The sequence below is a fragment of the Syngnathoides biaculeatus genome, chromosome 5, assembly GCF_019802595.1.
Source record: "Syngnathoides biaculeatus isolate LvHL_M chromosome 5, ASM1980259v1, whole genome shotgun sequence".
NCBI lineage: Eukaryota > Metazoa > Chordata > Actinopteri > Syngnathiformes > Syngnathidae > Syngnathoides > Syngnathoides biaculeatus.
The window spans coordinates 25,288,436-25,574,116 of NC_084644.1; the positions used below are offsets into that span (position 1 = coordinate 25,288,436).

Below are 285,681 nucleotides of genomic sequence, written 5' to 3' on the forward strand. Positions count from 1 at the left end.
CTCCTGTAAAGGCACGGTGCCCACACCAAAAGTATGGTATACTCATCAATCTTAAAGGAACTGCTGGGCAGCTGATTGGCCTTGGTAGGAGTGTTCATTCAATTCATTATCTGAGCTGCTTATCCTCACAAGGGTCGCAGGAGCGCTGCAGCCTATCCCAGCTGTCATCGAGCAGGAGCCGGGGTACACCCTGAACTGGTTGCCAGCCAATCATAAGGCACATAAAAATGGACAACAGTTGCACTCACGAACACACCTACGGGCAACTTAGAGTCTCCAACTAATGCAGGTTTTTGGGATGTGGGAGGAAACTGGAGTTCCTGGAGAAAATCTCCACAGGCATCGGGAGAACATGCAAACTCCACACAAACGGGGCCAGGATTTGAACCCTGGACCTTAGAACTATGAGACAGATGGTCTAAACAGTTGCTAACCTCTAACCGTGCTGGCTTTTCAAAAATATTTTGTTATAAGATACTGTACTTGAGAGTATATCCATTCAGCCATCCATTTTCCGAGCCTCTTATCCCCACTAGTGTTGCAGGTGTAATGCACCTATCCTAGGAGACTTTGGGACGAGAAGCAAGGTAAACCTTGAACTGGTCGCCACCCAATTGTAGGGCACATATAAACTAAGGTGGATTTACTCGTGTAGCATTTTGGATGAATTGTACTTATGAAAATAGATTTAATTAACCACACTTTTTATTTTTACTTGAATATCTATGTGAAGAATTGATACTTTTACTCGATTACAATGATACATGTGGTGTTCACGACTTTCATATATCAATCAATGGAAGCCCGATCTATTTTTAGACTTCATCATTGACTTCCGAATAGGGCGCATTGTGGCCAATCCAACGTAATCACGAGTGTCATTTGACTCCAGTTCACCCATCAAACTGAAGTCACAGGACTGCAGTCAAACCCTTCGTGCCCTAAATGTTAATTTCTTTGTTTTTAAATGCTTTTAATCATGCAATGCACATTGAGTTACCTTGTGTATGAAATGCTCTGTATAAATAAATTGGCTTTGCTTTGCTTATTGACCAAATTTGAGTTAATTAGAAACATGGAAGTATATCTGTGCCATCATTCAGTGTTAGAAATTTGAATTCAAACTCCGATGACACTGATATACTTCCATATTAGAAGCACAGAGGGAGACGTTCAAATGAATTTGAATGAGCTTTTCCATTTATGTTCCATGTTTTATTTATTTTTTCATGTCAACAGAATCAACACCGATGATGTGTGCGCTAGTCAGGAGCAATATAAAGACCTGCTGTTCTGATTAAGTTCCTGTTATGGAGCCTTTCATTATTGATTTTAATTCTTCTCACTTTTCATTTTTCTTAAACTGCATATCACTTCTCAGCAGGTCTCCCCCTTTGCTTGTGCTGCTTAGTCTCTCTCCCTCAACCGTTCACTGTCAATTCTTAACTAAATGAAGTAGTAAGTTTTCTGCATTCTATATTCTACAATCCTAAATCGCTCACTTATGTGGACTAATGCTGGCAAAACTGGCTGTACTTTATTGTGATTATATTTTTATCACAAACTCATGAAAACAGGCTGGTTACATTAGACCGGTCAAATGTCAATGTAATGGGATATTTCAATTTTCTCTTGCAGTACAGGTACTCACTTCTTACAACCCCAAAAACACACAGTATCTTAGGTTAATTAAAGTGTCTAAATTGCCCACTGACATGAACTATTGCTGACAAATATTGGCTGAACTTTATTGTGGTTATATTTTGCCAATACCAATATGTTTACCCCCTTCTTCTTTTTCTTTCGGCTTGTCCCGTGAGGGGTCGCCACAGCGTGTTATCTTTTTCCATATCTCGTGCATCTCTCTAACACCCACTGTCCTCATGTCCTCCCTCACAACATCCATCAACCTTTTCTTTGGTCTTCCTCTCACTCTTTTGCCTGGCAGCTCCATCCTCATTGCCCTTCCACCTATATACTCAGTCTGTCGCCTCTGAACATGTCCAAATCATCGAAGTCTGCTCTCTCTCACCTTGTCTCCAAATTATCCAACTTTGGCTGTCCTTCTGATGTGCTCATTTCTAATCCTATGCAACCTGTTCACACCAAGCGAGAACCTCAGCATCCTCATTTCTGCTACCTCAAGTTGTGCTTCCTGTTGTTTCTTCAGAGCCACCGTCTCTAATCCGTACATTGTGGCCGGCCTCACCACTGTTTTTTAAACTTTGCCCTTCATCCTAGCAGAGACTCTTCTGTCACATCTTCATTGCTCTCCTTTCCAGTGCATTTTTCCATCTTTCTAATTGTTCCTCCACCTGCTCACTGCTTTCACTGCATTTCACAATATCATCTGCGAACATCATAGTCCAAGGGGATTCCAGTCTAAACTCGTCTGTCAGCCTATCCATTACTACCGCAAACAGGAAGGGGCTCAGCGCGGAACCCTGATGCAGTCCCACCTCCACCTTAAATTCTGCTGACACACCAACGGCACATCTCACTGCTTTTCTGCTGCCCTCACACATGTCCTGTACTATTCTAACATATTTCTCTGCCACACCAGACTTGTGCATACAGCACCACAGTTCCTCTATTGGTACTCTGTCATAGGCTTTCTCTAGTTATGCAAAGACACAAAGTAACTCCTTCTGACCTTCTCTGTACTTTTCCACTAGCATCCTCAAGGCAAATAATGCATCTGTGGTACGCTTTCTAGGCATAAAACAATACTGTTGCTTGCAGATTCTTGCTTCTGTCCTGAGTCTAGCCTACTACTACTACTTTTCCCATAACTTCATTGTGTGGCTCATCAACTTTTTCCTCGATAATTCCCAGAGTTCTAAACATCACCTTTGTTCTTAAAAATGGGAACTACTACACTTTTCCTCCATTTTTCAGGCATGTTTTTCCCCACTAGCATTCTATTGAACAGGTTTGTCAAAAACTCTACAGCCACCTCACCAAATTGCTTTCATGCCTCCACTGGTATCTCATCAGGTCCAACTGCCTTTCCATTTTTCATTCTATTCAGTGCCTTTCTAACTTCTCTCTTACTAATCAAAGCCACATCCCGATCATTCACACTTGCCTCTTCTACTCTACCTTCTCTCCCATTTTATTCATTCATCAACTTCTCAAAATATTCTTTCCATCTATTTAGCACACTTCTGGCACCAGTCAACACATTTCCATCTCTATCCTTAATCACCCTTACCTGCTGCACATCCTTCCCATCTCTATCCCTCTGTCTGGCCAACCTGTAGAGTTCAAGTATCTTGGGGTCTTGTTCACGAGTGAGGGAAGAATGGAGCGGGAGATCGACAGACGGATCGGTGGACCGTCTGCAGTGATGTGGACTCTGTAACGGTCCGTTGTGGTGAAGAGGGAGCTACTGTAAGTCGAAAGGCGAAACTCTCAATTTACCAGTCGATCTACGTTCCTACCCTCACCTATGGGCATGAGCTGTGGTCGTGACCGAAAGAACAAGATCCCCGATACAAGCGACCCTCTGCAGGGTGTCCGGGCTCTCCCTTAGAGATAGGGTGAGAAGCTCGGTCATCTGGGAGTGGCTCAGTGTCGAGCCGCTACTCCTTGAGAGTAGTCAGATGAGGTGGCTGGGGCATCTGATTCGGATGCCTCCTGGACGCCTCCCTGGACGCCTACCTGGTGAGGTGTTCCGGGCATGTCCCACCAGAAAGAGACCCCGTGGACGACCCAGGACACGCTGGAGAGACTATGTCTCTCGGCTGGCTTGGGAATGCCTCGGGATCCCTCCGGAAGAGCTGGAAGAAGGGGCTGGGGAAAGGGAAGTCTGGGTATCCCTACTGAAGCAACTTCCCCCGTGACCCGACCCAGAAAAGCGGTAAATAATGGATGGATTGATGGATACAAATATATGTAAATTGTGCAGGCAATATAACAGTGTTGCTTTTATTTTAAAAAATGTTACATTTTTTACTTCCGTGGGGACGCACATGTGACCCCGTGAGCCATGAGTATAGGTAAACAGCCAAAAGTGATGCCAGCTTGGTTACCCTCAAGATGAATGAGGAAAGATAAATGTCCTGTTTCAGCAAGACAAGGACTGCCTAGTACGTCTTTGCAGAAGTCAAAGGCTACATGACCAAACGTGAAGATAAATTCAGAAATCTATCTGATAAAGCATGTACAAGGGAGTCTGATTCGTTGCTAACTAAACTGTGAAGCCAACAAGCTTTTTTTTTTTTTTTTTAACAAAATGTTGCACTCAGAGATGCAGCTGTTTTCTCACAGGAATCTTCTTTTCTTTATTGCCAAAAACAATCATTTCAGTTTTGTTGTGGTTTAATAACTGCAGTCGTCACTTGTCATTTCTCACAAAGTTACCCAAAAAAGTAGAGCGTTTTCTCACTGAGAGTTGATTTAAGCAGTGTATATTGGACTGTGTTGTCCTGATATACATGGAGAAAATGGGAGGATTTTAAAACGTGGCACTCTCCCGGCACACTGTAACGAGGCGGGTTGAGGATTTTATCATCATGGGGTTTTTTTTTTGGAGCTGTGCTTTGTCTGCTCCCTCACCTTTGGCTCGTTTGCCATAGGTGACCCTGCCAGGGGCATCAAGCCCCAGACAACTTTGATCCGAGGATCATTGAGACACACAAATTCCTCCACCACGATAATATGACAGTTCAAGGATGGGCAAAAATAGTCAGTACCTCTAATATTAAAACCTTAAAATAATAAAACATTAATGATGAGTGACAATGGCATTAATATGTGAACATTCTCAATAACGTGCTGAAACATTGTCTCAACTTTGTCAACAAGTGATTATGCCAACGGTGGCGCAGCTGTAAAGCTTTGGCCTCACAGTTCTGAGGACCCGGGTTCAATCCCAGCCCCGCCTGTGTGGAGTTTGCATGTTCTCCAAATGCCTGTGTGGGTTTTCTCCGGGCACTCCGGTTTCCTCCCACATACAAAATTAATTGGACACTCTAAATTGCCCCTAGGTGTGATTGTGAGTGCCACTGTTATCTGTCTCCATGTGTGCTGCAATTGGCTGGCAACCAGTTCAGGGTATCACCTGCCCGTTGACAGCTGGTATAGGCCCCAGCACCCCCGCAACCCTTGTGAGGATAAGCGACTAAGAAAATGGCTGGATGGATGAATGATGATGCCAAGGTCTGTTTCTCTGAACAAAGGTATTGGGGCATAGCTGGAGTATATTGCTTTGAATGTATTATATCCCTTTAGATTCAGATAATTATCAGTGTTCTTTGTTTAGACTGGGCCTCCTTTTTCAATAAATATTGTAAAATTTTATTTTTAGGCATACTATTCTAATCTTAACAGATTTAAAAAGTAAAAGGATTCATTCTTTCATATTACTTGAAAAGAGCACTCAGGAAATAAACAGAATTGTTAAGATTTGCTTAAATCTTGCCTGATATCCTCAAACATGATGTTGATTTGAACTCGAAGTTCCTGTGCGCATTAAAGTTTTCTCTAGATTCTTGGTTGGTTTCTGAATTCTATGATTTTGGGGGATTTTAAGTCATCACTGTGCCATTCTCGTGGTTGGGGTATGAATTAGGTAAAATGTTACTGTATTTTATCTGTTTATCTGAATTTGTTGTATATTAGTTGGGATATGACTGAGATAAAGCCTTTTCTGGAGGTACTTGTTTGTCTATTGGATGGAGCTTTTGTGGTGGATGGATGGTGCAAAGAAAGCGTATTTGAGCCAAAGCTGGACTGAGTAGATGGATTGATTACAGATAACTTAGAACACAAAGAATTTGGACTGAGCTGGAACATATGAGTCTGGTGTTGGCTCCCAGAAAAGCCAACTCCACTCTCATATTTTGGCGAAAGAACTAAGGCTGGGCAGGGATAAGGGTCATTTGATAATTTTTTAGCTCTTTCCATACTCAGTCAAGGCTTGCTATATCTCCAACACTTGCTTTCTGTCACACACACTCAGACATGCTATGACTCTTTTCATGCTAAGTCAGTTACGCATCCAGCTCTACGGGGACTTTGGCTGGATTATATAACCGATTATACAGCGAGGAAGACAGTTCAGTCACAGGAATCCCAGAAAACAACTTTGGTTGGCTGAATGGATAAATAAATAAATAAATAAATTGTGTGGTTGTAAGAGACAAAGAAGGGAATATGAAAACTCAGATGGTGGAACTGGAAACCTTTATGAGAATAAATTACTTTTTTGTTCAATAAAAGTATTCTCAATTGAACACATTTTGGCCCCACCTAATGAACAAATCATGTCCAATGTTAACTTATGGTTGATGAAAGCATAGCAAATCCACATCAATTCGATGTGTTGACTGAACCATTTTCATCACAAATCTATTCTGGATAATGTAGAAGAATAAATGTCCTTGCAGAGGTTTTGTAGTGGAGGCTGAAAGCCAAAAGAAACATTAGCATCAATGAATATTTAATCACCTATCAAGATTGCGAGTGGCTGCCAGCAACAAATGAGAATCATCTGCACCTTAGGCTTCAGGGGTTTACTAGGAGTGCACCTGTTTATATGCTTTATATATCTTTCATTATCATTTATTCGGAGGTGCAATAGCCCTCTCTGAAATTTGGTTAGGTTTATATAGACTATTTCAGTTATCACTATCAACATGCATGCAGAATTTCCAAATCCTATCCCAGTTACAAACACTTAAGTTCATTTTCTAGAACACTTGTAATAACAGTTTTGGAATAATGAAGTCCTATAAAACAGCACAAAATTTATCATGCATCTGAATATTTCTAGACATTTTCTGCATATTGCTACAAGTCAATGTTGTACCTGAACAATTTCAATGAATGACAGTTCATGAAGTGGTTCATCACTCATCCTGTTTTTGTTTTAATTTCTTCATTTAAAAAAAGACCATTCAAGCAACTTGTTTTTCCTTATGTTTTTGAAATTATAACCACTCAACTAGCTACTTGCTAGTTACTTGGGCTACTTGTGTGAACTGAAAAGATGACAACAATGGGAAAATGAAATTCCAGAATTTTAATTTTAATTTCCAGCATCATGGATTCATTCATATTCTGTACTGCTTATCCTCACTAGGGCCACATTCCTTCTGGAGCCTATCCAGCTATATCCAGGCGATCACCTGGAACTGGTTGCCAGCTTTCACAGGGCACATATAAACAAGCAACCATTTGCAGTCACATTCACAGTATTAGCAATTTCAAGTTTTCAATGAACCTACCATGCCTGTTTTTGGTTGTGGGAGATAATCGGAGTACCCGAAGGAAGGCAACTCAGGCACAGGGAGACCATGCAAACTCCCCTCCATGAGGCTGGATTTAAACCCAGGTCCTCAGAACAGTAAGGCAAACAGGCTAACCAGTTGACCACTGTGCTGCTATCAGTGACCTATAAAGAAAAAAAGAAAAGAACTGAACTTAGAATTTTGAACTAGTTTGTGCTCCTAGTAAATAGAAGTGAGCTATTACAGACAGGACTTACAGAGGTGCAGGGAAGTGCTGACTCATCATTAAGCCCTCATATTCCTTTCAAACTTTTGCCATGTTGCAGTGACCTTGAACGGTGCGGCATGGAGCCAGTAAATGGCTGAGGAAAACAAGAGCAGCGTGTGAGATACCCTCCTCCCTGTTTTACAGCCGTCCTTCTTCCCAACTCCTAGTGATCTCCAAAATCTAGGAACACTCCATGTACACGTGTACATAAAGCACACACACTACAGCTGTCGACCCAGCTAAGTGTCTGACATAACAAGTCTCTGAGATCACACATACTTACCTCCCTCTGCTGCTAATTTCATCTCCAACCGTCACCACTTAACACACCTCTTGTAACATTCTGCTTTCTCTCTCATCAATAGTGTAGCTGGCTTTGATGCTGCTCTTTGTGACACCCCTAGAACTAAGGGTGTGGTGCATCCAGTATTTACATGATGTTTTCCTATATTGTTCATTGGTCTTTCTTTCTTTAACTCAAAAAATGTGAAACCCATTGTCAGTCTCTTTAGCAACATATAATTAGAAAAACAGTGGTGGCACATGTGGGGTGGTGGGTTGCATTGGTTGTCTGCGACCCTTACCGGGTGGTCAGTTGCAGGGGATAGCAGACCACCCTAGGTCACTCGGTGTGGGACATGTCATGTCCACTGAGTTGCTCTCAGCTGGAGCCGTGAGCCCGATTCTGCTCTTCAATTAAATTGGGTGGGGTCCTCATCCTCCACGGTGCAGGCACACCAATTACAGGATGCTTCTGTCAGTCTTTGTGCATGTAAAATGCTGTCAATTCCTTTGCATGTATCCGCAGGCATGGACACCCGGGACTCTTTCACTTGATCTGGGTCACTCACTTATTGCGTAGACATACAAATACCTCATGTATATGCAAATTGCTTGTGTCCCCCCTCACCTCTACTTGCATCCTATAGACTTTTATAATTCACTTACAATCCCACCACACTTCAGTTGTACAGCCAGGTTCACGACCCTTGTCCTACATGCATCTTCTCCTGTGCTTGTCCAGTCCTATTGTGTCCTTTCCTTCCCTCACAGGGTGTAGCAGTATAGCCGCATGCAACACTCATGTTTAATGTTTCATTGTTGTGAATATATAGCGATTTACTTTTCTCGTCCCGTCTACACTTAGTGCTTTGTCTCTCTTCCCTCGAGAAACTTTATTCTGCTCAAGTGATCAACTTTGATTCTTAAATTACTTGAACTTAAATTATAATACCAAACTAGAATCCACAGCAGAATCTTAAAATTCCACAGACACAGTAAAACTGTTTCAACATAAAAGGGATACAGATCCTCCATTCTGCTTGACCTAGCAACCGAACAGGACAATAAATAAATACATTTTAAAAAATGTAAATACCCTCCACAATTCCAATTATATAATGAGGTTCCCAAGATGGCTTAAAAGCTCCTTGGTTGAAGGGCACTGGTGGTGGATGAGATTTTTCCAGAGTTCCTGGATGTTGTGGGGCTCTCTTGGTTGACGCGCCGTTGCGATACCTCATGACCACCAGCGATGGTGCCTCTGAATTGGCAGACCATTTCAGTTGAATTTTCACAAAGAGTGGTACATCTACTTACGCAATTAATTAGTTCCAGAAGTCGTTTTGTAACGTGAACTTTTCACAAGTAGAAGCACTTTTTTATTTGTAAATAGCCTAATCCGTTCCCCCTTGACCCTCAATAAATAAGCATTCAAATTACATCATGCCATCCATCCATCCATCCATTTTCTGAGCCATGCATCCTCACAACGCTCACGGGAGTGCTGGAGCATACCCCAGCTATCTACGGGCAGGAAGCAGGGTACACCGTGAACTGGTTGCCAGCCAATCGCAGGGCACATAGAGACAAACAACCATTCACACTCACGATCACACCCAAACTCAATTTAGAGTCTCCAATGAATGCATCTCTAAGAGATGTGGGAGGAAACCGGAGTCTCCAGAGGAAACTCACACAAGCACAGGGACATGCAAACCCAACACAGGCAGTGTCAGGATTTGAACTCCAGTCCTCAAACCTGTGAAGCAGACGCTCAAACCAGTTGTCCCACCATGCTGTCTAGGTAGGTATTATTATTACAAATAGAAGTTGTATAAATGTGATCCAATTCTTCAGCAGAATAACTTTCCTTCTCGCCTCCTCATAAGTGTCTTGGTCACCACTTTCAATTTTCACAATTGGGTCGAGCCTGCACTGGCAGTTAGACATGGACTGCTCAGGGGGATGTTTAGTTACTTCCTCAGGTGCATATACGGTGCCAGAACTTCCTTCTATTTTAACTATTTTTTCCAATTTTCAGGCTGCTCTTTGGCCAACACCCACAGCGAGACTCGCACGCAAATATACGTTAGAAAATGCCATTCTTCGTCTTTTGAAGTGAACATTTCAAATATGCACTGGGATGAAGTTTCAGTAACAGATGGAGAATGGGAGTCATGTTAGATGTGTAAGGGATGGGGTGATTACACTAAATATTTCAATTTGTTTTATTTTCCTGTTTTTCTGCTTTTATGAAATTCAAAGCATTTTGGCTTGCCTTGAGTAGACGAATGTGTCATTTGAAAACATTTGCTCTGCTTTGTTAAGTATGAGACAGACAGATTTATTCTATAAAATGTCTGCTGCCTCCTCCACCATGTGTTACAGATTAGACCATTACAAGACGGACTGTTTATTTTGAACATCTTTACAAATTTCTCATCAATCTTCCTGCCATCTTTATTTTCCTGCCATGTGCCTGTTAGATTTATGAATGCATCATTGCTTTGAGTCACCATGGAAAAGGAGGGACACAGATGTGATAAAACACTGCAGAATCCAAGAACTACATTAGTGTTCTTCGTGTGTCCCAAAAACAACAACAATGGAAGGATGTGTGGAATTGTTATGGAGGGCTGGAGCCATTGAGATGTAGTAATGTAAATGTATTATGATGAGAAATGTACAGCTGGTGATGCTCATTTTAGGATGAAATGGTAAATGAATCTTTGGCCTCCTTACCTGTATTTGGACTTTAGCAAGATTACCATTATGACAGTATTGTTACTGTCCAGTAAAAACAATGTATCTAAAAAATGTTTAAACTGGAGCACAAAGAAAAAAAAATATGTTTTGGGTTTATTTTTGTCCAAAAATAAAAAAATTAACATGCATGTTATGTGGGAATGTTTCATCCATTCACCTGTGTCTACAGTCACAGTCACACTTAAGATTGAGTCAATTGCAGTTTACTTTATGTAAGAGGAAGGGCACATCCTGAACTGGTCGCCAGTCATTCGCAGGGCACCTTTTGATGTACTGAGTGTATCGTCACTGCGATGAAGTGTGGGTGGCGGGGGCATTGCAGTGACTGCTGTAGAGAAAGCAAGAGATAGATGCTAAATAAGAAGACAGGTTGCTAAAACTTGCCTTTATATGCACATGCACAGTAACATGTCAGAAGAGGCCAGGATTGGTCAAACCGAATGGCAATCAATATACCTATGTGATCGATGTATTGGCCACACATTAATAAAGTGACGAGATGGATGGCATCTTTTTCTTTTTTTTTTGCACACATTCGCGATCAACCATAATTTCCTTCGAGATTGAATGATAGATCGCGATCGATTCATTGGGTACCTCTGGCCTACACAGTATGTCCATGTAGTGTATATAGCCTTGATGTCCATCTATCCAGTTATACATCCAGCCAATGTTGTAATGTGAGCGTTCATCTAAAGAATACCATACCGGATCGGTCGTGGCCCAGGTTAACAACGCCCGCCCCCGGCACTGCTAACCTGCAGCGTGTCGGTGGAAATTCAGCTACTGTGGGTCGAAGACAAAGAAGAGGAGGAAACCGGATCCATCGTCAAAAGAAAAACAGAATGCACAGAGCCTACAACTGAGTGTAGGGACTTTCAATGTTGGGACTATGACATGATGATGAGGAGAAAGGTTGATATTCTGTGCATCCAAGAGAGCAGGTGGAAAGGTAGTAAGGCTAGAAGTTTAGGAGCAGGGTTTAAATTATTCTACCATGGAGTAGATGGGAAGAGAAATGGAGTCGGGGTTATTTTAAAGGAAGAGGTGGCTAAGAATGTCTTGGAGGTGAAAAGAGTATCAGATCAAGTGATGAGACTAAAATTTGAAATTGAGGGTGTTATGTATAATGTGGTTAGCGGCTATGCCCCACAGGTAGGATGTGACCTAGAGTTGAAAGAGAAATTCTAGAAGGAACTACATGAAGTAGTTTTGAGCATCCCAGAGAGCGAGAGAGTTGTGATTGGTGCAGATTGTAATGGACTTATTGGTAAAGGAAACAGGGGTGATGAAGAAGTGATTGGTAAGTACGGGATCCAGGAAAGGAACTTTGAGGGACAGATGGGGGTGGACTTTGCAAAAAGGATGGCGATGGCTGTAGTGAACACTTATTTCCAAAAGGGGGACGGACATATAGTGACCTACAAGAGCGGAGGCAGAAGCACACAGGTGGATTGTATTTTGTGCAGACGATGTAATCTGAAGGAGATTGCTGACTGTAAAGTAGTGGTAGGGGAGAGTGTAGCTCAACAGCATAGGATGGTGGTGTGTAGGATGACTCTGGTGGTGGGTAGGAAGATTAAGAAGACAAAGGTAGAGCAGAGAACCATGTGGTGGAAGCTGAGAAAGGAAGAATGTGGTGTGGCCTTTCGGAAAGAGGTGAGACAGCAGAAGCTCCTGGACGACTGTACTACAACAGCCAAGATAATAAGAGAGACAGGCAGGAGCGTACTCTGTGTGTGTTTTGGTAGGAAAGGGGAGAAGGAGACTTGATGGTGGAACCCCAAAATACAGGGAGTCATACAAGGAAAGAGATTAGCGAAACAGAAGTGGGACACTGAGAGGACTGAGGAGTGGTGAAAGGAGTACATCGAGATGTGACGTAGGGCAAAAGTAGAGGCGGCAAAGGCTAAACAAGAGGCATATGAAGACATGTACACCAGGTTGGACATGGAGGAAGGAGAAAAGGATCTGTACAGGTTAGCCAGACAGAGGGATAGAGATGGGAAGTATGTGCAGCAGGTAAGGGTGATTAAGGATAGAGATGGAAATGTGTTGACTGGTGCCAGTAGTGTCCTAAATAGATGGAAAGAATACTTTGAGAAGTTGATGAATGAAGAAAATGAGAGAGAAGGAAGAGTTGAAGAGGCAAGTGTGAAGGACCAGGAAGTGGCAATGATTAGTAAGGGGGAAGTCAGAAAGGCACTCACAAAGGATGAAAAATGGAAAGGCAGTTGGTCCTGATGACATACCGGTGGAGGTATGGAAGCAATTTGGAGAGATGGCAGTGGAGTTTTTGACCAACTTACTCAACAGAATACTAGCGGGCGAAAGGATGCCTGAAGAATGGAGGAAAACTGTTCTAGTTACCATTTTTAAGAACAAAGACGATGTTCAGAGCTGTGGGAATTATAGAGGAATAAAGTTGATGAGCCACACAATGAAGTTATGGGAAAGAGTAGTGGAGGTTAGACTCAGGGGCAGAAGTAAGTATCTGCGAGCAACAGTATGGTTTCATGCCGAGAAAGAGTACCACAGATGCATTATTTGCCTTGAGGATGCTAGTGGAAAAGTACAGAGAAGGTCAGAAGGAGCTACATTGTGTCTTTGTGGATCTAGAGAAAGCCTATGACAGAGTACCAAGAGAGGAACTGTGGTACTGCATGCGTAAGTCTGGTGTGGCAGAGAAGTATGTTAAAATAGTATAGGACATGTATGATGGCAGCAGAACAATGGTGAGGTGTGCCTTAGGTGTGACAGAAGAATTTAAGGTGGAGGTGGGACTGCATCAGGGAACAGCTCTGAGCCCCTTCCTGTTTGCAGTGGTAATGGAAAGGCTGACAGATGAGGTTAGACTGGAATCCCCTGGACCATGATGTTCGCAGATGATATTGCGATATGCAGTGAAACCAGGGAGCATGCAGAGAAACAATTAGAAAGATGGAGACATGCACTGGAAATGAGAGGAATGAAGATTAGCCGAAGTAAAACAGAATATATGTGCGCGAATGAGAAAGGTGGAGGGCGAAGGGTGAGGCTAAAGGGAGAAGAGATAGCGAAGGTGGAGGACTTCAAATATTTAGGTTCAACAACCGAGAGCAACAGTAAGTGTAGTAAGGAGGTGAAGAAACGGGTCCAAGCAGGTTGGAACTGCTGGTAGAAGGTATCTGGTGTGTTATGTGACAGAAGAGTCTCTGCTAGGATGATGGGCAAAGTCTACAAAACAGTGGTGAGGCCGTCCATGATGTACGGTGGCACTGAAGAAACAACAGGAAGCAGAACTGGAGGTAGCAGAAATGAAGATGTTGAGGTTCTCGCTTGGAGTGAGCTGGTTGGATATGAGTAGAAATTAGCTCATTAGAGGGACAGCCAAAGTTGGATGTTTTGGAGACAAGATTCGCGAGAGCAGACTTCGATGGTTTGGACATGTTCAGAGGCGAGAGAGTGAGTATATTGGTGAAAGGGTGCTGAGGATGGGGGTGCCATGCAAAAGAGCAAGAGGAAGACCAAAGAGAAGGTTTATGGATGTGGTGAGGGAAGACATGAGAGCAGTTGGGTTTAGAGAGGAAGATGCAGAAGATAGGCTAAGATGGAAAAAGATGACACACTGTGGCGACCTCTAACGGGACAAGCCAAAAGGAAAAGAAGAGGAAGAGTTTATGTAAGCCAGAACAAAAGGGTTCATACAAAGCCGTGAAAAGGTATTGGCCTCCTTCTCAAATTCTTATGTCTTTTCATAGTTTCATGACTTTTATTAATATCACCAAACAAATGTAATCCATCCATCCATTCTCTACTGCTTTTCCGGGTCGGGTCGCGTGGGAAGTAGCTTCACCAGGGATACCTAGACTTCCCTTTGCCTAGCCACTTCTTCCAGCTATTCCAGAGGGATCCCGAGGTGTTACCAAGCCAGCTGAGAGACATAGTCTGTCCAGCATGTCCTGGGTCGTCCTCGGCGTCTCTTTCCAGTGGGACACAGACCGAATCAAAGTCCAATCCGTCTGTCGATCTCCCGCTTCATTCTTTCCTCACTCGTGAACAAGATACCAAGATACTTGAACTCCTCCACTTGGGGGAAGAGCTCATCCCTGACCTGGAAAGGGCACACCACCCTTTTCTGACTGAGGACAATAGTCTCGGATTTGGAGGTGCTGATTCTCATCCCAGCCGCTTCACACTTGGCTGCTAATTGCTCCAGTGACAGCTGAAGATCACGGCTTGATGAAGCCAACAGAACCCATCATCCGCAAAGAGAAGAGATGCGATGCTGATGCCACCAAACCGGACATCCTCTACACCTCGGCTGTGCCTAGAAATTCTGTCCATAAAAGTTATGAACAAAATCGGTGACAAAGGGCAGCCTTGGCGGAGTCGAACTCTCACCTGAAACGAGTCCGACTTATTGCCAGCAATGCGGACCAAACTCTGACAGAGGTCATACAAGGACCGCACAGCTTGTATCAGGGTATTCGGTACCCCATAATTCCGAAGAACTCCCCACTGCACTGTGCAGTGCTTCCCCCTCCTGAGACGCCGGACGGTGGACCAGAATTTTCTCGGAGCCGTCGTGAAGTCGTTCTCCATGGCCTCACCCAACTCCTCCCACGCACGGGTTTTTGCCTCAGCAACCACCGAAGCTGCATTCCGCGTGGCCAGCCGATACCTATCAACTGCCTCAGGAGTCCCACAGACCATAAATGCCCGATAGGACTCCTTCTTCAGCTTGCCAGCATCCTTCATTGTTGGTGTCCACCAACGTGTTCGTGTGTTGCCGCCATGACAGCCACCGACCACCTGACGGCCACAGCTCTGATCGGCCGCCTCAGCAATGGAGGCGCGGAACATCGTCCACTCAGATTCAATGTCCCCCTCCTCCTCTGGGATGCGAGCAAAGTTCTTTTGGAGGTGGGAGTTGAAATTCCTTCTGTTAGGGGAAACTGCCGTTCCCAGCAGACCCTTACAATACGTTTGGGTCTGCCACATCGGACCGGCATCTTCCCCCACCATTGGAGCCAACTCACCACCAGGTAGTGATCAGTTGACAGCTCCGCCCCTCTCTTCACCCAAGTGTCCAAGACATGCGATCGCAAGTCCGATGACACGACCACAAAGTCGATCATCGAACTGTGACCTAGGGTGTCCTGGTGCCAAGTAGACATGTGAACACCCTTATGCCTGAACATTGTGTTTGTTATGGACAATCAGTGATGAGCACAGAAGTCCATTAACAGAACACCACTCGAGTTCTGATCGGGAGGGCCGTTCTTCCCAATCACGCCCTTCCAGGTCTCACTGTCATTGCCCACGTGGGGATTGAAGGCCTCCAGCAGAATGATGGAGTCGCCAGAGGGGGCGCTCTCCAGCACTCCCTCTAAGGACTCCAAAAAGGGTGGGTACTTTGGACTGCTGTTTGGTGCATAAGCACAAACAACAGTCAGGACCTGTCCCCTTACCTGCAGGCGGAGGGAGGCTACCCTCTCATCCATTGGGGTAAACCCCAACGTACAGGCCCCAAGTCGGGGGGCAATAAGTATATCCACACCAGCTCAGCGGCTCTCACCGTGGGCATCTAAAGAGCGGAACAGAGTCCAACCGCTCTTAAGAGGAGTGGTGCCAGAGCCCAAGTGGTGCGTAGAGGCGAGTCCGACTATATTTAGTCGGAACTTCTCGACCTCACGCACCAACTCGGGCTCCTTCCCTGCCAAAGAGGTGAAATTCCATGTCCCTAGATCCCCTGTAGCCGGGGATCAGATCGCCAAGGTCCCCGCCTTTGGCCACCGCCCAGCTCACATTGCACCCGACCCCTATGGCCCCTCTCAGAGGTGTTGAGCCCATGGGAAGGAGGACCCATATTACCCTTTCGGGCTGTGCCCAGCTGAGCCCCATGGGTGCAGGCCCAGCCACCAGGTGCTCGCCTTCGAGCCCCACCTCCAGGCCTGGCTCCAGAGGGGGCCCCCGGTGACCTGCATCCAGGCAAGGGAAACCAACATCCAATTTTTGTTGTCATCATAGGGGTTTTGGAGTCGTACTTTGTCTGGTCCCTCACCTAGGACCTGTTTGCCATGGGTGACCCAACCAGGGGTATGAAGGCCCAGACAACTTAGCTCCTCGGATCATCGAGACACACAAACCCCTCCACCACGATAAGGTGACGGCTCGACGAGTGGCAAACAAATGTAAATAATAGTCAAATAAAGTATAACCCAAGTGAACGTAAAGTGCTGTGTTTAAAATAAGGTGATTTAATTTTTTAAGGAAGAAAAACTATTTAAAGTTACCTAGCCCTGTGTGAAAAAGTAGTGACCCCCTAAATCTAATAACTGGATGGGTCACCTTCAGCAGCAACAACTGAAATCAATTGGTTTCTATAACTGGGAATGAGTGTCTCACATCTCTTTGGAGATATTGTGGCCCACTCTTCCTTGTAGAATTGTTCGAATTCAGCTTAAATGTAGGTTTTTCAATTAGCAATGGCCTAGATAGCAGTTGACTTGTTGGTGTGTACATTATCGCATTGTTATCCTGCTGGTCATAAGTGTGCTTCCGCTTCAGGTCACAATTTGACATTTTCTTTTGGGATTTTCTCTTGAAGATCATAATTCATGGTTCCATCATTCTCAGTTAGTTGTCTAGGTCCCGTAGAGGCAAAGCACCCCAAGGCCATCACACTACAACCAAGTTAACTGTTAGTATGCTGTGCTAAATTTACCCAGATTTAACAACACACTTACCTTCAAAAAAGTTAAACTCTTGTCAGTCCATTTCATATTCTCCCAAACGTCTTGGGAATTATTCAGATATTTGTTTGTATATTTATAAAATTTTTTGGGCAACATAAGCCAAACCTGAAAGAATATATTTTTGATCAGCATTCGTTTTTGCCTTGGAACTCTGCCATGGATGCCATTTTTCCCCAGACTCTTCCCATTGTGTCATGAACACTGAGTTTAACTAAGGCAAGGAATACTTGCTGTACTTTAGAAGTTGTCCTGGGTTACTTTGTGGCCTCCTGAATGAGTCATTCTTGTTCTCATGGGGTAATTGTCGTAGGCCAGCCTCTCATGGGAAGGTTCACCACTGTTCCATGTTTTCACCATGTGAGGATAATGCCTCTCCCTATGGTTCGCTGGAATCCTAAACTTTTAGAAATTGCTTTTGTAACTCTTTCCAGACTGATAGATGACCTTTTATTTCTCAGCTCATCCGGAATTCCTTTAGGTCATGTCATTTTGTCTCAGATCTTTTATGTGTAGTTCAACTCGATTTTGCCAGGACAGATTCTGTGATTTCTTGACTGAATGGGTCTGGAGGTAATCAGGGTTGGATACGATTAGCGGAAATAAACCAAAAGTCGTGATTAGCCACAATTAATTTGTGATTTTGAGATCTAATTTATAAACCTGTCCTGTTGAGCAGCATGGGCATTTGCAATGGTTGCCCTGTATGCCTTTGTCCTGTAACAATTTTACTATACAACAGGGGAGTTTGAAATACTCCCTCTGGTTGTTTTGCTTTTTTTTTTTTTTAATTTATTAGAATATTTTTTTAAAGTGCATTAAGACAAAAAAGGATATTAGGGGGCCAATAGAGGGACAGAGGGGACAGGAGTGAAAACCACTGCAGAACAATAGTGAGAGAGTTGAGATATTTGAACATAAGTAAGATTACAACAGTTATTTGAAGATTGGGCGTTGGGGTATGGGGACACAAAATGAGCAAGGCAGTGTTACTATCAAGGGATGCGGTAGGATTCTTTTTTAGTGTCAAAACACTGGTAAGAGCCAGTGATGTCATATGTTTATGTAGCCTGTGTTGTTAGTAGTGATTACACCACAAGTATCGAACCTATTCGCGAATGAACACCATATGACATGCATCTTAGTCAACTAATGTACAGAGTTACTGAGTTGGCATATTGAGGAAGGGTGAACCCGCCCCCCTTCACCCCTCAAAAGGGGGGCCGAGACAGGAAGTCTGTCGAACAGGGGACCAAATAAGAGGGACACCACCGACCACCCAGGACCCAGAGGAGTCACGAGCCTGACCAACGCATCACACCTCTTTCTAATCCTTCCATCAAGTAGATGGTATCCAGCATTGCAAACTAAAACTAGAAGACATTCCAACAGCTTCTTCCCTCTTGCCATTAAGTTCATAAACGGTTCACTTACAATTGCACTGAAACATGGTGGCAATTTTGTATTGTGATTATTGTCACATCTCGGCCACATTAGTACTTGCGAGGATAACTGGCTCAGAAAATTGATGGATGAATTGATTAACCTTTTATTACTCAGTTACTTTCCGCATTGTGTTTTTATGTTTAAACCACAAACATACTTACTATGAGCCTCAAAAAGCTTTGAAAAATTGTGCAGATCTACTTTGATGCTGCCATGAACACGCTGTATGTTGTACTATGAGCCTCAAAAAGCTTTGAAAAATGTTGGAGATTTACTTTGACGCTGCCATGAACACATTGTATGCTGTCGGCTTGCAAATCATAAAAATACAGTGTGTAGTTTCATTTCATTGTGGTTTTGATTAAGTGAGGCAGTACGAGGGCTCAGCTGGTAAAGCCTCACAGATCTGAGGACCTGGGTTCAATCCAGGCCCCGCCTCTGTGGAGTTTGCATGTTCTCCCCATGCCTGCGTTGGTTTTCTCTGGGCACTCCGGTTTCCTCCCCCATCCCAAAAACATGCAACATTAATTGGACAATCTAAATTGCCCTATGGTGTGATTGTGAGTGCGGCTGTTTGTCTCAATGTGCCCTGCGATTGGCTGGCAACCAGTTCAGGGTGTACACTGCCTCCTCCTCGTTGACAGCTGGGATAGACTCCAGCACTCCCCGCGGCCCTAGTGAGGATAAGCAGCAAAGAAAACGGATGGATGGATTATTTCAGTGATGTATAGATACCATTTTTTTCAATGCACATATCACAAAAGACTCATCCAGTTCTCTCAGCACTTACTGGGCCTAACATTCAACAGTTGGCCATTAGCTAATTAGTTTCTGAATGATGGAAGTCTCTCGTACATCGACATTTTAAATCCCCACATTCTATATTTGTTAAATTTAATGTAATCTTCTCCATGATGTGAGAGAGGTGGAGTCGAGAGGTTACTCCATCTAACAATGCTACATATGATATGTTGCCTATCTCAAAACCATAAACATTAACAAACTTTAACAAATTTACAAATTTAATTAAATACCTAAATGACAGGTGTTCTTAATTCTTTTTATAAAATTTTGTGCTAAGTTAACACTTTCAAACCTCTATTCATCAGTATACCCTGCCTCTTGTCTAGAGTCAGCCTGGATATGTTCCCGCTGGCCCGTTAGCCCCTACTGAGGATAAGTGGTACTGAATATGAATAAATAAATTAGCATACCAGTTATGTTGGATGTTACAAGACACACAAGGAATTTGTCTCCGTAGCCACTCTATTATGACAATAAACAGCCAACAACTTTGTGCAATTAGTGCCGTGTGATAAAACAGTGGATGCGCAAATAATATTAAAGTGTCCCAACAGAGATGTGCAAAAATGGCAAAATGTTACAATGCAATTTTAAATCAACTGTTTAAGTTTATGGTCAGAGGGAAGAAGCTGTTAGAATGTCTGCTGGTATTAGTTTGCATTTTTCAAAAGCCCCTTCATTGGGCCATCACCTAATCATGGCCGAGGGGGTTGTGTGTTTTCATGATCCTTGGAACTAAGGCCTGTGGGGCTTCATACCACTGGAAGGAACACCCATAGGGATCAAGACTGAAGTGACGGACCACACGTAGCACTGCTCAAAAGCACAAAAACACAGGAAAACATTTCCCTTGCCTGGATACGGGTCACCGTGGACTCTCTCGAGACAGATTTGGAGGTGGCGCTCAAATGGCTTGCACCCATGGGGCCTGGCCAGGTACTGCCCAAAAGGATATTGTGGGTCCCCCTATCCATGAGCTCACCCCTTATGCGTGGGGCCAGAGAAGTTGGGTCCAGTGTGAGCTGGGTGGTAGCTGAATGGAGGGACCTTGGCAATCTGATCCCTGGCCACAGAAGCTGGCTTTTGGGATGTAGAACAGGCTAAATTGCTGTGTGAGGTTCAGAAACTCTGACTAGATATAGCTAGGTTTGCCTCCACACACAGCTCGGGCTCTGGTACCAGTCCTCTTGAGAGGACTTGGACTCTGTTCCACTTTGGAGATGCCCATAGTGAGAGGCATCAGGCAGGTATGAGTTTCGTAATTGCCCCCTGGCTCTTTGCCTGCCCATTGGGATTCACCCTGGCAGATGAGTGGATAGCCTGCCTCCAACTTTGGGTGAGGAGACACTTTGTGATTATTGTTTGTGCCAATCCACCAAACAGTAATTCAGAGTACCCAGCCTTTTTGGATTACTTGGAGGAGGTGCTGGAGAGTGAGACCGTTGTGGACTCCATTGCTCTGCTGGGAGAGTTCAATGCTCACACGCACTTATGGCTGCATGTCGTGGACACTCGGTTGAATAGAGGGGCGAAGCTGTCAACTAATCCCCACCTGGTGGTGTGTTGACAGTTCGACCAGGCAGGTACTGATTCTGTTTATCAATTTTTGGACAGAATTTCTAGGCGCAGCCAAGGTGTAGAGGGTGCCTGGTTTTCTGGCCTCAGTTTGCGTCAATGCTTTTTTCACAGGATGTGGTTCTCTTGGCCTCGTCAACCTGTTATCTCCATCTCTCACTGGAGCGTTTGATAACTGAGTATAAAGCAATTTCAAATCTGATACCATGGTCCTTAGTCAGAAAAGGGTAGTTCAAGTTCAGTTCAGGTTCACGTTAAATATTATGGTAATTAGAAAAGCCCTTTTTTATCCTGATGTACAACAATTACCATATCATTTTAAACTTTTAATACTCAAATACCCTTTCACACAGGGCTATCCATGGAAAGAAACATATAATTCTAAAGCAATTACGTCCCTTCCCCTTTTATCTTTTTAATGGGTATGCCAAAAATGTTGACATTAGTTAGCATTTAACTTATTAGCTTAAATAACTTATATAATTAAAGAAAAATGATTCACATTGGCTATTGCTGTCTCGAAATAAATGGCCAAAAGAAAAACTCTACCCTCTTTAATTTAAAAAAAGAGTTACACTATTTTCATTTGACTGAATTAAATATTTATCATTGTCTTAGATACACATTCACCACATGTACCGCAAACTGTTTTGTTTTTCAAGTCAGTGCCTTCTATTCGCAAAATTTTCTGCAAACAGTTTACGAAGCATAAATGCTTTGTGACAAAGATAGATTAAAACAAAAAACTGGGCAATAAGACTATACGATCAAATATTTTTATAATGGCTCGCTGATGTAATCAATAATTGGTGCCACAGTATTGTATATGTCAGTATTAGTTGTACATGCATATTAAAATGCATATTAAATGTACAATTAGGTAATCCAGTGGGGAAAGAAACATATAACTTAATAACTTCTTATAACACTGCCCCCCACCCTCACCAACCCCAGATTCACAAGGAAACAATAAATTTAGCTCTCATCAGGGACAGTGTAGGAGTGAAAATATTGTTTTAGCCAATTTTTATTTTAAAGTTAACCGGGGCAATGCATGACATATTTTGTGTCAATAAGGGAGATTCTGACCCCTAGTCGTAATATTGCTCCTCGCATTTAAAGCTACCCGAGTATGAAGCTGTACACATCGCTGTGAGGGATGAAGGCCATTGACTTAAGCTTGTAGAGTTTAATGGACCAGGAAGGCTATAGTGGAAGTAATGGCTGATTGAGAGGTTAGCCAGACCTGTCAGGTACCATGGGGACAAGGGAGGAAGGTTAGACTGTATCCAGACATCATGCTGATAGCTTTGACACGACGTTGCAGAATAATACATTGGTTGCCCCCCCACTTCTGTATTTATTTTTAAAACAGCACATTACGTGCAACCAAGATAACTCTACTGAAAAAAAAAAAAACAAAACACCATATCTTTGCTGATTGTCTTTACTGAGTGTCCTACATAGCTTTATCTATCTTTTAATGACTGTGTATATTTTCTGTCACCACTTCAAACCATCACAACTTAAAACAGTTTTTATTAATTGTTTAACCTGTGTCTTCATTGGCTGTCAAACGCATATATCAGGTTCCAACATTATTTTTTCTTCTATAGGTTTGAAGACTCTAAAACCACAGTCAATACGGGGTCAAACAACCTTTTACGTTGAATGTAATGTTTGGAGCTGATGAGTGACAAACACAACCTATTTATTTTTTTAAACTCAGTTGTTTGCATTTGAGGCAAACTGTTTTTCACTCAACTTGGCTGACCGCATGCAGTACGACTGCAGTATGGCTCTCTAATTCTTGGTCTTCAGAAATTCTGAGAGGAGAAAATGGGAATGTTGCGATAGAACATGAAGGGGAGTTACAGTCTGATAACAAAACAGCCTTAAACTTGAGTTGATTTAGTGCTGCTGTTAGGACAAGACATAAATCCATGGTATATAATTGAGGTTAGATTAGAATTAGTTTGATGACTGCTGATTTATTTTTTTGACTGACAAGGAAAACAATCTCCAAGGGATCATCTAAAAGTTCATGGATGTTGGTGAATAGGAATGTTTTGACATGATAGTATGTGAACCTATTCAAAAACACAAAAATGTTTCCAAATTGATCTTCATGTGTCAACATACAAAACCTCAATTCAACTCATTTCTGTTAAAGAGTTCATTTCAGTTCTTAAATCTTATGCTCGAGGAATGCCATGTTGAGGGTTATTCATCCAAGTAGATTCATCCAAGTAGTGGAAATAACATTAAGAAGAATGCACTTAGAAGCTTGCATTTGCGATGTAGCCAGAATTTAATGGAGAGTAGATTTTGTAGATTTGTGTTTCAGTTATAATCATGAGAAGAAAAAAAAGAACACAATTTCTACCATGACAATGCTCAACATAATCAGCTGTAATGATACTGGCATTTGATGTGACCCGATGAGATGAAATCTTTCATGCGTTGTAATTTGTATTTATTTATTTATTTCGTGGTAAGCAGCAGCATGCTCACTGAGGTTTGTGAGAGTAAATGTGCTTACTTATTGATTGAATCTCTCGTCAGTCACCAAGATGTGTGCTCTCCATCCCCACGCTTTCGCTCCCTTCTTGTAACTTGTCTCTGTCAAGCCAGGCTCAGTGGAGTGGTTAAATTGTCCATAGAGTGTAAACCGTCGTTTATAAAAAACAACAGATGTGGCGGTCGTTTGCTGGAATTAATTACTCTTCAGAGCCACAGCAGGTTTGGGTACTCGTCACTCTGTCCTGGTCCACCACCTCCAAGGCCATGGACCTGCAGAGACAAGCGGAGTCAGCTGTGGAAAATGACAACTCATATCTTTTTCTCAAGAGAATTTAGTAACATTTGGTATGCTTGTGGCATGAAGTCCATGCGCAGTAGTGATTATTCGTGGTAATGATTGTGCGATAATGGTCTGGCAGGTCAGCCGTCCTGTATGTCCATGAGCAACAGTGCTCAGAGGTTTAAACATTTGAGCTCAAGTAAGGGAATGGAATTTTAAACCTGCAAGACTGAATGCACCTTTCATGGCAACGCAAAATGTGATACTTGTACAGTATGTTAGGACAGTAAATTAGTGGGGGCAATGTTGCCAAAGCAATGGGGCATCCATGTATTTTGAAGATGAATCAGAACTTGATAATTTTTCAACTGAATTTCAGTTTACATTTTTGTCATGGGCAAAACATTTACTCTTTAGGGGCGTACCGATATCGTGGAGGGGCAGGTCCTCAAAATTAAAAGCGGGGAATATGGAACAAAGTGAAAACATCAGCAAAGCATTGCAGGCTAGTCATGAAATAGAATAATAAAAAATGTTCACTTTATAGACATCTGTAATTGAAGTTTCTAGCAAAGGTGCGCAGGATTTGCTTACTTGTTAATATGAATGATACTTGTTAATATTAATATGATGTGAATACGATAACCAATCTGAAAATTGGTATTCTGACCCCAAATTACACTTATTTTGTGGTCATATATTAGCATTTTGTGTGCATCTAAAGTATATTGGGCCCCAACAAAAAAAAACATTTCCATGTACTGCTTGAAGCGCTGTACGTGGGTGGATTTATTGTTTAGAACTGTTTTTGTTTTAAATGAAACAGATTTGATGAATTAAGTTTAGAATGTGGTCTACCTCACATTCGTCATCCACAGCATAGCATCGCTTCCTTCCGCCCAATATGTGAGGCATCTGCCTCACACACACGCAGGCATATATATATATATATATATCCATCCATTATCCATTATTAAAATCGGGGCCCAAGTGTGCTGCTACCTTGAGGGATGTATATTTACAATACTCCAAAATATTTCAGATCTTCAATGATTTCTTGCTAACATATTACTACTCGTTCCTCCCTTTTGTGTTTATCACTGTAGTTGTGGTGCAGTTACATTTTTCGCCATTTACAGGCTAAGCCTTCTGTGTGAAAATACAGTACCTCGGGATGTGGGTGAGTGATGACACTCTGGCCAAACTTTTCTTGTAAAAAACTACTGCTGGAGTTTTTAAGAAAAGGACGACCGCCACCGTGATCTTGTCTGTTTTCACAGCTGTAGCTGCACAAAGATGTGCGTCTTATTAGTGGTGTTTCCTTTATCTCGCTGTTTGTATATTTGTGGTGTGCACGACCATGGCGAGCCCATCATCGAGTCACAGCATGGCCTTTCCCACTTGCTTTGAAAGTAGCCTTGATGACCAGAGTCTTCGGAACATGCAGAGGCAAAGAAAACCCTAGATTTTGCAGCAACTGTTTGTTATCTCTGCTTTTTGTCAACTGCTGTGAATGTAAAGTTGTCTGACAAAGAGTACATGAAAGACAAAGCTGTTTACTGTGCTGTAAGTATCTAGGCTTGACGAAAACTATTAATATTCAGAGATGCAACTGCAGACCATAGAAGAGACATGACAATTTTATATATATATATATTATGTACTTTGTCCTAAATTTAGTATTAAACTTTACATCAAAAAGAAAAATCTCATTTTAAAACATTACACAAAATATTGTTGTTTGAATGTCATTATCTCTGTCTTATGCTGTCATGAGTTAATGTAAAAAAAAAATGAAAATTGGTAAAAGAAAATGGTCTATTTAATAGGGGCTAGTATCAACTGAATCATCGGTTGGGCCCTTGTAAATACATAGTGAAAATTAAGCTTACTTCTGAAAGTTGGTTATACAAAAATAGTGTACTGTAGAGTTTTCCAGACAATATTATGCAGTGTGCAGCATCAGCTGCATCGAAAAGCCTGATTTTAAACTACTGATGATTTTCTTACACAAGATAAACAATCTGACACACCAGCATTAAGGGGCTTAAATTACTGCACAATGAAAGTTTGGGTAGCTCATTTTCACATGCACGCACTGGCAAAATCACAAACACACGCACAGAAAATATTTAAATTAACCAAGGGTTGAACAATTAGTTGAAGCTCAACTTGTTGTTGAAAAATGCTCAAAAAAAACAGGTATGATATTATTGTATAGCAAGAGAGATATTTGCTGTTGGATTATTATGAAAACCTACGAAAGAATAATTTTGTACTGTACAGTAATATGCATACATGCCATGATTTTAAGTGATGTTCCATTGTAAAACCATATGGAATGGCATTCATTCATTCATTTTAATATGATTTTGGACTACCTTTTCCAGCTGTAAAAGCTTCAACTGTTGTGGGAAGGCTGTCCAGAAGATTTAAGAATGAGTTCATGGGAATTTTAGCTCATTCTCTGAGGAGCATATTTATGAGGTCACATACTGATATTGGATGGAAACACCTGGCTCACTGTCCACTCAAAATAAATCCAGAGATGTTATATCATGTTTTGGGAAGGACTATGTGCAGGTGCACAGGTCCTCTCAAGTGGACTGGTACCAGAGCCCAAGCATTGTGTGGAGGTGAGTCTGACTATATCTAGTCGGAACTTCTCGATCTCACAACCCCGCTCGGGCTCCTTTCGTGCCAGAAAGGTAATGTAACATGTCACTAGAGCCAGCTTCGGTAGCCTGGAATTGGATCGCCAAGGTTCCTGCCTTTGGTCACCACACAGCTCTCACTGCACCCGACCTCTCTGGCCCCTCCCACAGGTGGTCAGCCCATGGGAAGGTGGACCCACATTACTTGTTTAGGGTGTCCCCTTTCAGGCCCCATGGGTGCAGGCCCCTCCACCATGTTAAGGGGACAGCTTCCAGGATGGGGTTTTGGGACTCATGCAATGTAATTGTGGAGGTGTATGTACAGTGAAGAAAATAAGTATTTGAACACCCTGCTATGTTGCAGGTTCTCCCACTAAGAAATCATGGAGGGGTCTGAAATTTTCATCGTTCATGCATGTCAACTTTGAGAGAGATAATCTAAAAAGAAAAATCCAGAAATCACAATGTATGATTTTTTTAAACGATTTATTAGTGTGATACAGCTGCAAATAAGTATTTGAACACCTGTTTATCAGCTAGAATTCTGACCCTCAAAGATCTGTTAGTCTGCCTTTAAAAGTCCACCTCCACTCCATGTATTATCCTGAATCAGATGCACCTGTATGAGGTCTTTAGCTGCATAAAGACGCATATCCACCCCATACAATCAGTAAGACTCAAACTTGTAACATGGCCAAGACCAAAGTGCTGTCCAAAGACACCAGAGACAGAATTGTACAACTCCACACGGCTGGAAAGGGCTACGGAGAAATTGCCAAGCAGCTTGGTGAAAAAAGAACAACTGTTGAAGCAATCATTAGAAAATTGAAGAAGCTAAACATGACAGTCAATCTCAATCGGAGTGGAGCCCCATGCAAGATATCACCTTGTGGGATCTCAATGATCCTTAGAAAGGTGAGGAATCAGCCCAAGACTACACAACAGGACTTGGTCAATGACCTGAAAAGAGCTGGGACCATCGTTTCCAAGGTGACTGTTGGCAATACACTAAGACGTCATGGTTTGAAATCATGCATGGCACGGAAGGTTCCCCTGCTTAAACCACCACGTGTCAAGGCCCGTCTTAAGTTTGCTAATAACCATTTGAATGATACAGATGAGTCATGGGAGAAAGTTTTGTAGTCAGATGAGACCAAAATGGAACTTTTTGGTCATAATTCCACGAACCGTATTTGGAGGAAGACGAATGATGAGTTCCATCCCAAGAACACCATCCCTACTGTGAAGCATGGGGGTGGTAGCATCATGCATTGGGGCTGTTTTTCTGCACATGGAACAGAATGAGTGCACTGTATTAAGGAGAGGATGACCGTGGCCATATATTGTGAGATTTTGGAAAACAACCTCTTTCTCTCAGTCAGAGCATTGAAGATGGGTCGTGGCTGGGTCTTTCAAAATGACAATGACCCGAAACACAGAGCCAGGAAAACCAAGGAGTGGCTCCGTAAGAAGCATATCAAGGTTATGGCGTGGCCTAGCCAGTCTCCAGACCTAAACCCAATAGAAAATCTTTGGAAGGAGCTGAAATTCCGTGTTTCTCAGTGACAGCCTAGAAACCTGTTTGATTTAGAGAAGATCTGTGTGGACAAGTGGGCCAAAATCCCTCCTGCAGTGTGTGCAAACCTGGTGAACAACAACAGGAAATATTTGACCTCTGTAATTGCAAACAAAGGCTACTGCACCAAATATTAACGTTGGTTTTCTCAGGTGTTCAAATACTTAATGCTGCAGTATCACACAAATAAATTGTTAAAAAAAATCATACATTGTGATTTCTGGATTTTTCATTTTCGATTATCTCTCTCACAGTGGACATGCACCTACGATGAAAATTTCAGACCCCTCCATGATTTCTAAGTGGGAGAACTTATACTTAGTACTAATACTTATTTTCTTCACTGTATATGTATATGCATTTTACAGGAATTAGTATCGGTATTCCCTTTCCGTGTGATGTTCATTTAGCATTTACTTTCAACCCCACCACTTGAGTATTATTGTTACAATAAACTGAAACAATTCTGTGAAGGAGAGTGGACAGGGACAACATGGGGTGCTGTTATTCTGTCCAGCCTTTTCCAGCCATTATTATGTCTTCTCTATGTCAGCTACTTCTTCAATTTGTCTGTTGGATGTACATAAAAGTTGTTGGCCTAAAAGTCGTAGATATACACGGACTGTTAAAATTCCTACACCGTTTAACTGATGTGGCTGTTCATACCCTCAATTTAAAGCTGAAAGTCCGCAGTCAAATCACATCTGGTTCATTTCAATTCAAATTCGATTGTGGTGGTGTTCCGTTATGCAGGTGCTGAGTTTTTTTCATATGGGCGAAGGCGACAAAGTACTTCAAGACAACTTCTAAAAAAAACTACAGGTCTCCCTTGCCTCAGTTAAAGTCAAATTTCACGACACAACCTTGAGGAAGAAACAGGTAAAAAATGGCTTCAATGGCAGAGTTCCTCGATGAAAACCGCTGTTGAACAAAAATAATATAAAAGGCTTTTCTTCATTTACAAAAACACATTTGAAAGATTCCCAAGACTTTTGGGAATATACTGACAAGATGAAGCTTTTTGAGAAGTGTGTGTCTCATTACATCTGATATACATGCAGCACACTATTCAAGAAAAAGAACACCATACCAACATTCAAACATGGTAATGCAGCCCTATGGGGGCACAAATTAATGCAATCTGGAGGCCGGTGCCAAGCCCGGTTAAATGTAGAGGGTTGCGTTAGGAATGGCATCTGGTGAAAAAACTGTGCCAAACAAATATGAGCGTTAATCTAAAGAATCCCATACCGGATCGGTCGTGGCCCGTGTTAACAACGCCCGCCCCCGGCACTGCTAACCTGCAGGGTGTCGGTGGAAATTCAGCTACTGTGGGTCGAAGACAAAGAAGAGGAGGAAACCGATTCGTTGTCAGAAGAAAAAGAGGAATGCACAGAGCCTACAACTGAGTGTAGGGACTTTGAATGTTGGGACTATGACAGGAAAAGCTCAGGAATTGGTTGACATAATGATTAGGAGAAAGGATGACATATTGTGAATCCAAAAGAGTAGGTGGAAAAGTATTAAGGCGAGAAGTTTAGCAGGAGGGTTTACATGATTCTACCGTGGAGTAGATGGGAAGAGAAATGGAATAGGGGTTATTTTAAAGGAAGAGCTGGCTAAGAATGTCTTGGAGGTGAAAAGAGTATCAAATCAAGTGATGAGACTAAAATTTCAAATTGAGGTTATGTATAATGTGGTTAGTGGCTATGCCCCACAGGGAGGATGTGACCTAGAGTTGAAAAAGAAATTCTGGAAGGAACTAGATGAAGTAGGTCTGAGCATCCCAGACAGAGAGAGAGTTGTGATTGGTGCAGATTGTAATGGACATATTGATGAAAGAAACAGGGACGATGAAGAAGTGATGGGTAAGTACGGCATCCAAGAAAGGAACTTTGAGGGACAGATGGTGTTGGACTTTGCAAAAAGGATGGAGATGGCTGTAGTGAACACTTATTTCCAAAAGGGGGACGGACATATAGTGACCTACAAGAGCGGAGGCAGAAGCACACAGGTGGATTATATTTTGTGCAGACGATGTAATCTGAAGGAGGTTACTGACTGTAAAGTAGTGATAGGGGAGAGTGTAGCTTGACAGCATAGGATGGTAGTGTGTAGGATTACTCTGGTGGTGGGTAGGAAGATTAAGAAGACAAAGGTAGAGCAGAGAACCATGTGGTGGAAGCTGAGAAAGGAAGAATGTTGTGCGGCCTTTCGGAAAGAGGTGAGAGAGGCTCTCGATAGAAAGCAGAAGCTCCTGAAAGACTGGACTACTACAGCCAAGGTGATCGGAGAGACAGGCAGGAGAGTACTTGGTGTGTCTTCTGGTTGGAAAGGGGAGAAGGAAACTTGTTGGTGGAACCCCAAAATACAGGGAGTCATACAAGGAAAGAGATTAGCGAAGAGGAAGTGGGACACTGAGAGGATTGAGGAGAGGTGAAAGGAGTACATTGAGATGCGACGTCGGGCAAAGGTAGAGGTGGCAAGGCTAAACAAGAGGCATATGATGACATGTACACCAGGTTGGACATGAAGGAAGGAGAAAAGGATCTCTACAGGTTGGCCAGACTGAGGGATAGAGATGGAAAGGATGTGCAGCAGGTAAGGGTGATTAAGGATAGAGACGGAAATGTGTTGACTGGTGCCAGCAGTGTGATAAATAGATGGAAAGAATACTTTGAAAAGTTGATGAATGAAAAAAAGTAAAGAGAAGGAAGAGTAGAAGAGGGAAGTGTGAAGGACCAGGAAGTGGCAATGATTAGTAAGGAGGAAGTTTGAAAGGCACTACAAAGGATGAAAAATGGAAAATCAATTGGTCCTGATGACATACCGGTAGAGGTATGGAAACAATTTGGAGAGCTGGGTGTGGTGAAAAGATGACTGAAGAATGGAGGAAAAGTGTACCAGTTCCCATTTTTAAGAACAAAAGGGATGTTCAGAGCTGTGGGAATTATCGAGGAATAAAGTTGATGAGCCACACAATGGATGAAAAATGGAAAGGCAGTTGGTCCTGATGACATACCGGTAGAGGTATGGAAGCAATTTGGAGAGATGGCAGTGGAGTTTTTGACCAACTTATTCAACAGAATACTAGCGGGCGAAAAGATGCCTGAAGAATGGAGGAAAAGTGTTCTAGTTCCCATTTTTAAGAACAAAGGGGATGTTCAGAGCTGTGGGAACTATAGAGGAATAAAGTTGATGAGCCACACAATGAAGTTATGGGAAAGAGTAGTGGAGGCTAGACTCAGAACAGAAGTAAGTATCTGCAAGCAACAGTATTGTTTCATGCCTAGAAAGAGTACCACAGATGCATTATTTGCCTTGAGGATACTCGTGGGAAAATACAGAGAAGGTCAGAAGAAGCTACATTGTCTCTTTGTGGATCTAGAGAAGGCCCATGACTGATTACCAAAAGAGGAGCTGTGGTACTGTTTGCGTAAGTCTGGGGTGGCAGAGAAATATGTTAGAATAGTTCAGGACATGTATGATGGCAGCAGAACAATGGTGAGGTGTGCCTTTGGTGTGACAGAAGAATTTAAGTTGGAGGTGGGACTGCATCAGGGATCAGCTCTGATCCCCTTTCTGTTTGCAGTGGTAATGGATAGGCTGACCGACGAGGTTAGACTGGAATCCCCTTGGACCATGATGTTTGCAGATGATTATGTGATATGCAATGAAAGCAGGGAGCAGGCGGAGGAACAATTAGAAAGATGGAGACATGCACTGGAAAGGAGAGGAATGAAGATTAGCCAAAGTAAAACAGAATATATGTGCGTGAATGAGAGGGGTGGAGGGGGAAGAGTGAGGCTACAGGGAGAAGAGATACCACGGGTGGACAACTTTAAATATTTAGGGTCAACAATCCAGAGCAATGGTGAGGAAATGAAGAAATGGGCCCAAGCAGATTGGAACCGCTGGTGGAAGGTGTTTGGTGTGTTACATGACAGAAGAATCTCTGCGAGGATGACGGGCAAAGTTTATAAAACAGTGGTGAGGCCGGCCATGATGTACGGATTAGAGACGGTGGCGGAGAAGAAACAACAGGAAGAAGAACTGGAGGTAGCAGAAATGAAGATGTGAAAGAGTCATCGCCCGCAAAAGAAAATGCTGTTCAAATTGAAGTTCTTGCAGCTGAAGATGGCCCAACCAATTAGGTTGTGGGAGAAATATTTTTCCAAACAGGGGCAAGTAACTTTGAATGGGATTTCTTCTTTAATAAATTAATTCACAATTTAAAAACTGAATTTTAAGTTCACTTGGCTTACATTTATTGAATGGTCGTAAACATCAAAACGGGAAAACTATGCAAAAAAATAAGAATTTAAGAACCCGAGTCCAATATCATTTAATCATTTATACATAATGTATACTCTATCTATCTATCTATCTATCTATCTATATCTATCTATCTATCTATCTATCTATCTATATCTATCTATCTATCTATCTATCTATCTATCTATCTATCTATCTATCTATCTATCTATCTATCTATCTATCTATCTATTATCTATCTATCTATCTATCATCTATCTATCTAGCCCGATGATAGCTGGGATAGGCTCCAACACTCCCGTGACCCTTGTGAGGATAAGTCGCTCAGAAAATGGTAATGGAAAGTTCCAACCTCACCCTGTAATGACATCATTGTCAGGGGCGTGGCCAAGTCACTGCTCTGGGCAGTGCCACCTCTTGCACTCGTCACAGCTGTGGCGCATTCGGCATGTTAATTAACCACATATTTATGTTTGAGTTTTGGTCACTGGCATTTGCCAGTTCATTGAGTTTAGATTGTCACCGTGTGCGGACACCTCTTCTGCAATAAAACCCACTGGACGTTATGCCTTTGCTTCGGAGTGATGCATTTGGGTCCACCCCCGCACCATTGGCACGTGTCCCCCAGTTATTTTAATGTTATTACAGGGGAGACTTTTGCAGAGAACATATATTTGTCCCTGAAAGATAAAACCCAACTTAACCTTAAGGCATCAATACGGACTAGTCAAGTGTCTATCTTAAATTACCAATAATTTGATATTAATCATGTGGAATTAACCACTTCTGTTGCATGTATGGGACCATTTAATACACCAGCACACGTTACAAAATGATTCTGTGCTTCACAGCAAGTGACGAAAATGTTTGAGTTTGCCAAGGACCATCGAATTATTGCATGCCTTTCCTCAAAGCACTGCATATTTAAGTATGGCACAAATCACAGTTTAATCTGCCCATAAGCCAAATAGAAGTTTATCCTTTCTGTTAGTTCTTTTCCCACTTTCAACTCCAGTGAAGCTTGCGTTTCTTTCCTTCTTTTACACACTATGCTGCAGTGTGAGATCAGACCTTCATGCATGGCTCACTCTGCTTATGTAAGAGCACTACTTAAACCTGGTTACGTCACAGAAGTGGCAGCACTGTGTCAGTGGGTCACTGTGCCACACTGCCACACAACTGCACTGTACTGGGCCTTTCGCTGGGTGGGACTCAAAGGAGAACCTCTGAGTAAGCTGAATATGTCGAGATGGGTCATTTCAGCGTGCACGGGTACATTTTTATGTGTATTCGTGTGATACTGTCGCTTTTTTTGCTGTGCAACAGACATTGCCCAATTGCAAATATTGACATGTGATCTTAACTACTGCTTACAACTAAACCCAGATTGTATCATAAATACACGTAATTCCTCCATCAAAACAGTGCCGGTACAGGGGATTTGCTATTTTCTAAATTCTGAAGCGTGTGTTTCATCTTTTGACCTTTACCCTCCGCTTCACACTCCCTCCTCAGCAGCTCCCTTCTGCCAGAAGAACAGCCCATGTCTGTTTTTTTTTTCTTCTTCATTTCCACAGCTGTTTTGTGCAGTTCACAGACACGCACTTTTCAGGACAGTGAGGGAAGGACCGACCACTCCCACTGTACTCTAGTTCCAGGGAAAAAAAAACAGGGAGAGAGAGGAGGAGGAGAAGAAGGAATAGGAGGAGGAGGAGGGAGGAGCGTAGCCGCACTGGAGCTGAGTTTTCTATGTCTGAGAACACAGAATGGAGCAGACGGCAGCAGCCACACAAACACACTCCTCTCAGTTACATGCACAGTCACACACACACACATCACTCACACCGCTGGCACCACACTCACACACAAGCGCACACCCACACACAGAGTGACGGCTGCCAGGCGCAGTGGGCAGCAAGCCGTCAGGGACAGAGCTTGCAAAAAAAGAGAGACATCGCAGAGGGGAAGAGAAGAAAAGAGAGTTGGAGACCTTGTGGATCAGAGGGGATTTTCCTCAGTGTGAGTGCATGTCTGCATTGGACTGCTTCCTCTTGAGTGAAAGGAGTTTTGAACCTTTTTTCTTTTGCTCATCCTCCACGCTGGACTCCTGCGCTATCTACCTAGCTATTCCCGGCGCTTAACAAAAGAGGGAGGGAGTGAGTGTGAGGAGGAAAAAAAAAACAGTCACAGCTTCAGCTCCAGACCACCCTCCTCCCCTCCATTCTTCTCTCCAGCTACACATCCAAGTGCGAGTTCATCACTGACTTCGGAGGATAGAACACAGGACGTTGTGTGTTCCCTCGGATACAGCCAAGCCCCTGGTGGGATCGGGGGTCTCGTGTGAGGTCTGAGAGCGGGAGAGTACAAACCCACAGGAAAAAGCGGAAGAGACAAGAAGCGACAGCAAAGATACGCTGGGAGGGGAAACTGAAGGCAAACTACTGAGGGGCATCTGCAGGGCAACAGAGAGAAGACAAAATTCGGTGTGCTTTTTAGAGCAGAGACTGCGAGGAACCGACAACCAGATCTCATCCTCTCCTCCCTCCTTTTGCTCCCCCCTTACGTTCTCACTGTCCTGTTGTCCATTCCTCCCTATTGTTTCCTGTATTGCCACTTCGTATCCTGATATCCTCTTCCCTCACCTAATGTTGCCCTGTATTTCAACCCTATTTTTGTTGTCCCTCCGGATTCTCTCAGTCTGTTCACTGATACCTACATTAAGACTTTTTTTCTGATCTCCTTGGCAAGTAGACAAACTGAAATCCAAAGTCTCACACAGGAGAGTGCTTTCTTCCCGCATCCTTGACTCATTGAAACGGATCACCTAAAAGAATCCAGGCTAGAACCTCAGCGTAATTGTATCCATCCTGTGAGCTTCTATCTCCAGCCTCCAGGACCTCCAATTGAATTCCAGCTACATGGGCAAGCGTTTGGAGCAGCAGCAAATGTACCCCCAGTACACGTACTACTACCCCCACTACTTTCAGACCAAGGTAGGGTGGTCATCGTTGATACACATGCTTGTGTGTTGCAAAAGCACACTTGTTCTTGCCAATCACATCCAGAAATACTCACGTTAACATATTAAAAAGGTATATTTTTGCAAAGCTATTGTAGTGTCCCAAAGCTGATACCTTATGATACTTGATAGGGTTGTTGTATGCATTTAAGTAAGTGAGAACAAGACTGAGATTGATTCAGTTTCCAATTGCGGTTTAAACTGTGTGAAAAAAGCATCATAGCGAGGACTGAAAAAGCTTCACAAGATAGATTGCTGGACAGCACTTGTTCCTCTAACCCCCACCAGTGTCTTAAGTGGAGAGAGATTGCTGTCACACAGCTGGCTTTTTCCTGTTCCTTCCACTCTCCCCATCATCACTTGACCTCATCCTCCACTCTCCAACCCCACCAGCTCCAAGTTCAAGTTCAGGGCATGAGGCCTACGCTTCCCCCGGCCCCCGTTGTCCGTTTATCAAACCACAACCACCATCATATTTTTATCGTCTCCCAATCCTCCAACACTTCTACTCAGTTCCTCCTCGCCAGTGCTCTTGTGTTAAAATCTCACACTTGCTCTATTACCTTGGACTTTTTAAAAATCGTTTTGGCAGTTCTCATCATCACACTTTTTGTGCATACAAACATACTGACATTGACTGCTATAGCACCAGTGTTAAAAAATAAACTGTCTACCCAGGCCTGATCAATTGTTTTTGATCCTTCACCCAGCTCAGTATTCCCATTGTTGTGTGCGATTCATTTTTTTTTTAAAACCTGCTCTTGTGTGATAGTAACTGAGGATCTATTGTTGCATGTTAGTTGCAATATTTAGCACAGTGTGTAGGTCAGTAGGCAAGACAGGTACAAAGTGGTAGTAGAGAAGATGAAAGTGTGGGAATGGGTTGCTACAAGTATTGAGAAAGTATGTGGGAAGATCAGATACAACTGTGCATTTGTCGACATGTGGCGAATATCGACTGTGTGATCCACTCAGTAATCTTGTTGAATTGAGTAGTTTTTATTTTTCATCTTGAGATTTTTTACAGTGACCTTCACAAAGCGCAAATGTATGTTGTGTTTTTGTTCAAGCACTCAAGAGAGCCCAGACATCCACCAAGACTTAAACATTTCTGTCACGTATGTAGAATACTACCGGCAACTGGAATTCTTTAGAAGTCTGTTCCAACATATCCCAACAAATATACTGAAATATTGTACTCTTTACAGATCAGATGCTATATCAACACATCAAAATTACAACATGGTCAGAGATTTTACATAGGTTCAGGCAGATTTTACTCTTTAAATAGGTTAATTAAAATGTTAGCATTATTAAAAACATTTTTTGATGTAATCAAAGTGAGGACTCACTAAAGATTAAAGAGAATATTGTTCAAAGAACATTGATCATAAAGCAAATCCAGATGCCATTTCAAAAATCTTTCAAATTAAGTTGCACACAAACAAACTCATGGCAGCGTAATACAGCATACTGAAGCATAATAAATATTAAATAAACTGCAATGAAGTCAATATCTGGGGTAAATTCTACGTATCAATTTTGTAAAATAAACATCAATTTTAAAGAATGCACTCACATTTAACATAATAGTTTAATTCCCAGCCCATACCTTCACTATGCCTTTATTAAATTTTGCAGTTGTTTTATTGTGTTCTTTTAGAGCAAGAGAGACCGACAGACAGACCATGAAACAAAGGGAAAAGAACATAAAAGGACACAAGACATGATTACCACATTTAAGATATTTTGGCTGCCTGTTAATGTGAACACAGTGCGGTCGGTCGCTTTACAACTGCGTGAGAATCAGAATAAGGATCAATTTTATTTTTACACATCTGCTGAAGTATCAGTGTTTTTACATTATTTTGGTGAAAAATTGAACAATGCGCCATATTCCCATTTAAAGTATGCAGTATTTACGAGCTGCAAAATTTGGGCTGCTGGTGTCAGTATCACATTATTTGGTTGCAATGAATTCCTCTTAAAACTATCCTCAATATGCACAAAAAAAATATAGAACCTTGTCAAAATTTGGGAAATTGTGAATTTTTGTATTTCCATTTATTGATGTAGACATCTCTGCCAGTGGAGTGATTTGTCACGTTGTGTGTGTACAGGTTCTAATTGCCCAAAAGGGCAAAAAAAAAGCGATTTAAACTGTCTGCATATTATCAGATATATGTAACAGGCAGGTAAGAATCGTTCTAAATTCTAAACTGAGTGACGCGTTATCATGCACATCTCATCATACACACGAGAATGTTAGATTAAGTAAAACATTTGATGTCTGTCATGTCGCTGTTGTGCTGGTGGCCCTCCACTGTGTCTTCTATCATTTATCTCTATCAGTTCAAGGTCATCTCATTTCTCTCAAGTATCTGCAACAGGCATCTGGCCTAGACTGTCACATCATCCCCTGCACCACCGGTTCTCGCTCACCCTGCTGTCAAGGACAAATCAAATTGTGTCCAACGATTGCCAATTATTGCCTCTCAATTGACGACATGTGTAGGTGTGAGGTTATCTTCACATTCATGTATTAATGAAATGCTTTACATGCTGGAGTACATGCAGAGCTGCATCCACAGCAGTCAAAAAGTGTTCAGTTGGTTATTCCCATTTTATTTGTGTAAAACAGACATGAACAAACATATCCGATGTATGCCGACAAGTACGTCTGCGTGCTTCCGTGTGTCTGTGTGTGTGTGTGTGTGTGTGTGTGTGTGTGATCTCACCTGCCTGACCTCGCTGTCAGTGCAGCTTGCTGTCATTTAAGCTTTGTGGGTCCCAGAAAAAGGCAGCCCATGTAAGTCTGTGCAATGTTCAAAGGGTTCTGTTCTGTTTGTAATGTACATTTACTTTTTTACATATTTTGTTCAGAAAATAGACTGTCATATGTTGCCAAGGGATATTTATATTAAAATATGCTCAGGTTTGGCCTGGATTTTGACATTCATAGTGAAGTGTTGTCAGTCATTTTCGGAAGTTTACATGAGCACGAATCTTGGAATCTTTCTCTTTTTCTTTCTTTCTCTTTTTTCCTCTTTCTTTTAAAGATTACAGCACATATTTATAAGCAACCGTAGACAATGCTCTATTCTACATTGGTTTCCGTGTATGAATAGATGTGTGTATCTATATAAATACAACACACACTGTACACGAAGAGAGCTAAAACAATTCTACCTCTGATTATATTCACTAATTTGTTATTTGCCATTGTTTGAGATTAGGGTTGGGCATTGTTTGGATTTGAGTGCTTCTAATTCCGATTCCACATTTCGATTCCAGTTCTAAATGATTCTCGATTCAGATTCTTTTAGGGCAGTGGGTCAAAAAACTTTGCATTGATTAAATAAACTTGTCCAAATGATGAACATCCATTTTCTTAGCAGGTCGCAGTACAGACTAAAAAGTACATTTGAGTTCAGGGTTCTTTATAACCACTGTCAATATCATGAACTAAAAGGCAGTGTGCCGAACTAACCCAAATGACACATCCATCCATCACTTTCTTAGCTGCTTATCCTCACGAGGGTTGCGGGAGGGCTGGTGCATATCTTAGGTGTCATTGGGCAGGAGGCAGGGTAGACGCTGAATTGGTTTCCAGCCAATCACACCAATGAATGCAGGTTTTGGGGAGGTGGGAGGAAACCATCGAAAACCCACGCAGGAATGGGGAGAAGAAGCAAACGGCACACAAGGGGGACCTGGATTTGAACCCCAGTCCTCAGAACTGTAAGGCCAATGCTCTCAGCAGTTGCCTCATCGTGCTGCTGAAACTGGGGGCTGAAATTTTTTAACTGAACAAGTCCTGGAGAAGCGCAGCTTTAGTCCCGGTTCCTATCAGTTCTTGATTCTCGATGCCCAATCCTATTTGGGGTGGGCTTCAACATTTGTGTATCTTCTTTCTTCTTCTTATCCTTTCGGCTTGTCCCATTAGGGGTCGCCACAGCATGTCATCTTTTTCCATCTTAACCTATCCCGTGCATCTTCCTCTCTAACCCCAACTGCCCTCATGTCTTCCCTCACCACATCCATCAACCTTCTCTTTGGTTTTCCTCTCGCTCTTTTGCCTGGCAGATGAATCTCAGCACCCTTCCACCAATATACTCACTCTCTCGCCTCTGAACATGTCCAAACCATCTAAGTCTGCTCTCTCGAACCTTGTCTCCAAAACATCCGACTTTGGCTGTCCCTCTAATGAGTTCATTTCTAATCCTATCCAACCTGCTCACTCCGAGCGAGAACCTCAACATCTTCATTTTTGCCACCTCCAGTTCTGCTTCCTGTAGTTTCTTCAGTGCCACCATCTCTAATCCGTACATCATGGCCGGCCTCACCACTGTTTTATAAACTTTGCCCTTCATCCTAGCAGAGACTCTTCTGTCACATAACACAGCAGACACCTTGCGCCAGCTGTTCCAACCTGCTTGGACCTGTTTCTTCCCTTCCTTACCACACTCACCATTGCTCTGGTTTGTTGACCCTAAATATTTGAAGTTTTCCACCCGTGGTATCTCTTCTCCCTGTAGCCTCACTCTTCCCCCTCCACCCCACTCATTCACGCAGATATATTCTGTTTTACTTTGGCTAATCTTCATTCCTCTCCTTTCCAGTGCATGTCTCCATCTTTCTAATTGTTCCTCCGCCTGCTCCTTGCTTTCATTGCATATCACAATATCATCTGCAAACATCATGGTCTGAGGGGATTCCAGTCTAACCTCGTCTGTCAGCCTATCCATTCCCACTGCAAACAGGAAGGGGCTTAGAGCTGATCCCCGATGCAGTCCCACCTCTACCTTAAATTCTAGGTGTACGAAACTTGGAAAAAAGGTACATATCTACTAGAGTGCCCTCTAAACATACACTCAATAAGACGCAACAATACATTACACTCCATAAACAATACTTATACTCCCTCTGACTTGTATATACACTCCACCTGCTGCACACTGATTTGATTGGAGATGTAAATGGCATCTTATTAATCTTTATTCCAGAGACTGGAGCCTCTCCTCTTGTGGAAATCAATCATGTATATGCGAGTGTTTCCATGCGCAAGCTTCTCACTCACAAAAGCAATCTTTAAACCCGCAGCCCCTTCACATATAGCTGTTATGAAATGGCTGAAGTAACAGTGCTTAGCTAGAGGATGGGATTTGTGAACGTGACGATATTTGCTCTTTCACTGCCTCCACAAAGGGCTATAGGTGCAGTTCTTGTGCATTACCAGGGGGCGGGTAGGGGCTATGGTATCTTATATAAGACTAGTGTCCCTTAATCATGTGTATAAGAGGGTTGGAGTGCAATGAAAGTGGGTGGGGGTGGGGGCATTGTTTTCAAGACGAGCTGCAGTGCTCTTGAAATGACTTCTTAAAATGAAGCAAATTAAGCTGTTAAGACGTGAAGAAATCAATGCAGGATGCAGGAAATATACTTTGAGAAAACCCACACTAAATTCAAAAAGAAAAAAAAACATTTGTATTAATCTTGAAAAAAAACCCTACAACATCATCTTATAGGACACAAGTGCGCTGAAAACAACCTAATCAGGTTTTAGGACGTGTGAAAATGACGCCAAAATGCTTTTCTTTTTCTCTCTTTTTTTAAGATTTTTAAGGAAAAACAAGTTCCTCATCAGTTTTTGCTAATTACCCTCATTCTCCTCCTTCAAAATAAGTTAGCATTCCTTGTGAAAATACAGTTGAGTATACAGCTGAGTATACAGCTATTCAAGATCGTTTAAAGGTTCCATATTTCGACTTTGTAGAACCCATAGGGTCACTTTCCAACATTGACTTAACATAAAAGTGTCAATTTCATAAAAAAAAAAGAAAAAAAACCCACATTGGTTTTGTCATACCTGTGTCCATAAAAGGCCCCTCTTAACAGGTACTTCTGTTTGACCGAGTTTGGTATATCCGCTTTGTTCATATTTGGCTGAGACCACCACCTTTGATCTAGTTGTGAGAGCGCACATGTTTGTTATATCGACAGGACTAGCTCGGGTGCAGAAAAGGAATGTGGAAATCTTTGCTAGTGGCATAGATAAGATCGAGAATTTTGAATGAACTGATTTCACGCCTCTCGGTAGAAAAACATCTGAGCCTCAGGAATGTGTAGATGATTTTAATTCTTACTTCACATGGTTACTGAGGCACCATCAGGCCAAGATAACTCCCAAATACTAGAAAAAGTTGGTTTGGTATGTGATTGTGCCTCTCGTGTTTTCTCTTTCATAGTCGCCGATGGTCGTTTATAGTCGTCTTAAGGTGGCGTCATCTTTGAAAGTAATTCAGTAATTAAATCCAGTATAAGAGAGGGCTAAAAGATAAAAAGTCACGCTATCAACCAACCGATCGTTAGTTTGCTGTAGATCAGTGTGCTAATGTGTTCAGTGGCACTTGCTGAGCTTTAATTAGGGTGATGAGAAACAGCATTCAGCCCGCATCAAAGTAATGACACATGCAGACACGCCCGGACATCTTAATGGAATATCACATGCTTTTTAAAATGAGCTTTTCACATTCAATTACTTTCCTTTGCACTAGATAAATAGAGATAAAATGGTCAGTGCTCACTTCATAAAGACCATAAAGACAGAAATTAATGTAGACACTTTCGAGGAGTAGTGTTTTTGAACTTAGAATTACTGTATTATAGGCTCCATTTCTGTTTGCCCACTTTGTACTTCTTAATTTCAAAGCAGGCTGGCTCTGCTGTTAGAAGGCAGGAGAAGAGTAGAAGTAGCGATTGTGGTTTGACATAAGTGAGGAAGCGAAAATGGATGCAAGGGTGGCTGGATGGATGGTTTGAAATATATAATAAACTGACTAATAGTGCCATCAGTTTGATATCCATTCATCAAATTTCTGAGCCGCTTATCCGTACGAGGGTTCCGGGAGTGCTGAAGACTATCCTATCCATCAACGGGCAAGAGGTGGGGTACACCCTGAACTGATTGCCAGCCAATCGCAGGGCACATGGAGACATGTGTGGGAGGAAACCGGAGTGCCCAGAGAAAACCCATGCAGGCCCTACTGAGAACATGCAAACTCCACACAGAGGGGACTGGGATTTGAACCCCAATCCTCAGAACTGTGAGCCCAACACTTTAACCAGTTGCATCACCGTGCTGCCCCAGTTTAATATATACTTATGAAACAACAGAATTTGTTCAAATAAACTTTAATTGATTAGTAATTAACAATACTGGGCTACCACCCAAAAAAAAATTGTGAAGGTTGTCAGTGTTTTTTCAGCAGAATTACAAAAATGACATTTCTCTCTCTTGGTCTCAGCAGGTTTTTATTCCAAATTGGGAACAGATTTTTAATCAGGAGTTGCAAACTTTGTTTACTGTAACTTCAATAGTAGACGCTGATAAGACAATGTTGTTGTAAATTAAATGTTATATCATCATTGTTCAAAATTCAGCAAAATGAACTGCTGTTTATTTGAAACTTAAAAGTGAAAATACCTGCACATGTAACAGATAAAGTACATATGACCATAGTTCAAAACATTGTCCTGATGGAGCAAAACCATTGTTGTATTTGGATTCAACACATCAAATTTGTACTAAATAAAGAATCTTCGATAGTTAAGAGGATTTTGAATAGTTAGATAATTAATCATTTGTTGAATAGTGTAATCTTAATTTGTTAAAAGTTGAAATCAAGGTGGAGTTATCCGGTTTTTATTTTGTGCCTTTTTGTTCATGGTCTGTCAAAGCACTTTATGACAATGCATTTTTTAAAGGTGGTATATAAATAACTAAAATAAATAACATACATTTAAAAAATAAAAATAGTTAATATTATGACTGCATACATTTTTTTTACGCTATTTCACAATTCACACCTTTAAAACGCTCAATGAAAGTCATTTATGTTTTGTGAAATCCCACCAGTGTATTCCAAATATCAGTATTGATGAGCACACAGAAGTCTCTCGCTTTTTATGCCACTTTCTCCGAAAAAAAGTTTAAATATGTTCTCAGCTAGCTATATTCCCTCCTAAAGCAACGTCTCCTTTGAAGTTTGTCTCCCTTTTCCAAACCAACAAACAAACAATTGACGAGCAACACACAATATCTTGAGCTTTCAAATTAAAAAAAAAAAAAAAAAATTCTGTTCACATAATGTGTAGGTTTCCTCCAAGGTTTCTGTTCCTCTTGTCAATTACAAAGCACTTTGCCTTAGTAGAAATGGTATCCATAAATTATGCAGAGCACATCATGCATACACGCATGCACGCATGTACATGCACATGCACACACACACACATACACGAGCCCACATGCGGAAACTGACGTATTGTACAAAGTAAACGCAGGGTTTATGGCACAGTTCGCATGCTGCTTATGGCCTCCATCACTTGTGATTTAAGACATGGTGACAATTTTGGGACAAGCTTAAGACACAGCTCTATTGATGCTTCCTAAGTTCTGTTCTTGGTAAAATCATATGCCAACATAGAGAACAGAGAAAGTCCTTCTGGTGCCTTTAAAAAAAAAAAAAAAATCCTACCCTTGCACTCATCCTACCTCTCTCCCACTGTGTTCTGGGTTCTCTTGACTCTCCCTCACTCCGACCATCTGTTCCGTTTGCCGGGCTCACGTAGTTTTTACTGCATAAAAGGGACTATCTGAACCAGTCTTATATGCCCTTTTATTATCATCAGTTGACTGTTCTATTTTTGTCCCTGTACAGTAGTGACCGTTGACTGGTGCCTGTCTTTGTTGAAAAAGGATTCAGTGGGTCAGGACATGCACAGAGGGACGAAATTCGCCAGCCCTTGCCAAGTAAAGGAAAGCTCGGGAAAGGGAAAATTAAAACAGATGGTTAAAACAGAAAGAAAAGAGAAAGTATGGATATGCAGTGAATGAGAAAAAATATAGAGTGATGCAGTGAAGAAACTATAAGTTGCCAGTTGGGGGAAGCAATAATGGTGCTGCTGCATTTTTAATAGTTGGCCACTTTGCAGCGACCTTTGTCTAATGGATTGTGTGCCTCTTAAAAGCTCCTGTCAAAGCTCCTCCACCTCAGTTGCACCATGGAAAATGTCGAGCACTCCAGCACTTCCTCATAGATTGTCCAGTGTTCTACTGCAATGCTGCCTCAAAGTGGTGAGATCCATCGAACCCATCCACTATCTGAGCTGCTTATCCTCACAAGGGTTACAGTAGTGCTGGACGCTATACTAGTTGTCTTTGGGCAGGAGGCGGGGTACACCTCAAACTGGTTGCCAGCCAATCGCAGGGCACATAAAAGCAGTCATTTCCACTCACATTCACACATACGGGGAATTTAGAGCCTTCAACTAAACTACCATGCATGTTTTAGAGATGTGGGAGAAAAACAGAACCCCCGGACAGAACCTGCACAGGCACAGGAGGGATCATGCAAATTCCACAGAGGTGAGGCCAGGATTTGAAGCCTCGTCTCCAGAACTTTGAGGCACATGCTCTAACCAGTCTCCTACCATCCTTCCCCTTGCATTCTCACTTTCATCAATTCCCTTTGTTATTTTTTTTACCGGTTTTTACAGGCTTTGCAGATCTTTTTGGCATTGGAAACAAACTGTGTTTACAAACGTTATAATGACACCTTTCAGGAAAAGAACACGTTACCAAAAGTCAAGCATGGTGGAGGATCCATAATGTTGTGTGGCAGCTTTTTACATCTTGTACTGGAGGGTTTGACTGTATACAGGCATCAGGAAATCAGACAGTATTAAGACATTTTAGAATAAAACGTTTTACCCACTGTAAGAAAACTGGGTTTTTAGGTGAAGCTCATGGATCCTCCAGTAAAATACAGACCCAAAGCACACATTCAAAAGCACTGAGGAATGGTTGGAAAGGAACACAATGACTGTTTTAAAATGGCTTGTAATGACCCTAATCTCAATCCACTTGAACATTTTTGGAGGGGAGCTGAAATCCCCCTTTTGGGAAAAGAACCCTTCAAATATTCAAGAGCTCAAACAAATTGCAAAGGAAGAGTTGGAGAAAATACAACCTAAGAGCAAAGAGCATAGATGGATGCATAAAATGTTTGGAGGCTGACATCACTGCCAAAGTGTGGGCAAACAAATATTATGGAGCTGTGCCAAAATTGCTGCACATGCTTTTTAAATTTTTTTTGTTTTAATTTATTTGGAATTATTTAGTTTTGAAGAGTTATACGAATCATAAAGGAGTTCCAAAAATGGTCAGCAAGACTGTAATATGCCATCACAATGACTGTAGTTGTTGAAATTTGTTTTCCTTTTTCTATTCAACTTAATATACACTATATATACATGTGTTATTCATGTAGATATGGAAATAGGACAGAGAGAACAACTGTGCCGAAACACATATTCAAACAAACAGCACTCGAAAAAGATCCTCCAATGTTATTGGCTTTAGGGAGAAGTTAAAACTCCGTAACACTGTTCTGTGTTTCTGCCTTTCAATGTGTTAATATCAATTACACACAATGTCCCTGAGCCAGAGGTGACTGGCCAGGCCAAACAACTCATCAAAACATCTTATTTCCCCTTAATGAAATTAAAAAAAAAAACCACACGCCCATGCATGCATGCATGCACTAGTGCACACACGCACACACACAAATATAACCCCTTCCAGTCCCAAACCTGGGATTATCCTATGAAAACGCTCCTTTTGTTGGGCCCCAGTCAAATTAGGTTTTGGAGCTGTTGTGCTTTATCAGAGTTGTTGATGTCACTGTGTGCATGTGAGTTGGTCCTTGTGGGCTAACATGCATGTTATGTCACTCCAGACATTGGCTGTTGTTGATTAACGGGAGCACTTGTAACTAAGATGTTACATCCCTAGCACATTTGTGAGATTGCCCATCTCCTCATAAAAAAAACAAAACAAACAAACAAAAAACATTTGCATGAGGGCGGCACAGTGGAGCAACTGGTTAGACCGTTGGCCTCACAGTTCTGAGGACCGGGGTTCAGATCCTGGCCCCCCTGCTGTGAAATTTGCATATTGTCCCCGTGCCTGCGTGGGTTCTCTTCGGCCACACCGATATCTTCCTATATCCCCAAAAACATGCATTAATTGGAGACTCTAAATTGTCCCTAGGTGTGATTGTGAGTGCGACTGTTGTCTGTCTCTACCATTGGCTGACAACCAGTTCAGGGTGTACCCCGCCTGTTAGACTGTTACACCTCTGACAGTTTGTCAGAAACTAGTAAATTCACACGACAACTCCAATCCTTCCACACTGCATTGGTACGTTAAACAGCGAGTTGAGGAAAAGGATTGAAAGTTTCAGCTTCAATACCCACTGGGAAAAAGGCTATTGTTACGTTTACTTTGACTTGCCTAGGCGTATGGAAAGTAGGTACTATACCCATGCCTTTTTACATGAATGCATGCTGTGAGTAGTTGTGCAACAAATCATTATAGAGAACCTGATCATTTTGCTAGAATTATTTATATAATACTTATTTTGTAAAGTAGGAAAAGGTTTCCTGTAAAATATATGGTCTACTCAACTGAGTGGCTGGATTGTCACTCTCAGCAACCTGGGTACATTCACACCACTGTTCACACCACTGTTTCTCCTCAGGGACTACAAGCCTGAGAGGTTGTGTGAGTGCATCCGTGTGCAAACATTTTTTGATGTTAGTTTTCATCTACATGTGAGTATGTTAATGTTGCACTTGCATGAGTTGTGGGTTTATGCTTGTGCCAGAGACTCTGAACTATCACGCAAGTGTGCCAGAGACATAAACAAACTAACAATGAGGGGGAAGTGTGTATGTGTGGACAACATGCATGCAAACTACCTTTGTGGCTCCCAGTGAAGTGTTACTTTAAGTGGAAGTCGGCCATGGGATAAAAAACCTGACTAGATTAAGCTGGCACACACTGCTAAGGCGTGCTGCTTGGACTTTCTGTGCACTCTGTGCTCAGGGTGTGCGTGTGTGTGTTTGCATGTGTCAGAGTACTGGCGACATTGCCTTAAGTCGTGAAAGCAAGTTTTGGTCCAGCAATACGATAAAAGCAGCAGAAGAGTGGGGCCATCACAGCCAACGCAGCTGTGTAGAGAGAGTCGTTGTGCTGTCGTTGGGTAATAAACAGTTTAATTTCCCAAATTGGAGGGGGGCATTTGCCAGATGGTGATTTGGTATGCATGTCTCAGACATGACTTCTAAATACAACATAACTCAACAACAATCTTGTTTTTTCACCAAAATTTCCATTCAAAACAGAATACAACTCATTAAATAATTAAAGAAAAGATTGCTACCAGGTCATTGTATTGTTTCAGGAAATGACAACACGTGCTAATGTTACTTTACTCCAAAGCTATATAGTATAGGAAAATCTGAAATGTTTTACCCTAAGTGACCAGACTGCTCTGCCATTGGTTAAATTCATGTTAAATCATTTTTACATGCCATGTAGTTGCTCAGCGTCTCCATTTCTGCCATGTTTATAGGATTGGCCTTTAGTAACCTTGGTCAGTTTTGGGTCTTTTGTAATTGCCGTTTTGGAAAAATGGTTTATTGTGTGGCTGATGGCTGTTCCAGCCGTCCCGGACAAGGTATGGAGGTGCATTATTTCCCGAAACACTCAGAAAGGATAAGCCTGCAAGAGGTATGAGTGAATTGAGAGGGCTGGACACTTTATGACAAGTATTTCTCTGTGAGTAAAGATTTTCTTATTTATGGTAGTTTATTTGCTTGTAAAAATTCTAATTATAGAGCCAGTCATCTAGTGACCAATGGGTCAGTGTTTGGTATCTCGACCAAGCCTTTCCACTGCATCACTCACCCTGGGCAAGACAAAACCGTAAATCATATTCAGTGTGTGAGTATTGATTGTGAATTGGAGATCCATTTAAACACCCAAGAGGCCAAGAAAATGTCTCGTAAATCTGACATATCACAGAGAAGAGCATGCCAAATTTGAATGGACTGAAATAAATAAATAAATAAATAAATAAATAATAAATAAATAAATAAATAAATCGTCATGGCGGTAACATAAGGCTCTAAAATCATGAAAAATAAGTCTCCCCATTAAGATACAGGACTGTGTGGCCTTCACTAAAGGTACTAGAGGCAGCTCTACACCTCTCAATCGACAGTACCTTGTTAAATCATTTGGCCCCCTTGAACTTTTCAACCTTTCACCACATTTCAGACTTCAAAGATAAAGATATAAAATTATTTTTTTGTCAAAAATAAACAACAAGTGGGACACAATCCTGAATGTGGTACAAGATTCATTGGATATTTTATACTTTTTTAACAAATAAAAACCTGAAAAGTGGGGCGTGCAATATGATTCGGCCCTTTTTTTTTCAGTGGAGCAAACTCACTCCAGAAGTCCAATGAGGATCTCTGAATGAGCCAATGTTGATTGCTGATGATAAATAGAATCTACCTTTGTGTAATCAAGTCTCTGTATAAATGCACCTGGTCTGTGATAGTCTCAGGGTTCTGTTTAAAGTGCAGAGAGCATCATGAAGACCAAGGAACAAACCAGGCAGGTCAGAGATACTGTTGTGGAGAAGTTTAAAGCCGGATTTGGATAGAAAAAAAAATTCCAAGCTTTAAACATCTCAAGTAGCACTGTGAAAGCAATCATATTGAAATGGAAGGAAGGAGTATCAGACCACTGCAAATCTACCAAGACCCGGCCGTCCCTCTAAACTTTCACCTCGAACAAGGATAAGACTGATCAGAGATGCAGCCAAGAGGCCCATGATCACTCTGAATGAACTGCAGAGATCTACAGCTGAGGTGGGAGAGTCTGGCCAGAGGACAACAATCAGTTGTACACTGCACAAATCTGGCCTTTATGGAAGAGTGGCCAGAAGAAAGCCATTTCTCAAAGATATTGTCACGTCCCATCGGAACGGGAGTAGGACCCAAATGCAGGACTAGGATGATGCAAGGTAGTTCGGGGGGAAACGTTTATTATGCTAAGGTCGGGGATTGAACAGGCAGTCAGGTGCAGCAGCGGTAGTTGGGACGTCGGGCGAAGAGAGCAGGTGAGCGGGCAGGCAGGTGTCAGTACATGGGAGAACGATCAAAGCAGGCAGAAGTATCAAAGGAGTCAGGCTTACAAGGTTGGTCGGAGAACAGGCGAAGGTCGGTACACACGGGTTGTTGATCAGGGATACCGGAGCACTCGAACGGGACATGAAGCTCAACGAACTGGCGCCGACCAGTCGTTATCGGGGTCATATAAATACACAGGCCTATCAGCCCGCATGAGGCGCAGGTGTGCGCCTCCCAATCAGCACAACCGCGCGGGCACCCGCACAGCCCGGACTGGAGCGGCAGGATCATGACAGATATCCATAAAACGTCTCGTTTAAAGTTTGCCACAAGCCACCTGGGAGACACCAAATATGTGGAAGAATTTACTCTGGTCAGACGAAACTAAAATCGAACATTTTGGCCTCAATGCAAAACGATATGTTTGGCATAAAAGCAACAGCTCATCACCCTGAACACACCATCCCCAATGTCAAACATGGTGGTGGAAGCCTCATGGTTTGGGCTTGCTTTTCTTCAGCAGGCACAGGGAAGATGGTTAAAATTGATGGGAAGATGAATGGAGCCAAATACAGGACCATTCTGGAAGAAAACCTGTTGGAGTCTGCAAAAGACCTGAGGCTGGGACGGAGATTTATCTTCCAACAGGACAATGACCCAAAACATAAAGCCCAATCTACAACTGGATGTTTCACAAATAAACGTATCCAGGTGTTAGAATGGTCAAGTCAAAGGCCAGACCTGAATCCAATCGAGAATCTGTCGGCAGAGCTTAAGACTGCTGTTCACAAACGCTCTCCATCCAACCTCACTGAGATCGAGCTGTTTTGCAAGAAAGAATGGGCAAAAATTTCAGTCTGTCCATGTGCAAAACTGAGAGACATACCCAAAGCGACTTTCAGCTGTAATTGCAGCAAAAGGTGGCGCCACAAATTATTAATGCAAGGGGGCCGGATAATATTGCACACCCCACTTTTCAGGTTTTTATTTGTTAAAAAAAATTAAAATATCCAATAAATTTCGTTCCACTCCACAATTGTCCCACATACTGTTGATTCTTGACAAAAAAAAAAAAAAATTTATATGTTTGAAGCCTGAAATGTGGCGAAAGGTTGAAAAGTTCAAGAGGGCCAAATACTATCACAAGACACTGTAATACGCTCCCTTGCACTATATGCTCACGAGTCTGTAGTACGTTACTAGCTGAATAACTTGCCCCGCTGTGGTTGTGGTTAATGAACAGTAAACATTGTGTAGGGTCGCCACCAATTTCATGTATATCGTTGTTGGGTAGAGGGTGAGTAGGACCTTTAGTCAGTCTAATCTGGCCACACCCTGGCTCTGCCCCTGTGGTCCACAAGCCCACTAGCAGCCAATACGCAATAGCCAAGCCAGTAATGGCACGTCGTTTAGCCATCCAACTCGCCATCAGCTAACTTTGAGCATCATGTGGGTCACAACAGCAGAGACACTTGTCTAAATAACACAAAGGACTTCAGAGAAAAAGCATTTTTTGGATTGTTGGCATCGCTTGATGGTTAACTGCACTGCCTAGTAGTAGAAATGATCCAAGTTTTTATTCATTTAACTTGAAATTGCAGCAAATAGCCATAGATGGGGCTTGTTAGTTATGTAATGGAAAAATTCTAACTTGTGCTCTTGCGTGGAGATGTCAGTGTGACTGTGACCAGCAAGCTCAGATGGTGAAAACGAGTTTTAAGATCTCTCTCAACAATTCACTGCTAAAATGTTCTCAGTCTTTGGATGTTTTTAGCACTTACCTTCAAATATGTTTAGTATATCTAGAAACAGCATGAAAATGACTTTGGTTTGAAGTACTATAATTCTAAAAGTTGGAGAAATGCTTGATATAACTGAAATAGACACTGAAGCTACAAAAGTGGTAAAACTACTTCTATGACTCTTCAAATTATGTTTCCTTTGGCTGGTCAAATTGTGAAACTCCTTGATACAACTAGTTATATTTCTATTGGGGTCCATCAGAGAAAACAAAAAAACATTTATTGAAATTTTTTTCATTCTCTCACCCAAGACCCTGCTTCCTCATGGGAAAGGGTGTCCGTGGAATTGAGGAGGTCTTCAAAGTATTCTGCCCAACTTTTTACAATGTCTTGAGTCGAGGTCAGGAGGGCCCTATCTCCACTATACACAATATTGATGGTGCACTGCTTCCGCCTACCGAGACGCAAGATGAGAACAGCATTTCCTTGAAGCTATCAGGAAGTCTTTCTGCATGGCCTCACAGAGTTCCTTCCATGCTCTATTTTTACATTCACTGACCCCTAATAGTAGACTCTGCTTGGGAAACCAGTACCTATCAGCTCCCTCAAGAGTTTCACAGGGCAAAAATTCCCAATAGGACTCCTTCAGCATGACGGCATCCCTCACTGGTGGTGTCCACCAACGGATTTGTGGTTTGCCACTACGAAAGGCACCGAAAACACCTACCATAGGCTGCCTCGACAGTGGAGACAGAGAATATGGTTTATTCGGACTCAATGTACCTCACCTCCTCTGGAATGTGGATGACGTTTTGTCGAAAGTGGCGGATGAAACTCTTTCTCACGGGAGATTCAGCCAGATGTTCCCACCAGGCACTCAATATGTTTGTGTCTGCCAGGTTGGACCGGCATCTCACCCCAGCATTGGATCCAACACACTACCAGGTGGTGATAAGTTGACAGCTTGGCTCATTTCTTTACCCAAATGTTCAAGACCTTGGGCTGCAAGTCTGTTGACGCAACCACAAAAGTGATCATCAAACTGCGGCCCTCGGTGTCCTGGTGCCAAATGCATATATGAACACCCTTATTATTCAACGTGGTGTTCGTTGCGGACACCATTCGCTATGATTAGGTAAGTCCAATAACAACACCACTTGGGAGCTGATTGCGAATGGGGCCATGGGGAAGGGAGCGTTCCTCCCAATCATGGCCTACCATGTCTCCCTGTCATTGCCCACATGAGCATTCTTCCAGATGATGCCCATCCAAGTCTCAGAGTTATTGAGAGCATTGAAATCCCCCAGCAGAACGATGGAGTCCCCCGTGTGAGTGCTCTCCAGCTCTCCCTCTCAGGCTCCAGGAAGTGTGGGTATTCTGAACTGCTGTTTGGTGCATAGGAGCAAGCAATAGTCAGGGCCTGTCCACCCACCCAAAGTGGAGGGAGTCTACCCTGTTCTCCACTGGGCTGAACCCCAAGTGCATGCGCCAAGCCAGGGAGCAACAATTATACTCACATGGGCATCTATGTGGGCATCTACAGAGTGAACGAGAGTTCAGTTTCTCCCGAGAGGACTGGTACCACCACCTAAAGTTTGTGTGGAGGCAAACCTAACTATATCTATTTTAAAATTCTGGGCTCTTTCCCTGCCACAGAGGTGACATTCCACATCCCTGGAGCAATCTTATGTAGCCCCCGTTGATGTATTTTCACTTTCTACCACTTACTCTTGGGCCAACTGGGGCAGTTATCAACCAAATCCAGCATAAGAGCTGTGATTAGGATATTGAAGTCGAACAGTATGGTCTTGCACATTTAGATTTTTCCTTTAAACAGGTCGGGACATACTTAACATTATTTGGCAAGAGGCAAGTTGTCTGCATTGTACTGAGAGACATTGTATGTAGTGTTGTAAAGGTATATATTTTTGGTGCACCACATTAATTGGCACTCATTAAACTGTTACGATAAACTTAAGTTTGTCGTCATTGAGTGTAAACACCTGTTCTCTTCATCATATGCACAAACGTGAATCTGATACATACTGCACATACTGTAGAGTATGGGGTGCATTACAGTTTGTTGGGAAGTAGATCTACACAGAATGTGAGGTCAAAAGCAGGGGCAGTAGAAATAAAAGACGAGCATAGTGAGAGGGGCCAATGACACAGATAACGTAGTGAGGGGGGACAAGGGGGTCATGTGAAAATATAAAGCACTTATAAGATAAGCTTAAAAGCAAAGAGTTGTTTGGATTTTATTGACTCCTTGGTTTAGTAGCCTTTTCTCAGCTATAACTGTAAATCTCCTCAACCCTTCCCTTACCACTCAAGTCCTTACAAAATTATATAATTTTGTTTCTCCACCCTCAGTCGTATATAATAAGCAGAATCAACCTTTACTGATTATTCTTCTCCTGTCCACGAAAGGCTCTATTATCATGACTAGCACAAGTCAAGTGCTGTGCTTGGTGTAATTGTGTAAGGAGGCAGGTTTAACCGATGACTTGGTGTTTGTAATTTAGTAAATAAACACAGCTAATGTATTTAAAAAACAGGGCTGTCTGCAACTCGTGGCCTTGAACACAGCTGACTTTATTCCACGGCAATCAAAACAGCTTCTTTCATTCATTCCCTTTAAGTGAGGCGCAATGACGGTCTCGCATGAAAGGGCAATCCATGCGTGACTGGAGCATTTTCATTGGGACTGTGTGAAAAAAGACAATGTAATTTAATACAGTATAAATTGGTGATAACTGCTGGCCAATTTAATATACCCGCGGACCCCATGTATCCGTACCCACTCATGCACGATCATTTGTGCATGTTGCATGCTGGAATGTGAGACATTTTAAAACAAATGAAAATGAACTAATAGTAATAATACAAATGATGATGATGATGATGATAAGAATAATTCATTCAAGGAATAGCATTCTACAATGATTCAGAGAGTCGGATGTCCACTGTTCAAATATTTATGAATGAAATACATGTGATGCACCCCGCATGTCTGCAGAGTACATGTAACTGTCTGCCTGTAACACAAAGTCACCAAAATCACGTTAGACAAGCAGTTTCGAAACTGTGGTGAATTTAAACCTGGTCTCGCTCTGCGATGAGGCAGGCTATATCCGGTTATGATAACTTCTCCCCAGCACATTTAAAATTGGATGTCTATGCTGACCTGGATGTCACTACAGGTGACTTAATTTGCTGTCCAAATGAAGTGGGTCCTTTCATACCATATAAAAGCAGCACAACTAGTTTTGCATGGTGACGTCATGGATGTGGAAGACGACTCAGTGATCTATCGGTGACTGGAGCATTAAACTTATCTGTAGACCATAAATACATACAGAATGAGCTGTTGAAAAACTGCTGGGGACTCAAATGTTTCCGTGGACCTCATTGATGTATAACCCCTAAACTAATTGCTAATTTCCACCCACTGGTGGAAAATCAAGGTGGCCACTGTTTGTTCTCCTGCATAGGTTGCAAACTACGCAGGTGCGCAGTCTTCAAAAATAGTTATAAGAATAAACCGGGATTAATTTTGTACAGACTAAGGTACTACTAATAGTAGTTACAACATTCGCAGTAATTTCCAATACGTATCATACACATTGTTACTCAAGTCCACAACCTCATTAATACACGCATGTGAGGAACAGAACATATAATAAATTCCTTTTCAAAATCACAAACAAATATTGAATTTAAAGCAAGTTTCTTGCCCAGAAAAATATGTAAAAAAATATGTAAGGAAAACTATTTAGTCTGAACTCCCTATATGCCAGATCATCGCAACTCGTGCCCCGTTCCTGCACTCTCGTACTCTTGATTGTCACCCCTGGTTTACCGACCTCCGCCTGTCCTCCGACCTACCCCGTAGCCCTGACGTCTTTGATACTCCTGCCTTCTCTGATTGATCTTCCGTGTACTGATCCCCGCCTGCCCGCGGACCTGCTCTCTACGCCCGACGTCCTGATTACCGCTGCCCCACTTGACTGTCTGCCTGATCCCCGACTTTGGACCGAATAAACACTGTTCCTGAGCTACCTTTGCATCTCCGGAGTCCTGCATTTGGGTCCTCCCTCCGTACCAATGGGTCGTGACAGTGTCTCCAGAATATTCATCTACATGATAGGTATATAAGATTTATCAACCAAGACAAACCTAAATCTAGATTACCATGACCTGCTGTATCAAGAGAGACAACAAAAAAGAAATTATACTTTGCCAATCTCATTACACTCCTGGCTCGTGTTCAAATTAACTGGACCATAGTCCACTACTGGTAGAGTTATTGTTTGTTTGTATAATGTTCCCAAGAAAGAGACACAGAGTTCTGGACACACCCCTGTGGGGACAAGAGGAAGCTCCTAATTAGGATATCAAAGGAAGTTAAAATGGTCTGTTAAGATTGGTGTTAGGTAACAACAAAAATGGAAGTAGGCTTCTGTCCTTTGTGTATTTTATTAGTCATTCTGTTGTAAATATAAAAATGATGAAACACTGTGTAGTAAAGCTGCTATTTTATTGGTAGGTTATTATTCTGCCTTGTCTTAAACTTCAGACAACTGTCAGATCCAAAAGAAGCAGGTTCAGTTGTCTGTGGATTTACCACATACGGCTAGATATGTATTGATTATGTTTGGATATATTTTAGACATGGGTCAAGGCTCAGTAGCCAAATGACCACCCCACCCTCCCCCTCTGATGTACAGTACCAAAAATCACCATTGACAAATATACTTGAATGGGGTAAACGTACAAACATCTAATATTGTGCCTGATGGTCACAAGTTCAAGTAAAACCCTGTTTATCTTCCATTACACAATTCAACCCTATTGTGAGCCTACCATATTAATTATTTTTGTCATTATTTCAAAGTGAATAAAACCGTGGCAGTGCCGAGTAGACTCATGACACTGCTGCTGGAATCCCTTTCTAAGGCAGTTAATTAAACTAAAAACAAACACACTTTGAGCCTAACATGGTCACAGTTCCAATTGACCCATTTAAAAAAAAAAAACATGGTTACTCAAATCAAATGCGCTATTTTAGCAGATGCATATCCTGCTGTGGATTTGATCCGAAATCTGTACTCTACAGCAGTTCAAAATTTTTGTTTATCTAATTACCTGACAAAACCCTAAAAAACTTTAAATAAAATACCTTGTCCGGGATGGTGGAGCGACTGGTTACAACTCTGAGGATTGGGGTTCAAATCCCAGCCACACCTGTGTGGAGTTTACTTGTTCCTGTGTCTGGATGGGTTTTCTCCAGGCACTCCGGTTTCCTCCCACATCCCCAAAACATGCATTAATTTGAGACTCAATTGCCTTTAGGTGTGATTTTAAGTACGATTTGTTTGTCTCTATGTGCCCTGCGATCGGCTGGCAACCAGTTCAGGGTGTACCCCGCCACCAGCTGAAGATACCTGGGAGAGGCTCCGATGGTCTTGCGACCCTTGTGGGGATAAGTGACTCAGAAAATGGATCGATGGACATCGTCTTCACCCAAGACGCATATAATTGATGGACATACTCCATCCTCTTTTGAGCCAGTAGTGAATACATATTTTGCCGGGTTGAAACATACCAGCCCACTATGAATTCATCCATCCATTTTCTCAGCGGTTTATCCTCACGAGTATCCCAAGAGTGCTGGAGCCAATCCCAGATGTCATTGGGCAGGAGGTAGGGTACACCCTGAACTTGTTGCCAGCCAATCGCAGGGCACATGGAGACAAACAAATTGTACTTAAAATCAAAACTCACAGTCACACCTAGCAGAAATTTAGGGTCTCCAATAAATGGATGTTTTTGGAAAGTCTGAGAAAAAGGGAGGGCCCGGAGAAAACCCACGCAGGGACATCGAGAACATGCAAACTCCACCCAGGCCGGGCCAGGATTTTAACCCAGGTCGTCAGAAGTGAGAGGCCGACGCTCTACAGCTGTGCCACTGTGCCGCCCCCACTATGAATTTTTAACCCTAATTTCCATCATGTCTGTCATCTTGCTCAGCCGCTTGCTTCACTTAATGTTATTGAGGGAAAATCCACTCAAGTAGCTCTAAAACAACAGAACAGAAAACATCACCAAAAGCCTCCTTATTGAATCTGAAATCTGATTGGAAAAACGAAAAAGAATCAACATTTTTTAATGTGTATATTTGTTATCGCCTAGCAATCATGGGAACATTAGATTATGAAAAAAAGGAGATACTATCTTAGAATGGAATGGTGTTAATGGATTTGTCTCTATTTTTCCCTGTCATCATATCTATGATAATGGTGTTCCGATCCAATCTTAGAGTCAGTCAGATGTCCCCAAGATCTACTTCTCAAACATCCACCCTCTCGCGATCAACTTGGGGGGGGGGGGGGGCGACATGTTTTTTCATTTTATTATTTTTTTTTTTACAATGACCAATGATGAAATAGAATGACCAAAGATCTACCCACTACACTACCCACTACAAAAATACAAAATATTTATTTTAAAGTATATTGAGGATTCTTTGTGTAAATGTATGTTTGTGTGCCTTGCATAATCGCATGAGCCAATATTACACAACATAATTCACTTTAAACATTTTTTTTTGTAACTGAGTTCACATTGATGATCACTAAACACCATACAAATGAAAATGCACACCTGGGCTGTGTCACTCATGTCACTGGATTCGTCCAACTGCAGTGAGAAACACACTCTGATGTCCTTCCACGTATCAGCCGTGGCTTCACAACTTTACTCCTTTACAGCTGCAGAGATTTTATTGAAGATAATATTTCTGCCTTATTTTTAAAAAATCGGAACGAGTCAGCTATGCCTCATCTCTCCGTCTTGGAAGGACTTCTTATTAACGATGAAGTGACGAACACGGAACAAATGGGGGCTTTCGCTGTTGAACTCTGATGTGTGAAAAGTGACTACTGTGTGGCCAGTTGGGATTTTAGTTTGTTCACTTTTCTCATTCTCAGTTTGTTTTTGGGCCGAATGTCGGTCTCGTATTTTCCATAAACAGTTTGAAAATGCCATGGCACATTTCTCTACATTGGCAGATGAGGCAAACGCACTTCGAAAATGACATTGTTAAAAAATGGTCCGCCTCCCATTCCGTATGAAAATGATACATTTTTGTCTTCTTTACTGCAGCATTTATACTCATTTTTGTTAAGATTTCTTCAGCGAGAGCTTAACCTAGGGGGAACTCACTTCTTCTTCTTCTTTTCCTTTCGGCTTGTCCCGTTAGGGGTCGCCACAGCGTGTCATCTTTTGCCATCTTAGCCTATCTCCTGCATCTTCCTCTCTAACCCCAACTGCTCTCATGTCTTCCCTCACCACATCCATAAACCTTCTCTTTGGTCTTCCTCTCGCTCTTTTGCCTGGGAGCGCCATCCTCAGCATCCTTCTACCCATATACTCACTCTCTCGCCTCTGAACATGTCCAAACCATCGAAGTCTGCTCTCTCGATCCTTGTCTCCAAAACATCCAGCTTTGGCCGTCCCTCGAATGAGCTCATTTCTAATCCTATCCAACCTGGTCACTCCGAGCGAGAACCTCAACATCTTCATTTCTGCCACCTCCAGTTCAGCTTCCTGTTGTTTCTTCAGTGCCACCGTCTCTAATCCGTACATCATGGCCGGCCTCACCACTGTTTTGTAAACTTTGCCCTTCATCCTAGCAGACACTCTTCTGTCACATAACACACCAGACACCTTTCGCCAGCTGTTCCAACCTGCTTGGACCCGTTTCTTCACTTCCTGACCACACTCTCCATTGCTCTGTATTGTTGACCCCAAGTATTTGAAGTCGTCCACCCTCGCTATCTCTTCTCCCTGTAGCCTCACTGTTCCCCCTCTACTTTTCTCATTCATGCACATATATTCTGTTTTACTTCGACTAATCTTCATTCCTCTCCTTTCCAGTGCATGTCTCCATCTTTCCAATTGTTCCTCTGCATGCTCCCTGCTTTCACTGCATATGACAATATCATCTGCGAACATCATGGTCCAAGGGGATTCCAGTCTAACCTCATCTGTCAGCCTATCCATTACCACTGCAAACAGGAAGGGGCTCAGAGCTGATCCCTGATGCAGTCCCACCTCCACCTTAAATTCCTCTGTCACACCTAAGGCACACCTCACCATTGTTCTGCTACCATCATACATGTCCTGTACTATTTTAACATACTTCTCTGCCACACCAGACTTACGCATGCAGTACCACAGTTCCTCTCTTGGTACTCTGTCATAGGCTTTCTCTAGATCCACAAAGACACAATGTAGCTCCTTCTGACCTTCTCTGTACTTTTCCACGAGCATCCTCAAGGCAAATAATGCATCTGTGGTACTCTTTCTAGGCATGAAACCATACTGTTGCTCGCAGATACTTACTTCTGTCCTGAGTCTAGCCTCCACTACTCTTTCCCATAACTTCATTGTGTGGCTCATCAATTTTATTCCTCTATAGTTCCCACAGCTCTGAACATCCCCTTTGTTCTTAAAAATGGGAACTAGAACACTTTTCCTCCATTCTTCAGGCATCTTTTCGCCCGCTAGTATTCTGTTGAATAAGTTGGTCAAAAACTCCACAGCCATCTCTCCAAATTGCTTCCATACCTCTACCGGTATGTCATCAGGACCAACTGCCTTTCCATTTTTCATCCTTTGTAGTGCCTTTCTGACTTCCCCCTTAGTAATCATTTCCACTTCCTGGTCCTTCACTCTTGCCTCTTCAACTCTTCCTTCTCTCTCATTTTCTTCATTCATCAACTTCTCAAAGTATTCTTTCCATCTATTTAGTACACTACCGGCACCAGTCAACACATTTCCATCTCTATCCTTAATCACCCTTACCTGCTGCACATCCTTCCCATCTCTATCCCTCTGTCTGGCCAACCTGTAGAGATCCTTTTCTCCTTCTTTCGTGTCCAACCTGGTGTACATGTCTTCATATGCCTCTTGTTTAGCCTTTGCCACCTCTACCTTTGCCCTACGTCGCATCTCGATGTACTCCTTTCGCCTCTCCTTAGTCCTCTCAGTATCCCACTTCTTCTTCGCTAATCTCTTTCCTTGTATGACTCCCTGTATTTTGGGGTTCCACCACCAAGTCTCCTTCTCCCCTTTCCTACCAGATGACACACCAAGTACTCTCCTGCCTGTCTCTCTGATCACCTTGGCTGTCGTCGTCCAGTCTTCCGGGAGCTTCGGTTGTCCATCGAGAGCCTGTCTCACCTCTTTCCGGAAGGCCGCACAACATTCTTCCTTTCTCAGCTTCCACCACATGGTTCTCTGCTCTACCTTTGTCTTCTTAATCTTCCTACCCACCACCAGAATCATCCTACATACTACCATCCTATGCTGTCGAGCTACACTCTCCCCTACCACTACTTTACAGTCAGTAACCTCCTTCAGATTACATCGTCTGCACAAAATATAATCTACCTGCGTGGTTCTACCTCCGCTCTTGTAGGTCACTATATGTTCCTCCCTCTTCTGGAAATAAGTGTTCACTACAGCCATCTCCATCCTTTTTGCAAAGTCCACCACCATCTGCCCTTCAAAGTTCCTTTCATGGATGCCGTACTTACCCATCACTTCTTCATCGCCCCTGTTTCCTTTACCAATATGTCCATTACAATCTGCACCAATCACAACTCTCTCGCTGTCTGGGATGCTCAGAACTACTTCATCTAGTTCCTTCCAGAATTTCTCTTTCAACTCTAGGTCACATCCTACCTGTGGTGCATAGCCGCTAACCACATTATACATAACACCCTCAATTTCAAATTTTAGTCTCATCACTCGATCTGATACTCTTTTCACCTCCAAGACATTCTTAGCCAGCTCTTCCTTTAAAATAACCCCTACTCCATTTCTCTTCCCATCTACTCCGTGGTAGAATAATTTAAACCCTGCTCCCAAACTTCTAGCCTTACTACCTTTCCACCTGCTCTCTTGGATGCACAGAATATCAACCTTTCTCCTAATCATCATGTCAACCAACTCCTGTGCTTTTCCTGTCATAGTCCCAACATTCAAAGTCCCTACACTCAGTTGTAGGCTCTGTGCATTCCTCTTTTTCTTCTGACGCTGGATCCGGTTTCCTCCTCTTCTTTGTCTTCGACCCACAGTAGCTGAATTTCCACCGACGCCCTGCAGGTTAGCAGTGCCGGGGGCGGGCGTTGTTAACCCGGGCCACGACCGATCCGGTATGGGATTCTTTAGATGAACGCTCATATTTGTTTGGCACAGTTTTTACGCCGGATGCCCTTCCTGACGCAACCCTCTGCATTTATCCGGGCTTGGGACCGGCCTACAGATTGCACTGGTTTGTGCCCCCATAGGGCTGCATTCTAGGGGGAACTCACTGACACTGTGTTTTCCTGTACTGTCGTTGTTTACACATGCGCAGTGAGCTAAAGTTAAAAAAAAAATACATCTGATGTCCTTTGTTTTTTTTTGTCTCGGCACGCCGTCACGATCGACGCATTGAGCACCCCTATGTTAGGCCAACTCCCATGCACCCTCAAGGACCCTTACGAAACATGAAATTCTTTCATTCAAATCATTTAGATTCTAATTTGTGCAAATAGTATCAGCATAACTACTCAATATGTGCAAGGGTATTTGCCAACATTGCAGCTACAAATTGGTCTTTATATATAATGCTAGTTTCTACCTATGAAATACATCTGATTGATTATATTCTCAAACAGTAGAAATTATATTGCCGTCCAGGAAAGCAGTTTCACAGTTGCTCAGATTGGTCCAAATACAGATTTTAGAAAAGACAAGGATATCAGATGAAAAATGTTTCCTATAAATTAAGGTTGAGAAATAACATGCTATCTGAAATCAATGGAAAAATGACAGTAATCGTTTTTTTTGTCAATCATGGCAAATCTGCTTTCACATAACCCTATATCTTTTAATCTCTCAATTAATGTCAATGAGCTGCCAACATCTTACATGCTCAGCTATTAATTTTACATCATTGACCTACAGAATTTTTCAATGGGTTTTGTTTAGTCTTTCCAAACACTTTTTACCTATCTCTATTCAATGGCTGCCTCTGTCACTCTTTCCCTCCCTCCCTTTTTATTTTGTAGGAAGGGTAATTCCTCATGTACTTAATGTGCTGTGACATTTCATGCTACAATAGGATTTGGGAAACGTAGTGTAGTCTCATGGTGCTGGGGTCTGCCTGATAACCTCACTGTCTGACTGATTCTGGACCAGAGCAAACACCTATTGAATTTTGTCCTTGTTTCAGATTGAGAATCAAATTCTTAATCTTGAAATGTAAATCTCAATAATCCTACGGGGTGGCTATTGATAACCAACAAAATGACGTCCTGTCTAGCAACAAGTATCATTTCAAGAAAAGAAGGATTATAAAATCTGAGACACTGATATATTTTGTCACCAACTATCATGCTAGATCAATGATTTTAAGCAGTCATAGTGGTTGAGGTGCAAATCAATAAAATTATGACGCTTAATGTGTGGTGCCAATTGATATCATTCAGCCCACGATTGCTCTACGCAGGTGTGTGACATTAAATTTTAGAGACTGGAGAGGAAAATAAATGTTCTTTGCTCCAAGAATATTGGTTTGTATTTCAAATAAGAACTTAAATGAAAAATTTTATTTAGTCACATGTATTGTTTAAATGACAATTAGCAATGAATCGCAAGGTTGCAATGTGAAATCGCTGTGGCAGATGGACGATGACGCAATTAAATGCCAGTGTATTGTGAAGCGACAACTTGTCAGATTATCATTTGACTAACCATGAAAGGAAATATATGAATTTAATAGGCTGTATCAGTTTCCTCGAAGGAATTGTGGTGTATGAAAGAGATAAGATGCAGATAACAGCTGAGCAGCTGGAGGCAATCGTGCTTATCTCACAATGGGGCTGATGTGTGAGGGTGGAAAGTGGCAGTGGTAAATGTGCTCATAAGCCTTATACGCAAAGAGGACTGTCATCATCTGAACGGGGCTGAAAGAAAGAAATGGTGGAGCAAATAACAGTCAAACACCTTGCTGTAATTTGTAGATTTTCCAGGACTGAAAGTAAACACCTTGTGTTCCGAGGACTCGGCTAGTCAGCCACTGGAAGCCCTTATAAATCTTTTGTAAAAATAAAAACAGATCCCCCAAAAAATCATGCGTGTTTGAAAAACTTGACTTGTTGAGCTGGCCCCTGCTGGGAGAAGCCCTCCAGCCAGCAACCGTTGCGCTTGTTCCCATCATTGATGTACTTTGAAATGTTGTGTTGCTGTAGCTGTTTTATGACAAACTTTAAGAATGAGCCTCTTGAGATGTATCCATTATCGGGCTTCATCTCTTTGGATCCTGCAAGGGCGAGTGCAGCCCGGGAAGACAGACAGTCAATGGAACTGTAGGCAATTTGATTCACTATTCTTAGTAATTCATAATACTGTACTTTTATTGTTATTCAGATTTTTAGAAATTCAATACGAGTCATGATACTGTTTGCAGTGATTCAATTTTATGTGGTATTTTACCTTTTTTGTGTGTGATAAAAGGTCATAAATGGATTTAACCACAAGTGTGCCTTTATTCTAAACGGACACCTTTAAACCAAGCCTAAAAACTTCCATTTAGTGAATCTCTCCCACTAAAAAAGGATTTTTTTCAGAAAAATTTAAAGATTTCATCAAGTATTAATCGTTAATTGACTAAATGATAATTCATTGAATTAGTTGAATGAGTTTCCTTAAAGATACACTAAAAGCTCTTGATGCAGCACATCTACCATAATGATAAGTATTGATGGAGCTACCGACCATACTAATGGCCGTCGTTGTTTTGATTTTACTTAAAAATATCTTTGCAGCTTAGCTGCGATGGTCCGCTTAAGGACAGTTGACGGTTGTTTTGGCCGACTGTGTCCCAGCCGAGGGATGTTCCCATTGCACTCCCACACTGTAGCCAATTTGGCTGGTGCATGGCTGCTAAGAGGATCCCAGAGGTGTGCAAGTGTTTCTGGATTAAGCCACAGCCCCAATAAGCGCATCGGAATGTGTTTTTAAAGAAAATATTTGCAACAAGCAGAAGTGACCTCTCTGGTGGCCTTTTTACCCTCTGCTTTAGATTTCATGCCCTCCCGTCCCCCTGATAAGCCTTTCTCCACTTTTGTACCCTCTTTTGCAGACTCCTCTTTATCCCCACTTCTGTTTATATTTTCTGCTTCTCCACTTGTTTTACTATTCATCCCTTCGTGCCTCTGTCCTTGGAAAACCTCTCTAGGGAATTTGTTTTAAAATTTTGAGTATTCTCGTTTCCTGATTCCATAATAGATATTAAAATAAGTATGTTTGTGTATTTTGAGCATCAAGAAATGTAAATCAAAGTATACTGTCAACTCACTCGGTTAAATTGAAACTTTTAGTCAAGTTTGTGTGAGAAAAATTTTAGTTCTTTTCTCTGTTAATGCACTCTCATTTCTCCACCGTGCAGCTGTTAGCTGACATACTTCTTTGCATTTTTTTTCTTTTTTGGGAATACTTTGGTATATTTGTGCCTTTGGGATAAAGTCAGGCTTGAATGCTGTTCTGAGCAGTTGTAATTCCTCTTTTCCCAGGGTATGCAATAGAAAAAGTGTGTTAGTTGCTCATGGATACTTTTAACCTTGTTTCCAGGTAATTTGATTAGGCTCTTAAATCAAAGCAAGCGTACACCATGTTTGGGTTAGGATTGCAGAATGTATTCACAGCCGCTGTCATTTCAGAGAGACTCTGGATGACAAACCATGTCTCTTCTGATTCAATAAATGCTCCAATGCTGGATTGTGAATTGTGTGTATGACCCGCAGTTTGTCATCGGTAAATTGTGGAGGAGTGAGGTTAACACTAAATTTATTTGAAATCTAGGGATAGTTCATGCTTACATTTTTACCTGGAAAATGCAGAATTCAATCATTTTCACTATTGTAAATCAATAAAACTGCAAATCATACAAGCAGTCTTGTCAGAGGAATGTCCTGAATGTGTAACAAATAAGGCTTGGAATGCCTCCCCATTTCTCTCCAGCCCCTTTCTCCCAAATAAAATATCTTCTGGCTTTTAACCTAGTTCTTCTTGTCTTGTCTTGTTCTATGTTACAATGCCCTGTTATGGATTTCCCCTTCCTACCCTTGGATCATCATCTGATTATAGTCAGGAGGCTTGGATTACACTCAATATGTGCTGATTCCTTTTCCCCTCCTCCTATTCCCCCTTGCGCTCCTCTCTTTTCTCCTAAATATTTCCTCTCAGAATTGATGAAGTAATTTAATTAGGGCAGGAAGAGACAAGAACAAACAGGGGCCAAGGGAAGTAGGAGCAGTAATGAATGCTCGATGACCCGTGGAGAATGCAACGTAAAGATAAATATATTTAGACCTAATTGAATTTAATCTGGACCCTTTAATTGGTTTAAATGTAGAATTTATGCATTGGCCACACAGATTTACTTATATTGCTGTATACCTGTATTGTCTATACACTGACACCTGTCTTGAATTATACTGAATGTTACACATTTGTATCTTCACTGCTATGAAAATGATGGTGAAAATGGTGCAGATGACAACACCTATCAGTAGGTTAGAGGTACTGTATACTTTTTATTTTTTTACCGTGAAACCATAGGCATCCCAGTTCAACGCCCACAGCTAAATTCACAGATTAAACATCTTTAATAATCTGACGTTTACTTCCGCTGTTGGTTACCTTCCAAATTTTGTAATTTATAATACCAAAGCATCAGATTATGGAGTCTATAATATCAAAACATCAAATGATGGAGTCCGTAAGTCTATGCGCTCATGGTTGGTGAAATATTATATAAATAAATCAAATATTATATTCTTGTTTGATATTTGGTCAATCATTCATCAAATCGGTACAGGGTGGTGCCAAATCCTCCTTCTGATTTAAAAAAAAAAACAAAAAACATTGACTATCACGGAGTTTCCTGCTTTAAGATTTGTTTTTATCAAATAACAAATGCATGTGTTTGCCATGGATGAAGGGGGGTTGTTAAGGCTTCTGGATCCAAATGCAGTACGAGAGAGTGCAGACAAATGGACAGTGGAATGTGGCGTATAAGGATGGTTGCCAATATATTAGATGATCTAAAGTGACACCCACATAAAGTACAACATTGTCCTGTAAAGGAATGACCAGAAACCAGGGAACCGAATGATCATAAATCATGACACAACAAGGCACAGGTAGAGGTAAGAAGATGATTGATAAAGTATGTGGGGCAGCGCACACACAGAAGTACATCATTTGTTTCACGGTTAGTGTGTTGGTATTAAGTGGGGCTTTATAATGTCACTCCGCGAAAGATAGCTTTCCTTCAATCCAGATAGTTTATTTGGTAGTCTCATTTGTTGGCAATTCAAAAATTTTCCCCAAAATTTCTCCCCACAGCCTCTCAATTTGCCTACGCGATGCTGGCACCACTTTGTGCCTTTCAGACAAACGATTTCATGATGCAACATCAGCCATCGAAATCTGTCTCACGTCTGATGAAGCACACTGCTAATTTTAAATTATATATATATATACATCCATCTGTTTTCTGAGCCGCTTATCCTCGCAAGGGTCGCAGCAGTTCTTCGGGCAGTAGGCGCGATGCACGCTGAACTGATTGCCAGCGAGTCGCAGGACACACGGAAACAAGCAACGATTTACACTCACATCCACACCATGGGCAATTTAGAGTCTTCAGTCAACCTACCATGCATGTTTTTGGGATGTGGGAGGGAACCGGAGTGCCTGGAGAAAACCCACGCAGGCACGGAGATAACATAGAAACTCTTTATAGGCGGGGCCAGGATTTGAATCCTGGTCCTCAGAACTGTGTGGCCAACGCTCTAACCAGTTGTCCCACCATGCCGCATAATATAGAAATACATAATAAAATATATTAATAGAATAATTTACTGTATTCATATTGTATATATTCCTCTAACACTGCACAAATTGAACTGCATGGCCCATTAGTAGATCACCTTCCATATTTGTGCAATTAAGTTTGCACCCATTTTTGGACTTACAAACATTCCGTAAATTAGGTGGACACAAATATGTTGTTTCAGTGATGATGAGAGTTAGATGTGCCTCATTTTCTTTGCTTACACAAATATTGTATCACTTTAGAATTTGTAGGTACAGTGATGAGAAAAAACCTTCAAATACATTCAACAATGGATACAAAACCCGTCTTTTGAATGTCTCATTATTGCCGCGTTAAATCAAAGCCACCACAGAAAAACTGTGAACACATGCACGATTCCTATCTTTTCTGGTTGTTGCCATGGTGAAACATTATTCTTTACGCACACTTATTCTATAGTCTCCATTATTTGACACTACGCTATATAAGCATTCTGTCTCAAACAGATGCCCCCTTATATTCAGATGATAATTAGACTGTGTGAAATGCATGGCAGAGTATTGTCCTGCATCACTCAAGAAAATACGTTAAAAAGTCATTCCCGGTATTAAAAAGGAAAAAAAAGTGTTGCATTGGATTTTACAGCACTGTGTTTTCGAGGATGTAGTTGTCTGTTGGACCCCTGTTCATATGCTAATAAGGCAGAGCTTGATTGTTTCCTCATATTTTAATCTCCTGCACTGTGTTGGGGGGGGGGGGCAGCGCATAGTAGGAATGCAGGCATGATGAAGAGATGAGAGGACAGGGAAAAAAGATAATGTACCAGGAAAGGCACATGATAGCAGTTACAGGGATGTTGGGGAGTAAAGACGAAGAGAAGTGTAACTACAATAGAAAGCGTGATTGATCAGAACAATGAAAAATTGAAGTAAATCCAAGACAGGATTAGATTATGTGTGGAAATGGGGACGAAAAGATAAAGACTCGTCGAAGCGCTGCTCGATGATGAGCTGGAGGTGTCAGGAGTATACAGTAAATGGCAATAGGGATATGTAATTCATAAGCATGAACAAAAATTAAAAAGGACAGACAACACTGCAGTACCAATGATTGCGTCAATTTCAACTTTGAGGAATATTGAAACTTCTAAATGCCATACATTCCTGTGAGGTCTGATGCTGCTAATCGTGCACACTTGAGAGGTTGATATGTTGACCAGGGGGCAAGGACTGATGGAGCAAGAAAGGAATTCTAGAATAAAGTTCCATATAATTTGCAGAAACAGAGACATTTGCTCATCAATGTTTATGTTTTTTTTCTCCAACATCAGAGATCATCATAATTATAAAGCATAAGGGAGCTTGTGTTGACAAAATAGAAAGTTTGAGGGATTCTTTTTTTTTTTTTTACCTCTCTCAAGTGAATCTTCTTCTTCGTCTTTTCCTTTCGGCTTGTCCCGTTAGGGGTCGCCACAGCGTGTCATCTTTTGCCATCTTAGCCTATCTCCTGCATCTTCCTCTCGAACCCCAACTGCCCTCATGTCTTCCCTCACCACATCCATAAACCTACATAATGGCCGGCCTCACCACTGTTTTGTAAACTTTGCCCTTCATCCTAGCAGAGACTCTTCTGTCACATAACACACCAGACACCTTTCGCCAGCTGTTCCAACCTGCTTGGACCCGTTTCTTCACTTCCTTACCACACTCACCATTGCTCTGGATTGTTGACCTTAAATATTTGAAGTCCTCCACCTTCGCTATCTCTTCTCCCTGTAGCCTCACTCTTCCCCCTCTACTTTTCTCATTCACGCACATACATTCTGTTTTACTTCGGCTAATCTTCATTCCTTCCTTTCCAGTGCATGTCTCCATCTTTCTAATTGTTCCTCTGCATGCTCCCTGCCTTCACTGCATATCACAATATCATCTGCGAACATCATGGTCCAAGGGGATTGCAGTCTAACCTCACCTTTCAGCCTATCCATTACCACTGCAAACAGGAAGGGACTCAGAGCTGATCCCTGATGCAGTCCCACCTACACCTTAAATTCTTCTGTCACACCTAAGGCACACCTCACCATTGTTCTGCTGCCATCATACATGTTCTGTACTATTTTAACATACTTTTTTGCCACACCAGACTTACGCATGCAGTACCATAGTTCCTCTTTTGGTACTCTGTCATAGGCTTTCTTGAGATCCACAAAGACACAATGTAGCTCCTTCTGACTTTCTCTGTACTTTTCCACGAGCATACTCAAGGCAAATAATGCATCTGTGGTACTCTTTCTAGGCATGAAACCATACTGTTGCTCGCAGATACTTACTTCTGTCCTGAGTCTAGCCTCCACTACTCTTTTCCATAACTTCATTGTGTGGCTCATCAACTTTATTCCTCTATAGTTCCCACAGCTCTTAAAAATGGGAACTAGAACACTTTTCCTCCATTCTTCGGGCATCTTTTCGCCTGCTAGTATTCTGTTGAATAAGTTGGTCAAAAACTCCACTGCCATCTCTCCAAATTGCTTCCATACCTCTACCGGTATGTCATCAGGACCAATTGCCTTTCCATTTTTTCATCCTTTGTAGTGCCTTTCTGACTTCCCCCTGAGTAATCATTGCCACTTCCTGGTCCTTCATACTTGCCTCTTCAACTCTTCCTTCTCTCTCATTTTCTTCATTCATCAACTTCTCAAAGTATTCTTTCCATCTATTTAGCACACTTCTGGCACCAGTCAACACATTTCCATCTCTATCCTTAATCACCCTTAACTGCTCCACATCCTTCCCATCTCTATCCCTCTGTCTGGCCAACCTGTAGAGATCCTTTTCTCCTTCTTTCGTGTCCAACCTGGTGTACATGTCTTCATATGCCTCTTGTTTAGCCATTGCCACCTCTACCTTTGCCCTACGTCGCATCTTGATGGAGTCCTTTCACCTCTCCTCAATCCTCTCAATATCCCACTTCTTCTTCGCTAATCTCTTTCCTTGTATGACTCCCTGTATTTTGGGGTTCCACCACCAAGTCTCCTTCCCCCCTTACCTAACAAAAGACACACCAAGTACTCTTCTGCCTGTCTCTCTGATTACCTTGGCTGTCGTTGTCCAGTCTTCCGGGAGCTTCTGCTGTCCATCTAGAGCCTGTCTTACCTCTTTCCGAAAGGCCGCACAACATTCTTCCTTTCTCAGCTTCCACCACATGGTTCTCTGCTCTACCTTTGTCTTCTTAATCTTCCTACCCACCACTAGAGTTATCCTACACACCACCATCCTATGCTGTCGAGCTACACTCTCCCCTACCACTACTTTACAGTCAGTAACCTCCTTCAGATTACATCGTCTGAAAATATAATATGAATAAATATAAATCCAAATAAATATAAATATAATCCACCTGCGTGCTTCTACCTCTGCTCTTGTAGGTCACTGTATGTTCCTCCCTCTTCTGGAAATAAGTGTTCACTACAGCCATCTCCATCCTTTTTGCAAAGTCCACCACCATCTGTCCCTCAAAGTTCCTTTCCTGGATGCCGTACTTACCCATCACTTCTTCATCACCCCTGTTTCCTTTACCAATATGTCCATTACAATATGCACCAATCACAACTCCCTCGCTGTCTGGGATGCTCAGAACTACTTCATCTAGTTCCTTCCAGAATTTATCTTTCAACTCTAGGTCACATCCTCCCTGTGGGGCATAGCCGCTAACCACATTATACATAACACCCTCAATTTCAAATTTTAGTCCCATCACTCGATCTGATACTCTTTTCACCTCCAAGACATTCTTAGCCAGCTCTTCCTTTAGAATAACCCCTACTCCATTTCTCTTCCCATCTACTCCGTGGTAGAATAATTTAAACCCTGCTCCTAAAGTTCTTGCCTTACTACCTTTCCACCTGCTCTCTTGGATGCACAGAATATCAACCTTTCTCCCAGTCATCATGTCAACCAACTCCTGAGCTTTTCCTGTCATAGTCCCAACATTCAAAGTCCCTACACTCGAGTTGTAGGCTCTGTTCATTCCTCTTTTTCTTCTGACGATGGATTCGGTTTCCTCCTCTTCTTTGTCTTCAACCCACAGTAGCTGAATTCCCACCGACTTCCTGCAGGTTAGCAGCGCCGGGGGCGGGCGTTGTTAACCCGGGCCACGACCGACCCGGTATGGGATTCTTTAGATGAAGGCTCATATTTGTTTGGCACAGTTTTTACGCCGGATGCCCTTCCTGACGCAACCCTCTGCATTTATCCGGGCTTGGGACTGGCCTACAGATTGCACTGGTTTGTGCCCCCATAGGGCTGCATTACCTCTCTCAAGTGAATCATTGACATTAAATGGAGACGCTATGCCTGCATGGATTAAACATTTGTTTTGCTATTACCTGCTAGTTCGAAGTGGGCTTTTTTTTTTTTATTAGCAGTCCTAAATCTTGTCAGCCAGTCATTACTCGTTTCTCTGACTTATTGCTCAGGTTTGAAATATCTTTAATTCATGTTGGTCCACGTCATAGAAGAGAGCCCTAAAAATAACTGAGCCACTGCGGCAGTGGTGTGGATTCGTTTCATTAGATGGCCCACTGGTGTAATTTTTTTCGCCAGGATGGCTCTTTTCACTGATTGGTTTCTCAAATGCCAGTTGTAAACCCATTAGTATCCTCGACCTTGTCTCTAGATCAGCTTTCAATCGGTTATTGACACCTGAACATGTTTAACTGCTGCGCCTTCAATGTTGCCCATTTATGCTTTTTTTTTTTTTTTTAACAAAAAAAATGTCTGATGACCCACGTCACCCAGATATGCCCCGATGAGTTAATTGTGTATATAGAGTGAAGAAAATAAGTATGTGAACACCCTGCTATATTGCAAGTTCTCCCACATAGAAATCATGGAGGGCTCTGAAATATTCATCGCAGGTGTATGTCCACTGTGAGAGAGATAATATAAAAAGAAAAATCCAGAATTCACAACGTATTATTTTTTAACAATTTGTGTGATACAGCTGCAAATAAGTATTTGAACACCTGTCTATCAGCTAGAATTCTGACCCGCGAAGACCTCTTAGTCTGTCTTTAAAAGTCCACCTCCACTCCATGTATTATCCTGAATCAGATTCACCTGTGTGAGGTCATTAGCTGCATAAAGACACCTGTCCACCCCATACAATCAGTAAGACTCGAACTTGTAACATCATCAAGACCAAAGAGCTGTCCAAAGACACCAGAGAGAAAATTGTACAACTTCACACAGCTGGAAAAGGCTATGGAGAAATTGCCAAGCAGCTTGCTGAAAAAAGGTCCTCTGTTGGAGCAATCATTAGAAAATGGAAGAAGTTAAACATGACAGTCAATCTCAATCGGAGTTGAGCCCCATGCAAGATATCACCTTGTTGGGTCTTAATGATCCTCAGAAAGGTGAGAAATCAGCCCAGGACTACACGACAGAGCTTGGTCAATGTCCTGAAAAGAGCTGCGACCACTGTTTCCAAGGTGACTGTTGGTAATACACGAAGACATCATGGTTTGAAATGATGCATGGCATGGAAGGTTACCCTGTTTAAACTAGCACATGTCAAGGCTCGTCTTAAGTTTACCAATGACCATTTGGATGATACAGAGGAGTCATGGGAGAAAAGTTTGTTGTCAGATGAGACCAAAATTGCATTGGGGGGTGTTTTTCTGCATATGGGACAGGACGACTGCATTGTATTGAGGAGAGGATGACTGCGACCATGTATTGTGAGATTTTGGGCAACAACCTCTTTCCCTCAGTCAGAGTATTGAAGATGGGTCGTGGCTGGGTCTTTCAACATGACAATGACCCGAAGCACACAGCTAGGAAAACCAAGGAGTGGCTCGGTAAGAAGCATATCAAGGTTCTGGCGTGGCCTAGCCAGTGTCCAGACCTAAACCCAATAGAAAATCTTTGGAGGGAGCTGAAACTCAGTTTCTCAGTGGCAGCCCGGAAACTTGTCTGATCTAGAGAAGATCTGTGTGGAGGAGTGGGCCAAAATCCCTCCTGCAGTGTGTGCAAACCTGGTGAACAACTACAGGAAACATTTGACCTCTGTCATTGCAAACAAAGGCTACTGCACCAAATATTAACATCGGTTTTCTCAGGTGTTGAAATACTTATTTGCAGCTGTATCACAAATAAATTGTAAAAAAAAAAACATACATTGTGATTTCTGGATTTTTCTTTTTAGATTATCTCTCTCACAGTGGACATGCACCAACAATGAAAATTTCAGACCCCCATGAATTCCAAGTGGGAGAATATAAGAAGAGAATATAGCAGGTGTTCAAATACTTATTTTCTTCACTGTATCAGGCCCCATGCTCCTTAAAACCTTTCACTGCTGTGTTTACACACAAATGGTGTGAGGGAAGATCTCTTTTGGGCCTCAAAATAGCCTGCATTCTTTCCCCAGGAAGCATCAGAGGAGGCCAGAACAGACGTCTTGCAAATGTCGCCTCTCTCTATCCTGATAGGTCGCATCCTCTTCCCCTTGATCCTTTTTCATTTAGCTTCCTCCATTCACCAACTCTTTTCCCCTTACCTTTCACCTAAAGTTCACCTCTCTCTGGGACATTGTCATTTCCTTTCCTCTACCCCCTCATCTCAATGAACTTCCATGCTGTCCCTTTCGTGAAACTTTCAGCCTTCCTCTGCTACAGGATTCCTGCTGCAGGCTGTTTGAGCCAAGCAAAAAATGCAGTGTGAAACATGCTCATTCCGACATTTTCAAAGTGCATGAAAAGTGCATGTTATGCCTTAAGATGCCTTGATTAAGTGTATCAAGGTTCATAGACTCCATAGACTCATTGTTGGCTCCTGTAATAAAACCACATCAAATTGGTGGACGTCAACCTTTTTTTTTTTCTTGTGCCAGAGACTGGTTATGAGAAAAGCAATATTTTGGAAGAAAGGTCCTGAAAAAAAAAATGATGATAAAAATAAAACTTGCCATTACACTGAATGTATTGACGTAGTAATTAGTCTGTCTTACCCTCTCTCCATCTATTGGTCCCACCTTGCATCAAAAGGAAACACTGATAAAGTCTCTTATGCCTCGTCTAGTGTATAATGAGGAGGCACGGTGGTCAGCTGGTAAAGCGTTGGCCTCACAGTTCTAAGGTCCCGGGTTCAATCCCGGACCCACCTGTGTGGAGTTTGCGTGTTCTCCCCATCCCTGCGTGGGTTTTCTCCAGGCACTCCGGTTTCCTCCCACATCCAGTGTAGCAGTCCGATAAGGCAGAGGCACAAAAACGTTAGGCTAAAGGCAAGATCCAAACAACGTGAAACAAGGTCCGATGACCATGGAACAAACATGACATAACATGGATAAACTTAAAGGGCACAGACTCGCTGTGACAAGGATAGCTCAACACTAGACGTACGCACAATAGTGGAGAATCCAGCATGCAGTAAATGCAACACAACAAACTGGCAAATGCCAGTGACAAATTCCAAACCTAAATCCCCGGTCTAATTACCTTCAAATGAACAGCAGCTGTGCATCAGCTGTCAGAGGTGGTACCGCCCAGAGCGGTGTCCCGGCCACGCCCTTCACGGCAGTTGCCAGGCCATGCCCATGACACTATCTTCGGGTGATAGGCTTCGAACTGGTCGCCAGTCAATCCCAGTGCACATAGAAACAAACAACCATTCGCGCTCATATGCAGGCATGGGGAGAAATGCAAACTCCACACAAGCAAGACCAGGATGGAATACATGATTAAAGTACTCATCCATGATAGTGTCGAAAGCGCTGTATGGCATGGTATTAAATGCTTCACAGACAGGTACACTGTATATATTCCATTGTCTTTGGAAACGCTCGGCAAAGATCAACGCAAACCCGGAAGTGTGTGCCTGTGTCTGTTTTTGTGAGATTACAGTTAAATACATGAGATTTAGAAATCGCCAGTTACCGGAGCACACCACACACAAAAAGACCAAAACGATTAAATGTCTGTTTTTTTTGTGGGATCTTTCACAGTTACAAAAGTCTTTTTACATTTTGAAAAATCCCTACATATGTACCAGGCTCAAGTTAGCCCAGTCCCCACATCACCCATTGGCTATACATTGAATTTGCAGTACAAAACTGTCTGGATAGGTAACTGCGTATACTCTTCGTCTTCAACACAAGTACACATATGCGAAATATTGAGATCTTGTACAACTAGTGTAAAAAGTTATGCTGTTATTATGTTGACAAATGGCATTCCCCACTAACCATTAAGGGCCTTTGCTGAATAAACATATACTGCATCTGTTCATTATGTAGTCAAACTGTTTGTTTATGACACTGAGCAGAAATCTTCTGCTGTTGAGCTGCTGTTCAGTTTCACCTAGGCATGAAATCTCCAAAAACCTGGTGACACATTGTTTGCTTTTTGTGACAGTTTTTTGTCACTGCCTTTGAGCCTTTTCTCCCACTCTGAGAGCTGCAGTAAGTGTCAATAAAACCAGATGAGAAGCAGCCTTCAGTCTGTACGCACCAACTGCAGAATGATCCTTCAAGAGAAAAGGCAGTGATGAAGAGAGGAGGTCAAGAGCGAGGGAGGAGGAAATACAGAGGCTATGCAAAAAATGAAGGGACAGAGGTGAAAAGAGCAAAGGAATTATGAGCAACAAAATGGTAGTTGAATGTGACATTGAGTGAAGACGGGAGAAGAGTGTATAAAGAGAGTGAATCAACATTTCAAAGGATTTCACTATCACAGTTTCTGACACATTCACAGCTCACTATCGGCCAGACTCTGACAGCTGAACAAATTGGCTGAAAGCGGTTCCTCGGCCACGGCTTTGATATGGTGTTGGGAGTAAAAGAGAGAAACGTGGTGGTATTTGCATACATCCGCTTGGTGTTCTTTTCTCCCTCTCTTGAATATTGGGATTCATGAGATAGATGATCCAGAATTTTGGTTCCCCTCATCATTTTATTCTGCTGAATGTTTGTGTACCCATGTTTTGTGTTGTACTATTTAATTCAACATTGGTATAAATAAGTAAATAAATAAATAAAATTCACCAGAGAGGAAACAAAATTAAAAACCCATTCAATTGATTCAGTGAAAGTGAACTCTAAGTGCAAGAATGCCCTGAAATAACTGACTTCATTGCTAAAAGACTGAAACTGAAGGGGCCGTCAGGGAGCAGGAGGCCACTTGAGGAAATGATAGGTTATCTTGTGGCTGTACTGCTGTGTAGTCATCAATAATGATGTCATTTATGAAGACGGGACTTTGTTGCAGCAGCTTCAGGCTACATGCAGCTTGCTTGTCGGGATTGATTTGGCATTCATAGTTCATCCATCTATCCATCCATTTTCTGAGCCATTTAACCTCACAAGGGTCGAGGGAGAGCTGGAGCCTATCCCAGAACCCCTGTCCTCAGAACTTTGAGGGCAATGCTCTGACCAGTTACTCCACCATGCCGCCCCACTTTGTCGTTATTGCTGCTATCCAGCGTTACTCATAACATTTCCTATATTTGTGAATTGTTACTTCTCTGTAACACAAAATGCATTTTGACATTAAAGCAACCGGAGGTTTCTGTTTAATTTCTTTTGTCCAGCTGTGTCAAAGATTACATTGAGCAGTCTACAGGCTCTGTTCTCACCTTCCTAAGTAGTTTATGTGTACCATCTACTACTACCTGCTGCCTTATCAGTCACTGTTGATGGAGCATTGGTCAATATGTCAGTCATTATTCAGGGATTCAAGAAATTTAATTGTCATATCAACATACATTTACATATGATATGCCGCAGAATCTGACACCCAATGTCCCAGATCTATCCAGTAAGCCTCAAGACTTGTGAATATAGATAGAATGAGAAAATAAGAACAAGTAAAATAAGATAAAGAAGATAAATTAATTTGCCGTTGTGAACGTAAATAGTAAAACTACTGATTCCAACCAGGACTGTTGTTTGTGATTCTTCCTCGATACACGTTGTTTCTTTTCATCCGGCCTCCATTTTCTGAACTGCTTATCCTCATTAAGCCTGTCCCTGCTCTCTTAGGGCGATAGGTGTGGTACACCCCGAACTAGTCGCCAGGTAATTGGAGGACACTTAGAAATAAATAACCGTTTACTCTCACTTTCGTACCTATGGGTAATTTAGAGTACAGTGTTCAATTAACTACCACACGTGTTCGGAATGTGGGAGGAAACCAAAGTACCTGAGAAAACCCAGGCAGGAATGGGGAGAACATGCAAGCTTCACACAGGTGAGGCCGGGATTTGAACCCCGGTCGTCAGAACTATGGGGCGGATGTGCATACCAGTCATACATCATGGTGCCCATTTTCTTTTCTACCAACATTAATTAAATACTACATTTCTGCTCACCAGCCATGACGAGAAACTGAGGTGGACACACACATGGGGGCTATTGAGGGACATAATTCAGAATTAGCTCTCACACTTACTATTCCAATGCAGGGTTTGCGCTGCCCATTCACCACGTCACCAATGGCTAACTGAAACAAACAGGATGTGGCAAAGCTAATATTGCCCACATTCGCCATTCCAGTGATTCAAAATTGCCTGTGTCAAAACTCAAAAACCCTTCCTGATTAAAGCCAAAATGAACACCCTCATTCCACAGTGTTAACAATCCATCCATCCATTTTCTTAGCCGCTGATCTTCACGAGGGTTGCGGGGAGTGATGGAGCCTTTCCTAGCTGTCTACGGGCAGGAGGCGGGGTACATCGTGAACTGGTTGCCAGCCAATCGCAGGGCACAGAGTGACAAACAGCCACACTCACAATCACACCGAGTGGCAAATTAGAATGTACAATTAATGTTGCATGTTTTTGGGATGTGGGAGGAAACCGGAGTGCCTGGAGAAAACCCACCCAGGCACGGGGAGAACATGCCAACATCACAAAGACGGGTCCAGGATTGAACCCGGGACCTCAGAACTGTGAGGCCAACACTTTCCAGCTGATCCACCGTGCCGTGTTAACGATGTCAATGGTTTTATTTTTTTCCTTTGCTTTGTAAAATGCTTCACTCTGCATTTCGGCTGCTGGAGGCTAAGCACTCGGGCTCATGAGCTTCCCAGATGCGGGGAGCAGCGCATCCAGGAAGACAAGACCTGTTGCTGCTTGCCGCTGAACTGAAGACTGGATTTTACCATGCCGTACATTTGCAGTGTGTGTGAATGTGCATGTGTGTTTGTGTCTGTGTGTCACAAGACAACAACACAAGACTCCACTGCATGACAAAGCTGTTTATGGAGTGTAAAATGTAAACACAAGTGGTGCGTCTGATTCCCCCTGAAGCCTGCGAAGGATTTGTATGAAGTCATATATCCGCCTTGAGCCATTTGATTCGTGAACTGGCATCAAAGGACACTCGTGGTAACATTTAGTTGCTGCAAACAGCGCACAACATAGAACTGGAAGTCAAAGATCGCCCACAGAATAGTTGACGAATTAAAGTCATAAGTGGCATATAAATCATTGTAATGGAGTAAAAGTCTTCTTAACCTAAATGCATTCAAACTACTCTGACAGGTACAAATTATCCAAAATGTTACTTGAGTAAATGGAAGCATAAATGTAGCTCCTTATTACAGACATCTGAGAAGAACATTAACATTAAATATAATTTATCATTTGAACCACTTTTAATGCACCTATCAGTGATGAAGGCCATGATTCGTGTCACTCTCCACTTTATCTCTATACCTGTCTGACAATGACAGCAGTGCTACTGCTACTAACATGTGCATTATTATCCAGTAATATGCATGAAGTTAAATCAACGTCAATATTTTATTCTGATGGAAGCTTTTTCTTTTTACAGTTAAACAGAAAATAAAATTTGTTCTACATATCAATTTATCAAAGCATTTGGGCATGGCCTACATGAAAGAGTTATGTACGGTATTTGTTGACCCTATTGAATGTTGTGTTGGTCATACTATCAAAAAACCCACATCTGTTGTGTTTAATGAATATTGCTGAACATAATAAACATCTTGCTGAAAAATCTCATGCTACATTGCAATATTTGTTAAAAAAAAAAAAAAACTTAAAAAAACCCCTTGGGTTTAAGAGTATTTTCCCAAAATGTTCAGCCCTACCTCTAATTGATGACTAGCTAGTGTTAATTGGGGCCCCTTGCATTAAAAGATATGCGATTGGCTGGCAACTAGTTCAGGGTGTACCCCGCCTCGTGCCCGTTGACAGCTGGGATAGACTCCGGCACTGCCCGCGACCTTTGTGAAGAAAAGCGCCAAAGAAAATGGATCGATGGATGGATAGTTACGTGTGGCTAAAGGACTAACCACACAGGTTCATGTAATATTGTGACTAACTATGCGTTTATGTTGCTAGGAGATTTTTATATTGTTAAACCACATTGGCCGAGAGGTTCCGTGACCTAGTGCCAACCCTGAAATGCTATCATACACAATACTGAAATGTTTTTGCTCATAAAAACATGTTAAATGCTGTCATAAACACCAGTGAAATACTACCATATGCACAATTGAAGATCTCGCTCTTATAAACACTTCTCAAACAAAAGTGTATAGTATGCATGCGCTCAAGCATGTCAAATACTCTCACACATCAAACGCAGTGACATATTTGTCATTCACGCACGCATGTCAAACACCCTCACGTGCAAGTCAGCCACGTGTATGTGTGTAAGCACGTTAAGAGCGTTTGAGTGTTTATGAGAACAATACATTTGGTTAGTTATGAAACTAGTTTATGAGCGGACAAAAATCTGTATCGTTTATGAGAGCCTTTCATTGGTGTGCATGAAAGTATTTGAATAAATGTGAGAGCGAATCTTGAATTATGTCCCTAACAGCCCCTCATACCCCCTTGTGTTGCAATGGCGCTAATTTTTCGCAGAGTCTGAGTATGATTTCCTCGTTTCACATTGTGTATTGTTTGCTTGCATTCATTTTCTGAAACTGCAAGCATTGCACACCGTAGAACAGACATTATAGACAATATAAACGACTTCACACACATTCACATATTATCAGCCTGCCTGATTTGCTCGCTTTTCAATGAGGTACGTAGTGGAACTGGCTGGTGTTCATCTCAACAGCTGCAGGTTCCATCCAGTTCCCATTAGTGAAACTGGTGTTAAAACCAGACATCTTTCAGAGCCAGTGTGGCTGCTTGACTCCAAACACCAAGACAGCAGAGAGAATGTTGTGATTGCTGTTGCCGTGTGAGCCATCAAGCTTGTTTACTTCCTCCTACTTGTCTGCCAGAGACAGCTGGCAGGAAGAGGTGGGCGTGCACTCTGAACCCATAAGCTCCAAACATTCATTAATCCTTGCACTGCCAGGAATGGCCAACCTATAAAGTCTTGTGGTCAGTATTAGGATATGTCATTGAAGCCGTAGAAAACAAACAAGACAGCATGACCCCATTTGTGCATTGACAATGAATTGAATGAAAAGATAAACTAAATCAATATGAACCACTACCCAGAATTGAGTGCAATGTACAGTTGAATAATTTTCCACATCCTTTTAGGACTAATGTTAATATTTTCTTTGCTCTCAGGACTCGCCTAAAGCTTGGAATAAAGCTGACTTTTACCTTGTTAAAAAATGTTATTCCTTTTACTTTTTACAAAATCGAAATACGTAGTTACTCAAACAATCACTGCATGGACAGCGAATAAATTTGGCTGACTAAGATATTAGTACAAAGCATTCAATCTCCAAAACTGGTTACGTTGTTCCTCTTTCTTGTCAACCACATGGCTTTCATAGGTGGACAAGGTGACTGAAGACTTACTGTACATCTTCCAGGTTCCCACTTGTTTATCAGGTTAATTTTTGAGACTACGGAGCTGGTGAGGGAATAATCTGTGTGCCGTTGTTTTCTCGCTCAACCTTAACCTAATATTAACACACGCTCTCTCACATTTGGCCACCCCGATGGAAATTAATGAGGTTACATGCTTCTCTAGGTTCCTGGTTCAAATCAGTCCTGGCCTGTATTGTTTTTGGATGTGCTCCGGGTATTCCGGTTTCCTTCCACATCCCCAAATCATGCATTATGGGTTCATTGAATGTGAGTTAAAATGGTCGTTTATTGATATGCCAAGCAGTTGGCTGGCGACCAGTTCAGGGTTTAACCTGGCTCTCGCCAAGAGTCAGCTGGGATAGGTTCCAGCACTCCCGTGACCCTAGTGAAGATAAACTGTATAGAAAATGGATGGTAGAAGGAATAGATGGATGTTTACAGGGGAAGGTTTTTCCATCTTTTCTTTTGACGGTCACTAAAATTGCCATGCTTGTAGATATCCACCAATAATTTATGACTGATACACATTCTCAAGTGTGGATTTTGTATTTTATGTTTTTTATATTATAATGTGACCAGAGTGAATTTTTGTCGTTATTTTTATAACAGTCTTATGCTCCTCCACCTCCACCTTTGGCACCACCCAGCCCCAACACCACAGGAGGAGGAGGTGGAGGTCAGGGAGGAGGGATGGTGGAGCAGCTAAGCAAGACCAACCTGTACATCAGAGGCCTACCACCGGCTACCACTGACCAAGATCTCATCAAACTCTGCCAGCCGTGAGTTCTAATCTAATTTGACATCAATAATAGCTCATCCCTGAGTTCAACTCAGCTAGTTGGAATTAGTTTTGTATGACTTCAATGCCAGTTTGTAGTGAGTATCAACAGTTTGTGATTGACCTCTGTGTTCCACCTCAACTTCCTGAGAGGAAAAACACGACCCAGCTCGACCGAACCCATCTGTTCTCCTCTGCGCTAGTTCCTCCACACAGAAAGGCAAACATGACAGTAGCAGACAAAAGTTTCTGAGTTATGGGCTGTAAAGTTAGGCTGCATGGAAATGTAACTGTCTTGTTTAAAATTACAGGTTGGATAAACCTGTATTATGACATCACCAATGAACGCAATATATTAGAATGATGCTGCTAAGATAGTGACATGATATTCAAGCAATGCATATTTTAAATTGTTAAAGTGCCATAACATCCTTTGATTTTCTCCCATTTATCATGTTCATGGTCACAAAAATCAAACCAAAACATCTTCATTTTGAGGGAGACGTGGTAGCCTTGCGAGCCACCGTGCCCCCCTGCCATGTTTATCCCTTTTTATGTGAATGTAAACAATAATTGCTGCATTTAATGACACTGTGCATGAGTCATTGTATCTCGACAGATATTATGACTTGGAGAGTTTTAAGCCTGCTGTGCTTTTCCATTGCTATACAAAGTGCAATGTAAATATTTTCTCTATTAATCCCGATTTAATGTTATGAAGAGTCAAGTGTTGCTGGGAGGAGTCCTACCATACAGACTGGAGTCCATATATCCCTTCCTTGCTTTTTCTCGGTAACAAAACAGAGATGCACATTTTTTTTTGTTGTTGAAGGAATAGCATTTTTATGTTCCTCAAAGATAATATTTTACAACCAGTTCTTACTTGGAGCAGGTGCCTACCATCCCAGAATCACTCTGAATTTGCCCTATGTGTCAAGAATGTTCTCCCCAGTTCTACGGTGGCTCCCCCCCCTACATGTTAACTTCCTGTGTGAGTAGACATTGGTCTATATCTGCCCTGAGATTGATTGCCAACCAAACAGCTTCCTGCCCAAAGTTAAATGGGATAAACTCAAGCTCATTCATCTCTGACTTTGAACAGGGTAAACGGTACAAAGTGAAAATGAAAAGCATATCAAAACAGGACAGTGTTATTCATTTTAATTATTCAAGTGGTGTAGATGATAAATAACTCCTAAATACCAAACTTATAAATAGTGTATCCATCATCGATCCATTTTCTGAGACGCTTATCCTCACGAGGGTCACGGGAGTGCTGGAATGGGTACGAGCTAGGGTACACCCTGAACTGGTGGCCAGCCAATCGCAGGGCACATGGCGACAACATGCAAAATTCACACAGGCAGAGACGGGATTTGAACCCCGGTCCTGAGGCCTGTGAGCCCAATGTTCTAGAGCTCCCTCACCGTACCTCTATAAATAGAATATGACACTTTTAATAATTGCTTTGTAATTGTAACTATTACTGTAAATATACTCTACTTATATCTATAACGCTATTGTGTGATGTCATTTGTGAGGTTTCAGTTTTTTTTATAAACTTCAGCAAAAACTTTAAACTGCCTCCTTGGAAATGTTACTATATTATGAGATTAAAATAAAATTTCATAAAGAGTACTGCACACAAACACACACACAGCATATTTTGCCCTTCTGGAGTGAAAGACTGCAATATTTCAGCTTAGCCCTGGAGGCATTTTGGAGAAACAGGGTGAGAAATGGGAGCCAGTAAAAGTTTCATTAGAGCCCCAGTCACTGTGCCAAGTGACCAGTAACATTTTGGAAAGGTCACTCTGGGAGGCGCCCCTATGTGTGCTTTTCGGTTGGCCCCTTCGGCCTTGGCTTTCCAAGTTTTTTCGGCTTTTGAAGATATACACTGAGTGGCTATTTCCTGTCACTCATGGCCATGACGTGCACCACTGAACGTATCCGTGTGGACTCCACAAACACAGTCAACAAATATAGATGCAGACTAAAAAAAGCTCTAAACACAGACAGTGTTAGACTGACAGACTTTCCATTCATACCCAGCTTTGATAAATAAAATGACAGCCTCTTGTTGCCACACAAAAACAGACACCCATTCTACCTTTTCTTTTTTTTTTACCCATTGAGCTGCCTGTGAACACAACAATACCACTGTCTGCCTTTACATTATGCCATCATTCCAGTTCCCTCTTCCATGACACTATCTCCGCCCCTCCCAATTGTACCCCCCTCTCTCTTTTCAGTCTTTCAGCCAGTTCTAAGAGTGTCACTGAAAAGTGCTGTTGTCAGCTGACATTTCCAATCACCCCCTCAGTCACCCAAACTGTGGACACACTTTTAATGTCTGGGGACAGAGAAGAATGTGAGTGGAATATAAAGCCCAGACCAAGAGCAATAGTATCAGTCTATCTTCATGAATTTGTTATAAAGAATTATAAGGCACACTGTTCACATTATGTCACTGATGGTGTAGTGGTACACACGCCTGGCTTTGATGTTGGCAATGTGGGATTGATTCCCGCTCAGTGATGGTGTCGATATGTTCCCTGCAACTGACTGGCAACCCGTTCTGGGTATAGTCCGCCTTTCATCCGAAGCGAGCTTGGACGGGCCCCAGCTCTGCCGTGACCCCTGTGAGGATAAGTGTCTTGGATAGGAGATGGATGGATAGTCATATTATAAGCGTACAGAATGATAAATACTGTACTGTATATTTATTTATTTAATGCAGGTGCAATTGTATGTGAAAATGGAATATAAAAACCTGATTTAATATTCATGGCTAAAATTAATTGTGTACTCCTTTAAATCATTCCATTATAAAGGAAAATAAGGTTAACAAAATCAATCATTAGGTAACTATTTCTTGTGACCATAATGCTTGTATTCATATTCATCGTACACATTTTATCCAAATAGCTTGTTTTGTTTCCTTCATGTGTATTTGTCATGTGGTTGATCAATCAGAATTAAATAATCATAAGCACAGTGCACAAAACACAATGTTTCACTTAGCCTTCTTCTCTATCTACTTTATTTTATATTCAACTTTTTTAATGCAATGTGTTTGCTTTTAGTCAAATATCTTTTTACCACTTGTTCGGTATTGATAAAAAAACTGCCTTATTGCGTAATTCGCTCCTTGTCTCAGCATAACTGGCAGCAATCAGCAACTTTTGTTAGTTTATTTTTACAGCCCTGCCCTGTAAACACTTTTAGTTGGTTTTGGAACTGAATGAGACCAATATTTTGGGAAGGATTTTCCAAAACCGTGAAATTGGTCTCGCTAATCTCTTCTACCACCACCATGGATTTGTGTTTGCTCAATAATTGTGATCATTTTAAAACACACACTGCCATTGATGGCTTTAGAAGTGAAATATCCATGTTAACTGGGAAGGTTGCCAAGGAATTCATGTAATGAACACACATTTACATGCAATGCACCATAACGAACACATCAAGTACACGTGATTAGTCAGAAAGAGTATACAAATTTCCATTGCCAGGAGACCAATCGGGCAGGCTGATTTCTATCTCAAAATCAAGTATGTTGTGATTGCCAGGGAGACGACCCATATCGGAATGCTGATTGGATGAACCAAAACTTTAGCCCATCAGTCACATTATTTTAAAATACATTTTTTGCCCCATGTTTAAACCATTAATTTGAGAGTTAGAGTCTCTTGACTGTGTACCGTAAGAGTTTGTACTTTGGTGGTTCTTGGCTTCCTGATAACTATATAAACTCAAATATATTCCTATTGTCAGTGTTTTTCCAAATGTTGACAATGTGATGAGATTTCCAAAAAACCTGATCGCATTGGAGATCTTGGAAGACCTTCACACAGAACCATCACCACACCTCAGTCTTGACGGGCACATGAACTTTTGGTGGGTGAGGGGGCTCAATTAATATCTCCCCACAAGCAGTATAGATTTTTGATTTTCGCACATCCTTCTCTTGTTGTGAAGCATTGATAGACGTAATCATCATCTTAAACGACAGAATGTAGGACCAGCTGTGGCGGCATTGTGGCGCGGCTGGTTACTGCATGAGCCTCAGAGTTCTAAGGACCGGGGTTTAAATCCAGGAGTTTGCATGTTCTCCCGGTGCCTATGCGGGTTTACTTCGGGCACTCCTCATCTATGTATGCTTCAAGTCATTTTCAAAAGCAGATGAAAAAGAGTTAGCGACATATTCCGGGCAATGTAGAGCAAAGAGAGTTAGACATGCTGCTTGTGTTTACTCTCGACAATAAGGCTAAAAGTAAAAAAAAAAAAAAGAACAGATGTTGCTTTCATGAATGTCAGGGTATGTGAATAATAGAAGAAAAATGGTGAAACTGGACGAGAGTTTCTCTTTTTTGAGCAAAAAAGGTCTGGTCTGAAGCCAAAGTAGAAAGTACAGGATGAGATGTTGTATAATGTTAAAATTCCACCTTGGCACAGCCTGATCTAGGATGAAAGCACAGGCAATACAGTGCACAAAAAGCTAATTCTGTATTTTAAAGGGGAAATCCAGTGCTTTGCATGAACAGTGTATCCAAAAGGTAGGTAACAAATGTAATATGTACCCTATTTTGGCAATGTGATATTAAATCCTCTCTCTATTTAATAGTGTTTTGAGAAGATATATTTTAGATATTTATCGACAATTACAAATTTTCAGGGGCCATATTCGCGAGTCACATGACTTATGTGCGCAGATGTGACTTGTGCTGCAGCAGAGGCTCGTTTACATGGGACACCATTCATGCCCAGCACTGATTTCTCTGATTTATCCTCATCTGATGAAGAAATAGCAGCATCGGTTGATTGGGAAGACAGAGGAATACTTCCATACAGATTTGAACCTGTGGCTGTAAATGTTGAATATTCAAATGGTTCTTCTGGCGGAATAATGCTGAGTGTGACTACTCGGAGGCATACGCGGGGGACATAAGTTCCTAAACAAAGGGCCCCGGAGCTCTGGGCCGGCAGCTGCGGATGGTTCTTCGGACAGGAATGACGTGGAGTCTGACGAGCGAGCTCCGGCAGCGGGCAGCGAGTCGAGCTTCCAGGCGGCGGAGGCCATTAGACCCGGACGCCGAAGCTAGGCTAAAGGCCTGTGCCGCCGCCGAAGGCAGGCTGAGAGCTCCGGCGATGGGCCACGGGCCGCGGGCCGAGCTTCGACGTCCGGGGAAGCCATTAGCTGAGCTTCAGTGGCGATGGAGGGCTTTAGCCTAGCTTCGGTGTCCAGGGCTAATGGCCTCTGCTACGTGGAAACTTAGGTCGCGGCCCACCGCCGGAGATCGTCTGTCTCTATGTGCCCTGTGATTGGCTGGCAACCAGTTCAGGGTGTACCCTGCCTCCTGTCCGATTATTGTTGGGATAAGCTCCAGATTTTCCTGCAACCGTTGTGAGAATAAGCGGCAAAGAAGATGGATGGATGGACTATCGTGGCAGTTCCTCAACGGCCATGAAACTTTCAGTGTGTCACTGAACACAACAGTGTGTAATTTTTCCCAGAACATTACAGAAATGTGACAGAAAGAGTGAAACATATGTGCTGCTGTAGCTGCACATTAATACTGGGCGACAACTTGACATTAGTCATTATTCAGTAAAGATGAATACCCTACAAATTCAGCAAACACACTCCCACACTTGCAATCTTTTTACTCCATATTTATTTGCCACAAAAGAAAGTAATGAATAACACGAACCCTCTTGGTCCTTGTCATTCTTTGTAGGGATCTGAGAACATTTTTATGAATATTGCATGTGTCACAGTTGTCGGGTCAAGTGTTGCTCAGTGCTATTTCTAGTAGGTCCCATCATACAGTACTACACAGTTTGGACTTGGACAAAGAATAGACCATTCAGCATTACATTCTGTCCTTTTTTTCTTCAGCCACCCACGACCGCCATGCTGCATGTACCATGTTAATACAGTACTCTTTTTCTCACCCCGTTCTACAATGAGCAGATAATTTGAACTTTAATACAAGGGATGTTAGTATTGACTGAAATACAGAACAGACAGAATTAAATAGGGTGCTGTAGGACTATTGTCTGTTATTGTGCTTCTCAAACCTTGTTTTGCATCCCTCCTCTCGTTTCTATTCCTTCCAACTCTTAACACCTTTCCACAGAGGAGAAGGTGCATTTGTCTGAGAATAACATAAACACCTTCAACATATGCTGTGTGCCTTTTCCACTTTCTAACTTGAGACAATTGTGAATATATTGTTTCAAGGATCGTAATGCGTCAAGTCAGGTATCCTCTCTCTTTATTGCGCCTCAATTTGTCTGATGCACCCACACACACACACACACACACACCTGCCTTAAAAGAAAATCCAAAAAATCTGCCAACACACTGGTGCGGGAGTTCTTTGCATGCATTTATAATAAACCCACAAATACATACACACAGCCACAACATGGCGAGAAAATACACCCACACATATTCTAACATGTCTTGCCTCTCTTACTAACACGTGCACTGTAGGAGTTTACACATACACGTATTGTTTGAATTATATTGAGGAAGAAGTAAACAATCAGTTGGGCAATGCCAGATGGCATGTTTAAACTGCGTGATTACTGCTTTGGTGATTTTCATCTGTGATGACGCGTGTGTGTGCGTGTTTCTGCAAAATTCTGTTGGCCATTTGTCCTCCCTTTTATTTTGGATGCCTGCATTCATTGGTTTTCTCTCCAAACCTCTAAAATATTGTTTTCATTCAAAAGTGGCCTTACAAACATCACTTCAGCCTGCCACAGTCGGTGGATTTGTAAATGCTCTCAACTATCCTGGATCACAGTCAGAATTTGTGTGTGAAGCATTACTCAAATGTTTGAGGTTTTACTTGGAAAAAAATAAAATTTCATAATTTCCATATCATAAGCTATGTAGATACTGTAGTCCATGTGATGGCAGTCTTTTAATTTTTTTTTTCCTTCTGTTTTCGTTGTATGTCAAAGTCTCCATTTCCAATAGAGTTTGATGTGAGTCAGGCGAGCGAGTCTGTGTTCACTGAGGGAGACGAATTTGCTGGTGACAGCTAAATGATCTCCTATTTATTAAACACCCCATACTATCTCCCTCACGCTTCCTCCTTGCCGTCAGTGTTTCATTTCATCTTTTGACTGACTTGATGCCAATACATATCTGGGTATTTGTGTTTGGAACACTTCTGTGGCAATCCAAACCAACTGTATAGAGTGTTGCAATGTGACTACAGTGTTTGCATCAAGCAGTCCATATTGGTAAATCAAATATTTTACGATAAATTAATGAGACATAGTTCATTATTGCACAGATCCATACTGTATGGTGGAATAGCGGCTTTACTATCCCCTCCTATGTCACATTTTCATAGCTTGTCTGCCAGTCCACAGCTTTAGTCTCAGGGAGACTAAAACTCAGAGATGATAAGAAATATTATTAGCTTCTTTCAGCGCACACCAAATTGGAAAGTGAGAGTGGGAGGTGGGTTAACTAATGGAGGAGAGAAAGAAAAAGGTAGAGCTGTCAGGAGATAAAAAGTCAGGTCTGCTTAATGTGTGTCCGTCACTTGATAATAGGACTGTCCTTACGTGACAATACAATCTATGCCCTCCATTGACGGGACCCCTTGTATGCATTCACAAAAAGAAATAGTATTGAGTTGATGAGCTTATGATTCTCATGTATTATATACTGCTAGTCCCTTTAAAGTAACACAAATACTAAATAAAATGAGAGCAGGCCAACATTTTGAATGTTCCACAGCTGCAAGTATCCATGCTATGAACTTCAACTTTTGAAAAAAAGTGGATCTCAAACAATCAAAACTGTCATTATTGCCTGAGTTTGCTGCTATACTGTTTTCTCCCTTGAAAAATGTTCAACAGAGTGATCGTAATTAATATTATTTTTATAGCAACCAAACAAATTACTATTATCCTGTTACTTTAAATTGCCATTGATGGTGTTGAAAAAATCTCTGTGATTCTAAATTCCCCAAAACTGAACTTCTATGGTTGGTATTTTTAATTGAATGTGTATGAGTGTTAATGTTGTTCTCTCATTGTGCTTATTTTCATTTGCCATTTTTACCTAACCTTGCACTGTATGTTCTGATGATTCCATATATGATGCCCTTTTCTTACATAGTCCATGAATCCGTCTTAGTGGTTCGGTGGCCCAATTTTGAGGGTTTTCTCGTTCTATTTATTTATTTTTTGTTTCATTTTATTTGTTTGTTATGTGTTCTGGACAACAGATGGAAATTAGCTATCTGCTAAATTTGGTGCAGGCATCTTCTGTTCTGCAACAACAAAGGAATAAAGACAATAACAGACATGTTTGGGTAGAAAACACTCAATTTAATAATAAAAGTAGCATATGAGGAGAAAGTGGAAATAAAAGTGCACGTAACAGGTGGGAAGAAGCAGTGGAAGTACAAACCATAGGAAGCACTGATAAAAAAACAAGGGCAGTGTGAAACAAGCACCAATTATCCTGTTATAAATCAAATAGGTGGACGGAGCACCAGCAGATGAATGATGCTATGGGAAAAAGAAATACAAAAGGCATTCTAACCCGCATCAAATTAGATGTGACCCCAAACTGGTTGCCAACCAATCCCGATCAGAGGACAGCAAAATTTTAACCTTACTGGAGGCCTGCCAGCTGCTGCTGTTGATTGAAACTTATATTTCATTGGTTCAGATTGGTTAAAAAAAAAGAATGAAAGAACGAGACATTTTTATTGCATGTGTTTGACATTACCAGTAATCTTGAGTCATTAGGCCCTTTGAAGATTAGATTTATTTGGCAACACACAGAGAGGCTCAAATATGATTGGACCGCCCAAAAATATCACTTAAATACCTGGAGACTGTCCAGCCAAGACACATGCTATGAAATCAATACAGAAGATACATTACATTAATTTAAAATTTCATATACAAGTTGTAAATCGAGGTCAACGCTTTTGATAAGGATTATGCCAGCAGAGAAGGTCCCCACTGCACACCACTGTATTCATGTATTTGTATATTGTCCATAAATTAAAATGAAAGTCATCCATTTTTTGAGCTGCCAATATGTGAATTAATGGCTAACAAAAACATTGTGTTTTTCATTTTTTTTCCCACAGATATGGTAAAATTGTTTCTACAAAGGCCATTCTGGACAAGAACACCAATCAGTGTAAAGGTGCGTAAGTATGTGGTGGGTGTCTTGTTACCCACAAACACAGACGTACTTTATATTGTATTCTGATTTTAAAATGGTAAATATCATTCGGGTGCTATACAGTATCTGCTTGATCGGATTCAATCTGCTCTTGTCAGGACAGAGAGGTGTTGCGTAACGTAGAAGGAATGAAAGGACCAAAAAAGCAGACACATGATAGATTTGTGTATACTCAATTTAATAACAAAGGTTGCGCGTAGCCTGCAAGGACAAAAATGCAACAGCAGCCGTAATCGTACAAACTAAAGTAGACGCAGACAAAACGGTCCGTGTAAAATATAACGTAATTTATCCAATAGCAGATTGAACCGGTAGATGGAGCTCAGTGGAATGAGAATGGAGTCAAACCCGCAATATTACCACACTTGAGGCTGTGACGTAATACAATTGGTCGGAACGACGAGGACCACGAAAGAGAGCAAGGCGACGCTATACAATAATTTGGCATCCTCCCTCTGCTTCTGTTCCCTTTAAATGACCACCTGATCATCATAGCCATCAGGTATGCAACAGGGGGACCCCGCCCAGTGTGCCAGGTACTGAAACCACAAAAACAATATCAGAGAACAGTGGCATAGCAAGAGGTTATTGAAAAGGGAGTCAAAACTTTAATGAAAAAATGTACTTCCGTACACATAATGTACATGTAAAACAGCATACACTCCACAACACCACAGGTGGGGAATTTTAAGTCACATGACTTGAGTTGAGCTGGTTGTGAGCAGCCCAACCTGGCAACCCTTGCCTCCAGTGAGGCAGTGTTTTTGATTCGACAACAAGAAAAAACAACGGCAACATGTAAGGTATGGAACTCAAAAATAGTGGACATAACAACAAGGAGATCAAGCTTCATCTGTCACTATGACACCTACAAAAACAGGTAAGATAGTTTAGCTTCCTGTCATGATCCTGCCGCTTCAGCACAAGCTGTGCGGGTGCCCGTGCGGCTGCCCTAATTGGGAGGCACACAGCTGTGCCTCATGCGGGCTGATCATCCCCCGTATATATAGGACCCGGTGACGACTGGTCCGCTGCCAGTTCGTTGAGCTTTATGTCCCGTTCCAGCACTCTCGTATTCCTGACTGAACCTGTGTGTACGGACCTCCGTCCGTTCTACGACCAACCCCGTAAGCCTGACTCCTTGTTCTTCTGAACTGCGTTGATTGTTTCCCCGTGTACCGACTTCTGCCTGCCCACTCATCTGCTCTCTTCGCCCGACACCCCAACAACCGCTGCTGCACCGGACTGCCTGCTCGATCCCCGACCTCGGCATACAATAAACGAGTCTCTTCTTGAACTACCTTGCGTCTTCCGAGTTCCTGCATTTGGGTCCTACCTCTCGTTCCGATGGGACGTGACAGAACGAACTGGCCAATACAGGACCCAGCAGGAAAGACCCGGCATCGCCGGGACCGACGCAAGGTAGACCGTCTGCCGGAGGACCAAGCCTGTCCGATCCGGGTAGGCTCTCTGATGTCCTCCGCTTCCGTGTCTTACGCTCCGCCAGCGAGGTATGAATACGTCTCGAACACGACCCGTCCGGCTCCTCATATTCTTCTGGACTCTGACTTTTCGGAATATGAGGAGGACCGTGATTTGTATGCCGGGCTGCCTGAGTACGACTCCGACGACTTTGATTTTGAGTCTCTTTGCCCGGCTTTTGATCCCAGTCAGTTTGCCCCGCCTTCCCGCGTTTCCAGCACCCGAGCGACTTCGCCCGGTAGATCCAAGTGCACCTATCGGTACGAGGGAACCCGCTTGGCCATCTACCCGGACCTCTGCGTGGTGGCCAGAGGAGACGCCCCGGCCGGGCGCTTCCTGGTGTCTCTCGCTGCGCGGCAACGAAGACACCGTCCTCCCACTCCTCGCCGGCAACGGTGAGACCGGCAAACCCGCAGCTGGTGGCGAAGCTTCCAGCCCAGAGGGAGGAGGAGCCGTCAAACCACGAGGCGTTCTGTCGCGAAATGCGGGCGCAGATAGAGAGGCAGAGCACCAAATTGGCGGCTCTCACGGCCCAGGTCCGGCAAGGATTCGCGAACCAGCCGAGCTACGCTGACGTCGCAACGGCGACGGACTCACTGCTGACTCAGGTTCACGTTGCCGTGGAAACCGACCCGCCCCCTTGCCAAGTGCACGCCACAGTGGGAACAGACTTGCCACCTCAAGTGCACGTCGCAGTGTTGGCGGTTCCGAGCAGAGCTCACGCGACAGTTGGAACTGACCCGCTCCCGAGACACGCCCACGAGTCAGTTTCGACTGACTCTCCGCCTACTCAGGTTCACGTTGCCTTGGAAACGGATTCGCCACCGCGCCAGGCCCACGTTGCTGTTTCAACGGATGCAGTGCAAGCTCACGTGGCAGTGGGGACCGAACCGATGCCGCCTCACGTTGCTGTCCAGGAGGTGGCGACGTCTCCACAGCCGCTTCTCGTCCGTGCTCTGGAGTGGCAGTGGCGACCGGCCCGCGGACGTTCCCCGTTCCTACTCTGTCGACGACCGGCTCTCGGCCGCTCCCTGTTCCTGCTCTGTCGGCGACGTTCCTGTCCAGGAGGTGGCGACAGTTCCCCAGCCGCCTCACGCTCCCGTCCAGGAGGAGGTGGAGTTGGTGATGCTGCTGCCGCCTTCTCACGTTCCTGTCCAGGAGGCGGCGACGGGGTCGCTGCCTTCTCTCGTTCCTGTCCAGGAGGCGGCGATGGGGTCGCTATCTTCTCTCGTTCCTGTCCAGGAGGGGGCGGCGATGGGGTCGCTGCCTTCTCACGTTCCTGTCCAGGAGGGGGCGGTGACGGGGTCGCTGCCTTCTCAAGTTGCTGTCCAGGAGGGGGCGGTACTGGCGCCGCCTTCTCAAGTTGCTGTCCGGGAGGGGGCGGTACTGGCGCCGCCTTCTCAAGTTGCTGTCCAGGAGGGGGCGGTACTGGCGCCGCCTTCTCAAGTTGCTGTCCAGGAGGGGGCGGTACTGGCGCCGCCTTCTCAAGTTGCTGTCCAGGAAGGGGCGGTACTGGCGCCGCCGCCTTCTCACGTTCCTGTCCAGGAGGGGGCGGTACTGGCGCCGCCGCCTTCTCACGTCCCTGTCCAGGAGGAGCTGGGGAGTTCTGTGGAGCCACCCAGGAGCTGGAGAGACTTCGGGGTGGTGGTCATGGCGCTGGTCCTGCTCTCCATCATCTTCTTCGCTCCTGAGTGCGCCCAGCCGCTTCAGGACCTGGTCTCATTGGCGACCAATCCCCGGTCGTCTTGCAACGACGGCGTGGGAGCTTCTCGTCCGGAGCAGTGGCCTGCCTCATTCTGGTTCCTGCTTCGCCGTTTGGTTCCTCACAGAGGTCGTCCGCCCGAGTCGCCCCGTGGGGACCCTGGTGCTTGGCGTCCGGGTCGTCCTCCTGACCTGTCCGCCCGGACGCCTCGTGTTTGTCTGAGGTTCGGGGGGGGGGGGTGGGGGGCGTGCCCTCCTCCGGACCCCCTTCCGCCCACCCCTGCCTGTGTTATTGTCTGTTTTTTTTTTTTTTGTTTAGGCACGTCTGGGAGCCGTGCCTTTGAGGGGGGGGGGGTACTGTCATGATCCTGCCGCTTCAGCATGAGCTGTGCGGGTGCCTGCGTGGCTGCGCTGATTAGGAGGCGCACACCTGCTCCTCATGCGGGCTGATCATCCCCTGTATAGATAGGACCCGGTGACGACTGGTCCTCCGCCAGTTCGTTGAGCTTTATGTCCCGTTCCAGCACTCTTGTACTCCTGACTGAACCTGTGTGTACCGACCTCCGTCCGTTCTCCGACCAACCCCTTCCTGCATTTGGGTCCTACTCTCGATGGGACGTGACACTTCCCAATTGAGCTAATACAGGCGTGAGCCTTTTTGAGAATGACACAAGTTTTTCACATCAGGATTTTGGGATCGGCGGCATTGTGGACGACTGGTTACACTCTAACCATTAGAGTATTTGACTTGCTGTTCTGAGGGCCAGGGCTCAAATCCTGGCCCAGACTGTGTGGGGTTTGTATGATATCCCCAAGCCTGCATGGGTTTTCTCAGGCCACTCTTTTTTCCTTCCACATCCCAAAAGACATGAAGACTCTAAATTGCTTGTAGGTGTGCAAATGGTGGTTTGTATGTGCCCAGCGATTGCCTGGCGACCAGTTCAGGGTGTCTGAAGATGTGATAAGTTCCAGCACTCCTTATGAGGATATGTGGCTCAGAAGATGGATGGATGGATGGATCATCTATCATTCCTCCTTCCAAAACCTCTCTAGTTTGTCCAGGTCGGATGTTGAACATTGTTGGACAACATTTTCATGTCTCTCAGTTGGGTTTAAGTTCAGCCTCTAGCTGGACCATTCAAGAACTGTCATGGAGTTGTTCTGAAGCCACTCTTTCATTATTTTACCTTTGTGGTTGGGGTCACTCTCTTGTTGGAAGGTAAACCTTCAGCCCACTCTGAGGTCCCAAGCTCCTCAGAAGGTTTTTCGTCCAGGTTATTCCTGTATTTGGCCGATGTCTTTCCTTCAATTGAAACCATTCATCCTATCGTATAATCAAAGAATAAGAAAAATATATATTTTTGCTTGGTTAAAGTGCAATTAGAAATACACAAAAGAAAATGATATGTTTCCTTAATAATGAAAGACCAATTGGTTTCCATCCATCCATCTATTGTCTTTGCCGCTTATCCTCACGAGGGTCACAGGGAGTCCTGGAGCCTATCCCAGCTGTCAGTGGGCAGGTGGCGGGGTACACCCTGAACTGGTTGCCAGCCAACCACAGGGCACATGAAGACAGACAACGGCCGCACTCACAATCACTGCTAGGGGCAATTTAGAGTGTCCAATAATGGTGCATGTTTTGGGGATGTGGGAGGAAACCGGATTGCCCGGAGAAAACCCTTGCAGGCATGGGGAGAACGTGCAAACTCCACACAGGTGGGGCCGGGATCGAACCTGGCTCCTCAGAACTGTGAGTCCAACGTTTTACCAGCTGATCCACCGTCCTGCCAATTGGTTTCCTCTTTTTGATAACTATTTTTCTTAAAGTTACTTGAACTTGAACTTAAATTCACATGGTGGATATAGCAGGAAAAAGCATTTTCTTGTCTACAAAGTTTTCTGGTGAGGCAATTTCAAACAAACATAAAGAGGCATTTCTTGGATCAAAAACATATGGCAAAAAAAAGAGCACAAGTTTGTCCTCCTTTTATCAAGTCACAATTTTATCCAACAGTGATATCTTAGCGCACTAGAGAACACTGTATAAAATATTGCATCGAACAGAGGTGAAGAAGAAAAGGAATCAAACGCCTCATGCTGACTCATCAGGAAATAAATCCATCCATCTATCCATTTTCTGAGCTGCTTATCCTCACAAGGGTCATGGGAGTGGTGAAGCCAATTCCAGCTGTCATTGGACAGGAGGAAGGGTACACCATGTACTGGTTGCCAACCAATCACAGGGCACATGGAGAAGACAACAACCACACTTGCACCTTGGGACAATTTTGAGTCTCCAATTCATGCATGTTTTTCGGATGTGGGAGGAAACCGGAGTGCCCGGAGAAAACCCACGCAGGCATGGGGAGAATATGCAAACACCACACAGGCCGGACCGGAATTTTAGCCCCGGTCCTCTCAACTCAACTGTGAGGCCAACGCTCTAAAACTGCCACAGTGCTGCCTCAGGAAATAACGTAAATGAAAAAAGAAAAGTCTGATTCTTGAGAACACTACAGTGAGTAAACTAGATTGAAATGAACATGACGCACACACAGGGCTTGTAACTATATGCATGATCACTCAAAAGATAGCTCCTAATGCATGCAAAACAAGAATATGTGATATCAAGCTGAGCAATTCCCACAATGCAATGTTGATATTTTTGGAATCTTTTATGGTCAATTCCTTTCCAAGGTCTTACACATGACCGGGTCAATGAGAATTTGTAGTAGTAGTTTCAGCATGATACATTTTACCCAATAAATAATCAGTAATCTCTGCAGCAATATGATGTCACTTTTCATTGTCCTGTAGTATAAAAACAAGGCAATCCACAAATTTTGTTTTTTCAGTGATTTCGTCAAAGTAGCAAAGATTTTCAAATTGATGGGTTCACGTCCAAGTCGATGCTGTTCAAGTCCAAAGTGGTCTTGTAACAATAGTCAAGTGTAAAGTAATCACATTTATTACTCAAGACTGACTCAAGTCATGTGATGAGAGTCCACACCTCTGCAAAGCATATATTTGCTATAATTGCTGTCATCTACTTTCAAGACACACACCACAGGGCCCTTGTCCTTATGGACAGTGCTCAATAGAATATTGATGTGTTTTGTTTTTTTTTAAATCAGCAACATAGAGTCCTTGTAATCAGTTGCAATAGTGATTAGGGAAACAGTTATGGGGGTGCTTATAGCAGAGATCCTATTGTTAACTACAAATGAAATATTTTTACAGCACCTCCTGTTCCTTATCTAATTCCGATTCGCTCAGTTCAGTCATCCTAATTTGACAATTCCAAACAAATCACGTCAGTACTTGTAATGGTTCACTATATTCAAGTGGGTCATTTACTTTTTCTTTTTTTTTCCAATTACAAATTTATTTTACACTGGCACTACGAAAGTAGCTCACGATTAATATTTTAAGAATGTTTTAAGTGTAAAATTAAAAATCTGGCACCCAAGACCACATTTTGAAATGACATTCTCATGTAGTCAGGATGAGTCACCAAATTCTGTCTCAAGTCAAAACTATTGCGATACCTTTGACTCCTTTATTTTATTTGAAGAGCTTAATCATTTTCAGCAAATGTTTGGCATTTCCAATTATGATGGGTAATAAATGTGTATTTTTCGGGATTGACAATAACCATTTTAGACAGAGCAATATATTTGCCAGTAATACTTATATGTAAATTTGCAGTCACAGTGATATAAACTCATTTATCCAGCCATAAATGCATGCAGTTTGCTGTAATATACAATCAAGCAGCTGCAGCAATCACTGTACTTATTAGCATTTATTTTTTAGCTTGCAACGTTAACTTCGTGTAGTTTCATTATGAGTTCACCATTAGAGGTGCTTATAAGGCCAGATAAGTGATGATTTGATAATAAAGGCATTCAGTTGGGACAAGATAAGTGCTTACTGTGACTAAGAGAATATAAATTGGTGCTGAGGCTTCTCATGGGAAGGGAGAGATGGACGGGAGGCACCACAAGGAAGACGTTGGGAGTGGGTAAAAATAGCCTGAAACTGACAGAAAAGGAGGGTACCCTTTCAAAGTGCTTATTTAGCAGACAGACTCTTCATTTGGGTTAGATTTGACTAAGACAGATGGAGACGGATCAGATTAGTCTCTTGTTTTGCCATAGTTGAAGGCTGTCAATGTATTAAAAGTTAAATATACTCATGCGGTGGCACGGTGGCACAGCTGTAAAACGTTGGCCTCACAGTTCTGAGGACCGGGATTCAATTCCGGCCCCGCATTTGTGAAGTTTCCATGTTCTCCTCGTGCCTGTGTGGGTTTTATCTGGGGACTCCAGTTTCGTGCCACATCCCAAAAAACATGCATTAACTGTAGACTCTGAATTGCCCCTTTGGTGATTGGTTTTAGGTGGTGATTGACAGTGCGACTATTGTTTGTCTCCATATGCCCTGTGACTGGCTGGAAACCAGTTCAGGGTGTCCGATGACAGCTGGATTGGCTCCAGTGCTCCTGTGACCCTTGTGAGGATAAGCAACTCAGAACATGGATGGATGGATGAATATACTCATGCTTTACCACACAATCTTCTGAATTTGTATCGTTAAAGTAACACAGAACACACTCTAATAAGTGTAAGATTACACTCTCTTCACTTACTTGCCTGTACAATTGCAAATGTAAAAAAAGACAAAACAGAAAGAAAAACAGTATGCAGAGAAGGTCTTGCTAAATTTGTTTTGTCTGTTATCCAACCATCAGATTTCTTTCGATTATGTGAGGTCTGGTCAGGGGAAGCACAGTCTTCCCTCACCCCAACTAATTCATCCAGCACTCATCCAGGTGAGGGTAGGAATGTAGATAGAATGGTAAATTGTGAGCATCACCTTTCATCTTAACTCCTTCTTCACCACAGCAGACTGATCCAAAGTCAGGATCACTGCGGATGCTACAACCGATCTGCCTTGCGACCTCCTGTTCTATTTGTCCTTCACCTATGATCAAGATCCTGAGACACTTGAACTCCTCCATGTGCAATGATCTTATCCCCAATTTGGAGAAAACACACAATTTTTCCAAATGTGGACCGTGATGTCAGATTTGGAGGTTTAGGAATTTTCACACTTGGCTGCAAACTGCTTCAGTGAAAGTTGGATATCATGGATTGATGAAACCAACAGAACCATATCATCTGGATAAAGCAGAGAAGAAATGATCAGGCCACCAAATTGGTCCCCCTCTTTGTCTTGGCTGACTAGAAATTCTGTCCATCAATGTTATGAATAAAATCAGTGGCAAAGGGTGGCCTTGGCAGAGTTCAACCCTCATCAGAAACAAATCTGGTTTACTGCCGGGAGTGCGGATCAAACTCTTATAGTGGTCACATAATGATTGAACAGACCCCTATTAGTGAGTTTAGTACCCCTTACCCCCAAAGCACCCCCCAGAGGGCTCACCGAGGCACACGCCGAATACCTCCTGTGGGTTCACAAAATGTAGATGTAAATTGGTTGGGCAAACTCCCTAACAAGCTTGAGGACCCTGCCAAGGGTGAAGAGCCAGTTTTCTGTTTAACAACCACAACGAAAATCTCTGAATAGACCTTACCAGGGAGGCTGAGTCATATGATCCACGTGTTGTTGGAACACACCCTCCTCATTCTGCCTTTCAAGGGGGACAATCTCCGATGTCCATACAATGTTCCAGAGGTTTGTCAGACAGGACAGCCTCACAACATCCAGAGTTTTTAGGAATGATATCAAATCCAACCTCCACTATAATGCTGACCACATGGTGAGGTATAATACTTAAAAAAAAGGAAATGCTGAAGAACATTAAAAGTATAAAGCCTCTGACCTCTGATAGAACTGATATCAGTTGGACATTGCGTCTTTTTTATGATTCACTATTAACATTTTATTTTACATTTGATTAACACATTTTTAAATGTTACTTATATAGCAGCCCAAGGTGACCTATAAATTCTAAATTCTGATGGTGACAGCTGACCCTGAAAACTATTTCTGCTTTGCATGTCACAACAAATTCAGTTAATCAACACCTTCAAACAGACCGTATTCTCTAGAACCTCTCCTACTGTATATAAATGGAAACTAACATATAAAAAAATTGTAATTTGATTCAATATGATGGACTAAAAGCCACAATTTCTGTTTTCAGCGTTTGAATAATAAAATCATTTATTCTTCTTATGGTTCCTTATACACACTGACAGTTTTCTAATTAGCATTGCTGGAACACGGGAAGAAAGTAAAGGAAGGAGTGGAGATTAAATCTGTTTAGATTGTCAAGACAATCTGCCTTCTTGTCTCCTGCCTGTCCTTTCCATGACTCCTACTGCACATGTCATTCTTTCTTGTGCACTCTTCTGCCTTTGCCCTATCTCCTGCCAGTTTACTGCTCGCCCTCCAATACAAAGATTCCTCTTTTGCTTTTTCTTCGTCATTATTCCTCTCTACTTAGCTGTCTCTTCAAATGGCCCAAGGGCAGTGACTGTAGGATTTGAGGAGATTAAGTGGGATTTTGGGATTGGGATTGTGCTGTTTATCTTCATTTACATCATTGTGTCAGTGTCTGCATGTAAACACAATGGAATAAAATATTATATATATATATATATATATATATATATTTTTTTTTTTATTTTTTTTTTTTCACAGTTGGATATTTGTCAGGTCTGGCTGAGCAAGCTGAATTTTAATTTCTATATCATCACAAGGGCACAGTTGGGGAGCTAGGGGCACAAATCAGAAGGATTTAAAAATTCTGATATTTTCATTTTCAATTCATCTAGCCTTGCGTTTTCTCAACTGCTTATCCTCACTAACTTTGTGGGCATGCTGGAACGTATCCCAGCTATCTTCTGGAGAGTTGTCTTGTGTGTGTGTGTGTGCATGGCTATCCACTGGTGGTAGAAGGAGTTTCTAATTAGTGACAGTAAAATATTTCTGTGAGTGTGTGTTGGTGGGGGTGGGGGTGGGGCTGTGTGAAAACAGCCTTTGAACAATAAAAAAAAAGATTATGCGTATCACCAAAAAAGTCTGTTGTATTTGGAGAAGACTGAGTGAGAGTTGATAGCAGATGTTCTTGAGTATGTGACACGACACTGTCTGTGTGTAAGTCAAGGATAAATGCAAGCTTGTTTGAATTTCCCATTTGTATTGAGACTTTTGTGGTAAAGATGATTTAATTTTGCCAACATGCTGTCAACTCAAAACGCAGTGGTTCAACGATACCTTTTCTTCCAATTATTCTCCTGTCTGGCTCACCTCAAGTGTTCAAACTTTTCCTTTTATTAATCGATCTCATGAACATGATCAAACTGATCTTTCACTAGGAAATGGAAATTGTCACACTTTTTCACTAAATGACACAAACTTATTAATGATATGACATTTCATCTTTCATACCTTGACTGAATTGGTTTTTTTGACTCTCCTTCCAACTTTAACAATTAAAACAGCCAAATGGTGTCTCAGATAATTCCAACACTCAATACAACCTGCACAGCTGCAATGGTTATACTGTACAGAATGTAAGGAAAATATTGCAGTGCTACTGATTCTGCTTCAGCTTTTCTGCTATGCAAGCCAAAACAATCTGCACCTGCTGCAGCAGGGATCCAGCACATAGAGAAATGTTTTCCAAGCAGGGTACACTTCAGATGATCTTGCAAATGTAATTGGACTGGCTTCCATTCCATTCATACAGCATGCACAAATGTATAAATGGACATAAAAAGAGGTTTTCACCAAAGTGCAGTTTTCAAAGCATCTCAGATCCAAAGGAACAAACATTTATCCATCCATCCATCCATCCATCCATCCATCCATCCATCATCCATCCATCCATCCATCCATCCATCCATCCATCCATCCATCCATCCAATTTTCTTAGCCGCTTATCCTCACAAGGGTCGCAGGGAGTGTTGGAGCCTATCCCAGCTGTCAACAGGCAGGAGGCAGGGTACAACTTGAAGTGGTTGCCAGGAAATCGCAGGGCACATAGAGACAAACAGCCGCACTAACAATCACACCTAGGGGCAATTTAGAGTGTCCAATTAATGTTGCATATTTTTGGGATGTGGGAAGAAACCGGAGTGCCTTGAGAAAACCCACACAGGCATGGGGAGAACATGCAAACTCCACACAGGCGGGTCCGGGATTGAATCTGGGTCCTCAGAACTGTGAGGCCAAAGCTTTCCAGCTGTACCAGCCTGCCGCCCCAGTTATTCATTTATTTTTAGTTTATATTGTTAACGATAACTCAACTCATTGGAGTATAATTTTCCCAAATACAAACATTCCCATACTTTGTAAATACAAACCCAGCTAATAATGGCAACCTTGCCAGTCTAGCTAATCTCCGTAATAGACAACTGCAAGAAAATGAGGGAAGAGTTCAATTGTGAAAATAGCAAAGCAATAAAGAAAGACAAAAATTGAGGAATCAATAATTCATGTGGTGTCCCAGTCACGACTTCTGGGACACAAGATTGTTGATGTACGGTGTTATTGTAAAAAAAAAGATGTCCCTACTTTGCATGTACCAGATTGCTTGACAGTGCTAGAATTGAAATATTTTAGCATTTTTATGAATACAAATTTTCAATTGTTGATAACATATAGCACAAGGACACATGCTATACTTGTGTTCATCTTCTTATTTTAAGCAAAGCCGGGGCTTTCGGTTGTAGCAGTGACAAATACATATTGTTGAGCTATAGCATGTTTTATGTCCGCACCAGCAGGAAAGGGCCAGCGGCCACTACCTGTGTGGTCACTAAACAACGAACAGCTAACATAGACAATGTTGGGCCTTGCCCCATCAACCCGGTGCTGTGTTGCACCCAACCTTGCTGTGAGCACCAAGGACTCAAGTGCCTTGTTTACCTCAGAATTCATCGTATTGGTTTGGTAGAGAACACATCCTTCATTAACTCCAGCCAACCGGTCAGCTATATACATCCATGCCATAAAACTACCTCCACCATGACAGATGCATTGTGAGGTATGCTTCAGATACAAAAGGAGTTTCTTTCCATACCCATCATTTCTGATTCAAGTTGACTTTGGTATTTGTCCAAATATTCTGACTACAGAATATGTTTGCCGTTTTAGGTCACATATCCTGCTCTTGAATGTTATCACTTTGGAGGATGTAAGAGAAATGGGGGGGAACATTATTAGAAGTCCTGAATCAGTCTGTTATAACACAATTTCAGTTAAAGCGGTGTGCTGAAACACATTTATTGAAGAAACCAACTGATTTTATTAATACGTGAGCTGACCCGATTTTGACACATTTACTAGATAAATTATGTTACCGCGCGGCAAAGCCCTAACAATGTTTTTGTTACAACATGGAAAACCATTTCATACTTCTGCATGTCATTACGCTGATCATCAACTGTACTTCTTACCCGTCTGTTCTTTGTATGTTGATGTGCAGGCTATGGCTTTGTGGACTTTGACAGCCCTGCAGCTGCCCAGAAAGCTGTGGTGTCGCTCAAAGCCAACGGAGTCCAGGCACAGATGGCAAAGGTAAGGTTTTTTTTTTGCGGACCTTCACGTTTCAGTCCATTCTTACCTAAATCTGTGATTGGCCTGCAAGAAGAAAAGAGCTGGGCCTGTGTTGATGATGAATTGTGGAATTGTTCATCACTGTTATAGTCCTTCCAGTAATGGAATTGTGATGTTGGTCATTGATTGACTCAAGAATGATAGGTGCATCTTTAAATGGTCAATGGTGTGATTATTGATTGATAAATTGAGCCCCTTATGGAGTAATAGATGAGGAACCATGGCCAGGAGGGGATTATTGATTGGAGAATATGAACACATGACCTACTTAGTGGATCTGGGTTCCATCATTTTTGTTTACTACTTTGCCTTGAATATGACTCTTTTTCCCACACGATAGTACATCTACCATATTTGCTTAACAATAAAGCCTCGCGTGATACACGAAGAACACATTAATGCAGAATTTCCATTATAATTATGTATCTCATCACAATCTGCGGTGGGTAGGAACCTGTGACAGAAGGGTCACTGGTTTACGAACCCGACGACGACTACTGTCCGTATCTAGAAGTGTCTTCGGGCAAGACAGTGAATTCTGATTTGCTCCCAGTGGGAATGGCATCAGTCACCCACCGCTGTATGATTGTGTGTCAATGAGAAGCTTTGTAAAGCATGTTGGGCATTGTGACGGTGTAGAAAAGTGCTATGTAAGTGTAGTGTATTTATCAATAGTTGTGTGTTTTTAAACACATTTGGGCTCTGTTGCTCCAATTCGCCATGATTATCACAGTGATGTTTGAATCAATTTCACCAATCAAAGGACACGAAGTCCCATCCATGGAGAAAGTCTTCGAATGATCAACCAAAGTGAATCTTGACAGCCAGGTCCGACTCTTGCTAGCGAAGACAAAGAAGAGGAGGAAACCGGACCCAGCGTCAGAAGAAAAAGAGGAATGCACAGAGCCTACAACTGAGTGTAGGGACTTTGAATTATGGGACTATGACACGAAAAGCTCAGGAGTTGGTTGACATGATGATTAGGAGAAAGGTTGATATTCTGTGCATCCAAGAGAGCAGGTGGAAAGGTAGTAAGGCTAGAAGTTTGGGAGCAGGGTTTAAATTATTCTACCACGGAGTAGATGGGAAGAGAAATGGAGTAGGGGTTATTTTAAAGGAAGAGCTGGCTAAGAATGTCTTGGAGGTGAAAAGAGTATCAGATCGAGTGATGAGACTAAAATTTGAAATTGAGGGTGTTATGTATAATGTGGTTAGCGGCTATGCACCACAGGTAGGATGTGACCTAGAGTTAAAAGAGAAATTCTGGAAGGAACTAGATGAAGTAGTTCTGAGCATCCCAGACAGCGAGAGAGTTGTGATTGGTGCAGATTGTAATGGACATATTGGTAAAGGAAACAGGGGCGATGAAGAAGTGATGGGTAAGTACGGCATCCAGGAAAGGAACTTTGAAGGGCAGATGGTGGTGGACTTTGCAAAAAGGATGGAGATGGCTGTAGTAAACACTTATTTCCAGAAGAGGGAGGAACATATAGTGACCTACAAGAGCGGAGGTAGAACCACGCAGGTAGATTATATTTTGTGCAGACGATGTAATCTGAAGGAGGTTACTGACTGTAAAGTAGTGGTAGGGGAGAGTGTAGCTCGACAGCATAGGATGGTAGTATGTAGGATGATTCTGGTGGTGGGTAGGAAGATTAAGAAGACAAAGGTAGAGCAGAGAACCATGTGGTGGAAGCTGAGAAAGGAAGAATGTTGTGCGGCCTTCCGGAAAGAGGTGAGACAGGCTCTCGATGGACAACCGAAGCTCCCGGAAGACTGGACGACGACAGCCAAGGTGATCAGAGAGACAGGCAGGAGAGTACTTGGTGTGTCATCTGGTAGGGAAGGGGAGAAGGAGACTTGGTGGTGGAACCCCATAATACAGGGAGTCATACAAGGAAAGAGATTAGCGAAGAAGAAGTAGGATACTGAGAGGACTGAGCAGAGGCGAAAGGAGTACATCGAGATGCGACGTAGGGCAAAGGTAGAGGTGGCAAAGGCTAAACAAGAGGCATATGAAGACATGTACACCAGGTTGGACACGAAAGAAGGAGAAAAGGATCTCTACAGGTTGGCCAGACAGAGGGATAGAGATGGGAAGGATATGCAGAAGGTTAGGGTGATTAAGGATAGAGATGGAAATGTGTTGACTGGTGCCGGTAGTTTGCTAAATAGATGGAAAGAATACTTTGAGAAGTTGATGAATGAAGAAAATGAGAGAGAAGGAAGAGTTGAAGAGGCAAGAGTGAAAGACCAGGAAGTGGAAATGATTACCAAGGGGGAAGTCAGAAAGGCACTACAAAGAATGAAAAATGGAAAGGCAGTTGGTCCTGATGACATACCGGTAGAGGTATGGAAGCAATTTGGAGAGATGGCAGTGGAGTTTTTGACCAACTTATTCAACAGAATACTAGCGGGCGAAAAGATGCCTGAAGAATGGAGGAAAAGTGTTCTAGTTCCCATTTTTAAGAACAAAGGGGATGTTCAGAGCTGTGGGAACTATAGAGGAATAAAGTTGATGAGCCACACAATGAAGTTATGGGAAAGAGTAGTGGAGGCTAGACTCAGGACAGAAGTAAGTATCTGTGAGCAACAGTATGGTTTCATGTCTAGAAAGAGTACCACAGATGCATTATTTGCCTTGAGGATGCTCGTGGAAAAGTATAGAGAAAGTCAGAAGGAGCTACATTGTGTCTTTGTGGATCTAGAGAAAGCCTATGACAGAGTACCAAGAGAGGAACTGTGGTACTGCATGCGTAAGTCTGGTGTGGCAGAGAAGTATGTTAAAATAGTACAGGACATGTATGATGGCAGCAGAACAATGGTGAGGTGTGCCTTAGGTGTGACAGAGGAATTTAAGGTGGAGGTGGGACTGCATCAGGAATCAGCTCTGAGCCCCTTCCTGTTTGCAGTGGTAATGGATAGGCTGACAGATGAGGTTAGACTGGAATCCCCTTGGACCATGATGTTCGCAGATGATATTGTGATATGCAGTGAAAGCAGGGAGCATGCAGAGGAACAATTAGAAAGATGGAGACATGCACTGGAAAGGAGAGGAATGAAGATTAGCCGAAGTAAAACAGAATATATGTGCGTGAATGAGAAAAGTAGAGGGGGAAGAGTGAGGCTACAGGGAGAAGAGATAGCGAGGGTGGACGACTTCAAATACTTGGGGTCAACAATACAGAGCAATGGAGAGTGTGGTCAGGAAGTGAAGAAACGGGTCCAAGCAGGTTGGAACAGCTGGCGAAAGGTGTCTGGTGTGTTATGTGACAGAAGAGTCTCTCCTCGGATGAAGGGCAAAGTTTACAAAACAGTGGTGAGGTCGGCCATGATGTACGGATTAGAGACGGTGGCACTGAAGAAACAACAGGAAGCTGAACTGGAGGTGGCAGAAATGAAGATGTTGAGGTTCTCGCTCGGAGTGACCAGGTTGGATAGGATTAGAAATGAGCTCATTAGAGGGACAGCCAAAGCTGGATGTTTTGGAGACAAGATTCGAGAGAGCAGACTTCGATGGTTTGGACATGTTCAGAGGCGAGAGAGTGAGTATATTGGTAGAAGGATGCTGAGGATGGAGCTCCCAGGCAAAAGAGCGAGAGGAAGACCAAAGAGAAGGTTTATGGATGTGGTGAGGGAAGACATGAAGGCAGTTGGGGTTAGAGAGGAAGATGCAGGAGATAGGCTAAGATGGCAAAAGATGACACGCTGTGGCGACCCCTAACGGGACAAGCCGAAAGGAAAAGAAGAAGAAGAAGAAGAAGAAGTTACTAGCGACTTAGCACTTGAGTAGCTTTTTCACAGAGCCACTTTTTTACTATTACTCAACTAATTATTAAAAGGACTATTTTTTGCTTTGACTTGAGTCCTATCATGGAAAAATAACAGTTCTCTGACTTGAGTACTGTATTTGGTTACTCTACCCACCTCTAATCATAATACAGTATGAGCATGTTATTCAAAAGTGTCTCTGTCTCTGTCAAAGATTGCAAACAGGTTACTTTGCTGTGAGCAAGCCTGTCTGGCTGTCAGTTGTGTGAAAAACCAAAGTGACTAGGCGGTCTTTCATTCACATTCATTAAAGCTATATCTCAGCATTCTTCATTTAGATTTGTGTGAGGTGTGCAATTAAAATGGAGCAGTCTTCAGGCATTAGAAGCAAGCAGCAGAATGAAACAGCAGCAAGCCTCTGAGCCAAGTTGCTCTTCTATTACACCTCTTTTCATTAGACTTCTATCTTCACTGTTGTTCCGAATGGCTTTGGGGGGGTCATTTGGAAGAGCAGCTCTGATGTGTTTAGCTGTTATTAAGGAGAAAAGAGTCATCTGTTCCTTTGAGACTGAGTTTCCGGGAGGATGGAAGGAAAGGCAAAGTGAAATTAAATTACACAAACTTTGTACTGTTTCGTCAACCAATTATGAACAGAGTTTCCGACATCCTGCCCAAGTTTTCTGAAGCGAAATGCGGTGAAAGTTAAAAAAAAAAAAAAAAAAAAAAAAAAAAGCAACACAGACAGACAAACTCAGTTATACCATAGTTCTGACTTTGTTTTTGGTCAGTGTTTCATGAAAATGGCGGTTATAACAATCGATTCCAAAGAAAAGCTTGACAAATGCGTCAAAGTTCATTTCACGCTTACTCACTAATCTTTGACAAGTGCTTTCGTGTTTTGGAGTCTAACTGGGATTTACACTCTTGTTTTAAGTGGTTCTCTGCGTGGTTAAGAGGTTCTCTGTTCCAAAGTGATGTGAAGTGCCAGTGAAGTGAGACAAAAAGTTGATTTGAAGTAGAAAAAAACAACTCTGAAACAAATTTATTATTTTTGAAGGAGATTTTTTTTCAGCTTCCGTCTGCTGTGCCAGGTAAAGAAGTGAAGATATACTGAACAGTTTCTTGTGTGTACTGGCACTTGATTAATGAAAATTAAGAAATATTTACTCCAGCAGGTGTCTTTTAAAGACTACTATCAATTCCTGAGCTATTTTTTTTTTAATGTCGTCTTTGACCCCTTATTCCCACTCAATCTGAATTCTTAATTTTACCAAAACAGATAGGACAATTTTAGCTTTTTTGGAACTGTATGGTGAACGGCCTTCTGTGTTCCAGCAAGGTCTATGATTGCGCGCTCGTATGGGTTTGGTTTTGGGTTACTTCATTGTCATGGACCGAACCACAATCAAACACCTCTGGTATCTTACGCAAACCCTCTTCTAACTTGTGTCCACTGATCTTCACGTGACTGTGGAAAAAAAATCCCACAGATTTTTTTTTTGCCATATTCTCCATTTAGCTCGTAAACTACTTTTAATGCATCTGGAATCATGCACATTTTATCTATGTGTTTTCTCCCATCCTGATTTTATACACACCAACCACACGTAAAGTAAGCTGGGGTAGGAGGTGGATATATTGTTATTGGCCAGCATAGAAATAAAGACAAATGTTTATCTGGACAACATAACATTATGCCATTACAATAAAAATAATTACTTCATTAAGCCCATCCCATCTAAACAAAAAAAAACTCCCAAGACTTGTCTCATGCCAACCTGGAAAATGTTTGAAACAGAGTCCCTCCTCGCAGTTGCAGGTGAACATCGTAAACAAGTCACAAAAAAGTCTGCAACCACCAATATTTTCTGCCAGCAAATATTACAATTAAATTTTCATATAATAATAATACTGAAACTCACAGTGCCTCTTAAATCTCTCTGGAGACCCCTGCTCAAAATTATTAGAATGATAAACACCAGTTAGTGGGTGTTTGGTCTGACTAGAGAGCTAAGCCTCCATCATTAAATACAGTGTCTCGTGAAAGTGGTCGTCCCACTTGAAGTTTTCAACCTTTTGCCACATTTCAGGCTTCAAACATCCCTCCATCCATCCATTTTCTTTGCTGCTTATCCTCATGAGGGTCGCGGGGGAGTGCTGGAGCCTATCCCAGCGGTCAACGGCCAGGAGGCGGGGTACACCCTGAACTGGATGCCAGCCATTCACAGGGCACATTGAGACAAACAGCCGCACTCACAATCACAGCTGTAGGCAATTTAGAGTGTCCGCCCCTTCAAACATAAAGACAGAAATTTTCTTTTTTTTTGTCAAGAATCAACAACAAGTGGGACACAATCATGAAGTGAAATGAAATGTATTGGATATTTTGCACTTTTTTAATGAATAAAAAAACTGAAAGGTGGGGCGTGCAATATTATTCGGCCCCTTTACTTTCAGAGCAGCAAACTCACTCCAGAAGTTCAGTGAGGATCTTTGAATGATCCAATGTTGACTGATGATGAGAAATCGAATCCACCTGTGTGTAATCAAGTCCCCGTATTTATGCAACTGCTCTGGAAGCTGTGCTCTCCATCTGTCATCAACTGCTTCCACAGCAGAGGTCGGGAACCTATGGCTCGCGAGCCATACCTGACACTTTTGGTGGTTCCATAATGGCCCGCGGAGGCCGCATAACGACATACTGTACAAGTGATTCCTGTCATGCGGGCAACGCAAATGACGCAGAGAAGGTTTGTCCGAGTGGGGTTGCCGTAGGTTGGGGCGGCAGGCAATGCAAGTGGAGCAGAGACAGTTTGTCCTAGTGGGGTTGCCGTAGTCCATTGGCTTCGGATCAAATGCCGATCGTGTCAGAACAACTACGTATTTATGGAAACACTTTTGACAAAGGTCGCTCAAAGAAAAAAATGAGTACCGAAATTTTCAACAAGAATGGACAGCCTTTGTGGAGGGGGTTATGCTGTGTGTCTACATTCACAGATGGGGTGTATGCCAAAGCATTTATCCTAGAGCTGTGAGGCCAACACTTTCCAGCTGATCCATCGTGCCGCTATAATACATAAGTTATATCATATTATATTATTCCAATATAATATATTTTATTTAAATTTGAAGCATTCTTACAAAAATATTATCAACCACTGTTAAGGACTTGAGGTGTAGCTGGACCTCTTTTTACTTACAACCCATACAATGACTCCTTAGCTAAAACATCTGTTTGCATTTTATTAACAACTGCCATTAATTTAGCCCATTAACTAACACATTCTTATATACGAACTTTTCAATGAACGCTATGGTACTACACCATCAAAATGTTGTCCACTGGAAGAAATAAGAAATCAAAATTACGTGCACTCCTTGTTTTCTCCACCCCCCTCCTCTCCCAGACACACACTCTTAAATAAGCAAAAAAAGTAAATCATCACTATATTACATTATCAAGTAGCCACCGTTACCTGTTTTTTTTTATTTTCTGAGAAGGTGAGCTTCAGTGTCCAATTTTATCCCACTGAAGTTGCAATCATTTACTTTGGTCGTAACATGCTGGAACGATTAATTCATTCATATTTTGTTCAAATAAATGACAGGAAGCCATAGCCTTGTCAATGTAAAAAGACCCTGCAGTTTAGTCTCTTCCCCAGAAAGGACACCTTACCATAAATATATTTGACACAGCATCCCTTCTACTACCATGCATTGTGTGCCAGCCAAGTCTCTGGAGACCACTTTCCATGACAGCATCCCCAACACTGCAAAAACAGCACATTAGCCGAGACGCAGCTGCAGCTTCATCCCTCCATCACCATAACAGTACACATACAATAGAGAATGGAGTTCGCCGATTATTTGGCAGCTCTCACAACCCAAAGCACAGTCACTGAATTTAAAGTAGGATAGCAGTACAATGAAACAAAATAAATTGAAAGGTGTGCTTCAGACCCTGTCACCTGAATACATGCAACATACCACCCGCTCGGGGAATTGACTCAAAAGACAAGCTCTGCATTATTCAATGTGACAGGATTTACGTCAAGCATGATAAAGATTCAAAAATTGCGCATCTGAAGCAATAAATGAAGCCACCCCGTTTTGTCGTCTCTTGGTGGTGTAGCCTTCCCAAGCGGTTTTGCATCGTTTGATACCATTGAGTAACGCAATTTTTATTGAGTTAGGTCTTGACAGCAGTTCTTAACTCATTTTTGTGTGCAGAATCCAAAACCCATCTCCCATCGGGTCAAGTTTTTGAATAAATGGAGGACAAATTAGAACAGAGGAAACAGTGTCTATACCTACCTATGTAAATAAAACAAGATTTGAAAACTGAAATCAAAGCATAAAACAAAGTAGAATTCACAACAGTATGCCCATGGTTTTAAGGTTCAGAGGAAACACGAGCACAAAACCTTTTAATTCCTAGTCTTAATTAGTCTAGTCTAATCTATTTGCAGATTGATTACAATACTGATGTGTTCTGAGCTGCACAATTCTTGCCCAAATTTCCTTCAAAATATGCTATTATTGCAAAGTATTCATTTTCATTCTTTTTCAGGAATGTTAAGTTAATGATTTCTCATAGTATTTAGGATAAGCGATGTAGAAAATGATTGGATGGATTTATTAACAATAATTTGAGGAATCAGATAAATACTTAAGGTGCCTGGAATGTCCATAGTGCAAATTTTTGCTAAAATTATACAGGTTTTTATGCAGATTCCAATCTAAATTCCGTTATGAAGGAAACTTATTTTTCGATTATCGGCAAAAAATGATCACACGTTGCTGGATGCACCGAAAAAAGACGAAAACGAAGTGGAAACAGCCGAGTAGGAACGTGACGTCATAGCCGGTGTCAACAATGGCGAGCATTGAGCGTGCCGATGAATTTTCTGATATTTCGAGAGATGAACACTATTCTGAAGCGTCCCATGAAGACAGTGAAGAATATGAGCTTTATAAAGGAATAAATAGGAGCAGAACTGGAAATAGCAGAAATAAAAATGCTGAGGTTCTCGCTTGTTGTGAACAGGTTGGATAGGATTAGAAATGAGCTCATTAGAGGGACAGCCAAAGTTGGATGCTTTGGAGACACGGTGAGAGAGAGCAGACTTCAATGGTTTGGACGTGTTCAGAGGCGAGAGAGTGAGTATATTGGTGGAAGGGTGCTAAGGATGGAGCTGTCAGGCAAAAGAGCGAGAGAAAGACCAAAGAAAAGTTTGATGGATGTTGTGAAGGAGGAGATGAGAACAGTGCGTGTTAGAGAGGAGGATGCACGAGTGTCAGGTTCACCAATCAGACATTCATTAAACAGGACAAAAAAGGAAGCAAAGACACTAGTTCAAGTCTCGCAAGGAGAGAGGAGAGGAACTGTCTCGTACAATTCACCACTGCACTCTCTGATTATCTTCTCCTCAGCACCTCTATTTATTCAGTTTTAAGACGCCCCTTATTTACATGGATGTTACAAAAAGGAGACGACAAGCAAAACAGTTTGAAAGAAGGTGTACATGTTTGTTCATGTGCGTGTGCATGTGTGGAAGAATGGTGAATACATGTGTGGTCATCATTTCTTTCACAGGCAGCAGTTCTAACAGTTCTGATGATTAGATGTTTTTGTTCTTGCTATCTCCTGCTAGCAGGCTGCCACGTTATCTAGAGCAGAGCAAAGCATTTCTTTATTGGAAGCAGATGTATGATAATTATGATCACAATTATTCCTACATTTCCCCCGTGTTTATCCTACATTTGCTACCACATTTTCTAGAGCAGAGCAAATCATTCTTCATTGCAGGCAGAGCAAAGCATTCTTCATTGCAGGCAGAGCAGTAACTGAATTGGAGCAAAGCAAAGCATTTCTTCATTGCAGTCAGAAGCAGTTACTTAATACTATTTACAATTATTTCTACATTATCCTCCTGTTTATCATACATTTGCTCAAATCCTTAAATCATCTAATAGATCACCCTTTTGGCTTAACACTCAGAGGACAATATAGCACTAATTACTTGTAATCTTCTGGATCAGAGAACAGGTCTGGAAGAGAAGTCATAACGTCATCATCGTGGTCAACAATATCACTGTCATTACTCTGTTGTGCCAATAGTGGATATACTTCTGCCAATTTTGAATTTGTTGGGGCAATAGCAGTGGTTATAAGTTGGTTAAGTGATGCCTTTATGCAGGGAATACAACAACATCCACACAATGCAAGAATAGCTGCAAACAGCTATAGAAACTAGGCTAAGACGGAAAAAGATGGCACGCTGTGGCGACCCCTAATAGGACAAGCCAAAAGAAAAAAAAGAAGTATGCACTCTCACCTTACGACACATGACTTGATCCTCCTGAATGTGTAGATGGCAGTTGTTTCTCTATTAATTTTGTCCTTGTTTCTGTTTTTGGTTTTTCAGGTTTTCATAACTTGAACTACAGTCCAAAAAATTTAAAGTGCTTTTTTTTTTTCCTCCATGGGGTTTAATTAAACTTGTGCTGATGACTGACTCCACACAGTGGGCCGGTCTGTCAACAACTCCCCAACCACATTTTCCTCCCATCCCGCCCTTTAACTAGTGAACTCGAAGAAAACTCATTGAAGCACGGGGAAAACAAACGAAGGAAGGCTGAAGCCCAGATAAAATTTATTGTTGCATGTGAGGCCCTACACTACTGCAAACTACAGGATATTTGAGTGCCAATACATTGGGTTTGGAGTAAATGGGAGGTACGGCAGGGTGTTTGCAAGTGTCCAAATAAACCTTACCTTAAAGCCCAAGTGACATGGTTAAAAACATTTTAAATAGATATTCTAATGAAAAACCCATAAAATATTTAAAATAAATTTGAGTCGAGAGCATGTGACAAAGTTGCGGAAGTCTCACTCGACATCCAAGTGGTAGCCATATTGCCTGCAACATCAACAGCAGACGTCACACTGGGACAGTCGCCACTGAAAACACGTAGTGGCACCTGCTATAGGAGAGGAACAACAGAGATTTTCAGATTTCTCCGACTCCCCTGCTGACACGGAAGCTCTTTTCGAAGAAGAGAACATCTCACAATTGAGTGAAGTGACCTGGGCAATATTACCCTATCGTTTCAAGCCATATTTAGACGAAATGCGGATGACTTCTAACTAACAACAGACTCCCCGACAGTATTTATGACAGTATGTAGCGTATTCAGCAGCGAGCGACGACAATGCCGTAAAGCGGCCCGAATCGGTGCCACGATGAGCCACCCCGCCCGAAGCCGTGATCTTATGCGGCGCCGAGGTGCACATCGACGCATTTAGAACTCCTGACTTACGTACGTGGATCTTTTGTTACATTCTGAGTGAAGGATTACGTCGTTCCCCCAACTATTATTTTTTTAGTAGCTCTATACACACCTACCTGTCAATTATATATCCAGCAACACAACGAGACGGCATTTTGGCTAAGACGAAGGAACAAAGAGCTACCTTCCTGCAGGTAAAACAGATATAAACACATGAGCCCGTCTGAGTGGGTGTCTGCTAATAACATCACTTCCTACTTCTTCTCCAAAACAAATCCGTCAAAAGGATTTTCATGGCAGGAGTTACAAAAAGCCATATACATCAAAATTATATTGTGTGGTGAAAAAAAGGATAGGTCCATTCCGGCTGCCTTTTTTTAATTATAATTAAAAACAAAAAAAATTAAAATCATGCTTTTGGTGTCAGTGGACCTTTAAAGAACTGGAAAGAGCCTGCCTTATTCTGTTCTTACTTTGACTTACTATTGAACACTCTTATTAACCTTGCATACTCTAAGTTACATGATATAATGCTTTCTTTAAGTGCAGGTATTCTGTAATGTGTATTTTCTAACACCTTTGGCCTGACATCTTACTCATTACACAGTATACAATTTGAATGCAGCAATGACACTTGATCTTGGGCATTGAAGAATTACTGCACTAAGATATCAGCGCACCATAATGCAGAATCTGTGTTATCCTCAGTAAGAACTGTGCCTCAATGTTGATGTCTCAATCATCTTGATGGTGCTATCTGAAAGAGGAACACTTATATTGCCACTTCTCTCCAAAATGTTTACGACAGGCAGTAGTGACAAGCACAATCAATTTTTTTTTTACCAATAATAATGGTCCTTTTAGCTTGAGCAATGTGGTCAACCACTAAGAATGATGCCTTCAGCACAGACACATACTGTATGTTGCTGAGGTGGCCCGCAATAAAAATCATGAATTCAAAGGCTTTTATTTTTAAGTGGGGTGCTTTTTCCAAGTATGGTGATGCAGCTTTAAGGGTTTTATTTTAATTAATCAGGCATACATACAGTCCATACTACATGGACCTGGTGTGTGTTGTCACTCAAGTATGACTCTTGAGGTTGTGTTTTTCAAACAAGATGCCCGGAAGATCAATAGGAAACAAACAACAACAAAAAAAGGGTTTATTCGTACGGACACCTGTAAGTTTATTCTTCCTTTCTTTTGGGTCATCCAGAGGAATGAGGACCTCTACAAAATATAACACTGACAGTGCCAATCAAAATTAAGCATTACATTGTATGCTGTCATCACTGTTTATTATTTTTCTCATCATCTTTTTAGTTAGTCAACTCCTCAGCAGGGTCAGGCAGAAACTAAATACTCAACAACACTTAAAGATATGCTTTGCAATTTGTGGCAAGGTATGACCCACTGAATATTTCTGCAGAGGGAATCTTTGCCACCATTACATAGCACTTCTACTGGGGCCATGTGCAAGTGGCCTGTGAGATTCAAGAGCTGAACTGACAAAATAACCACTGAGTGTCGCGTTCTACTGAATCAGTAAGGGGCACGGTGGAATACGCGGTTAGCACATCTGCCTCCAAGTTAGAAGTTTTGGGTTCAAGTCTAGGGTGTGCAATTCCTGTCTGTACTTTGAAGGTTAACCTCGTGCATGCAGGGGTACCCTGGCTTTCTCACACATTCCAAAAACATACTCATTCTGACCCTCATGACAATAATTGGTAAAGAAAATAGATGGATGACTGAATCAGACGTACACAGTGGTCTTGGCAGAGAAAACAGGCAATCTACAGTATAGTGGAGTTTGTATAGCATCAAGTTTACGATGCAGAGGTATGCAACAAAATGTCTAGTATGTATGTATATGTGGTCAGCCGTTAACTGCAACACATTCACCTACGCGTATGAGAATTGTGTCTATGTCTGAGCGTGTACTGCAATAATAGTTGCAGAGAACCAATGTCATTATGCTAATTCGAGGTGATACCACGGGCACTGTCACTTCACGCCTCTCTCCCTTTCTTTCCTTCCTCCCTCTCCCTCTTTTCCCACATCCACTTTGTCCTTGGTAGCTTCTGCCACCTCTTCTTTGTCACGCTTTTTTTTTTTACCTTCCTTCTGAAAGTGTGTGCGATTGTGTGTTCTCCACCAGGTGCTGCAGTACCTGCTCTAAAGTCTTTATCATGTTGAGTGAAGGAGAGAGTGTGTGTCTGTGTGTGTGTGTGTGTGTGTGTGTGAGAGAGAGAGAGAGAGAGAGAGAGAGAGAGAGAGGAGAGAGAGAGAGAGAGAGAGAGAGAGAGAATGAACGAACATCTATCACATGGACTGTGGAGGTTGAATGACTACGGATTTTAGTAATTAAAGTTCACGTGTTGATAGTTGAGTCAAGGTTGACTAATCTAAAATGTCATTGAGCTGGTCTGATCTTGTGTCCCCAAGTGTGTTGGAAGACAGAATAACAAAATAAAAATTTCAAAAAGAAAAAAAAAATGTCATTTTCAATGTTTCTATTTCACTTGTCCTTCTAATGTATTCAGCAAATACTTGCATAGTTTGCCAATGAATACACTAACAGTCATATTTTGTTCAACTATTTCCACATGCTTGTAAAATACGGCAGATGCCACATACTCCAAGTGTTACGACACTGTCAGTGTCAGTTTCAATTTGGGCTGCTGCCGTCGTTCCTTGCAGTCAGTCCTATGCAACAGTATGAATCTTTTGAGAATAGTAGTCATTAGATGAACTGCAATGTTCACCCATAACCATCTTGTTTTTTTTAAAGTGCGTTCTGAACCACGGTGATGCTTAATTGTTTGACACAGGGTTATAGTCCGGATACGGCAGAAGATGAGCGTGTCAAATGTCCTCTCTAAAGTGGCTGATTGGAAGACGAGATGCCAAAAACGTGATTCACTATTAGTCGACTTTGAGCGTTAAACATCAGTGATGTGTAGCAAGTCCACTAGTCTGATCGACCTCTGTAGTCTTTATAAAACACACACGCACACATGAAGTTAACTTTGATAACCATCCACTGAATGTTTGGCACGATGGAGCCTTGTGGTTTAGTATCTCCGTTTTGCTGGCGTCTCTGATTAAATGTAAAAAAGATGCCGCCTTGATCCACACATTCATCAAAGCTTGTAAGTCAATGTGTTTTTGTTAAGTACACGATTAATCCCTTTTAGTAAGACACAGAAGTGACCAAGGACAATTTGGGTCCAGAGCTCTAAAGTAAAAGAAGGGCTGTATACTCTTGTGTCTGTGTGCTTGTATGTGCTCCTCTGTGTGAAGCAGATGAAGACATTGAGTCAAAGGAAGAGAGATAGCAGAGGAGTGGGAGGGAGCCAAATGAGTGAAACCCAATTGAATTAAATGTAATTTGGCCTGAATGTGCGCAGCCATCAGCTGCTCTCCAATCTTATTAACCCAGCATTACCAGCCCATGGGTTGTGCTTGTGTATATGCCCCCACATGTGTGTAGTGAGAAGGATGGAGCAGTTAAGTGGCTAAGTGAGAAAAGAAAGACAAGAAATGAAAGGGGTGAGGGTTGCTAGGGGAGGGAGGAGAGAAGGACTGACATAGAGACTACAATGAAGATGAAAAATGTTTGCGTGAATAAAGTGCCTCATGGCCAAAGGTAATGACAAAATATCAGCAGCCATACACTGTTCACTTACTCAAGTGTAATTGTCATCATTTACCATCCATTTTCCAAGCCGCGTATACTCACAAGTTGTGGGAGTGCCGAAGCCTGTCCCAGCTAACTTTTGGTGAAAATCGACCTACACCCTGAACTGATCGCCAGTCAGTCATAGGGCAAATATCGCCACCATCACAAAGCAGGATTTGAACCGGGCTGACCGCACTAAAGTCATCTGTGTTTATCACTACACCATCAGTAACGTGTTATCATTCTGATTTTAATTTATTTTTAATCACTTGTTTTGTTTGCTCTTAGTCTTGAAACAGCATCTCCTGACTCCTTGCCCTCTGGAATGTCTAAGAAGTAGCCTTGAGGCAAAGGGGTCAATTTTCGTGACCTGTATAAATCCGTAGCTGTGGGCAGCGTAACTGCCTATTCAATGAGTTGGTCGCCTCTTGAGTTTGTCTTTTAATGCTGCTCAGCATAATCTAAGAAATTGAGTCACTCATTGCAGTTCTAGGTGCGCATCATAAACATACATAGTCAAATAATAATAATCTGCTCGAGTCACTATAATCCGCGAATAAATATCACAAATAAATGTTGCAATAGTTGACTCACGGAAGCTCTTTGATTTAGTAAAAAAATGTTTTGTTCAGTCTCTCTGTGCAGCTACACACAGTCCTTAGGTACCCTGATTACTGAAATGAATTAGCGTCACGTTACAGGCAGGCATAACGGTGATTGTTCTGGCTGGTGCTTAATTTAATCTAACCTCTTGACGTTTCTTCGAGGAGAAGCGTTTAAATTCACCAGAGAATGTACAAGCCAGATTTAACAGGGGAGCCCCACATTTTAGTTTTGATCCACCCAGATGGCCTGAATATGCATAAATGATTTAAGCACATGGGAGAATCTGTGTAGCCACAAGAGCACACAACCAAGCACCTTATCCTTCTCACGCACGTGGGAGAATTAGGCCCATAGTCGAGGTTACAGTTGGGAATCCGGTCTTTATGAAAGGGACGTGTTTTTCAAACTGCTGAGCCTCACTTAGAAATTACTTTCACCTGAGGAGTTAAAAAAAAGAGAAATACTGCAAAAACAGAGAAAGAATGGAGTAGGCAGCTGAGCATGGGGGCGCTGCATTGGTTTGATGAAGCTGGGCTCGCATCATAAAGGGGCCCCATTGCATTTTCTCCCTCTGTGGAGTTAGTGTTTGAGTGGGCTGCTTGAAGCGAGGGAGGGAAGGTTTGATTGAGGGAGGTGGTGGGCAGCTGGAGCGAGTCAGGGTGGACGGATGGAGGGAATGTGGAGTGGGCATCCAGCTTGAGCTCTAAGAAGCAGGAATGCAAAATGAACAAGGAAAGGGAGGAAACAGCAGAGAGAAATTAATGGTGCTAAAATGAAGAGGCTTTGAGGAAGAAACAAGAGCTATTGCTATTTCTCAAACAAACACCATGCATGGAATGCATACAAAGTGTATTTCTTATTTGTAAAACTGACTAAATTAGCAACAGGATTTAGTGTTGAATTCTGATTGGGGTCTCAGTTCTCACATCTCTCATTGTTATTGGTGGCCAGGCGTGTTTGTTGTTTGTCATTGGGTAGACAGCAGAGTCGGCTGGATTCACAAACCGATGGCATAATTCAGCCATCGATCAAACTTTGCGGACAGCCTATGCCAAAGATAGAGGGAGAGGGAGAGAGAGAGAGAGAGAGAGAGAGAGAGAGAGAGCTTTCAGAGTTGGATATCACAAATCAAATGCTGTAACCTTTTAGTATTCCTGAGTCTGCACATGCTTGTTGAAAACCAATGAGGCTTTTCCCCCGAAGCACCTATCAGTCCCTTTGCTTTTTTGTTAGACTGTTTTCTCCTTTAGTCATTCATGATATACATTTCCCACCTTATTAAGATCATGTTGTAGCTGAGTTTCATCACAGTTTTGCATTAATCTATTTTCTTAAATGAGAACATTTCTTTATCTTAGTTTTCTTACCATTTTTCCTTTCCACCATTTCAGAAGAAGGATTTAGCAGTTAATTTCACAGCACATATACCGGTATATCTTTGTCAATTTGTGTATTTACATTGTCATTGTAATTGTTGGCCCATAGAACAAAGCACAGTGGAACCTTGGAGTTTGAATATAATTCCTTCTTGTCAAGTGTTTAAAGTCAAATTTGTTCAACAACTGAAACATATTTTTCCATAGGAAATAATTTAAATGAGTTGAATCTGCTCCCTACCTCCAAACAGTCAATTCCCATTTATTTAAAAATATGTACAACCTGTATTTAAACAATAAAAAATACATGCATTGAAAGCAAGCTAAATACATCGTTTATCTTTTTGGTCACGGTGTGATGGCTCAAGAGAGAAGGAGAAAGTGTTACGCCGGAGTCACCCTCCATGATTTGACGGCATAATTCTCCAGTAGCTTCTCCATTTCTTCTATTATCTGTTGCCTTAGCTTAATCATGCTAGTCACTCCTTTGGCAACACTACTAGCTGCTGTTATTATATTTTAATTCTTTAGGATGGCCAACTTACAATACTTGTTAGCAAGATCCGTAATACGCGCACCTTTTCACGTTGAGCGATTGTCTCCTTCATTAAATCCACTGTGGTTCGCACAACCTTCCTTTGCTGCTTGTAGCTCCCCTGCGTGACATTGGATTTATGCTATGATACTGTGCACACAAGCTAAACAGCCATTATGAATGTAATATTCACAAAAAATACATACAAGGTCAGTGTTGTATATGGTAGCGGTTTCACTCTTGTTGTTGTAAGCATCCGAAGTCAAAGGCTGTGTAATTTTTTCATGCTTTCTGCATGATGCACATTTTCAAAAAGACAGACACTGAAAAGTTCAAAACCTTTCTTATAGCTTAATGACTATGCAAGAGAAGTGTATGTAGTACCAGGTACATTGAGGAGATAATTGTGTGTGTGCTGTCACAAGATGCCCTTGGTGGGAGGATATAATGCTAATTAAACTTGTTTTTTTTTCAAGTTTCTCAGAAATAAGTTGTTTAATCTTTTAGTGTGTGTATCAGTGTGTAGGAAATGAAACAGCTGTACAAGAAGCAGAGATACAGTACTTAGATGTTTAAGTATAACTTTGTATACGTGTGTGTGTGCCTGTGTGTGTATATGTTTGCTGACTCAGGCAGGTTTCCTTTTTGCAAAGTAAATAACCTTGAACCGCCAAGCTGTCAAATGGCCCTGCTGTGTCCCAACAGCTAAAGAAAGTGACAAGGTCCCCTTCTCTCTTCTTTAAGCACTCAGGAAACACACAACAAAAGAAAATCATCACAAAGCCTGCAAGAAGGAAAAAAAAATGCTGAAAAAAACTTCCAGAGCTAAGCTGGCCCAGTTTACAGGTTTCAATTGTCACATCCCATTGGAATGAGAGCAGGACCCAAATGCAGGACTTGGAAGATGCAAGGTAGTTCAAGGAGACACGTTTATTATATGCAGAGGTAGGGGATCGAGCAGGCAGTCCGGTGCAGCAGCGGTACTTGGGACGTCGGGCGAAGAGAGCAGGTGAGCGGGCAGGCAGGAGTCGGTACACAGGGGAACAATCAACGCAGGCAGAAGTATCAAAGGAGTCAGGCTTACAAGGTTGGTTGGAGAACATGCGAAGGTCGGTACGCACAGGTTCGATCAGGGATACCGGGGCACACGAACGGGACATGAAGATCACCGAACTGGCGCCGGCCAGTTGTCATCGCGGTCATATAAATCCACAGCATAATCAGGCTGCATGAGGCGCAGGTGTGCACCTTCCAATCAGCGCACCTGCGCGGACACCCGCACAGCTCGTGCTGGAGCGGCAGGATCATGACATGAAGATTTTATATGCTACTTAATTTAACATAAAAATTATGTTGTTCAAAATTCCACATTTACCGCAGACTACTCCTCCAAAAGCAGACATGACATTTTTTCTTTGTAAAGTTATGATAAACCTTTTCGATATTATTTTGTCCAAATCAAGACCTTGTTAATCAAACAGGCTTTTCAATGTTGTTAATGGTCACTTTTTGCCTGTTCTGCACAAAATTATTCGGATCCTTCCTTGAAGAAAGAGAAATGGACAACGGTCCCTAAAATAACTATACAAAAGTAATGATACAGAAAAAAAATAACAAAAAAATAAAGGGTGATTTTGGAATCAAAAATACATATTTGTCAAAACAGTTATAACTTGACAGAAGTACAGTACATCCATTCATCCATTTTCTTTGCCACTTATCCTCACAAGGGTCACGGGGAGTGCTGCAGCCTATCCCAGCTGTCAAGGGGCAGGAGGCGGGGTACACCCTGAACTGGTTGCCAGCCAATCGCAGGGCACATTGAGACAAACAGCCGCACTCACAATCACACCATAGGGCAATTTAGAGTGTCCAATTAATGTTGCATGTTTTTGGGATGTGCGAGGAAACCCGAGTGCCCAGAGAAAACCCACGCAGGCATGGGGAGAACATGCAAACTCCACACAGGTGGGGCTGGGATTGAACCCGGGTCCTCAGAATTGTGAGGCCAACGCTTTACCAGCTGATCCACCGTGCCGCCTAGTACAATACATGATTTAAAAAAAAAAAAAAAAAATCATCTGTCTCTGGCCTCATCCTGTGCCTCTAATTTGATCTACAAGAAACCACCATGGCTGAGAAATAACAACCAATCAGAGATAGTTAGCACACTTGCTGGCATGCGCTTGGCAACTAATATTTTGGCCCATTCCTTGTAAGCAAACTGCTTCAGAATTCCCAGGTTTGACACGTTTCTTTTGGTGTATGGAGCTAAATATGAAAATATAACATCTCAATGCATTGCAGTATAACTACAAACACAAAAACAATGTCAGGACTGTAACGTTGTCAGTTAAAACTGAGCATTATCATCTTTGCAAAGCCAAGCCACGTGACTTGATTTAGCGCTTGCACTAGATCTCATTCAATCATGCAGCTGTACCTAATGTGGCCGGTGTGTGTATGCCAGTAGCTTTGTAACCAGCTCAAAGACGCCCATGCATTAAACAAACACATTTGTTTCGATTGATTGACAGTAGTACAGTACATCCATTCATCCATGCAACCTAAAGTTGTTTTCCTTTTGATTTGTCCTTGTATTGCTCTTTTCACATGCTTCTATGTCTCCCTGAAAGCCCTCCCCCCTGAGGTTAATCCTTCCGGTCTCGAGTAGAGATAACCATGGCAACAGGCCTCAGCTTTAAAGCCTTCCTTCTGTAGGTCAAATGCATTGATCAGGATGAACCAGGATGACTCAGGACGAAGCTGTATCAGTTGTAAGTGCAAAACACAAAACGCCCGGTATGGTTACAAACCAGTTTGAGTTCTTTTCAAAGGTACAATGACTTATTCCATCATATGCTCCAGCTCACCTGTGGCCCCTACTGAGAATAAGTGGTCTGCAAAATGGATAGATGGATAATACCAATACCAATAATACCACACAAACCATTATATTTTCACATTTTTATTGGATATAATGTAAACATTCACATGACAAGGAAATAAAACTAAATGAACCCTTGGTTTTAATAATTGGGTGGCCCTCCTTTGGCAGCAATAACCTCAAACAAACATTTCCTGTAGTTGCAGATCAGACGTGCACAGAGATCAGGATGATTTATGGACCATTTCACGTTTAAAAAAAACTGTTCCAGTTAAGGAGGATTCATGTGATGGTTTGGTTGGTTTGAACAGCTCTCTTGAGATAGGGACTGTGGCTGGGGCAACCTAGAACATGAATTTTATTGTTCTGAAGCCATTCTTTTGATTTGCATGTCTTTTGGATCGTTTTGTCACAAAAAAGATCATTTTCTGGGCTTCAGCAGTTGTACAGATAACCTCAAGTTTTTCTGCATATTATTTTGATAAAGGGGTGGCAAGGTGGCTCAGCTGGTAAAGCGTTGGCCTTACAGTTCTGAGGTGCCGGGTCAATCCCGGACCAGCCTGTGTGGAGTTTGCATGTTCTCCCCGTGCCTCCGTGGGTTTTCCTCCGGGCACTCCGGTTTCCTCCCACATTCCAAAAACATGCAACATTGATTGGACACTAAACCCTAGGTGTAATTGTGAGTGCGGCTGTTTGTCTCAATGTGCCCTGCGATTGGCTGGCAACCAGTTCAGGGTGTACCCCGCCTCCTGCTCGTTGACAGCTGGGATAGGCTCCAGAACTCCCCGTGACCCTTGTGAGGATAAGTGGCAAAGAAAATGGATGGATGGATTATTTTGATAAACTTGTAAATTCCTTTTTTTAGTGACGATAGCAAGCTGTCCAGGCCCTGAGTTAATTAAGTACACCCATAGTATTCATAAAGTATTCGCCCTCCTTGAACTTTTTAACCTTTTGCCACATTTCAGGCTTCAAACATAAAGATATGAAATTTTCATTTTTTGTCAATAATCAACAAGTGCGACACAATCATGAAGTGGAATGAAATTTACTGAATATGTTATACTATTTTAGAAAAAAAAAAAAACTGAAAAGTGGGGCGTGCAATATGATTAAGCCCTTTTTTTTCAGTGGAGCAAACTCACTCCAGAAGTTCAATGAGGATCTCTGAATGATCCAATGTTGACTGCTGATGATAAATAGAATCCACCTTTGTGTAATCAAGTTTTGGTATAAATGCAGATGCTCTGTGATGGTCTGAGGGTTCTGTTTAAAGTGCAGAGAGCATCATGAAGACCAAGGAACACACCAGGCAGGTCCGAGATACTGTTGTGGAGAAGTTTAAAGCCAGATTTGGAGACAGAAAGATTTCCTAAGCTTTAAACATCTCAAGAAGAATTGTGCAAGCAATCATATTGAAATGGAAGGATTATCAGATCACTGCAAATCTACCAAGACCCAAACGTCCCTCCAATCTTTCACCTCAAACAAGGAGAAGACTGATCAGAGATGCAGCCAAGAGCCCCATGATCACTCATGATGAACTGCAGAGATCTACAGCTGAGGTGGGAGGATCTGGCCATAAGACAACAATCAGTTGTACACTGCAGAAATCTGGCCTTTATGGAAGAGTAGCAAGAAGAAAGCCATTTCTCAAAGATATGCATAAAGAGTTAAAAATATCCAATAAATTTTGTTCCACTTCACGATTGTGTTGTCCCACTTGTCGTTAATTTTTGACAAAAAAAAATGATTTTAAAGCCTGAAATTTGGCAAAAAGTTAAAAAGTTCAAGGGGGCCGAATACTTTCACATGGCACTTTATATATATAATTGTTTTATTTTTTTTGCTCATGCAGCAGATACCATATTTTTCGACCTATAAGTCACAGTTTTGTTCATAGTTTGGCCGGGGGGTCCTTATATGTGAAATTATTAACACATTATTACATACATCCATCCATTTGAGTCGCTTATCAGTTAGTTTCACACTGGCAACCGTAAGACAGCGGTCTGGGCCCGTGTATAAAATGCCATTGAAGAGAAAATCCTATTCTGCAGATTATTTTAAATACCATTGTTATGATGTTGCTAACCAATGATGACAAAAGTACTTCTTACCATGAATGCGACGTCGTTTGATTAAGATTCATGCAGGTGTTGAGACTTCCATCCATTTATCGTGAACGGAATTCAATTTGATTTGCCATCATGATGGTGCCATGGTAAATGTTTTTTGCCGACAAAGGCATGTCTGTTATTTGGTTGATTATCTTGTTTTTCTGTGAAGTTGGGAAAATGTTTATTGGCAGCATCGAGGACGCTTTGGCATACTCCCCATCTGTGAAGGACACAGTTCAGAACCCTCCCTCTCCACAAAGGTTGTCCATTCTTGTTGAAAACTTCAGTAGGCCTCATATTTTTTTCTTTGAGCGACCTTTGTCAAAGCGTTTTCAAAATTACATAATTGTTCTGACACGGTCGACGTTCGACTCGGAGCTTGTGGACTACGGCAACCTCACTAGGACAAACTGTCTCTGCATCATTGCGTGAGCAGAGCTTCTGGGTGAATCCGCCATGCAACTTTCTGGGAAGTCATTGGATGACTCGACAAAGTATGGGCTTCCGTGACAATCAAAACCATCCTGTCAGGATTCAGAAAGGTTGGAATAGGCTAGTTGTAACTGCAACCGACGATTAGTCTGACGTAATCGACGTAGAAGAGGAAGCGGTGGGTTTTCTACCTCTGGAGTAAGCGGACTTGTTTATAAGTGACACAGAGGATTTAATTGGATTTTAGTTACCGGGTATTTGGAGTGACACGGATGGTTTTGGTAAACCTCTTAGTATGTTATTTATGCTATGGTTATCGGAATAACTCTTAATATGTTATGTTAACATACCAGACAGGTTCTGAGTTGTGTTATGTAACGTACGCATATCGTTCAGCCTGTTGTTGCCCCTTTTATGTTTTTATTTTAAATTGGTCGTCATTTAAATTTTAAATGACGTTTGTTCTTGGTGTTGGATTTTACCAAGTAAATTACCCCAAAAATACGACTTATACCCCAGTGCGACTTGTGTTTTTTTTTCTTTTTTATGGATTTTATGGCTGGTGCGACTAGTCCAGACCAATGTATAGTCCGGAAAAAAAACAGTAGCTTCTACTGGGGCTTTTATGTACAACCGTTCACCTTTTTATTGTTTCATAACTGAAATCACATGTGAAACTTGAATAGGTTTGGGGGACTTTCCAGTCTTGACAGTGGATTTCAATCTTGTAATTCCTTTGTTTGGCTTCCACATCGTTCTTAGTGTGCTGATTTATTGTGACATTTACTGTATACAAAAAACTTGACCTTTACATACCTGACCTTGACTATTCAATTACAGGCCCATAGATGTAGATTGAACAGCAGAGTTGATGAAATTGGTGATTTATTGAGGCGTAAACTCAATTTCATTATGGAGGTCGGCAGGCAGGCCAATCTCTAGTACAGAGTAAATGGGCTTGAATATAATGATGCAATTCTGAGTTGGAACCAAACACCATTGAGGTGTTATTAATATTTCTTAACTTCATACTAAATGCCTGGTGCAGCGGTTCTCACCTCCTGACCCACATTCTTAAGTTAAGAACAATAAAGAAAAGAAAAAGGTTTGTTCAAAAATAGACTTTGAAAACATGTACAGCATAACATACTTTTAAACATGACTACATTATGCTTTCCTGTTCAAAATGCTTTACAGAGCATCCTGTTAAGGAAATTAAAGGTCAAGTATTATCCCTATAAACATTATAAAATAGATATTGCAAAATACATATAACATTATTCACTTCAATTTCTATACGAAAAAAATAAATGTGAGCGGAGAGCGCGTCTTACAAGTTGCAGAAGTGTCATTCTACGACATCCAAGTGGTCACCATATTGGCTGCTTCCTCTGTCCGTGACGTCACCCGGACATTGGCCAATGACTACTATGGGAGACGAACACGCCCCTTCTGACACGGAAGCTCTTTTTAAAAAGGAGAACACCACACAACTGAATGAAGTTACCGGGGCAATATTACACTATTATTTTGAGCCATATTCAGATGATATACAATCACCGCCAAAACCGCCTCCCCGTCCGATCCACTTCCGCAGCGGAGATGAGCCATCGCGGCTCATCGCAGCTAGCTGGTGTGGCTCATTTTCGGCGCTGAGTTGGCTTATGACGGACCCAAGCTGTGCTGCTTTAGGGGGTTATTCATAGCCACTGCAGTACGCGATGAACAACACCGTCGAGCCGCGGCGCTTTACTGCGTTGTTGCCGCACGCGGCTGAGTGAGGGAGGTAAAACTAATGGAAACAAATGAGTCCACTTGGGGGCGCTTCTGTCCTTCATGTCACTTCCTGCTTCTTCTCGAAAACAAATTCCTCGAGAGGATTTTCATGGCGGGAGTTACAAAAAGCTCTATACGTCAAAATCATGTTTTGTGGTGAAAAGACGCATAAGCCCATATTGGCTGCCGTATTTTCATTAATAACATACTAAAAAGCATCCATTTCATGAGAGTGGCCCTTTAAGATTAACACAACAACTGAGACAACAAGAAATGAATAAATATATATAACTATTCTCTGTACTGCTTAAACTGATTGCACATCATGTGGGTGTTTTGGAGTGTATCCCTGCTCATTTTGAGTAAAAACAAGTAAAGACGAGTTCAATTTAATATCACAATTGATAAAGTTGCGCTCTTATAGAGTCCATATTATATCACCATTGACGCAAAACAGAATCTGGATTTCAAGATTGGCGGAAATGCATCAAATCCATGACTTCCCTTTAGTCTTAAGACGTTCTTCTGTAAATAGTTAAATTAATGTTTTCAGTACTGTAATACCATCAACACCAATACACTCTTCTTTTACCTTTTGGTATTCATCTACATATATTTTTTTATTTTTATTGTTGAACCATAATGCAATTAGCCTGTCAAAGAGCAAGCCTCGTGGCATTTTCTCGTAAAAGGAAGCAGGAAACAAAGAAATTGATTTGTCTGTAAATCATTTCTTAATTTTCGTTTCCCTTATCCAAGGAAGTGCTTCCTTAGTCTTAATCCTGCAAGCAGACAGGCCTTCTGCTGTATTGCGTTTTTTTCCATTATAATGTTCTGAAATAAGCAGACAATTAAGGAGTCATTCGGTGAAAGAAAAAGAGAGACCGGGGAAATCGAGGAGGTGGAATATGACCAATTTTAGCGGCAGAGTTTTTAATCTGCTAGAGTAGGCAGCGCTGGGTTATTGTGTATGTTGAAGACCAGCCACCCGAGACAGCAAGGTTTGAGACCTGCATGACACTTCTGCCATCTCTCCCCCACACTTCCACTTACTCCCAGCGGAGTCGTATCCAATCAAGCAGAGTTAAAGGGGGAAAAGTGGCTCATAATATTTTGAGAGACTAAAACTAGTTGTGGTCTGTTTTTCAAAACCTGGTCAGTAAAAACTGCACGTAAATTGTAGGTGTCAGAAAAAAACAAGTGGAATTGTTGTGGAATTCTTCCATGTCACATCCAAAAGTTTGGCGGGAGAATAGCTTGCGGTGCTCTTCTTTGCTGCGCTCCTCATTTAAAAAAAAAAAGAAAAACATTTTCAAGTGCCACTATTGTTTACAACACAGTGTTAAACTTAAGGCCCGAGGACCAGATCCAGCCCGCCACATGATTTTATGTGTCCTGTGAAGGCAAATCATCTGTGTCAAAATCTGCGTTTCTTGTGATAACCTGTCCCCAAATTTCAAATCCTCATAGATAATAAATGATGATATTGAGATATTATAAGCATTTTTGTGTTACCAAACATGAGCAATAATTGAAATGACCACTACCCTTCCCTCGATTTCTGATTCCAAAACTAGTTAATAAATTTCATGTGTAAATATGATGGAAATCGTGACTCCAATGTGGCCTGTGACAAAACCGAGTTTGACACCCCTGGTTTAAAAGCACGTTTTCTGACACCAAAATTGCCAACACTTCTAAGACAATAAGTGGCTTTTCAGTGTTCATTTAATGAGGGTCTATATTTCGGCCCCCTCATCGTTCCTACGTAACATACATTTGAACTTAATCTACAAATGGAAAGAACTCCAAGGTTTCAGATGATACCACACATGATGTATTTTTCCTTGTTTTGTGCACACCATCAACTAATTTGTGATGTTGATTTCTCATTGTTGACGGGCTTTTCTCATGGAGATTCTCTCCATCCATCCATCCATCCATTCATCCAATTTCTTAGCTGCTTATCCTCACGTGAATTGAGTGCTGGAGCCTATTCCCAGCTGTCAACTGGGAGGAGGGGGGGTACACCGTGAACTGGTTGCCAGCCAATCGCAGGGCACATCGAGTCAAACAGCCGCACTCACAATCACACCTAGGAGCAATTTAGAGTGTCCAATTAATGTTGCATGTTTTTGGGATTTGGGAGGAAACAGGAGTTTCCGGAGGAAACCCATGCAGACCCGGGAAAAACATGCAAACTACACACAGTAAGGGCTGGGATTTAACCCGGGTCCTCAGAACTGTGAAGGCAACGATTTCCAGCTGATCTATCTAACCCAAACCCTAACCCTAACCCATGGAGATTCTCTGTACCCTCTAAATATATTATAAGAAAGGGATTTTAAAATAAATCAAGGAATTGGGGTAAGAAAATCACATCAATTTCAACTTAGAAATTATCTTTACTTTTCCAATAAAATTGATCTTGTGCACATTTTCAATGCTTTATGGGCACTATCTAAAAACACGGCTGTGACTTCTGATTGGTTTTGTGCTGGAGGACCACATATGCCTTTGGCATTGCATGGCAGCTTTGAAAATGGTTCTCTGAAGTGTTCCTGTGTCCACGTGACAAACTCCTTTCCATAATGATACAAAGCAGTGCCGCCAGAACAATCGAAGCTCCGTGCCATTTAATGCTGATTTTCTGTTGTGCCACTTACATACCAAATTTTCTCCAGATCCTCTGAAATCTTGCAATGACATTCTGGACCGTATGATGAAATCCCTAAATTCCTTGGAATTGTATGTTGATAAATGTTTTTCTTAAACTGTTGGACTATTTGCTCTTGCAGTTCTTCAAAAAATGGGAAAGTAAGTCGCTTGGGAGGAACTGGGGCTTTCAGGAATGCTCCTAGTAGTACCCAACCATACAATCACCGGGTTCCAAATGACTTCTTCCCCAGTCGAATGTTCCATCTGAACATTCCTCCGCTTTCTCAATCTTTTGTTGCCCTTGTCCAAGCTTCTTTGGTATGTGTTGTAGGAATGAAGTTGAAAAATAGATAACATTTGGGAAAAAAATAAAACAATCATCAGTTTGAAAATAAAAATCTGCTCTTTTTAGTTAGTCTGTTGTAAAGGATTTCGAAATAAATCCTTGCAAAGTGTATTCTGTTTATATTGACATTTTGCACAATGTCCCAACTTTTTTTTTAATCAAACTCTATAACATTTACTGCCAAGCTTAATTTCCTTCCCTAAACTTTTGAATCCAATTTTCCAACTTTTTGTTTCAGTCATTTTTGTAGAATTTGTGATTCTCTAAAAAGAAACTGAACAAGAATGTAGCTATCCAAATGTTTTTGTGCTCTGTGTTTCATAAACTAAAACGAAATGTAAATTGATTTCAAAAGTTGTCATCGTGATCCAGATCACATTTAATTCAGGGATATTATGTCATAGGTGCCTCTATAAGGACCACACAATGTATGCTAAAGTTGGTTCATCACACGTTCAAAAATTATAGCATCAAGAACCAAATCAGATTTTTTTTTTTTTTTTGGCAATGACTAGCACTCTAAGTACACAATATTCTCGACAGTCAAATATCCCAAATGTGTCAGCATGTTTTGTTCACTTCATGCAGGGCTAATAACTAAAATTAAGATGAGTGGGAAATTTAGATTTAATTGGGATCAAGACCTCCCCCTAAGCTCTAAAATACTTCCTGCCATCTTGCTGCCAAACAGTTATTTCTTTACTTGCAGGGGTGATGATGTCCTTTGGTGCAATGTTGATTGTTTTCTTTAATTTCTTTTTGGTTTATTCATAGTCAGTGTCTAGGAAGGTTCATTGCTACAATGAATATACAATCAAAAATGCATTTACTATATGGTTATACTTTTTATTTCATCCATGTGATTTTATATATACGATAACTGCAATATTATCAGCATTTTCAGTGTTTCATTATTAGCATTTCCAGACATTTACAAAAAAAAAAGTAAATTAACTTATGTATAAAATCAGGCTATTCAAAACAATTCTGTATTGACAAAGCTATCTTCATCTTTTTCTTTTGGCTTGTCGTATTAGGGGTCGCCACAGCGTGTCATCTTTTTCCATCTAAGCCTATCGTGCATCCACCTCTCTCACACCCACTGTCCTTGTGTCCACTCTCACAAGATCCATCAACCTTTTCTTTGGTCTTCCTCTCGCTCTTTTGCCTCGCAGCTCCATCCCCAGCACCCTTCTACCAATATATTCACTTTCTCGCCTCTGAATATGTCCAAACCAAGTCTGCTCTCTCTAACCTTGTCTCCAAAACATCCAACTTTGGCTTTTCCTCGAATGAGCTCATTTCTAATCCTATCCAACCTGCTCAGCTCAAGCGAAAACCTCAGCATCTTCATTTCTGCTACCTCCAGTTCTGCTTCCTGTTGTTTCTTTAGTGCCACCGTCTCAAATCCTTACATCATGACAAAACTAACTAACTAACAAAATAAGTACATAAATAAGTGACTTAATATATCTGGAGCTGACCCCGGTGTTAGCTCTGGATTTAATAACTTGAAATAATAATTTTGATAATGATATATTTTATATATATTTATCTTTTCAACATGACTGTCCCAGTGCACATGCATGGCCATCATTTGAAAAAGCTCTGGGTTTAGCATTGAAGAACATGACATGCACCCCCGTAGACGTAATTTCAACTCCATCAAATACATTTAGTATATACTTCAATCTATGTCTTGCAGTTGAGTGGAAGCACTCAGCAACAAAGGTAAAGCCACAGATAAAGCTAAAACTCCAGATTTTTTTCGATTTTCGGTTCACATGCAATCCTTATCTCCATATTGTTTGTGTCAGATGGAATCCTCAAATCTCCAACTCCATCAAGTTAAGGAATAAAGTTTTTGTAGAGCCATGAACATTGCCTCATATAAGAGAGTAAGCCTCCTTAATATTAAAGATAATATGTGTAAAAATAAACACATGTAGGGACTTAGGGAGAGTAGAAATTTGTGAAAAAAATGAAATTTACAAATTTGGACACAGGAGGCAGCAAATCATGCTTATTCAGTCTTCTATGTGCATGGCTGCAAGATACCAGGGTAACAGTCCCTGTAGTTAATATACTGTGTCATATATAGACATTGTAATAATAATTTCGAGAGTGGAATTCCCCAGAAGGTTCCCAAAAAGGTTTCATATCCTATTGATCTGTGCAGTTATAATCCAATATTTACCCCTTGAAAAAGAAAATAGATTGCAAAATATTCCATGGCAAAAGCTGTATCTATCTGTAGCTGTCGTCATCAAGATTTGGAAAGTGTACCTTAGAAATTGTAGCATTTATAATTACAATTCTCAAATTTGGAAGTCTACGATTGGTTGATGACTACTTCAGGGCGTAAGTCAGATGACATAGGCTCCAACACGCCCTTGATCGTAGTGAGGATAAGCTTTTCAGAAAATGGATGGATGAAACTTTAGTACCATCTTTAATCTTTGTTTTCTCTTTCAATTACTAAAAACTACTGGCAAAGGAACTGAAACAAAGGCACAGATGGCTCCTTTTGATCATTTTCATTTTCAATAATCCACAGATGTGAACCACACAGCCACTTAGGCTGGCCAGCACAGTAGGCGAGCAGTCAGCATGTCATCTTTACAGTTCTGAGGTTCCCTGTTCAAATGCTGGCTCTGGTCTTACTGTGTGGGATTTTGTTCTTCACTTGCTTGCATGTTGTTAATCACCCTCTTCCCACACTCCAAAACACACACATCTTACATTTTTTTGCAAAGTCCAAACAGTCCATAGCCATTAATGTGAGTGCCAATGTTAATTTTATGTTGTGAAATTGATATGTGTCCCCAGCCTCTTGCCACGCATGACCCGCATGAGGACAAGTGGTATCTGAAACCCTGATGGATGGATAGATGGAGGGAGGGTGGGAGGGAGGGAGGGAGGGAGAGAGAGATATGTCACTCCATTTAAAAAGCCTTTCATTTGAATAGTGATAAATTACAAAAAAAGATGTTTGGTAAGATTTTTTTGATTATGATTTCATTTTCAATACATCTTAACAATTCAATTTACTAATAGGGTGTTTGAGGGTGAAAAAAAACATCCGGGGACATTAAATACATTTTTTAAAAAATCTATTGAATAAATTGTTGAAATAAATAAATTTAAAAATTTGCTCACGATTACAAACATGTTTCAATCAAAAGAAAAAAGATAATTTGCAAGTTGTATCGGCTTGTTTAGTGTAAAACTAAACAACAAAAATAATTACATGCATTTTATATTTAAATACAAGACACATTGTTTCGAGATCGTTGTCTCAATTCTCACAGTCAGTGGAAAACCCGATTGACTTGCTAGATAAAGCATTAGATCATGGCGAGACTTCCACTGAAAAACAAATATTTACATACAAACACCGTAGTAAAACACACAGGTAATAAAGCAATAGTCTCAGGTATATATTCTTCTAAATCTGTGAAAAATTAGTTTATTAAAGTTCTGTCATTACTTTCTTCAATTCCTTTTTTGGGGGGGTACAGAAACGTGTAGTGCTACACATGCATTGCACCACCATACTGTCCCTAATAGACTAAAGGAAACCTCCGGTTGCAATATTTTGCAGGGTGGATTTTTGTTTCACTCCAAGAAAATTAGGAGGCACTGTTTCCCTGAATGCATTCCTGTAGTTCAAATCGCTCTTTTTGACTGTATACAATGCATTAACGTGTTATTTTGAACAGAGAGGGTTTAATAGCTAAAGTGGTGTTGTTATGAGTTGTTAAATTACTGCTCCTTTTTGTAGCAATTTGCCACAGTTACTCAGAATGATTAAAGTAGTGTTTCTTATTAATACCACCTGCAGGCTGTAATAATCTGTGATTGTTATCTGATTCGATTGTTTCCCGTGCTGTGTACAGCGTGCAAAGATGTCATAATTCAAAATAGTACCAATAAGAGAATCACATAAAAACCTTTAGCAAATTATTCCACATAATTGTTAACATTGGAGCTGGTTCTTACTGATTCGTAATTTCCAATACCTAACTAAGTGAGCCTTGAGAATGCATGTGGCTGTGCACATTCCGACTGTTTATTTGCACCAAATGGGCTCAAATCCACGTCAGCATGTCGCCCAGATCATCTGTCTGCATTGCAACTAATTAGACCGGCCAACAGCTGAGTCCCATTAGGAGTGATTGCAACATTGAGTACAGAAGAAGAGACTGTTCACAACGTCAGAGAACATTTGGCACGCTGATCAGGTTTTAGCCATTCAACGTCTCCTTGGTGCTTAAATGTGTGCGCATGGAAGTACCCTCCAGCAGCATGAATTTTGTGTTGTTGTGTGTCTCTGCTATGTTTTCATGTCTGCTTTATGAAAGATTGTTATAACTGCATGTCCTTTTACATCCAGTTATTACAATCCTTGTATGTATATTTGTATGTACTATGGATATATATGGTGTAGTGAACATACACTACAAGTATCAACTCCCAACACAATTGCCAATAAGGGAGTATTTATTTAGCATACTTACAGTATTAAATCCCTCATTTAATAATTGCATCCAAGTAATAGCAGGTAACAAAACCACTTAAGTGAAGGAAACTACACTGCTTTTGAAACATTTGTTCAGAATCAAGCCAGCACTCAAAAGTTCTACACCGTCTTGTTATTTCACCAAGTAAAATATAATATAAAAAAAAAAAAATCTGTGTAAAAATGTATTGCATGTCCAATCACAATTTTTATTTATTTATTTTTTTGGAGGGGGGGGTCTGTCTAGTACACAGGTATCAAACTAAAGGTTTCCGGGACAAAACCGGCCGTCGATATCATTTATGTGCTCCATGAAAGCCTAGCACAGGTTTTCCTTTATTTCTGTTTAAAACTACTTATCTATCCATCCATCCCTTTTCTTTGCCACTTATCCTCACCAGGGTCACAGGGAGTTCTGGAGCCTATACAGGAGGCAGAGGCAGGGTACACCCTGAACTGGTTGCCAGCCAATCGCAGGGCACATCGAGACAAAGAGATGCACTCACAATCACACTTGGGGGCAATTTAGAGCGTCCAATTAATGTTGCATGTTTTTGGGATGTGGGAGGAAACCGGAGTGCTCGGAGAAAACCCACGCAGACATGGGGAGATCATGCAAACTCCACAGAGGCAGTGCCGGGATCGAACCCGGGTCCTCAAAGCTGTGAGGCCAATGCTTTACCAGCTGATCCACCATGCCACCCTATTCTTATCCTTGTCTATTATAAAAATAATAATCAAATGCTGGGGAAATAACATTACATACTAGATAATAAGAACAGAACTCCCTCACACTCTAGCCGCACACCTAACCCATAAAGAAACACAGAGTAGCTTATCTTGGGGCTTTCAGACATAATGACTAATTTGACTTTTGTTGTACTCTTAATCCCGGTTGATTACACATTTACAAATATGTGGTTTCACAGTTACAACCATAACTACAAGGTGAAGTGGCCCGCGATGAGAATAGGTTTGACAGCACCGCTTTTTGGACACCCATTTCATATTAGGGTTAGGGTTAGTATCTGTACTGTATATCAGTATCTGATATAAAATTAGCTCATCGTGTGATAGATTCCCTAAGCCAACTGCTGTCATCATTTGTTGCACAGTCTCTAGGTTCTCTGTGGCCGTACTACTCTGATGGCTTCACTATCACATAACATGGTGATAGATTATAACTCTGGGCAGCTGGCAGAAAAGTAGGGAAGCCGCCTGCATGCTGGTGTGCAGCCGCATCTGCTCTCCACTCTGAGGCTATGATGAATTACCAGCGTTTTAATAGGGACAGAAGTGACAAAGTAAGTGGTCGGCAAAGAAATATGAAGTGAAAACAACACGAAAAAGAGGACAGCTGAAGATACCTCCCAGAGGGAAATTTACCGAATCTGATAATATGTTACTGTTTAGTTGCAATTACCTCAAAAGACTGATCGTAATGCTTAAAGTGAATCATGCAGTGAAAAGACGCCGGCAGTCAGCTAGTGAATGCCAGAAAGAGACACAGTGCTCTGCCTGTCACAAAATTTAATTAAACTCTTACACACACAGCTTCTCATTCAGTCAGCTGTGTTGTCATTACTTTGGCGAGTCACGGTTTCTTTAACAAACACAAGTGGAAAACAACATTCCTACTTGCGTATATTTTGATAAGTGCACTTGAAAAACCGTTTCCCCAATTTAATGAGGCTCTCAGAATTAGTTGAATGTTTTAAAGGTTAGCAGCGACCTTTGTGGACAATTAACCATTTCGAGAGCCAAGTGAAGAAATGAGAGCTTGTATCAAATTAACTTGTCACTTTGGAATAATGCATTGGGATGCAAAAACAAAAGTCGTAAGGTAATAGAAACAGAAATAGTGAAACCTCATGGAACGCAATCCTTTCCATGACATTGTTAAACATTTGTTTCATGACAATTAATGTTGCTTAAAAAGTTCCAGAGGCAAAATGGTGCCGTAATAAAACCTTTGTTAAACAGAGAATAGTTGAGTTACTCATCTGGCATTTCCGCCTCACAATTAGGAGCTTGTGAGTATGAATATGGGCTCTGGCCTTCCTGTGTGGAGTTTGCATGTTCTCCCTCTGTTTGCGTGGGTTTTCTCAGGGTACATTCCCAAAATCTCCATGTAATGTTAATTTAAGACAAGCCTTAATTATTTTCATTTCTATATGCTCCCAACGATTACCTGGTGACCAGTCCATGGTGTACACCCACCAATTCAGTTAGGATTTGTTCCAACACACCCATGACCTTAATGAGGACAAGGGGTACAGATAATGGATGGATGTTGGATGAGACAATGTTGAAACACTACGTGAACTCATTCATAGGTTTGATGATGCAATGAATCATCTTGACAAGAATGAACAGTAAATTCTGAGTAACTAACAAAGTGAATGACATAGCAAGCTTGCTGTGGCTTCCTTAATTACATTAACATGAGCTGTTCTGGCACAAGGCGAGGATCTTGAAGATCAAACAAAGTTCACATTTCACTAATGTTGAGATCTTCTGTCAACAATCATCGACTTAAAAAAATTCCCATTCCCTTGTCGTGCGTCCAGTTCTGGGTTGACGGCCTTTTTCTTTTACCCTTCTGTGGTGTAGAAGACATGCGAGGCAGAGACACATTGACATGTACCATTATGATTTGCTAAGTTTTTGTCCCACTTGAGCTGTACTGTATTTTCATGTATATTTTTGTGGAAGTCTGAGCAAATTTCAGCATCTCACCCGGAACGCTGTGAAAAGTGAATGGTCCTTCATTAATACAAGCTTGATGTAGTGTCTCCCAAATCATTCGCCAACGAGCCTTTTCTTCAATTACCTTTCAAGTTGAAATAGACAGAGAGCTTGACATCTGGAGTACAATGCCATAATATGAACTGAGCAGAGACTCAGTGATGAGGTAATCAGTACCCAGTGTTGATTTCCCGAAGCCTCCAGCCATCATGAAGATGAAGAAAAGTGTACATCTCCTTGACTAATGAAACCCTGGGGACATCAGGGTTTAGGGTTCATAAAGTATTTATGCTATGTTCATTAAGTATTGATTAAGCCGTTAGACAATCGTTATGAAAGTTTAGATGTCGGCTGGAGAAAGAGGAGGATGAAGAAATATGGAGAAAGAACAATGTGTCAGTGAAGGGTACGCGGAAATGATACAAAGATGCGGATGGTGTAAAAATAAGGGGAAAACAGGAAACGTGCAAGGTGAAATGGAGGCAGGAAAAACGGGAGGGAGACAGCAGGGAGTTTGCTCTTTTAATTATTAATCATGTATTCGGAAAGCATTTTGGACAGCAAGGCCATAACATTACAGGAGATTTGGGTTGAATCTGACAAAAAGGTGGAGCAGAAAGACAAAGTATTTTGGTTGCTGGCCGAGATTTGGATTTATTTTCAAAATAGAAGTTGTAAATAAATGCACCGTGTGCACCACCCATCGATTGTGGATCCCTGACATGCCTTCCACCACCCCCCACGGAATGCCACCTTGCCCATATCGCCCATATCAGAAATAGTCCCGCTATATGTTCATACACTGGCTGATCGTGGATTCAGAAACACTGCAGGTCAGAATGTAGGTAAAGAATTTCCTTTTCACCAAATACAGAGAGAGCATCCACCAATAATTTCAAGATAAGTGGGGTTCTGTTATGTTAATAAAAAATACACAAATGATAAAATTTTGCATGCTGTATATCATACAGTAAACATATCTCTACATGTACATATGTACATATATATGATACATGTACATATATCATACAGATTTGCACAAGACCACTCCGTAGTAAGGAGTAAAAAAATCACAAGAGTTCTCACATAAATGCATAAGGTAGTATGCGCACATACACACAAAAAAAAAAAAATCCTGCAGCACTAGTATTGTCTATTCAATCACAAATAGGAAGCCTAACAAAGGTCTGAAGAAGCAAAGTATAAATATGTTAAAATTATACTTAGGTACAGTAATGAGATATTTTCTCTGCTATATTCCAAGACTGGAAAATTGGGACTGTGAAGTGAGAATGAAGAAGTTTACGAATAAGGTGGTATGCAGGGGGGCAAAGTCGAGGGAAAAAAATATTTTGCAACAGCATTAAGAGATGTGTGAGCAATCATTTTAAAAGTAATGAAAAGTCTGAGTTCAGACTTTATCTGTATGGCAATGTTGAGCTACTTATTTAAAAGCCTGTCTCTGTCTCCACTAAGTGCTTCACATCTATTCTCTCTTTGTTTGTGTTTTGCCTAATGGGTGGCTTTGACGCTTCATTTCTAAATTAAGAGGTTACTCTACTGTAGTGATGCCGTAATAACACAATTTTAATGTCGAGAAAATATCCATCAATTCATTCATTCATGCCCGAGCTACCACCTCTGGTTGTTCTCAATGCGGAGGAGCAGTCGCTCTATTCTGGGCCCCTCCTGGATGACCGAGATTCTCACGCTGTCTCTAAGGGAGCGCCTGGAAACTTTGCGGAGGAAACTCATTTCAGCCACTTGTATCAAGGATCTTGTTCTTTTTATCATGACCCACATCTCGTGGCCATAGGTGAGGGTCGGAACGTAGAACATCTGGTAAAGAGAGAACTTTACCTAAATTCTGTTGCGAAGCCTTGGCAGAGTCCAACCCTCACCGGGAACGAGTGTGACTTACTGCCAGCGATGTGGATCAAACTCTGACACTGGTCATATAGGGAGCGAAAACCACATATCAGGCAGTTTGTTACCCCATGCCCCTGAAGCACCCTGAACAGGATTCCCCAAGGGACAGTCAAACGCCTTCCCAAGTCTACAAAACACATGTAGACTAGACGAAATCCCATGCACCCTCGAGGACCCTGCTGAGGGTGAAGAATTGTCCACTGTTTCATAGCCAAGACACACAAAAAAACCACTGCTCCTCCTTTATCTGAGATCAAACTTCTCCTCTTCTCCAGCACCCCTGAATAGACCTTACCAGGGAAGCTGAGGAGTGGGATCCCCCTGGAGTTGGAACACACAAAGGGGACCACCACCTTAGTCTGCCAATCCAGATGTCCTTGCGATTTTGCTGAGGTGTGTCAACCAGGACAGTCCCACAACATCCAGAGCCTTTAGGAATTTGGGCAGAATCTCATCCACCTCCATGGAATTTTTAAGTACCTCAGTGATCTCAACCCCAAAGATAGAAGCTTCCTCGTGGGAAGGCGAGTCGGTGAAATTGAGGGGGTCTTCAACGTATTCTTCCCACTGATTCATAACAACCCAAGTTCGTCTAAACTGCCCGGGTCACTGCCAGGGATTGGAGAAACATATCAAGTATGACTTGGGACTTCAGAGACACCAGCAGTTTCAAATACTTGCTTTCAGCACATCAGTGCCTTTTTAATAGCCGGTTTCTTAGGAGTATGCATTTTCTTGACTGCAACTGGAATGCCCTGAACTTTAAATGGATCATTATTTGCTCTATGAAGCACACACATTTTGATTTCACAGTACCATCTTTTAAAAAATGTCTCATCAGCAGAAATGCCAATTTTGTCTCCATTATTGGTTGCTTATCCATCCATCCATCTATCCATCCATCCATTTTCTGAGCCACTTATCCTCACAAGGGTCACGGGAGTGCTGGAGCCTATCCCAGCCCTCAATGGGCAGGAGTAAACCCTGAACGGGTTGCGAGCCAAGAGCAGGGAACATCGAGACAGACAACAGACACAATCACACTGGTGGGCTATTTAAAGTCTCCAATTTGTGCATATTTCTTTAATGTGGGAGGAAACCAGAGTACCTGGAGAAATCTTACACAGGCACGGGGAGAACATGCAAGCTCCACACAGGCGAGCCCGGGTTTCAAACCCCAGTCCTCAGAACTGTGAGGCCAACGCTCTAAACGATCGCGACACCATGCTGCCCCCTCTTGCTTAATAATGTCGAATTTCCTTAAATGAGCCGCATCTGGTGAAATCCATCTGAGATTAATATTAGAGATTTAAATCAAGAAAGGAGAAACAACAACGGGAAAAATAATTCCCCAGTTGACCAAAAACACAGATGTTTATTTAGCTTAATCTATGTTCCAAATAATTTGGACCACAGTGAATGTTCATATGGCATTGCATAGCACTTTTCCTATTCAGATGGTTTTACTGTAAATTACACTCATACCAGGGCATCGACATTCCTACCACAATGGACAGGGTTCAACTTTCTTCCATGAATAACTACGATGAGACCAAGTAGAAGTTGGGCCTCCACTGAGGCCGAACTGTTAACCCATCCATTCATTTTATGTTGCACTTATCTTCATTAAGGTTCTTGGTGAGTTGGAGCTGAACTCAGCTGAATTTGGACAAGAGCCAGAATACGTGAGACTCATCGGCAGCTATTGGTGGCTCATGTATAGCCAAAAATTCATTCTCACATTTCCACCTATGGATATGCATTTTTTTTTTTTTTGGGTAATGTGGATGCAAACCTACCCAGAGAAAACCCATGTAAGCATGGGACAACATGCAAACTCCACAGGGCCAGAGCTGAGAATTAAACTCCAAACTTAAGAGATGTGAGGCAGATACAAATATTCATATGTTCTTACAGTAGATAACATCAAAGTTACACATACACAGCTCAATTTGGCTTTTCAAAATATATTGTAAATGTAATATACTACGTAAGGGCATATTTCACCTCTTACTGTAACATGAACATGCTTTGTATGACAGTCATGAATACAGTAATTAAGGGCACTGCGGCAGCAATGCAGCCATGAGGTTTAATGAGGTTGAAAATGCAGGATAACTGGCTGGCTTGTGGATTTAGGAGCTGAGTCGTTGCCAGCTCATGACAGATGTTGCAGGGAAAGAGAGAGAGTGCGTAGAATGAAGGTGAAAAAACATGGGGAAGAGAAAGGTGAGTCAAATGACACGCTACAGAGATAGATAGTGAGAGAGAGAAAGAGGGAGTGAGAGAGTGAGAGAGAGAGAGAGAGAGAGAGAGAAAGAGAGAGAGAGAGAGAAAGAGAGAGAGAGACAGAGTTGTTACACAAAGTTGACTATAACTTTTAGCAAAGTCAAGCAGTTCAATCACACACGGGTGCTCCAGAGCACTTAAGTTCTTATCCTGCATGCAGTCAGTGGAATAGGACAGGCATGCATTATAAGCAACATCTGGAGCGGGTGGGGTTGGGGAGGTTATTTTGTCCTTCTAGGCAACTACAAGCTGCATATGTTTTCTCAGGGAAAAAAAACAAAAAAAAACATTCAGAAGATGAAAGGTTGTTTAGTACAGAGGCTTGTTTTAATTTTGGAGAAGTTTCAGAAAGCCTAACATCTTTAAACTCATCAGCAATGCTCTCAAAGGTGACTCCATAGCTGTTAGTGAAGTGTCTTTCTCATGTGATGCCTTTTATGCATTTCTTCTGATGTACTCTACTTGGTTTTCCACTGGCACAAAGTGAACGGCACAGATTCCCTCTGCGGTTCACATAACTGCCACTTGATATATAGTGCTGGACAAAGAGATGAAATATTTCACAATTACAGTGATGGTGCCTAATTAATTAGGTGGTTTGAAACATCAGACAAATGTAGTTTATCACAAACTTGATTGTCAAATGATAAAGCCTGTCATGCTGTTGTCTGGACAGTGTATTTGAGTATTGATGTTTTTATTTGTGGGACTTACAGAAAAAACATTGGACATTTGTCGCTTTAAAATTGTGAGATTTTCTTATGAAACTTCAACAACATATGTACATTTTGGCAATACATTGGGCCACTGGCACTGCCCCTGTACAAGATGAAAATGGAAGCAAATATACTAAATTTTCATTCAAAGGTCCATTTTTTTTAGCCCTTGTCCTCATTTGGGTCGCAGATGAGCCAAGCCTTTCCCAGCTGACTTTGGACAAGAAGGTACACACTGGAATTTTTGCCATCTAATCACAGGGCAATTTTACCAAATTTTACCCACTTAAATATGCACTGCATACAGTACATTAACAAGTGTAATCTGAGGAAAAATTCTGATGAAATGTTAACGTTGATAATTTGTTGTTAATGTTAATGTTAACACAGAACAATCTACAGGGGCTCTCTGCAGACGTATTTTCTCTACATGCATTTTGAACTCGGTAGATTTTACTTTATTTGTATCTTCTTGTCCATCTCACATTTTTTCAACCCGTCCTGTTATTAAGCTTCATTGCCACGCAGAATGGTTGCTCTGCAAAGCAAAGCCCAAGAGACCAAGAAACATTTTTTTTTTCCGAGAGCCATCATCACCCTGAACTCTCCTCTTTCCTCTAGCTGCGCTATTAATGCAAAGGCATTTCTATATCTTGAGCAATACTTTTTATACATTGCGTGTGACACATTTATTTTTTATTGATTTGTATTTACTTTTATTATTATTTTTATATTGCTTTTATGTATGCAGTGACGCAGGAGAAGCTCATTGTACACTCGTATTATGACAATAAATAGCATTCATTTGTTCATTGTACAGTTTTGGTGTACAACACAGGAGTTTTAACTACTCCCTCTGGTCTATTATTTTATTATTATTATTATTATTGTTTATTGGTGCCGTGTGATTGGCTGGCAACCAGTTCAGGGTGTAGCCCGCCTCCTGCGCGTTGACAGCTGGGATAGGCTACAGCACTCCCCACGACCCTTGTGAGGATAAGTGGTTAAAAAAAATGGATGGATGGATTGAAATTGTTTATTGAAAATGCAGCTAGGCAGAAAAAGTTTTTAGCTGATTGTCAGAGGGACAGAACAGACAAGGGTAATAGGGGAGCGAACCACAGCAGAATAGTAGACAGTCTAGAGATTTGACCACATATAACATCACAACAGTCAAATTGTGTTCTTATTTATGGATTGGACAGGACGGGACGAACTAACTAACTAACTAACTAACTAACTAACTAACTAACTAACAGACCAAAAGGAGAGAGGAAAGAAAAGTCCAGATCAGGACAAGATCATACAGTTAGTGCTATTAATGAGTGTTGCGGTGGAACACTTTTTATAGTCTAAATATTTGTATGACTATGTGAGTTGATATCTTAATATACCTTGCGTTATTATTAGTGGTCCATCACAAGCAATTAAAGCCTACAGTGTGTATATGAAACTCATTAGCAAATTAACACCATAAGCATATCACATCCATGTTACTTCACGGGTGTACGGAGTTGCTGCGCTGGAATATTGAGGAATGGTGGGCTTTGCCCCCTCCACCTATGCAAGGTAAGCCAGCGAGCCCATACTGCAGTCGACCCAGCCAGGATGATGCCACTCACTTCCCAGGACGCAGGGCGGTCCCTCAGCACAACCAAAGTATCCTGACCAGTCCCAAGGGTACTGGACCGCCAACCCCACCCAACACATTCCCATCACTGCCACCACCCTTACTACGCCTGGATAGCTTGGGAGCTCCAACCAGGGCCTAACGCAGGAGCCAGCTGCCATTAAAAAAAGGTCACAGCCTGCCAGAAGTGAGCCCATGTTAAGCATTTGACGTGAGCAATGACGGGTGAGGGGCCCCAGAAAAAGGGAGAAGAAGGTGGGGACCCATTGGGAGAAGAGGGCAACCCACATAATCCATAGCCAACAACTGAATGCATTCATCTTTTATTTCTTCTTACACATAAATGCATCTATGATGGACTAGTTTGGGTGCAAGATTCCTAAATAGAACAAAACTAATGTAAGTGCACCAGGCTAGTTAACAAAGAAGAATGTTAGAAGAAAATTCTGTCATTCCCAAGGAGAACTTAAATACAACTTGGTATTGTTGCGGTTTTTAAGCATGAGCCCAATGTGGAGCTTTTTTTTTAGTGTAATGTTTATTCTTTTAATTTGGGTTGGATGAAATTTGAAAGTGACTTAAATCAAAAAGACTCAAGTAGTCAATATTTTCTGAAGAGTTAAGGGAAAGAGGAAAATTAGTCTACTTTCCACAAGGGCATTCTTATATTCTATCTTCAATTATCGTTCCTGATGAAGAACGGAACATGTTAAAGGGCCAATGTCATGAAATGCATGATTTTTAGGTTGTTATTATTGAAAAAACGGTAGCTGACATGGACCCATGTTTTTTTCACCACAAAACATGATTTTTACGTATACAGCTTTTTGTAACTCCCACCATGAAAATCCTCTCGAGGGATTTGTTTTCGAGAAGAAGCAGGAAGTGACGTACATTGCAGGACCGCCCTCAAGTGGACCCGTTTGTTTCTATTAGTTTTACCTCCTGGAAGGTAGCTCGTTGTTCCTTTGTGTTAGCCAAAACATGACATTGCTTGAACACTCGAGAGGATGTTACCCTTCAGAAGGTTGCAAGAGACCCGGTTTGTTGTGAAAAACGGATTGCATGGATGCAGAGGACAAGAGCTTCGTGGGTTCCAAATGACAGGTAGGTGTGTATACAGCTACTAAAAAAAATAATAGTTTGGGGCGGACCATGTAATCGGTCTCTCATAACGTAACAAAAGAGCCGCGTACATATGACGGGCGTGCTAAATGTGTTGATGTGCACGTCAGACGGCGTCGGACTCACCGGCGAAGGCTGCTGCATTGCCTCGCCAGGAAGGAAGAACGCTGAAGACAATGCCGCACTCAGCTCCATGCGACAACCCCGAAAAGCGCCCAGGCTTCACGGTGCTGTTCATAGCGGACAGCGGCGGCTATGAACAACGCCCTAAACCAGCCCGGCTCGGCTCCATGATAAGGCACATCTGCGCTGAAAATGAGCCACACAGGCTAAGGCGCCGCGTCCGCCGGTCAAAGCTTTGGTGAAGGCTGCGCGTCGGGCTCGCAGATGGCGGCGGCTCTGAAGAACGCTTCCACAATGCCGGATTCAGTCGCATGCGACAACAACGCCGTAAAGCACCCAGGCTCGACGGTGTTGTTTATTGCGTACTGTGGCGGCTATAAACTACGCACAAAAGGAGCCCAGCTCGGCTCCAATATAAGCCACTTTGGTGCCGAAAATGAGCCACACCGGCCGGCTGTGATGTGAAGTGGATCGGAAGGGGAGGTAGTTTGGCCGTGATTGCATATCATCTGAATATGGCTCGAAACAATATGGTAATATTGCCCCGGTCTCTTGTTTTCATTGGCGAATGTCCGGGGTGACGTCATGGACAGGGATGCAGCCAATATGGCGACCACTTGGATGTTGTCGAATGACACTTCTGCAACTTTGCGCATGGGTGACGCGCTCTCCGTTCATATTCATTTTTTCGTATAGAGATGGAAGTGAATAATGTGATTGTGTATTTTTCATTACAATATCTATTTTAGAACGTTTATAGGGATGACACTTGACCTTTAAATGTGATTGTGAACATAAGAAGCCCCCTCTTTTCTGCATTACTGCGAAATTAAGTGTTATTCACACTTTTCTTCTCCTTATTTTTCATTACAGCAACAAGAACAGGACCCCACCAACCTGTACATCTCCAACTTACCTGCGTCCATGGATGAGCAGGAGCTGGAGAATATGCTGAAACCCTTCGGTCATGTCATTTCAACCCGGATACTGAGGGATGCCAATGGACTAAGCAGAGGGGTCGGCTTTGCCAGGTACAAATTATACCTGCAATATCATCCTTTATTTTAAATTTCAAATCGAGATATAAAAAATGAATTGATCAACTATTAATGAAATAGATATTTGTGATAAGACGATATCCATTCAAACGCAGATATTTTAAGTTCTTTTATGCAATTGTTGTTATCGTTGTTGTCCAGAAACAGAATGTGGTTGTATGTAGCTTTTATAAAAACTTTAGTCTTCAACAGTTGCATGTAGAATGGGAGTGTCCACAAAGTGTCTACATCGTAGGTCTTTCCTAAATAATAGAAAATTTCATCTACACATAAATATACTGTCAATCTTATTTCTTCTTAATAGAGGAACCCAATGTGTCAGAATTTGGTTTCTTTTATTTTCTTCTGGCTTCTGCCTCTGGCTAAAAAACATTTGACAGACAACAAGTGTGGGCTTGCGGACACATTTTTACAAAATGCAATTGGTGACATTTTACTGCAGACTGAGGGAAATGTTTTTCAATATATTTTACAGTTTATGTGTAGCCTAACCATAACAGAACAAACATGCAACCATACACAAACTAAAATTATGTCAAAGTGCAAACCCCCCTCTAATTAAAAAGAAGGAACTTTTTTTGCTGAAATTCTACCTGCCACAACATGGTTGCACGCAAGTGGTGGCATGTAGTCTCACTTTCCCTGCGTAGCGTGCCAGCGATCAACATCCAGTCAGGTCTGTCTTCAGGGTCACTGGTTATGGGAAGGAAACCCAGGACCCACACACAGAAGAAAACCTTCAGTGATGACACACACACACACAACCTTTCTTGTCACCATTTTTCTCTGTGACACACACACGCACACTGGCTTTGCTTGCCAAGCAGGCAATTAGTCATTGAGCTGTGATTGGGGGAGCAGAGCTGAATAGGGGCAGACAAAGAGGACATGACACACAACAGCTCAAACTGAATGGAGCTTTTAAATGGGGACAAAGCAGGGGGAAACCCCATAGAAAAAGCCCACACAAGCTCACAAGCGCACACGCACGCACAGAGAACACACTGACCCAAGTCGTTTTCCTCATAAATACGTAAACAATCAGAGATCATATTATGGAAGATATTTGATGTTTTTCATATCCTTATATTTCTTTCTTGTGAAATGGAGTCTGTACCAAGAGAAAAAAAATACATTTCTCCCGAGGTGTGATCAGATCACTTTACTTTTGCTATCTCCTAGGATGGAGTCAACAGAGAAGTGTGATGTGGTGATTCAAAACTTCAATGGAAAATTCTTGAAAACTCCTCCAGGCATGACAGGTAGGTTCATGTATCCCCCATGACTGTAGCTTTGTGCTGTCGAAGCTAGTTTGGGGCCCAGCTTTTTGTGCCTAGGCAGAAAAATTTCACAAGACACCACCAGACAAAAACTACAAAAATAAAATGACGATGATTTATTTCTCAGTGTGAAATCTGAAATGTAGTTGAATATGAAGCTGATATACGCACAGCAAAGCATGCCTTATTCCTATGTTGGAATGGCAACGGGAAGATACGGGGGGTTTCTTACTACGTCTACTCCATCTCAGAGACATCCCTTGCAGTTAACAATATTGTGCATTTGTAATTTCCTTTTAAAATTATATTTGTGTGGACTTTCGAAAATATTAATTAAAAAGGACAACACAATCAGAGTGTATCATACTGCAGTTTTACTGCATGCTGAAATGATCATACAGTACAACCAGGGATGTTGTAATTTCATAAGAGTGATGATTGTTCGAACCAGTCACTGAAGTGGTCTATTTTTTTGTATGTGGTCCCAAATACCTGGCAGCACTTTGCATGCAACATATATGCATTCTTAATATTCTTTATAGTACTGTTTCATTATCTTAGCTTTGTCCAACACTGGATTGAGTATAGAGAGGAAACACAATAAGTTTAGTGGGTTTAAAGTGTGATCGTGGTTTGGATCAAACAAAACTGAAGGTGTGAGGAAAAGCAACACAATAAATGATGGTACTTATATAATGTGGCCCGACTGGTTAGAGCATTTGCCTCACAGTTCTGATCACCGGGATTCAAATCTTCCTCCAGCCACCCATGTCTTGTCCACGTGTTTCTCATTGTCTTGTCAATCTTTGAGTTTCTTTCAGTTCTTGTCGGACCATTGTTCATGTCGGTGCCCTTGTCTGTGCCATTGATAATGTCAATGTCTTTGCCCGTGTCACTCGTTTTCGATGTCAGTTTATCCGTCTCTCTACGCCACGTCTTGTCTTTTTCTCAGTTTTGGTTTTCTTTCGATGTTTCTTTGTGTTGTGGGATTTTTCCTTTTTGGACATTAAATATTTTTTGGAGACTCCTGGACTCTGACTTGCCTCTCAGCTTCCCTGCACTTGGGTCCTCCACATCTTTGCCTTCCTCGCCTTCACAAACCCTAACTGTGACAGTGGAACCAAAGTTTTCCTGTCTCCAGTGTCCTTTTTACAAGATTTATGATGAATAGAATCCTGTGTCATTTATTCCATAGCATGCGCTTGAAATATTTTGACACTTTGGAATGTAACATTTCTGTGGTGAACAGCACAGTACGGTGGAAACACTGCAGTGTGTGTCTTACACAAATTGTGATCTGATGAAGTTGAGAAAATCGTGCCTCAAATGAAGGATCAAACATTAAAGGCCACAGTATGTAAGCTTAAATCTCATCCTCCGGATAAGGCAGACTGCACTCCCTAAGACTTCCCCGCAGGGAAATCACTTTGTTAGCGTACAATTGCTGAAAATTCAGTTAGTAGAGAGAAAGCCATTGTGCAGTCATGCCTGATTGAGGGGATCATGACGAACACTGAAAAATGTCAAGTCAGGATCCCTCAAGTAACACAGTGTCACACACAAGCAAGTTGCCAGCTCAGAGGGGATGTAAATAATAACAGTGATGTATGTGGAAACCAGTTTGGAAGTTTTCTTTGCTGTAATTGTACTAAGGAGGCACCTTGTGTTCCTAGCCTTACTGTTACTTTGTTGGGAATATGTTCATGCCTACCATAACCGTCTGGAAGTATAAAATGGAATTGATGGAGCTCTGAGCATCTACCCGTAGTTTTTGTAAAAAAAAATTAGTCAATTCTAACTCACCACCATTTTCATATCAAAACTACAAATGAGTACACAGATCACAAAGAATGGGGGAAAAAAATACTTCATCGGAAGTCTACATATTATAAGGTTACATTTTTAATTTTACAAGAATGTAGTTTGAATTATATAATAAAAAACATATAATTTAAGATTAAAGTTGGTTAGTAATTGTTCAACAATTTAGTTACTGATTTAGTTAGCCTATATTTTGGGACAGAAAAAAGTTTCATGTAATTTCATAAAGTTTGCATCTGTTGCATCTTCATTTATCAATCACAAGTAGTTTGCACAGTTATGTCATTATATTAGCTTATTAATATATGACAGGTTTCTATAGAGACAAAGGGAAGCTTTAGGTTTATGACAATTTAGTCATTTAACCCATTTCTTTAATATTGCATGTTGTAATTTGGTTTTGGAGGAAGTATCATGCCCAATACTCTTTTGTAATTTAAAGATGACCTTAAATATAGGAAGGATAAAAATGTTAATATGAAGAGCATGGCACATTCATATCCTTTACATATCCAAAGAAATGATACAAACCTTTTTAACGCCATTTTAATGCTTGCTCTGTCGAACAGATTGTATCTCAAATATGCCAATGAGGGCACATTACCCCATAATAAATTAGGCTCAAAAACTGTTTTTTTTTTCACAATATGTTTTCCACATGTTTTTTTTGTGTTTTCATTTTTGATCAGTGGCCTTTTATGTTTCATCTTATTGGATGGCGAGTAAGTGTCACCAGCTGCTCAGTTTCCTGTGGCCAACTCCTGCTGTTCATGCTGGTGTGTGGACGCGCATGGATTTATTTGGAAATGTGATTAAAGGGAGCACATTCAAGTGGAAACATGACCAATGGTGTCATCTTCCATTCATGCAGCTTTCTGTCTGTAGCCTCTGTGAAACCGAATTGACTAAAAAGGCATTTGTTATGCACAACAAAATTAGATGTGCTTGAGCTGATTGAAACTGCCACCCCAAAAAAAAAAAAAAAAAAACACCCAGAAAATTTCCCAATGCCTTTTTACAAGAATAAAGGCCTGATAAACAGCCACAAAACATTATCATATAGGCAGAAAAAGAAACTGTGGATGTTTTAGTTCAGCTCTAGATACTTTGTAAATTCTCTAATATTTTGAAACTCAGGACCATGGAAGACATCATAGATTATCGACAATGCAGGGACTCAGCTTTCCAGCCTTTTTTGACTTCTGCATTTTACTTTAATAGTAAACTCTTATAACAGTGTTTGTGTAGTTTTATGACTTCCAAACCAACATATCTGTACTTTGGACTTTGCTCTTTATGAGAATACTTTGTTGATTTAAATAGTGGCCATCTGCTAATGTTATATCAAGGGGGTTTGTGGAGTCCGTAAAGTCTTTTTTTTTTCATTGTTTTTGTGGGGTTACGGGGGTACAGAGTTTCTTAGCACATGGACATTGTGGTCATGTATGCACGACATACAAACACATACTGTACTTTCACATTCTCTTATCCGTATGACTCATATGTGCATATGTGCATTTCTGTGACAGTTGCAGTTACATGCCGATAAAAATGGTGATATATTTTGGTGTTGGTCTACTTGGACATTTTATGAATTTAAAAAAATCCCATCTCTTAATTGAGGCCCCTTAGCGTCCTTCTGTGTACGACCTTGTGCTTGTTTGTTTGATTTTGTGTAGATCACTTATTGGTAATTGCCTGTGCATTTCCCTGTGTGTTCCTTTATTACCACAGCTTTTACGAGGTTGATGCATTGACAAGAAATATTTCAATATTTAGCTGCAATATTATTTCAACATGATGACATGACTTCTGTCACAACTCATGAACATGTCCGTCCATCTCTGGGTGTTTCTTATTTAACCTACAGTAACATGTGCAGTATACTTTGGTTGTGTTTCCAGTTGGAGTTTTGCAGTTTGGTTTATGGCAATGTCAAGCGTGAGCAAAAGTATTGGATCCTTAGATGGACGATGCTATGATCTGTTCACATCACTAATCTATCACATGCATCTGTTGTAATTCTTTTCCAAGCCAAAGTCTCTTTCAGTTGATGTTTGCTTCAGGGGATTATTCTTCTCTGGTCTATTGAGATAAAGTCAAGGAGGCTTTCTTGACCTGTTTAAAATTTTACTTTCTGCACCTCAAGAAGCTGTTTTGGCAACGTGCACTGGTTCAGTTTCACTGCATTTAAAAAAAATCTTCAGAAACAGGTTTCTGTCATCTTTCAAGTTCATTTAGCTGCTGCCATTGTGTGTTCTACAACTAAAGATATTGGATAGATCTGCCCTCTTTGTTTGATTTAAATTATCAAAATTGGTCTAAATGTCTTCCAAATATTGTATTTGATATAATCTTTTATTCCATTCCGTTTTTTTTTTTTTTTTTTATTCCAGACGTATGGTATATCTTTACTTGGTTGGACAGAAGTCCAATTGCTGTTGTCAATAAATATTTCCAATTGATATTTTTCTGGGTTAAGAAGCAAATAACTTGCTTTCTGTGTAATGATCAAAAGGTAAATATTTCCGGGCTCTTTTTTTTCTTTTGTGTGTGGTGCTCTTAGATAGTTATGGTGGTTAATCATCATCCAATTCACCCCAGCTAGGAAAGGCTTTAGAGTACTATTATACATTCATTCATTCATTTTCCATGCTGGAGCCTTTCCCAGCTAACTCTGGGCAAGAAGTGGGGTACACCGTGAACTGGTCGCCAGCCAATCGCAGGGCACATATAAACAAAGAACCATTCACACTCATATTTGAGCATACGGGCAATTTAACTGACCACTTATGCTTTTAAGATGTGCGCCCAAACCGGAGTACCTGGAGAAAACCCATGCAGGCACTAGAGAAGATGGAAACTCCTCGCAGGAGAGTTCAGATTTGAACCCGAGTCCTCAGAGCTGTGAGGCAGATGTGCTAAACAGTCGCTCACTGTATAGAATTTGCATATTCTAACCTGTGCTTGCATGGTCTTTACCAGGTACTTTTACTGGGTCTCATCCACATTCCCAAAACATGCATGTTAGATTTCCTGAAGACCCTACAGTATAAATCCTGTGTTTAGCTAGCATTTAGTTCAGGTTACCTGAAAACCAGGTGGGAGGGGCTCCAGTACACTTGAGAGTCTTATGATAATGATAAGTATAAAAAATGGACAGATGAGATATGAATGTTTTACAATGGCAAGAAGCAGTTAATAGCCTAATAGTACCATTTGGACATTATTTTTTGACATTTCACTAAATGCTCATTCATTGAGGTTACTGTGTAGCCAATTCAAATATTTACACATAACATACCCAGACACTATAGAAAAACAAATTAAAAAGCAAGGGCAACAATAACCATATAAAAATATGAAATGTAGGAGAGCCAATTAAAACAGGAAAGCTTGACTAAATGCGATCCATTAAGGAGCCAGTTCTGCCTGCAGTAATTTTCTCTGGGAATCAGTATTGTCTACACTGTGCAGTAGGTTAGTCAGCCAACTTAGGTTGAATAATAGAACTGCCCCATGCAATGTGGCTTTTCTATCACTTGAAACGCTTGCACAAGAAACACGCATTAATGTATCAGATTCATTTGACACTATTTGTGATTATCTGGTCATTGAACTGGATATTGTAGCAGTGTGCCCACACTCAAAAATTCATCAAAGTCATCACACTCCTCGATAACTTATACTTAAAAGAATGTTCTTTTTTTTTTTTAGAGAGATTTTGCGAAGAGCAACAGATTGTCAGAATGACAGCAAGCTTAATAATATGTTGGACATCCTTTTAGCAGATTTTTCCTCAGGTGATATTGGATGATAACTGGGCAAGAAAATGGATGAATGGATAATATTAACAGCATTACCAATTTATTGTTGTTCATTGACCTTTGTATCTTTTTCTGATGTGAACAAGAGACATTTACAGTATTAAAGGGAGGACAGAGATTTGAGATACTCTACACTAAACTCTGTAGGTATGTTGATGCCGATTTGTCACCGTCTTTGATGAAGCCAATGACAGTGGTCTGCAAACTTTGGGAATTTGTTCGGTGGGTGCGCTGAAGTGGAGTTCTTTGTGTCAAGAGAAAAAAGCACCGGAGGGAGGACACATTCTTGGGGCACCCCAGTGCTGCTGGTGCATCTGTCCCCCAGCCTCACCTGCTGTGTACTGCCCATCCGTAAGCTGTAAATTCACTGCCAGATGGCGAGCAAGACGCTCAGGTGGAGAAGCTTGGAAGTGAGGGTTGCACGTATGATGGTTTTGAAGTCCACAAACAGTATCCTCGTGCTGGTCCCCAAGTTGTCAAGGCGTTCTAGGATGAAGTGCAGTCCCATGTTGACATTGTCCTCCACAGACTAGTTTGGTCAGTATGCAAACTGTAGGGGCCCCAGCAGGGGACCTGTGATGTTCTTGAGGTGGTCCAGCACGAGGTGTTCAAATGCCTTCATGATCACAGATGTCAGGCCAATCGGGCTGCAGTAGTGTTACGTCCGCGAGAGATTTGTTCAGGAGAATTAATGTTTAGAGTGAACAAACTGAACTGAATCAGTTCATGAAATGATTTGTTCTTTTTGCTTGACGAGTCAATCGCCTGGGAGCGGAAACAGAACTCTTTAAACATTCTGTTACTCACTTCTAAATATTCAGCAAATGATCTGCCAGCGTCATGGAGGTAGACAAGGGACTTAAATGAACTGAGTCATTTGATGACTGAACTGGTGTACTGAGGAACTGAAGAGTGATTCGTAAATTTGTGATCAACAAAGGCGTAATGTCTTAGTACGATGAGTGATGCGTTTGCCAGAGGAACGATGTACTACTAGTGAGCGTACTCGTGTTTTTCACAGCAAGTCCTGACATTCTCGTGGGAATAGCTTTCACACTAGCAGTCATTTATTCAAACTAACGGATAATTTTGAGTCAGTCAAGCACTTTAAAACCAGCACACATTTAAAATAAATGTAAATGAATAATAAATGCATCTATACAGTGACTACTTGAACACCATGCTATATTCTCCAACTTAGAAATCATGGAGGGCTCTGAAATTTTCATCATAGGTGCATGTCCACTGTTTGAGATAATCTGTGTGATACAGCTGCAAAAAAGTATTAGAACACCTGTCTATCAGCTAGCATTCTAACCCTCAAAGACATGTTAGTCCCCCTTTAAAAGTCCACCTTCACTCAATGTATTATCCTGAATCAGATGCACTTTTGTGTGAGGTCGTTAGCTGCATAAAGACACCTGTCCACCCCATACAATCAGTAGGACTCAAACTTGTAACATGGCCAAAACCAAAGAGCTGTCCAAAGACAAAATTCTGCAACTCCACATGGCTGGAAAGGGCTACAGATAAATTGCCAAGCAGTTTGTTTGGTGAATAAAGGTCCACTGTTGGAGCAATCATTAGAAAATGGAAGAAACTAAACATGACGGTCCATCTCAATCAGAGTGGAGCCCCATGCAAGATATCACCTCGTGGGGTCTCAGCAATCCTTAGAAAGGTGAGGAATCAGCCCAGGACTACACAACAGGACTTGCTCAATGACCTGAAAAGTGCTAGGACCACGGTTTCCATGGTGACTGTTGGTAATACACTAAGATGTCATGGTTTGAAATCTTGCATGGCACGGAAGGTTCCCCTGCTTAAACCAGCACATGTCAAGGCCCGTCTTAAATTTGCCAATGACCCATTGGATGATGGAGCGGAGTCATGGGAGAAAGTTCTGTGGTTAGATGAGACCAAAATGGAACTTTTTGGTCATAATTCCACTAACTGTGTTTGGAGGAAGACGAATGATGAGTTCCATTCCAAGAGCACCATCCCTACTGTGAAGCATGGAGGTTGTAGCATCATGTGTTGGGGATGTTTTTCTGCACATGGGACAGGATGACAGCACTGTATTAAGGAAAGGATGACCGTGGCCATGTATTGTTGAGATTTTGGGGAAGAACCACTTTCCCTCAGTCAGAGCATTGAAGATGGGTCGTGACGGCGGTTTTCACCATGACAATGACGCGAAGCACAAAGGAAAACCAAGGAGTGGCTCCATAAGAACCATATCAAGGTTCTGGCGTGGCCTAGCCAGTCTCCAGACATAAACCCAATAGAAAATCTTTGGAGGGAGCTAAAACTCCATGTTTCTCAGATACAGCCCAGAAACCTGTCTGATCTAGAGAAGATCTGTGTGGAGGAGTGGGCCAAAATCCCCCCTGCAGTGTATGCAAACCTGGTGAACAACTACAGGAAATGGACATTTCAAAAATTCTCAACACAACAGAAATGAAATAAATTAGCGTCAAAGTCAGTCTCAAGATTTTGTTTGAAATGTCACGTTCCGGTACTCTCCGGAATGTCACGGCAAGACAACATTAAGCCTGAAAGTGAAAAAGCTAGACGATAATGAGGAAGTCTGTTGCATACGGCTCTTCTGCGTCAAATACTGATGGAATCACCTTACATGAATGGCCGAAACATGAACGGACAGGCAGGTTATGGACCAGGTTTGTGAAGACAAAGCGGGTGCATTGGACATTCAAAGTAGCCAGTAATATGGTCCAAGCATTTCAGGGAGGACTGCTTGTAGGAAACCCGGTACAGCGTTCACTTGACTTCTGTAGCAAGTAAGTACATACATGTTCAATTGATTAATATTGACAAGTATCTACCTAGTTTTAAATGTAAGTACAATACCGATACCGTGATGTTTAGGAGGTGATGAAATTTGGACACTGTATAGAGTTAGTGTACTGTTGACGCTGAGGTCTTCCTGAAATTATACTTTGGCGGTGTGTGGTTTCCAGTGTTAGGTGCATTATTTAGAATATGGGCTAAATCTTTAAATGCAGAACAATACTGAAGGTTTAGATTTTTGTTTTACGCCGACTCTTTCGCTAGTACAACAGCAACAGCAAACAACTCACTGTTGTGTGCAAGCAGCCTCCGACGTTTAAACGTGTTTGAATTTGATTATTTCGTCAACAAGGTGTAGGTAGATGTCTTGAGGCACCTACCAATCTGTGTTTTGGGTGCAAAGTTTCACGTCAAGTTTTTCAGGTCTCGCCGAATTTCGTCCTTGTGTTGCATTCGATGCTCAGACCGTCACACCGGTTCGAACATATATGGTTGAATTACACCTGCATGGGATGTTTTTCAAACATGGGAAAAATAAGAAAATTCCTCATCTTCCGTTCCTAACTCTTCCACAGAGCATTCTGTAGATCATGGTTGTTTGTCACTATGCCGAGTAGGGGCATACACCTCTTCTAAGTGTTATGGGTTGGGTCCCTTAACTATGTTCTAGTTTATTTACCCGCGGCTATGTGTAGCCGCTCACTGTGTTCCATGTTCTCGAAGTTCAATAAACACTCATTGCTTCGGAAACCTGTGTGATCTCTTATGCACGCACAAGAAGCCAGTAGCATTTACACATTCCATAAAAACTTCATCACTGTTGTCTATCTATTCTAGATCACGCTCGCGTGTATGATTGTCTATATAGGAAGCCATTTCTGTACTGGGGTTGTCTTTGAGGGACGTCACACAGAAGCATTTTCAAAAGAGCCTTGGTTTGAAACAGACATGGGAGGCATTCAGATTACAAAGAAAATGTGCACTTTGGCGCTAATGTATTTCATTTCTGTTGTGTTGACAATTTTTAATTTTTTTTAACGAAATTTTAGCTACATTTGCATGATAGATAAATAAAATACATTTCCTCTGGATTAGACCTTTTAAGAAATCCTTTTTTTAGTTCATAATAATATTACATTAAACATATAGCATTTCTCAACATTGAGACACATTCCACTAATCAGATGATAATAACAGACAGGTGAGTGAGCAGGAAGGAAGCTCTGGTGGCTGATGCTACTTTCAGCGATGCTGTGCACCGCAATGCTGGAAAGTCACAGCAACTGACTAGATGGACGTAAGCAGATGCAGAAGATTTGTTGGTAGCTGAGCGCGCTGCACACAGTTTTTTTTTTTTAATCGTTCATACTTTAAAATACAGTATGTGTATATATAAATGTGTAGAATAACTTGAAACAAGCAATAATGGGGGGATTTTTTTTCATTTTTACAAAAAGTAACATAAAAACATTAACTCGCAACTCGAGTTCGCGATATCTTTGAATCAATCCCCAGCTAACTGTTGTTCGTTTATGAAAATTAAAAGCAACTTTTCAACTTCCTCCAAGATCTGTGGCCTGTGCTTGCTCAATACCGTTACTCCTTTAGCAACATCACTTGCTTTAAGGGCATGCTTGTGTTTCAGAATGGTGCTTATTGTCAATTTCGCCATGCCGTCCCCTTTGATAGCTCAGAAACACGCACACCAGATTTGTATTTGGCTATCAATTCTTTCTTAAAGTTGACAGTTTTACCCACAACTTTCCTTTTTTCAGCACTAGCAGCCTTACTACTCCCACTTGCCTTCATAGGAGCCATCATTGGGGGTTAATAGTTCTCACTAGGAAGAAAAAACAGTCACTACCGGGACAAATCCGCCTAGGCTGCGTTATAGAGAATAACACAGCACATTGTGGGTGGGTCCGCTGGTTGCGCCGCGCCCGTTATGTTATTTCCGTTTTTTTTCTCGGTGTTCGAGTACCGGATTTTTGTTCAAAAACAGAAGCAAAAAAAATATCAAAATTTTCATTTGAAAACCAATTTGTTCCAGAACAGGTACCTTCAAGAACCGAGTATTCACTGTACATGCCAACAACAATGTATACGCTGCTTTGGTGAATATGTTGAGTCAACGTGAACTTTAGGGCTGGATCATGAATGGAATCAGGAAGCACTTAAATTAATGAAAAATAAATGAACGATTTGATGTACAAATCTTTTCAACCAATCTTTTTAAAGAAGAGATTCGAGTGATTCAGTACTTTCAAAAGAACTGCCGTGCCCATCACTAGCCTAGTGTTTCAGACCTGAGATTGCAGACTTCTTGGGAACTGGGATGACGGTGGAGGATTTGAAACAGGATGGTGCTTCACCCACTTCTAGAGATTTAGTGAAGATCACTGTGAAGATTGAAGCAAGCTGGTCAGTGCAGACTTTGAAGCATGATTGAGACAAGGTCTGGGTCTGCCACTTTGTTGATCTTTTTTTCTTTGAAAATACATGTCAAATCCTATTCCTAGATGGTCAATGCAAGAGGGAGAATAAGAGCTGTGATAGCGGTTGGTGGTGCGGTTGAATGAGTGGGAGGTGTGAATCTCCTTTTCAAGTCTGCAGGAGAAGGTGTTCAAGTTATCAGCTTGTCCTTTATTGCTCGCTGCTTGTAGTGTGGGTCACTTGAAGTTGGTGAGCAATTGGAATCCTTGCCATACTGACTTAGAGTCGTGAGAGGTTTTTCCATTTTTTCACCATAACTTCTCTGTCAAATGTTAATTTCTTTCTTCAGATGTTTTTTTAGCACAATAATACAGAGTTCCATAACCACTTTGATAGGCATCCAATGTATTTAACCACTGTCTTTTTCCACTCCTGCCAAGTGACAATTTGCCGTCACACACTGATCGCTCTCTCCATGGATACTGGACCATCATTGCGCCTCACTTCAAGGGAATGAATAAACTAAGGTGCTTTGGTTGGTGGCAAATAAAGTGAGGTGTGTTTATGCCCACCTGTGTAGACAGCCTCTTTTGTTAACACACACTGAGCACATCTGTGAGATTATAACACCACCAACACCCCCCCACACACACACACACATACACACAGTTACACCATCTCCCAATTCCACATTAGAGCTTGTCACGAAAATAGAGCACAAAGACGAGACAGCTGAACCTGGAAGTCTCACCTCCAGTAAGCCATCAATGTCTCTTGTGGGTGGACGAGTGGTTCATTAGAAGGAAACTGTGCTGCAAAATAATTTTTATTTTAAAAATAAAATGCCATTTTACCTTGCTGTACTTGTGCTCCTTTCCAGCTGACTGCGCTATCTTGGGTTTGTTCCCACTTGACTAATTGTATTTATATGAAAAGTTATTTTTTTTTCCATTTCTCAGGTCTGATAATTCGGAGCATGTTGAGCGATGCACAATGGCAGCCCTTTACCTAGGGTGAAGCTAAAAATGTTTAGTGTGTTAAGCATGCTAGCTTGGTTTGTGCCACATTTGGCATGCTTTAATGATTAGCCTGTGGCTTTGTTTCCATGTCGACGCTGGTCCTTGATAAGATCATTTGAGGGGCTTGACATACAGTGATAGTGTTGTTTCAGATGTTGGTGCGCAAGTATAGAGAGTCTGTATGAGAAAGCTGAAAAATGTTGGTTGCCATCACCATTATACAAAACAGTGATGGGTTCAACACACAGAGCACCCAGATTTTTAACATTTTTGTTTTTCCTGGTTCTAAGATTGTCTCTGTGTTTGTCCCTGTCTGTTTCTGTCTACATATTTGCCACCTCGCTGCAGCCCCTGCAGAGCCGTTGCTGTGCAAATTTGCTGATGGTGGCCAGAAGAAGAGGCAAACCCAGGCGAAATATCCACAGAATGGACGACTGTGGACACGGGAAGGAGAGGTGAGTCTTCTCACGATGTAATTTTTATTCAATGATGGAAGAAAAGCACAAAAAGTTACATTTTGTTACATTAGTTATTTAAAAGATATTCACTCAAAGAGTAACAATTATCACAACTATCTGTTTCTTATGCCGTTTCTTACGTCTTTAATACCCATCCAGTTTCTGAGCTACTTATCCTCAAAAGGGTCATGGGAGCAAATATGATTTTAATATTTTTTAAATGTTCAACTTCATCCATGTATCCATATAAAGCTTTCGTATCTTCTCACCATTGCTCAAATAGACCTACCTACAGATGGTGGTGGAATTCTTTTGTCAATCTCAATGCAATGCAATAAAATGTATCAATATATTTACATATGTGGGACACGAAGTTATTTCCATGATCTTATACCTTTAAAATTAAAATTATCCTCCCTTCAGTTTGAAAAGGGAGTTTAAACAAGTCATAACTTTTAATTTGGTGATTTAATGTACTCTTATGCACTCTAGTTAAAAGTGGGTGCCTTGTGTGATTGATTGATTGATTGATTGATTCATTGATTGATTGATTGATTGAAAAAACAAACGAAAGAACGAACCTTTAACCAGGCAAGGCAACTGAGAAATCATTCTCGTTTGCAATGCTGACGTGCCAGCAGACAAAAATGTGATCAAGAAGCTGAAACACATTTCATATTTTTATTGAGAAATCTTGGGTTCTTTTGATAGTTTTGAATCAGGACAGTGCATTAGACTTTTTTTGTAGATTAAAACAGTGATGGTCGTATTAATTACGCTTTGATTTTACCGGCCTGCCCACTTGATATAAAATTAGAATGTGTTTGCCCCTCAACTATAATGAGTTTGAACCCCCCCCCCTCCCTGATCCTAACAGAATAAGGTTCAGAATAATCTGCAGGAAAACAGGGTTTTTAAACTTTTATATAACTCTGAAACCACACTTTTATTTTAGTGCAGTTTAAAACTGAGCTTGACTGGTCCTTTATTGGATCATCAATGTCTTTCATTTCAATGAAAAGTGTGAAGTTGAATTAGAGATACTGCAGATAATATAAAAGCTGTCATCTATAACAGTATTAAAAATGAACTGATAATACATGATTATTTATGAAACTACTGCTCAGCATTATTGGTCTGCACCCTTATACACACTGACATTTGGGAATGAAATGACATTGCAATTTAACATTGAATACAGTCGAAGTTTGATGCATCGTTGCACAATGTAGAAAATGTAATGTAAACCAAAGACTCCATTTACAGAACAAAGGGAAGTGGCACTTGTCACTGCCCACACAGAATACAGAAAAAAGGAGAAGAATGAAACGATATGACGTGTATAGATGACATTTGGGACTACATTTTTTATATTTATTTGTAGGTACAACATGAAACCTCTCAATAATTTATTCTGGCAAACTTGAATTGTATGGATAAGGTGGTATAAAAAAGGTGTGGGTTGGATACGAAAAAAATCTGAATTGTACTGTTGATCTTGACATGTTTCCTTGAGTCAAAAAAAAAATAATTTACCTGAAGTGTGAACAGATCCTAAGAGACACCTTTTTTTGTCCCAGCTTGGTAAGTTTTGGGGCGAAAAAGCACTACACTGTCGCAGAAGAATGTATTCCGTGGACTCAGCAGAGGTTTTTGGAGAACATGATTCCAGCAGAGTTCACACATACTGTACAGCAGGGATGCTCAATGCGTTGACCGGTTGCTCGCGAGGCAGTTTGGGTCGATCGCGACGGCCTGCTGAAAAAAAAAAAGACAGCTATATTTTTCTGACCTTTAGCTTTAGAATTATCAAACATGAGTATGGATGCTGGAGTAAAGAAGAAGACAAAAAGATATCACTTTCATACAGAATGGGAGGCGGACTTATTTTTCACGATGTCCTTTTCGAAGTGAGTTTGCCTCATCTGCCAGTGTAATATTGTAATACCTAAGAAGGGAAATGTGGAGCAGCATTTTCGAACTGTTTATGGAAAATACGACGCCGACATTCCGCCAAATTCAACTCTTGTGTGACTGGACATGTCTAACATTTGCTTCGTTTAAATGCGTTAAGTGTGTGTTTGATAGTAACAGTAATTTGCCAGCAGAGGGCGCTGTGTTGCAGCCGCCAGCCATTTGCAGAAGAAGCTGCAGTACATTGAAACGTATCGCGTGTGAGAACTGTTAGCGGATGCCATTTATGTGCTGTGAACTAAACGTGTATTCTGTGCTGTTTACAGAAAAAAAAATAACTTGAATATGCTGCAGAAAGAATTGGGTGTCCAGTCCAGTCCTTGAAGTGTAACATTTATACATAAAGAATCCCAACATATACTTATAAATATATTTTGCGTTTTTTGTAGTGGGTAGATCTTTGTGGCTTGGTCATTGTATTTCATCATTGGTCATTCTAAAAAAATAAAGACATCCACCAATATCTCCCATTAAACCCCCACCCCTCCACCCCCCGCCACCCCGCACCGCCCCAGTCGATCGCAAGACGCTGGCTGCTTGAAAAATAGATCTTGGGGTAAAAAAAGCCTGGGCACCCATGCTGTACAGTATCATCCTTGCTTGATCTATTTCTGTTCTTTCTCTGGCAAAGAAGCTATATTTTTATCCGCATCTATGATCATCTGGCCCAGTGTAGCAAGTTTATGCAAAACTAACTCAAAATTTTTTTGCCTTTTTTTTTTCCATTTTTCAAAGACAAAATGTACTTCCCAAGTTCTCCTAAAAATGTTATCTCAGGTGAGTTTATGAAACACCAATGGTGTACTTGCAGAAGTCATCAAATGTATTATTTTTTTGAGAGTTGTATCTCCCTTCAAATATATTTGTTCTCAGGTTGAAATACATATTGATGTATAATGATTTCTGTTCTGTTCTCTTTTTTTGTTGAAAAACTGTTAGGCCATTCTATCAATAGTTTATAGATCCAAACCAGGCAGGAGACATGTCTCAACAAAAAGAGTATCAAAACAGTTCTGCACCATTATCGAATTGCTGACTTTCTCTGACAAATTATGAAACATGATGACCAGTTTTTACCTTTCGTGTCCCACATTTTGTTTCCACAGAGTAGCATGACGCTGACATATGACCCCGCCACGATACAAAATGGGTAAGATGGAATAGTTTCTTCCCAAAATTACAAATATGCCCCATCTTTTCTTTGTCTGTGAACCTGCAAATAATCTCTTGTGAAACTTAGATGCTTTTTGTAGTGCAAACCCAATTCTAAAGAAGTTGGGACGTTTTATAGAACCTAGACGAAAACGGACTATAATGTTTTGTAAATTATGTTCTACTTATATTTATTTGAATACACCCCAAAGTCAAGACATTTAATGCTAAAATTGATAAACTTTATTGATTTTAGCAAATAATCATTAACTTGAATTTTTATGGCTATGACATGTTCCAAAACAGCTGGGACAGGTGGCAAAAAAGACTTAGAAAGTTAAGGACAACTCATCAAACATCTGTTTGGAGCATGCAACTGGTGAACAGGGTAATTGGGAAAAAATGGGTGCCATGATAGGAAAAGGAGCATCCCTGAATTTTCAGTTATTCACAAGCAAAGGTGTGGTGAGGTTCACTTCTTTGTGAACAAGTGCATGAGAAAATAGTCGATATTTTGAGGACAATTTAGGGATTTCATCATCTAAGGTCCATAATGTCATCAAAAGGAACTCACTGCAAGTAAGCAGTCAGGCCGAAAACCAACATTCACTGCACGTTACCTTCGATCCCTCAAGCGGCTGTGCATCAGAAACCAACATCATCACAAAAAAAACTGCAAGCAAACGACATGTTTCTTTCAAACACAGGAATTCAAGTTCTCGAAAGAAGTCACGGCTGATTCTCCGAAAATGGGACGTCATATACTGTACTATGGCGCTCTAATGGTGCTGGTTTGCACGTGGATCCGCTTACTTCACTTGGTGTACAGCATATATAGTGTATAGGGTACATAATTTTTGCTTCTCATGCTCCTATTGTCTGAATCCCCATTATTGGTCCATTCTTGAAACCGTTTCCGAAATAACAAGAAAAGAAAAAGGTAGTTTATCTATTCAGGCTTGCTGAACTGAGGCCAATTGAGCTACGTCAAGCTCCCGTGTTATATCCAGGCATCTCATTTTGACAACCGTTTTGACAAATTCAGTTTAGTTTTGTTTTCTTTTCTAAACAAATGAAGACTTTATTGTTGATTTATATGCCCTTGGGGGCAGAGGGCAAATACATTTTGACATAATATTGGGCATCTCTTTTGCATTGTGGATGTCACACATATAAAACCGCATAGATGAGCATTGTTGCAGCGCCACTGTAAGATTTTCATCAGCCAAGACCCATTGCAGTGCTTCCATAGAGATGAGAATTGGCCTGTTTCAAGGGGAAATTGGAGTTTGGACCTGTCTGCTGTGAATGCTGCCAGTGATGTGATCCCAGGAGATGCTTTCCTCCAGCTACCACTCCTTCTCCTCCTCCTTGTTGTCTCAGCTTTCCTTTTACTTTGTTTTGTTACTTTCACCCTGGTGGGCTTTTAACCCCGTTGTCTCCTAAAGACCACAGCAATTACTTTTCACTATACTTCTACTGACTGCATAACCTAAATGTGCCTTCAATTGCTCTTAACTCGTGATTTTATTTCTACATTTATATCAATTGTTAATTTCTCTTCTGTTCTAATTTCTCCTATCCCAGTGTGTGAGCGAGGACATGTGCACTCACACTTATTTGCGTACTTATGTTTAAACCCTCTCTGACCTGTCCTCCGAGGTCAGCGGAGCTCCTTCCGGCCCAGCGCCACAAAACTGGTAAATGCTAATGCGGCTAATTGAAAGGCGGAAGGTAGGGAGAAGAGGATCTGAATAAAAAGGAGAGGTTCAAAATGAGGGTGTAGCAGATATAATGTCAGCCCAAGGAGGAGAAAAAGGTAGGAATCAATCACGGGTCATTGTGAGAATGGTGAGACTTAAGACTCTGAAAGCAATTTAATGTAAGCAGCTTCTGCACATTTCTTCTGCCTTGATTACCTTTTTGTCTCTCTCTAGTTTCACCAGGTCCTCTCTTTTCATCTATCTTCCCCTGCCCACACAGCCGTATCCCAGCGTGTTCTCCCACACTTCTCTCCTGCACAGTGTTTCCTAGGTCGCCACTAAATCATTCACAAATTTTTCAGACTCCTAACAGTGTGGCTAGGTCAAACAAGGGATTCATAGATGGAGTTGAAAAGAAACCCTATACCAATTTTATACTCGCAATTACAGTGTTCTGTGTGTGCCTTACACAGCTGTACTCGAGTGCTTATTGACAAAGTGTTGTTGTGGGCTAATAGCCTCCATCAATAACCTTGGATCTGTCCTCTATCTACTATTTTCCCATTCAGTACACATCACTTATGAAAAATACAATAAACAGGCACAAGACCAATGAAAAACCTGCCAGCAGTTGCTCATACACAGAGTGGTTGTCGGTGTGTGGCCAGGCCATTGCCCTATGTGCGGCTGCCTCTGGTGGCAACTCCTCAACTGCGCCTCATTGGCTCTAATTATGCCATCTTTTTAAGCCTTTTGTGTTGTGTTACTAGTTGCCAGTTCGTTTTATGAGACTGCATTAGTTTAAATGAGTATACGAGCTTTTTCTTGGGTCTTCTTCACCTCGTTGTCATGGCCGGCATTCCTGTGCCACCACAGCATTGTCTAGTTAAGTCTTGTTTTTACCTAGTAGTTATCTGACCTCCTTTTCATGTTTTTGGACCTTGCCTTTTGCCACATGTTTTTATGCCTTTGGCTTTGTTGGACTCCGTTCCTATGTATGACCTCTGCCCGGAATAAAACCACCCTCGTAATCATGTCACTGCTTCGGAGTCTTACATTTGGGTCCTACCCCTTGTCCGATGTTCGTAACAGAGGTATACTACACTAAGGTTCACAGTATGTGTACTCAAGAGCGTTTTCTTTTCACTCACTTGTTGATTCCACATTCAGCTTTTTTTATTCACCAGTATTCACATCTCTTTGAGTGCACAGATTGCAAAGGTCTCCAAATAAGTAGGCTTTTACTCACAGGGTGCTATGTGAACAGATTTCTTCAAAACCAACTTGAATTTTTCACAGCTGTTTTATGAACAGCTCATATTAGTTTTTCATTTTCAAAATGAAACTCAACTCCAAAAGGATACAATATTACATTAATGTGTCATGTTGTATAACACTCGATGACACTTAATATACAAATCCCATTTCCAATGAGGGTGTGATATTGTGGAAAATGTAAATAAAAATGGAATATAATGGTGTCCAAGTCCTTTACAATCTGTCTTCAATTGAATACACTACAAAGACAATATATTTAGTGTTCTAACTGATGAATGGTTTTGTTTTTTGGCAGCTATTCTCTCATTTTGTATTTGATGCTTGCAACCCATTTAAAAAATGTGAAAAAGGGGCAACAAAGGACTGGGGGGGGGGAGCACGTTTGCAACATAAAAGGTGAAGCGGTTAATTGGAAACAGGTGGGTGTTATGTTTGCGAATAAAAGGCTCAGTTGTTCACAAGCAACAATGGGGGAGGTTCATCACTTTGTGAATAACTGCGTGAGAAAGTCAAGTCAAATTTATTTGTAAAGTAATCCATCACATAAATTTATCAAAGGGCTTCATAGGGCCACAGTTGGTAATGACTAACATCATCCCCCAATCTAAACCTTGCATCGAGCAAGGAAGAACTCAAAACTGCATTTGGGGAAAAAAAGAAACCTTAAAAAGGGACCGCAGAGGCGGGGATCCACTTCGAGGATGACCAGGCTGCAATGGATATCGAGTGTGCAACATTTATCACATAGTCTGAAGCTGTATATTGTTCATTACCATGGCAAGACGCTGTACAATGTTCAATAAGATGGCATAAGAGTCAGTTTAAGGAGAAAAGCTGCTACAGGGCAGATGCCTTTGGTGTTTTTCCCTCAGGACCTGGCCTGGTTGGCTGGAGCAGAATCTTCCATGCCCACAATTCTGAGTCTACCTCAGGTCTTGTCCCATTTGGTCAGTGCAAAACTCAAACAGCAACGAGGAGGAGACAAGTGAGGGATGAGATAGAACAAGCAGCAGTAAAATTGACCTATATGTACTTAAGATGAATTCCAAAGAGTAGTAATAATTCTTAAATTGGGATTTAAACATGAATGGTGATGACGTTTTCATGGGCATTGCTTTTCTTCGGCTGGACCAGCATTGCTAAAAAAAACATCGTTCTTCTTTTGGGCCATAATGTGTGAAAAGGTGGGCGAAAAGAGCAAATAAACTCCTAGCGCACAAACACAGTTCAGCAATATGCATTAGCTAAGCAGAAACACTATGGTACTGGGGACATTATGGTCGACAAGACAGGGGTGTGATAAAGTCGAAAGGACTTAAGTCGAGACCGTCCTAAACCGAGAACTCCCTGTACTTACAAAGTTTGGGGGCGATACCTCATTCGGTGGTAAAAACTCATTTGGTTTTTTTACTAAATCTCTTAAAGACAAATCATATTAAGATTATGGTCTCTGATAAGATAATTGTCTTGCAAAGCTTTGGAGGAATGTGATGTAATATTCATTTGACCAATTTTTATTAAAATGGGATGATCGGTGCCTCGAATATTCATACTGTAGTAGTATTTTATTGTGTCGGGAAGAACCTGTATTATAATTTGAGTGGCTGTAGGCACAGCAAAAGATTAATACTGTGGGAATGTGGTACTGATTTTCTCGACTTCTCATTGGTAAATGGGGGAGAGTATTTAAAGTCATCACGCAGTACAACCTTAATAGAAAGCATAACAGTCTGCAATGCATTAGGAAATAGTGTATCAACATGTATAGTACATCCCTCTTGTCTACATATAGAACTATGTTTTTAGTCCACCATTTGTCCCTCAAAATTCCTTTACTGGATGCCGGACGTACCCATAACTTCATCATCACCTGTTTCCTTCACCATCTCGATTACAATCTCCACCAATCGCATCACTCTCTGTGTCTGGGATGCTCAGAACTACCTTATCTAGTTGCTTCCAGAATTTCTCTTTAGGTGATATCCTACCTGTGGGGCATAGCCGCAAATCAAATTATATACAATACCCTCAATCTCAAGTTTCAGCCTCATCGCTTGGTCTGATACTCTTTTCACCTCCAAGACATTCTTAGCTAACGTTTCCTTGAACACCTTCCCTCCCCATTTCTCTTCCCATCCACAACATGGTAATATATTTCAAATCCTCCCCCTAAATCTCTAGCCTTACTGCCTTTCCAGCTGCTCTCTTGGTTGCAGAATTTATAAACCTTTCCCCGAATCATCGTGTCAACCAACTCCTGAACTTTTCCTGTCATAGTCCCAACCTTCAAAATCCCCACACTCATGTGTTGGCTCTGTGGTTTCCTCTTCAATTTCTGACCAAGAATCCGCTTTCCTCCGCTTCTTTATCTTCTTCCACAGTGAAGAAACTATTCTGCTCTAGTTGGCCTGCACATCCCTCTACCATGAATAGCCTCTCAAGGACAAAGGTGGAAGTGGTGAACAAGTTCATATTCGTGTTTATTTGGTCTGAGTTTTGGAGGCAAAGACTGCATGATAGGCGAAGAGCCTCTAAAAAATTATAATCGTCTCGAAAAGTCATAGCAAAGGTAAAGGTAAAATATAAAAATATAAGTACACGAAAGAAAGTGGTTAAGAGGTTGTCTGGAGGATTTGCAAAGTGTCGTGTGACCGTGAAACTATGTCTGCAGCTAGTTGCGGTAATAATTTTACATGTGTACCAATGTGTGAACAATTCCAAATACAATTCCCTTCCAGGAAATAGTCTCGCAGTTTAGAACAATGTTTCTCATCATACAATTACATTGAATTTAGGAATTTCATCATCCACGGTTCGTAATAATATCAGAAGAAGAGAAATTTATGCAGTTAAGTGGCAAGGGTAAAAACCAACATAGAATGCCATTGACCTTTGATTACCTTATGCCTGAACCAAATTTGGTTTTTCAAAATTGTACTATGTCTGAGTACTGCCATAAAATCTTGCCGTATCTCGGTCAGATGGTGGCAACCCTATCCAACATGTATTATGAAACTACCGTTTTCCGTCTTTTATGATCACTGATCATATCAGCTGCCAACCAGTTCAGGGTGCCTCTCACCCAAAGATAGCTGGGATAGGCTCCACAAAACCTATGACCCCAGTGAGGATAAGCGGTAAAGAAAATGGACGGCTGGATTACTGACACACTAACATTCATATGAAGGGCCACTGGAGTTAATAGACTCTGCGCTAACAGTGTAAAAAAATTTCTAAAAGTAAAATGGCATAAAATAATCTTCTGAACTTCGATAACTGACTGACCTTAATCTAAATGTTGAGATCTAAATAAAATAAAAAGTTAAGTAAACATTTTGAAGAATGATTTGTGCTGAAGGTAAGAAATAAAATATTTTAAAAAACACTCTTACAGTGTTCTTGTTAGCGTCTTCATTCACTATGATAACTGCACTTAGAGCTCTATAATTGTTTTGGGAAAGGTACAGTGTTAATACTTACAGCCAATACATTTATCATTCTTAATCATACATGTATTGATTTCTTTTGTCTTGAGGACCAATGTTTAAGGAGCTTAATTGAAGATTAAGTGAACACACCTAAAATACACAGGCAGTGGCTGGCAAATGAACCAAAACGGAGCCTTGTCAACAGAGCTCGTGTTGTCCTAATAATTCATGAGGTTTCTATTTCTGCTGTCAAGCAAATGAACAACATTGTCTTTGATAGTACAGAGTTGTAGTTGTTGTTAGGAAAGCACAAAAATGGGTGGTGGTAGATTTTGCAAGTGGGGGTTGAGGGGTGGCGTGTGAGGAGCTATTACAGTGTGTTCTTATCCCTGCCAGTTGGGGGGCGGGGGGACTACATCCAGCAGGCCTGAACCACCACAGTTGAAAAATACCTGAAGGTTTGCATCTCACAACACAATGTTTCAAACGGCTTGTGCTTTCAGCACGCAAACATATACCTGTATAATGTGAAACACACAGAAGGTTCAGGATTCGGAAAGCTATTACAGTTGTGAAATCATGTGTGCTGGTGTTGCAATGGGGTAGAACCAACCTATTCAAGCATTTTTATCCTCAGTTTACCTTGTTGCTGAATCTTGAAGTCATCTCAGTTTAGATAAAGATGCTACATGTAAACAATTACTTTCAGATGATGATACCCCGTCAGAAAAAGTAGATCTAAAATGTAATTTGAGTGCAGTTGAAGATACATTTCAATTCTATGTTTAGGGAGTAAATACTCTTTTTCAGACATGTGCATAATGGTACACTTGTACGATTTTAAAATGCATTGAGGACTCCAAACACGAAAAAAAAACAGAAAATGGATGACGGACATAATATTCAAATGCTGTTGATGTGTTTTGGTAGTAAGGGGTAAAGTACAAAACACTATTCCCATCTAAGTGTGGATTTTTTTTTTAAACACTCATCGAGCAAGCAGACCTTTCCACCTACAAGTAATATTAGTGTCATCAACCGTTTTTAAATCTGCAACCACAATATGTACACAAGCCAAGTTCTTAAAGGTTGACTTGCACTAACAATTTATATTATTATTATTATTATCTAGAAAATAAAATTTCGAATTTTAACTTATACCTGTAAACAAGACTGGATCCAATGACTTCCTTTACGCTTACATGTTAATTTAAAACTACAGTTTAACACCACACATTCAACAGGTGCTGTCCCTGTTGTTACCTCAAAGATGGCAAACTGTTTAAAAACACAAAAAATAAAAGGTAGCTGGCATGTAAAATGTCCAGTCTCCCTCAAACTATTCCAAGTAGGCCAGTTATTCTTTTACTTTAGAGTCAATGAATTATAATTAGTCAGACGCTGAACTGAACTTAAATCCCTCAAATGGAAATTGCACTTTAAAGGAGACATATTTTGGTAAACCAACTTTTTCTAGTATGTGGGATGTCTCTATGTTAACTCAGTAAATGTGAACTATGAATTAAAATCATCTACGGAAACTTAACGTGTTTTTTGCAATGAAATTGACACTTTTAAACTCAGTCCATGTTAAAGAGTCACTTTGCGATGGTCTTAATAGCCATCATGCAAGACCTTTAAGGGCAAATAATATTTTTATTTTCCTATGTATATTTTTGTTCCACACTACCCAGATAAACCGACAACACACATTAAAGCCCAAGGGTCATCCCGATAAACATTCTAAAATAGATATTATACTTCAATGTCTATACAAAAAAATAAATGTGAGCTGAGAGCACATCATCCACGCACAAAGTTGCATTAGGGTCATTCTACGATATCCAAGTGGTTGCCATATTGGCTTCATCCTCCGTCCGTGACGTCACCCTGACATTCGCCAATGAAAACACGCGTTGCACCCCAACTATGGGAGACAAACGCGCCCCTTCTGACACGGAAGCTTTCGAAAAGGAGAACACCACACAACCGAGTGAAGTTACCGGCGCAATATTACACTATTGCTTCGAGCCATATCCAGATGATATGCGATCAAGGAAAAACCGCATTCCTGTCCGATCCACTTCCGCGGCAGAGATGAGCCATCGCGGGTCATCGCATCCGGCCGGTGTGGCTTATGACGGAGCCGTGGTGGCATATAATGGAGCCGAGCCGTGCTGCTTTCAGGGGGTTCTTCATAGCCGCCGCAGTACTCAATGAACACCGTCGAGCCGGGGCGCATTATTGCGCGCACGCGGCTGAGTCAGGCATTCTTGGCTGGGTTCTTCAGATTCACCACCATCCGCGCAGCAGCCAGTCGCCGCCTGACGCGCACATCGACATATTTCGTACGCGGCTCTTTTGTTACGTTATGAGAGACCGATTATGTGGGTTTTTTTTTAGTAGCTGTATACAAACCTACCTGTTATTTGGAACCCACGAAGCTCTCGTCCTCTGCACCTGTGCAATACATTTTTCACAACGAACCGGGTCTCTTGCAAACTTATGAAGCGTAAATCCATTCTCTTGAGTGTTCAAGCAATGACCAGCAATGCAACGAGCCGGAATTTTGGCTAACACGAAGGAACGACGAGCTACCTTCCCGGAGGTAAAACTAATGGAAACAAACGAGTCCACTTGGGAGCGCCGCTGTCATTTACATCACACCCTGCTTCTTCTCGAAAACAAATCCCTCGAGAGGATTTTCATGGTGGGAGTTACAAAAAGCTGTATACGTGAAAATCATGTTTGTGGTGAAAAAAAGCATGGGTCCATGTCAGCTACCATTTTTTCATTAATAACAACCTAAAAATCATCCATTTCATGACAGTAGCCCTTTAAGGGATGCAAGTAGGGGGCGGTTGCAGTGAATGGACAAGCAAACAGTGCTGCGTCCCTGAGCTGAGTCTGAGGTTTTGCAGAGACTTGCTCAAGGGCACTAGACATTAGGATGTTGGGATACAGAATAGCATCTCGCCAAGGACTTGCTCTGCACCAGAACTCTTTAACTTTTATAATGAGCTTCTGCCGCCCCTTAAGAGTATTAGTGACTACAACCTTGAAACTACGACAGTCTCCGTAGCTGTGAGCAGCACTTTTATAAATTGCGAAGCGAAAATGATCGGGCAATGTTACGTTTGAAATATAGTGTAATAAAATGTATTTTTATGTTATTTTGACACTGTTTATTTAGTCTTCTAGTGAAAAAAATATAAAAGCACTAGCGATCCATGCCCATTTTTATTCTTTTAACAAAAGAAAACCAAAATACATGGAACATTTTTCCTCCCTCCCAATCAAGCAACAGATGATTTTGGCAAGTGCTCTTGCAAAGAATCACATCTATGTTTCATATGAGGGGGTCGGACTCTTTCTCATCTGCTTTGCTCTATTATTCACTCAGCAGACACTTGGGCATCGATTGAATGCAGAAACATGGCCTGGCAGATGAAACATGTCCTTTCAAGCTACACAATGACAAATAAAGCACTTGAAGCTCCAACACTACACCAATACGTTTCTAACAGGCAGTTGGCCGTGGGTTTGATTAGCTGATGAGTGGGGATTTGGCGGTGAAAGAAAGGAAAATCCTACAGGCAAACAAAGCTATAGGGGGAGAAGTATACAAGGTTGAATTCATACAGTATGTTACAGGCGTAGTCTTTTCTGTGTGAAGTGGAATATGTGTGGGTGGAAACATAAAGGGCAGTACTAGAAAATGTCTCCCACTTACACATTAGGGTAATGTATTCTTATGCATGGCACCAAAGGTGATAAATGATGTGTGCAGCGTTTCGATTTTAAGCTTCTTTTTAATTCTCTTTGGTGTGGCACACACCAAACCTGACAAATTAGTGTTTCCCTGACAACTCTAATAAGGGATTACTGATCCCTTTCATCAGCTGTGTTCATCTTTTGTTAACAGAAAAAAAGCACAATTCATTTGCTTGTGTCTTTGTGTTTCACAGCGAGCTATATCTTTGGTTTATGAAACATCCTCAATGTAATAATGCTGTACTGATAGTGTTATTTTTTTCTTTTGCCTCTGCAGGTTCTACTCATCACCGTACAGCATCTCCACCAATCGGATGATTGCGCAGACGTCTATCACACCCTTCATCGCTGCCTCTCCTGTTTCCACGTATCAGGTTGGTGTAGCCTCTTTGACTTTTAATGAATAGTAAATGTTGAAAAACATTTACTGAAACGGTCAAGATTATCTTGAGTGAAGTAAGCATCTTCTAATAAAGATTACATCTTATGTTGGAATGCTATGTCTTCTTTTATGACACCATTTTACAGTGTTTTCTGAAATTTGTCACTTTGAGAAATGGCTTTGTCTCCCACCCCACCCACTGTCAAGACCCTTTCAAGGGCTTTGGCCATGTCAAGGGCGTTACTTGCGCAACCTGACTGGACACTGTTGTTTTGCCTTTACGGAACCATGGCTTTGTAGTTCCAGTGGTTCACATCGCTATCTTTCAAGTCCCTAGTATAGGTTCAATTCCCAGCCAAAGCCTCTACACCTCGACGCTGTGGATGTCCGGTGTCATCCCAAGAACCAATTAATAGGGCAGTTGAACTAGGAGGGTCATCCTGTGTAAGAAGTGAGCCATAAAAAAGATGTAACTTACAAACTTGACTTTTTTTTTTAAGGATTATGGTTAGGGTTTGGGGTGGTTTAGGATTAGGTTTAGGCACATAGGCCAGAAGTAATATTAGAGTTAGGCAAGGCACACATTTTATGTAAAAAAAAAAAAAATCCTCAGAAAAACACCAAACAAAAATGCCACCAAGAAAATGATAATGATTATCAGGGGATGGCATTGAGAACCGATTGAAACTTGAGACTAATGTTTCAGTCTCCTGGAATCTTTCAAATTTTAAAATTGCGGTCCCCAGTTTTGATACCTGTAGTCCTGCGGCCACGATGAATGAAGTGATGAAACCTAACCAAGAAAGTGTTTTTGGCAAATGGCAGCAATGGACAAAAGCACGTCTTAACTTTGTTAAAAGTAATGACCAGTTGCCTCAGTGCACCACTTGGAGTAAGATAAATGGTTAGTTGCAGTTGTGACTGATGGTTTTAATAATTATTTTAGTCTTCAAACTAATGTAATAGCTGATGACAGATGAAAAAAAAGGTCACCTAGCAACATTGCATCACAAGGAAAATTCTGATAAAACTTGTCTCACAGTGTCACGAACACTAACTTTGTGCCTCACCAGTGAGTAGGTAAAGGAATCCTTTTATACTATTTGGTTCCATTCATTCCTTGTTTTCTCCCGTTCTAGGCTGTCTTTCGTCTTCAAAATGCACCGGTGTCATGTAAAGTTACTTTTCGTACCAAAATGCTGAGTTCTGGTGTGTATCTTCAAAGTCCCCAACTGTAATTTGTTTGGCGTCGTTCAGTTCAGTTGGTGTGTGCCTAACTTTACTTGCTTTCACCTACATAGCCAGTTAAACAAATACACACTACATTGTTTGTTTCTAAAAAATATTAAAATATTTGGGGGTGTGTAAGGCAGCGTTTACTGCTTAGAGTGTCAGCCTCACAGTTTAGAGGACCATGGATCAAATCCCGGCCCCACCTCTGTGGAGTTTCCATGTTCTCCCGTGCCTGTGTGGGTTTTCACTGCACTCTCGTTTTCTCCCACATCCCAAAAACATGTATTAATTGGAGACTCTAAATTGCCCGAGGTGTGATTGTGAGTGGTAATGATTGCTTGTCTCTATGCGATTGGCTGGCAACCAGTCCCGCCAGTACCCGAAGATTGTTGGGAGTGGCTCCAGTCCTCCCGCAACCCTTGTGAAGATATTTAGGGGGGACATGTTATATTAAGATGGCACGGTGGCTCAGCTGGTAAAGCATTAGCCTCACAGTTCTAAGGTCCCGGGTCAAATCCCGAACCCGCCTGTGTAGAGTTTGCATGTCCTCCCCGTGCCTGCGTGGGTTTCTTCCAGGCACTCCGGTTTCATCCCACATTCCAAAAACATGCAACATTAATTGGACACTCTAAAATTGCTCCTAGGTGTGATTGTGAGTGCGGCTGTTTGTCTTGATGTGCCCTGCGATTGGCTGGCAACCAGTTCAGGATGTACCCTGCCTGCTGCCTGTTAACAGCCGGGATAGGCTCTAGCACTCCCCGCGACCCTCGTGAGGATAAGCGGCAAAGAAAATGGATGGATGGATGTTAAACTACAATTTCTCAAGGCACACTTGAAATTCATATGCTGTGTTCCCAGTGATTGGAAATCAGTGATTTATACTATACATGCGCGTATGTGGGTGCGTGTGTGTGTTTGAGTGCATGGGTGTGGGTGTGTCCACCTGTAAATGATTAAAGATATTTTTCCCTTACTTAATTATACTTCATCTACTGTAACACCTGAACTATTTGGCATACTTGTAATTGTTTGAATTACCTTTTTTTTTTAATTAGAAATGACAGAATGCAGAAACAGCAGGACTATGGAGTATTATAGAGGAAGTTAATGAATTAATAAAATAGAAGATGCCCTTTATTGATCTCCATATAGCAAATTCATTCAAGCTAATTGTAATGTCAATATTTCAACTTTTACAGCATCATTTCTGACATCTACTCTGTTACTTTCTAGTAAATTCTAGTTTCACTATTTATTTTATAAACTCTCACAGCAGAAGAATTTGGGGCAGCTGCTCATTCTAATTAGATTAAATAATTTGATTGCCTTATTTAGTTGAATGAGAGGCGGAAAGTGTTATAATTGCCTCTCAGTCTTTTCAAGTGCATTCCTTCCAGACTACAACATAAAATGTTAGTATAGACCCCCAAACAAAGCTGAGCATTTTTATTCTTATAAAGGCAGAAACTTTCACTTGACTTAAGAATTTTTTTTTTTCCATGACCATGCTCATGTCTCACATCACGTGTTTCGTAAATCAAATTTCCTTATTTCAATAAACAGAAATGGTGTTAATGTGTTCAACTACCTCAAAAAAAGATTTGGATGTATTTTGAATAAAGAAAATTTGTTCTTTATTGTATTTTACTGTAGAATATAAATATAAAAATATAATAAACGAGACTATAAAGGAATGAATGTCACACCCTGGAGTGCTGTGGTGTGTTGTGCCTTTAAATGGTGCGGCTGAGTGAGCGCCTTCTCACTCTTTGTAGCTCACTCTTCACTCTTTTAAGTGCAAATAACCAATGAGCAGCCAGCGTGCAGGACGGTGGGTGGTTGGGGGCAGGGAACTGATTTACAATTCGCCACCATTGTCATGTACTTCAGCGAATGACCAAAAGGCAGCCAGTTTCATGCAGCGCCATGCAGGAAGAGGAGGGACTTAACTGACTGAGTGATTCAGTCCCGAACTAGTCTACTGAGGAACTGAAGAGTGATTTCATTTGTGATCCACCGAGGTCCAATGTTCTAGTACGATGAGGGATTCATGTGCCAGAGGAACTAGGCACTACGCAGTGAACATACTCAATGATTTTAACAGCAAGTTCTGACGTCTTGATAGCTTTCACCAAGTTTCTTCAAGCTAACAGCTAATTTTGAGGCAGTCAAGCACATGAAAACAAGCACACATATTTCAAATACATGTAAATGAATAATTCTATCATATACAGTATATACTGTATGTAAATATATACATACATAAAATGGTGCCTCAGCTAGAAAGCGTTGGCCTCTCAGTTCTGAGGACCTGGATTCATCAATCCCGGCCCTCCCTGTGTGGAGTTTGCATGTTCTCCGTGCCTGCGTGGGCTTTCTCCGAGCACTCCGATTTCCTCCCACATCCCAAAAACATGCAACATGAATTGGACATTGCCCCTAGGTGTGATTCTGATCCCGTAATGGGTTCCTTCTGTCGATGTCTGATATAAAATGAGGTTTGCTCCTGTGTCCTGTGTTTCTTCTGCGCCACACTGGTGACCACAACGTCAGTCCCAGCGTTTCCGAGACTGAATCGAACATGGCAACCGCCATCCTCAAATTGCTAGAGTCCGCGGAGGCTCGATTCGCCCTCCATGGGATCTCGGATGATACTGTGCCTTATTACCACTTTGTCTCAGCCCTCGGGAGCTCAACGGCGGGCAGAGCAGTGAGTTTTATCAAATCTCCCCCTACCCGAGATAAATATGCAGGGCTCAAGCCTCACCTCCTCAAGATTTTCGAGCTCTCACGGCCAGATTGTGCCCAACGTCTTTTGACTATTAATGGACTGGGGGACAGCAAACCTTCCGAACACATGGAAATGTTGGTAAACCTGCTGGGCGCGGAGGAGCCCAAATGAATTTTCATGGAACTGTTTCTCAGACACATGCCACCACATGTCCAGACAGCGCTCGCTAACAGTTCGATCACTGACCGATCGACCGTTTCTTCCTGGGCACCCAGCGCTTCTCCCCCTGAGGTGCGGGGGGTGCCATCCAGCAGGAGCCCCATCGCCACCGATGGCCACGCTGGCACAGGCTTGTAGTACTTCCACGCCCATTTTGGCACGAAAGTGAAGAGGTGCTGCGCCTCTTGCAGCTACAACACGGTGGGGAAACGCCAAAGCCCGTGCTCCGTAGCGCCCGTGAGCGGGGGTGGGAAGAACCGGCTGCTCTTCGTCATGGACACCCTTTCCGGGCACAAATTCCTGTGCGACACTGTCGGGAGTCAGGGGCCACCTCTACTGTCTGCTAATGGCTCCCCTGTCCGCACGTATGGCATAAAGACTGTGGACTTGTGTTTCCGGGGTCGGCGCTTTACATGGGACTTTGTCACTGCCGATGCCTCGTTCTCTCTCCTCGGCACTGATTTTTTTTTGTGGCCACGGGGTGCAGGTGGACGTGAAGAAAGGGCCGTGTGGTGGATGCACTGACTTTCTCCTCGGTTTCCTGTGTCCGCAACAAGGCGACTTATAGCGGTCTCTCCATTTCACTCTCAGATGGCACCAAGTATCAGCTCCTCCTTGGTGAGTTTCCCGGCTCAACACGGCCCACTTTCTCCTCTACCGCAACTAAACATGGGGTATACCAGACCAAGGGCCCCCTGATTCACGCTAGAGCCCAACAGCTCGACCCCGAGAAGCTAGCTGTCGCTAAGTCAGAGTTTGCCAACATGGAGTGCCTGGGCATCGTCCGCCACTCAGATAGCCCGTGGGCCTCGCCGCGACACTTCGTCCCTAGACCACAGGGCGGGTGGCAACCATGTGGTGACTACCGCTACCTTAACGACACCACTGCACCTGACCGCTACCCTGTCCCCCACATTCAGGAATTCTCGGCCCACCTGGCGGGCAAGATCCTATTCTCCAAGGTCGACCTGGTGCACCAGGGCCCTGTGCACTCCTCAGACATTCCCAAGACGGCTGTAGTCACGCCGCTTGGCCTGTTGGAGTTTCTGAGGGTGCCGTTTGGACTCAGAAATGTGGCCCAGTCTTTCCAACGTTTAATGGATTCGGTGCTCAGAGACTTGCCCTTTGTGTTCGTCTATTTGGACAACATCCTCTCGCCAGCTCCTCTGAGGAAGAACATCTGAAGCACCTTCGGGACCTCTTTGCGAGACTTGAGCGGTATGGCCTGATCATCAACACTGCGAGGTTTGTTTTCGGGGTGCCCTCCATCAAGTTCCTCAAGCACCTCATCGACAAAAACGGTGTTGCCCCCCTTCTGTCAAAGGTGGAGGCCGTCTCCGCTTTTCCCCGACCTCTCTCGGATCAAGGGCCCCGAGAGTTTATGGGTATGGTGACTTTCTATCACCGGTTCATCGACTCGGCCGGGGGCTGTCAGCGTGCTAAGGTGCATCGCCACAGAAAAGCCCCCGTGGAATGCTTTTCTGACCCCGAGAGGAGGTTCGACCACGTCAACGTCGACTTGGTGGGTCATGCTCAGCCTCAGGTGCATCCCCAAGGAAGGATTTTTACCCTTGTCCTTTGGGGTTGGCCCTCCCCCCATGCCGGGGGCGGCCCCCTTTGCCCCGACTCCCTGGCCCCTTGACTCAAAGAACTGTGCGGCCCCGCCCCCCCTCAGCCCCTGCAGTGCACACCCGCCGGGGTTGGGCCATCGTCCCTCCACGGCACAGGGATTATGACTATGGGTGAATTCTGGGGGGGGTAGTGTGGTGTTCTACATAATTCACCCATGGGACCTCGAGTTAGGTTACGAGGTTCCGCATGGACGTTGTTGTTGGTTACACTTCCAGTGTTAGTGTGTTTGGGAGTTCCCGCCGTAATGGGTTCTCTCTGTCGATGTCTGCATTAAAACGAGGTTTGGTCCTGTGTTAAACACTCCGCCTCCGACTCGTTTACTTCACCTTCGGTCTTTCTTGCTCAATTTCCATGTGTCACATCCTCTGTTCTCTACTCACAGAAATTCCACAAATTCATTTGTAAGTTTCTTCTTTCACAGATTGATTTAGGTCTGAGTCACTGTTGGTGAGATATTCTTCAAAACAAACACCAGTGATCGTTCCCATTAAGACATAATAAATGTGTACACATCAAACTAGCTGTTGATGATGATGGAGACACTATACACTATATTGGAGACACTATATTTGACTGTAAATGATGATTGATGGTAAATGCTTAATGACGTTATGTAAAGGCTCATATTTTTTCACTGTTTATAGTATAAAGGGGAAAATAAAAACCCCTACGATTTATGGGCCAAATTCTCATATGTGCATAAAAGGGAAAAGGCACAGAGCTGTGTACTTTTTGGGAGGGCTGCTTGGATTATCCCATGTTGTCGTTTATCTTTTGGATGCATTTCATGAATGGATTTCAAATTGCCTTTTCAAGTCCCAAATAGATTGTATGTTCCACGATTTGCTGGCAGTCTGCAAGGTCAATGAATCACGCCTTTTTGGTTTTTCCGCATTAATTCAGATCTTACGGCAATGTTTTAAGTGCAAATCGATGAAAAGTGCATAGGTTCTTAGAAAGGAAGTAATATTCATCCATTCCCCGTACCACTTATCCTCACTAGGGTTGCAGGTGAACTGAAGCCTGTATTCTGGCAAGAGGCGAGGTACACCCTGAATTGGTTGCCAGCCACTTGCAGGGCACACATTAACAACCACACACATTCACACCTAGGGGCAATTTAAAGTCTTCAATCAACCTACCATGCACGTTTGTGGGATGTGCGAGGAAACAGTATGACCCAGAGAAAACTCACACAGGCATGGAGAGCACATGCAAAATCCACACAGCCAGAGTCAGGATTTGAACCCCGGCCCACAGAACTGTGAGGCAGATGTGCTAACCAGTCGACCACCGTGCCACCCACTTTAAAAATAGAGTGCATATGATATAATAATATGGTCCTCTCTCACTTAGGTTTCCTCTTGACCATGTAGTTTGTTACTTCATCACTCTTAAAGACAACCAAACCTAACCTTGGTAGGCATTTTTACCAAACACTGCACATCCCTTTGTCCTTTTGTCTTACATGAAATCAAGATTTTCTTCAGGGAGTTATTACTCCTAATGTTAAAGTTGGCCAGCAGACACCACTTTCATGTGTAAGACATGAAAGTGGTGATTTGAGTCTAGGGCGGGCTTTGATGATGAAACCTGGTGTGTGAAACCGTAATGATTAGCCAATATTGCTCTCGGTGGTCTCCCTACCCTCTTATAATTACAACGTAGCATAGTGGACCTTCTGTTACAGCTGTATTATTCTTCAAGACGCACCACCACAGGGACTCGAGCTCTGCGATGTGCCCGTGGAGGCACGGGTTAATGATTCATTTTCTCTCTTCTTTATCGTCTTTGGTCATTTTCTCTCCAATGCTGTCCCTCCAACTGTCCCTTTTCTTGCTCTCCCCTTCCGCCCTTCTCTACCTCCACGCAATGATCATCTGTTGTCTCCTCCCATCTGTATCCGAATGCCCATCTCCCACTTTAATTACTTTTTCATCATCCGTCCCTTAGTCACCCACTGTTTGTGATTGTTTTGTTTTGTTTTTTTGCCTATATTACTCATTCATCTTGAATCTTCTCTTCTCCGTAGGTTCAGAGTACATCTTGGATGCCACATCAGCCATATGTTATGCAACCAACAGTAAGTTTCATTTTCCACATCATTTTTAGGATAGCATTCATTCCATCTATTTGTTGTTTCCTATGACTATGTCGAAATATTGACGCTTTGCCTTCCAAGACACCACTTTCACGTTTGTTGAATTGCATTTCAGTATGCAAACGACTGTGGTGAAAATTAAAGCCTACAAAAAAAAAAGATGGATTCCACACTTTTCAAAATAAAATAAAGATGTCAAGGGTATTGCTGCGTTCTCTGCAGAATGAGGACGCATCTGACCTCCTTGGACCAGCTCCAAGGGCTCAAAGCTAAGCCTGTGATGTGAAAGAAAGGTCCACCCCCTACTGGTCCAAAATGAAAATACAGGCCTTTACATTAAACTACAACCACAAGCGAAGGTACAAATAATAGCCAGGCCGGATGCTAAATAAATTAGACCATTTTCTAATCAAATGTTTATGCAATGGCTACCCTAAATCTACAGTGTTGATTCAAAATAGATAAGTGTCAAGAGGTCATTGAAACTGAAAGAATGAACACTATGACTGGACATCTTTATCAGAACATATGTATGTGTGATACATTCATTTTTTTAAACACTCATACTGAGATGTATGTCACTACATATGTAAATTAAAAATGTGAGAAGTGATCAATTGAGCATTAAAATGTTTCAGTACAGTCACTGATAGTGTAGCGGTTCTTTTGCCCCTTTAGTGCGGGCAGTGTGCGTTCAGTTCCCCACTCAGTGAGGGTGTAAATGTGAGTACAAATGCTTGTCCGCAGTGACCAGTTGAGGGTGTAGCCCACCTTTCGGACGAAAGCTGCTGGGATAAGCTCCAGCGCCCTGCGACCCTTAACAGGATAAGTAGTGTTGTGAATGGATGAATTGATATTTCTGTACTTAAAACTTCTGTATTCTGGTGTAGCATTGTGAAAAATGAAAAAAGGATGTTTTTAACTAACAATGCTGCTGCTTATGGGAAGCTGTTACAAACGTTTCATTGGGCACTGATCAAATTATACTTTATTTGTGGAGCCCTGTGCGTATGAATTTTGTATTGTACACCGTCAGAAGTTTTCCAAGACGCAAGATGATATCATTTCAAAATGAAAATTAACAGAGCTGGGGTGTTTTTGAAATTTAATACAGCTGTCTATTATCATATGAACAATGTATAACAACACTGGATCTATGCATTTTATCCATTTCTGAGGAGCAGTCAGCCACGGATTAGTGAACAGGAGCCAAATCTAGATCTTGTGTTGTCTTGTCCTAAATTATGTGGCTTACCTTGTGTCTTCTTACTTCCATTTTGGTCTTCCTCATTGTCTGCTAATTTAAAGTGGAAATCAACACAAAATATGCCAAGTGTGAAGCCTGATAAATACCACTTTGTGTACATATTCAAACAAATGTCCGCAGATGTTTGTTTGTTCGTGGGGGAGGCCACTTGATAGAAGTTCCCGTGAGGAAAGGAGAGTGGTTTAAACAAAATAATGTTTTTTTTTTTTTTTTTTTTTTTTGGGGGGGGGCTACCGTATGGCAGAGAGAGGGCCATGTGCAGCAAGAGGAAAGAAAAGAAGGGATTATAAAGCATAAATCACAAACAAAGAGAGCAACTGCTGCAAAAGCAAGTCTGGGCTGGCTCCCCAGCCCTGTCTCAAAATCCCTGTTAGACAACAAAGGCCAAGATGAGTCCCTGTATTTCCTGGATATAGACACACTTGGCAAATTAAAGCTGCATCTGACTCATAGGGTCTGCATCTTCATTTTGGTCCTCTGGTAACAACGTCTTCTTCACTGCCTGACAGCAGCTAGTGACTCATTGCTGTTTTCTCATTGACGGATTTGTTATTGTTGGTACCCCTGAGCACACCTCTAGTGTATACTTTGGGGTTGGAGATTTTCACTTCATGCAATAACAAAGATGAAATTCCTCAGAAAATGTGTCTTGTGCAGGAATTGCTAGTCCATATAGTATTTGACCATTTGCAGAGTAATAATAATATTCCATACATTTTAAGCAGCAGAGTCAATTTCGAAGTGTTTATAAACCTTTCCCAATACTACTTGTACTCATCGTCTTGAACTCTTAATGAATTAGGGGAGCTTTCTGTTCATAATTACTCATACATCCCCTTCCGGAAATGAGACCATTACATGCGTACATAACAAGGTAAACAAGAGGGAGGCGTAATGTGGAGGGCTTTAAATGAGACATCCAAAGGAATGCGATCTTCAAGTAAATAAAGAAATAACAATTCATGACATACAATACCTCAGTAGTGGCGAATAAAGTGAGTGCAGAAGAAGTGTGCTTGTATGCAAGCAAGTACACGTTTTCATTTGGTCTTATGAACTTGGGGAAATGTTCACCTTTCCAAGTTTGAAGAAATGATACAAAGCAGCAGTTAAAGGTTTTTGACAGATTCCCCCCCCCCCAACTTCAACCTCAGTTCTCTGCTGAAAAGATGACTACAAAAGCAGTGAGTGGGTAATTTGGAGGCGGAGGAAGTTCAAAGATGAGAATGCATCTACTGTCCTCAGGGAAATTGTCAGATTTACACTAATAAGTATTGCGTTCCTTTTAAAAAAAAAAAAAAGCAAGACAGACAGAAGCGCAGATTCCCACCAATCTCACACAAACGTTGTTTTTCATGTGCACAGTACACTTGGCAGAATAGAAGGCTTAACACTTGTAGGAATAAATCAGTGCAGACAATTGCCCGTTGGAGCTTTTTTACGCTATATGCTCCATTCTTTGTTCACGATAGTCTGTTGTGTGCTCACATGAGGTCAAAGAGACATTGCAAGCTAGGATGACAAACCATAAAATCTGTTATTGTGATGGATAAAAAGGTTGGGCATAAGCATAATTCTTGCTGCCAAACCTAAGATGCTCTTTGCCAAAAATATTGTGCTCTTGATTGTCCTCAGAACTCTTGACGCTTGAATGTGTATGCAGATGAGATTCTTCTTCATGCGTGATGTTGAGGACAGTTGATGGAGCAGTTCTGATACGCAGGCTGCTGTGTTCTTCCGGCAGATGTCAATGTGAGGACAGCTGTCAGTCGAGCACTCCTCACTGCTCAAAACAATCCCGACAGATTTTGTACACTTTCAACAGCAAAAAGCTCCAAGTCACTGAAACCTTCATGACTTTTTTGCGTGTGCCTGATGTTCAATGTTTCCTTGCAGGCTGAAACAACTAAATTGAACACCTACTGTGCTACAACTATGTACTGTATTTAAACAGTGTGGTCTCATGTAAGCAAATCACATTGCAAATTACAATGCCAGGATTAGTATAAGCAAATGTCAGTCAATCTACCTGCACGGTTGACGTATTGGCCGCACCTGAATCAAACAACGAGAGCTGTCGTGTCTTTTTTTTTTTTTTTTTTTTTGCTGGGGGGGTTCGGGAGGCATGCGGTCGAGATCAACCATAAATGCCTCAGAGATCGACTGGTTGATCGCGATCAACGTATTGGGCACCCCTACTATATACATATATATATATAAAAAAATCTCATCATACCTTCAGTCAGAAATGGTGAAACTATTCAAATCTTAACCTTGGTTATTATGAGACATGCATTTTTCAATTAGTTCCCAGATGTGTTAATGTACTGGTACAGTAGATGTGTGTGTGTGTGTGTCTGTGTGTGTGTGTGTGTGTGTGTGTGTGTGTGTGTGTGTGTGTGGTGTGTGTGTGTGTGTGTGTCAGAGAATTGCAGTCATAAACAAAATAGCCTAAGGATCAAGAAGGCTATCAGTTTTCATTCTCTTTGAGCTGAACTGAACTCTAAAGCCATTTTTGAGGTAGTTGCCTTGGTTCTTGCAAGTGACAGTGGGGTGTGACAGAGGTGAATACTGTACTTACTGAGAGTCTGAAAGAGTGAAGGAGAACTGCGCCTGTAAGTGTCAGAGGCGTGGCAGTTCCTCATTGCCTCTTATTATGCTGTGTATTTAATCAACATGCGTGGTGTGTAACTAGTGGCCAGTTCGTTGTATAAGACTGTGTGAGTCTTGCGTGAGGGATGAGCTTCTCCTGGGTATTTGCCTCATTGCCACGTACCAGCATTACTGTACCACAATAGCCATGTTTCGGTGAGTCTTGTATTTGCCTTGTAGTTAGTTGATGTTTGTTATGTTTTTTGACCTTACCTTTTGCCACATGTTTTTGTGCCTTTGCCTCTGTTGGACTGCTTACCCGTGTATTATTTCTGCCTGGAATAAAACTGCCGTTGAAATCATATTACTGCCTCGGAGTCCTGTATTTACCTCTTACCCCATGTCATATGTTCGTGAGAGTAAGGCCCCATAAAGACTGTTAAATCATCATTTATGCTTTTCCAGGAAATTTAGAATTGCTCGCTGACATATGTGTTTTCAGAAAAGGCGACTCACATTTACCTTTTTCTGCAGTTTCAGATTTGATGCATGCTCAGGTACTCCAGAGATTCACTCGACAAGAATTTTAAAAGCCGTGTTTCCTGAATGCTACGTACATTTTGAGCTTGACCATGAAAGAAACTGTCCCCGCCCTAAAAGCCATCTTTTATGCAAGCAGTTTGGGGAAGGCACTTCTCTTTTTCAGCATGACTTTGCCCCATTGTATAAATTGAGGTCCATACTTGAATGCTTAAGGGAGATCGGTGTTCTCCGACTTCACAAATGAGCTTCTGGATTAATGTACAAACATTAGCACAGGCCTATCCCAAGTTGGATAGTACATATATTGATCACTTCTTACATTTTTAGTTTACAGATTAAGTGCCATATATCTCAGTACTTTAGTCCATTACCTCAGTAGGTTCCACTCGATTTTCCTTTTTTTTTTTTTTTAATTGGTAAGTTTGACCAACTTTCAGTTTTTGCACGCATGATAGCACTTGTTGGCCGTGGGAAGAGGGTTTTTCCAAGATTTAAATAACAATGTTCCTTTAGTTTCCAACTGAATGCTGGATGTGTGTAATTCTGATTGGGCTGTGTTCTTCTCCTGTGCCTCAGGGTGCTGTGATTGCGCCGTCTGCGGCCATAGAGCCCAGCTTGTCTCTTCACCCCTCTGGCGTCATGGCTCCTCTCACCCAGCAGATGAACCAACTGTCCTTGGGCACAGCAGGGACTGTGAGTCTCCTTAGGTTTACCTCAAAAGTCTGACCCTGCATGTGTGTCACCCTTCTGGTTTGTGGACATTTGAATGTATATGTTTGATGTTCTGGTGAAATGTTCAAACATTCTCCTTTAAAAGCACACTGCGCTTTGTTTGTGTACATAAGACGGACTTTATTTGTCGGACCAACACATATCTACGCATGATACGGTACAGAATTTGATACCCAAAATCTCAGACTTGCAAATATGCAAATAGAAAAGAAATCAGTTTTAAAAAGATGATTACAAAAATACTCATTTACAGTTGTGAATGTTTGCAAAGGCTTGGATGCAGCAAAAATAAATGTTCAATCATAATCATTACACAAACAATAAAACTGTCTCATTAAGAAATTGGGTAAGACCTTGTATAAAATCGAGAGACATGATTGTCAAATTTGCCGCACTACTTGAAAACTGGTCCATCTGAGGAGTCCGTCATCCTGTAGAGGGGCTGACAGTGTCTACAACAGAATCTCACCTGATGGGTCGGGACCCAAAAGTGGGTTGTGAGAGGATCACGGATCCGTGATTTGTGTTTAGATTTTTCCAGTACAAAACAGAGGAGTACTAAATTCCCACACATAATACTGTATATTAGATAAGTGACAGGAAATATAACTGTTGGACTTAGCTTTTTTGACCCTGTTCCTGTGTGGGTTTTCTCCAGGCACTCCGCTTTCCTCACACATCCAAAAATATGCATGCTCGGTTAATTTGAAGATGCTAAATTGCCCGTAGGCGGGATTGTGAGCATGATGGTTGTCGGTTCATATGGTATGTGCCCTGCGATTGGCAGGTGACAAGTTCAGGGTGGCCCTGTGATTCGATGACATTTTTTTTTACCATCTGTCATCTGTGAACATGAAGGATATCCTGTATTTTGTGATCTAGTTCTGTTTAATGATATAATCTACTAACGTGTCTTTGAATCCCCTCTTCTGGCTGCAGTACATCCCCGCTGCAGCAGCTGCTCCTATGCAAGGAACCTACATTCCCCAGTACACTGCAGTGCCTGCTTCTGCCATCACAGTGGAAGTAAGGACACACACTGAGCTCAATTTCTTGGAGGGGTTTCACAATGTGGAATTTGGGCCAATGAGAGCAGATGCCAACACTTCTGCATTAAAGACAACTAGTGTTGTTTGAGTGCATGCTCAGTTTTTGTTGATTATTAAAATCAGTTGTGTAAATATTCACCCTATTCTTGTTCGTGTTCCTGGTATCAGGGCGTGGTGACAGACTCATCTCCACAGACAGCTGCTCCCTCCTTGCAAGACAACAGCGGGCAGCTGCCTTTATCGGTCGAGAACACAGGGGAACATGGCACTGCCTACTCATACCAGCAGACTAAGTACGTGTAGGGCTGTCTTTCCATTTTGCTTGCTTTGAATGGCTCACATTGCTAGATTGCAGTAATGTTATACATCTTACTCATGAGCTGGACTGCATTAATTTACATGCAAAGCAAAGTCAGTATCATTGCTCCTGACAGCCAAAGTCTGTGAGTTTTACTTGGCCGTATATCATTAACCCAGTGATTCTCAAAGTGTGGTACTTGTACCCTTGGTGGTACCTGAGCTCTGTTTAGGCGGATGGAAAAGAATCGACACCCAAATATAGTTGTGCTGTTTTTAATTTTTTAGTAAAACATATTTGGATTTATTCTTTACGAATCGTTTACTTTTATATATTTATTAAGTTAGAGCATTAGGTTAATTCATATTTCACATCTTTGCTCAGGCCTCCCCCTAGAGACTCTATTACATCCGAATACTAGAAAAAGTTGTTTTGGCAAAATCGGGGATATTTAAGTGAAGAGTTTTTTCCTACATTTAAGTGCAGTGTTAATATTCAAACTGCGCGTGATGTCATGGTGTCGTGCATTATGTTGTAGTGGGTTATAATAATATCAAAAGTACTATGACGTTCATGATGGTGGTACTTAAAGACCTACAGACCCTATCCAAATAGAACATCATGAGAAACTTTATTTCAGTAGTTTCATTGAAAAAGTTAAACTTACATAGATTATAAAAGCAGGACCCACAAGTGAAACAAGTTTAATATTTAGTTGTTTATTTTTACATAACTCGCTCTTATAAAATCATACAGACTTATATATAAATAAACTCATAAAACCCTTGAAATCATGAGTTGGAAATTTTTTTTGATTCTTTTGGAAAGTGTCCGTAACACAGATTGATCAACCTTAAGAGTAATCAGGACAAATGTCAAGGATATTTTTTTTCATTCAGATTTAAAGTCGTAATGCTAATTCATGTATGTTTGGGTACTGTTGTCGCATTTATGATGAGCTACCTGATTGCTCTCGTAGCTTGATGGCCCTCATGCAATCTCCGCAACTACAGCATCCTTGATTGGACAGCGTTCGGGGGTCCTTTAATCATCATTAAAACCAACTCCCCCCACATTTGACTTAAGGCTTACTTTTCATCTTCACATTTTAATGAGCATTAAAATTGTACAGTTGCCAGGGTTATCACTGTCAAGGTTGTCCCAGTTGTTTACAAATGAAGATACACGCTACTTACTATTGCATAAATTTCACTTTGAGCGTTGTGAACAGGATCGGAAACGTTCAAAGTTTACCACACATTGCTATCCACCTTTATATACTATCAAGACAAATAACAAGCACATTTCTCTGTAGAGAATTAGATTCTGAACTTGATGTGCAATCTTGAGAGGCAGATACAAATGTAGACTTTCAGGACAAAGGTCAAAAGGCATCTGTTTTTCCTTATTCCTTGTTCTTCTTCTTCTTTTCCTTTCGGCTTGTCCCGTTAGGGGTCGCCACAGCGTGTCATCTTTTGCCATCTTAGCCTATCTCCTGCATCTTCCTCTCTAACCCCAACTGCCCTCATGTCTTCCCTCACCACATCCATAAACCTTCTCTTTGGTCTTCCTCTCGCTCTTTTGCCTGGGAGCGCCATCCTCAGCATCCTTCTACCCATATACTCACTCTCTCGCCTCTGAACATGTCCAAACCATCGAAGTCTGCTCTCTCGAATCTTGTCTCCAAAACATCCAGCTTTGGCCGTCCCTCGAATGAGCTCATTTCTAATCCTATCCAACCTGGTCACTCCGAGCGAGAACCTCAACATCTTCATTTCTGCCACCTCCAGTTCAGCTTCCTGTTGTTTCTTCAGTGCCACCGTCTCTAATCCGTACATCATGGCCGGCCTCACCACTGTTTTGTAAACTTTGCCCTTCATCCTAGCAGACACTCTTCTGTCACATAACACACCAGACACCTTTCGCCAGCTGTTCCAACCTGCTTGGACCCGTTTCTTCACTTCCTGACCACACTCTCCATTGCTCTGTATTGTTGACCCCAAGTATTTGAAGTCGTCGACCCTCGCTATCTCTTCTCCCTGTAGCCTCACTCTTCCCCCTCCACTTTTCTCATTCACGCACATATATTCTGTTTTACTTCGGCTAATCTTCATTCCTCTCCTTTCCAGTGCATGTCTCCATCTTTCCAATTGTTCCTCTGCATGCTCCCTGCTTTCACTGCATATGACAATATCATCTGCGAACATCATGGTCCAAGGGGATTCCAGTCTAACCTCGTCTGTCAGCCTATCCATTACCACTGCAAACAGGAAGGGGCTCAGAGCTGATCCCTGATGCAGTCCCACCTCCACCTTAAATTCCTCTGTCACACCTAAGGCGCACCTCACCATTGTTCTGCTGCCATCATACATGTCCTGTACTATTTTAACATACTTCTCTGCCACACCAGACTTACGCATGCAGTACCACAGTTCCTCTCTTGGTACTCTGTCATAGGCTTTCTCTAGATCCACAAAGACGCAATGTAGCTCCTTCTGACCTTCTCTGTACTTTTCCACGAGCATCCTCAAGGCAAATAATGCATCTGTGGTACTCTTTCTAGGCATGAAACCATACTGTTGCTCGCAGATACTTACTTCTGTCCTGAGTCTAGCCTCCACTACTCTTTCCCATAACTTCATTGTGTGGCTCATCAACTTTATTCCTCTATAGTTCCCACAGCTCTGAACATCCCCTTTGTTCTTAAAAATGGGAACTAGAACACTTTTCCTCCATTCTTCAGGCATCTTTTCGCCCGCTAGTATTCTGTTGAATAAGTTGGTCAAAAACTCCACAGCCATCTCTCCAAATTGCTTCCATACCTCTACCGGTATGTCATCAGGACCAACTGCCTTTCCAGTTTTCATCCTTTGTAGTGCCTTTCTGACTTCCCCCTTAGTAATCATTTCCACTTCCTGGTCCTTCACTCTTGCCTCTTCAACTCTTCCTTCTCTCTCATTTTCTTCATTCATCAACTTCTCAAAGTATTCTTTCCATCTATTTAGTACACTACCGGCACCAGTCAACACATTTCCATCTCTATCCTTAATCACCCTGACCTGCTGCACATCCTTCCCATCTCTATCCCTCTGTCTGGCCAACCTGTAGAGATCCTTTTCTCCTTCTTTCGTGTCCAACCTGGTGTACATGTCTTCATATGCCTCTTGTTTAGCCTTTGTCACCTTTACCTTTGCCCTACGTCGCATCTCGATGTACTCCTTTCGCCTCTCCTCTGTCCTCTCAGTATCCCACTTCTTCTTCGCTAATCTCTTTCCTTGTATGACTCCCTGTATTTTGGGGTTCCACCACCAAGTCTCCTTCTCCCCTTTCCTACCAGATGACACACCAAGTACTCTCCTGCCTGTCTCTCTGATCACCTTGGCTGTCGTCGTCCAGTCTTCCGGGAGCTTCGGTTGTCCATCGAGAGCCTGTCTCACCTCTTTCCGGAAGGCTGCACAACATTCTTCCTTTTTCAGCTTCCACCACATGGTTCTCTGCTCTACCTTTGTCTTCTTAATCTTCCTACCCACCACCAGAATCATCCTACAAACTACCATCCTATGCTGTCGAGCTACACTCTCCCCTACCACTACTTTACAGTCAGTCACCTCCTTCAGATTACATCGTCTGCACAAAATATAATCTACCTGCGTGGTTCTACCTCCGCTCTTGTAGGTCACTATATGTTCCTCCCTCTTCTGGAAATAAGTGTTCACTACAGCCATCTCCATCCTTTTTGCAAAGTCCACCACCATCTGCCCTTCAAAGTTCCTTTCCTGGATCCCGTAGTTACCCATCACTTCTTCATCGCCCCTGTTTCCTTTACCAATATGTCCATTACAATCTGCACCAATCACAACTCTCTCGCTGTCTGGGATGCTCAGAACTACTTCATCTAGTTCCTTCCAGAATTTCTCTTTCAACTCTAGGTCACATCCTACCTGTGGTGCATAGCCGCTAACCACATTATACACAACACCCTCAATTTCAAATTTTAGTCTCATCACTCGATCTGATACTCTTTTCACCTCCAAGACATTCTTAGCCAGCTCTTCCTTTAAAATAACCCCTACTCCATTTCTCTTCCCATCTACTCCGTGGTAGAATAATTTAAACCCTGCTCCCAAACTTCTAGCCTTACTACCTTTCCACCTGCTCTCTTGGATGCACAGAATATCAACCTTTCTCCTAATCATCATGTCAACCAACTCCTGTGCTTTTCCTGTCATAGTCCCAACATTCAAAGTCCCTACACTCAGTTGTAGGCTCTGTGCATTCCTCTTTTTCTTCTGACGCTGGATCCGGTTTCCTCCTCTTCTTTGTCTTCGACCCACAGTAGCTGAATTTCCACCGACGCCCTGCAGGTTAGCAGTGCCGGGGGCGGGCGTTGTTAACCCGGGCCACGACCGATCCGGTATGGGATTCTTTAGATGAACGCTCATATTTGTTTGGCACAGTTTTTACGCCGGATGCCCTTCCTGACGCAACCCTCTGCATTTATCCGGGCTTGGGACCGGCCTACAGATTGCACTGGTTTGTGCCCCCATAGGGCTGCATTTTCCTTATTCCTTGTTCACACTCTGGGTATTCTTTTTTTTCCCCCACATTCCCAAAACAGGCATACATTTTGTACACTAATCCTGTTATAGGTCTTGAGAGGATGGAGCCGAATACCCAGTTGACTACAATACTCGTATATCCTGAAAGGGTTGCGGAGTCACAGGGTAAATACAGAGAACGGCAACATTTTACATGCTCATAGAAGTTGCATCACTGGGAGCAAATTGAACTCAAGGTGCCTGCAGTTACAGGTAGTGAGACACAAGAACTGTGAGTGTATATATAAAAAAAAAAAGTGCCTTGAAAGTGACAGACTTTAAATTGCCCATAGGTTTGAGTGTGAGAATTGTATCACACAACACAAGTTGCCTTTAATCCTTATTATAAAGACTTTTCCAGAAGAGTACAGATGGCAAGATTTTCAATTCTTTTAAGTTCCCATAGGTGTAATAAACAAGCGGTATACCAAATTTGTGCCCCACCACTGAGAGGCAGCACGATTTTTCCGATATAATTGTGTGTCATTATAGATTGCTTGTCAGCATTTGAGTGCATATCCGGGTTGCTGCAGCCACGTGATGGTCTATCTTAACACATGCTATGACGTGGTCTACCTGTGAACCTGCCAGCCTGCAAAGGCGCATTAGCCAATGTTGTCTGAACGTACAAGTGGTTGTTTTATTATGACTACTTGAAAATGTGATCATGGTTTAAGTGCACTTATCTAAATGGAGGGATTGAGCAGGCAGCAAGATGAAACATTGATGTAAATAAAACATTCATTGCAGGTCTGAAAGAGCCCTTTTATTGTAAATAATATTGTATGGGATTTTTTAAAAAGGAGCAAAATAAGAAGGTTTGACCTCCAGATGGTTTGTGGAGCATGTTGCAATTTCATGATGTCTTCCTAACTTTTGGACTACACTGATTCCCACTCATTCCTTTCCTAAAGAAATAGTAAACTTAAAGTTCACTCTCCAATTTGTTGAATTGTTTGTCTCTCCCCAGATAAAAAGATTGCAAATTGCAGCGTTGCCTTGTGAAGGACCGCACTGACAGAGAAAGAACCAAGCAGGGACACACTGAAGTCACATGGACAACAGGACACAAGTGAATTCTTCCACTGTGCTGAGACACTAAACAAAGCTGTTGTTTTTTTTTTTAAATATAACTGGTTGAACCAAGCGAATGACATGAGATCATTTCTGCACTTAAGGACAATGGGATCAATAGCAGTCTGCATCTTTGAGTTGATCATTTCTCCCAGTGAGACTGGGACTAGCCTCTGAATGAATGAAAAAAAAAAATGAGCAAAGACAAAGACTGAAATGCCAACCAACATGATGTACAGAAGAAAAAAAAAACATTTGAATGTCCAGGTAGATTTTCAGACTTTTATATTAAAAATAAGAAATCAAAGACAAACTAGACAAGATTGTCTTCCTTTGCTATTCAGTTACAGGGGATATAAAGTCTACACACCCCTGCTCAGATGCCAGGGTCCGATCTTAAAAACATGAGACCAAGATTAATAATTTTGAAACTCTTTTCACCATGAATGTGTGTTAATTTTGTCATGGCGAGACAGTTGTACACTTCCTCTTTCCAAAAGATTATTTTATTAATTGAGTTGTATAGCTTATAGGTCACATTAATGTGGGAAAAAGGTATTAAAATGGGTCATCTTGGTCGTCTTTTATTTATATTACCCCAAAAAATGTTTTTTTAAACAGCGGTGTAAACGTCTTATATTCATTGTACATCATTTTCATCCTTTTTATTGTTTGAATATTTTCTAGGAGATCAATGTTTTCACAAGTCTTTCTTGCCTTAATTTTCCTCAAAGTGTGGGAAGCATTTCCATTGGGTTAAAGTATTAACAAAAACTGTTGAATTGGTCATTAATGAGGTTTGTGGGAAATCACACAGATTACCAATTTAATTTTGTTTTATATTAATTTCAAGATAATGTGGTGCAGTTCATCTGAAATTCTTTGATATTTTGTTTTTCTTTAACAAAAAAAAAATGCTGTTACAGAGTTTTGTCTGCTTTCTATGTCACACTGCAAACAGAAAAGCTAAAAGGTAGAAAGTTGCTGGCTTTGTCACAAAGGAGGACTGATTTGAAGATGAGAAAAAAGCAATAGTTTTAGTAAAAGTTCTGTTTTTCAGTGTTCAACAGCGGCACCCTGCAAGTGGCATATTTTATACCAAAGATGAAGAAAATGGCTAGTGAATTCCTTATTCTTCTTTTACCACTGAAATTGAAAGGTATGATGCTAGATGTACGTATGCAGTGAGGAATCCTTTTGTCAAACACTTTGTCGTAGGGCTGAGTTGCTCTGTATCAAACTGCTTCTCCAAACAACTGGTGGATAATAATGGGAGATTTTAATCCAGTGGAAATATATGGCTGCTTTTCCAAGTGGTTTAAACAACTATACTGTACGCAAATACAAGGTGCTTGAAAGTTGTGTACAGCGACATGTAAAAACGTTCAATTCAAAACAAAACACATGAAATATCTAACTTTGGGACACTGTTTTGCAGTCCAATCCTCTTTTGCCAACCACAAGGCATCTTCAATTTGACCAGAAGTAAGATCTGTCTCAAAGCAAACGGCATTTCTGCATGGAATCGTTTGAGGTGGTGTGGAATATCTCTAGTTAAAAAAATAATAATAATTAAAATTTTTTTGAAAATCAATGTGGGAGCTGCTAAATATTGTTTTTATTGTACGTGACCCAGGTTGTCTCATGTTGCGTGAATGTGGAAAGAGCTCCATGTTCAAAATCTCCACCCAAAAAAAAAAAAAAAAAAAAAAAACATTCAGCCAGGACATCATTTGTACATGATTGACGACTTGGAAAAAAATCCTATAAGAAAAAAAAAAGAAATGATAATATCAAAAAGATGAATAAAACAATACCACACTGTCCACTAATGAAAATACACTAAAATATGGAGGCAAAAAAAATTCAGGCATATAAAAACCAAATGGAAGATAGGATTGTATCTGATTTCATCTTAGGTTTGAAAATGTGGGTTGTAATGGCCGAGAGAAGTCATGTTGAAAAAAAAAATCTTTTTGTTTACTTGGTCACAAGGCCTTTATGAAATTGTGAATCTGAGAGTCTCTGTAGAGCCGGTGGATATTTAAGTACTTTCAAGTGTCTTTTTTTTTCCCTTTCTAGACAACTCTTTCAATAAATAAAATAAAATGTTTGTCTTTGGTGTATGCTGTGGCGGTATCATTTAAAACCACTAGGGGGCACTGTATGGAGTATGAGCGATAGGTTGGGCTGGTTTGGGAGATGCAAAGTTATTTGCATTGATTTTTAGATGAATGGATCACTTTGGTGATTTCATAACCACAGCCTTCACAATTGGGAGATACATTTATTATATCATTGTTCTAACATAACAAAACTTTTTAATGCATGTCCCAAGTCGATGCATCACATAAGAATTATGGCTAATTTTGTCCAATGCAGAGATAAGTAGGCTACAACGGAAAATGGCTCAAATTTGATCCTCAAACATGATTTTAAAGTTCTTTAATGGTACTGTACAAAAATATGAACGTATAGTTTCAAGCATAACAGTACCATCCCATTGGTGAATGCAGGTCTGTACTGCACTGATAAGGCACACCAAATATTTATGCAAGTATTCCATCGACTCCACCCCAATGAAATCAAAAGTGTACAATCTCTGGATGCCTCATGTGCACATACTGTAGTGTACATACTACAAAGCACACAGACAAAATAACTGTTGTTGCAACACTATATTACATCAGTGTTAGTTTATTGTTCATTCATTTTGATTTTCATTTGGTAAATAGTTTGAAAATAATTTGTAAATGAGTTCACACATAGTACAAGATCATCTAAATCAAGCAACATCAAAAGTGCTATTGTTTTTTATTATTATTAGTGCAATTGTAGTCAATTCTGTGCACATCATAGGAGAAAAACATTCATAAAAAGTGGGGTTGTCTCTTTTTGAAAAAAAGAACATAATCAATAACATTATGATTTTTTTTAGCTTTCTTAGTCCCTGAGATGAAAAAATAATAATAAAAATAAATAAAAAAAAACTGATGGATACTCGTTTTGAGAGTTACAACCAAGTGAGACTACAAATTAGCGGGGTGTATTCAATACATACTTTAATACAAGAAAGATTTTTTTGTGTGTGCTTCTAAATCCAGTGCTGTGAATACACAACTACAATTTTACTGGCGAGAAACAAACAAAACACAAAGATAATTGTTTAGTCACTATTACCATTACAATGGCCGTGTACGCATGCTAGGCTTTAAGATGCACAAATGTGTTTACATCCACACAATAACACTAATAGATTTATACGATTAAGTTCATAAATGTTATGACACATAATCAGGCCAAAGCAACTATTGATCACACACATTTTTTTCCAACAGGATAACTGTCAAACAAAACTATTAGAATAAAGAAAGAACACAGTATAGTGAATTCAGGGTTTGTAAATACCTGTACATGATACATGTTTGAAAATACTTGCTGAAAACGTGCAATTACTGAGAAGTATATGAAGCGCTCAACTGTGGCGATTGGGTTTGAAGGTGTTTTTCACCATTTCAGTTTTTTTTTGTTTTTTTTTTGGGGGGGTGGCATGTTTAGTTGTTGACTTTCCCAGAAGTGTCACTATTCTATAGATGTACACATGACACAACGTCAAGTGAGTACATAACGAGTACGAGCAGGCTGGTGGAAGCCCGGTAGCTTTCAAGCTAGCGCCGCTTCTCGGTGCATAGAAAGCCCCGGGACATCCAGGTGGGATATATTCCAGCCTTAGAGAGTTTCAATGGGTATATTTTCATGTAGCAATGTATAAACATTAGACGGATGTGTAGGGTTTGATAGACAGCTGAGCGGGGCGAGGTTTCAGAGCATTCAGTGTTTTAATCGTGGAGACAACATTGTGACGCCACGTTTTATATTCCTCGTGATTTTTTTGGGGGGGATCATTTAAATTTGCTAGTGTGGTTCACAGCAGTGTTCACGGTGCTACATGTATACATATTTTAAAAGCTGCATTAATTCTCACGTTGCTGGGACTTTAAAGGATTTTTTTCCCCTCAGTATTGCAGGCATTCACTAATGAAAACTAAAAACTTTAATACTGTACACATCAACTTGGCTTAATACTGCTGGGAAAAAACAAGAAGCATCTTATTCTTGTAACTTTTTCATGGTAATATTTTCCTTTTATTCTCCCATAAAATGGATCTTGTATTATTTCCACTTTATTCTCCGAATTTCAAGTTGCCTGACTTTATTCTCACAGTACTAATGCTACTTTACTTGTCTTTCTAGTTTGACCCTTAATATTCCCTGATAAACAATCTTGTGGTTCTTAATATTAAAGGGGAATTAAACCCTACAATTTTATTTTCATTGATCTGTTATTTCTGTAGACTAAGAAGTATTGACAATTTTCAACCATTTCAGTGGGCAACCATTTTGGGTTTATATTGCCCTTATACACAATACAACTATATATATATATATATATATATATATATATATATATATATATATATACTGTACGACTGGGTGTATGTAGAAAGTATTGATGAAAAGAAAACTCTGGCATTAGATTCCCTTTTAAATTTCATTTTCAGATGACTAATGGCTTTCCACACAAATATTTACAACAAATTAAGACATGACTGGACTTAATTTAATAGCATGTGCGAACAAGAATGATGAAAATCAAGATGACGCTAATAATGGTCAGAGCTGAAAATAGAAAGATAAGACCGGCAAAGACAGGATCAGTCAATGGGAGGACTTCATTCGCCTCAGACGGGATCATATTGGAGCTACTAAGCATGTAGCCCAAACTCCAACCGACACTGGTGTTCCCCACCTGAAAAAAAGATTAAAACATATATGTCCCATTAAATGATGCACTTGTTAATCATTTAAGAGGTCTTTGCCTTTATCTTGTTACATTCCCAAAAATCCTGTCGAAAAAAGTTATAGTGTTCCAACTAAAACATGAGTCAGAAATCCCAAATCTCCATTACGATTTCTGTAAAGAATCCAAGTGTGTCTGTTTGGAACAGTTGCCAAAAAGCCTTCCAGACACCCAAAGGCGGTGAACAGCACACACGGCACACAGAGCTTCTTGTTTGTGGGCTTGTCATTTGGGAATGTTGCCAGCTGTTGAGGAACATCTCTTGTGTGTGAGTCGCTATGCCGTGGAAAACAGGCCCGCTACTTTGTTTTCTCTTGTGTCACACATGAGGAATCCCCTTCATTTGAGGGAGCCTCATTGTAAAAAAAAAAAAAAAAAAAAAAAAAAGCTCCACATCCTCGAGGCATCCTGAAGGGAAACATTGCCTGCCTTCAACTTTTTCAATGCAGACGATTGTCGCATGACATCTTTCATTTGGGTGGCCTTATTAACGACGTGTCTGGAGCAGCTAACGGCGAGTGGTGACAACTAAAGGACATTGTCGTTTGTCAACTTGGCTAAGATGTCATCTCGCATACTTTTGTGCATGTCATGTCTCGCACACATTCAACATTACTTACTGGGAACTTTTGCATTTATTCAACTCACCTGTCTTTGAAAGTGAATGTCTTTCCACGTGTTTGCGTCAAATTTGTAACCGTTGGTCAACAACGTGAACAAGTAATGAGTTGCAAAGCAATAGGTGCGGAGGTATTTGTCTGACACCCACGCCTTTTCCATCCTCAGCTATAAGGGGGGGAGGGACAATTTGAATGGGTTATTTTGATGTTAAAATGAAGCGTGTTGCTTATCAGAGATAAATGTCTTAATTGTTACAAATAGATTCTTTAACATTTGGCAAATGCAATGCATGCATCTGTCAAATCAAGTTTGAACTCAAAGTTGAACCGCACTGCAGTCATACAATTCATAGTTCAAACAAAAATAATACATAAAACAAGTATACGCTTGATTACTTATGAGGAAGTCTTAGAGTACCCAGAGAAAATCCAAGTGCGGGAAGGAAATATAAAATCCGCACGGGAGGGTCTGAGCCAAGAATCAAACTCAGTATCTACAGTACGTGCTAACAACTAGACAAACATGCTGCCCCACTGTTTTCACAGACTGAGCTAAAATTGTAAATGTATGACTTGCAAACACTGTTCTGAGCTCAACTCATCAATTCCATTTCTGCCAATTCATCCACTATTCCAGGTCAGTTGGTGACATAATTCAAAATATTCATTGCATTTTGAAGAATTTCCAGACACTGAATCAGTGATGCATTGATGTTTAAAAAAAATCAGAATCCAACTATACAGTATATCGGGAATTTGGATTGATGTCATTTTATTGTATATGATCTGTAGCTCCAGTAAAATCTAAGATAATTGTTTACCTTTTGACTAGGACAACCAAAAAAATAATAATTCTGCCCTTTTTCAGAGTACTTGGCTAAGTGGCTCTTCCAGTTTATGTGACCGTAGAGCAATTGGAAGATCTTACCTCGCTCCAAGGTGTGTTACAAAATTGAGTGAGTGATGTTTTGAACTCATCATACTCTGTTGGTCTGATGGTGTCGGTATCTTCCGTCATCAACAAAGCTCTGGCGACAAAGAAATAGCCTGCATATGCCTTCAAGAAAAAGAAAAAAAGACAACACCAGCATAATACTTCCACAGGTACTCTGTGCTTGTACATTCTGTGTGTGCGCACTGCATATTACCATGAATTCACCAGTGACTGGCGGCTGCTCCACGCCATTGAAGGAACAGTGAGCCGAGGAACAAGTGGTGAAATCAAATATGGATTTTGTTATTCTCCGACATTGGTCTGAGTCGCCAGATCCCACCATGAAGTATTGTTTATCCAGAGAGTAATTCTTTGGTTTCTTTGTGCATTCTGTGTCATAAATGTCGGTGGCCTGAAGGGTGATGTTGAAGCCAATGGGATAGCAGGGGTTGACAACATAAATGGGGTCTGATGATTCCTGCAGCATTGAAGGAAGGAAGGCAAGCAAGAAAATCCAGCTGAGAAGAGAAGGTAACGATTTGGACCTGTATTCTTTCCGGTGGAGATTCTTGAACATTGCTGTCTTGCATTATGCTTAAGATGCAATATATACCTGTCACATGTCACGGCTCGTCCTCATTTTACTAATTGTTTGTAGAAAAAGTGACATCTGAAATCATACATTTCTCCAAGACCGAAGACGATCAGATACTCATACCGTGATCAATATCTTAATGACATAATGCATCCTAGATGGGTTGCTTCCTCTCTGTTGCCAGCACAGGAGAAGATATCCTCACCAATCAATTCTTTGCAAAACGTAATTGAATTTTGTACAACCCTGTACTAGCATCCCCAGCATTTATTACCGTACTTGGCGACGACACATGCTCTTTGCACTCTTCTGTTTAGTCTACCTGAACCACTTTATCCAGAAGCATCTTCTCAGCTTCATTCTTGCCATAGCAGAGAAAACTGTGGGTGTAGACATTGTAAGGGTAGCCGTACAGCTTGATGTGCATGTAATCGGCCCCCTTGAGCTCATCGTTAACCGCAAAGGCGATTTGTGTTGATGCCCCACCAAGATCCATTGAACCCACTGTCTTTGATGTCTTTGGACGAATATAGGTGCTCCATATGCTTTTCTGCAAACACAAAATGAAGTATTTCAACAAAAGCCCCCCCCACCACACACACACACACACACACACACTTTTTAACCGATGTGCCACTTCACAAATAAAGTGTCCTGGCCATGCGCGATACGACCTAGCTACAATTTCCTTCCTCCTTTTCAGGAATGGAAAATTTCCATTTACGTGATAGAAAAGTTCTATCAGAAAGGATGAATTGATGATCAGCCAAACTTGGTTCATTAGTTAAAAAACAAAAAATTTGTATTTTCAAATGTCAGTAATGTTATACAAGCACACTCTCATGTGCATACATGCCTACAAGCTAACTACCACAAAAGAAGCTTTTTTGTAGGTGACATTTAATTATTTGGGAAAATCTGTCAGACATGCTTCAGAGTTGTTGTCATGTTTGGTTTCATTTACCTCAAGAAAATTTCCCAACAAATAGTTGACAGTAATCCACCCGTATAGTCCTTCCTCCTGACCAGTAATGACAGATGCATTTTGGAAGGCAAAGGGCAGAGATTGCAGATATTCTTTCAGACTGTCCATGACTTCATTAGCCCGCTGCATGTCCTTCTCTCTTTCAACAAAGCAGAGAAAAAGTAGTCAAATGATGGGAAATATAACCGGAAATGAACTTCTCCGTGAATGAAAAGCATTTAAAGAAATGTTCATCAATACTCCGAGGAGCCCTGTAATGTAGCATAGTAAATTGACATCTAGGTCCAGGACCGTGATGATTTTTATGAGCTCTTCAACTCATGCAAACATCTTATATTACTTCTGTCAATTGGGGAGTAGATCCAATTTGCAAATTTTGCTGCATCAGAACCTCGAATAGTGCACACAACCTGGCTTACAAAATCTAGTCGAAACATGTTTCTACTAACTCTAACTGCAGGCTGTGTTTATAATAGTGCTATTACTATGAAGCAAATGGTGTTGATTTTAATTTTTACTCTCAAATTATAGTTTTCAAATGAAATTTTCATTTGTTGGACAAAGACATGACTTTATTTTAAAGTTTTACAAGGAGTGACAGTTTGATTGTGATCCGCTAATCATTTTTTACCGTCAATGCAAATAGGAAATGTGGATTTAGAGTGCAAGTCTTAGCCCTAATTATTGGCCTCAGTTGAGAGAATGCTGAAAAGGAAGTTCCTCCCTTGCTTACTTACTGTAAGAGTCTCATTCCAGCAGTAGCCCCCAAGAAAAGCGGCGTGGTTTTGTGCTTTTTAACAGGGATGGCATCAGAGACTTTTTTCATGCAATCTTTGAAGCTCTGCCATGTCTGTGCGTCTTTCTTTGGATCAATTTTCAATTCAGAGATTGGACCACCTACAAATACAAGATTAACGTATATATACATTTCGGAGACCTTCAAATAAAAAACATGAAAACAGGTATTACTTCTCTCATAACAGAAGTCTGGACTCACCAGAAACTTTACAGTTCAGTTTCTCTGTCACCACTCCTGTTTCGTTCTCCTTCTCACCTGGCCACTCATACAGATAGATGTTGGACCGAGATGATCCCGAGTCAATCACTATGCCGTACTGCAGTAACAGAAAGTATGTATTAGTGACGGACGTGGCGCAATCACACGAACGAGTTCCTGAAAAATATTTGTTCGAAAGATGTGTTCACTGAATCATTCACTCTTTTTTCATAAAATAATTGAAAGTGCTTCCTCATTCCGTTAATCCATCCTTGAATTTCACGTTCACTCAACATTTTCACCGAAGCACTTATGTGCACATAAATACATTTATTATTCAGTGAGATTTATTTTAAATATGTGTGCTTTCTTTCATGTGCTTGACTGACTCAAAATTAGCCCTTAGCTCGAAGGCTGCTCGTGAAAACTATCCCCGCGAGGACGTCAGGACTTGCGGTTAAAATTACTCGTTTATCCTCACTGTGTAGTGCGTCGTTCCTCTGGCAAAACAATCACTCATCGTTGCGCTTTCGCAGATCACAAATTAATCACTCTTCAGTTCCTCAGTACACCAGTTCAGTGACCAAACCACTCAGTTCACTTAAGTCCCTCCTCTTCCTGCACAGCAATGTCTGACGCTGGCTGCTCATTGGTCATACGCTGAAGTGAATTACATCACTGGTGAGTCGCAAATCAGTCCCATCCCCACCTGCAAGGTTTCTGCTCTTTGCCAAACATGCAGAAGTGAGTGACTGAACGCTTGGACAGTTGCGTTTCCACTCCCAGCAAAGTCGCTGAGCTCAAGGTAAAAGAACCGATCATTTCATAAACTGATTCAGTTCAGTACGTTCACTAAAAAGATTTGTTCGTGAATGTAATAAAACTAGTCTGCATTTTCTTTCTCACTTCCTTTGTTTGGAATAACATTACAAAGTCAAAGTAAAATAGATAGTTAGGGGGTTGATTCTATTCTTCACAAAAACTGGATAAACTACTCTATTCTATAATAATCTCCCACTTACGGGTTAACATCAAATAACCTGCCCATTTCATCTCTAAGAAAACTTCATAGTATATTTTGCGTCATTTACGTTCACCAATAAACCTTTCTCTACTTTTCAAGCTGGTTACAGTGTTAACTAGTATAAATGTAGTCTTCTTAACGTGGCAATTTCCAGAAACTTGGCCAGTAGAATTTTCATACCTCTCCAGCTAGTTCACTACCACTCAGAGTCCTTACTAAGTCAAACAAGCTAACTAATTTCATGAATTTGGGACTTAACCGTTTTCCGACCAAAAGTCCAAGTCACATTCAATGTTTTTTAAAGGTTATAACATTAAATGCTTTGTAGGCCTATTCTGGCTGCATTTAACAATTTGAGATTGAAGGATGCATTTAGTGAGCACCCTTGTCGCACGAGTGTGTTAGCGAGTTTGTTTGTTTACCTACACCAGGGGTTTCAAACTAATTTTTGTCATGGGCCACATTGCAGTTATGGTTTACCCTGGAGGACCGTTACGCCCATCAAAATCTCCTCATAATAATTGCCGCATCATGTTTACACATAAACTTTATGAGCTCCTTTTGGAATCAGAAATCAAGTCTCTGTTCATGTTTGGTAACACAAAAATGCTTATATTGCCAAGTTATCATTGATAATATATGACGATTTGAAATTTTGGTACAGATTTTCAAAAGAATCAAGGAAGTTGCCACACATGAGTTGCCTTCAAGGTCCACATAAAATCATGTGGCGGGCCGGATGAGGCCCCCGGGCCTTGTGATTGACCCCTGTGACCTATACCCACCTCTAAGGTATACTGTGTGAACCTCCAGTTGCCCTGGATGACGGTGACAGCTATAAGCGCGGCGACACTCGCTAGGAGGAGGAGGAGGAGAACTGTAGCTATGCGACACTTGTAACCCACTTTCTTCTTTGAATCCATTTCCTGTTGGCAATAAATAAATGAGGAAATAAAGAAATAATAAGACGAAGCGTGTGTGGTTCTCATTAAAATCTTCCATAGTAGTGATGCTGTGGACATATTGGGGAAAATTAAGATTTTTTGAATTATTGTACAGGTCGAATGGTGTTGCATAATCAGGAAAAGCCCACCCTACCCCCCCCCCAAAAAAAAACGGCATTGTGTTACAGTTACATGAAAAAAAAGAACTACAGTTGTATACTTAGAGATGAAAGTGGACTTCTTGTGAACATTCCTGAAAATACAAATGCGAGCACTAGGGGGGTCTGTGGGCATGCCCCCCTTGAAATGTTTGAAAAAAATCGATGGCTGTGGTGCATTCTGGCGATATCTGTGGACAAAATTCAGACAAAAATTGAAAGTAACATTTCTAGGTCCTAACCCAGAAAAAAAAAATTGGGCAGAAGTTCCCCAAGGGCCAAGCCCAGATTTTTTTGCCCCCCATACCCCTATCACCGGATAGCACAAAATCACATTTGTCATTAAAATATGCTTAAAATATGCCATCTTATCTCAAGACAAATGAATTAAGTGAACTATTCAGTAAAAAGACATCAAAAATTGTCCTTTTCCCCACATTATACATATTATAGTATAGATTTAGAATATACACGAAAATATATCCTAGAATTTCTACACCGTACAGCACATGTTAAAGAATCTGATCTGTAGTAATTACTATTAACGCTTAAGTCTCAAACTTGTTACGTCGTGTTGTACTGATACACTCGACCAATAGTATGATGAGTTGCCTTTAATATTTATACATATATTTTTAAATATATATATATATATACATATATATATATATATATATATATATATACATACACAGGCCTCAACATAAGCTGTGAACAATCGTGTAGATTACGCATTGGTTAAGCAATAGCAAAAAAACGCGAACGAATGACCATTCGCAATGAAAATTTGTGTAAACAGTAGACATACGAAAACGAATACGAATAATTTATAGATCTGCATAGAAATTTACTGCTGGCTTTCGCCAGACGACTCACAAATGGTTAATGTCGTGTTGTTTCATGACACGCAAGATCACGCGATATCGCGCGGCCCATATCGCGAGACTTCTCAATTATCAAACAAACATGGTAGCTCCCAGTAAGAAGAAACCTTTCAATCATATGACTTTCACGAAGATTTTGTGTATGAGACAGATAATGAAGGTGTTCAATTAACCCTACTTCTGTGTAAAATATGTTCCAATCATGTTTCGGAAATACGAAAAGAAGTCAAAATGAGAGGATTGTCTGGTCAGGTATGTGAATCTGATTCCGAGCATGACATCGACATGTTTCGTTTTTCGTTTTAAAGTAGAGGTGCGACAGCTAAAATGTTCAATTTTATCAACTACAAATATATATATATATATATATATAATATATATATATATATATATATATATATATATATATATATAAAAATATATATATAATATAAATACATAAAATATGAAATTAAAAGGGCTAGTTGTTATATCATTTTTAATTACATTGATTTTAAGTAGATATAATTTATTGAAGAATCAATAATAATTGCTGTCTGACTGAAACCCCACTGTATGTTCACTGAATATTTCTAAGTGTAAATGTATTGATTTAATGATATAATTTGAATAGTTTTGTAACTTTCCAATCAATTTGATAATTATTTGATGGTTTTCTGTTTCTTTTTACTGCATTGACATTTGAGGGATTATTTATATAACATAAATGATATTTGTGAGATCTAATTTCAGTTTAATGAAAATGGATGTCATAATTCATTGAGTACATATAATTTGTTCAAAATAAACAGGAAGGTTCTGAAGGGAATTTTGGCCTATGTAGATGGTGTCAAGTATAAGTATATTCACAAGAGCAATGTAACAAGACATGTACAGTCAGGTTCCATCCATGATTGGGCAAAAACAAAGTTTTCACAACCCTCTCCTGAAACTGGTCAACAAGGGTTCTCATCAAGTGACCAACCTAGAAACGGAGATTCCAACTGTACTGTGACAGCAAGCACTGGCCCCACACAACCACATGGTTTTCGCAAACAGAACTGGATTAAACAGATGTTCGATAAAGCAAGCAAGAACCACTATAGGAATCATATGAGTACAGCTTTAGCTGTGGTCATGCATGAAAATCCAATGTCCGATTACAAATACCTGATTGAATTGCAGAAAAAGAATGGAGTCAACTGTATTGCATTTTAGAGATTATTTTCGAGAACATTCTTCTGTAACCTACAGGTTACGATCACAAATTTACACGGAACCCACTAACAGGTTACCAGCAGCAGGTCTTACATATATATATATATATTATATATATATATATATATTATATATATATATATAATATATATATATATATACAAACACACACAGTCATTCACATTAAAAAATGTAAAGGTGTGGTCGGTCATGCTCGCAGATAAAGTTGCGGGTGTGTTTAGGGATGGCCTTAAAATAACTTACTGGATTAATATAACATAACTGTAAATTAAAAATGAAATAAATATATAATTAAAATAGAAAACTAAAATTTAAAACTCAGAAATCACAATTTGCAATTTCAACTGATATTAATAGAACATGATATAAAACGATATTTAAAATTTTTCATCAATAAAAATTCTTGATCTGATAAACTATCTGAAGAAAAGTTAAAGGCACTGGCCTGTCAAGGAATAAACACGAACGGTCTATACTCGCAATCCAATGAAGATGCTGAAAGTTTACTTCAACATAATTGGCGCTAGTGGCAACAAGCTAGCGATACATTGGAACAAACATTCCTGTCGGCAATTGTGACGTATTGTTGTTGTGACGTATTGTTGTTGGGGGGGCACGCACCACGGGACTGCCGTAAATAGGAGGCCGGCTTGCTAGAACGCGCCTTTATGTCCATGCGCTTGACGTATTGGCCACCTGAATCAAGCGACAAGGTGCATGATAGTCTAATATTGTTGTTTTTTTTTTACGCCATCACACTGCCTTCCGGTCGATGCAATGAGCACCCCTGCCTGGTGTAACTGAATTTCCTTTGCCATGGCTCAAGATGTTGATAACTTTCGAAGTAAATGCGCTCGCATTACGTGAAGCAGTTCTGAACATGCGCTTTCGTACATGCTCCATACATGCTCAGTACGGTTAACTTGCATTTCCTATTTCCGGGTGAAAACCGGTTGTTTTGAAGCAGGCTCGTTTAGTTAACAACGTTTATGAAATAAACACGTAAATTAATGTCAAGACCACACAAAATAAGCGACGTCTTGAGAGAATGCGAGGGGAGGGGCGTTATTGTTACTAGTGTTAGTGCCTCAACGTGGCTACGCTCGTGAAAGCAAAACAACAAACTCAAACGCAGAATTCCGGGAAAATCCGGAGGACTTTCATCATCACTGTAAAATTGGGATGTCACTTGGGCCACAAGGTACTTGTGTTTTGTTTGAAGTTTTGTTGACGAGGAAAGAATTGATTACAGGGGAAGGGATTTCAGTAAATGATGATCCTTGTGAGCATAAGCGGCTTGGAAAATGGATGCATGGATGCGTTGGGCCCCCAAAAAGCAGCCACTTTAATAGCCGCGTCGATCTACAGTGATCTATCTGCAGCACGACAAACAAGTGGTTCTAGCATCTGTCTCACAGTAAAAAGAGGCTCGGGGTTTGCTTTGCTTCCTCCCTGCATTCCAATACCCTGCATATTAAACACTCATAAGACAGGAAATACCATACAAATATATATATATATATATATATATATGTATAAACATATTATTGAGGGTTTTTTTTTTTCGTGTTAACATTTTTGGTGTTGGTAATCCAAAAGTATTTACAAGTAATTAAGTCATTTTATTTTACTACTTTGGCATTTGGATTAACTTTATATTGGTAAAAAGAGGTAACTATTGTATTTTTCAAATGACCCTCCCAACCCCGCTTACCATGTACAGTGTAACAGGTAGGAAAAACAACAGTTATCTTTGGATTTGTGGAAATTGTTACATCTGGAAACGTCAACTTAAGATTGCTGTTTTCATTTTATTCAGTTGGTCTAGAATGATGTCCTTGCAGTTTATGTGTCACGTTGTACTGCAGATATCATCCTGTGATTTCTCAGTATTCCAAGCCACGCTACCAGTTCAGAGATCACTCATAGGCCTTCCGGGTAAACTGAATTCTAAAATAAATGTTAGATATTGCCAATGTTCCAGTAAAAAAAGTTGACCAATGTGCTTAAAGGGCCACTGTCATGAAATGAATGATTTTTAATACGTTATTAATGAAAAAACGGCAGCCGACATGGACCCATGTGTTTTTTCACCACAAAGCATGATTTTGATGTATACAGCTTTTTGTTATTCCCGCCGTGAAAATCATTTCGAGGGATTTGTTTTCGAGAAGAAGCAAGATGTGACGTACAGGACAGGACCGCCCTCAGGTGGACACGTTTGTTTCCATTATTTTTACCTACGGGAAGGTAGCTCGTTGTTCCTTCATGTTAGCCAAAATGCCGGCTCGTTGCATTGCTGGACATTGCTTGAACACACAGAAGGATAGATTTACCCTTCATAAGTTTGCAAGAGACCCGGTTCGTCGTGAAAAATGGATTACACGTGTGCAGAGGACGAGAGCTTCGTGGGTTCCAAATGACAGGTAGGTGTGTATACAGCTACTAAAAAAAAATAATAGGTTGGGGCGGACATCATCATCGGTCTCAAATAACGTAACAAAAGATCCGCGTACGTATGGCAGGCCTGCTAAATGTGTCGATGTGCGTGTCGGACGGCGTGGGCTGCTGCGTCGCTTCGCCAGTGAAGGCTGGGCGTCGGGCTCGCAAACGATGGCGGCTCTGAAGAACGCAGCCGACAATGCCTCACTCAGCCGCGTGCGATGACAACGCTGTAAAGCGCTCCGGCTGGACGGTGTTGTTCATCGCGTACTGCGGCGGCTATGAACAAACCCCTAAAGCAGCCCGTCTCTGCTCTGTGATAAGCCAACCTCACCGCCAAAAATGAGCCACACCGGCCAGCTGCGATGAGCCGCGATGGCTCATCTCCGCTGCGGAAGTGGATCGGAAGGGGAGGCGGTTTGGCCGTGATCGCATATCATCTGAATATAAACAATAGAGTAATATTGCCCTGGTAACTTCACTCGGTTGTGTGATGTTCTCCTTTTCGAAAAGAGCTTCAGTGTCAGAAGGGGCGTGTTCGTCTCCCATAGTAGGGTCCACCGTGTGTTTTCATTGCCGAATGTCCGGGTGACGTCACGGACAGGGGATGCAGCCAATATGGCGACGACTTGGATGTCGTAGAATGACACTTCTGCAACTTTGCGCATGGATGACGCGCTCTCCATTCACATTTTTTTTTTCGTATAGACATTGAAATGAATAATTTTATATGTATTTTTCAATTCAATATCTGTTTTAGAATGTTTATAGGGATGACTCGACCTTTAATTTTGTACTGTCTTTGCATGTGCGTGTTTTCTTTGCCGCTTATCGTCACGAGGGGAGTGCTGGAGCCTATCCCAGCTGTCAACGGGCAGGAGGAAGGGTACACCCTGAACTGGTTGCCAGCCAATTACAGGGCACATCCAGACAAACAGCCACACTCACAATCACACCTAGTGGCAATTTAGAGTATCCAATTTATGTTGCATGTTTTGGGGATTTGGGAGGAAACCGGAGTTCCCGGAAAAAACCCACACAGGCACGGGGAGAACATGCAAACTTCCACACAGACGGGGCCGGGATCGAACCAGGGACCTCAGAACTGTGAGGCACTTTACACTTTACCAGCTGATCCACCGTGCCACCAGGATTACATTTATCTTCACATAAATACAAATAAGCTAAATGGCATTTTTTTCTCCATCCATCCATTTTCTAAGCCACTTATCCTCATGAGTGTCGCGGTAGTGCTGGAGCCTTCCCAGCCGTCATTGGACAGGAGGTGGGAACTGGCTGCCAGCCAATTGCTGGGCACATAGGGAGAAACAACAGTCACACTCACATTCACACCTCGGGGCAATACAGAGTGTCCAATTAATGTCGCATGCTTTTGGGATGTAGGAGGAAACTGTAGTGTTTGGAGAAAACCCATGCAGCCACATGTAGAACATGCAAACGCCACACAGGGATTTGAACCCTGGTCCTCAGAACAGTGAGGCCAACACTTTACAGCTGTTCCACCATGCTGCTGCATTTCTTCTCCCTTTTTAATGTAAACAGAATCAGAAAATAGACCTACGAGTACATACAGCCTTAACATTATGTTCATCTGCACACTGATTATATCCAATACAAGCTCAAAATGGTTCCTTTACAAGTATAATTCGTCTCACATCGTTTTGACAGTCATAGAGTGGTAGTTAACATTACAGTTGTTGCATCATATTAAGAGCTTTTCCATAATATCTCTATAAAATATTGATCCGTCTATTTTCAACAGCGCTGATCCTGCTGAGGGTTGCGGGGCGCTGGAGCCTATTCCAGATGACTTTGGGCGAAAGGCAGCCTCCACCCTGAAGTGGTCACTAGTCAGTCGCAGCGCACACATAAACATGGACAACCATTCTCTATAAAATATATTTCAAGTAATATTTTAGCCCTTTCATGTTGTCATTACATAACCAGAAAATGTATATCATAGCCTTAGATATTTATAATTTCCCGTAACAAGATGCAGTAGAGGTGAAAAAAAAAGATTTCAGGTCCTTCAATTAGACTATATTTGAGATGTAACATATCCCTTGTAATTGGTGTCTTTTTCTTTTCCTTGTTTTTTTCCACACAGCTCTTGGGTTGGGTCTTATTAGTTTGTGCAGGTGGGGGATCATTTCAATACATGAAAAAGAAAGTAAGTGCGGATATGCACAAAGGGATTAGAGTGAGATGTGTTGCTCAGGAAGGGAAAAAAGTTCCTAAAAGCATGTAGAAACATGAGCTCATTGATCAATGGCTTGACTGGCCGCTGGTGCTTGAGTGTTCATATCTTTGACGTCATTGTTTGTAGAAGCAGACTTTGTTTCGGTAACAGATCACTGGCTCTCTGGGTCCTTTAACTTGAATAAAAATGAAAAGCAAAACTTCACTTTTGCTTCTGTATGTAGAATGCAACATTAGATCACTGATTAATTCAAATATTTTACATCAGTTAAGTCGTGTGAATTTTAGCTGCTCTCAACAATTATTACATTTTGATATAACCAAAGCAGTGTTTGAAACAAACATATTTACACAAAGTGAAGAATAATAAATGTCATTTTTGATGATTATTCTCATTCATCTCCAAGCACCATAAATTAGGTTAATCCAAAATATTCATAAATCTCAAAAAAGGATGTTTAAGAACGTAAAAGTGACATTGAGGCTCTCTTGGGAGGATCTCAATATGGAGAAAATTATGAGGTAACTATTGGTGTACAGAATTATTATGCAACTAAATGAAAAACATATTTTCCCATCTCACTTTTTACCATCATCTATAAAACTAAGAATTGTATGCCGCACAAACCACAGACTCCCAGAAATTGATCAGGGAGGTGTACTGTTTTCCTTCACAGTACATCACCCATTGAAGAACTTGCCATAAGTTCTCAATAGGATTCAGGTCAGGTAACGTCATGAGTTGTAGTGGCCAGCCAGGCAGAAGAGTGTCTCAAAACTTTCAGATGATAGGCTCCCTGATTCTTTGCAAGCCCTTGACAGTCTTTTTCTCTCAACTCTTTTCTTGGGATTGTTAGCTATTCGGACAAAAAGCGTCTTTGGATTTTTCGGGAAAACAGACTTGTGTTCAAGTGGCACGGAAGTATGACTAGAGTATCCTCCTCACAGTATTGAGAAATGGGGTTCAAATCCCAGCCCCACCTATGTGGAGCATGTATGTTTCCTCCATGCCTGTATGGGTTTTTCTCCCACATCCCAAAAACATGCATTAATTAGACACTGTAATTTGCCCCAATGTGTAATTGTAAGTGCTACTGTTTTTTTCCTTCTATGGGCCCTGTAATTGGCTGGCAACCCCTTCAGGCTGTACACCGCCTCCTGCCCGAAGACCGCTAGGATTGGGTCCAGCACTTCTGCGACACTTGTGAGGATAAACTTCTCGCATGATGGATGGTTGGATTTGTGATCATGCCCCAACAGCTTCCATATTTTAATAATGTTGCATCCATCTGAGAGAATTGAGAAATTTGGACTTTTCAGAGTCAGTTAAATCTCTTTTTTTGGCCCATTCTGACTCAAGAAAAGAAGATGCCCAATAATTTCACACAATCTATATTGGATGTGGATCTCTTTAGGATAAGTCACTGACGGTGTAGTGGTACACACGTCTGCCTTTGGTGCAGGCAGCGTGGGATCGATTCCCGCTCATTAATGGTGTCGATATCTGCCCTGCGACTGACTGGTGACCAGTTCAGGTTGTAGTCTGCCTTTCGCCCGAAGCTAGCTGAGATAGGCTCCAGCTTTCCCGTCACCCTAGTGAGGATAAGTGGCTTGGATAATGGATGGATAGATGAATCTCCTTAGGCCACACCCACACTCATTACAAAAATATACAGCACGTGCTATGTTTAAATTCATTAAGCATTCAGGACTATCCAGCAAGGAGCTAGGAAATTTGTAATTTGTAATGTAAGTAATATTGTCAAAATACTTCCTTGCCTTATAATTCTACACACAGTGTGAACTCAAACATGAAAAAAAAGATAAAGAAAGACTAAGTGACTGTGTGAACACTGACACCTCCCACCATGTCTCTGCTGTAACAAACATGAGATGTTTCCAGGCGGATAATACATATTTGCACATGCGGCTCCCTCTGCTTGTAGGAACTAGTCCTCGGGAGTGTGAAGTAGGAGTATCCTCAAAATGAAGTGTAAAGTGTGACAAAATTAGTAAACCAATACTACTACTACTAAATGTTATCTTGTGATGCTAAACGTCTTCTATGTGAAAGAGACTAGAGGTGTTTCTTACCTTGAGGGACTTTTCAGTGGACTGGAGATGCGATCTACAGTCAGAGGCAGTAGCAATGCAGATGGCTTCACTGCGAGTGGGAGATGTTTTCAGATGTACTTGCTCACTCAGAAGAGGAGAAGAGGAGTGGTGTACGTCAACAAACCTTAGTGGTGGGGTGCGGGGGGACAAGGAGGAGCATGTTTTTCACCACTCCCACCACTACGAATGCAACATACCCGACAGCATTACAAAGAAAATAAAATTGTGTGTGTTTGGGATGAGTCACACAATTTGTAGTTGTGTGTGGCAGACACGTGGCAGTTATTAAGGTAGCTACATACAAAATAAGTGCATGGTAGCTCCTGAAAGAATATGCTTAATGACAGCAAAGCTCTTGTCCTTTGATGTTGGTGTTGTCATTGGCTACAGTGGTATATATATATATAAAAAAAAAAAAAAGACAGAATTGTTTGTTTCAGGTAAAGCTTCTGAAGACACCACAACCTAGCTACTTTACTATTGCATGTAGTTGAAGCAAATTTGTAATAATCAAATGTTATTTTACTGCAGAACAGGAAAGTCTCTCAGTATGCATGCAACTAAGTAAGTAAGGTTTTATTTACGTAGGACTTTTTTTTTAAAAAAAAAACACAGTTAGAAAGCACTTTGCCAACATACAAATTGTACTTTGTACAAACAAGTCACGAAAGACAAAAATGGATAAACCAGACGAGGCAAATGACACCAAGAGAAATCAACGAGAACAAAATGACAATAACAAAAGCAGAGCGTACAAGCAAAAAGCAAGTCTATTATAAAGATTGACAATAAACATTTGTTTTTAAGGCATTGTTTGAAATAGGTATAAGTCACTGATGGATTTGGTACACTTGCCTGACTTTGGCGTAGGCAGCATGGTTTCAGTTCCCAGGCAATTCAAGGTGTAGCCTGCCTTCTACCTAAAGTTGGCTGGGATAGGCTCCAGCACTTCCATTACCTTTGTGAGGATAGGTGGCTCAGAAAATGGATGGATGGATGGATGGGTGGATGGATGCTTGAAATAGTCCAAGGATTCAACAGCCTGAACAGATAGTGGAAGATGGTTCCATAGCATTGGAGCACAAAATATGAAAATGCATGCTTACGTATGTTTTGACTTGTGGGTTCAGCGAGCGATGGATAAAAGGCCAAGATTTGTAGAACGTAAATCTCATGTAGTGGAATGAGAACTAAAGATCTTGGAGATGCTGATAGGGCCAATGTATTGCTTAATAAGTTAATAAGTAAGTTAATAAGATGTTCTAGTTGATTCTGAATTTTACTTGAAGCCAATGAAGGGATATAAGAACGTGACCACCAAGACGGTTCTTCTTAAAAGACTCTCTGCTATATTTTGGATAAACTGTTAAGTATTAAAAAGGAGACTGACTGAGGGCGGTGTAGAGGGAGTTAAAGTAATCCAACAAGAAAAAAAATTAAGTATAGATTAATTGGTCAAGGTTTTAGCAATATTTCTTAGATGAAGAAAGCAGTTTTGTGACATGATAGTCAAATATCATGTACTTGTTGAAAAAGATCAAGGCTCCTAGGAGTAGATCAGATGATCTGTAGCAGCAGGGACAACGATTTCAGGATCAATTGGAAGAATTTCAGTTTCAACATGTTTAAAATGAAGGTAATTTTAGGTCATCCACTACTTTGAAGGCACTCATGGAGTTGGATGAGTTGGTTAATATTATTGAGTTTGACGGATAAAAAGATCTGGATATCTTCAGCTAGCAATAGTATGATATTTCCTGAAAGTGGGTCAAAGAAAGAGCCCTGAGGGATTAAGCATTGGTGGAGAGCTAAGGAAGAAATGTAACTATTAACACAGACAAATCTATTTGTTTAGTAAGACTGAAACCAGTTTAACGCTCCACCTGAACTACTCGACCAGTTGTGCAGCCAATCAAGTAAAATGATGGTGTCAAAAGTTAGTTTGAGTAGGATAAGGGTGTAGTATTCACTGTTGTGTAGAGAGGAGATAACGTGTTACTCCTAACATTGTTGCTTCAGTACCAGTGTTCCAGACAGAAAATTGTATATGGGGTGGCCAAAACCAATCATTGACCAGGCAGGAGCTTATTCCCATTGAAAAACATGAGGAGTGGTGCCGACTCCAGGGTGGCTGCAGCCAATCCTGCCCACCAGGTCCCTCCAGCCCTGCTGAGTACTATGTTACTGGCAGTAATATAGCTACAGTATGACCACAGAATTCAAATGCCAAAAAGTCATACAGTTTTGAGGGAAATTACGCCACAGAAGTCAGTCAGAAATCAGAATCGGTTTATTGTATCGTTTTATTATTTCTTCCCTGGTTTTAAATGTTATTTTTTTTGTTTTTAAATATTTTTAATCATGTAAAGCTCATTGAGTTACCTTCTGTATGAAATGTGCTATACAGGTATTAAATATATTTGCTTTGATCTGCTTATTGCCGTCGTGATTGAAAGGTACACTTACGACTCAGTCTGATAGTGTCACACAAATCATAGATGGTGCAAATAAAAATAATAAAAACAGAAATTCAAATGTGGATCAAAGGGAAAGAACATAAACAGTGTGCAATAAGAATAAACAGCGTGCAACCAGCGTTGGCTCTAGATTTCTGACATGAAGTGCTTGTGCTGATGAGCTTGTTGCAAGATGTGTCATCCCCTTATTGTCTGCCATGACAGACAGCTAATCTCTCTGCCAAAGTCTACCACAAAAGCCACAAAATAAAACTCTGTCAGATTCATTCATCTCAACTTGTCTATTTAAGGATTTTCTGATGATTTTTTTAGTGTGCGACACTCACCCATGCAAGATACTAAAAAGCTACCCCATGAATCCACACTACTTTCTGTCATCGACCGAAAGTACCGGTAAAGGTTGTGTGAGTTTCTAGTCTCTATGAGTTATGGATTTAGATAACAGCTGCTATCTGTGGATTACGGGACATTGCATAACTTTGGCGCATCCTCAAAGCCTGACTGCTCGTCATCCTGACTTTGAATTGACCTGTTAATATTAAATTGCTTGTTAAAATCCTTTTCAACTCTTCTAGTGGTTCAGTATTTTGCACTTGGCTCCTTCACCACAGCTGTCTCATGTCAGTATTTTAAGTTAAAGGAGACATGTTGTGCTTAGATTGACCTCAATATAAAATAGTCTATTTAATTGATTTCATGATTGTTTTAGGTGACTGCATTTCGACCTCCTAAAATGAACAAGCGATTGCAAAAGCTCCCAAAATCTCAACATAGTATGAACAACTTCCCTGAGAAAAGTGCCATTGCTGTTAGCCAATGCTTATCTGTGCATTCAATAAAAGTCAGTACAGCTCTGCATAACTTTTTGGCTTTGACATGATCCTGGCTAATTTAACCACAGATTTGACTTTCAGTTTCCCCCCATCCACTATGGAAACATGTTTAGAAATCTGAATAAATTGGAAGTGCACCACTTCACCAGAACAGATTGTGTTTATCCTGACATTCCACTGCGCTATATTTATTTGCTCAGGTCTTGAAACAGCTGCTTCTCTGGCCATTGCATCATTTGTTAATCAAACATGCATTTACTTCTTCAAATATTTGCATGGAAATGATACTTTCTTCTTGCTCCAATATTTTGCAGAAAGGTCTTGAATTTGATTATACAGTCAACAGTTGGGTTTACTGGATCACTGGGGTGTTTAATATTCGGACAACATCTAATATAAATCCAACAATCAAGATAAGGCACCACCACGATTTCCCATCTGATGGTTTGAATGTATGCGAAGTATTCAGAAGAAAATTCAATCGGAAATCCAACAATAGTGTCGCCCGCCACAAAGAATATGATGAAACTATTTTTCCACATATTGGCTCTGCAATAATGCTAAACCCTATAGCAGTACATGGCAAAGAAATGCAAACAGTCCCGTGGCAAAACATTAGACAAACACGGAGGGCTCAATGTTTTATCAACATAAAAACTGTTTTCTATTTAATTATATCATCATTAAGATCGTGACATCAAAGCATGTTTATTTTTATGACTGAAATGGAAAAGAATACACAAATATGAATTTTTTATTTCAGATTTTGTATGCAACATGAACAAAAAAACAAAACCTTTTCTCTTGCCTCTCGCACTGAGACGAATCTCTGATCTTCTCACTTCCACCTTTAGTGCTCTTGTATGTCCATTGGATTTTGTTACATTTCTGCATATGAGCAGTCTTACACTATTAAATAGCAAAGATAAGAAAAGTGAATTACATTATCATTCAATGTGCTGGAAATGAATGATGAAATATTTTTAGCTTCCCAATATGTGACCTGAAAGCCGGTGTCGTTGAATGAAGTGAAAAGGCAATTAAATTAACACAGAGAGAGAAAAAAGCGAAAGTGAAGAAGAGGTTATGTGATTTTAAAACCTTCAGAATAAATCAGGAACACACCACTTTGCTCTACTTTGGCCGTGGAATTTATTCCATTGCATGTCTTCCTCCCGCGTCGTGATTTACGCGCAAGTACTACAATACTAATGCCAAACAGATGCAATAGCTGTGTCCCACGTGTGCTAATGGCATTTCCTTCTCCATCCGATTTTTTATTATCTCCTAAACACTACAATTACTTGTATTGATGCTGCAACTTTACTACATAATTTCCATCTATTTTTCCATGGCCATGAGCAGTTAATGAGGAAATGTCCACTGCCACATCACCACCAAAATGGATCATTGAACCCATTCACCTATCCATCCATTCACAGTCTGGCTTATCCTGTTCAGGGTCAAGGCTTGCTGGAGTTTATACCAGCTGACTTCGAGCAAAAGGCCGACTACAACTGAACTGGTCCCCAGTGAACTGCAGGGCAAGTGCAGACAGAGAACCACTTACGCCCATATTGACACCGTCACTGATCCTGAAATGAATGCATACTGCCTGCAGTGAAATTAGGCAAATGCGCCAATACACCATCATACAATTATTTGGTAGTCTGTACAGAAGTTGAACACACCTATCCATCCATCCATTTTCTAAGACGCTTATCCTCACAAGGGTCATGGGAGTGCTGGAGCCTATTCAAGCTTTCATCGACCAGGAGGCAGGGTACACTCTGAACTGGTTGCCAGCCAATGACAGGGCACATGAAGACAGACAGCAGTCACACTCATAATCACACCTAAGGGCAATTATTATTATTATTATTATTATTATTATCATTATTATGGCTAGGTTAAAGTGATGATTACTAGCCACTATACCGGCCATCATACTACACTGAACTAGTATCATGCATAGGGACTTTTGTGTAGAAACATTGACAATCATGTGACCTCGAAGCATTTCATTAAAACAAGAAACGGGAGGTGTAACGTGGACTATAATTCTTTATCCTTGGGATATTTTGACAATGTCACAGACACGTTAAGAAACTTTGGAAGGCTATTAATTGGTGGAAATAATGCATAATATATCTCCTTTAACTCCACCATTCAGTCTTTTGCGGTTACTGTCTTTTTGGGACTGGGCAATTTGCGTAATTGCTTTAAATCTGATGGATTGAGAGAGAATCTCTTGTACACCACACAGCCCATTTCAGGTCACCTGACAGGTTTTCAAACTGAAGCTACCAAGTCAACAAAATAATTGCAAAATCTCTTGTTACTGTGTAATTACAGTAGTTTCACTATCCAATGTCCCTTAACAGATGTAACCTTTCTTCTTTTTTTTCTTTTTATTCGTATTAACTTGTGTACTGGGCACAATATGCATAACCGCATCGATCAATGTGTGCCCGTTACAAGCTCAGTGTAAAGCATAATTAAATAACACTGAGTGACAACGGAATATGCATTAAATAATACATAAAATAATCCATTATCTGCCATCAGATATAGAAGAAACACAAGTAGCCACTGTCAGGCCGACTACATCATTACACGCCATATACATTAGGAGTGATTTGGACACGTTCCCACAGGCATCTTTTGCTAATTGTGCACGTCTCCACATGGAGGATTTCAAAATGCATCAAACACCCTGACGAGACCAGAGAGGAAATGTTATGGCCATGTTGTGGCCAGATCAATTAGTGCACACAGGCACTTTGAATCCACGGAAAGACTGTGAGACTCAATTTTCCAGGATCTCAACTTGAAGGCTTCATGGTAATGGCTTTTGCTCTGTGTTCATCTTCTGTCTGTTTATCCAACATTTGGCCAACGGCTGCACTTGCTTCCTTTTCTCACTTTCGTTCATTACTGCCGAATGCACTCCAGTACATTTATTGGTCATGTGAGTGCTACACCTAGAGGAAGTGAAAAATGAAGAAGTTGTTTTGTACTTGGGCCGGACTTTATAGCTGTAACGGTCTCCACTCGATGTTGGAGTGTGAGTGAGGATATTGATGTCTCTACATCCAGAAAAACATTTGTGAGGTCATAGTTCAATTGTGTTGGGCTGCTGGCATGACATTTAAGTTCTATTTCATGCTGAATGTGATGGGGCTGAGTTCAAGGGTTAGGGCGGGTTCTCCCACATGAACTTTTGTGCAATGGGGCGCAGTTATGCTGGATCAGAAAAGGGTCTTTCCAAACTGTTACCACAAACTGGGAAGCATGTGAAGGCGGATATGTTGTGGAATTTAATTGAATCTGTTAATGGCATCATCAATCTTTTTATTCCCACAGGTCGAACTGGAACAAACCGGATGAGCCAGGAGAAAGTGAAGTCCAGAAACGAGACATACATAAAAGTAATGCATTTAGTATTTTGACCAATTTGAGGTGTCATCCCTATAAACATAAAATAGATATTGAATTGAAAAATACATATAACATTATTCACTTCAATATCTATACGAAAAAATAAATATGAGTGGAGAGCACGTGATCCATGGATAAAGTTGCGGAAGTGTCATTCGACATCCAAGTGGTTGCCATATTGGCTGCATTTACTGTCCGTGACGTCACCCCGGACATTTGCCATTGAAAACACTCCGTGGCCCCTACTATGGGACATGCCCCTTCAGACACATGAGCTCTTTTCGAAAAAGAGAACATCTCATAATCGAGTGAAGTGTCCAGGGCAATATTAGCCGATTGTTTCGAGCCATATTTAGATGATATGCAGATTACTTCGAACTAACACAACAGACTCTCAGACAGTATGTATGAGCTAGCCCGGGCGAAAGCGTGCTCGTCCGCGAGGCACGACGTGGGAGCCTTCGCCGGGGAGCCCGGGGCAGAAGCCTTCGCCAGCGAGGCCAACGCAGAAGCCTTCGTCGGCATCGACACATTTAGCACTCCTGTCATACATACGCGGATCTTTTGTTATGTTAAGAGAGACAGAGTACATGGTCCCCCCAGATCATTATTTTTTTTTAGTAGCTGTATACACACCTACCTGTCATTTGGCACCCACGAACCTCTCGTCCTTTGCACCCGTGCAATCCATTTTTCATGACGAATCAGGTATCATGGGAAAGTGTTCAAGCAATGTCCGGCAATGCAACGAGCTGGCCTTTTGGCTAACACGAAGGAACAACGAGCTATCTTTCCGCAGATAAAACTAATAGAAAGAAACGAGCCCACTTGAGCGCACTACTACCTCCAACGTCTCTTCCTGCTTCTTGTCAAAAACAAATCCCTCGAGAGGATTTTAATGGCGGGAGTTACAAAATCAAAATCATGTTTTGTGGTGAAAAATCGGATGGGTCCATACCGGCATACGATTTTTCATTAACAACATACTAAAAATCATCCATATCATGACACTTGACCTGTAACTCTATCTTTTGATAAAACATTAAAATACTGTTGGGATCTCTTTTTTTTTTTTATGGGGGGTGGGGGCTCCATCCTATGTCTGCAATGTTTTCTCTGTTATTTTTGTATGCAAAGCTCATATTTGTGTATTTATTTGAGGAATCTTTTGACGCTTAATAAAAGTTTCAATTTCTTCTTGGTCTGGTTTCTTCGAAGATGCATATAAGTTGCAATAATAAATGTAAAATATTTCATTTATTTCCAGCGGTGTACAGTTGCAGTTTGAATCTTGAACTGCTTTAATCAATGACCTTTCTTTATTGCGCCAAAGTTGGTTTGCTAGGAATTTGCCTGATTTATTATTGAATATTCTTGCATATTTTTCTGTGAAGTGTTTTTTCTTCTTTTTCCCAAATTTCATAGTGTACGATTTGTTCTAGTTTTTCACTTTTATGAAGAGTATGATATGATTCGACCTATGAATACAGCTTCTCTTCATCTATTACAGGATGCCTTTGACACATAAGTTAAGTGTGACATATAATGGGTACGTGTATCATAATTTAAAATTGATTGGGTAATCTGTATTCTTTGTTGTTGTTATTTTTACTGTTTTGGTGAGATTTTTTGAAATTGTGTTGGCAAATGTTATTTTAGAATGGGTGATAGAGATGGTACGTATATTTAAGTACACCAAAGTTATGGTACATAGAGGGGTAACGAATAAATACTGAAAATAGAAAGCAATGACAAGGGGAGAGTATGATGTGTGGTGGTTGTTTGTAATCTGCAAGAATAGTTTATAAGCGACTTGTGAGGTTCCTGTGTGTGGAATCAAGCAGACCAGGAAAGAGGACAAATAGACGTGAGAATTTCTGCTGGTGGCATGCGTGATTCACCTTTTTTTTTCCTAATCCAAGCAAAAGTGGAAGGAATGACACAAGATACAATATGCTTTTGACAATTCATAAATACAACACATCAAAATAAGTATTTGTCTATAAGAGCCAGGGGGTGGCATTGGCATCACGAAACAGTTGGCCATCGATGTTATTGCATGGACAACTGGCCACGTTCATTTGGCTTTCTCACGGTGATCCTTCATCAGCAGTTAAAGAGTCGAAAGCTGAAGGTCTCAATATTCAGATCGATCTATGTTCATATTCCCTGACCTGTGGGTTCAGAGTCCACCCACTGCACCTCTTCATTGACAGGAGCCAGATGAGGTGGCGTGGGAACCTGATCTGGATGCCTCCTGGACACCTCCCTTGTGAGGCACGTCCCACTGGGAGCAGGTTCTGTTGAGCTAGGAGAGGCTGGAGTCTACCGGTATGTCTCTTCCCTGTCTCCCCTGGGAGTGCTTTAAAGTTGGGAGAAGGAAGTTTGGCCTTGGCTGTATAAGATGCTGCCCCCACGACTGGACCTTGGATAGGAGGAAGAAAATTAATAATAATGATAATAATTAACCACCCACTCCCGGCAAATTATTGCCCACGTGAGAAAGACTGCATTCTAAAATAGATCTCAAATCGAGACCTTATTTACAACTCAATTACAACAGGACCAAAAATGTTTCCAATCTGTTCATGTCATGCTCCTGGCTTCCTGCCCAGGCTGGGCGTGGCCAGCCAATTAGTCTGAGCACACCTGCACCTTGTTCCAGCTAATGCCTCCCAGTATATATAGGACTTGGGGGACGACTTGTCCTTCGCCAGATTGTCATCCTTGATGCTTCGTTCCTGCACTCCAGTTCGCCTGACTTCTGCTCGCCGTGTACCGCCCTACGCCTGTCCCTTCACCCCGCTCTTGAGCCTGCCACACGATTACTTCTGCCTTGTTTGGACTGCCTGCCTGCCTGATCCCTGACCTTGGACCGAATAAAGGTTTCCTCTATACTGTCTGCTTATCTCTGGAGTCGTGCATTTGGGTCCACCCTCGTGCCCCGTTCGTGACAGTTCAGTCTGCAGTTGCAAACTCCCCAGGAACAAGTATGTTTATTTTTGTGGTGCATCAAAACGACAGTTGGCTCTATTATTTGTTTGCTCTAGTTGGTTACACAAGTGTCAAAAAATATTGGGAAGTGTGAGTATGATGCAATACAGTATGGTTCCGCAACACTACTAACTAGAACTACAACCACAATAATGAATGTACAGTACTGTATTGTTAAATGAATACTTCTTTGAGATAAAAAAGAACAATTTTGTCTTTGTAGGAGACTATTTGACACAATTATGTATTTTACCCGACAGCATTCTATAGTGTAAGCAATGTGGTTGGTCGTTACTCTGTTGACTGCAACGGCTTCTGTTTGAAGTTGCGTGTGTAACAGCGAGCTCTGCTGTTAAAATTGTGCATAAACATCATGAAGAAGTGCAGCTGTAATTGTGCATCAATATTCTTTGACTATTTTTACAAGCACGTACGAAAGTGTTTCCAAGCCAGCATTGCCTTTTAGCCATAGTTTTCTGAAGCTGAATACCACAAAAATCAAGTAAATGTTTAATTACAACTGGGAAAGAGATTGTAAAAGCATCGTGGGAAGCAGAAAGTCACTTAGCGAAGTCAGTAATGGGCGATCCCAAACAGCATGTCACTTCAGGAAAGAGGCTTTCAACTTCGAGTGGACTTTCTGCCATCAGTATCAGTGGCTCACCCACTCTGAACTAATATTGCTTGAGGAAAATCACATTTTCAAACTAGAAATTGCATTTGCCTGGGTTTGTGTGTAAATGAGAGCTGACAAATTGATTGGGGAAAACGCGTAAGCAGTATGTAGTAAGTGCTATGTCACAACATCATTGGGTTTGTGTCGCCTTTGCCCTTCTGGAACAAACGAGTGTTTATGTTGGGCAGAGGAAAAATGATAGCATGTCCATTCAAAGGTTTATAGAAGACTCTAAACTGCTTGAATGTGAGTGTTACTCATTTTTTGTCTATATGTCCCCTGTAATTGGCTGGCGACCAGTTCAGACTACTATGTAAATGTTTCACCCTACAGAACCACCATACTTATCAGAATTATGAGTCTGAACAGCACACAGACTTTGGTGGGTCTCTTTTAAAAGTGAAAATATAATATGAGTTGAGGTGAAGGTCGTCCTGTTTCACATAGCCTGTGGCGACTTTTATAATGTTTTGTATTTCGGTGCGAGCCAGTAGATCTTTTGCGCACATCCATTTCTTTTTCCGCTTATCCTCAAGAGGGTCGCAGGGAGTGCTGGAGCCTATACCAGCTGTCAAAGGACAGGAGGCGGGGTATACCCTGAACTGGTTGCCACCCAATCGCAGGGCACAAGGAGACAAAAAAACAATTCCACTCACAATCACACCAAGAGGCAATTTAGAGTGTCCAATTCATTTTGCATGTCTTTGGGATGTGGGAGGAAACCGAAGTGCCCAGAGAAAACCTGTACAAGTCAAATCGGATAAACTTCTCATCATGTGGGTTTTTATACAGTCATAATATTGTGGATCAGCTTACAGCCATGCTACCCTGAGAACGCCTGATCTCTTCAGATCTCGGAAGCTAAGTGGGTTTGGCTCTAGTTAGTACTTGGATGGGAGATTGCCTGGGAATACCAGGTGCTGTAAACTTCTCTCCTCTAAATGCAGAGGGATTGTGTCAGGAAGGGGATCCGGCATAAAAACTGACAAACATATATGCGGTCATCTGAGATGACACGCTGTGGCGACCCTTAACAAGACAAACCGAAAAGAAGAAGAAAATATTATGGATCACTGCAAGCATGTACACGTAACATCAGATTAAAATAATAAAGTCTGGCCATCAACATCAAATTAAATTTCAAACTGGCCACTTGAATAGGCGTGGGTTATTACGTCAGATGCCGGTTTAGAAACTACTGTTAGATACTTGCGTATATTGTGGTGTCAAGGAAGTTGATGCGAGAATACCCAGCATGCCAAGCGGCTTTGTGTCAATAGTTGACTTATTGGTTGATTTGATTCTTGGTTTTAGATGTTAACTATTCTCTGGTAGTAGTATTAGGAATAGTAGTAGAGATTGAGTCTTCATCCATCCCGTTTATTTTATTACCATAAATGAATATTTATCTTGCGGCACGGTGAATCAGTTGGAATGTTTTGGCCTCACAGTTCTGAGGACCCAGGTTCGATTCCGGCCCTGCCTATGTAGAGTTTGCATGTTCTCACCGTGCCAGCGTGGGTTTTCTCCGGGTACTCCGGTTTCCTCCCACATCCCAAAAACATGCAACATTAATTGGACACTCTAAATTGCCCCTCGGTGTGATTGTGAGTGCGACTGTTTGTCTCTAAGTGCCCTGCGATGGGCTGGCAACCAGTTCAGGGTTTACCCCGCCTCCTGCCCGTTGACAGCTGGGATAGGCTCCAGCACTCCCGCGACCCTCTTGAGGATAAGCGTCTAAGAAAATCGATGGATTATATGTCTGTGAAGAGAAGAAAACAAATTATGGTTGCTGACAGCAGAAGATTTTATTATTCTAACAAGCCGTAGCACCACAAACGTAGACACAAATGCACAAATAACATCAGGAGGTTCATTGGGAGTGTTTCATGTGAAGGAGATGGGAAGAATTCAAATCAGACATAGTACAATAAAACTGTGTCAGGCAGTGTGTAGTTCTTTTTTCAGAAAATATAATAGTTTGCGCACATTTCTAGAACAGTTGCGTTAACATTCCTGTTCATTCATTCATTTTTGGGGATGTTGTGTTTCATGTGTTGTTTAACATTTGTCCCTGTGAAGTGTTTCATCTTCATTTCTTGTTCTTTTGTTACAGCTCGAAAGCAATTCTCAACTCTTCCTCACATACTTGCAGATTGTGATTCAAATTCTTCATCATTGTCACATTCTTAAAACAATCTTTTCTGCCAGCGATACTTAATCACCATCATTTAATAAGACCCCGAGGATGCACACATCATTGAAGGCTTAAAGACAATTCAGCACTGTGATGGATATTGAATTAAATTGTTGAATTGATTGAATTCCCTTATCAATTGCCACATTCTTAATTCTCTTCGGCACCACATGGGCAATGCACAGAGTACTTTAAAACATTTTTAGAAATTGCCCTCAGTTTAAATAATTTTAAATGTACATATATTTTGCTGCAAATGAATGTCGATATTAAAAATAATGAAAATGGCTTTTAAAAAAATTAAAATAGTTTGGTTCTACAGTTGAGTCAGGAATATTCTCTTTGTTAATGATGTACAGTATCAGTAAATGTCTAAATGAGTGTGTGTACAAACATTTGCAGACACGTGAACAAAAACACATTCATCGGACACCATAAACAATATATTTTGAGTTCACCTCCAGCCATATTTTACACTGGATACACAAGCAATAGGAAATGAATAGCGAAGGAAGCCATTTTGGAGATGTGCGAGGAAGTTGGAAAACCCCCAGAGCTGGACGAGGAATCAAAACGGGTGTGGCTCGCTTGCCCAGCTGTCATTGAACGGTATCCTGCAGAAGATCAAAGGTCAGCTGAGTGATGTGCCGCCACGCTTGGCGGATGTGACAAGACTCGGTGGTGCGCGAGCAGATGGCGAAGCGCAAGACAAAGCGTCCGGTCAGATGGCAAGGAACCAAGTGGATCTCTCTGCTCTTTGTGATTCTCTTCAGCAGATTCTGGTTCAGCTCATTGGAGCCCTGAGAGGCAGCGAAAAACAAAACACGTTATGTGGCCGATCAAATTGGGTCGCATAGCGTTGACTTCACTTCATTTTGTGTGTGTCATCATGTCCTAAACTGCTGACAATGGCCACAAATCATAACGTGTGGTCATTCACTGTCAGCAGTTTGCAACAGTACGGAGGTGATAAAGTAGTCAGGATGCACAAGCGTTTGTATACTTTGCCCTGAGTTTTTCTCTTAAGAAAATCAATAAAACCATTTTGAGTAAGTGAAAGAAAGCAATGGGAATGCTGTAAAATGTGAAATCTTTTAACGATTGGTTATTAACTTTTGTCTCCTCGGGACACACAAAACGACTCTACGGGTCACATTTGGGTCCCCGGCTACCAGTTGAGAATCACTGCTTTTAGCGACTACCTCATTTGGAATGGAGGCCAAGTGCAATTAGGGTTTATCCAGAAATATATTTTTAGAATTGAACGTTACCTTCAGCCTGAAGCAAACCAGACCCATGATGACGTCAGCACATATCTCAAATCTCTTGTCTGCTCGTACCAGACTTTCAAACTCCTTGGCCAGGCCCACTTGCTGAAGACAGAAACAATAGTGGAACTGTAATACCATCTACTTATCTGTACATTATTTCCATTGGATTTTTCACTACCATTTCAGGTACAGTTGTTGTTCATTGTGACATTAGAAATATTTCAAATGTGTCACATTGTTGTCTGAAATTACGTGTTCGCTGTCTATGTCCGCTAGGTGGCAGTACCGTCTACTGGGTAAACTTGTAGGAACGGCTGTACAAATCAGAACATTCTTGTTCACAACCATCCTGGAGGAGGGATATTAAATTTAGATCAAAAGTATTTACGTAACATTTACTTTTTTTAAAAATGGTTTAAAACATTTAAGCCTTTATAGGGTCCACCTCAACCCTACCCTTCTTCTTCTTCTTTTACTTTCAGCTTGTCCCGTGAGGGTTCACCACAGCGTGTCATCTTTTTCCATTTCAGCCTATCTCGTGCATCTTCCTCTCTAACACCCACTGTTCTCATATCTTCCCTCACAACATCCATCAACCTTTTCTTTGGTCTTCCTATCTCTCATTTGCCTGGCAGCTCTGTTCTCAGCACCCTTCTACCAATATGTTCACTCTCTCGCCTCTGGACCTGTCCACACCATCAAAGTCTCCAGTCTCGAACATTGTCTCCAAAACATTCAACTTTGGCTGTCCCTCTAATGAGCTCATTTCTAATCTTATCCCACCTGCTCACTCCGAGCAAGAACCTCAACTCAACATCTTCATGTCTGCTACCTCCAGTTCTGCTTCTTGATGTTTCTTCAGAGCCACCATATCTAATCCGTACATTATGGTCGGCCTCACCAATGTTTTATAAACTTTGCCCTCCATACTAGCAGAGACTCTTCTGTCACGTAGAATACCAGACACCTTCCGCCAACTGTTACACCCCGCTTGGACCCGTTTCTTCACTTCCTTACCACACTCACGGTTGCTCTGTCTTGTTGACTCCAAGTATTTGAAGTCGCCCACTCACGCTATATCTTCTCCCTTTAGTTCAATCTTCAACCTCCACCCCTCTCATTCACGCACATATATTCTGTTTTACTTCGGTATGACAGTTCCTCTCTTGGTACTCTGTCAAAGGCTTTCTCTAGATCCACAGACACAATGTAGCTTCTTCTGACCTTCTCTGTACTTTTCAACCCTACCCTCATCTTAACATTGGTAACAATAAACATAAGTACATGTAAAAATATGGCTACATTCAGTTTGGACAATGAACCAATCCCAAGCATACTGGAAATAAAAATGACATTGACAAAAATCTAAATGTATGCTTGTATTATGAAAGTGCCGAGGTAAACTGTGTGCTCAATTTTGTGAATCAAGTTGAGTATTTTACAATGGCAGAGTGCTATTTGTTCCAAAATAATACTTGACTTAAAATCATCACCTAATTGCTACAAACAGAATTTCCCTCAATAGAGTGGAACTCGCATTTCCGGAGAAGCTGTTTGACCAGACATTAAGCATCTACAAAACAAGAGGAAATGTGGTTCCTATTTTTGTTCTGTTTCACGTCATCTAAACATTCAGCATGTGCAACTCAATCTGGGATAATCGGAAATGATTTGTGGCTGTAGGGATCAATGTTTTCATTTCACTCAAAGCACAAACTCAAAACAGGCTCATTTGATTGACTGAGCCGACTGGAGGGAACAAAGTGGAAGATGAAGAGGAGAGACAGGCATGAAGCATCATGAAGGGATGGAGGACAGGGTTAACATGGGTTCTGTGGGGGGTGGGCAGAGGAGGGGCTGTGGAAATGAAGAAAAGGTTACGATAAAAAAGAAAGATGCAGACCAGATATGTGTGAGTGACAGGATGTCTTGATGAAAATGCACACAGAAAAAGAAGCGAGAGACTCTCGTGATGTTAGGAACTTTAAGGGGGAGTGAGGGCGGGGGTGGGGTGGGTGACATTTCCCATGAAAATCACAGATATACGATTGCAATAGCTCATTTCTTCCAACTAGAAAAACACAAGTGCATTTTATCGGTTGCAAATGACTTGGCTCGTTTAGCAAATTTTTATCACAATCTAATCTGATTTTAACATCAAAGGAAACAATCCACAAGGAATTAAAATCAGCTTTTCAAGACTCCAAAGGTCAAAATGAGCTTACATACTCATGACCAATACACTTTACTATTTCACAATCCAAATAAAGTTAAAATGATCCATGTTCTTGTAAACAAACTAAAACAAATAACCTTATACACTAATTGATGATGGAAGTTCAACTTGCTTGTCCAAATTACATCACAAAAGTGTGACTGAGGATAGTTGCTTTATATTTGCAGCTGTAAGACTAAAGTCATGTTTTTTTTTCTGACATAACACAACCATAGTTTATTTGACATTAACATTGACACTATGATGTACCGCGTGATTAGTGATAGCAGAAATAATTGCACTGGCAAGTTACCAAATAAAAATTTTGAATGAAAACACAAGCATTGTTAGCGTACACAACATGAAAATGATCACTGGCATAAAACATCAGGTAATAATTATTTGTAATGGATCAGATTGAGCCCCCCCAATGCAGCCCTATGATGGCACAAACCAGTGCAATTTGTAGGCCGGTCCCAAGCCTGGATAAATGCAGAGGGTTGCGTCAGGAAGAGCATACAGCGTAAAAACTGCGCCAAACAAATATGAGCCTTCATCTAAAGAATCCCATACCGGATCGGTCATGGCCCGGGTTAACAACGCCCGCCCCCGGCGCTGCTAACCTCCAGGGCGTCGGTGGAAATTCAGCTACTGTGGGTCGAAGACAAAGAAGAGGAGGAAACCGGATCCAGCGTCAGAAGAAAAAGAGGAATGAACAGAGTCTACAACTCGAGTGTAGGGACTTTGAATGTTGGGACTATGACAGGAAAAGCTCAGGAGTTGGTTGACATGATGATTAGGAGAAAGGTTGATATTCTGTGCATCTAAGAGAGCAGGTGGAAAGGTAGTAAGGCGAGAAGTTTGGGAGCAGGGTTTAAATTATTTTACCACGGAGTAGATGGGAAGAGAAATGGAGTAGGGGTTATTTTAAAGGAAGAGCTGGCTAAGAATGTCTTGGAGGTGAAAAGAGTATCAGATCGAGTGATGAGACTAACATTTGAAATTGAGGGTGTTATGTATAATGTGGTTAGCGTCTATACCCTACAGGTCGGATGTGACCTAGAGTTGAAAGAGAAATTCTGGAAAGAACTAGATGAAGTAGTTCTGAGCATCCCAGACAGCGAGAGAGTTGTGATTGGTGCAGATTGTAATGGACATATTGTTAACGGAAACAGGGGTGATGAAGAACTGATGGGTAAGTACGGCATCCAGGAAAGGAACTTTGAGGGACAGATGGTGGTGGACTTTGCAAAATGAATGGAGATGGCTGTAGTGAACACTTATTTCCAGAAGAGGGAGGAACATATAGTGACCTACAAGAGCGGAGGTAGAAGCACGCAGGTGGATTATATTTTGTGCAGACGATGTAATCTGAAGGGTATTACTGACTATAAAGTAGTGGTAGGGGAGAGTGTAGCTCGACAGCATAGGATGGTGGTGTGTAGGATGACTCTGGTGGTGGGTATGAAGATTAAGAAGATAAAGGTAGAGCAGAGAACCATGTGGTGGAAGCTGAGAAAGGAAGAATGTTGTGCGGCCTTTCGGAATTAGGTGAGACAGGCTCTCGATAAACAGCAGAAGCTCCCGAAAGACTGGACTACGACACCCAAGGTAATCAGAGAGACAGGCAGGAAAGTGCTTGGTGTGTCTTCTGGTCGGAAAAGGGAGAAGGAGACTTGGTGGCGGAACCCCAAAATACAGGAAGTCATACAAGGAACACTGAGAGGACAGAGGAGAGGTTAAAGGAGTACATCGAGATGCGACGTAGGGCAAAGGTAGCGGTGGCAAAGGCTAAACAAGAGGCATATGAAGACATGTACACCAGGTTGGACACGAAAGAAGGAGAAAAGGATCTCTACAGGTTGGCCAGACAGAGGGATAGAGATGGGAAGGATGTGCAGCAGGTAAGGGTGATTAAAGATAAGCGATGGAAATGTGTTGACTGGTGCCAGTAGTGTGCTAAATAGATGGAAAGAATACTTTGAGAAGTTGATGAATGAAGAAAATGAGAGAGAAGGAAGAGTTGAAGAGGCAAGTGTGAAGGACCAGGATGTGGCAATGATTACTAAGGGGGAAGTCAGAAAGGCACTACAAAGGATGAAAAAAGGAAAGGCAGTTGGTCCTGATGACATACCGGTGGAGGTATGGAAGCAATTTGGAGAGATGGCAGTGGAGTTTTTGACCAACTTATTCAACAGAATACTAGCGGGCGAAAAGATGCCTGAAGAATGGAGGAAAAGTGTTCTAGTTCCCATTTTTAAGAACAAAGGGGATGTTCAGAGCTGTGGGAACAATAGAGGAATAAAGTTGATGAGCCACATAATGAAGTTATGGGAAAGAGTAGTGGAGGCTAGACTCAGGACTGAAGTAAGTATCTGCGAGTAACAGTATGGTTTCATGCCTAGAAAGAGTGCCACAGATCCATTATTTGCCTTGAGGATAATAGTGAAAAAGTACAGAGAAGGTCAGAAGGAGCTACATTGTGTCTTTGTGGATCTCAAGAAAGCCTATGACAGAGTACCAAGAGAGGAACTATGGTACTGCATGCGTAAGTCTGGTGTGGCAAATAAGTATGTTAAAATAGTACAGGACATGTATGATGGCAGCAGAACAATGGTGAGGTGTGCCTTAGGTGTGACAGAAGAATTTAAGGTGGAGGTGGGACTGCATCAGGGATCAGCTCTGAGTCCCTTCCTGTTTGCAGTGGTAATGGCTATACTGACATATGAGGTTAGACTGGAATCCCCTGGACCATGATGTTCACAGATGATATTGTGATATGCAGTGAAAGCAGGGCGCATGCAGAGGAACAATTAGAAAGATGGAGACATGCACTGGAAAGGAGAGGAATGAAGATTAGCCGAAGTAAAACATAATATATGTGCGTGAATGAGAAAGGTGGAGGGGGAAGAGTGAGGCTAAAGGGAGAAGAGATAGCGAGGGTGGAGGACTTCAAATACTTGGGGTCAACAATACAGAGCAACCGTGAGTGTGGTCAGGAAGTGAAGAAACGGGTCCAAGCAGGTTGGAACAGCTGCCAGAAGGTGTCTGGTGTGTTATGTGACAGAAGAGTCTCTGCTAGGATGACGGGCAAAGTCTACAAAACAGTGGTGAGGCCAGCCATTATGTTCGGATTAGAGACGGTGGCAAGAAATAACAGGAAGCAGAACTGGAGGTGGCAGAAATTAAGATATTGAGGTTCTTGCTTGGAGTGAGCAGATTGGATAGGATTAGAAATGAGCTCATTAGAGGGACAGCCAAAGTTGGATGTTCTGGAGACAAGATTTGAGAGAGCAGACTTCGATGGTTTGGACATGTTCAGAGGCGAGAGACTGAGTATATTGGTGGTAGGGTGCTGAGGATGGAGCTGCCAGGCAAAAGGGCGAGAGGAAGACCAAAGAGAAGGTTTATGGATGTGGTGAGGGAAGACATGAGGGCAGTTGGGGTTCGGGAGGAAGATGCAGGAGACAGGCTAAGATGGAAAAAGATGACACGCTGTGGCGACCCCTAACAGGACAAGCCAAAAGGAAAAGAAGAAGAAGAAGATTGCCCCCCCCCAAAAATGCATTTTTAAAGTAATACCTTACGTATGTGAGCCTGTAATCCTTGGAGGCCGTACATGCGAAAGACAAACCACATTTTGAGCGAACGGAATCGTCTGCCCAGGGGAATCTGCCAGTGCTGCGAGAAAGATAACAAGCACCACATCGCCATTGTTCCCCTTTTGCCAACATTTCTTTGAAATAAAGGGACAATGTTCTTACCCTATAATCGGTCACCAGCCCTGTTGATGAGAAAGACATCCAAGTATTTAAACTCAGCAGGTGCCCGTACACACATAAACACACATATGCACACACACAATCCACTCATGCCACAATCATCACAACACTGGCACTCCGCAAAGCCACAAGCTACCAGATCATCCCCACGGAATGTAAGCTCGTGTTCACCGCTGCTAATAACCACTAATTAGATTGGAGGGTCCAGATTGAACAAAAGAAAGCTTTTGCAAGTGGTTCGCCTCGTTCTGCTCTTCTGTCAGACAAATTGCCTCTGCAGAAATGCATTCTACATACATACTGCATTGACGCTTGAACTATTAATTTTAAATTTTGGTTTGTTTGTGGGTCTATTTTACGGAATAGAAATTTTATCCGAACACAATCAAAAGAGTTTGTTTTCCGTGTGTAGCGACATTGTTGGGCTCTGAAGGCGAGTGAGTCACTGAGGTGTAGTAATTTGACTATTTTGGCACATATTGTATTTTATAGTTGCGGTGAGAAGGACTTACCTGACTCCTGGTTCTCATGTCTTAGGTAGAGCGGTTCCACCTTAAAGGCTCCAATCATGTCCTGTCTCTTCTTGACCCTGTTAATAAGTGATTTTGCAGAGGAAAACAACTTTTCACAAAAACAGGCAACGATATCTGGATATTTGACCATGAAGAAAAAAGTCTGAAAAGAAACAGTGGATTGCCCATTCATCCATCCATTTTCTTAGGTGCTTATCCTCACAAGGGATGCGGGAAGTGCTGGAGCCTATCCCAGCTGTGAATGAGCAGGAGGCGGGTACACCCTGAGCTGGTCGCCAGCCATACACAGGGCACATCAAACAGATAACAGTCGCATTCACAATCACACCTAGGGGCAATTAAAAGTGTCCAATTGTCGACTGTTTTTGGGATGTGGGAGGAAACCGGGGTGCCCGGAGAAAACTCACACAGGGATGGGGAGAACATGCAAACTCCACACAGGCAGGGACCTCAGAAATGTGAGGCCAACGCTTTCCAGCTGAGTCACTGTGCCGCCACAGTGGATTGTTTTTTTTTTTTTTTTTTTTTAATGAACAGAACTATTTCTGTCATTGTAAAGGTAATCTTAGAACTTCTAATTTAATGCTCTACAACCACATTATTAATCCACCTATCAATCCATTTTTTTAGATGCTTATCCTCACAAGGGTGGTGGGAGTGCCGGAGCCTATCCCAGCTATCATTGGGCAGGAACCCCCAACTGGTTTGTCAGCCATTCACAGAGCACATGGAGACAGACAACAGTCGCACTCAAAACCATACGAAGGGGCGATTTAGAGTCTCTGATTAATAAATTTTTGGGATTTGGGAGGAAACCGGAGTGCCCGGAGAAAACGCACTCAGGAACAGGGAGAACAAGCAAACTCCACACAGGCGGGCCGGGATTTGAACCCTGGTCCTCAGAACTGTGAGGCCAACGGTCTAACCAGTTGCTCCACCGTGCTGCCATATATTAATAGAATAATAAATAAGATTGTGTTCATATAGCACATTTCTCTATTTCAATATGATCATTTGCAGAACTGTATTTTCTTCTTCTTTTCCTTTCCGCTTGTCCCGATAGGGGTCGCCACACTGTCACCTTTTTCCATCGTAGCTTATCTCCTCCATCTTCCTCTCTATCCCCAACTGCCATCATGTCTTCCCTCACAACTTCCATCAACCTTTTCTTTAGTCTTCCTCTCCCTCTTTTCCCTGGCATCTCCATCCTCGGCACCCTTCTACTAATATACTCACTCTCTCGCCTCTGAACATGTCCAAACCATCAAAGTCTGCTCTCTCGAACCTTGTCTCCAAAACATCCAACTTTGGCTGTCCCTCTAATGAGCTAATTTGTAATCCTATCCAACCTGTTCACTCCGAGCGAACTGTATAAATAGCTTTAGTAATAGTGTTTGCCAATATTACAGAGGCTACATGAACACTCTCACAGTGACGGTTTAGTTTGGTTGATGTTTTGCAATGCGAGTTTTGTTAGCTACCGTCCAGCAAGAGATGAGAAACATGTTTGGCTGCGCTCTAATTTACAACAGGAACAATGGACTCTGCGTGCCGTGCAAGACTTCCACGTTCAGTGAAGTCAAAGCAAAGCAAAGCACATTTATTTGTATTGCGCATTTCATACACGAGGCAACTCAATGTGCTTTACATGATTAAAATCATTTGAAAACGAAGAGATAAAATATTTAAAATGCGATGAAAACAATAAAAATGGTAAAAAAATGAAAATAAAAAAAGAGTTAAAACTGCGTACAGTGCAAGTAATATGATTTAAAAATGGAAATAAATAAAATAAAAAGCATGAGAAAAAAGAAGTGTTTTCAACCAGGATTTAAAAAAATTCACACTTGGGGCTGACCTCAGCTCTGTTGGCCACTGATTCCATTTCTGTGGAGCATAATAGCTAAATGCTGCTTCACCATGTTTGCTTTGGACTCTGCTCTCCACTGTTTGACCTGAGACAGTCGATCTAAGAGCTCACCTGGGTTTCTATTCCGTAAGTATTTCTTTCACGTATTCAGGACCTAAATGATTTATTGATTTATAGACCAGTAGCAGAACTTTAAAATCTATTCTAAAGGTGATTGGAAGCCAGTGCAAGGACTTTAGGATTGGAGTTATATGCTCTGACCCCTTTGCTTGGGTCAGAACACGATCTGCAGCATTCTGAATGAGCTCCAGCTGTTTAATACTCTTTTTTTGGGGGACCAGTCAGAAGACCATTACAGTAGTCAAGTCTAGCTGAGATAAAAGCATGGATGAGCCTTTCCTGGTAGATATGGTCTTCAGATGGTAGAAGGCAGTTTTTGTGATTGATTTGATATGATTGTTGAAAGTCAGGTTGGAATCAATCAGAACACCAAGGTTACAGACTTGGTCTTTGGTTTTTAATGATAGAGAGTCCAGGTGTTAACTCTCTTTATTCTATTTTCTTTATTGCCAAAAACAATTGTCTCAGTTTTGTTGTGATTTAGTTGAAGAAAATTTTGGCTCATCCAGTTATTTATCTGCTTTATACAGTGGCACAATTCCTCAATTGAACCTGAGACATCTGGAGACACTGCTACAGTAAATATAACTGTGTGTCATCTGCATGGCAATGATTGTCAAAAATTTCTGTTTTGAAGAATTTGACCCAAGGGTAGCATATACAGGCTGAACAGGAGAGGTCCAAGAACCGACCCTCAGCAGTATATTATGATTTACCATATCAAAAGCCGCGCTGAGCTCCAACAAGACCAAAATTGATGCCTTTCCTGAGTCAGTAGCATGTTATCTTCATGTACACTGTGATAACATGTGAAAAGTGTTTTAAGGCAAGCGGATTAAAACAAAAGAAAAAGGTCTCCAGTGGTGTACACCAGGGGCCAAGTCCACCCCTCCACACAATCTTGTTGTTAAACATTGACAGTGGAACCTATTGTGGCGTCTGACCTTTCCACTGCAAATGTTTAATTTGTCTCATGAACTCTGGATGGTGAAAGGAATTTATGTTACTTCGTCTGGCAGGTACATTCTTCAATTCAATTTTTAAAATGTAGAAGGCATTAGAATGGTTGTAACTCGCTCATTACACTGTTATTGATAATTATTTATTGCTTACTGGTATTATTTATTGATTCATACAAAGACAAAATAACATGACACATTTACTCTATTGACATTTTTCTCTGCGATGAAAAAGACAGCTTACCACATAGCAGAGCAGTCAAAGTTGATCAAAAGCCATTTGTGTGGGTTCAAATTGAAAGAATCTGCAAACTGTACCAGACATGAAAAAATAAAAAAGGTAACTATCGGACTGTTTGCGGTTTAAAAACTGGTGTGATAACATATCAGGAATGCATTAAGGATAAAAATATCTTACAAATTTTGGCACAGATTCCTAAAATTTTTCACCCAAAGTGAACCATAGCCTACACTGTAATCTTTAAAGGACTTTGCAAGATGTGCAAAATTGCTCCAACAGCAGGAAATATCTTTTTTGCAGGGATGCTTCATCCAAAGTGACAAGCTTCTTTTTTTTAATCTGCCTTTATCTTTTTATTGCCTATCTTTTTGTAATATCCTTTCACCCCACCTCCACCAAATGCAATAAGAGCCTGAGTAAAAAGGAAACGATGTGTAACAGACAGTTGCCATGCCGCCTGATGCTTGCTGGTCCATCACCCTAGCAACCGTTCCCGAACATCCACAATCTGCGTTTCCCCCCTTTTTTCTTTGTTTTAACTCTCACACTGTATTTAAACCTACAAAATATGACTCTAAACCTCTTACTGTATGTATTTTTCTATGGTAGATGCTCCTTTTTAAAATAGAGTCCCTCTGTTCTTTGAACGTGTGTGTCTAATAAAGAGTGATATATTGAAAAGGTCTAACGCAGCCCCAGGAAATGACTCCGGCCTTATCTCTGCGTCTGTGCACAGCTTGAGAGGAACAGCAGCCTCGACGGCAGCAAAACGCAGCCACAGCGCCGATTGTTACTCGCTCTGATGTGCCTCCTACTTGACATTTAACGTCACGGAACATCAAACATGAGCAAAGCAACAGGATGTAGCCAGCCTGCAATTAAGTGTTTGGTTTCATTGACGTAATTAATGATATTTCACATGCATATTGGCAGCAAAAGGTTATGTTGTTACACTAATGTTTGCATAGGGAAGGAAGCTTCTGCGCTTCATACTTTCACACTCATCTAAATGCTTCGATTTAATCACACTATTTATTTTATTATAATGGTACTAGCAACAATATTTTTGCAGTTCTAGGGACCTTGGGGAGGGGGACCCACATTATCCTTTTGCATTGTGCCAGGAGGGCCCCATTGGTGCAGGACCAGCCACCAGGCGCTCGCTCCAGAGAGGGATCCCGGTGACCCACGAGAAACCTAAATCCATTTGTGTATACTATCATAGGGGTCTTTTACCCGTGCTTTGTCTGGTCCCTTATCAAGAATCTTTATTTATTTTATAAATAAGTATATTTATTATTTCACAGTAGGTTTTATTATTATGGTTGATATTTGCATTCCTGTCAAAGTTCACTCATTTCATTCAGAGTTGCAGCTACTATTTCAATTTTTTGTAGCAAATTATATTATATACCAAATGTACATTTATTATTACTATTATTATTTATCATGTCTCAGGTGGTAATTCTACCTCACTGCAAGCTACATTTGCAATAATAATTGTATTTTTTTAGTATCAGGATAAACAATGAATGCAATTTTCATATTTTAAAGTAAATGCTTCTCTTAGTGTGTTAATCAAAAGTCAACATTAGCATTCCCGTAAAGTGAGAATTTAGATAGAGTTCTCATGGAAGCTGTCATTGTTGTGGCCAAATGGTGTAAATAACATGCACTTGTTTCATTTTTCAATTTTTACATACCTCTACGCCATTCAATAAAGGTCGAAATTCAGGGCAGATAAATGCACTCCCAGCATACGCAGCGTCAATATGCATCCACATGTTTTGTTCATTGCCTGCAGAAGCCAACACACAACAACAACGTTACAGATCGTGTGTGCATCAACCTTGTTTTTTTCAGCTTCTATTAGCACATCATATTCCATGAGCTACCATTGCACCATGTAATCTGGTTGGCTAAAAAGCAGTGTGAAGCTGTACAAGTCTATCTAAATGTGTCAAATCAAAACATTTCTAACAGAAACATACAGCACACTACTGGACATCTTTAGCCTATGAAAATGCACCAATTTTGTTCCAGAGGACCAATTAAACAAAAAGGAAGAGTAGTTACTTCCAAAGCAACTCACATATCGGCCCCAGCTCAGAGATATGATCAAACGCACATGATCCAGTGGTGCCAAGCGTTGCACAGAACTAAAAGACACAAGCGTCAACAACATATTCTTTTATCATCGTCATTTCACATGTTGGTTTGATATTTATATTTCTACATCATCCTAATAAACACACAAGCTCCTAAATGTCATTGGTGATACGTAGACCCGATCAACACATAGCAACACTTTAATGTTACTGTTTGAAAGACGCCTCAGGGTGTGGATGGTTATGGGAAACCCAACAAGCAATTCATACCTTTGGGTTTCACCATACGATCTATGTTATACTGCACTCTTAAGCCTCACTTGTAGGGTAATTCACTAAAGACATATTAGAATGACTGCGTCATCAAAATAAACTTGTTCCACTTCCGACTTACACCACTGTAAAAGATTTCCAGCATGTTATCAGGACAAAATTTAGCATACGACACAACAGGCAAAACTACCAGTCATAGCATATGATATACTGTACAGTGAAGGAAATAAGTATTTGAACACCCTGCTATATTACACGTTCTCCCACTTAGAAATAATGGAGGGGTCTGAAATTTTCATTGCAGGTGCATTTCCATTCTGAGAGAGGTAATCTAAAAAGAAAAATCCAGAAATCACAATTTAGGATTTTTTTAATTATTTATTTGTGTGATACAGATGCAAAAAAGTATTTGAACACCAGTCTAACACCTAGAAATCTGACCCTCAAAGACCTGTTAGTCGGCCTTTAAAAGTCCACCTCCACTCCATGTATTATCCTGAATCAGATGCACCTGTGTGACGTTGTTAACTGCATAAAGACACCTGTCTTGACAGGAGTTGGTCAATGACCTGAAAAGAGCTGGGACCACCGTTTCCAAGGTGACTGTTGGTAATACACTAAGATGTCATGGTTGAAATCATGCACGGCACGAAAGGTTCCCCTACTTAACTCAGCACATGTCAAGGCCCATCTTAAGTTTAGCAATGACCATTTGGATGATACAGAGGAGTCATGGGAGAAAGTTTTGTGGTCAGATGAGACCAAAATGGAACTTTTTGGTCACAATTCCACTAACCGTGTTTGGAAGAAGACAAATGATCAGTTCCATCGCAAGAAAACCATCCCTGCTGTGAAGCATGGGGATGGTATCATCATGCTTTGGGGGTGTTTTTCTGCACATGGGACAGGATGACTGCACTGTATTAAGGAGAGAATGACTGCGGCCATGTATTGTGAGATTTTGGGGAACAACGTCTTTACCTCAGTCAGAGCATTGAAGATGGGTCATGGCTGGGTCTTTCAACATGACAATAACGAGAAGCAAACAGGCAGGAAAACCAAGGAGTGGCTACGTAGGAAGCATATCAAGGTTCTGGCGTTTCCTAGCCAGTCTCCAGACCTAAATCCAATAGAAAATCATTGGAGGGACCTGAAACTCTGTGTATCTGAGTGACAGCCCAGAAACCTGTCTGATCTAGAGAAGATCTGTGTGGAGGAGTGGGCCAAAATCCTTTATGCAGTGTGCGCAAACCTGGTGAACAACTACACGAAACATTTGACCTCTGTAATTGCTAACAAAGGCTACTGTACCAAATATTAACATTGGTTTTCTCAGGTGTTCAAATACTTATTTGCAACTGTATCACACAAATAAATTGTTAGAAAATCATACATTGTGATTTCTGGATTTTTCTTTTTAGATTATCTTTCTCACAGTGGACATGCACCTACAATGAAAATTTCAGACCCCTCCATGATTTCTAAGTGGTAGAACTTGCAATATAGCAAGGTTTTCAAATACTTATTTTCTTCACTGTATGCGGTCACTACATGGGACTATAGTAGGTTACTAGTAAGGTTCTGTTGTGTACCAGGCCAAAACTTGCACTAGTAGTAGATAAAATGTTACTAGAAGGACAATGCATGTGGGATTTTGCCTTCATCGAGTAAGATCACATCTGAAGTTTCAGGTAACATTTGCATAAATAAATCTCTAAATAAATAAAGACCGTGACTTCTGCACAGCAGTGTGGATTAGACCAGTGAGGCAGGCGGACCTGAGAGTGAGCGGGCTGCGCTACTGTGTGAGTATTCACAGCCAACTTCAGTCACCGCCAATCGAAGCGGCTACTCTCATGCCTTTTAAAGCTGTCGCACTTGCAGTGTCCTGTGGAGGCATGCCCAAGCTCAGATAGTGTCTATGAGAATAGAGCCCATATTGTGGACATGGGAAATGTATTAAAACTCAAACCCTGAGTTGGCACTGAACAGTGAGTCTATCTCGTCTTATAAGAGAACAAACTCTTCATGGTGTTTTGCCCTGACGAAATATTAGGACCAAAATACTGTATTAAAGCCATTTAATTTTTCTACTGAAAATGCTCAATGTGCCACTGTGCATGTGGTCCATTGTCTTATTAATGAGGAAAAGGACCACACCAGTACATGGACCTTGAAATGGATATCCGCTATTTTGAACAAAAGCTCAAAGAGCGTTACATACAGGTAGCATACCAGCCACTCAGTAACTGTCAGTCCATTGGTTGGTTTGCAACTTGAGTAAAAGACTGGAAAGAACACGAGCAGATAATTGTATAATGGTGCGCCCGAGTTGTCTTCTTACGTAAAAAGGGATGAGACCCGCTTCTTTGTCCTTTTCCACAATCTCCTTCAGCATATCACCCGTGACAGCATAAGTGCTGTCTGTCGGGACTTTCTTCATCATCACGCCCCCAATCAGACCTGCCCGCTCCACCGACGAATGAGACTGCACATGGGAAAAGTATGTGAGAGGTGCAAGCAATGACAATAATCACAAACAGCAATCGACTTATACTTATATTAATTATCTATATAGATTTCACATCTTCCACGTCTTATAAGGAATAATTCCTACAAACAGAAATGTCTCTTGTTTTTTTGTTCTTGTTGCTATGTTGTTCCCTATTCTCTGTTTTCTGTTCTGTCTGCCGTACCAGGGCAAGCTGCTGGAGAAAAATTCCTTGTCTGTTCTACACACTTGGCCATTAAAGCTGATTCTGACAAATCGTTGCGCATTTCATACATGAGGTAACTCAATGTGCTTTACATGATTAAAGGCATTTGAGAACAAAGAGATAAAACATTTAAAACAGCATAAAAACAATAAAAATGACAAACAATATATTAAAAAAAGACAACTAAAACCACATACAGTGCAAGTAATATGTTAAAAAAGTGGATATATTCTAAAAAGGATGAGAAAAAAAGAAGAGTTTCCAACCTGGATTTAAAAACATTCACACTTGGGGATGACCTCACCTCTGTTGACAACTTATTCCATTTGTGTGCAGCATAATAGCTAAATGCTGCGTCACCATGTTTGCTTTGGACTCTGCGCTCCACTATTTTACCTGAGTCAGTCGATCTCAGAGCTCGACTGGGTTTGTATTCCGTAAGCATTTCTTCATGTACTCAGAACCTAAATCATTTAGTGATTTATAGACCAGTAGCAGAACTTTAAAATCTATGCTTAAGATGACTGGAAGCCTGTGCAAGGACTTTAGGATTGGAGTTATATGCTCTGACCGCTTTGTTTTGGTCAGAACATGAGCTGCAGTATTCTGAATGAGCTACAGCTGTTCAATACTCTTTTTGGGGAGTCCAGTCAGAAGATCGTTACAGTAGTCAAGTCTACTTGAGATAAAAGCATGGATGAGCTTTTCCTAGTCTGCTTGAGACATACAAGACTTCACTCTAGATATGCTCTTCAGATGGTAGAAGGTAGTTTTTGTGATTGATTTAATATGATTGTTGAAAGTCAGGTCGGAATCAATCAAAATACTAAGGTTTCGGACTTGGTCTTTGGTTTTAAAAGATAGAGAGTCCAAGTATTTAATAACAGGAATTCTCTTTTCTTCATTGCCAAAAACATTGCCTCAGTTTTGTTGTTGTTGAAAATTTAGGCTCATCCAGTTATTTATCTGATATAGACAGTGGCACAATACTTCAATTGAACTGTAGACATCTGGAGACACTGCTAAATATAACTACATCTGTCATCTGCATAGCTATGGTAGTCAAAATTAAAGTTTAGAAGAATTTGACCCAAGGGTAGCATATACAGGCTGAACAGGCAAGGTCCAAGAACTGACCCTTGAGGGACCCCATAGGTCCTTGCCATTCGTTGAGACCATTCGTTGAGACCGAGCACCTCCAATGGTGACAAAGCAGCTCCTTCCCTCCAGGCAAAAAGATGATAACATTGGACAACAGAAGACATTCTCAAGTCTGCAATAGCGATTGTCTTTTGAAAAGGTCTCAATAGCCCTCAGGTGACTGCCTAACCCAATCACAGAGTCCCGGCCTGGGATTTAACCTGATCACAGCCAGCTACTGTTTGACCTGCCTTGCCTGACCGACTGTCTGGTCTCCATCTGTTGCCGAGGTAATGAATGAAAAAAATGTGCTCAAAATGAGTCTGCTTGATCGCACTTTGCATTGCTGCTCAATTCACTTTGTATAAACGCAAAAATAACTTTCTAAAAACAAACAAATCCAGAAATATTTTAGCCAGTGGCCACAACATTTGATATACATTATATAAACAACCACACTGGATCCTACAGGCCATCCTCCAGTTTTGTAAGAGATTTTATACAGTATATAAATTGAAGGTACCATAATAGTTGTTCAAAAAAAGGATCTGGTTTTGAGCATGCTCAAATTGCTTTGAATGATTCAATGGCACTATGAATCTGTGAGGAGGTAAAAATTATTTCATAAAAAATGAACAAATACTGGTGCCACGGTGGTGCAGCTGTAGCACAGTTCTGAGGACCGGGGTTCAAATTCCAGCCCCGCCTGTGGGGAGCTAGCATGTTCTCTCCATGCCTGCGTGAGTTTTTTCTGGGCACTCCGGTTTCCTCCCACATCCCAAAAACATGCAACATTAATTGGAGACTCTAAATTGGCCTTAGGTCTGATTGTGAGTGTGACTGCTGTCTGTTTCCGTGTGCCCTGCGATTGGCCGGCAACCAGTTCGAGGTGTACCCCGCCTCCTGCCCGTTAACAGCTGGGATTGACTCTACCACTCCCGCAACTCAGAAAATGAATGGATGAAAAATACTGTAGACACATTGTTGACAATGAAATGCAGTGAAACTCCGTTTTGTCATGGTTTTCTCCTCTTATAGCTAAACCGGTAGACAGTGGTTTGAAACCGTTCACACTATGACGGAGTGCAACTCTAATCCTATCCCATAATAAAGATAAATGCAGTACATGCATGAATGTGTTAATCTATCCATCCGTTTCTATCCATTTATCTATTTTATATACCGCTTATTCTCTTCAGATTAGTATGGTGCCAGATCCTATCCCAGGCGACTTTGAGTGAAAGGCAGACCACACCCTGGATTGAACATCAGTGAATCACATCTCATATAGTGACACACAAGCCCTGACATTCACAAATTGGCAATTGAACCCACGTTGGCTGCATCGAAGAAAGCCAAATGTCCCATTGCACTATTACTACCGAATGTCGATCTGGTGATTATCATCTATTATCTTGACAAGATCTGATTTCTCTGCTATTATTAAAGTGCAAGGTTTAATTTATGAGACTCACTGCAATCCTTCAATGGTGAGACCAAATAATGTAGATCTTGTATTGCCCACCCCACTGAGGAATCAGATCACACACATGCAGCCATGCAATGCCAGTCCCAGTGCCAGTGAAAGCAAGCATATCTCCAGCAGCTAGTCACCATTTTTACGTCTGCAGTATGTTCATCATCTTATCCTGTGATGGATCCCATTTAATTATATAGTGTACTGTATCTCAACATTAGATATCTTGCTTACTTGTTCTGATGTATATGCCACCAATTTGGCGAGGATCTCAGGTTCAGACATTTTCGGGTCAATGGACTGGACATGACGAATCGCTTTACAACGGGCAGCGAGCAAGGACATGAGGGTTGCCTCACTGGCTGTGCCCTGTCAGAGAATTAGAAGGTCAATAATAAGCCAAACCGAACCCATTGGCATCATAATCATCATCATCATCACTGAAAAAAAAATTATCGCCAAAACACACTTTTATGACCATAATGGATACAAATAAAACTTATATAAGAGCTAAATATTTAATTAATTTAATCTTGATAAGTACAAATAGCTGTTGGTTGGAAAGCAGGTTTGTTTGTCATCTGGTTAATAGTGTCAACAATCGAAAATGTTCTGTTTTTCTCTCACGTGATAATTTTGGCGGCAGGTTGGAGCAACGGTAGAGTGTTGGCCTCACGGTTCTGAGGACTAGGGATCAAATCCCGGCCCTCCCTTTGTGGAGTTTTCACGTTTTCCCTGTGCCTACTCTAAATAGGTGTGATTGTGAGTGCCACTCTTGTCTGTTTCCATGTGCCCTGAGATTGCCTGGAAACCAAATCAGGGTATACCCCGCTTCCTGTCTGATGACACCTGGGATAGGCGGCTCAGAGAATGGATGGATGGATGGATGAAAAATGTGATGAAATTAAAATTAATATAACATATACAGGCGGCACGGTGATTTAGCTGGAAAGCATTGGGCTCACAGTTCTGAGGTTCTGGGTTCAATCCCGGACCCGCCTGTTGGGAGTTTGCATGTTTTCCTCGTGCCTACTCTAAATTGCCTCCAGGTGTAATTGTGAGTGCGGCTGTTTATCTCTATGTGCCCTGCGATTGGCTGGCAACCAGTTCAGGGTGTACCGTGCCTCCTGCCAGTTGACAGCTGGCATAGGCTCCAGCACTCCCCATAACCCTTGTGAAGATAAGCAGGTAAGAAAATGGACAAATGGGTGGATTTTGCTCTGTCTGTCTGGTTCAGGGCACGACTTCAGATGGACTCATTACTTAACGGATTCTGATTCATTCCCGATTGGAGCAAATTCAAGTGTTACCACCAACCTGTGTTACAATTATGCCCTGTGTCCCTAATCTCTACTGAATTCAGCCAGTGGTTAGAAACTGTTCAGACTATGACGGAATGCAACTCGAAGCCTAACTCATAATAAAGGTAAATTGACTAATTACTTAACTGATTCTGATTCATTCCCGATTAGAGCAATTTCAAGTGTTACCACCAACCAGTGTTACAATTATCCCCTGTCTCCCTAATCTCTTCTGAATTCAGCATTTAATTCACTCCTTGGCATTCAATTCAAATACCTACAATGGGCCCTGTGTTCATGACCAGCATGAATCCAGCACGGTGGATTGCAAAACTGTGTGCCAGGGGAGGGATACACTGCTGTTGGTAATTTTGTGGACCAGAGCAGCCTGCCGGATTGAACAATGGGCAGTGTATGGCAGTATGGGTGAGTTTACAGCCGACTTCATTTTCTGCCAATTAACGCAGCTCCTTCCATTCACTTTAAATGTGGTCCAATGACAGTCTCAATGTTGACTGACATCTCTGTGCAGAAGAAGAGGATGCGTAATTATAGCGATCAGTGTGTGAATCAAGCGTTGTCACTGCTGTTTACTGGTGCAGCAACACATAATGGGGGTGGGTACCCTTATGAAATACAGAAGGAGCTAGTGATAACCGCTGGGGACTAAAAAACGCCCATGGATCCCAGTATTTTTCTGCTTATGGCTTATTCAAATGTACCAAAATTTACCTTGCATCATGATTTAGATTTATTTTGATCAAATCCGCAACCATAATGTCTCTTGGCACAAACATATCTGTCAAATTAGTAAACATTTGTAGTAAGCCTTGCACTTGGAGGGAGGTTAGAAGTGTTTGCACTCTGCTGCAGACATAGTTGTGTTTAAAAAATGGAGCCCAATGTGACGATGCTAAGTTTTTGGTGGGTGTTTTCACTGATTTTTTGGACATTGCCATAACGATTACAGAGGTTGTTACCCAATAAAGTAAACATTTTGCGAGGTTGATGTAAAACGTGCTTTGTGAGGCGCCTGCCTAAATCAGTGGCAGTCAAATCAATGCAATGTTGCAATTTGATCAATAAAAACCAAACCATCAGGCCTCTCTGGCTAATAATAAGAATAATAATTCAGGCATAAACAAGCCAAGCAACAGGCATAAATCAAGCAGAAAGTTTTGTCAGGCTTTTGTTTGCAATAATATAAATTAGTAATTTGCAGTCATGTGTTTTTCCTGATCCTTCACTCGACTTTACAACAGGTGAACCTTATGAGTCTGTATGAGTTCTCATAATAATTGATGAGGATTGTTTACAAAAGGACATACAATGTACGCAGAAGAAAAAATAGATTGCTATTTTTTTCATTGTTTTTACGTTTGTGTGGGTATTTGAACATAATATACACACCAATCACGTTATTTAATTCCATTGTTTTTTCTAAATAAAACCCATCCATTTTCTGAGCCACTTATCCTCACAAGGGTCGCAGTCATGCTGGAGCCTATCTCAATCCTCACAATCACACCTAGGGGCAATTTAGAGTTTCCAATTAATGTTCCATGGTTTTTGGTTGTGGGAGGAAACCGGAGTGCCCAGGCAAAACCCACGCAGGCACGGGGAGAACATGCAAACTCCACACAGGCGGGGCTGGAATTTGAACCCCGGTCCTCAGAACTGTGAGGGCAAAGCTCTACAGCTGTGACACCATGCCACCAGTATTTGCTCATTTTTTCTGAAATAATGTTTTCCCCCTCACAGAACTGTGACGCATACGCTCTAACCAGGGGTTCCACCATGGCGTCTAAATAAAACATCGTACTTCATTTTTGTAACATTAAGCAAAATGTCACAAAATATTCCACTTCCACTTCCAATGAAGTTGGGAGGTTGTGTTGAACAAAATAAAAACAGAATGAAAATATATGCAAATCACGTTCAACCTATATTTAATTAAATACACGACAAAGACAGGACATGTAATGATTAAAATGATGGACTTCATTGTTTTTAGAAAATGATAACTTGCAATTTTATGGCTGCAACACACCCCCCCCCCCCCCCCAAGAAAGAGCTGGGCCAGGTGGCAAAAGAAAGTGAGAAAGTTGAGGAATGCTCATCAAACATCTGTTTGGCACATTCCACAGGTGAAAAGACGAATTGGGAACAGGCAGGTACCATGATTGGGTATAAAAAGAGCTTCCCTGAATTCCTTAGTCATTCAAAAGCAAAGATGGGACGAGGTTCACCTCTTTTTTTTAAAAGTGCATAAGGAACTGGTCGAGCAGGTCAAGGACAATGTTCCTCAACGTACAATTGCAAGGAAAATGGTGCATAATATCATCAAAATGTTCAGAGAAACTGGAGAAGTCACTGCATGTGAGCAGCAAGACTGATAACAAACGACACATGACCTTCGATCCCTCAGGCGCCAATGCATCAAAAACTGACATAAATTTGTAAAGGATATCACCACATGGGCTCAAGAACCCTTCAGAAACCCAATGTCAGTAAAAATCCAGTTCAATGCTTCATCCGTAACTACACCCACAAACGGCGCCAGTTTCTCTGGCCCTGAGCTCATCAAAGATAAACTGATGCAAAGTCAAAAATTGTTCTGTGGTCTGACGAGTCCACATTTCAAATTGTTTTTGGAAATTGTAGATGTTGTGTCCTCTGGGCCAAAGAGGAAAAGAACCATCCAGAGTGTTATGGATGCAAAGTTCAAAAACCAGCATCTGTGATGATGTGGATCTGCGTTAGTGCCAATGGTGTGGGCAACTTACATATCTGTGAAGACACCATTGCTATTGTAATGTACATACAGGTTTTGGAGAAATAATTTTTACAGTCCAAGCAACGTCTTTTTCATGGATGCCCCTGTTTATTTCAGCTTGACAATGCCAAACCATATTCTCCACGTGTTACAACAGCGTGGCTTGGAAGTAAAAATGTGCCGGTACTAGACTGTCCTGTTTGTAGTCCAGACATGTTTCCCATTAAAAATGTCTGACGCATCATGAAGTGTAAAATATGACAATGGAGACCCCGGACTGTTGAACAATTGAAGCCGTACACAAACAAGAATGGTAAAGAATTCCACCTTCAAAGCTTCAACAATTATTGTCCTCAGATCCCAAACGTTTATTGAATCTTGTTAAAAGAAAAGGTGATGTAAGACTGTGGTGAACATGACCCTATCCCAGCTTGGAATGTGTTGCAGCCATAGCATTTTATTTTAATGATTATTTCCTAAAAAACAATAAATGTCACCAGTGTGAAGATTAAATATCTTGTCGTCTTTGTAGTGAATTCAGTTAAATAAAGGGTTAACAAAATTTGCAAATCATTGCATTCTATTTTTCTTTAAGACAATGTCCAAACTTCATCGGAATTGGGATTGTAGTTTATTTTCATTATGATTTAATGGTAGGGTATTGTGGACCCATGTACACTGTTTGTTTACAGGGCCATTTATCTTCCCATTTGGAATGAGAAAAGAAAATAATATCAAAATGTGATTGCACATAATGTCCCTGTATGAAATAGTGTTATGCTACAAACAGTCTTCACAAGCATCAAAACAAATTAGAGAAAGCCATTAATGTATGCCCCTTATTTTATCAATGGGTATAGTTGCGTAAGACAATATTCTTCTTAGTATTGTGGTTATATTAGGTGTAGGTTATCAATATGTTAATAAAAGATGCCTGTTAGTGATAAAATATTTGTATGGTATAAGTATGAACATTCTAGTTATGTAAAGAAAAGATGTTTAACGTCCTGATTTTTTAACATTAACATTATAAATGTCAAATAAAGACCCAGGCCATATATAAACAATGAGTCGCATTTTTGTGTAGTTCACAGTGTTCAATTAAAAAAACGGCACACAGAAGGAACAAGACTGAAATTCGTGACCTCTCTAATGTGAGACAGAACTGCTTACCACTGGTGTACTGTGCAGAAGACACACACATGCACATACACACGCACACACAGGATTCCTGAAAAAAAATGGATGGTAATGTGTCGTCACAACACTCATTAACAGCTGTTGTGAGAGGGGGCCATTTGTTGCCATAGTGAACTGAGAAGCTTGGATGACAAAAAAAAGAAGAGTGGGAAGACAGAAATGACAAGAACACAATGAATCAAATGAGCAAGCGTGTGGGCACACACTTCATCACACACAGGTGGTCATAATAAAAGGGGCATGAAATGATCCATCATCAGAGTGCGCTCTCATGCGCCACTTCTTAACATGGATCCTCCCATGCACACAAAAACACACAAAACACAAACACACAGCATCCTTCACTGCTGCTTTTGTTGTTGTTGTTGTTTTAGTCACTGAAGCATCATTAAAGTGACACCAGACTAACGAAGCACAGCACCGATGCTGTCGTCTCAGCCCCCCTACGAGAAAGACATTAAAAGGCAATTTTTCCAGCCAATTTTTAGCTGTTGTGGTGTAGCAGGAACAACAACGGACAAATCACATTTTTCAAAAATCTGACAAAAACCATAATCCATTGCTGGAAGGTAAACACTGTGCATCACAAACCTCATCCTCAAAATATAAACCCTATGTGTATTGAGTACATTTTGGTTTGATGTAACACGGTTCTGCAAAATGTGAGCAATTTTGTAAAAGAAGGTTGCTTAAATTAAGGATTTACCTGGATGACTCCTCCTCCATGACCATGAGTTCCAGCTATGAAAGCCTCTGGCAGCTGCAACATTTTTCCTAACCAGTCTAACATCACTGTCTCCAGCTCTGTGCAAGCTGGGCTTGCAGCCTGGTCATGAAAACAAAAGCACCAAATGTTTACCATTATGGGGAAAATGATGAGTCACAGATGCAGTAATGTTAAGGTTTTTGTTACCCAAGAAAATCCAATGCACCCAATGGCTCCACAGAGCATATCCGCCAACAATGCAGGGTAGGAGGAAGCTGCAGGGAAGTATGCATAGAAGTATGGACTGTGCCAGTGGGTGATCTGGAATTACAAGAAACAATTTATGACCCGTGCTAATTACTTTCAAAATGAGGGTCATGCAAGGTGGTATTCGCACCAGGTACCGTTCAAGCTAGGACCGCCACTGATGGAACTCTACCTTGAAGTAAACAAAACCAACATAAGATTTGGAGTTGGGCCAAAGTTTGAGTGGGAAAAAGAAATTCAATAATAATAAAAGATCATTTGAACAGTCGGTGCAAGCTGTCAGCATACCACATCACGACTGTTGTGAGCTGATGTCTGTGGCATCATTTGTCATTTTTAAAATAAGGGGGTCATAAAATGAAACATAAAATGATATGCAAAGATAAAGATGACGAGAATAAAAAACTTATGAAAAGAGGATGATGGTGGAATAATGAAAAAAAATGATAAAATACATTTATATTTGTGTCAGTGCATCACCTCAGCTCAAGTTTATTTACCGTTTATAGCACGTTTACCACCGCTTGGCCACTCATTTGCCATAAATATTTAAGTGTGTAATGTAATAATTTTACATCGGTCAATGCGTGTTTATACTTGTACGAGTTAAGAATTGAGAAGTTTACTTTTTTTTACAGTAAATAAAGATTTGATGGTGGTAACAGGTGTTTGGACTGATATTTCATGTGATTGCCCTCATAGTTTTACCACTCGTCCAATGTCTTGATTAAAAACAAATACAATAATAAAAAAATAAATTAAATAATGGATTCAATTTTTGGATTTCTCCAGTGATTCAGAGGGCTGCTTTTCACAAATTTATGAATGGAATCCATGTGACGCCCACCACGCATTGACGGAGGATGCACAAGTGTATGTGTGTGTGTGTCTGCATTAAAATCGTGTAAAATCACCTGTGCTCCAAGTTTGACATGGTGACAGTAGGCACACGTTTCGACTGACATTCTACCACAAAATTGTCACCCAGCCAGGCACAGTGCAAAGGACACACTCATGCCCACATTGGAGTTGACTTTTCTGATAAATTATCAAAGGCACTTGCACGAAAATCAAGGATATGCCAGTATTTTGTGCCCTGACACATTTTCCCTGTCTAGAAAAGCAGAGCTCAGTGGACCCGAGCTGTGGCTTGTGAAATGCTTGTAAAACCTGCAATAACTGCAGACTGCATGTACGTCTGTCATGTGCCGGTCCCACATGATCACCGAACCAGAAAATAAAAACAACATTTTGTTCTCAAATTTGTGATTCTTGATTAGCATGGCATCCACTGGGTTGTGGCCAGAATCACTTATTTTGTTCTTGTGATTGTTAAATGGTCAAGTGTAAAAATTGTGCCAAACATATATGTGCGTTCTTCTGAGATGACACGCTGTGGCGACCCCGAAAGGGACAAGCCGAAAGAAGATACCATAATATCGGGAGCTGCCTGCTACAGTATATTGTGGAAGAACACGAGACAAACTCCAGATGGCTACTATATCCTGTAAAATGCATCAAGAAATGAGAAGAAAGTGGGAAAAGGGTTACCCCAGGCATTATGACCCGCTCCACATCCTTCATTATATCCTCTTAGCTTTCTGGTTCCAGTGGTGCCTCACTCGGGATTAATGATTTCAGATAGCCTGGCTCCACATCTGGATAAACTGGTCGCTGCTCCAGGTTCTCCAAATAGTCGGCTACAAAGTCGACCATCTCCTTTCCTCGACGCCGGAACTCCGCTGCATTCATGGTATGTACTGTTTGTCAAATATAGTATAAAGTGTCAGCTACATCTTTCGATTAAGATTTTCTTGACATCAGAATAGTATATTCCTTTTTCTAACATGCATTTATGTTTCACACCAGAGAGTTTGTTGATAAGCACACGTTCGTCGCTATATTAGGGTACACCTGCACGTGTGCGATATTAACAGCAATACAAATGTTCTCTTTTAAGTGAATTCAATAGTGAGGTCGGAGTTTGCAGTCGTGTACAAATGGAATGAATAGAATTTTTAATCATTATTTATTTTAGAGCATATTTCTTTGTTTCATAAAGAACATGTAAATGAAAACAGAGAAGAATGAAACAATATTCTATTTGTAAAATGCATTTTTTTTTTTTAAATTTAGCTTGTATATGTCTTCCAGTCTGTTTGTAAAACTTTCTGAGGTCACACATTTTCACCGCATTGACAATTTCAATGTGTATCATGGATCCATAATGTGCCTATTATGTCAAAAAGCTTACATCAAGAAATAAATAAAAGAATGTGCATGATCACAATGGCAATTGTTCATTACGGACAGCAACCACAATAACCGGAGTGCAAAAATACATCATTTGTCCATACTCGTGCCGCTTCAAGTTACACAACAGCACATGAACATTGGCCCTTGCTCTGCAACAAGTGTACTTCACCCTTTCTTTCTTCACTTGAGAGGCCATTATCCTTACACTAATCTGAAATAGGATTAAAAGTGTGTGTGTGTGTGTGTGTGTGTGTGTGTGTGTGTGTATGCATGCGTGTGCTTGTGGGTGTGTTACTCACCTTTCCAGCACTAAGAACCCCACAAGTGGTATTTTGTGAATATTTCCCTCTCGCTTTGGTGTCAGAAAAACACAATTGTACTGTGACTTGAGTGTGGTGATGAGTAGATGCACGGGTGTATTCAAGGCAAGAGACATTCTCTCCTTTTATATTGCCGCTATCCACTCCCACCATACCAACCAGTGCACTGAATTAGCCAAGAGGAAAAGAGCTCCTGTGTAGAAAAAAAAAAAAAAAAAAAAAAAGACTGTATCACAAGCAAATCCTGGAAAAGCAGCTGTAGTTAACCTTTACCAAAACCTCCTTAGTGTACAATAAAACTGGTAAACCGTTCCTCTTTAACCTAATGAAAAGTAGTTTAATAAAACAAATGAAAAAAAAGTCACTATGTCCATGTCTGACAATTTCATAGACATTATGGGCATATGTGGCAGGGCACAAATCCTGGCGTATCCTGATTTTTGTGAAAACACAAGGCGCGCTTGTGTGAATTTGACAATTTGGCAGAAAAGTCAATGCCAAGCTGGGCAAAGGTGTGTCCTTTGTCATGTGCCTGGCTAAGTGACAAATTGGTGGCAGAAAGTCGGTCTAAACCTACGCCTTCCATAACTCTCTGACTTGAATTGTGTTGTTTTCCTAAACCTTCAGTAGCCGGCGTATCAAAGAACTTGTGCTTCGGCCTCATGCGCAATGCTTAGTCAATATGAAAGAAGTAAAGACGTAAAAAAATCCCCAAAACATATGTCAAAAGTGATGAAAGAGCCTTAACGCATTAGCTACAGGACTATTCATGGTTCTTTCTAAACAGAATGGAGTCAAAGACTAGCAGGAAGCGCTATTTGACTTCTGCAATGGATCATAATTGACTATATAGGGAGTCCTCGGGTTAAAACGATCTCAACCTAAGACGTTTCGACTTTACATAATCCTCCCCTGTCCCCCATTTTGACTTGCTAATTATTCCCATGTTTGTTACCCGGGAGTATCTTGGCATTTTATTGCCTTCTTTTTTAGACATTATGGCGCCAAAGAAGAAAGCTGTGTCTTTTAGCAATGCTTCTGCAGCCAAAAGAAAATCCATTACCATGGAACTTAAGCTCAAGATCATAAAAAGATTGGAAAAAGGAGAGACACCAACACCACCAAGGCTTCAGTCGGTCGACCGTGGTGACAATGATTAAAGACAAAGCCTGTATTTTAGCGCATGTGAAGGGTTCCGTTCCGATGTCGGATACAATGATCACAAAACAAGGTTCTTTGATACTTGTCGAGATGAAGAGGATTGAGGACCAGGTTCCTTCGCAATAGCTAAGCACAGCCTCCCCTTCTTCTCCATCCGCCTCTCAGCACTAATCATTTTGTTTATTTCAATGTATTTGTTTTTTTATACAACATATTTTGATGTAAATTCTGACTTTAATAGTGGAATCCGACTTAAGTCGAAATTAGAGTTAAGTCGCTACTGTAGGAATGGATCTCTGTCGTAGACCGAGGACCCTGTATTTAATTTAATGATTTGAGAGGGAAAGTAAAAATAAGTTGAATTCATGGAGTTGTAATTTTATAAAACAAAGACTTGGAAAGATCTTGGAGTCTGTGGAAAACATTTCACCCTTCATATTCCACTTGTCCACTTATATCTCAGGGTTAGACTGGAGACTATTAAGAAAACAACATTTTTGACATTGCATTCTCTTGATACTGCAGGGGATCTCATTTGATGTGCATCATGACTGTGACACACAAAAATGAGGGGGGGGACATAAAACATGATCAATCTATATCCACGCACAGCATTGCAGATTTACGTACTGGATGTATTTAAGGAATCACTATCAGCCAACGGTACAGGTCCTGCTTTTCTGCTCGCCAATATAGCTCTTGTGGTGAAGTACTCAAAAATGATGCGTTTCTCCACTAGAATGAGACACTTTTCCTAAATGGTTGTTAAAGGCACCTCCCAACAACAGTCAGATTTTTCTTCTGTTTTATGCATAATTTAGATCTGAATTAGTCTGGGACCTGATTCGAGTTTGACATCGATGTGATTTGTCAAATGAAAGCAATAGCTGTAAAAAAACAAACTGATCGCAAACGTCAGGATTTGATATCCCCGTCGTTCTGACGTCAGGTCATCAATTAATATCTAAATACATGCCCACTTATCTCGGGAAAAATAGCCAAATGACAATGACTACAATATTTTTCTTAATAATTTACTATTGGAAGATACTGTACTTCGAATAAAAGACTTATTAAGGTTGGATGGGTTTTTTTTTAAATCATTTAGACTTGTCAACAACAATTGTTTTTGGGGTTTGTCAACTATTTGAAGACATTTATTTTCGGTTTTTGCAGGGACTATAAAATAATTTGCATATGGTCTGTGAAAACGCCAGCAGTCTTCATTTCTGTGACATAATTAATTTGATCCGGGCTCAATGTATAATACCAATTAAAGGAACACTTTGTCCAAACTCATAGGAATGAGAGCACACATTAAAAGTTAGTAGATGAGGGTTCAGTGTTTCTTTTAACGACAGAGTTATCCACAGATTTCACCAAGAAACATCTGTAATTTGGAAAAGTATCATCGACATTCCTCTTTTGCTCAGACATTCCAATGAGCCCGGCTGGAAAACTGACAGCCAGTTAGCGTTTGCCACGCCTGCAATGCTTGCTGTTCTGACCCCCCATTGCTCATGGATACATTCCACCGAACAGAGAACGTCCACTATTTGGCATTTTGTGTCCGATTTTTGTGAAAAATATTTACAAACAAACAAAACAAAAATAGCATGCTGTACAATGTTCAAGCCTGTGCGCTTCAGCCAGAACACACAGAGGCGGAACTCAACGTGTCGGGAGGGGGGTCGCGCCGACGACGAACAATAACAGTCCCATTATATGGACTGCAGAGATTTGATGGTTTTCTGAGCAGTTGATTTCGATGTAGAGTATATAGAGTAGGCATGGCCAGACTTTTTTTTTTTTACCCCAAGTTGTACTTTTTAAGCAGCCAGCTTGTCGCGATGACCGGGAGTGGGGATGGCAGGACTGGAGGCATGGGGTTTTGCGTGCGCGCGTCACTGTAAATAGTAACGGGGAAGTGCTGTGTGCTTATATGTATATATCCATCCATCCATTTTTTTTAGCCGCACGATGGTCGCAGGAGGAGCCTTTCCCACTTGTCAACGGGCAGGAGGCAGGTAACACGGACGCAGACGTGGGAGAACATGCAAACTTCACTCATGGAGGTCTGGGATTGAACAGCTGTGCCACTGTGCCGCCTCATAAAGTATGTTGTTGCTTATACAGTACCAGCACGAGAGATTATGACTAACCGGCTAATAACCAGTCATGATTAGATCCGTGCAAATTTCCCCGCTGATGAACGAGCCTCAACTATGACAGCCACACCTTTATCCTGTCTGGTTGACCCCACGGGAGGTTAAGAAAGGAGAAATTTGTGTGTTTTCTCAGTTTTGTTGCACAATACGTCAGCATCTTGGCTTAGCTAGAGCGAATGGTCTGTAATGCTAAGCACCGGCGACATCTGGGGCGTGGTCAAGATATTTCTTCTGTGTTTGACTTCGAACGCCAGCACATATCCAGATTTTGCTTGGATTTCAAAATTGTTCTTTATTTAATTTTTTTTTTCAAATAATGTCCAAAATATATGTAATGATAATATTACTTCACATTGGAGGGGTTATTGTACATATGAATTTTGAACAGAGTCCTCCTTTAACCGTGAAGGCAATGATTTAATGAGTACTTTCACATTCTTAAAGTAACCTGCAATTCAAGTTTGGATGTGGTTAAATGTTGGTGCTGTATAACAAACATATTGGCACATTAATACTTTAATTAATACTATGACAGCACCAAGGATTGCAGTCTTTATAAAAGCAGCTTTCATGTTAGATCTTATGATATCAGGATGATAAATCTCTCAACAATAATTAAGGAAAACAGGGTTATATTTTCATGACAACAATAGCTAAATTTCCCTCCTAAATAATTTGAAACAAAAATAACAACAAATATACTGTATGTATTTGTGCTTCAGTGAGGTAAATCACATATTTAGTTTGACTAACAGGATAAGCTGTATTTACAATTTGTTAATATGTTACTTGTTTTGTCACATTTGTATTAGCGGTACATTACTCTAGAAACATCCATCCATTTTCTTAGCCGCTTATCCTCACAAGGGTTTGCCGGAGTACTGGAGCCTATCCCAGCTGTCAACGGGCAGGAGGCAGGGTACACCCTGAACTGGCACTGACAGCCCACGCACAAGTCGACCCGGGTCTGTACCCCGTGGTCCAAGGCCTGGTCCGTGCTTATATGGGAGTAGCCAAGACCCAGATCCACAGTGCCGAGCGAGGTCGGGGAAAAGCGGAGACGGCCTCCACCTTTGACGGAAGGGGGGCGGCGCCATTTTTGTCGACGAGGAACCCGATGGAGGGCACCCCGAAAACACACTTCGCAGCGTTGATGATCAGGCCATGCCTATCGAGTCTCGCAAAGAGGTCCCGAAGATGTTCAAATGTTTTTCCTCTGCTGGCAGCGAGGATGTTGTCCAAATAGACGAACACAAAGGGCAAGTCTCTGAGTACCGACTCCATTAAATGTTGGAAAGACTGGGCCGTGTTTTTGAGTCCAAACGGCATCCTCAGAAGCTCAAACAGGCCAAACGGCGTGACTCCAGCCGTCTTGGGAACGTCTGAGGGGTGCACGGGGACCTGGTGATAACCACGCACCATGTCGACCTTGGAGAACTGGATCTTGCCCGCCAGGTGGGCTGAGAAGTCCTGAATGTGGGGAACAGGGGACCGGTCGGGTGCAGTGGCGTTATTAAGGCGGCGGTAGTCACCACATGGTTGCCACCCGCCCTCTGGTCTAGGGACGATGTGTAACGGCGAGGCCCACGGGCTATCCGAGCGGCGGACGATGCCCAGGCGCTCTATGTTGGCAAACTCGGATTAGCGACAGCTAGCTTCTCGGGGTCGAGCTGTCGGGCTCTAACCTGAATCGGGGGGACCTTGGTCTCGATGTGGTGCTCGACCCCATGTTTAGTAGCGGCAGAGGAGAAAGTGGGTCGTGTCAAGTCAGGGAACTCACCCAGGAGGAGCTGATACTTGGTGCCATCTGAGAGTGAACTGGAGAGACCGCCATAAGTCGCCTCGTTGTGGACACAGGCAACCGAGGAGAAAGTCAGTGCATCTACCAGACAACCCTTCTTCACGTCCACCAGCAGCCCATGGGCACAAAAAAAAAAAAAAAACAGCGCCAAGGAGAGAGAACGAGACATCGGCAGTGACAAAGTCCCATGTAAAGCGCCGACCCCCAAAACACAAGTCCACAGTCTTTATGCCATACGTGCGGATAGGGGCGCCATTAGCGGACAGTAGGGGTGGCCCCTGAGTCCCGCCAGCGGTGTCATCCGCAGTGGCGGTCAGGCCGCTCCTCTGGACGCCAGTGTCGCAAAGGAATTTGCGTCCGGAAAGGGTGTCCATGACGAAGAGCAGCCGGCTCTTCCCAGTCGCGCTCACGGCTCCTACGGAGTGCGGGCTTTAGTGTTTCCCCGCCGCATCGTAGTTGCAACGGGCGCGGCGCCTCTTCGCTTTCGCGACAAAACAGGCGTGGTAGTAGCACATGTCTGTGCCAGCGCGGTCCTCGGTGGCAATGAGGCCCCTGCTGGATGGCACCCCCGCGCCCGGGGGCAAGTAACTGTGGACCAGGGCCCGCACCTCAGGGGAGAAGCGCTGGGTGGCCAGGAAGAAACGGTGGGCCTCCTCAGCCAGGGCACGGGCTTGTGCTACAAGCGTTAGTGAGTGCTGTCTGAACATGCGGCGGAATGTGTCTGAGGTACAGTTCCATGAAAATGAAGTTGGGCTCCTCCGCGCCCAGCAGGTTTAGCATCATTTCCATGTTTTCGGAAGGTTTGCTGTCCCCCAGTCCATTAATAACCAAAAGATGTCGGGCACGCTCTGGCCGTGAAAGCTCGAAAACCTTGAGGAGATGAGCCTTGAGCCCAGCATATTTATCTCGGGTAGGGAAGATGTGATGAAGCTCACTGCTCTGGCCGCCGTTGAGCTCCCGAGGGATGAGACAACGTGGTAATAACGCACGGTATCATTCGAGATCCCGTGGAGGGCCAATTGAGCCTCTGTCTGCGCGAACCGCGGTGTCGCGGACGTCTCCCAATACTCCGGCAATATGAGGATGGCGGTTGCCATGTTCGGTTCAGTCTCGGAAACGCCGGGACTGACGTCGGGGTCACCAGTGTAGCGCAGAAGGAACGGAGTCGGAGGCGGAGTGTTGAACACAGGAGCAAACTCTCGAACATACTAACACCGGAAGTGTAACCAACAATAACGTCCGTGCGGAACCTCGTAACCTAACTCGAGTTACCGTGGGTGAATTATGTATACCACCACAATTCTTTGAAGGTTAACTTGCTAAAATGTTGTTTTGTGTGTTCCATTAAGTCATTGTACAAAGGTTTAATGTATGTATATCATTTATTTATACGAACACAGGATAAGACAAACACCAATTACTCCAAAACACTATCTGTTGTCATCTTTGGTCATCTAGTATTTAAAAAAAAAAAAAGAGTTTGTATACAGTTAAAGTTCCTGCAATTAATTGCTTTGAAACGATCCACTTCCCTATTCACCTGAGCGCGAAGGAATTGGTTTTAATTGGTTTGCTGAGGTACTGCTTATCCCATATCAATACAATCTTCTTCTTTTCCTTTCGGCTTGTCCCGTTAGGGGTCGCCACAGCGTGTCATCTTTTGCCATCTTAGCCTATCTCCTGCATCTTCCTCTCTAACCCCAACTGCCCTCATGTCTTCCCTCACCACATCCATAAACCTTCTCTTTGGTCTTCCTCTCGCTCTTTTGCCTGGGAGCGCCATCCTCAGCATCCTTCTACCAATATACTCACTCTCTCGCCTCTGAACATGTCCAAACCATCGAAGTCTGCTCTCTCGAATCTTGTCTCCAAAACATCCAGCTTTGGCCGTCCCTCGAATGAGCTCATTTCTAATCCTATCCAACCTGGTCACTCCGAGCGAGAACCTCAACATCTTCATTTCTGCCACCTCCAGTTCAGCTTCTTGTTGTTTCTTCAGTGCCACCGTCTCTAATCCGTACATCATGGCCGGCCTCACCACTGTTTTGTAAACTTTGCCCTTCATCCTAGCAGACACTCTTCTGTCACATAACACACCAGACACCTTTCGCCAGCTGTTCCAACCTGCTTGGACCCGTTTCTTCACTTCCTTACCACACTCTCCATTGCTCTGTATTGTTGACCCCAAGTATTTGAAGTCGTCCACCCTCGCTATCTCTTCTCCCTGTAGCCTCACTGTTCCCCCTCTACTTTTCTCATTCACGCACATATATTCTGTTTTACTTCGGCTAATCTTCATTCCTGTCCTTTCCAGTGCATGTCTCCATCTTTCCTATTGTTCCTCTGCATGCTCCCTGCTTTCACTGCATATGACAATATCATCTGCGAACATCATGGTCCAAGGGGATTCCAGTCTAACCTCATCTGTCAGCCTATCCATTACCACTGCAAACAGGAAGGGGCTCAGAGCTGATCCCTGATGCAGTCCCACCTCCACCTTAAATTCCTCTGTCACATCTAAGGCACACCTCACCATTGTTCTGCTACCATCATACATGTCCTGTACTATTTTAACATACTTCTCTGCCACACCAGACTTACGCATGCAGTACCACAGTTCCTCTCTTGGTACTCTGTCATAGGCTTTCTCTAGATCCACAAAGACACAATGTAGCTCCTTCTGACCTTCTCTGTACTTTTCCACGAGCATCCTCAAGGCAAATAATGCATCTGTGGTACTCTTTCTAGGCATGAAACCATACTGTTGCTCGCAGATACTTACTTCTGTCCTGAGTCTAGCCTCCACTACTCTTTCCCATAACTTCATTGTGTGGCTCATCAACTTTATTCCTCGGTAGTTCCCACAGCTCTGAACATCCCCTTTGTTCTTAAAAATGGGAACTAGAACACTTTTCCTCCATTCTTCAGGCATCTTTTCGCCCGCTAGTATTCTGTTGAATAAGTTGGTCAAAAACTCCACAGCCATCTCTCCAAATTGCTTCCATACCTCTACCGGTATGTCATCAGGACCAACTGCCTTCCCATTTTTCATCCTTTGTAATGCCTTTCTGACTTCCCCCTTAGTAATCATTTCCACTTCCTGGTCCTTCACTCTTGCCTCTTCAACTCTTCCTTCTCTCTCATTTTCTTCATTCATCAACTTCTCAAAGTATTCTTTCCATCTATTTAGCACACTACCGGCACCAGTCAACACATTTCCATCTCTATCCTTAATCAGCCTAACCTGCTGCACATCCTTCCCATCTCTATCCCTCTGTCTGGCCAACCTGTAGAGATCCTTTTCTCCTTCTTTCGTGTCCAACCTGGTGTACATGTCTTCATATGCCTCTTGTTTAGCCTTTGCCACCTCTACCTTTGCCCTATGATAATCCCATATCAATACAATACATTAAAAAAGTGCTTAGAAATGTTTACAAATTAATCAGTGTAAGTATGTACAAATCAATAAACTAAAACATATATATTAATTTTATTTATGTATATAAATCGAATGGGCCATACACAAACTCAAACTCTAAATTTGATGATACAGTACACATATTGAACTACTCAAAATGTGTATTGACCGAACTCGGGTAACTTCCAAAAATAAATATTTTTAAGTATGTAAATAAGTAAGTTAATAAATAATTTAAACTTCTATTTGAAGTGAAGTTGTATGGATCCATCAAAATTGTTTATCAGTCTGTCTTCCAGACTCTGTCCGCCAAATTATTATAAATACTCTGTGGGGGCACATCCAACATATTCTTGGGCCAACATTTATTCCCTTCCAAGTACCCTCATTCCTCCATTTTGTCATTGTTGTTTCTTAAGAACCTATTTTGAAGTGGAAAACCTTGCCAGCAGTGCAGTGGTAAAACAGCCAAACATGGATTGACAGTTCTTAATGCCTTTCTCCACTTTAGCTCGCAGAAAACTCTCTCGAAGCATTTGTGCATGTAGTTAAACTGGAATGACAGATAAAATATCGATATGAGTAGAAACCAAATTAACATATTCACTCTCTGTGACTGCAAGACCAAAACAAGGACGTGTTTTCTCACATAAGGTGTGAATATCTTGACCTGGCATGGTTTCTTCTCCCCTCGTGCGTACTCGAAGCAAAAGGCCATGCCCTCATCGTCTGTGTCCCACCTCAGCATCTCCCTCCACTCAAAGGCGATAACCTGGTTCTGAAAGCACATTGGACTCCACTAGAAGAGAGTACTGCTGGGTGACATGGATGAAAACCTTCTATCACGATAACTACATACTAAAAATAGTACCTTTTCAATTAATCTATGAAAAACATGATATATAACTGATTACTTGTTCTCACTTCATTTGAAAGAAAGTTAAAAATCAACACTTTGTTTCTGCATTAAAATGATCCAGAATGCAGCTTGCTACTTTTATTTATTAATTTTTTGCATGCAGTCTATTTTTAGACTTCTTCTATTTCCGGATAGGGCGCCTTTGTGCCAGTCCAACATGATCTGATTCACCAATCAGATGGCACAAGGCAGTCACATGACCACATATTAAGCCTATCAAAGTGGAAAAAAATCAGCCACACAAATGGTTACTTTACAGAAAAATAACATTGTTATTATATAGTACAATCTTGCCTCTGCCCAAAAGTGGATTTCTTCTACCCCCTTGTGATGTGTGACGTTGCATATATTTCTTGTTGTTTTCGCAGTCCATCTGGCAACATCAGCCCTATTTTATGGGCATGAAGCACTCTAAACTGCAATTGTCTGGCAACCAGTTCAGGGCGTACACCGGCTCCTGCCCGAAGATAGTTGGGATAGACTACAGCACTCCTGCGACCCTTGTGAGGATAAGTGGCTCAGAAAATGGATGGATGAATGGATGGATGGATGGATGGGTTCACTCTGAAAAATTCTCTCTACGGCTGTGTGTTTCTTCTGGGTTTCTTCCCACTGTCATGCTCCTGGCTTCCTGCCCAGGCTGGGCGTGGCCAGCCAATTAGTCAGCGCACACCTGCACCTTGTCCCAGCTGATACCTCCCAGTATATATAGGACCCGGGGGACGACTTGTCATCTGCTAGATCGTCATCCTTGATGCCTCGTTCCCACACTCCTGTTTGCCTGACTTCTGCTCTCCATGTACCGACCCACACCTGTCCACTGACCAACCTCGTAAGCCTGCCGTACTATTACTTCTGCTTGTTTGGACTGTCTGCCTGATCCCTGACCTTGGACAGAATAAAGGTTTCCTCTGCACTGTCTGCTTGTCTCTGGAGTCGTGCATTTGGGTCCACCCTCGAGCCCCGTTCATGACAAAATGATCTGGCCAAAACATGGACCCACCCGACTCAGAGGCTATCTGTTGCTCCTTGCAAGTCCAGGGCAGACGCCTGGTGGAGCAGGAGGCTGCTCTCCAGGTAACCAACAAGAGGCTCCATGAGATCTGCACCCAGCTGGAGCCGTGGCTAGCCTCCCAGGCTAGCGTGGTTGCCACGCCAACGGTGGCCACTCCACTGGTACCACCGGTTCTGCCCGCACCGCCCGCCACGGAGCTCCCCTGTAGCAGTGTTATCCCGCTCTCGCGACCGGAACTGCTTTCTATCAGCTTGTCCCACTAGAGGTTGCTACAGTATGTCATCTTGGATGAATGCTCAAGTTATTTTGGCAGACTTTTAATAATAATAAAAATAGTGGAAATCATTTTTACCGATTGGTTTTTAGCTTACATTCACTGAGGAATTCTTGAGACGAATGGGTTTTTATTTGAGGTGAATACAAAAGACTCCCAGCTTATGTCGTTCCAAAACAGCCCATCCCAGAATTTGTGACATCAGAAGTCCGCCCACGAAATGAGTCGTTTTGCAAGCAAGAGAAACAACGTCAAATATCGTGGATTTTAAGTCATAAACACTTCGAACACAACATGCATTTCATGGAACGGTTGAACGTATATTTTCGTCTAGAAATTAGACATTCTATCCACTTTAAAAAAAAAAAAAAAAGGCACGAAAACCCTGAATGTTTAAAAAAATAATAATTCCAACAAAACAATGTTAAAAAAAAAAAAAATCTTGCCCAATCCTGAGTTTTTGGAAAAAAAAAAAAAAAATCCCCCTCCTGAACAGATTCAACCCAATCCTATGATAAAATTTTACAGAAGCCCACTCTCACCGCACCCCTAACCCCCCAGTGTTTTTGGGTTTTTTTTTTTTTTTTTTTTTTTTGCTGAGTGTCAATGCTGCTGTTTTTCTTCCTCTGTATAGCATTTCCAGTCTGCCTGCCCTTATCAACGTAATAAATACGTTGAATTGCCAGAATGACCAAGGAAACAAACATCAAAAGCAATATCAATCCCTTAGTTTTGTAGTGATATATGCATATAGATGTGTGTACGCTCTAATGCTCTTTGCTTTATATTGAGGAGAAATTGTATAAAATTGATGTGATTCATATTTTTTTTCTTTAAATTAACTACATCATCCTTCCCGACAAAGTTTTGACTCCTGTCCATTCCCAGTGACATTGTTTTCATCGTTCCTACTCCTGATGAGCTCCGCTCCCAATCCTGCCAATTCGCTCAAATCCCGCAGGAATCAGGCGGGACCTGGTGGGAATCCCCAAACAAGTCAGTCTTAAGTTCAAATATGCATTTAAATGTTCTGCCCGTGCCTGCGTGGGTTATTTCCAGGTATTCCGGTTTCCTGCCACAGTCTCCAAAAACGGATCATACTGTAAGTTAATTGGAGACTCTAAATTGTCCCGTCGGTTTGAATGTGAGTATGAATTGTTGTTGGTTTATATGTGCCATGTGACTGGTGGCTGGTGACCATTTCAGGGTGTACCCCCGCATCTTTCTAACTGGGATACACTTCAACACATCGGCGACCCAAGTAATTATAATCATTGTGAATAGTTTTACCCCATTTTATTTTGTGTTGTTTAGTTTTATTACACAGTTATAATTTGGTCACAATGAGCTCTAATTCAGGGGAAATGGCTGCAACTTTGGTGCAAAATTACAATCTGTACTCAAAGAAGGTGTTGTTGATGACCTCAAACAGTGCAAAGTAGCTGGTCATTATGCTGTCCGTCCCTAGTTTTATGATCACAGCCTGCGAAACGAATAAAATGTTGGAATGAGGAATGTAATGTAACTGTGATGAGTAAGTGATGTGATGAAGTTTTTTTTTTTCATTTGTACCTGGTACACCTGGTCAGTAGTGGGATTTTTGCGAACCCGCACAGTGAGTTTAGTCTTATCAGGAACAGCGATTCTGAAGTCCACGTCCAACATCCTGCTATAGTTCTAGATCATGAGAGGGAAAAATGGTGTGGTAATATGCTGAGGTGCAACAAAACACATACAAACATTCAGAAAAAGACAGTCATTTCTTACATCATCTGACTCAGACAGGAACTCCTGCATTAAGTCACTTTCGCCAATTACCCTCACAAAGCAAACTGCAGATGAAAAATGAAAATTTAATTGGATTCCTCCCTTTATTAATAAACAACCCCCCTCCATCAGAAATCCTCAATAGACAAATGAATGGTTGCTTGGTCATTATGGTCAACTTAGGTCAAGACAAATATATTTGTATTAAATATTTGCTGAAATCTAAAGGTAAATGTATCAGTTAACTCTTTTACATGGTTTTGAACTAGAAAATGCTTTTTAGTTGAAAACTTAAACAAATACTGAAAGAAAAAAAATATTGCAAAACTATAAAATGTTCTACCTACAATCCATAAATTTGTTCAGCCGTGTTAAGGTAACAATAATACATGATATATATTTTTTTCAATTGTTTAATTGGTTATGCTGCAATTGGCTGACGCCCAGTTCAGGTATAACTTTTAGCTATCGGGTCTTGAAAAAAAAAAAAAAAGAGAGAGAGAGAGAGAGACAGAGCCTGTTGGTGTGGCATGTGACATGTCTGTGTTTGAGCTCAGGCTGACCACACCTTTTGCACGTGACTAGTTTTACTGTGTTTTACTTTTCTTATAAATAATATAATAATTTGTTAGAAAGTGCAACAGTGATTGTGGATCTCTTTTACCGCGTACGATAAAAATCCTTCATGATTGCCTAAAAACCCACAACATAGCAGCGGTGTGTATACTGTACTCTGGTTTCCTCCCACATTTCAAAAATGTGCTTCTCATTTTTAGTGACAACTCTTAAATTCCTACGGTTGTAAATTTGAGTGTGAAAGGTTGTTTGTCGTTATGTGCACTGTGATTGGCTAGTGAACAATTCAGTGGAATAAGATGCCACACCACAATTAAGAGGGCAGGTGGAAGTGGAAAGATGGATGTTTTGTCTTTCAAGTTCAGTGTCAAAATTGTCCATATTATTGGCGTTGATAAATATTTATTCATATGTATTTGGAACTTTTTTTATAATACATGGTGCATTGTGCACTTAAAGAAATTCCAAAGAACCTTTTCACTTCACACCACTCTCCAGATATTCTTCCAGTCCTCTGCGACGTGCATCCAGTTGCTGCTCAGACAGAGAAAAAGGCCACTTCCCAGGCAGCTTGGGGAACGTGAAGCTGCCAAACTCTCTTTTCAGATTTTGGTAAAGGATAACAAACTGTCGGTAACGTCTGGAGCACAGCTGCCTTCCTGCCATGTAAATATTATATACCTGAAGGGAGAGAGCAGGGGGGATGAAGAACAAGCCTTAAATGAGAATAATAACTATCCGGTAAGTGGCACATTTCCTCAGTTAACAGCGTCCCATTTACCATATTTCCCAGACTATTAGTCTTTCCAGAGTACAACTCGCACCAGCCATAAAACGCATAATAAAGAAGGAAAAAACATATATAAGTCACAGTGGAGTATAAGTCAAATTTTTGGGGGAAATTTTTTTGATAAAATCTAACACCAAGAACAGACATCCATCCATTTTCTTTGCTGCTTATCCCCACAAGGATCGCGGGCAGTGCTGGAGCCTATCCCAGCTGTCAGCGGGCAGGAAGCAGGGTACACCCTGAACTGGTTGCCAGCCAATCGCAGGGCACATAGACACAAACAGCTGCACTCACAATCACACCTAGGGGCAATTTAGAGTGTCCAATTAATGTTGCATGCTTTTGGGATGTGGGAGGAAACCGGAGTGCCCGGAGAAAACCCACGCAGGGACGGGGAGAACATACAAACTCCACACAGGCGGATCCAGGATTGAACCTGGGACCACAGACCTGTGAGGCCAATGCTTTACCAACTGACCCTCCAAGTGGCCCCCAAGAACAGACATGTCATTTAAAACAATTTAAAATAAAAATAGAATAGAGGCAATAACAGGCTGAACGGTATGCATATGTTACATGTCACAACTGAAAATGTGCCTGGTATGTTAACATAATATATTAAGTGTTATTCCGATAACTATAGCATAAATAACATACTAAGAAGTTTACCAAAACCATCCGTGTCACTCCAAATAATGGGTAACTAAAATCCAATCAAACCTTCACCCTCTTTGTCACTTTTCATCAACTGCACTAACTCCGGAAGTAGAAGACGCGGCGCTTCCTCTTCTACGTCATGCTTACGTCAGACTCATCGTCACTTGCAGTGACAACTAGCCTATTCCAGCCTTTCTGAATCCCGATAGGATGGTTTTGGTTGTTACGGAAGCCCGTACTTTGTCGAGCCATCCAATGACTTCCCGGAAAGTTGCATGGCGGATTCACCCGGAAGCTTTAGTTTCCATCCATCATCCACTACTCCCAAAGGTTATGCAATACTGCTTTAAAGCTGCGATTCATGAAGATATCAAATGGCTGGAGTATTTTGGTTTGAGCCCCCAAAGGATGTTAGCAGGTAGGGAGTTGAACACATTTAATTTTAATTTTGAATTGTGGTGTGATGTGCGGTCGCATACTATCACATCACGAGCTGGGCTTTTCATGCTCTAAAGAAGCCATCCAAATGCTTAGTGGAGCTGCATATTTCACTACTTGCAGTTTGTAATCTGCAGAATATGATTTTCTCTTCAATGCCCTTTTTGTTCAGTCCTTCTCAGTTGTTATAAGTTACAGCTAATGTTGAAATGCTGAATTTTCAGAAGTACAGAAGAAGCAGGTACAGATACACAGGCGTAGAGCGCCCTCTTACGGTTGTCTGTGTGAAAATATAATAATGGATGGATGGATGTAATTATGTGTTAATAATTTCACATATAAGTCACTCTGGAGAATAAGTCGCACCCCCAGCCAAACTATGAAAAAACTGCATATAATAGTCTGAAAAATACGGTAATTAACATTGCACTTTAGTGATTTTATTGCATACACTAAATGATGGAACCTTCCATTACCCAAAATCTTCTTCTCAGGTACTCACCACCCACCAACTTTTCCTGGATGAGCTCAGTATGTTTGTATAGTTGGGTATGGATATGGGGACGGCCTGCCTGTCAGAGTAGTCATAACAGAACTGGGAGGAGCCATCACCCCCCGACGTCCAAACAGTCTGCTTCTTGAGGCGGGACTGAGAGCACAGTCAGGACCAGTTCCCTCTCCCCAACCCGGATCAGGTCCACCACCTGCTTGTACGTCGCACCTTCGACATTCACTCTGTTGTTATTGAAACGGAAGAAAGACAAACAGATGAGTTAAGGATGGTAAACTTATTTGTTTTTCATGAATAGTTATCATAACACAGTGAAGAAAATACGTATTTGAACACCCTGCTATATTGCAAGTTCTCCCGCTTAGAAATCATAGAGAGGTCTGAAATTTTCATCGCAGGTGCATGTCCACTGTCAGAAAGATAATCTAAAAAGAAAAATCCAGAAATCACAATGTATGATTTTTTTTAACGATTTATTTGTGTGAGCCAGCCATAAAACGCATAATAAAGAAGGAAAAAACATATATAAGTCACAGTGGAGTATAAGTCACATTTTTGGAGGAAATTTATTTGATAAAATCCAACACCAAGAACAGACATCCATCCATCCATTTTCTTTGCTGCTTATCCTTAGGAGGGTCGCGGGGAGTGCTGGAGCCTATCCCAGCTGTCAACGGGCAGGAAGCAGGGTACACCCTGAACTGGTTGCCAGCCAATCGCAGGGCACATAGACACAAATAGCTGCACTCACAATCACACCTAGGGGCAATTTAGAGTATCCAATTAATGTTGCAAGATTTTGGGATGTGGGAGGAAACCGGAGTGCCCGGAGAAAACCCACGCAGGCACGAGGAGAACTCCACACAGGCGGGTCCAGTATTGAACCTGGGACCACAGAACTGTGGGGCCAATGCTTTACCAGCTGACCCTCCGTGCGGCCCCCAAGAACAGACATGTCATTTAAAATTTAAATGAGGAACAATTTAAAATAAAAATAGAATAGAGGCAATAACAGGCTGAACGGTATGCTTACGTTACATGACACAACTGAGAATGTGCCTGGTCTGTTCACATAACTTAAGAGTTATTCTGATAACTATACCATATATAACATACTAAGAAGTTTTATCAAAACCATCCGTGTCACTCCAAATACCCTGTAACTAAAATCCAGTCAAATCTTCATCCTCTGTGTCACTTTTCATCAACTCCACTAACTACGGAGGTAGAAGACGCGGTGTTTCCTCTTCTTCCCCTCGCTCACGTCAGACTCATCGTCACTTGCAGTTACAACTATCTTATTCCAGCCTTTCTGAATCCCGACAGGAGGATTTTGGTTGTCACGGAAGCCCATACTTTGTCGAGCCATCCAATGACTTCCCGGAAAGTTGCATGGCGGATTCACCCAGAAGCTGTACTTTCCATTCATCATCCACTGTTCCATTCATGAAGATATCAAATGGCTGGAGTATTTTGGTTTAAGCCTCAAAGGGATGATAGCAGGTATGGAGTTAAAAACATTAAATATATTTTTTAATTGTGGCGTGATGTGTGGTCGCATGCTATCGATACATCACGAACAGAGCTTTTCGTGGTCTAAAGAAGCCATCCCAATGTTTAGTGTAGCTGCATATTTCACTACTTGCAGCTTGTAATCTGCAGAATAGGATTTTTCTTCAATGCCCTTTTTGTTTGGTCCTTCTCAGTTATTATAAATTACAGCTAATGTTGAAATGCAGAATTTTCAGAAGTACAGAAGAAGCAGGTACAGATACACGGGCCTAGAGTGCCCTCTTACAGTTGTCAGTGTGAAAATAACCAATAAGGGACTCAGAAAATGGACTGATGGATGTAATAATGTGTTAATAATTTCACATATAAGTCGCTCTGGAGAATAAACTATGAAAAAACTGCAAATTATAGTCAGAAAAATACGGTAATTAATATTGCACTTTAGTGGTTTTATTGCATACACTAAATGATGGAACCTTCCATTATCCAACATCTTCTTCTCAGGTACTCACCACCCACCAACTTTTCCTGGATGAGCTCAGTATGTTTGTATAGTTGGGTATGGAGATGGGGACGGCCTGCCTGTCAGAGTAGTCAGAACTGAGCAGAGTCATCCCCCCAAAGTCCAAACAGTCTGCTTCCTGAGGCAAGACTGAGAGCACGGTCAGGACCAGTTCCCGCTCCACAACCCGGATCAGGTCCACCACCTGCTTGTGCGTCACACCTTCGACATTCACTCTGTTGCTGTTGAAACGGAGGAGAAACAGATGAGTTAAGGATGGTAAACTTATTTGTTATTCATGAAGAGGCTTCACAATTATCATAATACAGTGAAGAAAATAAGTATTTGAACACCCCGCTATATTGGAAGTTCTCCCACTTGGAAATCATGGAGCGGTCTGAAAGTTTCATCATAGGTGCATACCCACTGTGAGAGATAATCTAAAAACAAAAATCCAGAAATGACAATGTATGATTTTTTTTAACCATTTATTTGTGTGATACGTCTGCAAATAAGTATTTGAACACCTGAGAAAACCAATGTTAATACTTGGTACAGTAGCCTTTGTTTGCAATTTCAGAGGTCAAAAGTTTCCTGTAGTTGTTCACCAGGTTTGCACACACTGCAGAAGGGATTTTTGCTCAAAACCTCCACACAGATCTTCTCTAGATCAGACAGGTTTCTGGGCTGCCGCTGAGAAACAGAGTTTCAACTCCCTCCAAAGATTTTCTATTGAGTTAGGTCAAGAGACTGGCTGGGCCACGCTGCCGCTGAAAGACCCTGCCACGACCCATCTTCAATGCTCTGACTGAGGGAAAGAGGTTGTTACCCAAAATCTCACAATACATGGCCACCGTCATCCTCTCCTTAATACAGTGCAGTCGTCCTGTCCCATGTGCAGAAAAACACCCCCAAAGCATGATGCTACCACCCGCATGTTTCACAGTAGGCATGGTGTTCTTAGGAAGGAACTCATCATTTGTCTTCCTCCAAACACAGTTAGTGGAATTATGACCAGAAAGTTCCATTTGCTCTCCACTGTCCACAAAACTTTCTCCCATGGCTCCTCTGTATCATCCAAATAAATGGTCATTGGCAAACTTAAGACGGGCCTTGACACATGCTGATTTAAGCAGGGGAACCTTCCGTGACATGCATGATTTCAAACAATGATGTCTTAGGGTATTACCAACAGTCACCTTGGAAACGGTGGTTCCACCTCTTTTCAGGTCACTGAGCACTCCTGTCGTGTAGTCCTCACCTTTCTAAGGATCGCGGAGTCTGTGGCCAGTGAAGGAAACAGGGACGGAGGATAGCCATGCATCACGTGGAGTGGAGCCATACCTGTTGAGGCAGAGGGTAGAGAATTGTGGGCGTATTCTACCCACTTGATGTGGTCCCTGGTCCCTGGATGCCAGGCATCAAAGTCCGGTCTACAACTCCTGATTTACCCTCTCCGTCTGGCCGTTAGACTCCAGGTGATGGCCCGATGTCAGACTAGCTGAAGCACCGATGAGGGTGCAGAATTCCTTCCAGAAGCGTCCGCTGAATTGCAGACCTCTGTCTGAAACGATGTCCTGGGGCAGCCCGTGGTAACGGAGGACCTTCGGAAGCGGCACGAAGTGGACCATCTGGGAGAATCGGTCCACAACAGACAGTATCACTGTGTTCCCTTGGGAGGGCGGCAGGCCGGTGACGAAGTCCAGAGCGATGTGTGACCAATGGCAGAAGGGGATGGACAAAGGTCGCAACTCTCCAACAGGCCGTAGGCGGGAAGTCTTATTTGCCGCACACACCGGCAAGCGTTGATGAACTCCTTCAGGTCCTTGGTGAGGTTGGGCAACCAGAACCTTTGTTCGACCCCGCAAAGATGGAACGACGAAAATGCGGTCAGATGGACAATCCACGGGCGGCGGCGTCTCTCCCGGGGCCTCCTTCACCCTCGACTCGACCGCCCAGGTGAAGCCGGACACGAAGCACGCCTCTGGCAGGATAGGAGCGGCGTCTGATTCCGTGCGCTACCTCTCGTGGATCCGTGAGGGTGCGTCCGGCTTGCCGTTCTTGGAGCCTGGGCGGAAGGACAGAGTAAAGTGGAAGTGAGTGAAGAATAGGACCCACCCAATCGCTCAGTCGTATGACCAATGCGGCGGCAGAGATTTTGACTTAGATTCAGAGAAAACCCCCCTCAAATCGTGGTAGCAGGAGGGCACCCCGGTCAGCTCCGAGGGGGTACTAGGTTCTGTTAGCCATAACGGCGCGACTTGAATCTTCCCGTTTTCCTGGACAGCGAAACAACGTCTGCGACAGTCCTCACCCCATGTCTTGATCTGACCCGTGGCCCAGTCTATGTGCGGGTTATGGGTGAGTGCGCAGACGAATGACGTCCAGGAACGACAAGTCTCTGAGTTACGATTCCATTCAGCCGTGGCCCATGCCTCCGGCCTTCCCGTCATGTGGGAAATGACAAAGGCAATCCTGGAGTGGTCCGTGGGAAAGGCGGACACCTGCAGTTCAAAATGGAGATCGCTTGAGCAAGGAAAGGCTTGACATTCCCTGAGTGGCCTGAGAATCGTTCCGGTCGGGAGAGCGGGGTTACACTGGCACAGGGGAGCTCCGTGGCAAGCGGTGCGGGCGGAACCGGTAGCACCGGCAGAGTGGCCACCGTTGCTGTGGCAGCCGCGCTAGCCTGGGAGGCAGCCACGGCTCAAGCCAGGCGCAGATCTCATGGAGCCTCTGGTTAGTTACCTGGATAGCAGCCTCCTGCTCCACCAGGCGTCTTCCCTGGACTTGCAACGAGCGACGGATAGCAACTAAGGCAACGATCTGGCGGAGGACTAGTCGTCCCCCGGGTCCTATATATACTGAAAGTAATCAGCCGAGACAAGGTGCAGGTGTGCGCTGACTAATTGGCTGGCCACGCCCAGCCTGGGCAGGAAGCCAGGAGCATGACACATTCATCCATCCATTTTCCATACTGCTTATCCTTACTTGGCTCAGGAAGGTGGTGTAGCCTATCCCAGCTAACTCTGGGTGAGGAGGCAGGGTACACCCAGTTTAGAGCCATTATAGAATCTTGGTGCCAAAAATATATGTTGAAGTGAGGGAAGGAGCATAATTTATACAGGCCAGCACATAACTCCACTTTATTCTCAAGCACTTTAAATAATAATTAAAAAAAAAAAAACCTGTACATGGAAAAGTTGTGGATTGCCATTATCTTCTTTCATCTAGAGGCAGCTATAAATCTTTTTAGGGGGACGTCAATAACTCGTAAATTTTTGCTATTTGTGGAATGGGTCGGTCCTTATCCTCTACAAATAGAGGGGGAAGACTGCAATGTCATTGTCACTTGCTTTAGTATGTACAGTGTACTCTTACCCATTCGCAGTCCGCCGTTCGATGCCCTGCATATTCACCTACTTTGCTGTCCAAGTTTTTTGTTGTTGTTGTTGTTTTTACTATTGTTTTTGCCGTGGTGTGATAATTTTAGTTTCGATGTGAGACTGAGAGTGTGTATATCATCGTCAATAGTGGCCAGCCTCCACAGGCAGTGTGTGAGGCAATGCAAGTGTCTTCTGCTTACAGATGTGAAGTGCAATTGTTCCTCACTGGCTCATGAGCGTCATCATATGGTAGCTGACAGACATGCTAAAATACGTGCGGCATGCATGCCAACAGTGTAACCAATGTGTTCAAGAGTACTTCAGTGGACAAATCACATAACAATTGTGGACATACGCTATGCTGTCCATTTTGGAAAATATTTAAGACTTTTTGTCATGATCCTGCCGCTCCAGCACGAGCTGTGCGGGTGTCCGCGCAGGTGCGCTGATTGGAAGGTGCACACCTGTGCCTCATGCAGCCTGATTATGCTGTGGATTTATATGACCGCGATGACAACTGGCCGGCGCCAGTTCGTTGATCTTCATGTCCTGTTCGTGTGCTCCGGTATCCCTGATTGAACCTGTGTGTACCGACCTCCGTCCGTTCTCCGACCAACCTTGTAAGCCTGACTTTGATTGTTCCCCGGTGCGCCGACTCCTGCTTGCCCGACGTCCCAACTACCGCTGCTGCGCCGGACTGCCTGCTCGATCCTCTACCTCTGCATACAATAAACGTGTCTCTTCTTGAACTACCTTGCGTCTTCCGAGTTCCTGCATTTGGGTCCTACCCCCGATCCGATGGGACGTGACAGGATGTGTTTTGTTTTGTTTTGTAATTTATGATTTCACCATCTCTGCAAAACTGGTGTAAAAAGGCCCAATATAATTTCTAATTTTGTCTTTATACTACACCGGCACTACGTATTTGAAATACAATTCATGGGATCTAAATGGATCTTAACAAGTTGTATAGACTAGACAAGGAGTGCCCGGAGAAAACCCTAACAGGGACTGGGAGAACATGCAAACTCCACACAGGTACGTCCAGGTTTGAACCCAGGACCTCAGAATTGTGAGGCCAGTGCTTTCCAACAGAGCCACCATGCAGAGTGACTGGAGTCAGTTTACTGTATTCCAATTAGCTCACTTCTAAGGTTCTTGTCATTTGTAAAGGTAATTTGTTTTAATGTGACGCAATCAAATGATAATATCAATATAACCGCTCATTGGGGTAATGTCAAAACCTGCACACAAGCACCAAGAAATAACGGGGTGACCAAACTGCCAAGTTACTGCAGGCCATCCATTGACACGGTGGGATGCAGCCAGGAGCCAATGAGACGGCAACTTTGCCAGAGCAAAGCCAATCGAAGATAGAAGTTTCTGTCTTTCTGCATAACTTGAGCGCACAGGTTAAGTTGTTGCTAAAGCGGATCCTGCACGCTCCTCTCCATAGCAACAGAGTCAATACCTATGCATGAATATTAGGATGCTTGGTGATGATGATATGTGTAATTTAAAGAAAAATGTATGAATTGGGGGGTATTGGATTTGTTGTGAGTGAGGTGGAACCAGTGTGACGTGAATGTCAAATGACCCTGATTACCTGCAGGCACAAACAACCCATTCACCACCCCGGTACAGTGGTACACTGGCACTTTCTTTCGCGTTGATTTTGTGAACGAGCAATATTAGCAAAGGTAGACACCAGATGCACTCAAACTTCTAGAATCCTGTCCCGTTTTGAGATGCCGGCTCTGTTGGCGGCACCTCCCGCCAGGACAGCGCTGACGTGCTGCAGCGGAGCGTACAGTTCCCCGTTAATGCTCCGACTTCACGGTGGCGCTTTGAAAGCCGCTGCCACTCCCGGAGCCCCCACCGGCGTCCGGTATGACGTCGCCGCTGAATGCTGAGGCGGCGATGACACGGCGCTGGCTCCTCAACATTCGCCATTCGTTACAGCGCTTGTGTCATCTGCCCCGGTTCAGAACATGGCGAATACACGATGGATATTAGCTGTGTGGCGGCAGAGTAATCAGCTGTTCTCGCAAAACAGTTTTAGTGGCCGGCACGGGCGGAAAGGGCCGAAAGAAGCCGAGGCGTGTCTCTGCGTCTTCACGTAAACTTCGTTAGAGGTCGATGTTGTTTAAAGCCAGCGTCGAATTCCTCCATCCATTTTCTGAGCCGCTTATTCTCATGAGCGCCGCTGGAGCGTTGGGGCCTATCCCAGCTGTCAACGGGCAGGCGGCAGGGTACACCCTGAACTGGTTAGAGACAAACGCGGGGAACATAGAGACAAACAACCATACACACTCACAATCACGCATTGGGGCAATTTGGAGTCTCCAATTAATGCATGGTTTTTGGCATATAGGAGGAAACCGCAGTGCCAGGAGAAAACTCACACAGGCACGGGGAGAACATGGGAGGGCCAGGATTGAACCCTGTATTTCAGAATTGTGAGGCCAATGCTTTACAGCTGTGACACTGTGCCACCTAAATTACAGATGAATGTAATTTAATATTTATTTCACAAAATTGCATGGTGTTATATGAACCACAAAAGCAAAACCAGTAAACATAAAAACAGTGATAAATCTGCTCATTTTTTTAAACTTACTAAACTTTGTGTGACAAGCTGACGAGTCCAGATGGCGTTGATCCTGTTTGACAGCAGAAATGTCAACAGCTGATAGCTTTGAATCTTTTATACAACTCTTGGTGATACACCGTCTTGCTTCTTTTTGTGCCTTGTGAAATGTGTTGAGTGCTTTCTGAAACGTTTACTTTTACAGTTTTGTAATGTGTAGGTGGTTGTAAGTGTATAAAGAAGCACTATTTGTCAAATTTGAAAAGCATACTGTGTACATGAATCATGTGGCAGCTTCGTCCCACATTCCAAAAGCATGCTTGTTAAAGGGCCACTGTCATGAAATGCATGATTTTTAGTATGTCATTAAAGATTTCCCCTGACCTACTTCCAATGAGCTGACAGAATTGAATCTTGGCACAAATATTAGTCTTTCTCTACAGAGGCTCCTGCAAGGGAGACAGACTTCTCCCATCGCTTTATGCAGTTTTGGAGACCTGTTCTGTGGAACTCAGCAGGTTGTGCCTGAAGCCATGCCTTGACGTCTGAGGCTTTCATCGTTTTTGAATCGCTTTCATTTTAAAAATGACTTCATGGATGGAAAGAGGTGGAAGTTAGAGGGTGCCAAGTCGGGAGAGTAAGGAGGGTGAGGAAGGATTTCATAGCCGCAGGACCGAGCTTCTGTCTGGGAAACATGCGAGTTGTGAAATGGAGCATTGTCCTGCAGGAGTCGTACCCCTCTGGTCAGCATTCCACGCCTCTCCGTTTTGATAGATTTTCGCAATTTGTTCAGAAGTGAGGCATAGTATGTTCCAGTAATTGTGGTACCCTTCGCCAAGAAATCCATCATCACTACTCCACGCTGATCCCAAAATACTGTCACCATGACTTTGCCGGCTGATGGTTGGACCCGTGCCTTCTTTGGAGGTGGTGAGTCTAAATGCTTCCATTGCTTGGATTGAGCTTTTGTCTCCAGGTCATAGTGATGCCCCCATGTTTCATCGCGTGTTATTAGTCTGTCAAAAAAGTCCTCCTGGTTGTCTCGGCACAAGGTCAAAAGAGCTCAGGAGCACTCGACTCGTTCTTGTTTCTGGAAAGGAGAAAGTAACCGTGAAATCCATCTAGCTGAAACCTTTCCCGTGTGCAAATGGTCATGGATGATTTTTTTTTCCACAGACCCCATACTGATCTTAACCTAATGGGGTAGTTGCTGTACTGTTATATGATGATCGTTGTAGATGGCGGCCTCCACATGCTGGAGGGTGGCATCATCAATGGCGGACTCTGCGCCCAGGAATTGAGGCCGTTTCCACAGATGTACGTCCACACTTGAACTGACGATGCCAGTGTTTGACAACATCGTATGATGGGGCATCCTCCCCATAAACTTCTTTCATCTCATCAAATGCCTCCGTCAGAGTCCGACCTTTCAAATACAGGAACCTGATGACTGCTCTGTACTCAACTTGCTCCATCAATCTACCTTACTTTACTTCAGCACCTGAAAATAAGAAACGAATTATGTATCAGAGCTGCAAATTACCATGTGCCCTATAAAGCTGTAAGGTAATGTCAATTACCTTAATTACTTACCTTACCTACCATAATTACCTTAATTGTCAATTACCTAGTAATGTAAAATTTCAACTTCCAACCTTAACCGAAAGTAGGTCAGGGGAAATCTTTAATGAACGCCCCTCGTACCCTTCATAAGTTTCAAGAGACCCGGTTCGCCGTGAAAAATGGATTGCACGGGTGCAGAGGACGAGAGCTTCGTGGGTTCCAAATGACAGGAAGGTGTGTATACAGCGACTAAAAAAAATTGTTTGGGGCGGGCCACGTAACCGGTCTCTCAAAATGGGTTTGGCTGTGATCGCATATCATCTGAATATGGCTCGAAACAAGAGTGTAATATTGCCCTGGTAACTTCACTCGGTTGTGTGGGATTCTTGGGCTTCTAAGAGCTTCCGTGTCAGAAGGGGCGTGTTTGTCTCCCATAGAAGGGTACACCGCGTGTTTTCATTGGCGAATGTCCGGGTGACGTCACGGACAGAGGATGCAGCCAATATGGCGACCACTTGGATGTCGTAGAATGATACTTCTGCAACTTTGCGCATGAATGACATGCTCTCCGCTCACATTTATTTTGTCGTATAGAGATTGAAGTAAATAATGTTATATGCATTTTTCATTACAATATCTATTTTAGAATATTTATAGGGATGACACTTGACCTTTAGGATCATTGAAGACTAAAATGTGCCTCTGAATATTCTCATTCATTCATTTCGTTGTATTTTCAGGTTACTGAATCAATCACAACTTCACTTTTCACCTTCGGTTATTTTAGGATATACGTACAATATTTCCGTTCTTATTCAAGCAGGCTTAATCAGTTCATGTACATTACATATGCCAGCTAGATTGAACAGAGTATTGTTGTGGAAATTCAAGTGTATATCGTCTAAGTTGGAGACACAATCCAACCACAAGTTGTATCCCTCATTTGGGATACAAAAAAAGCAATATTGTCACACAATGTTTGTGGAGGCACCTGAAGGGCAAATGTGTCTACATTTTTTACAGTTTTCAGAAAACTGCAGTAGAGAGCTGATAATGGTCCAAACAGCCCACAGTGCAAAAATTATATATCTAAACATCAGAAATGTTTACCTGTTCTGAGAGTCTTCAAATGAATTCAGTCTGGTTTGTTACTGGTCCTAACTGTCCTTTTCACACTTTTCTGGTTTTATGCAAAAGCAGTTCTCAAGACTGCGATTGGCCGGCAACCAGTTCAGGGTGTACCCCGCCTCCTGCCCGAAGGTAGCTGGGATATGCTCCATCACTCCCACGACCCTTGTGAAGATAAGCGGCCCAGAAAATGGATGAATGGATGGACGGTTCTCAAGAAGGCATTTGAGTACTTAGCGGACATCCTCTTGATGTTCTTCTAGACAGCGATAGACAATGACTATGTTTTCTAAATAAAACAATCTGGTTCAGCATATCACAGAGGACGGCATTGAAAGTTTGGAAAACAGGAGCATTGGTTCATCCACACGGCATGATTAGGTTTTCAAAGTATCCCAAAGGGTATTAAAAATGGCTTTTCATTCATTCCCCTTTCTAATGCAGATGAGGTGTTATTGTGTAGATCCAACTTGGTGAATATCTGGGCATCGAAGAGGCATTCAAATGAGGGGTCAATAAGGAGCAGTGGAGCTTGGTCTTGTACAGTATTCTCATTGAGGTCCTGCAAGTCAATGATGGGCGAGAGATTTGTGTCTTTATATTCTACAAAAAAAAAGAAGGCAGCCCCTTCGGTGGACGAAGAGGGATGCATGAGTCTAGACGTCAGCGAGCCACAGATATAATTTTCTTTAGCCTCTTTTTCGGAAGAGAAAAGATTAACGAGATGGCGGGAAGGAAGTAGGGGGTCCTGTCAAGAGGTCAATGGCACAGTCATAAGGGCACTGGGTATGTGGAGATGGCCAGGTACTCACTTAAAACAGGGGATAGGTTGTGATAATCTTCTGGGACCCAGGAGAAATAGTTTAAAGTGACTGGTGGATGAGGTGTGCTGGAGGTTTGAATGACCGAAAGAAGAGAATGGCAGAAGTGACTCCAACCAGTGATAGACAGGTGGGTCAAATCTGCAAGAAAGTTGTGTTTTTTGAGTCAAGGGATACTAAGGACTAGTGATGTTATGGAGAATGAATGACAAATAACTGTAGGGTGTTGTGGTGATTACCAGAAATGTGCAATGCATTTGGTGTGTGATACGGGAGATGAGTTGCCCATCCAGGGTAGTAACCTTCTTTGGGAATGGAAGGAGCTCGAGGGGAAGCTTGAGCTGACATGCCAAGCCCTCAGAGATTGTCATCTGCACCATAGTCATTGAGTGCTGTGACTGGTATACTGTGAACGGGACGAAGAATATACGGTGGAACAGTCATATGGAAGGGTAAGCTTGGGGAGGAGTTGATTTGCTTCACCATGGTGCTCTCTAGTCATGTTGAGCCCAGGCTTATGAAGGAATCAATTATGAAGTGGCCTGGCTCTCTACAATAAATACATATGGAATGGACTCACCTGGGATTTTTGGATATAAAGCGACATAATGCATGTCACATGTGCCATGGCGTTCCTTTATCATTCCTCAAGATGGTGATTCAGTTGCTGTGATTGGCTGGCAACCAGTTCAGGGTGTACCCCACCTCCTGCTCGTTGACAGCTAGGATAGGCTCCACCTACTACTGAGTCTTGTGAGGATTAGCGGCCAAGAATGGATGGATGGATGGTGTTTCAGTTGTCGATTTTTTTCAAACAAGCCTTCTAACTAGGTCCACAGGCACAATTTCCACTCATTCTGACTAGGTCATTTGACTCGTAATTATTCACTTATCTTGACCATGCTTTGTCCTCATTAAGTAGCATTATCCCAAAAACTTCAATTCATTAAACTGCTTTTGAGTTATTTAGAACATAACCAACAGTCCCACCCTGTGCTTTAAAGTGGTTTCAAACCAACACATTTGCTTTGAAAAAGCATTCCGGTATATTTTGACACACTTCAGATATGTTTTTATAATTTAGCAGTATTCATTAGTGTATTAGTGTCTTTTTTTCCCCAGACACACCTTGTTTGTTCTACTCTCTAACCAGTTCTCACAACAAGTTTCATGTTGGTAGTGAGCTTTTGGAAACAGACCCAACAACACACCACTGAGCGAAAGAACATTCTCATTTCATTTTACGGTTGGATTGTATTGGGCTAAAATATCACTTTCGATTTGCATATACTGCAATCAGATCCCCAGCTACAGAAAGTAGCTCTAGAGACATGGATTGTCACCTCCCTGGCAGGGAAGGGCCCTAAGCTGGTGTGTGAGGTCGAGAAGTTCCGACAAGATATAGTCAGACTTGCCTCTACACACCGCTTGGTTGTGCTCTTGAGAGGGGTTGGACTCTGCCCCCCTTTGGGTGGAGGAATGTGTCCTGACTTTTGTTTGTGCCTCAGCACCAAACAACAATTCAAAGTACCCACACTTTTTGGAGTCCTTAGAGGGAGTGTTGGAGAGCACCCCTCATGTACGCTTGGCACCAGGACACCTTAGGTTGCAGTGCGATGATCGACTTTGTGGTCGTGTCATCGTACTTGCGGCCGCATGTCTTGGAAACTTGGGTGAAGAGAAGGGTAGAGCTGTCCCCTGATCATGGTGATGGTGAGTTGGCTCCAATTGTAGGGTAGGATCTCGGTGCAGCCTCACTGGCCCAAATGTATTTTGAGGGTCCGCTGCGAAAGGCTGGAAGATTCCCCTGTCAGAAGAAGTTTCAAATCCCACCTCCAAAAAAACTTTGGTCATATTCCGTGGGAGGTGTGGGACATTGAGTCTGAATGGAATAGGCCCATGTTCTGCATGTGCTTCCATTGCTGACACAGCTGACCGGAGCTGTGGGCATAAGGCAGTCAGTGCCAGTTGTGGTGCAACCCCAAACACATTGCTGGACACCAACGGTGAGGGATGCTGTCAAATTGAAGAATGAGTTGTATAAGGCCTTTTTGGCCTGCGGGACTCCCGAGGCAGCTGATAGGTACTGTGTTGGCTGGCCAGGCAAAATGCAGCTTTGGTGGTCACTGAGCCAAAAACTCGGGCATAGGAGGAGTTTGGTGAGGCCATGGAGAACGACGTTGAGATGCCTTCATGGAAATTCAGGTCCACCTTCTGGCATCTCAGGAGGGGAAGGCAATGAACCGTTAGCACAATGTATAGTGAAATGAGTCACTGCTGACCTTGACTCGAGATGTTGTGAGCCGGTGGGGAGAATACCTCGAAGACCTCCTCAATTCCACTGACACGCATTCTCATGAGGAAGCAGACTATGGGTTTTCTGAGTTGGACTGTCCTTTCTCCAAGGGTGAGGTCACCGAGGTGGCTAAGAAAACTCCTTGGTGGCAGGGCCCCGAGGGTGGATGACATTCGCCAAGAGTTCCTAAATCCTCTGGAGGTTGTGGGGCTGTCCTGGTTTGCATGCCTCTGCAACATCTCATGAACATCGGGGACTGTGCCGCTGGATAACCAGACTGAGGAGGTAGTTCCCCTAGAGTTCCAACTAGAGGGGGAGAGCACTCCTCAACCTCCCTGGTAAGGTCTATTCAGGGGTGCTGGAAAGGAGGGTCCATCGGGAAGTCGAATCTCAGATTCAGGAGGAGCAATGGGGTTTTCGTCCTGGCCGTGGAACAGTGGACCAGCTCTACACCATTGGCAGGATGCACGAGGCTCCGTGGTTGTTCACTGAACCAGTCTGCATGTGTTTTGTGAACTTGGAGAAGACATTCGACCACGTCCCTCAGGGAGTTCTTTGGAGGTTTCTTCAGGAGAATGGGCTACCGAACCCCCTAATACGGGGTGTTCGGTGCCTCTATGACCGGTGTCAGAGTTTGGTACACATTGTTGGCAGTAAGTCGGTCTCATTTCCAGTGAGAGTTTAACTTTTCCAAGGCTGCCCTTTGTCACTGATTTTTTCATAACATTTATGGACAGAATCTCTCAGAGCAGCCGAAGCCTAGACCGTTTGATGGCCTCAGCATTGCATCTCTGCTCTTTGCAGTTGATTCGGCTCTGTTGGCTTCATCAACCTATGATCTCCAATGCTCACTGGAGAGGTTTGCAGCCGAGTATTAACTGAATGTCTCTTCTTGTTTGTTCTTTGTTCTGAATGTCGTTCGAGGGCACCACTGACTGCCAGAGACAGATTCCTTGTGTGTTGTTACAAACATGGCCATTAAAGCGGATTCTGATTCTGAGTGTGAAGCGGCTGGGATGAGAATCAGCACCTCCAAATCTGAGACCAAGGTCCTCAGCCAGAAAAGGGTGGCGTGCCCGCTCCGGATTGGGGATAAGATGCTGCCCCAAGAAGAGAAGTCCAAGTATATTGGCTTCTTGTTCACAATGGATGAATGCCTCGCAGTATCTATCAAAATTTAACATAATTATCTTTGTGAAGACAGAAAATTAGAATGCAGTCCATATTTTTCCATCTGTTAGTACTATCCACAAACACATTGTAGCTTAACTTTATGATTCTATTTACGAGTTGTTTTTAGAGCTTTCTGGACAAATTAATTTGGATTCTTATGTCCTTTTCCAGTGATTAATAACTGGAGCAATAAAACTGACTTTGCGTTTTCTCCAGATTCTCCAGCACCATTGTTGCTTTGGACAATTTCCTCTCAAGCCTTTTT

At 41.7% G+C, this 285,681-nt stretch overlaps 4 protein-coding genes, 1 long non-coding RNA gene and 1 pseudogene across 6 annotated transcripts; 2 read left to right on the top strand and 4 right to left on the bottom strand.

The window, feature by feature from the left end:
• Positions 1–7,258: 7,258 nt before the first annotated feature.
• Positions 7,259–7,856, bottom strand: LOC133500456 (uncharacterized). Its single transcript, XR_009794904.1, has 3 exons — positions 7,787–7,856; positions 7,493–7,597; positions 7,259–7,399 (listed from the first exon to the last, which is right to left on the bottom strand). It is a non-coding gene; the product is annotated as an uncharacterized LOC133500456 (long non-coding RNA).
• A 26,347-nt stretch (positions 7,857–34,203) lies between these two features.
• On the top strand, positions 34,204–196,909 carry LOC133500774 (RNA-binding motif, single-stranded-interacting protein 3-like). Its single transcript, XM_061819889.1, has 14 exons — positions 34,204–35,414; positions 81,586–81,755; positions 90,898–90,956; positions 103,645–103,736; positions 147,213–147,370; positions 148,580–148,659; positions 160,937–161,043; positions 164,127–164,170; positions 174,633–174,729; positions 182,585–182,635; positions 187,632–187,748; positions 188,727–188,813; positions 189,005–189,129; positions 194,703–196,909. The coding sequence occupies exons 1-14, from the start codon at positions 35,340–35,342 to the stop codon at positions 194,704–194,706; spliced, it is 1,266 nt and encodes a 421-aa protein (XP_061675873.1). The 5' UTR covers positions 34,204–35,339; the 3' UTR covers positions 194,707–196,909.
• A 571-nt stretch (positions 196,910–197,480) lies between these two features.
• Positions 197,481–214,908, bottom strand: entpd3 (ectonucleoside triphosphate diphosphohydrolase 3). 2 transcript variants are annotated; one of them, XM_061819886.1, is made up of 10 exons: positions 214,783–214,908; positions 205,608–205,748; positions 203,799–203,916; positions 203,539–203,698; positions 202,781–202,940; positions 202,139–202,366; positions 201,436–201,699; positions 201,216–201,344; positions 200,316–200,453; positions 197,481–199,616 (listed from the first exon to the last, which is right to left on the bottom strand). In XM_061819886.1, the coding sequence occupies exons 2-10, from the start codon at positions 205,743–205,745 to the stop codon at positions 199,428–199,430; spliced, it is 1,524 nt and encodes a 507-aa protein (XP_061675870.1). In that variant the 5' UTR covers positions 205,746–205,748; positions 214,783–214,908; the 3' UTR covers positions 197,481–199,427. The 2 variants fall into 2 exon arrangements, with proteins under 2 accessions (XP_061675870.1, XP_061675872.1); XM_061819888.1 differs by lacking the exons at positions 205,608–205,748; positions 214,783–214,908 and adding an exon at positions 204,280–204,414 and having other exon boundaries at positions 197,482–199,616.
• Positions 214,909–226,034: 11,126 nt separating this feature from the next.
• LOC133501583 (5S ribosomal RNA) lies at positions 226,035–226,153 on the top strand (annotated as a pseudogene).
• A 1,857-nt stretch (positions 226,154–228,010) lies between these two features.
• LOC133500409 (aromatic-L-amino-acid decarboxylase-like) lies at positions 228,011–254,129 on the bottom strand. The gene is given in 13 exon segments (XM_061819026.1): positions 228,011–228,221; positions 228,693–228,794; positions 234,490–234,588; positions 234,672–234,691; positions 235,202–235,278; positions 238,416–238,483; positions 240,116–240,210; positions 240,505–240,571; positions 243,138–243,281; positions 246,362–246,496; positions 252,111–252,230; positions 252,318–252,431; positions 253,929–254,129. Coding segments are annotated over 13 exon segments (1,443 nt in total). The 3' UTR covers positions 228,011–228,020.
• Positions 254,130–266,252: 12,123 nt separating this feature from the next.
• Positions 266,253–279,795, bottom strand: snx27b (sorting nexin 27b). The gene is made up of 8 exons (XM_061818974.1): positions 279,647–279,795; positions 277,567–277,677; positions 270,547–270,678; positions 270,447–270,468; positions 268,541–268,733; positions 267,477–267,541; positions 267,282–267,386; positions 266,253–267,192 (listed from the first exon to the last, which is right to left on the bottom strand). Exons 1-8 carry the CDS (start codon positions 279,793–279,795, stop codon positions 267,097–267,099), a joined length of 873 nt encoding a protein of 290 aa, XP_061674958.1. The 3' UTR covers positions 266,253–267,096.
• Positions 279,796–285,681: the final 5,886 nt, after the last annotated feature.

Excerpts from the sequence above, each read along its gene's own strand:
- LOC133500774 (XM_061819889.1), top strand. The coding sequence starts at position 35,340 with ATGGGCAAGCGTTTGGAGCAGCAGCAAATGTACCCCCAGTACACGTAC. Across the intron at positions 81,756-90,897 it reads CTCATCAAACTCTGCCAGCC|ATATGGTAAAATTGTTTCTA; the intron begins GTGAGTTCTAAT and ends TTTTTCCCACAG. Across the intron at positions 182,636-187,631 it reads CATATGTTATGCAACCAACA|GGTGCTGTGATTGCGCCGTC; the intron begins GTAAGTTTCATT and ends CCTGTGCCTCAG.
- entpd3 (XM_061819886.1), bottom strand. The coding sequence starts at position 205,745 with ATGGATTCAAAGAAGAAAGTGGGTTACAAGTGTCGCATAGCTACAGTT. Across the intron at positions 203,699-203,798 it reads ACTGAACTGTAAAGTTTCTG|GTGGTCCAATCTCTGAATTG; the intron begins GTGAGTCCAGAC and ends TTGTATTTGTAG. Across the intron at positions 202,941-203,538 it reads GCTGGAATGAGACTCTTACA|AGAGAAGGACATGCAGCGGG; the intron begins GTAAGTAAGCAA and ends CTTTGTTGAAAG.
- snx27b (XM_061818974.1), bottom strand. The coding sequence starts at position 279,795 with ATGTTGTCAAACACTGGCATCGTCAGTTCAAGTGTGGACGTACATCTG. Across the intron at positions 268,734-270,446 it reads AGCTCATCCAGGAAAAGTTG|GTATATAATATTTACATGGC; the intron begins GTGGGTGGTGAG and ends CTCTCCCTTCAG. Across the intron at positions 267,193-267,281 it reads CTACTGACCAGGTGTACCAG|GCTGTGATCATAAAACTAGG; the intron begins GTACAAATGAAA and ends TTCGTTTCGCAG.